General features: G+C 42.7%; 1 protein-coding gene across 1 annotated transcript; it reads left to right on the forward strand.

Annotated features, from left to right (window-relative positions):
• The first annotated feature begins 10443 nt into the window (after positions 1-10443).
• MAP1A (microtubule associated protein 1A) lies at positions 10444-187390 on the forward strand. The gene is given in 27 exon segments (XM_033920780.1): positions 10444-10576; positions 21412-21513; positions 159643-159725; positions 163471-163611; positions 167157-168073; positions 168075-168117; positions 168119-168682; positions 168684-168840; positions 168843-169002; positions 169052-169292; positions 169294-169565; positions 169609-171455; positions 172186-172424; positions 172719-172899; positions 173496-173713; positions 173811-174182; positions 174485-174904; positions 174907-175585; positions 175588-175709; positions 175711-175840; positions 175843-175894; positions 175896-175924; positions 175927-176042; positions 176044-176289; positions 176292-176328; positions 180372-180595; positions 181945-187390. Coding segments are annotated over 27 exon segments (7776 nt in total). The 5' UTR covers positions 10444-10548; the 3' UTR covers positions 182101-187390.
• The last annotated feature ends 33380 nt before the right edge of the window (positions 187391-220770 follow it).

The following is a 220770-nucleotide window of genomic DNA, read 5'->3' on the forward strand; positions in this document are numbered from 1 at the left end:
TCCTGAGTGGAGTAGAACGGGTACAAGTGGATCGATTTTTTTTTTTTTTTTTTTCTTTCAAAAATTAGTTACAGGGGAAATACTTTTAAAACCAATAGGAGGAATTTTTTTTTTAACTCAGAGAATAGTTAAACTGTGGAAGTTTCAAGTTTATTAAAATTTTGATAAAACGCAAATCAAGACTAATAAGTGTTTTACAATTTGTATTAAAAAGGGGGAGACAGCAAACAAATAAATACCCAGTAAACAATATTTGACTAACATAAAACAATAGGAAAGTAGGGAGAACTACAGTTTAAAAGTAAAGAATACATGAAAGGTAAACCACAATAGTGAAGCTGGGGAATAAGGGTTATTAAACAACTCTGGCTGTATCTAAGTCTTTTTAGCAGGCATATGCATCTTGGAAGAAGTAACACTTTAGATTTCCCTTAAATTTGTCTAAATTTTTTTCCACCCTGCTATGAAGTGGTGAGGAATTCCATACTGTGGGGGCCATAGTTGCAAATGTGTGCTAATGATTTTCAAGGATGGCGTTGCCAGAGGATGTGGTAAGAGTGGATAGCGTTGCTGGTTTTAAGAAAGGTTTGGACAAGTTCCTGGAGGGAAAGTCCACAGAATGTTATTAAGAAAGACATGGGAGAAGCTACTGCTTGCCCTGTATTGGTAGCATGGAATATTGCTACACCTTGGGTTTTGGCCAGGTACTAGTGGCCACCGTGAGAGCGGGCTACTGGGCTTGATGGACCATTGGTCTGACCCAGTAAGGCGATTCTTGTGTTCTTATGCTATTGTTTGAAAGTGATCAAAAAGTATCATAATCACTGTTTGGCCGGCGGCCTAAATAAATCAAAGACTTTTTCTTTTGACATTTTGACTTTGTAGTCCTTTCTTGGAGTAGAAAATAAAGCTACTTACCCCTGATCGGGGTCCTGGGCAGTTGCTTGGGTTCAACCAAGTCCCAAAGGTTGCCCCTAGTTGGAGGGGACATGCCAGGCTAGCGTTTTTGCTGTGTCACAACCCAGGGGCCTGCTGCGGACAACAGGGGCCGGGTTGTGACAGTATATGTACACATTTCTACCATAGTCAATCATCCTACATATATACACTTATAATACTAGTATTGTGTACTACATTCATACTAAATCCTACTTATTTGCACACATAATACCTCTATTGCAGTGGTCTCAAACTCGCGGCCCGGAGGCCACATGTGGCCCGCCTGGTACTATTTTGAGGCCCTCGGTATCTTACCAGTGTTCTGGAACATTACCCGCTTCACTGCTGTAACCTCACGCAAGCTTCTTCCTGCATCTGTACATGATTTGGAGATGAAGTGGAGAGGAGAATCGCGTAGACGTAGGAAAGCGCTTGCATGGTTACAGCAGTGAGGTTGGGCAACATTCCAGAACATGCAGAAAGTGAAAAACTATCTAAACTTCACTTTCTGCATGTTGCACTGCTTTCAGCTGTGTATAGCTGAAATTATCAGAAGCAGTTAAGGAAAGATTTATAAAGTACAAGTTTTACCTCATGCAAAGTTGTCATTTCTTTAATAAGACATTAACTATTTTTTCTGCAGCCCTCCAAGTACCTACAAATCCAAAATGTGGCCCTGCAAAGGGTTTGAGTTTGAGACCGCTGCTCTATTGTGTTCTATATTGTATTCCTAATGCACACTTTATACTTAGGCACATTAAAGTCCCCTTTTTAACTTTTAATGTGGATTGATTGAGCATTTAGCTTTATATGGGGAAAACATGAGAAAGCTTACTGTCAGGATAAGTGTGACAGCAGAGAAAAGAAAAGGGTAATCTTTCTTTAGAGGGAAAGAAAGAAAGAAAAGGATAAAGATCTCCCTAAAAATGGAACTGCCCGTCCCAACATCTTGACTAAGATTTAGAATGAAGGGCTGCTGAAAAGTTCTCAGCCCAACCAACAAAGTTGGGGCAGTCTCCTTCGAGGGTTACACACTTAGTCCAGCGATGTTCCTCTTTTTTCGCTCTGTATTTTTCTGATGGAATAAAAAAAGTGGAAAAGTCACCAGACTAAGGTGTAACCATGGCTGCCAATCTCATGTCAATCATGCGGTGGCGCTGGGTACAGATTCATGCCTCTGGCAAAGGTAGGCCTACACCACTGTAGGCACTTTAAGCTGCCTAATGCCTCTTCTGATATTAACCACATCCATATTAGCATTAGGTGACCTAAAGTGCCTATGGAGGTGCATTTCCAGTGCTAATTTTTGTTTAGGCGCCTTGAAACTCAGTTAAAAGCATTGTTTAAACTGCAGTTTTTAATGCACCAGTCAGGCCTAAGTGTATGGCCCTCGATGGTGACTACCTGAACTTTTCAGCGGGCCCTTGAATAGTGTCAAAAACAGGTTTTGGAGCTTTGATCTAAGGCACAGGTGTCAGTTGCTCCTCGAGGGCTGCAATCCAGTCGGGTTTTTGGGATTTCCCCAAGGAATATGTATTTAAAACAGTGCATGCAAATAGATCTCTTGCATATTCATTGGGGAAATCCTGAAAACCCGACTGGATTGCGAGCCTCGAGGAGGGACTATGACACCCCTGAAAATTCTAAGGCTATTGAGACAGATATGAGGGAAGCTGCCACTTGCCCTGGATTGGTTCCATGGAATGTTGCTATTATTTGGGTTTCTGCCAGGTACTTGTGACCTAGACTGGCGACTGATGGAGAGAGGAAACTGGGCTAGATGGACCATTGGTCTGTCCAGTATAGCTGTTCTTATAGGAATGTGCACAGCCAAAACATTGGTTTTGGTGTTTGCTTTTTTCCAGAGAGTTCCAAAATGTCTTTCCCCATTTTCAGGTGTTTTTTGTTTCAATTCACACATTTGTTTGAATAAGGGAGAGCCTGAAAGCCCCTCTTGATGGGCGATGATAACACGGGGCTGGCAGGCCCATATTGTCGCTCATCGAGACATGTGGGGAGCTGGGAGGGGGAATGGAGACGAAGAGAGCAGTGGGTTTTTCCCACTGCTGATCGGCCTGGCTATTGGTGGAGAGGCACGTGGCTAATGGCCTGGGTGAGGTGTTAAAGCCGGAACCTCAGAGGACCTGGCGTCTTCCTGGGTCCTCCGAGGCGGCTTTTCCTGCCCACCCACCCTTTAGGTAGGCTCAGAGAGGGTTGCAGAGTAGCTTGGGATGGCAGTTATCCCTAGCTACTGGCTGCTGAGGCCCATTGGGTGATGAGCGGGTGACCAGCGGGGTGCCATGCTCAGAGTGTCTAGTGACTCAAGTTAAAGGGCATGGAGGGACATGCCACTCGCCAGACCCTTGCTGATATGGCAGGGTCAGGGGCCACAAAAATGTTAAATATGTAGCTCGGGAAACTGATTTTGGTTGTAATGCTAGTTTAAGTATGGTTGTTAATAAACAGAGCTGCAGTTATTGTACTCAGAAGAGAGTGGTGTGTATCTTTACGGGAAAAGGGGGGCAATTTAGAGGGGGTAATGAGGACAACCAGGCCTGTCAAGATCCCACTGTTATTCTATTTTTATCTTCTGCATCTTGTGAAATGCTTTTTTCTCAGTGAGCATCTGTGTCTACATTTGATTCTTTTTTTTTATTATTATTTTGTACTTCAAAAACTTCATTCACTAAGAATTGCAAGAACAAGCTTTAAATGATGCAGAAATGGCAAAATACATTTTTATCAATATCAAAGAGGAGACCAGTTAATTTAATCATGTATTTTTATTGAGAATAACTAATGGGCAGATGAGATGGACCGTTCAGGTCTTTATCTGCTGTCATGTCATTTACTATGTTAATATGTTTAAAACTCTATATCCACAGAACTGGCGAGTATTTTTGCTTGTATTTAATGTCTGCAAACTAAATGCATATCTTGATCTTGACCCATGGGGGTGCTGTGGTGCAGCCAGTTTGCCTTTCACGTCTAAAACTGCATCCTGGTCCTAGCCACGCATTAGACTTTCTCTGTTGCTATGTTAATAAAAGCAAAGCCATATGATATCCACGACTCTGAAAGAAATCACTTGTATTCTTTTGACTGGAGAGTCTGAATGTAGAACGCCTACGAGGGGGTGGTGAAAAGTTCTCGGCCCAACCAAGAAGAGAATGATGTGGATGAGGTTCAATGAATGATCTGAAACAATGTCAAAACATAGAATTTCATTTCTGCAAATTGGCACTTAACAAAATAAGATAATACTTTTTCAGCTAGAGGCAGAATTGTTTGCGTTTCCCTTCATAAGCATATTTTAGCTACATTTTATGTGAACTTCTTAGGCTGTACATAAAGCAGTATTCCAAATCGTAATAAACTTCAAACTTAGTTGGGCTGAGAACTTTCCAGCATCCATTCATAAATATAGAAAGTGCATGCATGTTTTGGCTATGCTTAATAATTTTGGCATTACCTAATAATCTATTTTCTTTAAATTATTGCATGTATAATGGTGATAACCATATGAATACCATGAATATTTATTAAAGTTTAGTGCAGTGTCTCTCAAACTGTGTACCCCGAAGAGATTCCAGGTGTGCTATGGGAGATTTCAGAATTTTACTTTTTTAAAATCCCCTTCATAAGTTTACACTAGAATAGATGACATGTATGTCGCATACACAAGAGTCTGTCAATGTTATGAGCGAAGTGATTAAATTTGCGGACGATACAAAGTTATTCAGAGTAGTGAAGACGCAGAAGGATTGCGAAAATCTGCAAAGTGACATAAACACGCATGAGAAATGGGCCGCGACATGGCAAATGAGGTTTAACATGGATAAGTATAAGGTGATGCATGTCGGTAACAAAAATCTTATGCACGAATACAGGATGTCTGGTGCGGTACTCGGTGAGACCCCCGAGGAAAGAGACTTGGGGACAATGTACGGTGGCTGCGGAAAGGGCGAACAGAATGATTAAGAAGGGGATCACAAGCAGATCGGAGAAGGTTATCATGCTGCTGTACTGGGCCATGGTACGCCTCCACCTGGAATACTGCATCCAGCACTGGTCGCCGTAAATGAAGGACATGGTACTGCTCAAAAGGGTCCAGAGAAGAGTGACTAAAATGGTTAAGGGGCTGGAGGAGTTGCCATACAGTGAGATATTAGAGAAACTGGGCCTCTTCTCCCTTGAAAAGAGGAGACTGAGAGGAGACATGATCGAAACATTCAAGATAATGAAGGGAATAGACTTAGTAGAGACAGATTGTTCACCCTCTCCAAGGTAGAGAGAACGAGAGGGCACTTTCTAAAGTTAAAAGGGTATAGATTCCGTACAAACGTAAGGAAGTTCTTCTTCACTCAGAAAGTAGTAGAAAACTGGAACGCTCTTCCGGAGGCTGTTATCGGGAAAACACCCTGCAGGGATTCAAGACAAAGTTAGACAAGTTCCTGCTGAAGCGGAATGTATGCAGGTAAGGCTAGTCTCAGTTAGGGCACTGGTCTTTGACCTAAGGGCCGTCGCGTGAGCAGACTGCTGGGCACGATGGACTACTGGTCTGACCCAGCAGTGGCAATTCTTATGTTCTTATCTGTGTGCATAAGGATACAACTGCCCAGATGAGCATCGCTCTTTGACGTGATTAGTCCTTGAAAACTAGTGGCAAATAATTTTATTTTTATTTTTGATGCAGTAGTTATCCTAACTTGAGCTACAAAGCAATCAAGGCTTTGTTATTGTTTGGATCTTCTTATCTTTGCGCACTTGGATTTTCAGTTCTGACAGAAATTAAATAAAAAAAGAGAATGACTGCAGATGGTGGATGATGAAATGCATGTTTGTTTGTCGACTATCGAGTCGCATTTTGAGTTAATTTGCATTCAAAAACAAGCACATCCACTGCATAGGTTAGCAATTCTATTCTTTCTACTTTAGTTTCACTGTTATTACAATGACCCATACATACCTTAAAGAACTTTAAATAAATAACTCTCAGATTTAATTTTTGTTGGTTTTGCAGTTTTATCATTTCAATTATAATGTGCCTTGAGAAACATTTGTTCAGTTTGAGACACTGGTGTGGTGGAAACTGGTGACATTTTACTTTTAAAAACTGCAGAACTCAGTTGATAATCGCCTTCTAGAATTTTTCTGACATCAAAGTATGATTTAAAGCTTGTTTGTACTTCTGAACTGATCGAATTTGTGCTCTATCCCTATTATAACAGGGATGATTAAGGATGTTGTCTTGATATGTCTGTTATACGTGACAATCGGAGGGAAACAAGATTCTATGTATGTCATATGGAAACCGCATAGTTGTATGTGGTATATAAATTTTTTTAATAAATAAAAACAAAACGTAAGGTATTTGTGACCAGTTTTAAGAGCTGATGAAGGGAGCTTAATATGCTTTTTTAAACATTCGTAAAAGCTGCGGGTCTCGTTCAGTATGGTAGAGCTGTGGTGGCGCTCTCTAGAAGGTTTTCTGCTGCTGTTGCTGCTGAGAATTTTAACCTCCAGCTACAATTTTTAATTCATACATAGATAAAGTTTGGAACATCTTTTCAGGACCCATGAGGAAGGCTTGTCATAACCAATACATACATTCATGTTGACTTCCATGGTTACCCATAACAAATTGTCTGTATTGGATTGTACCATAGACTTTTCTATCTTCATGTTGTGAAGAATTTGGACTTTTAATAAAGCAAGCTCATCCAGATCATCAGTTCCATTTATCTTTTGTTGTCTGGAGGCTTCTTGTGCTCGTGGAACTTAGTCATCTCCACTCCCTCCCTTTATTTTCATTTGATTTATTAGTAAAAGGGACCCCCTAATTGAAGTAGTATGCACTAAACCACAGGTGTCAACCTCAAAGCCCGTGGGGCAAATCCGGCCCACCTGGTCGTTTTATGCGGTTCGATGCCCACAGTGTTACCTTGTGACCGGCTCCCACCTCCTCACAGCCGTACTGTGCATGGAGCTGGATTCTGCCACGTGTTTATCTAGCAAGGGTATGTAGAAGTCAGAGTAATACGATTCTTTATTGCATAAACATCAGATAATATACAAATAATGCAGATAGACATCAGAGAATATAAGCAGAGAATATCTATATACACCAAATAGAATACTTAACTATGTCTGCCACATTCTGCCTGATCCTGATCGGGAATTTGAGCGATCAATAGGTCGGTACAGTACATAGTTCCCAGGGCCATGGCTGAATTTCAATTCTAAGATGTGACTCTCAGTCTTATATAGCACAGAAAGTGCTGAATTTTACTAGGCTGTTTCTTTCTCACAGACACTGCTGCTTCTTCAGTGTCTCCCTTATCACAGATGGAATGTGTTCAGGCCCTTCCTAATTGCAGTACCATGAGAAACCTTCCTCGGCAAGACATGAAACAGTATAAGAGATATGATACAAGTTGATAAACAACTTGCTGTCACAAAAAGGCTGCCTAAATGTCTGGCACAGATGTAAGGCAAGGATTGCAGCTAAAAAGCAAGCAGACATGAAGATTCACACCTAATAGCCAAAGTTACCACTTGCCATGCCCTGGCCAGCCATGGGCATAACAAGCTGTGTGTAGCAGCTCCTCGTGCGTTCCACACCTAATCCGGAAGCATTCCCTCTGATGTTGCGACGTCAGAGAGAAGGCTTCTGGTTCAGGTGCAGGATGTACGAGGAGCACACTACAGCTGTGAAGAGGAGGGAGCCAGCCACAAGGTAACACTGGGGGGGGGGGGCATCAGACCACAGGCCGCATAAAATGGCCAGGATGGAGGCGGCCAGAAGGTTAGACACCCGTCGGAGGGAGGCACAACATAGAGGGAGGGAGACAACAAAGGTAGGGGGGAATGATTTTATTTTCAAGTTAGTGTTTGAATTGTGTGAATGTTGAGCATTTTAATCTACAGTCTATCTTTTGCACTGCTCAGGAAGAAATACATTTGTTTCTTTTTCTCTGGGGGTTGTATTGCATGCAGAATCTTGAATCTTAGGGCGCTTTTAAAAAAATTCATTAGTACTTTTAGTTTTTGGTCCTGTATTTGCATAGGGGTTATCTGTGTTCTGGTAGGAATGAATGTTGAGAAGCATACAGTTGTATAGTTTAATTTTGTGGTTTACCATTATGTGTTGTTAAGATTATATTGTGTGTGTATATATGAAAAATGAATGGAGAAAATAGTGTTTTAATTAGTATTATTATGGGGGTGGGGTCTGGGGCGGAGATTGGGTGGGGTCTGGCCCGTGACTTTGCCTATGTTTTGGATTTTGGCCCCTTAATGTGATTGCGTTTGACACCCCTGCACTAAACACTAAGAAACCCATAGGAATAAAATGGGCTTATTAGTATGTGTTAAGCTTTAGTAAAAGGGCCCCATAGTGATGGAAAGACGGTGAAAATGTATCATCTACAACTTGTTTGTTGTCAAATGTATTATAAGAGTGAAACTTTTATCCCACTGCTCTGGCTTTATGAGCAACTAAAGCTCTTGAGAGTTTGTTTATGCATAAACACACATCACTATAATACCTAGTGCATTCTGAATGATTGCTGCTCATAATGTTCCACTAAATCAGGGATCTCAGTCCCTCCTTGAGGTCCGCAATCCAGTCATGTTTTCAGGATTTCCCCAATGAATATGCATGAGATCTACGTGCATGCACTGCTTTCGATGAATATTCATTGGGGAAATCCTGAAAACCTGACTGGATTGCGGCCCTCAAGGAGGGACTTTGAGATCCCTGCACTAAATCATGGGGTATTTATTAAGAAGATGTGCTAAGTCCTAATGCAAGCTTAGCATGTCAAAAAAGGCTTACCGTAGGATTCTTTGAAGCAGTCTTCTTTAATTTCCCTATCTGCATGTGGCAATCGCACAAACTACTTTTTAATTTATTTTTTGAATGGCCATGTCCTGAGTGGCGATTGGGCATGGCAATGCTAACCAGCTAGCACATTCACATTACTGTGCGCTAACAGGTTATCAAAGGGTTAATGCAGGTGCACTTGGGGCCAGATTCTATAATCGCCTGCAGAGGTTTACTCTTATGCATAACGTTATGCACACTACCATTTCTAAGAAAAGACCTATCTATATTTTGTAATGTGGAAACCCCTTCACTTTTTTTTTTTTTTTTTGGTAAAGCTTTATATTTCTCTGTCCATGAACACTAGGTTTAACTCTCTCATTTAGTAGTACTATCCTCAGATGAGTGGTTCTGGATGTCCACAATGAATATGCATGAAATAGATTTGCAGTGCATTTAAATGTATTTCATGCATATTAATTGTGAACATTCTGAAAACCTGGCTGGTTGGTTGTGTCCCAGAGATAGGGCTAAGAGCCACTGATCTACATTTACACATATGAATACTGCATAGATGTATTCTTCCCTTTTCTGTCACTGTCACTTTCAGCCTAGAGTGGGCAGGTGAATGTCTCTTCCCCTCTCCCTCTCTGATGGGAATGATGTGCCCTAGAGAATGAGCGAAGGACAGTAACAATGTATTACATCAATAGGACACCACCTTTTCAGAGGTTTTGTACGTGGCATCCTTTTCTTTCTGGTATGGAAAGAAAAGCCTAGAAATTCTTTAAAAGTCCTAACCGTTGTAGAAATTGCAATGCAGGCTATATTTCCAAAGGTGTGGCAAACATTTTATATGTATTTTCCTTCTCACATGTTACAATCTTTTTAATAAGAGGTGTTAATTCATAAATAGCTTTTATCTTCTCTTTCCTTCTGCTCTTGTCTTTTTCCTTCCTTGTCTCTTATGGAAGATTGCCAGCTAAAGAAATGCTCCTGGACTGCAGTGAAACGCTGTCCTGAGAAGCCATGTTCTGGCAAAAAAAAAAAAATCAAGACGAATCGTGAAAATTTAAGCCCACAGCTCATGTGACAACTCATTCTTTATAGTTATGAAGGCTAAGAAATCTCAGATTTCACATTCACTAAATTATTATCTATAGTCCAAGTCTTGCACGGCTGTATGTACATTTTTCATCTTCGTTGATTTTCTGCACACAGCAGTACAAACAGCCTGGAGCTGAGTAGTTTCCAAATCTGGAATACTGGGATGTGCAAAATTATTAAAGCATTATTTTTACCAGTATAATGCAACTACCAAGGGAAACTGTTGAAAAGCATCAAAATCATTCTCCCTCTCACTTTTTATTAACACTAAACTATACAGATTTATACCTACAAAGAAAGCACAACACAGCAGAAGCAGTTGTGGAGTCAGTGGGTAATTCCATAACATTATTGACTACATTTATTCCACCTTTTTATTATTATTATTATTATTTTTTCTTCTCCATTCTTCCACCTCTTCTCCACCTATCCAAAATTTTTCTTGACACTGTTACCACACCGATTATAGCATCCAGTAGCATTTGCAAAAAAAAAAAAAAATATATATATATATATATGTGCAATCTCCTCTCCTAACAGTGAGGTTTCTCTTCCTTTAGCACTAGCTTTACAGATTACAGAGGCCAATAACGCTGGGAAAATATGCAGTTGCAAGCAGAGAAACCAACCAAGGCCAGAATTAGAAGCTATCGATAAGTCATCTTGGAATTGGAATGGTTAGAGAAGGCAGGCAAGTCACAGGTTAGCTATAATTTGTACAAACTGCTTCTATGCTTTGTTCACACCAAGTATTATCAAATTCCATGCACTATTGATTCTATGTTCATAATTAAGTCCAGAATGCACTTGTTAGCCAAGTTCAACCTTACCAGACTTGGTGCAGTGTTTTGGTTTGTTTTTTAAATGAGGAATGCTAATTTTGGGCTGTTATTGGAATCTTTTACACATTGTGGGGAGGGGGGTCATCTTTCCTCAGGTTTTTGTGCAATCTTTGGCCAGGTTCCTTCTTGCAACCCCCGTGGCACCCTTTTTTAACTAGCCCCCCCCCCCCCCCCCCGTTCTTGGCTTCCATCCAGCTAGCGTCTGGCCACTCTCCGGGGCCCCGCCTCCCGCCATCGCGCCACAGAGCAGCAGAGACGCCCGCTTGACGCTCCCCCAGCCAATCCGCTCTAGCCTTTGCGCCTTTAAGAGCTGCGCGTGGCCCTCCTCTTCGAGCCGGCGAGCGTCTCCATGGAGATTGAGGCTGGGTCTGCGGCGGCTCGGAGCGTTGCCATGGAGACCGCGGCAGGGCTGGAGCTCTGGAGCGGCACGCGGGCGCTTCAGCACCAAGGAGAGCAGCGCGCGGCCGCTGCTGCCAAGTGGGAACCGCGGAAACACTCTTTACTCCTCGTGATTGGAGAAATTGACACCGAGTACCAGCTGCAAGCTGTCCGGAGCCACCTGGAGCACGGTGAGCGAAGTTTAGGGAGCTGCTGCTTTTCCTTTATGTCTGGTCTCCCCCCTCCCCCCCGGGAATCTTATCTCCGCAGAACAGCTTGTGTGCACTGCGTCTAACATAGCAGGCGGGCGGGTCCAGGAATGCAGGAAGAGGAAAATGCGCAATGTAGCAAAGAAGCAGTGAGATACTTTAAAGAAATGCATAAGAGGGATTTTGCAGGTATCATTGGCATCAAAATATCTCCTGCATGCAAACAGGTTAGGTATATTTCTAGGTCAAAATGGGTTAGCATGACAATTCTGGATAGGAAATAGAAGGGGACATGATAGAGACTTACAAGATCATGGAGAAAGTGGAGAGGGACAGATTTTTCAATAGTTCGAAAAATACAAGAACGAGGGGGCATTCGGAAAAGTTAAGAGGGGACAGATTCAGAACCAATACTAGGAAGTTCTTCACCCAGAGGGTGGTGGACACCTGGAATGCGCTTCCAGAGGGTGTGATACGACAGAGTACGCAACAGGGTTTGGATGATTTCCTGAAGGAAAAGGGAATTGAGGGGTACTGATAGAGAATTACTATGCAGGTCCTTGACCTGATGGGCCGCTGCGCGAGCAGACTGCTGGGCGGGATGGACCTCTGGTCTGACCCAGCAGAGGCACTGCTTAGGTCCATATGTCCTTCTGCATGCAGTAAAGTGCACAAATAGCTCTCAAAACTTGTGATTTAACTTTTATAAACACGTTAAAACTGGAAAGCTTACTTGAGGTCTGTTTTTATAAGGGTTGGAACTGCCAGTAAAAGTCCCTAATGCATCATACATGATTTAAAAAAAAACCAAAAAAAACCCCAAACAAACCATTGTCCGAAACTCAGAAAGTGGATTTGTTACTGCTTGGGAAACTAAAAAATACAGAGAAGTTAGGGGGACAACGAATGCAGATGCACATGTGCCAACTCCTCTAGCCCACACACCCTGCAACTTTATTAAGCTGCAGCAGCTTTGGGGAATATACACCCAGGGCCAGTTGCGATGGCTTATTTCGGGACTAATAGAAATATAACCCGTTCAAGCCACGTAAATCGATTCTAACCGTAGGTCAGGGTTAGGCAATTCCGGTTCTCGAGAGCCGGAGCCAGGTCAGGTTTTCAGGATATCCACAATAAATATGCATGAGACAGATTTGCATCTCAAGGAGGCAGTATCCATCTCATACATATTTATTGTGGATATCCTGAAAACCTGACCTGGCTCCGGCTCTCAAGGACCGGAATTGCCTACCCCTGCCCTAGGTGATTAATGTAGGAGGAGTGTGTGGCGCAGTGGTTGGATCTACAGCTTCAGCACCCTGGGGTTGTGGGTTCAAACCCAGCGCCGTTCCTTGTGAGCCCACCGGGACAGAGAGGGAAAAATGCTTGATTGTAAAAACTGCTTAGATAACCTTGATAGGCGGTATATAAAATCCTAATAAAACTTGAAACTTGAATCATATGAATTGTGTTGAGCTGCAGTGTTTCTGCTATAAAAACAAACAAACACATAAATTGCTCTTATCAGAAATAAATTGCAAACATCCAGTATAAGCATCCAGAGACAGCAAGTCTGAAGAAGGAGGAAGCTGGGTAGAAAGAAGGTAGTTTTGAATCTGGTGCAACACAACTGCAGTGTTTTCCATAAAGTGAAGAGCACTGTTTTCTGGCACTCTACACTGTTGAAATAACACACACACAAATAAAACTGGAACTGCTTTAAAAAAAAAAAAAAGGGGGGGGGTGATATTTTTCAAATATTTAAAAGGAAAGATAAAAGGGTGATTCACAGTACTGTACATGAAAAATATAGAACTTAGAAGCTGATGGCAGATAAGGACTGGCACACCCAGTCTCTCTGGTTCTGGACAGAGAAGCAACATTTAAAAGCCTGTTTTTCAACAAACACCAGCTCCACCCCCCATGTCTCTTATTTAATACAGCATCCATACCCCGCCCTTGTCTTACCACTCAGTTTTGTAACTATCTGATCCATTCGGATGCAAATTGTACACCATAACTTTCAAGTTTAAAAGTGTCCTCTGAAAATCTCATTTTGGGGTGTGTCAAAGGTAAAATACAGTAAGCAGCAATTTAATCCCATCAATAACTATTTGTTTCATTGATGCAATTTATTATCCACAAGATGCCCCAAACGTGCTGTAGCATGAATTTCCTTTCTAATGGCAATTCCATTTTCCTTAGTAGATGTCACCTAGAGGTGACTGGAGGAGTCAAGTGGTTAGTGCAGTGGCTTGAGAACCTGGGGAACTGGATTTGACTCCCACTGCACTTCCTGGCTGAGCATTCGGAGAAACTGAAGGGAGATAGGTTCAAAACAAATGCAAGGAAGTTTTTTTTCACGCAAAGGGTCGTGGACACTTGGAATGCGCTACCGGAGGAAGTGATCAGGCAGAGTACGGTACAGGGATTCAAACAGGGATTGGACGGATTCCTGAGGGATAAATGGATCGTGGGATACTGAGGGAGGAGCTGGGATGTAACACAAGTATAGAAAGCTAACCAGGTAATAAGTATAGAAACCCAACCAGGTCGTGCATGTGCACGACCGGAGGGTTAGGACTTCGATGGGAAGATAGGACTTCAATGAGAAACCAAGGTGGCAAGGGAGCCCCTTCTGGTGATTCAGACAGGTCGTGACCTGTTTGGGCCACCGCGGGAGCGGACTGCTGGGCAGGATGGACCTATGGTCTGACCCGGCGGAGGCACTGCTTATGTTCTTTTGTTCTTATGCTTATGTTCTTATGTTAACCCATCATTGCCCCAGGTACAAATTTAAGCACCTATATATAATATGTAAACTTCTTTGATTGTAACCATGGGAAAGTGGTATGTCAAGTCCCTTTCCTTCACATCATGTCTTGCATTCCACTGTTTCTTTTCATCCGCCTTTTGTTTCCACACATAATTTGATTGACTATGAGATAGACAAAACAGACATACTCGTAGTAGAATACAAGACAGTGTAAAGTGAAACAAAACATTATTAAAACACTGATTTAAAATAATGAGAAGTAAAGAGTGTAATATTTACTCCTTAATATCTAGATATAATTTCCTGCAAAAGATGACTGTTCCTGTTCATAATATGTTATTGTGTGTTTGTTATAGCAGAAATGGCATAGAAGTTTAGCTCTGTGGTTTACCAATATAAAATATACATATATTGTAAAAAAGAATCAAAGCCCATCCCAATGAAATGTCTCTCTTAGAATGCTGTGGAATGTGTAAAAAAAGTATAAAATTCTATAACCATTCTATTATGGAATAATATGCCCATAGATATGAGAAAAGAAGAATCGTATATAAACATTAAAAGACACCTAAAAGAGCATATTTTTCAATTGGCTTTCTCAAATTGAATAATTGAGTTTGGGACTGTAATTTGTATTAATATAATGATTAATTTTTTATATGGATAAGCAAATTTTTTAATTGCATGTATTAATTATGGTTTATTAAAATTTGACAGTTTTTATTAGAATTGTTATTAGAATTATTATGATGGAGATATTGATTGCTTAGCATTTTTAGAAGGAAAAAAAATTATTTCTGCTTTTACTCTTTTCTATCCTATTTTTAAATGGAGTTCCTTACTTAATGAATATGTATTATATTGTACACCGCTTGGATCCTTTTTTAGGCTGTTATGCGGTATAGAAAGTTTTTAATAAACATAAACAGAATGGTTATAGAATTTTATATATTTATTAGCAGTTAAATATATGGCTGCTATAGGCAAACTAATTCAATCTTTAGGAGTTGAATATCGAATATATGCAGATGATATTATTTTTTTTTTCCCAGTAGGCGGATAGGGTAAGAATTTTGGAAAAAAAGATTGAGTAAATATATGTGTAAAATTGAGGAATGGATGGGAGAACAAGGTTTGAAATTAAATGTAGATAAAACTGAAATTATGTTGGTAGGAAAGCTGTATCATCGGTGGTCTAAAGAAGTGAAAGTTATTGATGAGTCTATGACCATCTTAGGTGTAAGGCTTGATTCTGGCCTATCAATGAAGTTGCAAGTAACTAAGACCGTATAAGTATGTTTCGCACAAATGCATTTGAAACACCGATTAAAACCAATGTTAGCGCCATATGATTTCCGTACTGTAGTCCAGGCTATGGTTTTCTCGAGACTCGATTACTGAAATGCCCTTTACTTTGGAATAACAAAAGCAAGATTTAGAGCTTTGCAGGTTATAGAAACCGCAGCAGCAAGATTGATAACGGGATTGTTTAAACATGATCACATTTCGCCACATCTCCAAAAATTGCATTGGCTACCAATCGCCTTCAGAGTACAGTATAAAGCAGTAATGATTTGTCATCAATTCTTGTATGGAAACATTCCAGAATTGTTCAAAAATAATATACTTGGCAATACACCAAAAAGATCATTGTGCTCTGAGAATCTAGCTTTAATGAACACAACTGAATCCAAGGCTTGTTGAGACTGCTGAAATGACTTTTTGTTGTGGAGCAGTTAAGATATGGAACTCCTTGGTGGATCAGATACGAAGCTGCCATGAAAAGGACATGTTTAGAAAACAACTTAAGCCGCAGTTATTTGTAGATGCCTTTCTCTAGCCAATAATTTTCCTCTTTGATGGAGTTGTTGAATTACTCATGATCATTACTATGCAAGCTATGGTATTATTTTTAGACATGATGTCTGAGGATTATTTGTATGTTTATTTTAATATGTTGTTGTTTTAAAATTATGCATGTAAATTATGTACACGTAAATGGTATAGAAATTTTTCAAATAATAAATCAGTACAACATACAGTGTTTATGAATAGCTAGTTGTCACCCTTGCTTAGAAGTGATGAAAATGTGAAGAAGATTTGTAATTTGTAAAATAGTGTGTTGAATAGGGAAGGAGGGAGAGAGTGGAATCAATAAATGCTAAAGTGGGTACAAGGGCACAATGATTCCCAGGGCCTCAGACACTAACCTGGGATAATATACCATAGCTATGGGTCGCAAATGAGCTCTTGGCTTATCTGCATCTATAGGTAAATTTGGCAATATTTTGTTTGCATGTTGTCATGCCTGGGAACTCCACGTTCCTGGCCATGGCAACCTGTGAAATTTTGTGTGGCAATATTGTGGCTAGTACTTGTGGTCAGGGCCTGTGGCTTAAAGCTAGAAAAAGCACCGAAACTAAAAGGAAGATTCCTATCTTGGAAGTACCAAGAAAGAACATAAGAATAGCCTTACTGGGTCAGACCAATGGTCCATCAAGCCCAGTTCTCATGGTGGCCAATCCAGGTCCCTAGTACCTGGCCAAAACCCAAAGAGTAGCAACATTCCATGCTACCGATCCAGGGCTCGCAGTGGCTTCCCAGTCCAAAAGGTTACCTCACTTTCTATCTTCAACATTGGTTGTTTTAGTGATAACATAGTGGCTTCCCCCATGTCTTTCTTAATTTCTTTCCTCTAAGAAATTGTCCAAATCTTTCGTAAAACCAGCTACACTATCCGCTTTTCCCATAGCTGCTTACACACTAATGTTATTTGTACAGTATTCAGCAGGTAAGTAAGAAGTAAGAAATCGAAGCAGTCTAAAAAAGATGGACTTTAGGCCTGAGATTGAAATAGGGCCAGAGAAAGAGCATGATGTGCTGACTCAGGAAGTCTGCTCCAAGTATAAGGTGTTGCAAGACGGAAGGACTGGCGTCTAGTGTTGGAAGTGGAGAGAAGAGGCATAGATAAGAGTGACTTGCCTGGTGAATGGAGTTCCCAGGAAAGGATGTAGGAAGAGATTACAGCAGAGATATTGGGGAGCTACAGAATCAATGTACTTCTGAGTAAGTAAGAGAAGACTGAATTGCATGTGGAAATGGATACAGAGTCAATGAACAGACTTGTGAAGAGGGGAGAATGGCAACACTTGTGGAAGATAAGCGTATCATGCAGCAGAATTTTGAACAAATTGAAAGGTAGAGAAATGGTTTATAGGGAGATATATGAGGTTGCAGTAGTCTAAGCTGGAAGTGATGAGAATGTGGGCAAGAGCTTTGGTAGTGTACTCAGAAAGAAAGGGGATGATTTTGGTGGTGATACAGAAAAAAATTACAGAGAAAGGAGTCAAAGATGACCCCAGGTTACAAGCTAAAGGGACAGAGAAGATGACAGTGCTATCTTCAGAAATAGAGAATGGAAGAATGGGAGAGGTAGGTTTAGGGAGAAAGATAAGAAGCTCATTCTTAGGCATGTTCAGTTTCAGATAGCAGTGGAATTAGATGTTGGCTCTTGGTCCAACCAGACTACCCATTTATTCCAATCTGCTGTGCACATACAGGTCGTGAACAGATCTTTAGTTTCAGACAAAAACTGCAAAGTATATATTCTGACAAGGAGTGGAAAGGGAAGGCTTTTGCTGGATTGAGTCAAGTATTCAGTAGATGGCATAACTTTGGATAGCCTGAATAGTATTCTTTTAATTTTGATAACATATTATCAATTGCCTTTAATAAATTACTGGATCTTCAGAGAAGTTTAAGTGATGCATCAAATAGAAATGAGTAAGCCAAAGACTTTAACGGGTGGTGTGCCAAGTCAGAGCTGAGATGAATAGTCTTGTCTGCTTTTAAATGCCAAATACAAGGTCAGCTGAATTGTTAACACAGAAAAAATGTCCATGCAAACCTAACCGAAAATATCAGTTTTTCAGACGTTATAGTTTTCCACTTTTGATGTATACTCTATCTTTATTTCTTTTATGTGTCTCCTTTTCAATGTCAGCTGTCTCTGACCTTCTCATTAGCTTGGGATTTAACTAAGTCCCATTCTTACAGACTCATAAGGGTTACTCTGACCATCAGTACTGGTTGCTATTTCTTTGATCTCAGCCTCAAGAGATTGCACTTCTGCCCTTCTAAGTCATAAGTAATGATTAAGTTCCATTGAGTCAAGTCCAACTCATGGCGACTCTCTCAACAGTTCTACAATAGAGTCAGGAAAATGGTTTTTAGATCAGTACAGAGAAATACTCTGACCCTTTATATCTAGCTGAGAAGAAATCTGTCATGTGGTTTTTCTTGGGTTTATCATCTGTAAAGAATTCAAACCAATAGAGGCAAAACTGACTTTTGGATTTATTTATATTACAAGTTTTAAACATCTCATGTTCTATTCCCTTATCCATCTGCTAAGTGCTGTAAATTTCAAAGATTTCATCAGCGACTTTTGTCCTTTCAAGCGGCATCATGGGAGAAGGATTTGAATCATTTGATTATGTTTTTTTGATACCTATCAACAATTGTGACGTGATTTAAAAACATACCTCTTTATCAAATCCTTTGGAAATTAGGTAAATCCCGTTTATTGTATTCTCTTGTATATCCTTTTATCTTTTGTGAACCGCATAGAACTTAACAGTTTTACAGTATAAAAGTGAGTTTTATGTTATGTTATTTCTCATTTTTCTCATAGTTCTTATTTTATATTGTGTTCTAAGTATGATTCATTTTTGTCAATTTTTCAACTTTTGGGCTACTCTGAGCCCTTTTTTTCCCTGGGAACATTAATTGTTTTCGGCAGATATGGTGGACTATAAATTACGACAGGTGTACACCTGGCAGGGCCTCCGCGTGTGCGGATCGCCGGACTTGATGGACCGAAGGTCTGATCCGGAGATGGCATTTCTTATGTTCTTATGTTCTTAATATGCGGTTAATGCAGTTTAAAAAAACATGCTTCTTAGAATCTTGATTGCAAGCACAACAAGGTGGTTCACACACACAAAAAATCATATCTAGAAAACAGGACAAGAACAAAAACAGCTCAACCAATTCCATGGATTCCTGAAGGAGTAGTTTTCATCAAAAGCCTGCATGAATGAGAAAGTTTTAAGGCTTTTAAAACATGCCCTATTTATTTCGCTCCCACGCCAGGGAGCAAATAATTCAAAAGAGCAGGGGCATAGTTATTGTGAGCAGGACAGATGATGTGAGTAGGATGATCAGCTGGAAATATAGGGGACCAGAAAACTGGAGAGCTGGCCAGGGGAGCTCTAACGAGCACCCATGTGTACGAGCAAGAGAGCCTTAAATCATATTCAGGAAGCAAGTGACATGTCTCTGGTGGTTCCTCTGCATGTTTCAAATGTCTTTTTACAGGCTTTGATGACTGTCTGGTTGGCAGTTCCTATGAAGTGTTCTCTTCTGATATTCACCCTCCAGAGATCTAAGAGACTGGGCATGACTGAAGTCCTACAAGATTATGATATACATCTGTATCAGCCTAGATCAACAGATTATTTGTAGCGTAGTATCTCCCATCAGGTTTTGTTAAGCTCTTCTGGACTTTTATGAAGAGTAGCAGTAGGTCTATAAAGGACACGTCTAGGTTTGAGATGATTCATCTTTTAGGCAACAGTGACACTGCAAAATTGTAATAACTTCGCTGCGAGGTAGGGGAAGGCATGATTCATGTTACAAGCAATTATCAGCCTCTTAAAGAACACAGATTAGATTTTTTACATTTGCTTTTTTTAAAAAAAAATCCTAGAAGGGTGAACCGAAAGTAGCTGCTGTATATGCAGTATAATGGCTTTTAACAAACTGACTGTGACTGCTTGCAGCAAAGCCAGTCATTTGTGAAGAATCAAAAGAGATTAGACATTTCAACACCACTCTGCATTTTTTTTTTAAAACCAGTATCGGTGATTATCCTTTTAATCCCCCGTGCGCCACTGAGATGCTTTGGTAGGCTTCATTTTCATCTCTGTACAAAAGAGAGCCTGAAATGAAATGATGTTTCCAGTGTAAAAAATGGTGGTTAATAGTATTTAAAGGCCAGATAAAGTTTTCTTACATTGTAAACCACCTAGATCTGTTTTCTAGACAAGGTGGAATAGAAAATTTAAATAAATAAACTATCGATCTGTCTGGGGATAACCAGGCATTTAAGTGGCACTTAACCAGATAGTGCCAAGCCAAAATCAGTTATTTTGTGGGCGTTCTGGAGGTGGAGCTGGCACTTTTGCGATTTTAAACCAATCAGGGCCTTAGGCCCCTTCCACTGCTTCCCAAGATGCAATGGTAGGGGGAAGGCCCATCATTTGCGGCCCTGTAGACAGGAGGGTGTGGGCTTCCCTCCTGATTTTGCAGTGCAAGGTACTGGGGTATCGAGTGATGTGGGGGACACTGTTGCCTGAAGTCAGGTGGTGTCTGCTGATGTGTGTGTGGGATGGGGATATTGCCTGAAGTCATGTGGGTGGGGTGTTGCTTGAAGTTGGGGGTATCCAGTGATGTGTGTGTGTTTGGGTGGGGGGGTGTTGCCTGAATTTGGGTGGTGTCTGCTGATGTGTGTGTGTGAGGTGTTATCTGATGTCGGGAAGTATCCGGTGAAGGGGGGCAGGAATGTTGAGGGATGTGAGGGTGATGTTGGAGGGGGTCGAGGAAGGGGTGTAGGGCTCCAGCTGATCCTGGCATGGGGAATCCCCTTCAGCTGAGCCAGCAGGAATCCCCAAAATTGGCTCAGCTGATGGGGATTTCTTTACCTCGATCAGACAAGGTAGTTGGGTACGCCTACAAAACTTGCTTTTGTGAGTTTTTCATTTGGATGTTTTATTTTTGAAACTGGCCAAAAAAGGTAGATGTCCTAAGGGCCATAACTTATACCTAGCTCATTTTCAAAACTAAAAGATAAACGTCCGGCAGCTTTGAAAATGGACATTTTTTCCTCTTGGGTTTGTAGATGTCCTGCCCAAAATGTCCAAACTTAGACTTATACATCCTATTGAAAATGTGCCTCCACGTATTCAATTCCTCTGATATTGTTGTGGTCTAAAAATAGAATTCTTCATTTTCTGTTGTGGTCAAACTGTACTGTTCTTCATTCCACTGGTTGTGACTTTTACCCCCTCTTCTATTAAACTGCGCTGATTGGTCCCAATGCTCATAGGAACTCTGTAAGTGTCGGGAGCAGCGTGGGCCATTAAGCGCGGCTCCCTGCGCTAGAAACTTCTAGCGCAGTTTAATAGAAGAGGCCCCTCAGTTGCAGAGTTTCTGCTAGAGGAACAGCACCAGGAAACAACACTCAGTAATCCAGTCTTGTTTCTTTCCCAGGTATCCGTTCCTGGAATATTGATCTAACGGTCTGTGACCTTAACTATCAGCTGAGAGTCTTTGTGACAAGGCACCTGGCTCAGTTTTCATCGGACGTGAAAGGTCAGCAAACATTCTCTGCTTTGGAATGCTGTTTCACTGCTACTCATTTGATTCTCACATATTGATAACAAAATCGCGCTCATGTGCCGATCGTGCAGAAAATAGTTCTAAGCTCTATTGCAGTATTTCTCAACCTTAACAGGTCTAGGAGTGGGTCTCTAATATATGCAATATCTCATACATATTCAATGAACAAAATCACTGCTGGGGAAAATTTGAAAAGGTGGGGAGGGGGGGTGGAATGCTTCTCAGAGACCTGTTCCATCATCGGGGAGGGGGGAAGAGGTGTCAGCAGCCCCGCCAAGTTGGCGCCTAGGGTGGTCCATCCCTCACCCGCCCCTTACTACGCCACTGCTAACTGACCAGGAACCATTCCTAGTTAGATAAATCACTTTGAATATTAATTATAGAATCCTATGATCTTTGCACATGCTTTAACAATCTAGGCAAACAATTGTGACAATGCCAAATTCTGGCCGAAAATGATGATGTAAGTCTCGTACAAGATGAAAAATAGTTAATTAATAAATAATAATTTTATTTAGCAATTACATTCTTGCTGTGTGATGCTTCAGCCAGATAACATCACACAGAGAAAATGGCACACAAGCCTCAGGTGTGATCTTATTCCACCAAAGTCCCCTGGGTTGGGTTGTTTAATTAATGGCTTACCATAAAATTCTCCTGTGGGTATCATGTGGTTTCATATGCACCTGTTTTATTTTCTGTTTGCTTTTGGTGTTAGAATCAAGAAAAAATATTTCCAGCTGCTTGGTGGTTGTGAATGTAATGTTGTGAAATGCTCAGATCAGCAGTCACCAGGTTTGCAATCTTTGAGTTTATGAAATAAAATGTTATGGTATAAATAAAGAAGGAGGTTTTTCTTGCCTTCTGAATCAAAATAAAAAAAGACGTTCTTTCACAGCCTTCTAGGAAAGAGGTGAAGGAGGCAGGGTCATTGTTTAAGGGCGACACCTAGTGATCAGAATAAGTGCCAAATTTTTAGCTCAGCGCTATTCTATAAAGCAGTGGTTCCCAAACCTGTCCTGGGGGGACCCCCAGCCAGTCAGGTTTTCAAGATATCCCTAATGAATATGCATGAGAGAGATTTGCATATCTGTCACTTCCATTATATGCAAATCTCTCTCATGCATATTCATTAGGGATATCTTGAAAACCTGACTGGCTGGGGGTCCCCCAGGACAGGTTTGGAAACCACTGCTATAAAGGGTACTCGTTCTAAAGTGCTTCTTTATAGAACAGTGTTGAGGGTTGGATTTTATCAACACCAAATTTTCAATGCCATTTATAGGATTTGGCTGAAAGCCACTTCGTCTCACCCTTGCAGAATGATGCTTACAATAAATATTGACATTTATGCACTACAGTATTTGATATATTTAAGGCATAGAAGGGTAAATTCTATATATGTGAGGCCCAATATTCAGCGCTATTTATTTATTCAATTTTCTATACCATTCTCCCAAGGGAGCTCAGACCGGTTTACATTAATTTATTCAGGTACTCCTAGCCGTCTAAATAGCACATCGCCAACTATCCGCTGATATTCAGATAGGGATAGCCATCAGTCTCATACTGAATATCCCAGTCTACAGATTGGCCGGTGATCAACTATATTGCCAGTCACCACCAATATTCAGCAGCTCTTAGGCTAAGTTCAGCAGCCAAAGACAACTGCCAAAAAGGTGGTATATATTTGGCTGTTGAGACGTAGCCGGCTAGCCCCTGAATTATGGCAGGTGAAAAATAGATTGGAAATTCAATGCCAGTGGCTGGATCTGCTGCTTGCATTGAGTTTCTGATATCGCATGGACCGCCGGAGATTGCCGGCGATCTCCTACAGTCTATATGAGTTGGTGTCGAAAAACTAGTGCCAAAAAAGTGCTGTTCTATAAACAGGGCTTAAAATTAGGCATGGTTTATAGATTAGCGCTTAAGGCCGGGAGCCATGACTATATTTAGGCGTGGCTATTTGCACCAATGAAAATATGGCTCTAATTCTGTAATTATATGCGCTTGGTACTGGACAGACTTGCACAGTCTGTGTCCCATATGTGATGATTTGGTGTAGGATTGGGTTGGGGAGGGCATCAATGGGAACTCCACTAACTTGGAACATGAGGATGTTACTGGCCAGACTTTATGATAAATATCCTGCAAATAGGATGGTTGGATAGGCTGGAGTGAGCTTGGACGGCAACTTCAGCATTTGGAACCTAGGACAATACCAGATGGATTTTCTGTACCGCATTTCCTCATGGGTTAACCAATTTTAATGTTAATGATTTTTCTTTATTGTATTCTTCTGTACACCACCATGAACCAAAAGGCATAAGTGCAGTATATAAATAAAGCATTAATCTGACGCAGAAATATCAAAGAAGAGACAAGTTAACTTAATGATGTATTTTTTTAATGGATAGGACTTATGGGCAGACTGGATGGACCTGTTCATGTCTTTATCTGCCGTCATTTACTATGTTATTAAGTTACTTTAAAGGAACGCTCCCAATCTATCCATGACCTGCCCAGTTCTGTGTCCCCTTTTTTGACTCGCATGTAAAATTTAGGCACAGATCCCGCACCCAAATTTTTGCATATAATCCTCAATTGATTCTTAGTAATGCCAATAATTGCTTATTAGCATGACAATTATCAGAGCTAAATTGCGTGTGGGGACAAGATCAAAAGTGCACACACAATTTTTGGTTCTTTTTATGGAATTAGGGCAGTGGTCTCAAACTTGCGGTCCGCAAGGTACTATTTTCAGGCCTTTGGTATTTTTATCATAATCACAAAAGTAAAATAAAACAGTTTCTTGATCATATGTCTCTTTAGCTATAAATGGCAATATTATTATTAAGAAAAGATTTAGAAAGTATAAAGAGTTTTACCTCATGCAAAATTGTCATTTCTTTAATAAGACATCAACTATTTTTTCTGAGGCCCTTCAAGTACCTACAAATCCAAAATGTGGCCCTGCAAAGGGCTTGCGTTTGAGACCACTGAATTAGAGGGATAATAGATACATAAATGCAACTGTCCCGTTATAGAATTGCCTCCAGAAACTTCCCACAAAATAATAAGCAGGAAAAACTCTGCATAATCATGGGGGAAAGAAAGAGGAGCAGCTGCTATAATTACAAAATATGTCGTATCCTGCTGCCAAAACAAGAGAGACAGACACTGTACAAACAAACAGAGAACAAAAAGAGCAGCAGGGAGAATTTCATTCTGTCAGCTTTTACCTGAGGCATTTTTGACCCACAGTAGCACATAATTCACTTTCTTGAGAGTTATTCCAATAGAAATCGGGTCTAGAATGATCTACTGAAATCTTGCACCTTCTTGGGGTTGTTTTTTTTTCTTGTTGCAGATAGGTCACCTCTGATTCAGTGATTGGGCGAAACATGGCCATGTTGGCTTTTGTATTTGCTATCCATCCCCCTCCCATCATGCCCTGCTCTTCTTTCACCATACCCCCACCCCCCCTCTTCCCATCACTATGAGCTGCTTCTCCATGGGCAACCAACCTGGGCCATCCAGCCCATCTTTATAGTTGCCCATCGAGACTAGCTTTCAGGCTCTTTTTTTTAATATTATGAAAGTTTTGACTTTAAACATTTTATATCCTTGTTCCTTTGTGTCTTTCTCTGCATCCTCAAAACCAGATACTCTCAAAACAATGTCTACTAAAAAGACTCAAAACAACCCTATTGTCACAAGGCTGTGAAATTGTATCTACTTAATATATAAGATGTAACAACTGATATTAGGAGGAGGAAAAGACTTCAAGAGCTCAGGGAGAGAGAACTTTGCAACATAAAACCATTCCTGACCTACTCACACATTGATGAGCCATAATTAGTCATAGAAACTTTCCCCATGCTGTCAAAGTCCCTCCTTGAGGGCCACAATCCAGTCGGGTTTTCAGGATTTCTCCAATGAATATGCATGAGACCTATTGGCATGCACTGCTTTCTTTGTATGCTAATAGATGTCATGCATATTCATTGGGGAAATCCTGAAACCCGACTGGATTGCAGCCCTCGAGGAGGGACTTTGACACCCTTACTCTAAAACATCCAATATATCTTCTTCCTACTTTTATTTTCTTCTCTTTTTTTTTTAATTATACGTCCAATTTGTTTTACTCTAATGTCCTGACAATCTTTTTTTTTAATTATTATTTTTTAAAATATTTTATATTCTGCATATCCTACAATTCCATGTGACTTACAAATTATTCAGGTACTCAAGCATTATTTCCTAACTTTCCTGGTGGGCTCCCACTCTATCTAATGTACTTGGGGCAATGGGGATTAAGTGACTTGTGCAGGGTCATGAGGAGCAGTGTGGGATTTGAACCCACAACCTCAGGTGCTCCAACCACTGCACCACACAACTCCCACAGTACATAAGTAGAAAATAATGTTCCACATAGCTTTAACTGGATAGTTCCAATGATGAGTAGAAGCAAACCCCTTATACAAACATCAGGGTTTGCAATCCAAGAGAAGATCAGACCTCCACAAATATTCCGTTTTTGATCTGTATCCTGCCAACAAACAAGAAATGTGTTTTGATCACAGGCAGTGCAAACCACAAGTTTTTTTTTCTTATTAACTTGTCTGAGCACTGTAATTTCATTTATCCCAGGACAAGCAGGCAGCATATTCTCTACATGTGGGTGACGTCATCCACGGAGCCCCCTAGCGGACGTTTTCGCAAGCAGACTTGCTCGAAGACCTTCAGGCTTACAATTGGCCCGCGCATGCTCATAGGAATTCTATGAGTGTTGGAGTTGTTTACACCGTGGCTGGCACTAAAAACTGCGCTATGATTTTGTAAAAGGGAGGTTGTAAATTCCACTCAACATTTGGCATTTTTCTCAGTCGTTCCATTTTTGTGGCACTCTCTCCTTATATGACATTTCAGGCACTTCCTAAAACTCATCTTTTCCAAGAGGCTTTTTCTGTTGAATCAGGAGGGGCATGGAACAGGCTGGGAAGGTATCAGCACCTTTCTCTCTCTCTTTTCTTGGAGATATTTTTTAGTTTGTGGTCCTATTTTCAATTGTAGTCTCTTTCCTTTTTGTGTTTTTAGATTGTAAGCCGTGGTTCTCAAAGGACGGTTTATAAATATTTTAATAAACATAAGCATATCACTTCTGGTCACTCAGAATTTGTTGTTTTTCCTATTGTTTTTTAGTTTAATTTGTTTAACTTTTATAGATACAGAAGAGAACTGAGATAACATAATGAAATGCACATTGTCTCCAGTGTATTCAAAACGCGTCGATCATGCTTCTAAAAAACCTTCATGCCCTGTATAGGCCTAGTTTGGAGGGAAAAATTTGCAGGAGAAGCAATAGCAGGGCATGACAGAGACCTTTCAGTCCTGATCAGAGGGTCTTATATATATGCAGACACATTTAAAACTTTGAAAAGTCAGGATAATAAACAAAAGACCTGGAAACCGATATATAACGTAAGAAAATGAGAATTTCGTATTTATGTGAATTGCTAGGTAAAGCAAGATCATAAGGGAAATTATTTATATATATATATTGGAGAGGCATTAATTTGCCTCCATTTTTCATTCTTTTCTTTGTGTCCTTGTCTAAAACTACTGCAGTTTCCCGCCTTGACTTCATGGCTCTAATTAATGCCAGACCTCACAGTCTGGCTTATAATAGTAGGAGGGACAATAAAGGGTTTCACATTTTTGAATGCAGATAATTTATATGTACTTTAACAATAATTATTCGAATATAATGTGTTGCGTGTGGCTGTGAGTGACTGTATGGGATCCCATGAGTGATTATGTGTGTAAATGTATGTTCAAACATGAGAATTGGTTTTGAAAACATATTTTACATATTTTAAACCTAAAGAAATTCTGAAAAGTACCACATCTATAGTTTAACCTATCTGACCTTTCAGCTAGCCTACCGTAGAAACTCGCTTCAGTCTGTAGCTGTAAAAGGAGGGCATTTTTGGCCCACTTAGGAATGTGGTTCAGTGAAACTTGAAGCTGTTAGTTTTCCAAGCATGGGTTCTGCAAACACAGAAGGCTGGTTTGATTTAAACTTTTGAGAGTGACAAAGTGTCTATTGGATATGTTAATGTGTTGCGCATTCAGAAATTGATGTAAACAAAAATATGAGTTGTAAAATTTGTCTTTGATCTTGTAACTATGTAAAAGGAAGTTTCTTTGTTCATACCTAAGGACAGCCTCTGTTGGTTGATTGGTCAATGAGGAGTAATGTCATACTGGTCAGTGTGAAGGTATAAAGGAACACACCAGTATAGACTCTTTGAGATCATATTTGCCAGGAGAGATGTATATTGACATGCCTGGCATTATATCTCCTGTACACATTACCTAATGAAAGATGCTTATGTCAAAGCTGATAAAAAGTAACCGACTGGAAGAGATGTGTGCAATTGTCATTATTCCCAGGCAACTAAGGGCAGGGTTTGGTAAGTTACCCTGCTCAGCCCACAACCCTGTCTCCCAGGCTCTAGCATCGGCTCACTGGCTGCCCAAAGCCAAACATGCCTTCATGGGCCTGTTTCTAGTGTTCAAATCCTTGCATGTCATGTCGCTGGGCTACGTGATGGCTAAGCTTCCTCCGTACATGCTGCACCGGTCCCTCTGCTCCCAGGATGAAATGTAATGTAATTTATTTCTTATATACCGCTACATCCGTTAGGTTCTAATATGCCTCAAAACACCTCATGGTCGTGCCCTTCAACTGTAAACTGCCAAACGACGTTCCTACTCCCGTTTCATACCAACCCACTGGAATCAACTGGCGTGGCATCAGTATAGAGGCATTCTTGAGACCAAACACTGTGTTAAAGCTAAGTAACAAATTAGTCACTTTTTTCAGTGAAAACAGAGTTGTGCATGTAGCAAGTAAGAAGTTATATAAATGAAACGATGAAGCTATATAAATGAAATAGAAAATAAATAAAGCTGGTAATATAAAAGGTAAAAAAATACACAAAAAATATATATTTTTTAAGAAGTTGTAGAAAGTTGAGCTTCAATAATTGAATTTGAATTTAAGTTAACGGGTTTTTATGGCCGATGACTGGAGTAAGGAGCATGACAACTATGCAGATTTATTCAGTCTATGATTGTACGTAGGCTCCATATCTGAGGCCTTTTCCCGTAGAATAATAAGTCACAAAGTGAATGCACTTCTCTAGATAAGTGGGAGTAATATTTTTTCTGGCCTTCTGAAGACCCCTGAGGTGAAACACTAGCAATCTTCCATACTCCCTTGCATTTTTTTGCACTTTAGTGATATTTATATTGTATGATTGTGGGTTGAAAATAGTAACATCAATAGTAATTATTATTTTTTTGAGAATGGACATTTTACCACTGCTGACTTTGGGCCATACGTCCGAATCGGACAGATGTTTCTTTTGATTATGGGATAGAAAACAAATAACATAAAATGAATAAAATACAGACGTATAGAATGCATAGCAATACAAAAACAGATGGAAAAAAAATATGTAAGTCTATCCAAGCAGGAATATCATAAAATAACAAAAATGAATTGCGTTCAGGCCTTAAACTATTGTCAGTAATTTGAATAAAAGCATATTATGTTACCATGTGGTTATTGAGTTTTTCATATTGTAAATGCAGCCCTAAAACTGCAAGCCTAAATAGCCAGAAACAATAACGTTAAGGTTTTCCTTTAGCAGTTTTTAAGAAAACAAATTCGGTTAAAATAGGGCACAGCCAAAATCCATGCAGTCTATTTCTATCTAAAACGAAAGCACTGTTTTGTCCCCATAGGCCTGACTTCAATGCTATCAGGCTCAAAGGGACCACTTATTCAAGGTCCACGAGTGTAAATGCTAGGCTACCCGGGATCACTGACAGGCACTGACCACCACAGGGAATAAATACAGCAGCTCAGAAGCTTCTAGGAACTATGAATTGCTAAGAGGAGTGCTCCAGATATTTCTGCTGCCGTTGAGCTCCCAGAACTGGATTGTAGAACACAAGGTTTATTACAATGCAGGTGTTTGTATTAACAGATTTGCCTCATGCATGAGACGTGCTGCAAGCCTGCAAGCGATGGTGCTTTAGTTTAAAGAGAGACAGAGAGATATGATGGCCAAATTGTATCAAAATATAGAAAACCCCATCTTTGGAAATAATTTGCTCCCAGATTTGTATAAAAACATGTAAACGAGGAAGGTCAAAATATATTACTTCCAAATCATACCATTTATTTCATACTACGTTTTGGGTTGTTTTTTTTTTTTTTTTAATACATAAAGAATGTTCAAAATTTGCATGCATGACATGTTTTGACTTTGTAAAAAGGCAAATAACTGGTTTTCCAAGGGCAGGCTGTGTTCTCATTGCTTCAAAGAGACTTGGCAGCAGGAATGTGAATGACGATTCTAGGGCATTAAGTAAGGATGAAGGATAGAGGGAAAGAAGAAGGGAGTGGAAGACTGACCAAGAGATTTGTACAACACTCAGGTCGTAACGATAGTGGGCCCAGAAACATCTATTGAATGAAAGGAAAGATAGAAAAGGCAATTCTATAGTCTAGGCAGCTGCCTACTTATATAAATGTTTAGAATGCTAGCGCTTCTGTGCACATGCGCACACATACTCATGTAAGTGCCAGCAGGGCACCTAGGTACAATTTTGCAAAATCCGACTTAACTGGCATGGTGCATGTTTGCAAGAGGATGTAGAGAGGGATGAAACATAGGCAAGACATAATAACATAAGAATACTGAATGCTGTAAGTTACATGTGTCCCTGCCACATTTAGGCAAAAGTTATTTATTTATATACCACTTTATAACCTAAGTGGTTTACATTCAGGCATTTTATCATATTTCTCTCTCTGTCCTGGTTTACCTGGGTAAATGAGGGGATTAAGTGGCTTGCCCAGGGTCACAAGGTACAGTGAGGGATTTGAACCCACAACCTCAGGGTGTTGAGGCTGTAGCTCTAACCCCTGGGCCACACACTCCTCACAATCTCCTATGTTAGACATGCTGATACTGGGTCACACATATTCTATAGTAGAACATGGCCACCTGGACTCCTTTTGAGGACATATCTGGAGGTCCAGATGGCTTTTCAAAACCCGGCACTTTGTCCAGGTTTTAAAAGCCTCCTTTCAATCGCGTCAGGCAGGAGGCAATCCGCACATGTGCAGATGCCCCGCGATGACGTCACGCGTGCGCGGATTGTCTCCTGCCCGATCAAAGCAGGGGGCAGAGCTATGGCGGGACTGGGGCGGAGATGGGCAGGCCTGGGGGGCGGGTCTAGGGTGTCTGGATTTTATAATCGTAAAATCTGGCAACCCTATATAATAGGCTCTTACCACACTGCCTCTGGGCAATTATAAGCTGGTGCCCAGTTTTCAAATGGCCACCAAGATGCCCTGCTGGGGATGTGCTGCTAATATAAGTACGTCCAGGATCACAGAGTAGTGATAGCCTTGTTTCATATTGGGTTGGTGGTACTCTGATACAGAGTTAATAGCAGAGCGGTCCAGTTAGCACCTATTTATCCCAGCATATTGGGCAATTGCTGTGCTCCATACGGGCTCTGAGGCGCTGGCATGTTTCTTTTCTGTTTGAATTGACTTTCTCTCTTTGCGATGCGGTAGACTGTCTGCTCTAGCAGACTGCAGTGGAGCAGATGGGTGGGGTAGGGAGAGCTGGCCTATGTCGCCATGGATACCAGGCTGCCTCCCTTGCTCCATTTTTATACATGAACTGCAGATGCTCTGCAGATAAAAAAAATGTGTGAATAACAGGGAAATAAAGGGTAGCGAGGACCCTATATTTTTGGGGGGCAGACTGCATTTACTGGGTCTGTATGCATAGTGGGTGTCAATGCAGAACATTGTCTATGTACACATTTGGGTATGCAACTCCATACAACAATATTCGGTGCAGGTTTGTTCTGAAGTAGATGGTGACTCATGCAATATGCATGCATTTTTACTAAGATCCCAGTTTGGAAATGATTTGTCCCCAAACAAGAAGAGAAACTCCTTAAGAAATTATACACCAAGAGAGCACATTTTGAGGACAATCTTATAAAGCACCTTTGCATGTAAAGTCTGTTACCTGCAGAAAAGGGTTTTTATAAAGTTTGCCCCTGGCGGAATTTTTCGAGTGCAGAATTTGCGCAGAAACTCCTCACCATCTCAGGATTCTCACTGTGCAGAATTCAGTGCAGATACAGGCAGTATTTGTATTTCTTTATTTATACCCCGCCTTTTCCAAGGCGGGTCACAGTAAAGTACACACAAACAGAATCACATACAATACAACAAATCAAACATCAATATAACATAATAATAATAAAATTACAAAGAGGCTACCAGCGTCTCGCATCAAAAAAACCTATAAATCAAGTGCCATATTTCATCTTACAGAAGAGATGTTTCTTCAACATTTCCTTAAAACTACTCAAACTAGATTGCTGTCATAAATATCCCGGAAGTTTAATCCACTCGCGAGGACCCACACACGAAAATATGCTAGATCTAGACACAGCTAGCCGCAGCTGTTTCACAGTCGGACTATAGGTCATCGTGAGTCAGGGAGCGCAATATACACTATGGTTCATATGGCAGAATGCTATCCATCAAATGTTTCGGAGCCTTATTGTGTATACAGAGATGCACCATGACCAGTACTTTATAAAGGATTCAATGTTCTAATTTTAACCAGTACAAAGATATATAGTTTTCTGTCACATGATCACTCTTTCTTAATCGAAACAGAGTTCGAACAATCGCATTCTGGGCTACCTTCAATGAAGGTAAACCCAGAAGCACCAAATTGCAGTAGTCTAAGCATGATAATACCACACTCTGCAAGACAGTCCTAAACATAAAGTCAGACTGTTCAGCAGACGCAATTTAAAAAATATCATTTTTTTACTACAGTAGAGGAGGAAGTGAATCTGTGCCCGCTTAGACCTGACTGTTTATGTGAACCACGACCTTGCACGCGCAGAATTCCAGCAGGAGTAAAAGTTGCACATCCGTATATGAAGCTAAAGGAAGATGCATATAAAGGGGATAACTCTCAATAGATAAGAACATAAGAAGTTGCCACCACTGGGTCAGACCAGAGGTCCATCGTGCCCAGTGGTCCGCTCCCGCAGCAGCCCATCAGGTCTGTGACCTGTGAAGTGGTTCCTGACCATTTCTGTAACCTACCTCTACATCTATCTGTAACCCTCAATCCTCTCATCCTTTATGAACCCATCTAAACCTTCCTAAAGCAAACTGTGTGTCGCCTCGGATTCCAGGTGGGCCGTGAATTGCCGGGGAGGAGGAGAGGTGCCAGCGCTAGCTGACTGCCTAGAGGACACGCCGCTGGCAGCGAGAGGCATATCCTGTAGGTAGTCAACTGGCTTCGGCGCCTCTTCCCTTCCAGCACCCCCTACTGGCGGCTCAGGGCCCTGCCTGGAGGGCCTTCGTGTATGCACAGGCATCAGTTTGACGATGTTACGCCTCCACGTGATGCCATTGCATCGACGTCCGTGCACTTCCGGATGCCCTTGAGCCGCGGCCACCAGTTTAGTGTGCTGTGGCTTTGCCGGGTGTTTGAGACGCTGCCCTAAAGTTAGGCATTGGGATGATGTATGCTAAATGCAGATTCTATAACTGTAGTTATAGAATACAAGCGCAAGTCCACATTTATACGCCTAACTTTAGGCCAAATGGCTGGTGTAAATGCTTGTTCCTGAGTGTATGCAGTTCAGTGCATAAATGTTAGCATCCTCTAATTAGGGTTGCCAGATTTTTTCTTTGAATAAAAGACGCCTGGCTTCACCCCATTCTGCCCCCAGTTCTGCCTCAGGCTCCGTCCCATTCCTCCCTCAGTCCCCCCCCCCCCAAATTTCTCCGAGCTCAAAGGCCACATCTGGAAGCCTTCATGCATGCGCAGATGTCAATGCAATGATGTCGCATGCATGCACACGTTCGTATGATGTCATCGCGGTGATGGCGGCGCATGTGCAAAGGCTTCCAGACGTGGCCTCCGAGCTCAGGACTACCAAAACCTGGACAAACTGCTGGGTTTTGGAAATCCCTCCAGGTGCTCGGACAGTCCTCTAAAGAAGAGGACATGTTTGGGTTTTCCCGGACATTTGGTAACCCTACCTATAATCTGTGCACATAACTGCCTGAGCCGCCCATGTCTCGCTCAGGTCCATGACCCCCTTAGAGTTGGGCTTTCTGGAATTTGAACACCCCACTTATAGAAAATGAATAAGGAGAGTTGTGTGTAATGCTAATTAGTGTAAATTAACATCAATTATAGCCAATAATTTGGTTGCCAAGGCCAATTAGCATCTAATTTGTAAATTGTTATAGGCACAACCGACCTATTCAGTAAATTGCATTTGCAAATTTGCATGCTAGTCACAAATTTGGACTTTTCCATGAGCTGCTTATAGACGTCCCTGGGTCGTGGTTTGGGCAGAGCGGATGTGGCATTGTCATATACTCGTACAGTCTGCAAGTTCATGCATACATACCCAGATAGTCCTGCCTTTCTTGGAGCAAATATAAATGAGAGCCTGTTTTTATAAAGACATATAATCTCCTATGTTACCACTATAAAAGTACAGCGGTCTGCTCCGACCACCTCGTCCTGTAGTAAAGTCAGGTTACACCAATCAGGAGCTGCGTGTCAAAGCAGCTCCTGATTGGTGTAGCCTGACTTTACTACAGGGAGAGGCGGTTGGAGCAGATCGCGAGTGATTTTCTTCACCCGCCGGTGCTCCAGCTGCCCTCTCCTGCCTCCCAATTCACAGGGGTTCCTGGAATGGAACCCCTGTGAATTTGGGGGGAGTACTGTATATCAAATGCAGTGGCATAGTATGGGAGTATGGGGGAGTGGGAGGACAGTCCACCTCGGGCGCCATCTTAGTAAGGGCATGGCACCCCCCCCTCCTCTCCTTGTCATGTCCGTGTGCAAACCCTTGCCTTCCCACTACCTTTTTTACTTCCCTGGCATGAGGTTGCTGCCCGCATTGGCTTCAGCGCTCTCTCTGATGTCACTCCCAGGAAGTGATGTCAGAGGGTGAGCCGACAGCAATGTGGGCATGGTGCTCACGCTGGAGAAGTTAAAAAGGTACAGGGAAAGGGAAGGGGGCATGCACGCAGCAGGGGGGAGGGGCATCTCCCCCCCCAGCGCCGCTCACTTTTACTATGCCACTGATCAAATGCATAACCAATATGTTTGTATGAGATCTATAAAATTAGGAGCATCTTTTTAGACTTCCCACATGGGAATATGTGTAATAGTCTAAAATGGGCATCATTACAGTCTCTGCTTAGATTCAACAAACCGCTAAAACCTGTCGCGTCCTCGTCTATAATATTATCAAAATCCGATCTCTCCTCTCTGAGCACACTACCAAAGTCCTTATAAACTCTCTCATCACCTCTCGCTTAGACTACTGCAATGTACTTCTCTCAGGTCTTCCGCTCAACCGTCTCTCGCTCCCTTCAGTCTGTTCAAAATGCTGCTGCACGACTCATATTCCACGAGAGCCGCCATGCTCATATTACTCCTGAAGTCACTTCATTGGCTCCCCTATCCATTTCTGAATACAGTTCAAGCTCCTCTTACTGACTTACAAATGCATTCATTCTGTAGCCCCTCAATATTTCTCCTCGCTTATCTCCCCCTGTGCTCTCCCCCCCCCAGTGAACTAAGTTCATCGAGTAAGTCTCTCTTATCTGTACCCTTCTCCTCCACTCTAGACTCCGTCCCTTCTTACTTGCCACGCCGTATGCCTGAAACAGGCTGCCAGAGTCAGTAGGTCATGCTCCGTCTCTAACAGTCTTCAAATCCAAGCTAAAAGCCCACTTTTTTGAAGCTGCTTTCAGCTCTTAACTCACCGTCAGATACCTATATCCATCATATTATTCCTTCTTCTAGAAACTCCCCAACCCTGAGATGTCCTGTCTAGCTGGCCAAATTAAATTGTAAGCTCTTCTGAGAAGGAACTGTTTATTGAATGCTAAATGTACAGCACTGCGTACACCTTTCAGTGCTATGGAAATGATAAATAGCAGTAATAGAAGTGGATAAATAACAGATATCAGCCTCTAGTTCTTTGCCCAGTTTATGAATCTGTGCTTATATATATATATATATATATATATATAAACCCCGTTTTACAAATTGTAGTAGAGTTTTTTTTACCATGGACCAGTGAGGTAAATGCTCCAATGCTCATAGGAACTGAGTGACCACCTCGCTTGCCATGGTAAAAAGCTGTATCGTGGTGTGATAAAAGTGCTTTGGTGTGCATTATATGCCTATTCACAGGGATGCCTGGGAGTAGTTTCCACTATGGCCGGCTTTTATCAAGCTGCGCTAGAGGTTTGTAGCATGGGCTGGTGCGGTCAGTGCTCCGACGCTCCTAGAATTCCTACGAGCGTTGGAGCACTTACCTGGCTGGCCCGCGCTGAAAACCTCTAGCGCGGCTTGAGAAAAGTCGGCTTAATTATCCTTAGGCAGTGAGTTAGTTTGCAAGCCCTGTTGGCGGACCAATTTCTCAGACCTGCTGGGTCACTGCAGCTGAGTTCAGGCCATCACACACTGCAAAGTAAATTACTTGCAAAACTAAAAAGAGAAGGGCTTTTTGTGCAGAAGGCACAATCGGCAAATGCCTTCAGGGTTTCTCCCGTCTTGTCACAACTAATTAAGTGGCAACGTTATCTATTGTACCAATGTCCTACTCAAGAAATGAGTTCACTTGGTCTCAGCTGTTCTAGAAATAAATGTATTTATTTTGACATATATATAGCACCCTAGACTAAAGTGCTGTGCACTAATTACAACAATACAGAGATCACAGGACATTAATTAGAATAACATGATGAACTTATCAGAGAGTGATGGATGGTTGCATTTTTGTTCTAGGGAGGCTTGCTGACTGGGATCTGGTCTGAGACCAGCAAATCACTTCATACGGGCCACTGAATGTCTTTCAGATGATCATACTCGTCATTTGGAGAGGGACATCAAATAGCAAACTAGAAATGAAAGATTCAGATTTTCCATGGCCAAGCCACTGAGCCACCCAGTCTCTCGATAAATACATTACATTAGGGATTTCTATTCCGCCATTACCTTGCAGTTCAAGGCGGATTACAAAAGAATTATCCAAGATGTATTACAACAAGAACTTACAAAAAAAAAATTGTTCATTTTCAAAAAGAGTAAGAAATGGGTAAGGTTATTTGTTTGGGGTAGTTGGCTTTAGTGAGAGGTGGAGTTTGAGACTTGCGGTATTATTTCTTTTTTCAGAGTTATGGTCTTTATTTCTTTTCTAAAGGTCTTGTAGTCGAGAGATGCCGTCAGTAGATTGGCGATTGGGTTGTCTAGTTTGGCTGCTTGAGTGGCCAGGAGGCCATCATATAGTTTTTAAGTAGACCAATCGCTAATGTATCTGTAATGTTAGTAGTTTTACTAGCCTTAGGCTAAAAATCCCCTCATAGCATGGAATCTCTTCCAACTTTAGGCAATCTAATGAGAATTACCTCCTCAGTGCATAAAACAGCATTTAAATTGTGAAAATAACTTATAAAATTACCCTCTTACTGTTCATATAGCACCAAACAAAACCCAGTCCTTTGTGTGCCTAATGCCCAGCACCTAGCGCAATCACCTCTATCTCTCTCTGCCTGTCACCTAACACAACTAGTTCTCTCTCTGTGTGACCATCACCTAGCACAGGGCTTGGCCACTCGTGGCTCTTTGGCCACGTGGCTACGGCTCTTCTCGGAATGCTAGAAGCAATCAACTCGTTCATGAAGCCACCATCACCATCTCCCCCGCCAATTATTTTACCTCCTGCATTGCGCTTCCGCGATCGTTGTGTCTCTCATACTTCTCTTGCTTCAGCAGGTCAACAGCAATTCCTTCAACTGCCTATGGCTAACCTGGAAGCCCCTCCTCTGCTGTGTCCCGCCCTCTGTCAGAACTTCCTGTTCCTGTCCAGATGGGATGCGGCAGAGGAGATGCTTTTTGCACTTTGTCCGGCTTTTGAAAAGCTTCCACCTCGGGACCATGTCGGGAGGGCATCTGCGCATGCACGGATGCAACGCGGAGACACGCACAGGTACATGTGCATTTGATGTCATTGCATCACACCTGCATATGCACAGATGCCCTCCCAACATGGCTCCGAGCACGAGAACAAGTTGAGGGGGTGGGGCTGGGGTGGAATGGGGCGGAGTTTGATGGAACTGGGCAGGCCTGGGGGCGGGACTATGGGTCGGGATTTTGCAATAATAAAATCTGGTAACCCTTTGTGAATATACTGTATATGATACCATCTGAGGTCTTCTTTTTTCTACTTTTGTGCATTGAAAAGGCTTTCCCCAAGTACTGCTCTTCTATTTCATACAAGTGTTTTTGGATTTCCTGATTTATACTCTTGTGAAACTAGTTTCAGCAGATACTGTCCCATCCCTGGTCACCTAAGCACAGCCACATATTCCTCTGGGCTCCCAGCATCAAACTCAGCTGGCTCTGTCTCAGCACAGCAAGCAGTCGGGATTTGATTCTAAATTGGTTGGCACCTGGGGAAATAGTGCCTTTCGCATATCAATCAAATTTAGGCATCATTCATACAATTGTGCCTAAATCGAGTAGATACCAGTAGGCGTTGACAACTTGGGCGCCAGTATATTAGGCCAGGGTTTTCCACAGCCAAACTCTACCCGTAACCATGCTTACTTATCATGTAGGCATTGGTAGACACTCCACCTAGTTCCATGTGTAATTTGAATTCATCATTTTTAATTGGCTTTTAATGGCATTTTCAATTATCATGCCATTTAAGCCAATTAAACAATGTTAATTTCCAGTAGAAGTCGGCTGTGCGCCACTAGGCGCCATTTATAGAATCAGCACCTCAGACTTTCCATTGGAACTACAATCCTGAATCTTAAGAGTAGAAACTGGTAACCAGATTTTTTACCGGAGGGTTACCAGATTTTTGACTGGAGAAACATGGCCCAACCTGTTCTTCCCCCTAGCCATGCCCCATTCCACCTCCAGCCCCGCCCCATTCTGTCTCTAGCCTCATCCCCCGCAAAGCCTTGCTTTGTTTTCCAACCTCTGGGCCACATCTGGAGGGTCTCTGAGCATGTGCAGATGCGTGTGATGCCATCCTGCATGCTCAGAGGCCCTTCAGAGGTGGTCAGGAGTTCGGGGCTTTCCAAAACCCAGACAAACTACCAGGTTTTGGAAAGTCTGTCTGGGCACTCAGACCTCTAAAAATAGGACATGTCCAGGTTTCCCCAGACGTCTAGTAACCTTAATGAAGAGCCACATACAATCAATAATAAAACAATCTTTCCTTGTGATGAGAACACTAATATCCATCAGAAAATACATTGAAACAGAGGTTTTTCAAATTTTAATACAGCTACAGGTGCCTTTATTTGATATACCACAAAGTTACAATAAATAGTAAATTAATATGGTTTACAAAAAAAAATGTAAAAGAATTAAGGAAGGAACTCCATTAAATTAAAGGAAAGACCCAACCCATAAAACCACCCCTAAAACCCAAAAAACAAACACTTAAGTCATCCAAAACAGTACAATCCCTAATCCTAACTCAACTAGACTACTGTAATGTAATGAGTTCTGTAATGTAACACTAGTTCTGTGCTCTAAAACATTGCAATCATGTCTACAACTAGTTCAAAATGCAGCAGTAAGACTCGTATATAGACTATAGAAATCGGAACACCTACAGCCCTACTATATAAAACTGGTACATTGGCTGCCCATAACCACAAAGAACAAGTTTAAATTAGGCATCACTGCCTTTAAGATCCTGGGCGGGAATGCCCCTGACTACCTAATAGAGTTGACCACCCTACTCCAGGGTGCCTCCAATAGATATTCCACTAGAAATCTTTTCCACTTAAAATTCCCAGCAAATTACCTTATCCATCCAATATCAATTAGCAAAATGCTGGAACCAACGTACCACTTACCATTATCGCAGGTAGCCAACCCTGAGGTAACTGAAATGGTAATTGTAAAAGCCCATTTCTAGACTGTCCAATGCAACTCCTGGGACATAACGATAAGCCAACGATGACCACATGAACTTGTAACTGTGGCCTAACTGCATTAATAACCGTACTGATCTACCTGTACTAGCAACTCTATTGAATGTCCGTGTCAAACTCTCCATTGTAATTTCCTGGGTAACTGACCCAACCTCTTGTAATGTAATCCGACCTTGAACTGAATAGGTAAAGTCAGAATAGAAAACCTGATTAACATAACGTAATATAACATGTCACTATTCAAACATTCCAGTGAAGCAGGCAGTTCCAGTGTGCCCCAAAATGTTGTAACTTCTCATATAGGATAGTCATCAAACCTGATTCATTATTTTCTTTTCTTTCTCTATGAGGAAAATTCTGATTCAATCTGATCACTTATTTTTGTTTCTTGTTTACTGTAGTTATTGTTCGATGTGTTTGTCATGCTTTATTTTGTGTTTGAAAATGTAAGCTGCCTTGGGCCTTTCTGGATGAGAAGATATAAAGTGATGGATCAATATTCAGTACTGACGTTTAGTGGTGGCATAACTCCTTCATCCAAGGATTTTAAATGGCACCATCTGGACAGGGCTGCTGAAAATCCATCTAATGGTCACGACACTATGTGCATAGGGTCAGAGCAGAGTTAGGACAAGGCAAGGGTGGAATGGTTCCAAATACAAAATAGTCTTCTCTCCCTTATCTCTTCTGAAGATATGTATGAGGACAGCTGTGATAATCTGCCCATAAGTATGGCACTGGGGCTGACTAGCAGAAAGATTAGCATAGCAGAACATTGCAAGTGAGAAAGGTGTGAATTGATACAAGGAATAACAAGAAACAGTTCTCTCAAAGTGAAAAATATAGGATTAGCCATTTTACACTTATGATAAAGCTGCTTTACATTACACGATAAATCATAAACCCCCCCCCCCCTTTTTTTACAAAGCCACGTTGGGCTTTTTTATTGCTGGCTGTGGCAGGATTAGCTCTGACACTCATAAAATTCTTATACTGCCGTGGCCGGCGATAAAAATGCCTAATGCGGCATCGTAAAAGGGGGTGGGGGAAATGAGAGAGATTTCTTAATAGAAAATAATTTGCCCCAGAAATCATATACCTCACTTTAGGTACCTTTTTAGAACATAAAAAATGTCAAAGTTGTGAAAAATATTGCATAGGCCCATTCTACTGAGCTTATAGGAGGCAAAAGTTCTAAACGTGAAAGTTTACCTCTCCAAACTTTTTTATAGCCTTTATCTCTTTCATTTGGTACCTTTTCGCTCAGCAGATCACAAACGTTCAGACATGTTGGGCAAGCATAGAAGTAGAGACATGCGCATTGGACTGTTCTCTTTCAGTTTTCTTGTAATCAGTGGCGTAGCGAGGATGAGAGACACCCAAGGCAGTGGCATAGTAAAGATGCCTCCCACCCTGACTACATCACTGTGCAAATGGCTTGTTTTGGACATGTTTAATGTCAACTTTTTTTTTCGATAATGGCAAAAAAAATTTAGACCTCTAGCGGAGCCGTTTTTAAACAAAACAAACCAAAAGTAGACATTTTGCAAGTTCGAAAGTGGACATTTTTCTCCACCCGATTTTAGGACGTTTTTTTCAATCCTTCCAAAGTCGGACTTAGCCCTCCTATCGAAAAATGCCCCTCCATCAGATGTGTCAGTTTTTTCCAACCTATATTATATACCTTAAAAGAAAAAAGTAGCGAGAGAGCAAGGAATGGACCAGCTTGTGTCTTGTTGATCTTAATGTGACAGAATTTCTTGAAGACTCTCAAGACCTGATGCAGGAAAGGTCCACTTTATTAGTCTCCTGCTTAAACGAAGTGGGCAACATATTGATTTTGAAATTATACTTTAAAAATAAAAAGAGACTAAATTTTCCGGTGACAAGATTATGATGTTTCCCAACGTGGCCAGACCCACTTTTTGGCTTTAAAATCCAGAGCTCTGGGGTCTGGGAGCTACGTTCTTTTTAAAGTTCCCCTGTAAGGGCTTGATACACTTACAAAATAAGGATTATATTTTGTGGGAACCAACACAGAGCTATTCTTACAGGATAATGAGAAATAACTTGAAGTGATTGTTCTGATTCTGACTGAGGGTCCTTTAATATTTTTCAGTGCTGAGAGTTTAAAGAAAATTCCGTGTGGGTCTGCTTGTCCCATTTGGAACATTTTTCTTTTTTTATTTGCCTCTATTGTTTACTTTTGAAGTTGAAACAGTCTTCTCTCAATAATGTGGGCTTGATGGTTTTTGGAAAATCTTTTTGTAACAAATTTGTTATTTGATTGTTCCATATTCTTTGTTATGTATTTAATGAAAAATTTATAATAAAAAAAAAGAAAATGCCCCTCCATGCCTCTTCCCTCCAAACAATTTATCACTACTTCTCCAAAGTCTCTCAAAACTTCCCTTCCATAGTCGACCGTCTAAACTCCAACTACATCTCTCACTGAACAGTGGGGCTTTTTTCTATAAAGTACAGTATTCTCTTCAGATCTAAATTAACTGTCTGAGAATGCATGTGTATAAGCCTGTGCTTTCATAACCCACTCTGCCAAACTTTTGTACTGAATATGAAATATTTTTGCATAATATCCTACTACAAAGATAATTACCAGGAACATAGAACAAGGCAGGAAAATTTGGAAAATCTATTAATTTCTTACAACATTCCTCAGTCACCCCTCATCTCTCCCAAAGCAGTATTATTATCTAGCGGGTTTATGATGACTCTGCGGCTGCTTTCAGTATAAGACATACATTTTCTTTTGTATGGAGTAAATTTCATTCCAAATGCTCTGTTCATTTTGCTTCATTTTGAAAATATATGAAAACATAAAATTCAATTTTTTGCTTTCAGGTTAGCGCTGCTGTTGTATGGCTGTCAGCATTTCTCGGATTCATAAAACACCTCAAAAGCAGCAGTTCTTGAAATAATTACGGTCTTTCCCTCACAAAGCTCCCAGGAGTCATCCATTGATGGCCATCAAGGAGAGGTGCCTGGGGAATATCTGAGGGAAATTTGCCAGGCACAGTTATTTCCAGCTCATGAATATTAATGTATCATCAGAATCTCTACCACACAGTTCTAGTTGTTTATATTTATGCAGATTGTAGCTCAACAGGGAAGGATGATTAGATGGAGAATGGTGAACAGTCAGTTACTCAATACTGGACAACAAGGAATAAAGTAATGCTTTGATCTACGAGTTGTGCCTGCATTTTGAATAAACTACAAAAGATCATAGAAAGAGGAAGACAGGCAAAAATATCTGGAAAAGTTAAGAGAGACTGGTCGAGTAGTCAGGAAAGCAAAGATGCAAATGGAAGGTAAAACGGGGAAACGACAACATTTTTTAGATATATTAGTGATAAGAAGAAGTGCAAACATGGCATTGTGAGACTGAAAGGTGAAGGGGAGAAATATGTAGAAGCTGATAAATATAAGGCTGAGTTGCTTGACAAATATCTCTGTTCTGTGTTCACAGCTGAAGTGCCAGTAGCAGGATCACAGAAGACAAATGCAAATAAGGATGGAGATGTGGTAGACCATGATCGATTTTCAGAGGAACTATCTAAACAAAAAGTGGAAAAATCAATGGGGCTGGATGATGTACATCTGAGGGTACTGAAGTAACTTAGGGAAGTTCTGGTGGCTCCACTGGCTGACCTTTTCAATGCTTCTCTAGATTCAGGAGTGGTACCAGAGGACTGGAAAAGGACAGATGCGGTTCCTATCTACAGAAGTGGAAGTAAGGAACAAGTAGGGAACTACAGGCCAGTAAGTCTGACTTCTATGGTAAGTAAATTAATGGAAATGCTTTTAAAACAGAGAAAGTTACTTTTCTGGAATCTGGTGGATTACAGGACCTGAGGCAACATGACATCACTAGAAGCAGGTCTTGTCAGACAAATCTGATCAATTTCTTTGACTGGGTGACCAGAGAATTGGTTAGAGGGAGTGCATTAGATGTGGTCTATTTAGATTTTAGCAAAGCCTTTGACAGTGTTCCACATAGGCGTTTAATAAATAAATTAAATGCCCTGGTCAGGAATTGGTTGAGTGGAAGGTGACAAAGGGTAGCGGTCATTGGAGATTACTCTGAGGAAAGGGATGTTACCAGTGGTGTGCCTCAAGATTCGGTTCTTGGGCCTGTTCTTTTTAACGTTTTTGTAAGCGATTTTGCTGAAGGACTGTTGGGTAAGATTTGCCTCTTTGCAAATGGTACCAAAAATCTGCAATAGAGGAGACACCCCTGATGGTATGAACAACATGAGGAAAGACCTAGCAAAACTTGAAGTATGGTCTGAAATTTGGCAGCTAAGATTTAATGCTAAGAAATGCAAGGTCATGCATTTAGGCTGCAAAAACCAGTGGGAATGGTACAGTTTAGGGGATAAAGAACTTTTGTGTATGAAAGAGGAGTAGGATTTGAGCATGATAGTATGTTGAAAAGGCAATGGTAGAAGTTAGAAGGATTCTTGGGTGCTTAGGGAGAGGAATGGCCAGCAAGAAAAAGAAGGCATTGGTGCCCCTGTATAAGACTCTGGTGAGACCTCATTTAGAATATTGTGTACAATTCTGGAGACCGTACCTTCACAAAGATATAAACAGTATGGAGTCGGTCCAAAAAAAGGCTACTAAAACGGTGTGTGTCTTTGTCATAAGGCTTATAGTGACAGACTTAAACATCTCAATGTGTATACTGTGGAGGAAAGGTGGGAGAGGGAAGATGTGATAAAGATGTTTGAGTTGTTACTATTTATTATTTTTGAAAGATGTTTAAATACCTATGTGGCATAAATAGGCATGAGGCCAGTTTCTTTCAGTTGCAAGGAAGCTCCAGAGTGAGAGGGCACGGGAAGAAGTTAAGAGGTGGATAAGCTCAGGAGTAATCTAAGGAAATATTTGTTTACAGAAAGGGCGGTAGTTGCGTGGAATAGTCTCCCGATAGAGGTGGTGGAGACAGACTTTGTCTGAATTCAAGAAAGTGTGGGACGAGCACTTGGGATCTCTTAGGGAGAGGAGGAGATAGTGGATGCTGCGGATGGGCAGACTGAATGGGCCATTTGGCTTTTATCTACCTTCGTGTTTCTATGTTTCGTTTGCATACAGTGCTGGATCCCACATTTCAAGATAGAAAAAGTGCAGGGTTGATTTGGGTTAGTTTGTGGATAGAGTCAGGTGTCTGGAGTAAGATTTTGTGGATTGGAATTGAGACATCAGCTTGTTGTTATCGCAAGTGTTGTGACTTGATTGGTCTTTTTAGAAAATTTAGTTAGGTGAGAGAAGTTTTATTGGAGATATCAACAAAAGTATAATATAAAGTATATGTGGTTTGTTGATTAAAGTGAATGTGGTTTTAAGATATTTTGAGAAATTGTTTGGTTTAATTGATTGATCTTTATAAAGAAAACCTGTTTGCCGCCTTGAGCTGAAAGTTCTAAATAGAATTATGCTGGCAGAGGTGGGCACTGCAGTTATATTTACAGAAAACTTGAAAGGAATTGCATTCAAGTTTAATGAAATCTTGGTTATTAGTTTGTTAATGGTTTGACCAAAACGTGGGTGGGAATAGTATTAGGGAAACTTAATTATCATTTTATTTAAAGTTTAGATAGGGAAATATATATATATATATATATATATCACTTCACTGCCCATTAGTGGTTAGCCCTTGTTTTTTGACTTTCAATGTATTCTGTGGAGACAGAGGTTTTCTGTTTGTGTTTTGTTGGACTTTTTTTTTTTTGAGGGGGGGGGGCATTATGACCAGGATGTCCCAGTTCTAACTTGTTAATTAGATCAGTGTCCTATAACCATCGGTCCGTGGACTGGTGCTGGTCCGCAGAAATTTGCTGCCGGTCCACATGGCTGGCATATGCATCTGCTGTCTGTATTTTGCACTGTTCAGGAAGAAATGCATTTGTTTCTTTTTCTCTGGGGTTGTACTGCATGCAGAGTCTTGCATCTTCGGGTTTGTTTGTATATATTAGTACTTTTAGTTTTTGGTCCCATATTTGCAAAGAGGTTATCTGTTTTCTGGTAGGAATGAATGTTGAGAAGCATACAGTAGTTTACGATCAAACAATGTTTTTATTGATGCAAAAATACAAATATAATCACCAATGGCAAATTTAGGAATATAGCTTTGTGTAGTTTAATTTTGTGGTTAATCATTATGTGTTAATAAGATTATATTGTGTGTGTATATATGAAAAATGAATGGAAAAAATTGTTATAATTAGTACTATTATAGGGGCTGGGTCTGGCCCACAACTTGGCCCAGTGTTCTTCAACTGCCGGTCGCAGACCGGTGCCAGTCCACAAAATAATTATTTTATTTCCACTGGTCTATAGGTATAAAAAGGTTGAAGAACACTGAATTAGATCATTCAGGCACCATACTGCAAATAGTTCTTTTATCTATAAAGCTAGATTGATAACTAGAACATCAAGATATGAGCATATTACTCCATATCTCCGACAATTGCGTTGGCTGCCAGTTGCATTCAGAATTCAATACAAAGCAATTATATGTCATCAATTTTTATATGGTACAATCCCTGAATCCAAGCTGTTTTCAGTATTGTCACTGACAAAAAAAACCTCCCTTCACGACATCCCCAGGTTTAAAAATGCAAACTGCCCGTCAGGACAGCTGGCAGTGGTGGTGATGTGCACCTAAGAATTATCATTTTCTCCCCTGAAGCAGCCCAAAAGTGGCGAAACAAAGTCTCTTGTTGGGAGTGAGAAGCTGGTGACGGAGACGCTGAGGATAAGAAGAGTCCGTTTTGAGATAAGTCCTTAATTGTGCACCTGACCGGCAGTTTGCATTTTTAGACCTGGGGCTGTCATTAAAGGGAGGGATTTTTTTTGCCAGTGATAATACTGAAAACAGCTTGGATGTCTACTTTGTTAGACGCTGTTACTTTTTTCTCCCTATTAAAAGTATTCAGCTCCTGGGTTTAGAATGTAATGCCGGTCAGTAATCGCAAGCAAACAACCTATATTTGTATGACATGTATTTATTATTAAAATTACCCCAGCGAGGGGTCTTTGTTTAGGGATCCATTCATGCTTCTTTGCCACAGTAACGCTTTCTCCTCTTTCAATGTGTCTCATTCCTCTCATTTCACATATGCAAAACTTGCTTTCGTTCACCCGTTCTCCCTCATTTGTCCTCCACGCATCCTTTCTTTCACTTAGTCACCTCTTTCCATATTAATTTTCTTTTCCTTTTAATGCTATGTCCTCTTCTTTGCTTGTATTCAGCGTTCTCCTTTTCTTCTCCTCCTCCTGTTTCTCTGTTGGCTACCCAGCAACAGGGCAATGCAATTAAATGAATTCAGACCTCAGCTGTGAGAGCTGCAGGACCGGGAACAAAGGAAAGGGGCAAAGAGACCCCCACGATCAGGCACATTTGAAAATGAGACTGTTCACCCAGCGTCTTTTTAGATGACGTAAGTGCCTTGGCTTTCTTTAACTATTTGGCATCAATGAACAGAAGCTTTCTCCTTCATACTTAAGTCTTGAGATTTTTATAGCAGAGTCTAGTTTAAACCATTTTTTCCCTATAAAAAATTGATACAAGGGGAAATCCTGTCATTTTAGCTTGTCGTTCTTTCCAACCCTAGAGAAATTGGAAAGAATTATACAAAAAGGGTGAAATATCCATCTGTATCTCTGTCCATCCTTCTATTTAGCTATCAAATCAGGAGCAAAATAACTCTCTGAAAATAAAATGAAATGGGGTGAAACTTGTCACAAGCTAAAAATCAGTAAAACTTCAAAACTGGGCTAAATCAGACCAGGGGTTCCAGAGAAATAAATCTCTCCCCCCCCCCAAACAAAAATGGCTCATAGCATTTCCATGATCGAAGGCATTCCAATTTCTGTAAACATAGAGCATTTAATGGAATGTGATAAAAATTGGCATTTGGAGAAAAACTTTAAAAAGTCACATCTAATTTGAAAATGGGCTAAATAAGTCAGGGTATTTCAATGAAATAAGCCCTCACTCCCGCCCTCACTCCCCCCCCAACAAAAAAAGGAGTTCTAGCTTCTGCAGTACAGAAAATTTAACAAAATGAGGTAAAACGTGATGTGTTGGAAAAACTCAGCAAAAAGACACATCTGTTTCAAAAATGGCCCTAATCCGACTGGGGATTCCAGAGAAATGAAGCTCCCTTCCAAAATGCCCCAATGCATTCCTGTAGGAAAAGAAGTTCTAGCTTCTGTAGTATACAAATTTACTTAGAGTGAATAGCAGTTAGGGAATTCCACCTTTCACACTTTCTTGCCCTATTCTCTACTCCTAGAAACTCCCAAACTTCCTCCGCCCCAAAAATTACCCTCCCACAATTGCCTCACCCTCTCTAAACTGCTCACACAATCCAAAAACTACCCATCTGCAACTGCCCCCCCCCCACTGCCTCGCCCTCAAAGACTATTCCCTGAGACTGCCACCCCATCCCACATAATGACTCCACACCCACAAAGCTCTCTTTGCGTTTGCCATTCTACCTCCAAAACTACCCCTGCAAATAGCCCAAGTCCAAAGAAATACTCACCCACAACTACTCTTTCACTCCTCAAACTGCCTCCACTTCCCAAAGATACGAGGAGATGCTGAAAAGTTCTCAGCCCAAGGAACAACTTCCTAAATTCTGAGCATTATTTTGCCACTAGCTGAAAAGAGTTTTATCTTATTTTGTTAAGTACCAATTTTCAGAAATGAAATTCTCTGTTTTGGCCATTGATTGAACCATATCCATGTCATTCTCTTCCTGGCGCTGGTAATATAGGCCAGGATTTTAAGGCCTACATTACATTATGTTTGATGAGGATCACGTGTACAGAGGTGCCTAGCGGCATCTAGGGTCACTTCCAGCATAAACCATACTTACTTTGACCTTAGGCACTGTTAGGCACCTCTATGGATGCAATTAGAGTGTTCTTTTTTTTAAAAAATGACTTTTTAATTGGTTTTAAATGGTGCAGTCAATTACCACACCAATTAACACCAATTAAAACAATTAAATTAAGCAGCAGTAGGGCACCTACAGCCACTTAACTTAAGGGGGAAGTCTCGGAGAATTTGGGCCTAAATGTGGAAAATGTGTGCACAAGACTAATGAATTAAGGTCTTTGTGTGAGTGTGTGGAAGAGCAGAGAATAGTTCAAGGATGTGGACAAAGAAGTTGTATTGCTGAGTTTGAACGGAGGTTGCTTTGCTGATGTAAATGACAGGTTAATTGGTATATATAGAGATAGTGGTGTACTGATCTGACTTACAAGAACTAAAGTAACATCGTAAATAACAGTAGAGAAAGGCCCGTTGGATCCTCTCCCATGTTTAAAATACACCAGCTCTTCCATGCCCCTTACTCCCATCCTAGCAACCCTCTTTCCAATTAGGTCCTGTGATATCTGTCCCAACTCAATTATTGCCTTTATGAACATTTTACAAAATTTGCACTTAAAACACACAAGCTGCATTTTTGCAAAGTCTGCCATATAGGTATAAGATTAGTTGTTAAATGTAAGGCTCAGTGAGAAATTATTTGCATAATAACCTTGCTCACGCTTTGCACCTCGTGCTTTCCGTGGAGACAGCTTGGAACTCATTTGTGATGACCTAATTTCAACTTTATTTTCAATGGATCTGTGCACAATGATCAGGTTTTCAGGATATTCACAATGACTATGCATGATGGAAATTTGCATATAATGGAGGCAGTGTAAGCAAATCATATGCATATTCATTGTGGATATCCTGAATACCTGACTGACAAGGGGGAACTCCAGCTATAAACGCAAAACAGAGCTTTTCCATTACAGTATATAATAAATGTAATGTTTCAGGACCAGGGCCAGCGACCGGATTGTCCAGGAGGATGAAGGCAATGGCTACATATACACACACATAAACACTCCTCATTCTTTAAATATGCAGACCACTTCTGTAGGTGTGCTCTGAACCAATGTCTGTACTTAACATCTGATTGCAAGGAAATTATATTATATACATATGCAATAAATCACCAAAGCAGAGGCAAGCAAACTATTTACAATGAGGGGTATTTTTAATATGAATTCCAAATCCAAATTTGGATGTTTTGCAAAAAAAAAAAACCAAAAAACAACAAAAACACATCCAAAGATCCAGTGCCAAACATGGTTATTTTCAAAATCACCTTATTTTATCAATTTTTGTGCCCACTGCATCTTTCATTAAGGGCCATTTTCAAATTTTTTATTTTTTTTTAAAAAGGTCCAAGGGAAAAATGCACTAAAACAAACCATTAGGATGTCTGGGGGGCCAACAATCTTACCAGACTGGCCACATAGAAAGAAATCCCAGTAGGACAGCCTGGGGTTACTGCAGTGAAGTTTACATAAAAGATCCCAGGTATACATCACATCATATCCCCTATATACTGTATGATAAGCCCTCCAGAAACAGCAAAAGATTTACTGTGCCCATCTGTACACCACTACATCGGAATGGAGGCGTGACCTAATAGTTGGAGCAGCTGCCTCTGCAACCTAAGGTTCTGAGTTCCTATGAGCATCGGGAGCAGCGCAGAGCATTAAGTGCACCAGCCTACGCTAAAAACCACTATCACGGTTTTGTAAAAAAAAAAAAAAAAAAAAAGGGGAGGGAGAGGGAAAGTCTGAACTTGATCAGGAGTTAATTTAGGAATCAATAGATTTTCAAAGAACGTATCTCTTGCTAAGTCATTCCCACAATGCTCACTATATAATGTTTTATAAAACTGTACAAATTGGGCAGTGATATCTTGATGTCTACCTTATCTTTAATAATGTGTTTTTGTTTTAAAGGGTCTCACCAGTCTTGCTAGCAGTGATCTGGTCTTATTGCTCCATCTATATATTTTGAAAGACTAAAAAGGGTAGGGTTCTTCAGCTTGGAAAAGAGAAGGATGATTGAAGTCTACAAAATCCTGAGTGGAGTAGAATGGGTACAAGTGGATCGATTTTTTGCTCTCTGTCAAAAATTACAAAGACTAGGGGCCACTCGATGAAGTTACAGGGAAATACTTTTAAAATCAATAGGAGGAAATTTTTTTTCACTGAGAATAATTAAGCTCTGGAACGCATTGCCAGAGGTTGTGGTAAGAGCAGATAGCGTAGCTGGTTTTAAGAAAGGATTGGACAAGTCCCTGGAGGAAAAATCCATAGTCTGTTATTGAGAAGCCACTGCTTGTCCTGGATCGGTAGCATGGAATGTTGTTACTCTTTGGGGTTCTGGAATATTGCTTTCTCTGAGATAATGGAATGTTGCTACTCTTTTGATTTTGGCCAGGTACTAGGGGCCTGGATTGGTCACCGTGAGAATGGGCTACTGGGCTTGATGGACCTTTGGTCTGACCCAGTAAAGCTATTCTTATGCTCTTATGAGTAATGCATTCTGCTCTTTGGTATAAGAGAGCATTCAAACTTGTTTTTAGTTGGCCTATTTTGTCTTTGAGCTCCAAAGTAACTAGGAAGTATGTTTGTCTCTTAATCGTTGCAGCTCCCTAGACAGATTTAGGATATCTACATCCCTCTTTTTCTTTTGAGCTGGTTTGTATGCAAGGATATGGCCTTGTAGAACTGATTTAGCAGCTTCCCAGAAAACTACATAATTTAGGTGAGAGGTTTTATTCAAGGATTCATATTCTTCCCATTTTTCTTTTAAGAAATGGTGAAATTGGATATCATGATAAAGATTTGGGCCTGGATTCTCTATAGGGCGCTGATGTCAATCACGCAACAACACCCTATCGAGAATTACGCCCTTTTGTATATCACACGCATGAGTCATAAGTGATCCCGTTCTATTCCTAAGACACTGTGCAGCTAGAGGTTAATGCCATTGTTAATTTCTGTAAGGCAAAAGGACACTGCCCAACCTCTGTTACCCTGTTATCTCAGAATGCCACTGTACTAATACAGTCCTCAAGTTTCAGTTAACTTGTCCCAGTTGCTTTCCTCCCCCCTTTTCCTGATGAAACTGATTTAGGCTTTAAAATCAAGACTCACACTTGGCTTAGTCTGTGGTCTGTCAGTACCAGTGGCGTAGATGGGACTCAGTGGGCCCTGGGCAGGAGGACCGAGATGGTTCCCTTGGGTCCGGTGCACCCCCCCCCCCCCCGGGTCCGACACTTTCCCCTAGATCTGGCACCTTCCTTTCCTCCATACTCAACTACTTACCCCCTTGCAGCACCAGGGACAGCGCTAAAGGCTGCCTCCCTAATTGCCAGTACCTTTCTTCAGCTACATTCTATCCACAGGAAGTTGCATCAGCATGACAGGAAACAAACGAGGATAGGATTTGCTGACCAGAGGCGCAGCCTTTAGTGTTGCTTCTGACATTGTAACCGTGGAGGACCTGGTGGACAGGTAAGTAGCTGTGTGAGGGGGAGCTAGGCTTGCTCAATGGTAGCTAGGCCCCTGATCAGTACCCTAAGATGTTCAGTGCATGCCAGTCCTGCTCTTTGTCATGCTGAGGCATTCTCAAAACAGTATTTAATTGTTTTGGAATGAAGAACTAATTTCTCCTTAAGCAAACACCAGATTTTGACAACAGCTTCTCTGATATGCCCATTTCCAGAATCTTTGCTGTGAATCAAAAATGCACGGTATGGTATCTGATCCCAGCTCTTCTCACTGAGATGAAATTAGGACACAAACCTCTTTCAAGTGCATCCTTTCAAGCTGGTTCATTTATTCAAAGCATACTGTATAGTTAAATTATGTCTCTTGCACTCAAAATAAGCTGCTTTTTCTGATCTTTGATTGTACCATTTTTCAAAATACTGACTACTGGGGGGTAGGTAGTTCTGAAACTGGGTGGCACAATTAAATGCCCAAATGCAGCATTCTGAACACTAATTCTATAAAGAAATTTATTTGTAGGATAAGCAGCATCTTATCTATTTTACTACTTGGGATCTAGGTGCTTGGGACCTGGGTTGGTCACGGTTGGAAACAGGATACTGGGCTCAGTGGACCTTCAGTCTGTCCCAGTATGGCAGTTGTTATGTTTGTAGTATAGGACAGTCAAGCCATTGTGACATCACTGATGAAGTTGGCTCTTAGCTATTGGTGGAATGAGGCGTTATGACATCACAGTCTCAGCTCTGGAATGTTGCAACTCTTTGGGTTTCTGCAAGGTATTTGGGATCTGGGATGGCCACTGTTGGAAATGGGATTCTGGGCTTGATAGACCTTCACTCTGTTCCAGTATGGCAATTCTTATATTTATTTAAAAAATTTCTATTCCACCTATCAATTAGGCGGATTACAAATTCACATCATAAAAATATACATAAAATGAATGACATACATATTTTTACATTCAATCCTTATGTACACTGCCATTTAGGCCAGACTTTTCTTGGCGAGGCAAATGCGACGCAGACCATTCACTTCCTATGGGCTGTGTTGCATTTTCCATGCTGGGTCTCGCTTCCATAGGTTTGTAAAAGGGATCTTAAGTTATAGAAAGATAAAGTTTAAGGTATGAGATTCTGTTTTTAGTGTCTTATGTAGCAACTTTTCTGAGCTTTTTCATATAATGCGTTTCCCCACTCTATGGAAAATATGTTTATAGAATAAAGCCCTCTGTTTTCAAACTCCCTGACAAGCTGTTTCCATAAGCACAAGGACTGTTTTACTGAAATTCATTATCTTTGTATTGTTCCTAAAATAGCTGCCTATTTTTAAACATCTGGCTCTTGCTTGTATCACAGTTTATCTTCTGGCTGCAGTGAAATCTTCAAATTTCTGGGAGCATTCACAGTGGACTGGAACTACAGAGACAAAAGGCACCAAAAGATATTAAGGGGCTCATTTTCAAAGCACTTAGACACATGGTACTCTATGGCCCTGATTCTGTATAGGACGCCCGGGAGAGGTGTCCTATACAGAATCGGGCCTACACTAAACCCCAATTCTGTAACCGGAGTCCATGTTACAGACGCCAGTTAGAGAATCGGGTTAGATTAGACACGGGCCGCTACACTTATCGCGGCAATGGATATGTATAGCGGCCGCCTGTCCCATCACCGGCAAGAGGATGCCCAACTCCTGCCAGAACCCCCCGGACTCCCCCTCCCCCCCCAAACTCATAATCACCGGCAGGAGGATGCCCAACTCCTGCTGGAACCCCCCAGACCCCCCTCCCCCCAAACTCATAATCGCCGGCAGGAGGATGCCCAACTCCTCCTGCCGGAACCCCCCGGACTCCCCCTCCCCCCTAAACTCATAATCGCCGGCAGGAGGATGCCCAACTCCTCCTGCCGGAAAGCCGGACACCCTCCGGACACCCCCCCCAACTAACCTCCCTCCTCCAACTAACCTTTAAATGTTGGTCGGCTGGACGGGTCTTGCTGCCGTCCAGCCGACAGGCCCGCCTCTTGGAAATGAGATGGGCCCGCCCCTTCCCGGCCCATCCCCGCTAAATCTAAGGCCTGATTGGCCCAGGCTAGGCACCTGCCGGCGATTACAAGTTTGGGGGGGAGGGGTGTTCTGGGAGGTTCCAGCAGGAGGAGTTGGGCATCCTCCTGCCAGCGATTACAAGTATGGGGGGAGGGGGGGTCCGGGGTTCTGGCAGAAGGAGTTGGGCATCCTCCTGCCGGTGATGGGACAGGCGGCCGCTATACTTATTGCAGCAGGGAGATCTCTTGCCGCGATAAGTATAGCGGCCGCATCTACTTACAATGTAGACCAGCATTTTGCTGGCCTACATTTTAAGCGTCTCTTCCTCTACTAGGGAGACGCGTAGGGCCGCCTAGGTTCACCTAAGGCCCTTAGGCGAGCTTAGGCGTCTTGTGGGCCTCCCTAGGCTCCCGGAGGTGCCTTCAATATAGGCGGCCTGCCTGGGGAGCATTTTTTTAAAAAACGTGCATCCCGATTGGCTGATTAGACAGCTGTAGGACGCCTACAGCTGCCTAAAATCGGGACGCACTTTGCAGAATCAGGGCCTATGTGTCTAAGTGCTTTGAAAATGAGCCCCTTAATCAGACTTTTATGACTACTAAACATTGTGTTGACTGTGTATAGCATCTTGTCACCTAAGTATAAAAATATTTATGGGCAAGGCATTATTAATGCATAGGAAACTGACCTTATGCCTAGGGCTCAAAGATTTAGGAAGGCTAATTCAATGGCTTTCAAGGCAGCTTTTTGTTCTTTTGTGTCAGCTGCTAGCAGAAAGACGAATGTGGGGTGGCGATGAGGGGGGGAGGAGCCAGAGCCACTGCTGCCTACTGAGGTCTGTCCATCTCTCCCACCCCCTGTGCGTTGTCCTCTAGTCAGCAGGAGGTGATGGTGAGCAGGGCTTCTGTCCAGGGACCTCTTCTCCATCTATACTTCTTCCTTTGATGCTCTAATGAGACAGGGAAAGTCTTGCAGGAAAGCTTGCACTCTTGAAATCCTGGCAGGAGACTTTTATCTGAAATGCTTGCTGTTCCTTTAAGAAAGGAGCAGGGAAATCTGACCTTTAGAGAACTGATACCTTTTTCCCCAGCTGGGGAGAGGGGTGCCAAGCCAGACGGTGAGAGGCTAGAAGACTGGGAGATGCAGAAGTTGATTCTGCCCCAGCCCTGGAATAGTTGCATCACGTGGAAGCTATGGATTTGCAAGCAGCAGGAATGAACCAGAACATAGCCTGGAACTGATGAAAATTAAGTGCTGTAAAAGTGAACGTGCTATTAACTCTCTGAGGAGGACATTGCTTTGAACTGTGTTTTTGGTTTTGTGTATTTTTGCCTAGAAGAAAGTGGCTTGTACTTTTCTGAGCTAGTGGTTTTTCTTTCCTTTTGAAAATAGCTCAGAGAAAACGTTTGGGGTTTGTTTTTGTTTTGCTGAGGTGTTTGAACAGAGGCAGCAGCTGTGTCTAGAAGCCGTTCTGAAGCCTGGAACAGCTTGTGCCTCAGAACTGTTCTTTGTATGACTACAAGTTGCTGGACTGTAAGATCGAGAAGCTGATGTTTGTACTTTTTGTACAACCAGAGAGAGTTATTTAAGAACTCTTTGGGCAAAAAGCTGCCTGAATGCAAAGAACCTGCTCAGCCTGTATAAAAGGGCAAAATACCTTGCTAAAATTAAGCATTGTCATTAGCTATTTTAAGAACCTGCCTGAAAGTATTGCTATACTGTACCTCTCTGGATCCAGTGACTGTACTTGGCATATTGCTGGCAAAGAAATTAAGATTTTTGGAAGTTTACCTAATTGCAACAGCTGGGGTGGCTGTTGGCCAGTTGCTGGAGGAAAGGCTGTATTTTTGTTTACTGCTGAAATTCTTTGCTTTTGTTATTTTTGAAACAGTGGAATTCTTCGGTGTGAAACAGGGTGCTTTGAACCTAAACACAAAGTCTGTCCAGTGGCCAAGATTAATAAATCTTTTTAAGAACTTGAACCTTTGGTGGAAGATTCCTTCTTTTTGCTGGAAAGGGAAATCCTTACCCAAAATACTGGGGTTTAACCACAGCATAGCCATTGCCAGGCCTGAAGGGTACCCAAAGCTAAAGGGGACACACCGGGCCAGTATTGTGTCGCAGCCCAGGTGGTCTACTGCGCTCATCAGAGACCCCGGGTTCTGACACTTGCCACGAAGGAACTCCCTCCCCGTACATCCCCCCCAAAAAGGCAGGAGGGATGTCCACTCCCTCCTGCCACAAAGTTACTTGCTCACTTCCCCCCCCTGAAAAAAGGTAGTAGGAATGCCTACTCCCTCATGCCAAAAAGCCACTCTCTCCTCCCCTGAAAAAAAATCAGGAGGGATACCCACTCCCTCCTGCCATGAAGGCGCCGACTCCCCTCCATGCCCCCCTGCCCCGTACCTTAAAAGTTGGGAGCAGGAGGTACTGAAAACACCTCCTGCTCCTCCTCCCTCAACGACGACACTGGGCCTTAGGCCCCTCCCCGGTACAGTCTGGCCACAATCATGACCCTACAACCCATAACACAAGAAATGTATACCACAAACAGAAACTGGGCATGCACACTCTGGTCAGACCACTACATATGCAACTTCAAAGTCAAATGGGCACGTGGCAAAGCTAAACAACAAACCCAAAACTTAACATACGAAACACACAAAAAAAATCAACCCACCCAAATTCTGGAACAAAGTAGACACCATGATACAAGAAGAAAACCCAAAAGACTTTAACCACTGGCGCATCCTAGTACAAACATCCTTGAAGACATGGCACATCCACTATCTAAAAACAGAATCTGCAGACGCTCAGACAAATGGTTCGACAACGAACTACTGCAACGCAAACGACAATGCAGACGTCTCAAAAGAGAATGGAGAAAAAACAACCAGGAACACATAAAACAACCTGGAGAACACTGGATAAACAATACAAACAAGCACTAAAAGATAAGAAAAGTCATACTACACAAATGAAATAGGCATAGAAATCCAAGACCCAAAAGACTTTTCAAACTACTAAAGGAACTCTGACACCAAACCCTACCTAGCTACCAAAAGTACTCCTCCCCTGTGGAGTGGCACTTGCTGTCTGGTAGGGGGCGCTATAAAGCAGCAATGGAATGGATAGTGTGCAAGACGTGTTTGTGGAGTATAATGTGGATTTTTTTCTACAAAAACGCCTGCTTTTTGTATGGTTCTGGGTAACTAATTAGATACAAACATATGTGTTAGTTAAGGCCACACCCAATAGAAGCATGCAAAAAGTTGGTGAATGAAAATCTGAATATGGATGTAGCCAAGGCCAGAAAAACACACTACAGATTAATATTAAGGAAAAGCATAATATTATTCTCTTTATGTATTTTGCTATTAAGCTAGACCATAGAGGGAATCAGGTAATGCGTATTAAGAACTACATCTTGTTTTAATGACTCCATCTTGTTTTTTGTCTTTCAGTCTCTCTTTGTTCTCTCTGAGTTTTCCCACCTTGAGCCTCATGGCCTAATTGATAACAGATGTGCTTGAGCTGGTTAGGTGGAGCATATTTAAGAACATAAGAACATAAGCAGTGCCTCTGCTGGGTCAGACTAGAGGTCCATCGTGCCCAGCAGTCCGCACACGCGGTGGCCCAACAGGTCCAGGACCTGAACTGTAATCCTCTATCTATACCCCTCTATCCCCTTTTCCAGCAGGAAATTGTCCAATCCTTTCTTGAACCACAGTACCATATGCTGCCCTATTACGTCCTCTGGAAGCGCATTCCAGGTGTCCACCACACGGGTGAAGAAGAACTTCCTAGCATTGTTTTTGAATCTGTCCCCTCTTGTTTGATTTCATATCCCAATGTGGGGTATAAAAGGAAAGCTTTCTTGTATCAAATATGAATGAAGTATATTGTGTGGATCTATGGATGTTTGGGGCCCCAAACGAATGATATGTGCTATGAATGATATGTGAGAGAATGGGTTGAATTTAATTTCAAATGTTTTACATATATGATATAAGAAACTTAAAGGGAGCCTAAGAGGCAACATCTGGAAATAGTTAGAGCCAGAGACAATGTACCAGTCTTTGAGAGGCCCAGAGCAGGAAAGGTCAGCTAGTTTGACCTCCAGCATAGGAAGGAGGGGGAGTACCGTATTTTCACGCATATAACGCGCATACCCCTCGCACGTTATACGCGTGAGCGCGGTATACAAAAGTTTTTCTACATAGTTCCCACCCCGCCCGACGCCCGATTCACCCCCCCCAGCAGGACCGCTCGCAAACCCACCCCGAACGACCGCTCGCACGCGCTCCCACCCGCACCCACGATCGGAGCAAGAGGGAGCCCAAGCCCTCTTACCCGGCCGACTCCCCGACAATATCGGGCCAGGAGGGAGCCCAAACCCTCCTGGCCACGGCGACCCCCTACCCCCACCCCGCACTACATTACGGGCAGGAGGGATCCCAGGCCCTCCTGCCCTCGACGCAAACCCCCCTCCCTCCAACGACCGCCCCCCCCAAGAACCTCCGACCGCCCCCCCAGCCGACCCGCGACCCCCCTGGCCGACCCCCACGACACCCCCACCTCCCTTCCCCGTACCTTTAGTAGTTGGCCGGACAGACGGGAGCCAAACCCGCCTGTCCGGCAGGCAGCCAACGATGGAATGAGGCCGGATTGGCCCATCCGTCCCAAAAGCTCCGCCTACTGGTGGGGCCTAAGGCGCGTGGGCCAATCAGAATAGGCCCTGGAGCCTTAGGTCCCACCTGGGGGCGCGGCCTGAGGCACATGGGCCCAACCCGACCATGTGCCTCAGGCCGCGCCCCCAGGTGGGACCTAAGGCTCCAGGGCCTATTCTGATTGGCCCACGCGCCTTAGGCCCCACCAGTAGGCGGAGCTTTGGGACGGATGGGCCAATCCGGCCTCATTCCGTCGTTGGCTGCCTGCCGGACAGGCGGGTTTGGCTCCCGTCTGTCCGGCCAACTACCAAAGGTACGGGGAAGGGAGGTGGGGGTGTCGTGGGGGTCGGCCAGGGGGGTCGCGGGTCGGCTGGGGGGGCGGTCGGAGGTTCTTGGGGGGGGCGGTCGTTGGAGGAAGGGGGGTTTGCGTCGAGGGCAGGAGGGCCTGGGATCCCTCCTGCCAGTAATGTAGTGCGGGGTGGGGGTAGGGGGTCGCCGTGGCCAGGAGGGTTTGGGCTCCCTCCTGGCCCGATATTGTCGGGGAGTCGGCCGGGCAAGAGGGCTTGGGCTCCCTCTTGCTCCGATCGCGGGTGCGGGTGGGAGCGCGTGCGAGCGGTCGTTCGGGGTGGGGGTGCAAGCGGTCCTGCTGGGGGGGGTGAATCGGGCGTCGGGCGGGGTGGGAACTATGTAGAAAAACTTTTGTATCTCGTGGGCTCTTATTAGACTCTATGCTGTGTCTTCCAGAAGGGAGGATATTTAGTGGGCAAGCCATAAGCTTCTAATAAAAGCATTTATGAGGGGGCGGTCGGAGGTTCTTGGGGGGGGGGCGGTCGTTGGAGGGAGGGGGGTTTGCGTCGAGGGCAGGAGGGCCTGGGATCCCTCCTGCCCGTAATGTAGTGCGGGGTGGGGGTAGGGGGTCGCCGTGGCCAGGAGGGTTTGGGCTCCCTTCTGGCCCGATATTGTCGGGGAGTCGGCGGTCCTTCGGGGTGGGGGTGCGAGTGGTCCTGCCGGGGGGGGGGGGGCAGGGCAGGGCGGGTAAACAGAGAGTCGGGACAGGGCACGGAGAGTCGGGGAGGGCGAAAGGAGAGTCGGGGTGGCCAGAGGAGAGTCGGGGCGGGCGAAAGGGCAGCCGGGCAGCATGCGCGTTATACCCGTGAGCGCGGCATACAAAAGTTTTTATACATAATATCGTGGTTTCTGCGCGCTATACCCGTGTGCGCATTATACACGGGTGCGCGTTATCTGCGTGAAAATACGGTAAGTCTCTCCTACTTCACTTTTTAATAAAGGGACACGAACTTATCAGCAGATGCTGAAAACAAATGCAGGCTGGCTTTAACAGATGGACTGTTTGATTTCACCTTTCTGAGAATGAAAAAGTGTATTGGATATATTATCATGGTTTTATGCATATTTAGAAATTAATATAAACAAAAATATGATTAGTGAAACCTTTTGTCTATGTCAAAAGGAATGTTCTTTGTTCAAACTTAAGGACAGCCTCTGTCAGCTGATTGGTCGACAAGTGTGATGTCATACTGGATAGAAGGTATATATTGATGTACAACTGAGAAAAGAGTCGGGATTCTTTGCTAGCAATGCCAGATTTTGGCCTCTGTAAAGACCACCAATGACGCAAATAATCTTTTAATAGTTGTTACGGAAATAAATAAAATTAATACATTTTTTGGGAACATTTTGCGTCATTTGCCATCATTCCTGTACACTTTACACACCTAAGAGCAAGCCTAGCTGCTCACTCCCCACAGCCAACCAACTGGCAGAATTCTTCAGAAACAAAATCTCAACTGCTAGAAATACCTTCTCCGGAACTCCAGATCACCTCGAAAAAATTTTACTGCCACCCACAGAAAAAGAATCCTGCACAGCAGACAGAAACTGGTCAGACTTCCAAGACATACAATGGCTCGACCTAGACAGACTTTACAAAAAATACAATCTTGTGGCATGTGACCTCAATCACTGTCCCCCATATCTGTTAAAAGCTGCCAGCACCAGATTCTGCACCCACCTCTTGCAATAGACTAACTACATGCTCACAGAAGGCCAATTCCCACAAGATCATTATAACCCCCATCCTGAAAGACCCTAAAGGAACCACAGATCATCCATCCAATTACAGACCCATAGCCTCAATACCACTATACGCTAAGATAATGGAAGGCTTCGTAGCAAAACTCTTCTCCAAATACCTAGAAAACCACAGTTTACTCCACCCCTCACAATCAGGCTTCAGAGGCCAACACAGTACAGAAACATTACTACTCTCTCATAGACACAGCCAAACAGCACCTAAGCAAAGGCAAAAAAATGCTACTCATTCAACTAGACCTCACCGCAGCATTTAACCTGGTAGATCTCGACATCTTACTACAAACACTGGAGGCAATAGGAATCGCAGGCAGAGTCTACAACTGGTTTGAAGGATCCCTCCGCTCAAGGAAATACAGAGTCAAAACAAAGAAAGAACAATCTGAAACCTGGAATAACCCCTGCGGAGTCCCCCAAGGCTCGCCCCTATCCCCAACACTCTTCAACCTCTACATAGCCACACTCAGCACATGCCTAGACAAATTAGACATAACCTCATACAGCTATGCAGATGATATCACCATCATCTTGCCTTTCGACCAATCCACCAATGACAGAACAATCAAAATACATACAATACTAGAAACAATATCACAATGGATGAGAGACCACAAACTAAAGTTGAACCAAGACAACCAAATTCCTACTTCTAGAAAAAACCAAAACACCCTCCATAACAAACCTAGAATTAAACTCCACCCTATACCCCCTACAACCCAACCTAAAACTGCTGGGAGTAATAATAGATAAGGGCTGCACCATGCAACTTCAAATCAGCAAAATGGTCCAGAAGGCATTCGCAGCCATGTGCAACCTAAGAAAAATCAGAAAATACTTCAACAAAGAACAATTCAGACTCATGGTCCAAGCGCTAATCCTGGGTCTCCTGGACTACTGTAATAGCCTATAGCTGTCATGCCCCACCTTTACCTTAAAACAATTACAAATGCTGCAAAACACAGCTCTCAGATTGATATACTCATTGAAAAAATACGATCACATTACCACTGCTTGCCAAGACTCACACTGGCTCCCAATACAAACACGCGTACAATATAAATTCTTTTGCACCCTCTTCAGAGCCCTAAATGGAACAGATCCCAGCTACCTAAACAAACACCTGATCAGAAATAACGCATCAAGACCAAGGAGAACACAGGCTCTCTTCACCCATCCCCCAGCAAAAGGCATACAAAGCAAAATCCTATATGACGAACTACTAACCACTAGAGCAGCGAAAATAGACTGCCACCTCTCCAAGCTACTGACCAAGACGACCAACTATAAAACATTCAGGAAAGAACTGAAAACTATACTTTTCAAAAAATTTGTCAAATGAGCTAATCAAAAACCTTATAAACCCATCCCCCAAAACCCATTCTAGTCTTCAATTCGTGTAAGCTCACTCTATCTATCAACTTGTAAGCTCCCTGGGAATGTCCAGACCAACTCTTTATGTAAACTGCCTTGAACTGAAAGGGATTGGCGGGATAGAAAACACTAATGTAATGTAATGTAACAGTAACTAGTTGTTCCAACTTGCTGAAAATTATTCAAAATCAACTTGGAAGTGTCCATTCGATGCCGTTTCTTGTCAGCATTCAAGCATTTAGGCACCCACTTGGCTTCTGCATGCCCAGCTGCTCGTGGATTATACAACCAACGCATTCCCTGTATATCTGTAGTGTCTCAGCAATTGTTTTAGCTGATATTCGCCAATCTGCCATAATCAAGTCATGGACATAGTCAACAATTTCAGGAGATGACACCGTTTGAGGCCTTCCAGGCCTTGCTACATCTTCAGTCTCAAAATCCCCTTACTTAAAGTTTGCACACCACTTCTTCATGTTGGACATTTGTCATTCAATTTTTCCATCATACATTAATAACTTCATGATAGCTCGGAGTTCCACACTTGAAGATTTCACACTTTTTTATTGACATGATTCAATCATGAGCTGAAACAATGTCAAAAGATAGCATTATGATTCTGCAAATTAGCACTTTGCAAAATAAAATAATACTCTTTTCAGCTACAGTGTCAAAATAATGCTCAGAATTTAGGAAGTTGGTTAAGCTGAGAACTTTTCAGCACCCCCTTGTATGGCCTAGCTTACAGTATATTGGTATTCTAGCATGGTTTGAGGGATTTTTTGATGAGAAGGACATTTTCTGTGAGGTCAGGTTTACAGGAATCTCAACTTAAGTCATTGGAGTATGGACTCCCACAGAGTTCTTCTTTATCTCCAATGTTATTTAATTTTAGTCCTTTGGTTGAGTTGATTATGGAGCATGGCATTAGTCCATATATGTACGCTGATGATTTGTTGTTGATAGCAAGAGTTCCAAAAGCATCTATGGATTTGTCTATTTTATATACCTGTCTTTCTACTATTCAAGATTGGCTATATACTCATTGGATGTTATTAAGTGTTGATAAAACAATGACCTGTTGGGTTTCTGTTGGTAACTTTATGCCGTGCCATTCTGTAGATTTGTTTGGACTTGACTTTCTGACCGTGGATTCCTTCTTGGGGGTGAATATAGATCAGAAGTTATCCTTTTCGGCCCATGTTGTGGTGGTGGTGCATACTGGGTATATATTATTCTGGAAATTAAGGTATGGGTAGGGCTTGGTTGATAAGAAAGCATTTTTAGCATTGGTCTATGCAGTGTTTAGAACACATTTCGATTATGCAATTGTACTTTTGGTAGGTTTGTCTTGTGTGGATTTATGGAAACTCCAAACCATTACAAAATTCTGCTTTGAGACTTTTGGTTGCCTATCCATTTTAGGATAAAGTTTAAGATCTTGTTATTAGTTTATAAAGTGCTGCGTGCTGGGGTATGGATACCATTGTGTAAGTTGGTGAGGTCTTTACGATCAAGTACTAATAACATACTTACTGTTCCTGAGGTTAGGTCTGCTTGTTTAAAGATGTTATATTATAAATTTGGGGTCTGTGTATAGGGGTGGGCCTTTGGTGGGGTCTTTCTATTCAATTTATGGAGTTCTTTTCTAATATGTATATCAATTAAATAAATCTGTAAATCTACCCTTTCCACTCCACTCAGTATTTTATAGACCTCTATCATATCTCCCTTGAGCCATCTCTTCTCCAGGTTGAAGAGCTCTAGCCACTTTAGCCTTTCCTCATAGGGAAGTCGTTCCATCCCATTTATCAGTTTTGTTGCTCTTCTCTGTACCTTTTCTAAGAGAGACGTGAGCTCAGTTCTTTGTCCAAGAGTACAAGCTCATATGTCTGAGCCAAAATTTCTACCCCAAAAAATACTTTCCTGACCAATTACATGAAAAAACAGAATAGGTCGTCATCCTCCTTGATCTATCTGCGGTGTTTGACACTGCCTACTCATCAATATGCTGTCCTCACTTGGATTCCAGGGTTAAGTTATCTCATGGTTTTCTTCCTATCTTTCCCTTCATACTGTTAGCGTATGCTCTGGAGGAACCTACTTCGCTGCCTTTCTGTTTTCAGTAGGCTCTGTGCTGGGACCTCTTGTTTTCTCCATCTAATCTCCTCCCATGCCTTCTAGTATCATCTCTATGCTGACAATTCATAAATTAACCTATGTACGCCTGAAATGTCTACAGAAATCCAGGCGTGAGTCTCAGCCTGCCTGTCTGATATTGCTACCTGAATGTCATGCTGCCATCTAAAATTAAACATGGCCAAGACAGAACTCCTTATGTTTCCTCCCAAACCTGCCTCTCCCATGCCTCCGTTCTCTATTTCAGTGGATAGCGCTCTTATCCTTCCTTTCTTGTGGGCTCACAACCTCGGGGGTTATCTTTGACTCATCTTTTTCCTTCTCTTTGTATATCCAACAGACTGTCAAACCTTGTTGTTTCTTTCTATATAATGTTGCTAAAATCCAGTCTTTCCTTTCTGAGCACACTGCCAAAGCACTCATTCATGCTCTCATCACCTGTTGCCTAGATTACTGCAACTTGCTTCTCGCAGGTCTCGCTAAACCATTTTTCTCCCCTTCAGTCTGTTCTGAATTCTGCCACATGCCTCATATTCCACTAGTATCATTATGCTCATGTTACCCCTTTCCTCAAGTCGCTTCATTGACTCCCTGACCGCTATCACATATAGTTGCAACTCCTCTTACTAACGTATTCATTCTGCAGCTCCTCAATATCTTTCCTAACTCATCTCTCTCTATAGGCCACCCCAGAAACTCCATTCATCAGTCTCTCTTGTCTGTACCCTTCTCCTCTACTGTCAACTCCCGACTCAATCCTTTCTGTCTTGCTGCGCCGCATGCCTGGAACAACCTGCCTGACTGAGTTCGTCAAGCTCCATCTCTGGCACTATTCAGATCCAGGCTGAAAGCCCTCTTTTTCAAAGCAGTGTTTAACTCCTAACCTTACCAACTTGTAAAACACCTTATTTGTTTGTCATTTTCTCTGGCCTTGGAGAACCTGAGTGTCTGCTGTTACATGTTTGAATTTAAGTAACTTATTTTTTGATTTATTTTTTTCACATAAAAGGATGGGGATTGGACTGTTTTATTACAAATTGTTTGCTCTAACAAAATTCATTAAAACTTTATTTCTTTTTTGTTTCTGGTGACTTCCATCACCCTTTCCCAGAGATGGTCACATCTGTAGGCTAACAGTTTTATGTGGACTATAGTTCTGGTAAATAAGGAAAGCTGTCAAATGCCATTGTGGCTTTAAAACCATAATTCCTCTCCCTTCCTTTTCTCCCCATCCCCAGGAGGAAACATATGCTCCTGAATTTATCCTTGGCTGTGCTCCAGAAATTAACTCTAGAGCTTTCAGGGTATGTTTTTCCCAGCGTCTGTTGGCACTTTTAGTGTCAGACATCACTGCTGTGGGGAGGGTGAGTGGTGCCACTCCCCCATCCTCTTCTTCCCTCCCCATCCCCACTCCTTCCTGATCCCCCCTCCCCGCTGCACACCCTCTTCCCCCATACCTGGGTTTTTAATTTTCCCAGTGCGAGCAGCATTACGAACTTGTTGCCCGCCTCTTCTTGGCTCTCCTTCTGATGCACTTCCTAGGTGCAGGACGCAGAAGTGACTTCAGAGAGAGCCGACACTGATGCAGGCATCAAGTTCCTAAGGCTGCTCATGCTGGGAAAATTAAAGAGGTATGAAGGAAGGGACGGAGTGCACACACTTGGCAGGGGAAGTCGGGGGGGGGGGGCAGAATGGAGGATGGATGCCAGCGCTTCCACCAAGAAGGCATCCAGGGTTGACAGCCCCTCTCCCCCACTTACTACATCACTGGCTGAGAGCAGTCTAACTTCTTATACTTGGCAGCATAGGGTGGGGAGCAGTGGGCTAGAACAGTGTTCTTCAACCGCCGGTCTATGGACTGGTGCCGGTCCGCAGAAATTTTCTGCCGGTCCGCATGGCTGGCACGTCCATCGGGCAGAAGACAGTGTTCTTCAGTCGCCGGTACATGGTGCGATCAATGCGGCGTCTTCGGGCCGGCTCTTGTGGAGTGGCACTCGCTGGCTGGTAGGGGGCGCTATAATGCGGCAATGGCATGGATAGTGTGCAAAACGTGTTTGTGGAGTATAATGTGGATTTTTTCTACAAAAACGCCTGCTTTTCGTATAGTTCTAAGTAAAACTAGTTAGAAGTACATGTGTAAATTAAGGCCACGCCCAATAGAAACGTATGGAAAAGTGGGTGCATGAAAAGCTTAATATGGTTGTAGCCAAGGCCAGAAAAACACACTACAGATTAATATTAAGAAAAAGTATAATAATAATCTCTTTATGTATTTTGCTATTAAACCAGACCATAGAGGGAATCAGGTAATGCGTAATATACTTCAAGAGGGATTAATGACTCCATCTTGTTTTCTGTCTTTCTGTCTCTCTTTGTTCCCTCTGCGTCTTTGCGCAGTTTTCCCGCCTTGAGCCTCATGGCTCTAATTAATACCAGACCTCTCAGTCTGGCTTGTGGAAGATAAAAGGTTTCACCTTTTTGAATATCTTATGAATGCAGTATACTGTGTTGGGTGTGTATGATGGGATCCCATGAGTAATTGTGTGTATGAATGTATATTAACAACAACGAATGCTAGGAAGTTCTTCTTTACCCAACGAGTGGTGGACTACTGGAATGCGCTTCCATAGGGCATAATAGGGCAGAGTACAGTACTGGGGTTTAAGAAAGGATTGGACAATTTCCTGCTGGAAAAGGGGATAGAAGGGTATAAATAGAGGATTACTGCACAGGTCCTGGACCTGTTGTGCCGCCGCGTGAGCGGACTTCTGGGCATGATGGACCTCAGGTCTGACCCAGGAGAGGCATTGCTTATGTTCTTATGTTCTTAAACATGAGAATTGGTTTTGGAAAACATATTTTATATATTTTAAACCTAAGGAAATTCTGAAAAGTACCACCTCTGGTAAATTGACCTTTTTTGATCTTAAGCAACTTTTTCTACTCTGTGAAATTCTGATGGGAGGGGGAGTAGGTCTCTCCTGCTTCAGTTTAACAAAGGACACAAACTTTTCAGCAGGCTGACTTTAACGAGACAAGCTGTTTGATCTATGCTTTTGAGGAATGACAAAAAGTGCATTGGCTATGTTATAATGTTTTATGCATATTCAGAAATTAATGTAAACAAAAATATGATTTGTGAAACTTTTTTCCTATGTTAAAAGGAATTTTCTTTGTTCAAACCTAAGGACAGCCTCTGTTAGCCGATTGGTTGACAAGTGATGATGTCATACTGGACAGAAGGTATATATTGGTGATCAACTAAGTATAGAGTGAGATTCTTTGCTCGAAAGGCCAGATTTTGGCTTCTGTAAAGACCCCAATGACGCAAATAACCTTTTGATAATTTTTATGGAAATTAATAAACCCAATAATCTATTGGAAACATTTTGCGTCATTTGCCATTATTTCTGTACACTTTGCACACCTAAGAGCAAACTTGGCTGCTACAGTACACAAAGCCATGGGAAAAGGCTCCTACGTGCGTCCTGCGCCTGAACCGGAAGCCTTTTCTCTGACATCACAACGTCAGAGGGAAGGCTTCCAGATGAAGCGCGGGACGCGCATGAGGAGCCACTACCCACAGCTTTGTGCACTGCAGCACTCAGGAAGCCAGCCTGAAGACGCTGCGTTGATCGCACTGTGGACCGGCCCGAAGATAACACCGGGGGGCAGGCCAGAAGGCAAGGCACATGGAAGGAGAGAGACAACGGTAGGGGAAATGCTTTTATTTTTTTATTTAGTGATTGATTTGTCTGTTCAGGGAGAAATGCATTTGATTCTTTTCCTCTGGGGTTGTACTGCTTGCAGAGTCTTGCATCTTAGGGTTTGTTAGTAAATATTAGTACTTTTAGTTTTTGGTCCTGCATTTGCATGGGATTATCTGTTTTCTGGTAGGAATGAATGTTGAAAAGCTTACAGTGTGCTTTGTGTGTTTTAATTTTGTGGTTAACCATTATGTGTTGTTAATACGATTATATTGTGTGTATGTATATATGAAAAATGAATGGAAAAAATGGTGTTACAATTAGTACTATTATGCGGCAGAGATTGGGTGGAGATGGGCACGACAGCCCAGTGTTCTTCAACTGCCGGTCCACAAAATAATTTTTATTTCCGCCAGCCCCTAGGTGTCAAAAGGTTGAAGAACACTGGGCTAGAAGAAAGTCCCTGCAATGGCCACATCCCCCTTTGACTTGTGCATTATGAAAGTTATGTGCTCGTGTTATAGGGCAGATATGCGCATAACACCTAATGCCCATTAAGAGGGGAATTCTATAAATGGTGCCTAGGGGCGCTTAGCCAATATCTACATGCAACTTAATTTTTAAAATTAGGTTAATTGGCAATTTTAATTGAAAAAACTATTAAAAATTAATTTTAAAACATTTAAAACACATTAAGTTGCACGTAGATATCGGCTCAGCATTTCGTGATGCCTACACCGGGCTGCCTATCCATGTCCACCTGAAAAGTAGGCGGAGTTAGGGGCGGAGTGTAGGCATCGTGTGTGTTACGCATCTGAGGTAGGCACTGGTATTTTAGGCCAGGAAAACCCTGGCCTAATATACTGGCACTTACCTCACATGCGCTTACCTACGCCTAACTCAATGTAGGCACTAGGCAACACTAGGCACGATTCTGCAAGCGGCACCTACCTTTGACTGACATGCGACAGGTGACAGTTTTGCTACACACCTAGTGATGTAGGCGCCGTTTATAGAATTTCTCCCCCCTCCCCCCACCAGGTTAGATTATTGTAATGCTCTGTTTTGTGAACTTCCCAATAAAAGCGCTGAGGGCACTGCCTTTAGCTGGCCAAGTTGCACTGGTTACCAGTAGCTTGGAGATACTGGTGCTAGTGTTTAAAGCCATGTGGTAGGTCTTTCCAAAAGCTGTGGGTACCTTGATTTCCCCTTCTGCCCCTTCTCGCTTGTTGAGGTCTGGATCTCAGCACCTGTTAGAAATGCCTCCTTTACGAGATATTGCAAAGGTTACAATCCGTGCACGGGTTTTTAGTTATAGGTCCATGATAGAGCAGATTCATCAGATTCCTGTATTGTTATCCTTTCATCAGTGCTTGAAGGCTTATTATTTTCAGGAAGCCTTTGGCAGTGTGTAGGGGAGATATTACCGTTTCGTAGTTATTACGTTTTTTGGGGTGATCTGCTGTATAAGAGAGTATTCTGAGATGGTGTTAATTAATGTGCATATGTTTAGCTGTTAGTTTATTTATGCTTATGTATGTTTGTTGTTGGTTGAAAGCAGCAGTTAGGATCTGCGTACCGATAGCCTGGATAGATCGTCGGCCTAGCTTGTTTGTGTTCAGTGGTTTTTACCATTAATCATTCGCGGCTATTTTTTGCTCCTACCTGCTAACTTCAAACTTGCGCGAAGGTTTTTCACCTATGATGCTTTGGTGGAAGAGCGTGGGTCCACCTCTCCGTTTGTCTGAGGCTTTTCTTTCGCTTAAGTAATAAGCTCGCTTTCTTGGCTTGTGTGGTGCTTTTGTTTTGGAGTGATATTTTTGAATTTTTGTTAGTTATAACCTGCATAGATTTTGGGATATGTGGGATATAAATGTTTTAGATAAATAAATAAATACTAATTAATGACAATAATTGTTAGCACATTATTACCACTTCTACTACTACTGTTATGTCTAGAGGGCTGCGCGATGTATGCAGTGCTGTACAGAATCACAAAAGAGACAGTCCCTGCTCGAATGAACTCACGATCTAAGCCACAAAGACAGACAAACTGGATGCCAAGGTAGGGGTTACAGTTATCTGGGATGGTTAAACTGCTGGCTAGGGTGATGAGAAGAGGGAGGAGGGGTTTCAGCTTGCTTTTGAACAAGGGAAGGGGCGGATCAGCAGGAGACCTGTTAGAAGTAAAAACACATCCAGACCAAGGAGAACTCGAGCACACTTTACCCACCCCCCAATCAAAGTCTTGCAAAGCAAAAAAATATATGACGGTCTACTAGCCACCAGAGCAGCACAAATAGACCCCCACTTCTCAAATCTGCCGACCGCGACGCCCAACTACAAAACATTCAAGAAATTTGTCAAATGATCTAACCAAACCGTATCGACCCTTCCCAGATCCCGACGCATACTATAGCTATCAACCTTGTAAACTCCCTGGGAATTCCCAGGCTAATTCCTTGTTGTAAACTGCCTAGAACTGAAAGGTATTGGCGGGATAGAAGACATCAATGTAATGAAAATTGCAGTAGTCTAAGCGTGAAGTTATGAGATGTACAGTACACCAGAGCAGAGCAGGGATTTACGTATATAGTTTACTAAATACGCGCATCCAAACAACTATTCTCATTAATTAGCGTCAGCTAGCATTTATTTATTTATCTAAAACATTTATATCCCGCATATCCCTAAATCTATGCAGGTTACAACAAACATACATAAGAATAAATAAACAAACAGCCAAACACTATCCCAAAACATTCTCTTATATAGTAGATCACCCCCAAATATGTAATAACTACAAAACTGTCCCTGGAGTCCTGCAGGCGGTGGCGTAGTAAGAAGGGGCAGTCTGCCCAGGTGCCATCTCGCGGGGGGCGCCAGTACACATCCTCCTCTCCACCCCATGCTCCTTTCCCCGCTCCCGCACTACCGCGCACATGCACCCCTTTAATGTTGGCAGCACGTGCAGCGACCCCAGCCTGCTGCTTGCGCCAGCGTTGGCTCTTCCTCTGACTTCCCTTCCCAGACCCGCGCCTAAGAATTGACATCAGAGGAAGTGCCGACGCTGGCACCAGCGGCAGGTTAGGGGTTGGTGCTCGCATGGGAACGCTAAAGAGGCGCCACCGCCCCGGGCTCCTCTCACCCTTGCTACGCCACTGCCTGTGGGGCTTGCCTGCCTCTCACTATTAAAAATGTGAAACAGTACCTCCGCCCCCCCCCCCTCCCTCCCCGGCACTGGCAGAAATATAGGTGAAGGACTCCCGCTCAGCTTTGAGGGGACAGTGTTAGCTGCTAACTGCAAAGAGAATAACCAGTTATCTCTCGCTGAATATTTGCGGATAGCTGTTAAACACTGTTTGAGCAGTCAGCGGTTAAACTGAGCTAAAATATCAGGTACATGTGATTAGGGTTAGCAAAATTAATGTGGTAAATAGTTTTAGGTATTTGGGAGTATTAATTGAGTGAAGAAAGGTTTCTACAGTGATTGCTAAAGGGTTTGGAGCAGTGGTCTCAAACTCGCGGCCCGCCAGGAACTATTTTGGGGCCTTCGGTATGTTTATCATAATCACAAAAGTAAAATAAAACAGTTCCTTGATCATATGTCTCTTTAGCTATAAATGACAATATTATTATTAAGACTTAGCCAAAAGGAAAGATTTATAAACTATAAAGAGTTTTACCTCTATGCAAAATTGTCATTTCTTTAATAAGACATTAACTCTTTTTTTCTGAGACCCTCCAAGGACCTACAACTCCAAAATGTGGCCCTGCAAAGGGTTGGAGTTGGAGACCACTGGTTTGGAGCATTGAGGCAGCTTTGATCCATTTGAAATTTCTTAGACGAGGTCTCTTTCCATACTTTTAATACAGGCTTTTGTTTTATCAAAATTGGGTTACGGTAATTTAGTTTATGCAGGAGTAATGACAGGGCAATTGAAACGCTTACGAACATTGCAGAATGCTGCCATTTGGCTATTAGGTCAGTTCCATATTAGGGATCATGTGACTCCCTCGTATTCCAAATTGAATTGCTGATAGAATCTAGAATTAAGGCCAAGATCTTGACGTTAGCTCCTGTTGCCTTATTTGAGCTGTTGCCTCCATATCTCATGACATTAGTACTTTGTTATGCTCCTAGTCGATTATTAAGATCATTGAATGAGTAGCTTTACCTCAGTTTTCTAAGGCTGATCTTGCGTCGACTACAAACTGCATTTTGTTTTATTTGGTTCCTGTTGTATGGAACAGTCGACCTACCACTGGAGCTGAGAAAAGAGGAATCTTTAGTAAATTTTAAAATATATATGAAAGCCCATTACTTTCAATAAGCTTTTACATATTGATATGACTAGAATCTTCTGTTACAATCTGCATTGTAAAGTAGGTGTGAATTATGTTGTTTTATTATAAAGTTGTCTTTGGGGTTTTTTTCTCTTTCCTATTCTTTTCATTACTTTGATTTAATTATTTTGTAAACCGCTTTGATCTTAATATGTAGCTAAATGGCACATGAAGACTTTTAATAAACATAAACACGCTCCGCGTTAGGTCATTTTCCTGCGTTAGGCGCCGGTAGTGCCCAAGCAGCTTAGTTAAGGGACCCCAAAATGAAAAAAGAAAAATATTCAATGCACATAGATCTAAAAGTGCAACTTGTGTGCACTGTTTATTCATTCGGCCCCCCCAGGATTGCCTCCCTTCAGTCTGGAGACTGTAGAACCTCATGCAGGGTTGCTAGATTTAACATTCGTAAAATCCAGAACCCCTAGACCCGCCCCCAGGCCCGCCAATCCCTGCCCCATAATGCCCCAGTCCTGCCCCGAGCCCCGCCCCCGCTGCTTGCTCTGATCGGGCATGAGGGCATTCGCGCACGCGCAGCTGCAACATGATGACATCATGCACGTGACATGCATGTTTGCCCTCTTGCTCGACACAATTTTGGGGGACGCTTTTCAAAACCTGGACAAAGTGCTGGGCTTTGACAAACTGTCCGGACTCCTGGACATGTCCTCAAAAGGAGGACATGTCTGGGGAATTCCGGACCTCTGGCAACCCTAACCTCGTGTGTTTTTCGGACTAGATTGTCCTGGGCCAGCTGGGCAATCTCCAAACCATCAGTTTACCTAAGTAAATGACTAATTACCCAGCTAAACAGCGTTTAATATTGTACAATGCCTTCACAAACTTTTGCATGAGAACTCATCATTGGCTGCTTATGCTACTATTTTAATACATTTTGTTTTACTTTCAAAAAATTTTTTCTTTCAAATGATTATTTAATCCTTTAGTATACTAATGTACTTAGCTTTTTTTTCTGCTAAGCCAACGTCCGAGAGTTAAACCCGACATGCCATGTTTCGCACTAAAAGTGCTTTATCAAGGGTCTCCCATGACCGCCCGTGTCATCCGACTATTCAGATTTAAGAAATGTATTAAAATAGTAGCATAAGCAGCCAATGATGAGTTCTCATGTAATTCTTCCCGCAATGGCAAAGTAACACAGCGGTAGAGAGTGGTGGGGCTGAGGCTACTTTTCAAAGACTGAATTCACAAACTTTTGGCCATTCTTTCTTCATCCTGGATAGTTCAGATGCAGACGTGCTGGAGAAAGCATTAGGAGTGTTCAAAAGGCCATTAAGTGGTGTATATCTAACTGCTGCCTGTAGTAAAAACCCCAGAGACCCCCTGAGAGGTTAAAAGTGCAATCTAGCCCCTGGAATTGGATCCCTATTAAGACAACTGAGACCTATCACATGATTAAGAGCAGATGGGTTCAGACAGCTGTGTCCAAAAATGAACTGCCAGAGAAAGAAGGATGGAAGAAGATGGATAGACAATCCCCGCATCACTAGTCTACTCTTATTTTATAATGCTGAAAAGGGAATATTGTGAATTCCTTCTCCTACTCTTTTCTTGATCCTGCTACCCTTCCATCAGGCCCTGCCTTTGTGGATTTCTTTCATTGACTGCTGTTCTTTTTTGCTTTGTCACGTTTTCTCCTTCTCCTTCTCACTGATTTTTCTAGTCCCCAGATTAGGACCATGTACAAAGTATCATTTTGGCAGGGCTGACTCGAGAGATTATGGCATCTTCAGCAAACTTAGGGCTGGATGCACTAAAAATGGTCATTAAGACCATGTGGGTCACTCTGGGCTGATTTTTTGACCGATTTTTAAACAGCGATCGATGTTCCAAAAAGTTTGCATTCTAATGAGTTTTGCGGAGGTTTGCTTTAAATTTCTGAGCCAATCAGGGCCTTAGGCCCCCTGCCCAGTGCATCCTGAGACACACTGGAAGGAGCCTAAGGCCCTGATTAGCTCAGACACCTAAGGCCTCTCCATATGCATCCCAGGATTCAGCAGGTAGGAGAAGGCACACCATTTTGTAGAGGTGGGCCTACAGGCAGGAGGGACTGAGCATCCCTTCTGCTACCTTCTTCAGATAAGGTACAAAGGTGAGTTGGTATGGGAGGAGCTGGGGAGACCAGGTAATTGAGGCAGGAGGGAGAGGGCATCTCTCCTGCCAATTTTTTTTAAAGTACGGGAGAGGTCACAGCATGGAGGGGTCAGTTCCACTGGGGAGGGGGGCACCCAGTGGCAGGAGGGAGTGGGCATCCCTCCTGTCTTTTTTTTTCAGTACCGTCATAACAATATGGCAGAACTATCAGTAATTTGGGGTCATTTGTATAGATTGCTCTTTTTAATATTAATGACCTCATTTTAATACTAATGAAGTCATTTGCATGGCAGGATCAGAGGCTGCAACGGATGCTCGGATAAGCACACGGTGAACTATTTAGTGCATCGTCAGCAAAATAATGTGGTCGCTAAAACTAGTTCAACTGGTGTAGCGATGACCATTAGACGCACGGTGACCTTAGTGCAGCCAGGTCTTGCTTTGGTCCCCTTCCCCTCCCATTGATTCCCTGATCCTCATGGTTTTAGCACTTCTTCCTCCCCCCCCCCCCACACTTGCACCACTCCCTTTCTTCTCTTCCTCCAAACCTCCCCCCCCTCCCTCCATGGCCCTTCACATGAGTTACCAACAGCAGCAGCAGCAGCATGAAGACAAACTGCTTCAGCTAGCCTCTGGGTCTTCCCTCTATACATCCTGCCAGTGGTGTAGTGAGGGTGAGAGGCACCTGAGGTGGTGGCGCCCCTCCCCTGCCCTCTTCTCCACCCCCACCTCCACATGCTCCTTCCTCGTCTCCTCCTGCTGCACGCACACTTCTTCCCCCGACCTGCTATCATGCTAGGGTCATCTTCTGACATCACTTCCTAGGCACAGGTCCAGGAAGTGACATCAGAGGAAGAGCCGACATGGTGTGACTGCAGGTTGGGGGTTGCTGCTTGTGCCAGGAACGTTACAGAGGTGTGCGGGAAGGGAAGTGGCACACAGGTACATGCGAGGCAGTGGAAGGGGGCAGAGAGGAGGACAGGTGCCTGTGCCCTCACCAAGATGGCACCTGGGATGGACCCTACAGGAAATTGCATCACAGGAGGTGGGGCATTGCAGAGGGAAGATCGCGGGGGCTGAAGGCAACCTGTTTTTATGCTGCTGTTACTGGTAACCAATACAAAGTTTACAGGACCATGGAGGGTGGATGGAGAGAAGAGTGTGATGCCGGACCTACAGGGGGAGAAGGAGAGAAGTCTTAACCGTTGGTCAGTGGTTAAACTATGGAACCAGGACCGGGACAGTCTCCCTACTCTCCTCCATCCTATCACCCAGTCTCTGAGTCCTGTGGCCTCTCTGTATCATCTTCTCCTTCTTCCTCCTTGGTGCGGCCCATGGGAGAAGGAAATGCTAGGACTACTAAATTTTGCTTTTCATATTCAACTGAACAGTGATTTAAATTCGAATATGAAAAATCTGAAGGAAACAGTACATCTCTGATTTCATGATGCTTCTTTTATTATTTGTTATGTTTAAGTTAAATGCTCAGCCAGGGTTCATATTTGACTGACAAATATTTTTCATTCTTCGTATTCAGATGAATAGTAAATATGCCATCCGGCATAGCTCTAGTTTCAAACCCCTCATTGACCCACAAGGGAGGAGAAAGTAGCAGCAGACGCCACAGGAAAAAGATGTCAGACGTGCCAGGACCATGGCAGCAAACGAAGGAAGAATTTCTGAGCAAGGAAAAGGAAATGGGACTTGTATACCACCTTTTTGTGCTTCCACATTCACAGCGGTGGGCAATGGGGGATTAAGTGACTTGCCCAGGGTCAGAAGGAGCAGTGCCAGGATTAGATCCCATAACCTCAGGGTGCTGAGGCAGCAGATCTACCAGTGAAAATTCCTAGTTCTGCATATGGTCGGTCCTGCTCTTACCTCTTATTTTCACTGTGGCTGTTTTTCATGTCATCATCTCCTCTTTTTTGCTCTTTTCAATTTCTGTTCCTTTTTCTTTCTGCTTTGTCCATTTTCCCTCTTATTTTATTCCATTCACCACTGAAAACTCTTGTAGGTCACAGTTACAGTTTTCTGTAATAAAGAAATGGAGGGGAAAATATAGAAGTGTGACAGGCAGAGCTAACTGATTCCTAAGAAAAGGCAGTAAAACGCCTCTTTCAAAGGCACCTGCCCTGGGCATAATATTTAAAGGAAAAGCCCTCAGAAAGGATGGTTAAAAGGGAGCTCACCTGGGGTGCCAGATCACAGGAGAGATGTCCATGTTTACTAAAGCAATGAAAGCGTCATTGGAACGAGACCAGTTGGCCAGTTAACTCATTGAGGGAAAGGCAGCATTGTAATGCAAAGGCTGGACATGATATCAAAGGATGTCTTTCCCAGATCCCTATAAACTAAGGTGTCCTATTTATCCTCGTAATTGTGATACCTAAAAGATCATTGCTGTCAGCTTTCTCATCAGCTTAGGGCAGCTCAGTGCCCCTGTGAGCCGTGTTCCTTCGGCCCAGGAGAGATGCACGCAGGAGTTCAGCTGAAACTTCTGCAGTGCGCCAAAGGAGGGGGAGGGGTGCAGCCTGTGCAGAAACCTAGAGCCCCCCACTGGTAGGAGGATAGAGAATAAGGAATGTATATTGCTGGATAGCAGGAGAAAGTGGAATACCAGAAGGGTTAGAGAGAAGGGAAGAAGCTAGGCAAAGCAAGGGGGGGGAGGAGAGAGAACGAATGGATGCTTTTAGATGGAAGAAACAATGGAAGGGGGACTGTGTGGTAGGAAGCAAGAGAAGGTGGCTACTGATGGAAGGAAGAGAGAGGGACACACTTTTACACAGGAGAAGGATGCTGGAGGAGGGAGATACAGCTAGGCATAGGGGAGAGAGACAGGAGAATGTTGCGCAGAGGATGGAAAACGAGAGAGATGCTTCTTGGAATAGAGAGAAGGGAGTTTTGTGCAGAAAGAAAAGGAATAGTGCTTTCTATAGAGAGAAGTTTCAAGTTTATTAAAAATGTACTGCTCAGCACCTCGGGAATACCTTCAGGGTTGCTTAAAAACATTAAATAACAACAATAAAACATACTTTAAAATTATAGTAAAACTTTGGTTTGCGAGCATAATTCGTTCCAGAAGCTTGCTTGTAATCCAAAGCACTCCCATAGCAAAGCGAATTTCCCCATAGGAAATAATGGAAACTCAGACGATTCGTTACACAACCCAAAAACTTTAATACAAAATACTATACGTACTTCTATTGCAAGACCTCGCTCATTTAGAACAGTCACTACACTCCCGCAGCATCAGAGAGAAAAGTGCCATCGGCTCAGTTGTGATGATGTGACGCGTGTATACTGTATGTACTCGTATTGCAAGGCTTTGCTCGTTTAGAATAGTCATTACACTCACGCAGCGTCAGAGAGAGAAGAGCCATCAGCTCAGTTGTGATGATGTGACGCGTGTATACTGTATGTACTCGTATTGCAAGGCTTTGCTCGTTTAGAATAGTCATTACACTCACGCAGCGTCAGAGAGAGAAGAGCCATCGGCTTAGTTGTGATGATGTGACGCGTTTATACTGTATGTACTCGTATTGCAAGACTTTGCTTGTTTAGAAGAGTCACTACACTCCCACAGCGTCAGAGAGAGAAGAGCCATCGGTTCAGTTGTGATGATGTGACGCGTTTATACTGTATGTACTCGTATTGCAAGACTTTGCTTGTTTAGAAGAGTCACTACACTCCCACAGCGTCAGAGAGAGAAGAGCCATCGGTTCAGTTGTGATGATGTGACGCGTTTATACTGTATGTACTCGTATTGCAAGACTTTGCTTGTTTAGAAGAGTCACTACACTCCTGCAGCGTCAGAGAGAGAGAAGAACCATCAGCTCAGTGTTGATGTGTGCATACAGTATGTACTTGTATTGCAAGACATTGCTTGCATATCAAGTTAACATTTATTAAAATGTTTTGCTTGTCTTGCAAACCAAGTTACTTGCAATCCAAGGTTTTACTGTACATGAAATTAAGGTCAAGGGGAAAGAACTACAAAGTATAAATAGAAAAGGCGGAAGGAAAGGTTATTTTGCCTGATACCAACAGCGCTGTATACTAAATTATGACTTAATATGCATCGATGAAGTTTATTATACTGCACAGAGATCTCTTCGTTCATCAAACCAACATCTTTTCCTACTTTTACACAGTTATTTCTTGATATACACAGAAATTCTTCATTCTCGGTTATGGCACCTACTTTTTGGAACTCTATCCATGAAGAAAAAACATTCCTTACATTCAAAGCTCAATTAAAGGCATTCTACTTCTGTCAAGCATTTTGCTCATTCTTTTGTTTTGGTCTTTTTTTACTTTTTCTTTTTAAGTAGGTTATATTATGGCTTTCCCTTTTTTTGCCCTTTCTCTAACTTTCCCTTGCAAATTTTATTGTAATTTAACCTTATTGGGTTTTTTCCTTTAAATGTAATGAAGTTTGTTTTTGTATTGTTTTATCTCCCCAATTTATATTCATTGTACACCGCTTAGATTTTAACTTTGGTTTTATATTTAGAACATAAAAACATGAGAATAGCCTTACTAGGTCAGTAGCCCATTCTCACGGTGGTCAATCCAGGTCACTAGTAATTTTTGATGGAGTGAAAAATTGATCCTCTTGTACCCGTTCTACTCCACTCAGGATTTTGTAGACTTCAATCATATCTCCCCCTCAACCGTCTCTTTTGCAAGCTGAAGAGCCCTAACCTTTTTAGTCTTTACTCATACGAGAAGAGTTCCATCCCATTTACCATCTTGGTCGCTCTTATTTGAACCTTTTCTAGCGCCACTAAATCTTTCTTGAGATAAGGAGGCAAGAATTGAATGCAATATTCAAGATGAGGTTGCACCATGGAGCGATACAGGGGCATTATAACATTCTTAGTCTTGTTAACCATCCCTTTTTTAATAATTCCTAGCATCCTATTTGCTTTTTTAGCCGGACATTGGGCGGAAGATTTCATCATATTGTCTACAATGACACCCAGATCCTTTTCTTGGGCGCCAACTCCCCAAGATGGATATATTAAATAAATTGAACTTGAACTATTAGTTGAAGTGTTAATGGTAGAGTTCCAGAGCTTTGGACCTTTAACAGAGAAAATTGCATCTCTTACATGCTCAAGAACTATTTCCCTATGCAATGGAACTGTAAAGAGATGTTTATTTGCAGACCTTAAATGTCTTGCAGAGAAAGAACGCTGGGTAAAGGAAGAGAGAGGCAGAGAAAAGAGGGAGGTGTTTTGCCGTAGCCTCCTCCGTAGCCAAAGGAAGAGCCCACTGCCAAGAGGAGGAATAAGAATCCTAGGGAAGTGTGAAGTTGTCAGAGAGCAGCACACATCTGAAACCTGACTCGGACAAGTCCCTGTGTGGGCGCCGTCTGCTGTGTCTCCAAAATGTTGTATCCCCTAAATAAAGAAGTGAAAGTTGGGAATGAAGTTGTAATGGGAATAGAAGTGAAAAGAGAAGGATTTGATCAATTGCTTAGAAAGGAAACTGAAATTCTTGTATTTTTCTCATAATGACAGCTGATCCTGGGGGTGGTCTCTCTTTGTGAATGGACTGTGGTTTTCTCGCCAGTCTTCATTGCTAAATTCGGTGGTAGGCCTAACTGATATATACTGTGCCCCTCTGAGAGGAAAGATCCACTTGTGTTATAAATGCTTTCTTTTGTGAGGCCGAAGAGTCAGATAGTTACATTAAAAATAGCATTCAGTGCTGGGCTCCTGGTGAATATTTGAATTGGTTTTGATTATCTTTAACTCATTTCTGGAAAATTTTGTGTTGGGGGGGGGGGGAGTTGGATTTTTCTGCTGCATGTTATAAAAATGTCTGTTGTTCCCATATCTGCCGCTTGAGAGGAAGGAAGGAGCATTCCAAAAGCCAAAGAGAAAAGGAGCAGTGGCCACAGAGACAGTCCACGTCACAACTGCACAACCAATCTGTAACGTTGACTAACAGCGAATCGCACACAGAGACTCATGTCCATAAAAGGAGGGGGCTGTATGCACGAGAGCAGCTGCAAAGCAAGAACAGAGGAGACGGTGGCTCTGCTGGGTGTTTGGTGCTGACAGGGGAGCTTCCCGCTGCAGCGGGCAGAAGGGATGAAGACCGAAGCTGCATGAATGAAAACTGAAAAGCAGGAAGCAATGGCATCTCATTTATCCAACATGTGCGACCCAATCTGGTCTGGCTCGAAGATATAGGGGGGGTCTTCCTTAATTTCAGATGCCACAGCTGTGGGAAACACCATTTTTAGTTGGAGTACTCCCTTCCCTCGAGAGGATAGGCAGTCATTGGAGAAGCCCCGACGAGGAAGGATTTTTAGCTCTTTAGTCTGAAGTTTGCAGCATTCTCCAGACAGAAATATTTGATTTGCTCCCTGCCAGATCTGCCCCTAAGTGACATTTTTATACACATGATGCCAGCCCCCACAAAATGCCCCCCTCCTTTGAAATAGCTATTGCAGACACTACAAGAAAAACACGCCATGGGTTGCGCGCGCATAGAAGAAACTCCTGATCAATATTAGCCACTCCATAAAACTACAGTTAAATAGTTTTAAATCAGTTCTTCTATGTGGAGTATAGTCTGCAATTTATACATAACCCTTTAGGGTCCTTTACAGTCAGTTAAATTGATTGTCGGCCATAAATCTTCCGATTTTTTGAACATGTGTATGATGTGGTGCCAGCGGAAGGAGCTGGAAATGCACTTGGCCACTATTGTTCCCTGTGGATGGAGAAGCGGAACTGAGGTGGCAAAGAAAGAAGCAAAGCTTTAGAAATGTTTAAGTAAGGGAAAGGGATTTGTATACCACCTTTTTGGAGTTTTATAACCACATTCAAAGCAGTTTACCTGTAACATTTTTCCTTGTCTGTCCTGGTGGGTTTACAACCTGTCTAATGTACCTGGGCCAGTGGAGGATTAAGTGACTTGCCCAAGGTCACAAGGAGCAGTGCAGGGTTTGAACCCACCACCTTGGGGTGCTGAGGCTGTAGCTCTAACCACTGTGCCACACTCTCCTCCAATATGATAACAGAATTGAGCCATTGTGACATCACTGATGAGGTTGGCTCTTAGGCATTAGTGGAATGAGGCATTATGACATCAGAGAAAGGGGTTGGGACTTGTATACCAACTTTTTGTAGCTTTACATCCACATTCAAAGCAGTTTACATACAGGTACTTCAAGAATTTTCCCTATCTGTGCCAGTGGGCTCACAATCTATGTAATATACCTGGGGCAGTGAAGGATTAAGTGATTTGTCCAGGGTTACAGGGAGCAGCACAGGGTTTGAACCCACCACCTCAGGGTGCTGAGGCTGTAGCTCTAACCACTAGGCCAAAACTGTCTCCCTTCAGTCCATGTAGCTACATCACAGCTCTGGGAACCTCTCTTTGGATTTAGATTTTAGATTGAATTACCTTTCCATATCTTTGCTCAAGATGACTTACTGTTAGGTTTTGTAGGTATTTCTCAGCCCCAGAGGGCTTACAATGGCTTACAATCTCTAACCCCTCCTTTTATCAAGCTGCCCATAAGATTAGAAAGAGCGGCTCGATATTTAATTTGCATTGTTCAGTAGCGCAGCTTGATAAAAATGGGGGGGGGGGGGTAAGTTTGTACCTTTAGGCCAGTGTATAGCAAACTGTGTGCCCCAGAAGATCCCAGGTGTGACCCGACATGCCAGCGAGGAGGAGAGGTGCCAGTTCGGCAGACTGCTTACAAGACGTTCCTCTCACATCTCAGCTGGCGCCTGCGCATCTCTTCCTTCTCCTCACCTCTCCTTCTGCAGCACCCCTCCCCCTACTCGGCTCAGGGCCATGGCTAGATGACATAAGCGCATGCATGGTCAGTGACGTGATGTCATGCATGCATGTGACATCATCACATTGACATCCGCACATTTCCAGGTGCCCTCCAGACACAGCCCTGAGATTAGTGTGCCGCAGCTTAAGAAATGTGCGACACACTGCCTTAGACAGTGGAACAAATATCAACTGAGTACCCCAACCACTTCAGGCTAAGTCTAACAAATATCAACCGATTACCCTAACCACAGACCTCCCTAGGCCCACCCAAGCTCTGCCCCAGATCCCATCCCCTTTACTAATTGTAATGCAATATTTTCCATTCATTTTTCTTATACACATGATATACACAGCAGATATAAATTCTCAAAAATGAAACATTTCAATCACTATATTGAAAATAAAATCATTTTACCTACCAGCGATCCTCTGCAGGCTGCTGTAATTAGCTTTAAAGGTGAGACCAGAAGGCCAGGGGGAGAAGCCAGAGGATGCTAGAGAGAAGGGGGAAACATGCAGGCCTTGGGCGAATCGGGCAGCGCTAGCGCTGTACCCCGTAGGGCAGGCGCCTCTCTTCCTCCTCTGTGCCGAGGCACACTTAGAATCTCAGGAGGCACACAGTTTGAGATACACTGTATTAGACCTTGCATCCTGTCTCCAACAGTGATAAGTCTGGGAGACCAGAAAATACCGTGCAGATCCCAAAGAATAGATTCATTTCCTGGAGTTACCCATCAGGGAGTAGTGGTAGATTTCTGAGGTCTACTTGGCTAATAATTATTCATAGACTTTTCCTCTAGGACTTTGTCCAAACCCATCAACCACATCCCCTGGCAGCAATTCCCCACTTTGAGTAAAAGAGTGCTTTCACCAATTTGTATTAAATCCACTACCTATACATTTCACGGAGGGCCCTCTAGTCCTGATACAGTTTGACATGGGAAATAACCATTCCTTATTTACCTGCTACTCCCCACCCCCACCCATGATTCTGTACACCTCTGCTATGTCCCCTTTCAGTTGTCTCATCTCCAAACTGGAGAACTCAAATTTGTTCAGTCTTCTTTTTTCATAAAGGAGTCATTCCATTCCCTTTATCAATTTTCTTGCTCTTCTTGGATTTTTTTTTTTTTTTTCCAATTCTGCTACAAGATGGAGTGACACAGTTTATTAAAACTCTATATACTGCTTGGCATCCAGAAACCAGAACTGCCTTCACTACTCAAGAGGAAGTCACACCTTGGATCTACTGTTTTTCAGCTCCTTCCTGAATTGGAAGTGTGTGGTAAGTCGTCGTAAGCTGCTTGAGAGTTCATTCCAGACTTTGGGTCCTTGGAATTCGAAGAGAGCTTTTCTCTGGACCTGACGAGGGGAGGGGAGTTGCAGCTTCCAGCGTTGAATTGTCCTCGAGTCACTGAAAGACTGTAAGACCGAGATAGCAGAAGTGAGTCCAGCTGAGTTTTATCCATATATAGCTTTATGGACCATACACACAATTTTGAACTGAGCCCTGCATTTGACTGGTAGCCAGTGTAATTCCTTAGGTAGTGGACTTGCCCTCTCATATTTGGTTTTACACAGGGTAAGCCTTGCTGCTGTGTATTCATTCCTTTCCAAATAATTCCCAGCTTTCTCTTTGCCTTTTCTTTTTTGACTGCTGAGAATTTCATGGTATTGTCCACAGTGACTCCATTATCCTTTTCCTTGGGAATGGCTCTCAGTACTGAACTTAGCATTGTTAGCAAGTTAGCTTGTATACTTAGGATTGTCATCCCCTATGCACAGCACTTTCCACTTCCCACATTAAATTTCATCTGCTGTTTTGATGCCTGCTTTTCCAGTGTTTTATAGTTCTTGCATTCTGCTTGTTTTTTTGTTTTGTTTTGTTTTTTATAACTCTGAAATAATTTTGTGTGATCTGCAGTTCTGATCAATTTGCTCTTTGCTACTGTAAGTAGGTCCCTTGTTTATTCCCATAGACCAGGGGTAAGTCCTTGAGAGCCACAGGCAGGTCAGGTTTTCAGGATATCCACAATGAATATGTATGAGATGAATTTGTATGCACTGCCTCCTTGAGATGCAAATTGTGGATATCCTTAAAACCTGACCTGCCCGTAGCTCTCAAGGACTGCAATTGCCTACCAGAGCTAGGACAAGACAAGACTGAGAGGCTGAAAGCAACTATTCCACACCCACTGCACCCTTCATTCAGTCAATAATAATAGCTTTATTTATATCCCATCATATCTTTTCAGTTCAAGACGGTATACAGTAAAGTAGAAATACAGCGTGGATATCGCAGGTATCTATACAAGTGAAGAGAACAGGGAGATTACAGCATAGGTTTAGGAGGGGGGAGGAGGGTGGGTTGCACAGGTAAGAGGAGGTGCATGTTGGGATTGTAGGTAGGCTGGATGAGTTTCGTAGGATCAGATAAACTTGTTGAATAAGTGGGGGTTCAGAGATTTTCTGAAGGATTGGTTTGATGGAGAGTTCATGAGGAGTGCACTTAGGGTGTTGTTCCAGATTTCAGCCTGAAAGGATAGTGTCCTATCAAGAAATTTTTTGTAACAACATCCCTTGGGAGTGGGGAATGCAAGCAGAAGTGCAGGGATAGTCCTGTAGAACAAAGTGTTTCATGAGGTAGGTAGTGTGGCTAATGGAATGGATAGTGTGCAGTATTTTGTGGAGTTTGTTATACAAAAAACGCCTGCTTTTCGTATGGTTCTGGATAAAGTAGTTAGAAGTACATATGAAAGTTAAGGCTGCACCCAATAGAAGTGTACAAAAAGTTGGTGAATAAAAAAATCTGAATATGGATATAGCCAAGGCCAGAAAAACACACTACAGATTAATATTAAGGAAAAGCATAATAATATTTTGCTATTAAGCCAGACCATAGAGGAAATCAGGTAATGTGTAACATACTTCTAGAGTAGGGGTAGGGAACTCCGGTCCTCGAGAGCCGTATTCTAGTCGGGTTTTCAGGATTTCCCCAATGAATATGCATTGAAAGCAGTGCATGCAAATAGATCTCATGCATATTCATTGGGGAAATCCTGAAAACCCAACTGGAATACGGCTCTCGAGGACCGGAGTTCCCTATTCCTGTTCTAGAGGGATTAAGAACTTCATCTTGTTTAAGTGACTCCATTTTGTGTCAGTGACTTTCTGTCTCTGTCTGTCTTTTTTCTTCCTGAGTCTTCCCACCTTGAGCCTCGTGGCTCTAATTAATACCAGACCTCTCAGTCTGGCTTGTGAAAGATATAGGTTTCATATTTTTTTGGTATCGTATGAATGCAATATGCCATGTTGGGTGTGTGTGGGATCCCACGAGTGAGAATGTGTGTGATGTGGTATGAATGATATGTGAAAGAATGATTTGTACTTAATTTTAAATATTTTATATATTTTAAACCTAAAGAAACTTTAAGGAGAAATCCTGAGAACAACATCTGGAAAGAGTTTGAACCAGAAACCCTGTACCAGTCTTTGAGAGCAGAGCAGGAAGGTCAGCTAGTTTGACCTCCAGCATAAGAGGGAGGGGGAGTACCGTATTTTCACGCATATAACGCGCGCGTTATACGCGTTTTTACCTACCGCGCATACCCCTCGCGCATTATACGCGTGAGCGCGGTATACAAAAGTTTTTCTACATAGTTCCCACCCCGCCCAACGCCCGATTCACCCCCCCCCCAGCAGGACCGCTCGCACCCCCACCCCGAACGACCGCTCGCACGCGCTCCCACCCGCACCCGCGATCGGAGCAAGAGGGAGCCCAAGCCCTCTTGCCCGGCCGACTCCCCGACAATATCGGGCCAGGAGGGAGCCCAAACCCTCCTGGCCACGGCGACCCCCTACCCCCACCCCGCACTACATTACGGGCAGGAGGGATCCCAGGCCCTCCTGCCCTCGACACAAACCCCCCTCCCTCCCTCCAACGACCGCCCCCCCCAAGAACCTCCGACCGCCCCCCCAGCCGACCCGCGACCCCCCTGGCCGACCCCCACGACACCCCCACCCCCCTTCCCCGTACCTTTGCTAGTTGGCCGGACAGACGGGAGCCAAACCCGCCTGTCCGGCAGGCAGCCAACGACGGAATGAGGCCGGATTGGCCCATCCGTCCCAAAGCTCCGCCTACTGGTGGGGCCTAAGGCGCGTGGGCCAATCAGAATAGGCCCTGGAGCCTTAGGTCCCACCTGGGGGCGTGGCCTGAGGCACATGGGCCCAACCCGACCATGTGCCTCAGGCCGCGCCCCCAGGTGGGACCTAAGGCTCCAGGGCCTATTCTGATTGGCCCACGCGCCTTAGGCCCCACCAGTAGGCGGAGCTTTGGGACGGATGGGCCAATCCGGCCTCATTCCGTCGTTGGCTGCCTGCCGGACAGGCGGGTTTGGCTCCCGTCTGTCCAGCCAACTAGCAAAGGTACGGGGAAGGGGGGTGGGGGTGTCGTGGGGGTCGGCCAGGGGGGTCGCGGGTCGGCTGGGGGGGCGGTCGGAGGTTCTTGGGGGGGGCGGTCGTTGGAGGGAGGGGGGTTTGCGTCGAGGGCAGGAGGGCCTGGGATCCCTCCTGCCCGTAATGTAGTGCGGGGTGGGGGTAGGGGGTCGCCGTGGCCAGGAGGGTTTGGGCTCCCTCCTGGCCCGATATTGTCGGGGAGTCGGCCGGGCAAGAGGGCTTGGGCTCCCTCTTGCTCCGATCGCGGGTGCGGGTGGGAGCGCGTGCGAGCGGTCGTTCGGGGTGGGGGTGCGAGCGGTCCTGCTGGGGGGGGGGTGAATCGGGCGTCGGGCAGGGTGGGAACTATGTAGAAAAACTTTTGTATCTCGTGGGCTCTTATTAGACTCTCTGCTGTGTCTTCCAGAAGGGAGGATATTTAGTGGGCAAGCCATAAGCTTCTAATAAAAGCATTTATGAGGGGGCGATCGGAGGTTCTTGGGGGGGGGGGCGGTCGTTGGAGGGAGGGGGGTTTGCGTCGAGGGCAGGAGGGCCTGGGATCCCTCCTGCCCGTAATGTAGTGTGGGGTGGGGGTAGGGGGTCGCCATGGCCAGGAGGGTTTGGGCTCCCTTCTGGCCTGATATTGTCGGGGAGTCGGCGGTCCTTCGGGGTAGGGGTGCGAGTGGTCCTGCCGGGGGTGGGGCAGGGCAGGGCGGGTAAACGGAGAGTCGGGACAGCGCACGGAGAGTCGGGGAGGGCGAAAGGAGAGTCGGGGTGGCCAGAGGAGAGTCGGGGCGGGCGAAAGGAGAGTCGGGGTGGCCAGAGGAGAGTCGGGGCGGGCGAAAGGACAGTCGGGCAGCATGCACGTTATACCCGTGAGCGCGGTATACAAAAGTTTTTATACATAATATTGTGGTTTCTGCGCGCTATACCCGTGTGCGCGTTATACACGGGTGCGCATTATCTGTGTGAAAATACGGTAGGTCTCCTCCTTCTTCTGTGCTGACAGGGACACAAATTTATCAGCAGATGCTGAAGAGAAATGCAGGCTGACTTTAACACAGACAAACTGTTTGATTTCACCTTTTTGAGAACGACAAAAAGAGTATCGGATTTGTAATAATGGGTTTATGCATATTTAGAAAGTAATGTAAACAAAAATATGATTTGTGAAACTTTATTTCGATGTCAAAAGGAAGTTCTTTGTTTAAACCTAAGTACAGCCTCTGTTAGCCGATTGGCTGACAAGTAATGATGTCAGACTGGACAGAAAATATATATTGGTGAGCAACGAATTATCGGGTGGGGATTCTTTGCCAGAAATACCAGCGTTTGGCGCCTGTAAAAAATCCCACCGATGATGCAAAAATAATCTTTTGATGGATGTTATGGAAATAAATAAAATTAATACAATTTTTTTAACATTTTGCATCATGTGCCATCATTCATATGCACTTTACCCACCTATGAGCAAACCAGTCTGCTCAGTAGGCGAGGTGCCAAATAGTGTCTTGTAATTTGAAGATGATTCTGGCTTCGAGTGGTAGCTAGTGCAGTTTTTTGAAGTATAGGGAGATGTGGTCGGATTTTTTCAGGCTGAAGATCAGTCTTACTGCTGTGTTTTGGATCACTCTTAGTTTCCTAATGGGTTTTTTTGTGGGATCCTAGGTAGATTATGTTGCAGTAGTCCAATGAGCTTAGAACTAGAGATTGGACTAGCAACCTAAATGCGGTGAAGTCAAAGGTTCTAGCGTGCGTAATTTCCATGCAGTACCTACTTGTTCTCTTTTCCATTCCTAAAGGGCTGCACCTACAAGAGATACCTCAACAGAACAGTCATTCCAAGTAGGCAAATGGAACAAATGGTTAACCAACTTCATTTCAAATGCATTTTTGTACCAAACGTTTAGAAAGTCAATAAAAACTTACCTCTTTGACAAATTTCTCTGACCCCCACCTCAACCTGATGTACTTTCAATACACTTCCAGATAAACCTGACTAAACTTAACATGCCAATGTAAATTCGTAAGTTCGCTGTAATGTCGCTGTCTGTGTACAGTCTCTTCCCTTGTAAACCCCTTAGAACTGTTTGTGGTATGGCGGTATATAAAAATAAAGTTGTTATTATTATTATTAATAATAGGTAAAAGCATTTATTGATCAGGATGTTGATAAGTCAGACCACTGCATAGATGGTGTTCTGATTGAACCAACTTTGTTTACTTACAAGTAAAACTCTTTTGATAGTGAACAATTGAGACAGTAATAACGGTAGCAGAGGCAGTAAGCATGCAGCATTTACAAAGTCTCTTTTTATCCCTAGTATCCTTTACTCTATGTGAGAATATGTGACTCTCCGCTCTATAGCTCTTGTTAACAACAGTGTAGCCAGTGGTGAAAGCATGTTTCAAAGGGGATTGTCACTTACAGTCTTTGTAGCTAGATGTACTGGAAGACTCGGGGATTTGGAGGCTCCAGAGCACTGCTTAATTGATCCAGGTGGGAAATGTGATAGTCTCCTAGCAGCTTGTTGCTGTAAGCAGTTTGTATTTCTCCAGCCTCAGGGGCTCTTCAGGAATCTGTGGTCCTGGTCACTCTGCTGGAAATAAACAGCTAGGCCCAGCCTCTCCTTTCCTACTTAGCTGGAAGAGTAAGTGTAGCAGGCTCCCAGTTCCCTCTTCCCACTGGTCCCCTTCATAGCACATTTCTCTGTTGCCAGTAAGGGGAATGTTCCAGTCACAGGGCAGTCCATCACTGGACTGCACCTGCCAGGCCACCCCAGTCACTGTCTTCATGAGGGGAGGAGGAGGCCAGCCTCTCATCCTCTCTGCCCCCCGGCATACCTGTTTAAAAGTTTGCTAACTTGAGCAGCTTCTTCTACTTGCTGCTTGCACTAGCATTGGCTCCCTTCTGACGTCACTTCCTGGTACCAGGACCAAGATATGATGTCAAAAGAGAGCCAACGCCAGCACGAGCAGCAGGTGAAAGATGCTGCTCACACCGGTAAACATTTCAGTAGGTACACAGGGGACAGAGAGGGGATTTGTAGTATGTAAGGGCAGCAGTAGAGACCACAGGAACTCACGGCAGCCATTTTTGCTTCCAGTTCTGTACAAGGCAGGAGCGTAGGAAGATTGCTCCTTCCTCGCTTCACTGCTAGACCACCAGGTTTTAAAAAGTAAGTACAGGGGAGAGGTCTGGGAGGGAGGCAGGGGTGGGTCAGCCAGATGAAAACGGCGAATAACTGAAATTGTGAGTTTCCAACCTGCAAATATGGAGGGGGATTTGTAGTATGTAAGGGCAGGCAGTAGCAGTTCAGCAATCCGTGGGAGAGAAATTGTACCCAGAGGTCTCCAACATGCAACCCCCAAAGGTCCTCCTTTGTAGCTCTCAAACAGCTGCCTGAAATGCTCTTCAAATTCTATAAATGCATTCATTTCAGTCTTGCCCACTTGATATATTAACTGCAAAGAAGATCGCTTAAATGTGTACTCATAACATAACATAAGCATCGCCTCTGCCAAGTCAGACCATAGATCCATCGTGCCCAGCAGTCCGCTCCCGCGTCGGCCCCCCAGGTCAAAGACCTGTTAGTGATATTTTTCTTAAAACATTTGGCGTTGTATAGTTCCCTCTAACCATACTCCTCAATCCCCCTTTCCTTCAGGAACTTGTCCAATCCCATTTATGGTATTTACTACTGTTGACAATCCAAAATAAAGTGAGTTTTTTTAATTTATATACTTGAAGTGTTGTAGAATCGGTATTAGAGCTAGGTGGTTTACAAAATTAGTAGTACGTTGTAAGCTTGAAATCATTTAGTGACCCTCAGAGCTTTCTTGCATTCACATGGCTGCCCATGGTCTTGAGCATAGGTAGGGTTACCCCTTGGGGTGATGGCTCATTCTACCAGAGGAATGGCTTCCTTGTGGGCTGAATCTCATGCGGTCTCACCTGAGGAGATTTGTCGAGCGGCCACGTGGGCTTCCCTTCATACCTTTTCCAGGTTTTACAGGCTTGATGTGGCAGCTAAGGGTGATACGGCCTTTGGCACTTCTGTTCTTGTGATGGGCTGATCGTGCCCCCCCCCCCTTGAGTTATGGGACTGCTTTGATATGTCCCAGCCATTCAGCTTCCAGAGAGATTCTATAAGAATGAAAGATTCGGTTTCTTACTTCTGCTAATCTTCCTTCTTGTAGATCTTCTCTGGAGGCTGAACGCCTGCCCATCTGTTTTGTCCGATTCGCAGGTTGCCTCTTCAATAAATGGTAAGCTGGATTTCTTTCTTTGACCAGCCTCACTAAGAATTTCATGTGTATTCCCCTTTGTAAGGTTTAAGGGTTGGTGGGGTTCCCTGCGGGGTGCCCCTTCTGATCTTCAGGCTGTGTCCATGTTCTAGGCTTTTCCTGGGTTTTGCAGTTTATAATGTTTACCTAATCTGTTTGGTTCCAGTTGGCCATTTTTGGCCGTAGTTTTTAGTATAATACGATACTGAGCAGAATTGACTGGTAGCGGGAGTTCCCGCGCCTTCTTCCTTTCTTCTGTTTCCTGTTGTCATAGGTCTCTGTGGCTTTTCTACTAAGTGGACATGTCAGGAATCTCCTGGGCAGATAGCCCAAAGGGGAGGGATCATCTTTTAGTTGCCCTGCAGCTGAAGCTAACAGAGATGCAAAATCCCAGCCGTTCAGCCTCCAGAGAAGACCTACAAGAAGGAAGATTAGCAGAGGTAAGAAACCTAATCTTTCAATATACAGAGTCAATTTTAGTATACAATTTGGTCATTTTAAGTTAACGTAGTTATTTCCATCTTCAGTTAACAAATAAGATTGGATCTAGTTCAGTGTACGTTACAATACATGTGGTTGGAAGGAAGTGACTGGATTTATGGGAAGAGGTAAGTTGTTTTTTGGGTTGTTTTTTTTTAAATGATTTTCCTGAAGTTCAGAAGCCTTTTGAGGGATCTGATTCTTCAGACATCTACACATCTACTCAACAGCAAGCTTTCTTGTACCTGCCCCCAGGTTTACTGCATCTATTTGCCATTTTACCCTTATTTTAAAATAATAATAAATTTATTCTTTTATACCGCCATTACCCAAGAGTTCTAGGCGGTTTACATCATAAGAAACTGAACAATCAGCGAAGCAGTGCATGTAAAGAGATAAAAACAGAGTAAAAGATTAAAAAATTACAATCTTAAAACAATCTAGTTAAGTGATAAGTTTCAAACAAAGCAGATTTTACTAGTTTACGAAAAGAGCAATAAGACATGGCACGAAAGCAGTGTATTTCCTTCCAGGTCAATGTACGGCTGTTGTACGTTGGAAATCCTGAATGGATAAATCACCCTATCAGGTAATATAGCAAATGGAGATCGCATCTCTGTCAGTAGTTTAATTTCTACAGAATAGCAGGGTCTTTTCAGTAGGTGAATAAGTGGGTATTTTTGTTTCCTGGAAACTGGTACATTTATCTGAACCAAATCATTCTGAAATTCAAGAGAGCTGAGTCACTAAGATAGCCATTCTGCTCCTAATCTTATTGAATTTAAACAGCTGACATGAGTAACATTTATAGATTACTGTATCGGTTTCAAATGATTCTAGCTATGGCACCAAGTCAGGCCAGGGCCACTGGGGGTAAGTTGACCAAATTTATGTGGAATCTTAAGAGATCTCACATTCAGCAGGGAACTAAAGGGCTGATTCTGTAATGGAGAAGAGGCCTTAGATTGCTTTGCTCCATAAAGTTATGTGAGAAGACTTTTTTTACAAGTACGTCATGGAAAGAAGGAAGGCCAGAGGAAGAAGTCTGAAAGAGCAACCTATGGAGACTGATGAGGCGATGTAGATCCCAGGAAAGGACTCAAGATAGCTAGCAAAGGTACATTTGGGAATGGAAAAGAAAACGCATCATTCACAAAAGACAATGAAGAATCTTCAAAGCCGAAAGCGGTCAGATATTGGCACCAGACATGATTCATTCCTTGATGCTAACAAAGCACGTGGTGGGTCCGCTGAAGGATGGGTTTCTAGATCCTTGGAGAAGGGAGAGGTTCTACAGAAATGGAAAAGGGCTATTGTGCTCTTTCCAGCGCTGTAGCGAGGTTGGGAGGTACCCGGGATGGTGGTGCCCCTCCCTGCCCCCTTCTCCACCCCCATCTCCACATGCTCCTTCCCTGCTCTCTCTTGCCACTTCCCTTCCCCCGTACCTCTGTAACATTCTTGGCATGAGCAGCAACCCCTAAGCTGCTGTGGCGCTAGTTCGACTATTCCTCTGATGTCACTTCCTAGGCGCAGGTCCAGGAAGTGACATCAGAGGAAGAGCCGACGCTTCCGCGACAGCAGGTTGGGGATTGCTGTTCACACCAGGAACGTCACTGAGGTATGGGGGAAGGCAAGCAGCTTGCACACATGGCAGTGGGGGGGGGGGTGTGGGCGAGAGTAGGATGGATGCCTGCGCTCTCACCAAGATGGCGCCTAGGGCAGATTGCCCCCCCCCCCATGACTACGTCATTGGCTCGTTCTGCACAAAACATAGAAAAGTCCAAATTAATGATCTTTTCTATCAAAGGAGGACTGTCCTTACAGATGCCACTCAAGCTCAAATCTCGCCCCATCAATGTTGTACCTTCATTAAAATTACTTGGAGTCACTTTTGACAGCAAATTCAATTATCATCTTCATATTAGTACAGTGGTCTAGCATTGCTTTTATTGGCTGCTTATGATTAGATCTCTCTTCAGATTGCTAGAACCTGCCTCTTTGAACATCCTGACCCACTCTCTTGTGATTTCCTGTATAGATTACTGCAATGCTCTCTACAAGGGCATAACAAAAAAAGAAATAAGAATACCACAGTAAAAATTATATTTAATGCAAAATAAATTCAATCACGTTACCCTCCCCCTCCCCCTTATTCAAAAGCACACTGGCTACCAGTAGAACATAGGACCACCTATAAAATCCTTCTATTAACATTCAAAACTCGGCAAAATAATCAGCCAGAATTCATTAATAATCTTCTTATCCCATACAGCCCTTCTAAGACTCTCCAATCATCTGCTCAGAATCTCCTTTCTATTCCCTCATTAACACAATGAGGTCTTTCATTTTTTCCGTGAATAGTATCCCAGCTTATTTATAAGACAAACCTATCCTTAATCAATTTAAGAAAAAGCTTAAGACTTTTCTATTTCTTGACGCTTTTGAGACCTAACTGCCCTTTTAAGGGCGACCTAGAATGATTATATCATCAGTATCTCCCCCTATTGTTTTTCCCCAAAATGTTATCTTTTACCTTGAACATTGTAGTTCTTGCCTTTTTACCTTCTGTTCCCATTTGTCATGGTTTAAATGTCTCTGGATGTTGTCGTCGTCCTTAGAGATGTTTTGCCATTTTAAACCTTTGTTTTATCCAATGTATGTTTTTATGATTTTGTGCACCGCCTAGAAATCTGATTAGGCAGTAAAAGAAATTTTAAATAAACTTGAAACTTGAATAATGGAGACGAGATGGGAAATGACAGACCAATAAGCCTTACCTCAGTAGTGGGATGGGACTCCTCTCATATGAGGAAAGACTAAAACAGTTAGGGCTCTCCAGCTTAGAAAAGTGATGGCTGAGGGGAGATATGATTGAAGTCTACAAAATCCTGAATGGAGTAGAACGAGTACAAGTGGATCGATTTTTCGCCCCATCAAAAATTACAAAGACTAGGGGCCACTTGATGAAGTAACAGGGAAATACTTTTAAAACCAATAGGAGGAAATATTTTTTCACTCAGAATAGTTAAGCTCTAGAATGCGTTGCCAGAGGTTGTGGTAAGAGCGGATAGCGTAGCTGGTTTTAAGAAGGGTATGGACAATTTCCTGGAGGAAAAGCCAATAGTCTGTTATTGAGAAACACAAGCGGGAAGCTACTGCTTGTCCTGTATTGGTAGCATGGAATATTGTTACTCCTTGGGTTTTGGCCAGGTACTAGTGACCTGGATTGGCCACCATGAAAATGGGCTACTGGGCTTTGGTCTGGCCCAGTAAAGCTATTCTTATATTCTTAAGTAATGGAGATGTCACTGAAGGAAAGGATAGGGAATTACCTAGTGTTCGGTGGGATGTAAGATCCAACGGAACATGGGTTTATCAAAGAGGGAGCATTGAAAATGAATCGGATTGATTTCTTTAATTGGATGGCTACAGAACTAGATAGTGGGCACGTGTTGGATGTGGTCTGTTTGGATTTCAGCAGAGCCTTTGATATTCTTCCTTATAGAAGGCTCGTAAATAAACTGAGCAGCCAGCTTTTCTTTTCTACCGCCTCTCCCCTTGTTTCAGGTTTGTCCACGTTTATATTTTAAACATTCTTGTGCCTCCCTATTTTAGTTATGTATATCGCTTAGAAATGTTCTAAGCGTTTGTGTCATATTTTAAAGAAATTTGAAGAATTGAATTAGATACAAGGTTTGGTTGACAGGGTAGGAGTAAATGGAATTCACTTGGAGAGAAATGTGAGTAGTAGAGTGCTCAAGGATGTGTCCTGGGACCTGTTAAATTCAAGATCTTTGTGAGAAATGTAACCTATGAGTTAGAAGTTAAAGTTTGCCATTTTTCAGATGTGAAGATCAGAGGGAATAGACAATTTGAGAAGTGGTTTTCAAAAACAAGACGGTTCAAATGCTTGGCAGTTAAACTTGAATGCAAAGATGGGCAGTGAGTCACATACAAGGTGCAGAAATCCAAAGGAATTGCATTTGATGGTTCCAATGTGCACAGACCAGGAGAAAACCCTCATGAGAATCAAACAGTGTTATAAGGTGGTGGCCAAAGCCAGAGAGATTCTAGGTATAACCAACAGAAAGAAGGAGGTGATGAATGCCATATATAGATGTAAAAGCAAGGTGTTCATTTTTGGAGGGTGGGAGAAGGCTCGAAATGGTACAGAGAAAAGCAGCCCCAAAGGTGCAGGGTCTACACTATAAGACATATGAAGTGAGACTTGTGGACCTAAAAATGTGTATCTGAAATGAAAGGAGGGGCAAATGATACAGGGGTGCATTATTACCCTTCAAGTACTTGCCAAGAAACAATTCATTTCCAGAGGGAACAGGATATGAAGCTGCAAGGAAGTAGATTGGCAGGAAGACATATTTTTTCATAGAAGGGATGGAGGGTACCTGGAATGCCCTCCCAGAGGAGATAGTGGAGACAAAAAGAAATGCAAAAAAAAATGCACAAGGAAGCACAGAGGATTCCACGATGGCAAGAGAAAGGAAGCCAAGCACTGAGGGCTTCAGCTCACAAGAGCAGCAGAATTATTTTTAATGCTTTTAAGAAGACAGAGAGATGGCCTGTTTAGCGCAGCAATTACAGCCTTAAATGAAAACATGGGTGTAACCTATAGCTGCGGGGAGCTGCAATTACAACCCTTAATAAAGATATTTTTTTGGGGGGGGGGCAAAATCTGCTCCAAGTGGCAGTTATAACCCTGACACCTTAGCGGACAGATGACGGGCCTTTTAACTCTTTATTTGCCATGGTCTACTATCTTGCTAGCTTTGGTGTGTATGCTAAATATTGACCGATTCACAGGGAACACAGTTTTTTCAATGGGATTTATTTAGATAAGCAGTTACCTGGGCAAATTCCCCAACCTGAAAATTTCCCTTCTCTCAGCAGGAACAAGAGCGCATGGACTTTATGGGCTAGAATCACTAAAGTCCACAAATCTATCCGTTTCCATGTCATTCTGGCCGATCGATTCAGTAAAGCTTGTCCATGCAAATGATCAAATCGTAAACACGCCCCCATTTGCGCACATGTCGCGCGTGCGCACTGTCTCCTTGTTGGTTTTGAAGCACATAACGCATGCGCTAGCTCTTTAGGACTTCACTGCGTAGAAATGGGGCGGGGTTTAATCGCAGACATTGTCGGGCTCCAAATGCGCCTACCGCAAAGCATTGTTGTCGTAAAAAAAATGCAGTATAAGAACTGTAGCTTTTAACCAACCTCTCTTTTTTTCTTAAGTGCTGTTGCAAGCTGTGACCGTAGGTTTTTGAAAAATTTGTTGGAGAGGTTTAAGGAGAAATAGCCTCGGAGGTTTGTGAGCGAGCTGTGGAATTCTTCGAGTTCGTCCTTTTTATATGGATCGATCTCAAAGTTTATTGCGTGCTTCCAAACAGCTTAACTACTCGGGAAAAGAACTGTTAAGTTGCTGGAAGGCACAACAGTTAACAGCAGTTGAATGCGCTGAGATCACAAATCCCAGGAGGCTGTGCGGCTCTTTCTGCCGTGAAGCACGAAGCAACCTAAGGTGACCCCATGACGTCAGATACACGCGAAAATCTAGCTCAAAGGAAGGGGGGAGGGATAGCTGGCCCTTAAGTTATTTTTGATTTTTTTTAAAAAATTTGGCACTGATATATGAAATGTACAATGCGCAAGGAGAGCACGGGGTTAATCCGCAATTTTCTCACCATGCGCATCACAAATCAGAAATTCACTCGCGCTCGCAAAAAAATTTAAAAAATATTTCTAACTCTTATGTACATGAAAATTTACATATATTTAAAGTTTAGATATATTTTGGATTTTTTGCGGGGTAGATATATACTTTTAATGGGGTTCTTAACATGCACGCGGCAGTTACTAGGCAGGAATAGTCGGCGAGGATGTAAAGCGACTAGTCCTCAGCGGTCGAAACTTTTTGGATCGTAAAGGCCAGTCGGTTTGGACAAAATGGTTTCATGAATCGATGCCTTAAGAAATTTTCATGCCTTTTTACTCAGTTTGCATGTGCAGATCGGATCGGGTGCGGATGGGGTCTGGAGGAAGGTTAGCGAATCGAGCCGTAATCGGAAAGTGAGCGCATACTGATTGGTCCACGATCGGTTTGCTTAGTGAATCGAGCCCTATGTATTGTTGAGAAGGGTAGAGCCAGAGACGGGGCTTCTGCAGGAGAGAGAAAGTAAACATAAGGATTTCATGTTAAAAACCAACATGCTTTTTACAGCTGCTCTAGCCACTGTTTGCTGGCCCTGAATTTTCAGAGGGAGACTCAATGGGGGGAAGGGGGATTCCTTTGAAACTTAGCTTGCAGATTTGCAGATACAAAGCGCTCATCAGTTTGCAAATTGCCCACAGGGTTTTAAATGTGCCCTCTAATAAATTTGGCATGCGCCTGCATGCTAAGAATTTGCATATGGATGTACATAAATTATGCAAATAAGACGATAATGAGCTGATTAGTTATTATCACTCTATTCACTAAATACTACTTCACTTACTGAAAGCACTGGGTCCTAGAAAATTTGTCACCACTTGCTGGTGTGTGATAGATGTTACTGTTCATGAGTGCAGTACATTAACATTTCACACAAAAGAGAAACCATGTCATCATGACTTCCTCTTCAACCTAAGAGCTCCTAAATCAGAGGTTTGTGCCCTCTGGGGCCTTCGTGGGCTGATCCAAGATTAAGCCCCCTCCGGATGTCTCCATAAAACATCCACATTCTTCAAGGACAAAGAAACTCCGTATGGGTTTCTTCGCAAGACCCAGCTCTAAAAAGGAAGAAGCCTCCTCTTAGGGTAACCTCTGATTCCCAAAGAAAAAGAATTGGGGACCCTCCAGGAACTGTTACTCCCCCTCTCCGAGGCAAAATGAAATCCCCATCCGTGTACAGTATTTTCAAGCTACCTGTGGGGTTTTAAAATTACCCTCATGGAGGGGCTTGTCTTAAGAGAAGCAACCAACGATTCAAACTTTCTTTTCCTTCAGTTAAGGGAATAAAAGCAATGAAGAAATTTAGTCAATCTTTTATTTTTAAATTGACAGAATTAGAGAATGGAATACCCTTTACTTTAAGGGGTCCTAGCTCCTTTCCATTTTTTCGCAACACTTTAAAAACAATTTTGTTTGCAAATCATTTTGGAAATCACTCTCATTAGTTTTCTATCGTTTGATTTATGGTCTTTTTTTTTCTCTTTTTGGTTTTATTACCATTTTTTTACTTTTTTAAATTATTATTAACTGAGTCGAGCTCCTCATTTGGTGATGACCCAGTATACGACGCCAATTTTTAGCTTAGTTTACTATTCTTGGGCACCAAAGCTGCTCAGCGGAATATTCCAGTGGGATTGCAGGAGACGACCCGCAAAAGCGGAAGTCACTTGGCAGGCCTGCTATTGTACGGATTTTCTGTGATGGTGTTAAATGTGTATATATTTCTGACACTGTTTCATGTTAGTCCTTTTACTAAGTTTCAATTTGCAGTTTCCAAGTTTACCTTATTGACTATATTTCTTGTTTTATTTGATCATTTTACTATTGTTATGCTGTTAATAAACTTCTTCATAAAGGTGATTAATAAATACATAAGATGGTTGGAGGACATGTGGTAGGAGTTAATTCTATAAAGGAATGCTCCGTTTAACATTTAGGTGTGAGCACTAGTGCAAGTGTTATCACCTAAATTCAGCAAATAGGTGTGTAACTTGCACTGTCCTTTGGAAGCTCGCGTGCAATATGCACTAGGCAAGTAAGCGGGCATTGGCAAGATAGTGGGTAAGCAGTATGCTGCCAGCGGCGTGCGGTCAGGGCCTTCAGGGGATTTACCCAGCCCTCTGAAGTCCCTGAGAGCACTGCTCTGAATGTGATTGGATGAGCAGGCAGAAGCTGTTCAACCAATCAAATTCAGAGCAGTGCTGTCAGGGCCTTCAGGGGGCTTGGGTGAATTCCCAGCCCTAGAGCCCTGGGTTGTTGTTGGTTTACTTTTTGCTTGAAGCTGTATGACAGATTGAGAAGGCACAAATCAAATGGCATCAAGCCAAAAAAGCAGCCACCATAAACATAACCCTGCATTCCTCCTCGCGACCCTGTCGGCTCTCCCTCTGACTTCACTTCCAATGCATGGCACCCGGAAATAACGTCGGCGGGAGAGATGATGCGGTTGCGAGGAGCACATTGAAGTTGCTGCTTGTGGCGGTGAGCAGCTAGAGGCAGGGGGGAAGGGAAAGGGAGTGCGAACATAGCAAGGGGAGGAGTGGGGAGAGGTGGAGGGGCAGAGAGCAGGGGTGCCGACACCCTTACCAACATGACGCCCAGGGCGGAGCGCCTCCCCCTTACCACACTTTAACATCTGGAGGCTTGTGTGCTTGGAGTGTGCCAGGTTGGCAGCATCCCGTGACATTAAGTGGCTGGAAGATCATCTGTCCACGGAGAACTACCATTAAGGTAAGAAATGAGTTTTTTCTGAACATTGAAAACACAGCAGAAGCATCTACACAAACGCGCGCACACACACGTTAGAGGACTCCAGCCCAGCATAGAGCAGAGGTCTCAAACTCGCGGCTCACCAGGTACTATTTGGAGGCCCTCGGTATGTTTATCATAATCACAAAAGTAAAATAAAACAGTTTCTTGATCATGTGTCTCTTTAGCTATAAATGACAATATTATTATTAAGACTTAGCCAAAAGGGAAGATTTAATATGACATTAACTATTTTTTTCTGAAGTCCTCCAAGTATCTACAAATCCAAAACGTGGCCCTGCAAAGGGTTTGAGTTGGAGACCACTGGCTTAGAAGGAGCAGTAGATAGAAATCGTCCCTGGTTGCTTTTGTTCCTCTAGTGCCACAATTAAAAATGATGCCAGTAGACTGAGGCCAAATTTATGCGAGGCACATAAATCTCCAGTATTTTATTTTTTTGAGAAACTCGCTAGTAATCAGATATTAAGAAAGAGCTTACACACTTAAAGCTGTGCCCATTTTGTTTCTCAAACCCTCTCATACGGTCCTCAGCGGTACCACCATGGACTCAGTAAACTGTCTTAGTCCTTGGCTTTGTGTCAGATCTTCATTGGACCATTCTAATATTTTTATTATTATTAGATTTATAGATTATAGATTCTTCTTTTTTATTTCTTCTTTATACGTATAGTGAAAAAGTACTTAGCTGGGTGATCGAATTCAGGGATATTAGGCCTACATAATGGGTACAACTTTAAGTGTGTAAGCTGTTTCTTAATATCAGTAGACTGAGGCCAGCACCCTTCTGAATTTCTGCAGGCAGATCCAGACCAGTAAAAAAAGACCAACTACTCCACCTAAGTGCTCTCAAAAGATTGACAGATTATATACCCGCTCCACTTTTTAGAGATGCCATTTTCTTGTATGGGAGAAGTTCACTATGGCATCAGCTCGGTTCCCGGCATCATTTGAAATACTATTACTGCTACTATATATCATTTCATAGACAGGCCCTGCTCTAAAGAGCTTACAATCTAACATAGACAGACATGACATATAGGGTCAAGGATGCAGAACCCAAGGTGAGAGGAGTTAGGAGTCGAAGGCAGTCTCAAAGAGGTGGGCTATAAACTGGGCCTTGAACACTGCCAGAGATGGAGGCCGCCATAGGGATTCGGGCAGCTTGTTTCAAGCAAGGCAGAAGGGACAGAGGTTGGAGTCGGCGCAAGAAGAGAAGGGCGCAAACAGGAAGGACTTACCGGCCAAGCGAGGAGCAGCTGAGTGAGTGCATTTGTATACATAGCGGAACTGCCGGAAGTCCTAATGGATAGGAATATGATATGTCAGATAAACACTTTAACATAGAAGGGATTAAGCCCAGGAAGAGCCAGTGACAGCTGTTCTACAGAAATCTAGACAAGTACTGTGGTGAAGGCTATGTTTTGTAAACTACAGTATAGCACTGGATCGTACTGGTGGAAAGGTTATATGCTATGGGCCAGCTGTGTCAATAGCAAACAAAAGGCGATGGGTAATGATGCCACACACTGTGAAAAGGATGAGGTTATTGGCACTGCCAGTACAATAGAGATTCTGGCACGGATAGAGTTAACAGGCCTTGCTGAGCAGCCAAGACCCTGGTAGGGATAGGGTTAACGGAGCTGGCAGAAGAGTGAAAGTTATTAGTAAGGAAGTTGTCAAGGTTGAGGCAAGAAAGGTGGTGAACAGCCGTGGCTGAGGAGTGATGGTCAGAGCAGCCTGGGTATCCTGGTGCTGGCTTTGGCAGTGAGGTGGTTAAAATCTGCCTGATGCATAGCTGAGTGGGTGTCAGAGGGAGGCTGGGCTACTCCTCCCAGAATTGCATTGGCACAGCAGCTGCTTTCTGCAGACTCTACTGTACATTTTTTTCCCTGCATCTCTCTCTCTCGCTGCTGTCCAGCTTCCTTTCAGCCCCACCTGCTCCCCTGGCATCTCCAGCAGTGGTTGCTCCTTCTCCCATGGACGTCAGATTCCAGAGCAACATGGTATGTCTGATGCAGCTGTAACAGAGGCAGAAGCGTATGGATGGGGTGGGGAGGAGAGCAGAGACATTTTGCCTGAATCCTTGAAGGGCAGTTGACAGTGAACAGATAAAATCACTTGTTTGTGGGGGAGAGAATGTGGTCCGAGCAGTGGGAAAACTCTAGCTAAGTGGGGCTGATGAAATTTTAACCTCCAGCCGATTTCGGGCTCCTTGTTGGAAGGGTGGATCCTTCCATGCCTATTAGAATCCAGCTGGAATCCTCTCTGGAAATTCAGAGGAAACCAGCCTGAGATCAGCGTCGTAAAGCAATAATCTTTTCAGCGTGTTCTGTCCCGGCTCTGCTTTCTTTTTTCATGACAGATGCAGACAGCGCAGTCAGCGGGGAGGGGTATTTGCTGGCTTTGGTGATGTTTTCAGGGAGCATGTCTTCATTGATGAGTCATGGCATTTGTTTTCGAGAGATGCTTTATAAAATAAGAATAAAGTGCTCAGACAGAGGAGCTGGAGCTTGACAAGTGTGGTCTGTTCTGTCAGAATGAGAGGGGCACACTTTTTTTTTTTATTTTTTTTTTTTTCTTTCTTTTTTTTTATATTACATTCTGTCCCTCTCTTGCCACTCCTGTCTCAAAACGGCTAGGGGGAAGGAGAAACCCATCCTTTAGCTGCTGCCTGCGTTTGTTATCTTTAACCCAAATGCAATGAGATGCAAAAGAACTGGAAGAGAAAAAGAAATGGTTTATTGTGTGCCCAGATGGAAAATGCAGGTGCTTTGTCATAATGTCAGAATAATAGCAGAACGGCCTTTCGAAAAGCTGTTCTTTCTCCCAGCCTCCCCCCCCCCCCAGCCTCTCTTGGGGACAGGAGGAGGAGCAAAACCAGGTGATCCACAGGCAGCTTTTCTCTCTATAGCAACGCACTTGTCTAGGTGGTTGATGGTAGCTTCATGTACCTTTACTGACGCCTTTATTATATCTGTGAGATATCTCGCCAGATTGATGAAGCAGGAAGGCTAAAGATGAGATATGATGCAACAGGTGTCAATATAATGACCTTGAGCATAACTCACCAGATTTCTGCGTGGAGGGCTATTATTCTTAACAAAGACAATATTCCAGGAGCTGGTTCAGAAAGATTTGCGTCATTTAGTAGGTATAGATTTGACTGGATTCATTTCTCAAATAGGCCTGGCGCTGATGGCTTTGGACGTGTGCCTTTCTTAGCATCTCTGCCCCTATCATGAATCATTTATTTAGGTATTTATATACAACCTATCAAGGTTATCTTGGCAGTTTACAATCAGATACTCAAGTATTTTTCCCATCTGTCCTGGTGGTATCTAATGTACCTGGGGCAAAGGAAGATTGAGTAACTTGACCAGGGTCACAAGGAGCAGTGTGGGATTTGAACCCACAACCTCAGGGTGCTGAGGCTGTCGCACTAACCACTAGGCCACTCCTTCCAACATTTCTTAGTCTTTCCAGAATATTCCACACTGATATTTCTTCCTAATAATCATTATTCATATAGCTAGCCACCATGTCGTTCCCATTGGTAAGAACATAAGAACAGTCATCCTGTTTCCACTTTGGCCATTCTAGATCACAAGTACCTGGCAAAAACCCTCACGAGGACTGCTAGACCCGGAGTGTATGCCTCAAAGCCTGATGGCTCATGCAGTTGCCTGAGAACCAGGAGAACTGGGTTTGATTTCCACTGGAGCTGCTTGTGACTATGAGCAAGTCGCTTAATTCTTCATTGCCCCAGGTATAAAATAAGTACCTGTATATAATATGTAAACCGCTTTGATTGTAACCATAGAAAGGCAGTATATCAAGTCCCTTTCCCTTCCCATTAGAAGTCACATACATATTTTCAAATCATCAAATAGAGTGTGTATTATTTAACAGCAGAACTTAGCAGATCAATTCCGTAAAACAGAAGCTAACAGTTACTTGCCAAATACCCAAATAAATTATTAGAATAATGACATAATTCTGCCTAAGTTCTATAAAAATCAAAATCATAAAAGGACTGGAATAATATACCAGATCATTTTCTTACAGCAAACTTCACACTGAGTAAATTTAAAGAGGGTTTACCATGACGTCATACTCCCAAAAGAGGATGAAGGGAAAAGCCTTAGATGCCACAGAGGCCTCCAGCCCCTAGTAACAACAGAACGTGAACATTTTAAAAACTTGCTCAACTTTGCAACATCCTCACAGGCAGAAAACCCCCCCACTTCATTCCTCACATTCCCCCCCCCCCCTTTTTACAAAACCATAGCGCAGTTTTTAGTGCTGTCCATGGCGGTAAGAACTCCGACGCTCATAGGAATTCTATGAGCGTCGGAGCTTTTACCACAGCAGCCGGTGCTATAAACCACACTATGGTTTTGTATAAAGGGGGGAATATTTGCTATCAGACAACATCCACAAAATCAAAATAATGATTGATTACCGATATCACATAAGCACAATCATTAATTCATTATTCTGATTTTTAAACATTCATTTCCTGTTTCTAGGAGCTGTGGTCCTTGTGACATCTGAGGCTTTTTCCTTCATCCTCTTTGGCAGTATGACTTCATGCTAAACCTCTTTAATTTTACTGCAGTGTGAAGTTCTAAGAAAATATTCTGTAAATAATTTGCATATATCTTACATAACACAAACTTACGAATACAGGTGGGTGTTACACAGAGGCGGAATCTGGGTCGAACATGGGCAGAATCATCGTTGTGCATGTAACTTATAGAATACTTAGGCACAAACTTACACCAGCTCTGTGACTCCATGGTGATCCTAGCTGTCCATAGGATTCGTAGAAGGACAGCTAGGATCACCAACATAGATTTTCTTGATCATATAAACACAGAGTTGTCCCTGGGACCAAACAAAAGTCCATCCTATTTTTATGTGGTAACCATGGCCAATTAAGAGCTGACTATCGACTTAAGTGGCTATGTATTAGCTGGCTTAGAGCTAGATAGTCAAAGCTGGTGCCCACACATAATGCCGTCAATGGTGAGCAAAGCACTCAGCACCCAACAGCTGACTACTGACCCCATTATTTTCAGTGGTAAAGGACATAATCAGTGGATTGGAATGTCTATAACATCTAGGACCCAGCTGTCTTTGACTGACATCACTTATTCTGGTATAGATGACTCATGTCTATAGATCCCATGGCTCAGGCATCCTGCCCAGTATGCACGGTTGAGTAGTCTCTCAATCATGGCTCAATACTATAGTTCTAGCATTTAATTATTGTAGTGGACCTCTTGTTGATTGGAGCTGAAGGTCACCCCGAGTGGGTATATATAATTTAATGGTGTCCTTGGCCAATAGTATTCTCCTCCACTTTCAACTTTAACTCTTAGCAGATGTAAAGGGTTCACTCCAGTTAGTGAGCTCGCTATAATAGACAGGAAAAGGTTAAGCACAGTAAAACAATAATAGGCAAAAAGAATTATTAAAGACCAAGTTACTGTAACTTTAAATATAAAAAGAACCCTTTAATGAGCACTCCAGTATTTATCGAATAAAAAGGCAATCTGTTCAGAGGATTAGAGTGAATTGGTTGCAAAACTGATCATAATACCATGTTAAAGAAACATGGACAGGTTGCCTTAATGGAACTTCCAAATCCATCATTTTTCATATGGGTAGCACCTGCAGAAATGATAGAATATCACTCCTTGCTCCTTATGCTTAGGATTACCATATGGCTCCAGAAAAAGGAGGACGGATTGAGACATCCATTGCTTTCAATGGAAGTAAAACCCAGATGTCTCAATCTGTCTTCCTTTTGCAATCTGTCCTCCGTATGTCCATTGCTTTTAGTCAAAGTAAAACCCGGATGTCTCAGTTTTGTCCTCCTTTTTCTGGACCCATATAGTAACCCTACTTATAATGGTGTATCAGAGTCTCCGTTAGATATTCTATATCTTCTTTCCATCAACCTGAATGATATGGTGACATTAGATGGATCTCATTTTTAGCCGAGTGGCAAATGGATTGTCTCAGGGGCAATTTCTCCAAAAGGAGTTAGTTTTGTGATTGTTAAGTTCTTATCCCAGTGCTGTTTGTAGTTAATTCTCTTTTAGATGTTATAGGTGTTTCCTGAGTGCTGTAAGCTTGTCTTGTGAACAGGTTAGGGATAAGCCCTTGGGTGGATAAATTAACCCTTGACATTATGACTATCTAATTACTATAAAAAGTGATTAAAATGTGCTGTAAGTGGTAGAAGAAACCTTATACTATTAATGAATTAAGTTCATATAAGATGAAAAGTGGACCAAAGACGATCAGGTACATAAAGCTTTAGGACTATGAGAATATTCAAGCCTTGAGTTATATCGCTGCGATCCTGGGGAAATTGATGTTTGAGAGCTTTGGAAGTATGGGAAACTGATCATTAGAAAGTTGGCATTCATTGATTCTTCTGCTTTTAGCCTTTAACCCATTTCCCAATTGGATTCACAGTTCTCAGCAGCTACAGTCTTTGTTCTTCTCTGACTTTGGTTTAGGTTCCAGTTTCCCTAGAACCAGTCCTTCAGCTTAGGGCACTCTGGGGCTGATTCTATAAAGGGTGTCACGCCTAACTTGATTGGCAAAATACCCTTAATAGCCTCAATAATTGGGGATAACATTTAATTAGGCGATAGGCACCTCTCTGATTCTATAAAAGATAGGCTCCTGTCGCATGGCGTTTAGAGGTGCTAATGCCTTAGTGGGCGTTTCTATGGGTGGAGCATGACTTAAGCACCGCTAAGCGTGATTCTCCAAAAACATAGGTGCCTGAAATGTAGGAACATAAGAATTGCCACTGCTGAGTCAGAACTGTGGTCCATCATGCCCAGCAGTCCGCTCACGCGGCTAGCCACGATTCTGTAAATGACGCCTAAGTGTGATTGACATGCGGCCAGTGCCATTTCTCTAGGCGCCATTTATAGAATCAGCCCCTCTGTGCCTCAGAGAAACCGACTGACTCCTGTGAACAGTTTAATTTGGGTTGGAAATACTGGTCTCTGCTCCTTATGACTCCAGGGACAGTCCCTGTATTATTACTTTTCCTTCTTCCCGTTAGTCCCTTGAGCTGTGATGGACCCCAGTGGAATTCCCCACTTAGTGCTGGACTACCTCTAGGAGAGCAAAGACCTACCTTCTCCCTTGTTCTTAAGTTTTATACTTCATTTAAAAAAATTTCTCGGTTGGACCTATTGTATAAGGTTTTCTGAATGTAACTGCTAAATTACGCTCTGATTGGCGTCTGTCTTATGAAATCAGGGGCCCAGAACATTCTATCTGCAATGTAGTAATAAAGCATTTTGACAGCCTGCTACTTATTCATCGTAGACATTGACTGGACCACATATACTTGACAGGGTATATGACAGAAAAACCCTTCTGGTGATGAAAGTTTCCAGAAGGATTACTGTGTTAATCCGTAGCAGCAAAAACAAAAATGGCACTGGGGGCACCTTATAGAGCTTTCAAGGATGGATGTGATCAAGTCATCTGATGAAGTAGACCCTTGCTTTCAAAAGCCCATGCCTCAGTAAATGCCACCAGCTTTTGTTCTGCAGCTATAATCAAACCTTTCCCAGGACGTCCTAGAAAGCTCACACGGCGGCCCTCTGGTCAAATACCAGCGCCCTAACTGAGTCTAGCCTTACCAGCGCATGTTCTTGTTCAGCAGGAACTTGTCTAACTTTGTCTTGAATCCTTGAAGGGTGTTATCCCCTATGACAGAATCTGGAAGAGCGTTCCAGTTTTCTACCACTCTCTGGATGAAGAAGAACTTCCTTACGTTTGTACAAAATCTATCCCCTTTCAACTTTAGAGAGTGCCCTCTTGTTCTCCCTACCTTGGAGAGGGTGAACAACCTGTCCTTATCTACTAAATCTATCCCCTTCAGTACTTTGAATGTTTGGATCATGTCCCCTCTCAATCTCCTCTGTTCGAGGGAGAAGAGGCCCAGTTTCTCTAATCTTTCGCTGTACGGCAGCTCCTCCAACCCCTTAACCATCTTAGTCGCTCTTCTCTGGACCCTTTCGAGTAGTACCATGTCCTTCTTCATGTACGGTGACCAGTGCTGTACACAGTACTCCAGGTGAGTGCGCACCATGGCCCAGTACAGCGGCATGATAACCTTCTCCGATCTGTTCGTTATCCCCTTTTTTATCATTCCTAGCATTCTGTTAGCCCTTTTCGCCGCCGCCGCCACCACACATTGCATGGACGGCTTCATCGACTTGTCAATCAGAACTCCCAAGTCCCTTTCCTGGGAGGTCTCTCCAAGTACCGTCCCGGACATCCTGTATTCGTGCATGAGATTTTTGTTACCGATATGCATCACTTTACACTTATCCACGTTGAACCTCATCTGCCATGTCGATGCCCATTCCTCGAGCCTTTAGGCTTTTGAATATTCATATATTAAATTTTCCACAAAGGTCCTCAGTTACAACCTAAGGATCTGTTTCTAAGTTTCTTGACTACTAAGTGTCTTGATACTCCTAAAAAATTGGATGGGTCAGTGCTTATTTCAGATTTGTTGAATGTTACTGGACTTTTAGACTTCCCTGGCTGGTGGCTAGGAGATCCATTTTAGTTATAGCCTTTGTATTTGCAAAAGATAAATATGCAGTAATGCATTTTTATTTTCAATATATGGATTCTGAATTTTTGGGGATTTCCAGGAAAAAAAAAAAAGAAGAAGGAAGCAGTTTCTTCCCCTTTCTCTTTGGGTGTTAAGTTTTTTCTTGAATTTCTTTGTAAGTGTTCTCTCCAGCTATATGGTGTTTCTTATACTTTCTATGAGTAAGCACAGTTTATTTATTTATTTAAAAAATGTATAAACTGCCTAAAGTCTAGGCAGTTTACAATATAACATATACCCATAGATTCTCCTATATCCTCCACTATGAACCTACTCATTTCGTTCACATAAATGCATTGTTCTGTAACTAATCCCCTTCTTTACAAAGCTGCGTTAGTGTTTATAGTGCCGGCCATGGTGGTAACAGCTCAAACGCTCATAGGAACTCTATGAGCATCGGAGTTGTTACCGCAGCGGCTGGAGCTAAAAACGCTAGCGTGGTTTGTAAAGGAGGGGGTAATCTTCATGAGTTTTTAGAAGCAACACAGAAATACTGACTGTATTTTTGTTCACATAAATATATTGACAAATAACTGTGTCTTCAAAAGATTCTTAAAAGTATCCCTAGGTTTACATAATCGTAACTTGCAAACTTTTTTAAGATCTAAGAGTATGGCATCTGATGATAGAAATGTAATTTGAGATATAGGAATACAGTATGTAGACATGCTTGATTTAGTTTGCTCTTATTCCTTATTTGTTTCCCTATTTTTTCTCTCTTGGGGGCTCCCATTTTCTTCCATCCTTGTGGATTATGATTTCCTCTTATATATATAAGTGGTACCTTGGTTTACGAGCATAATTCATTCCAGAAGCATACTCGTAATCCAAAGCGCTCATATATCAAAGCAATTTTCCCCATTGAAGATGATGGAAATTAAAACAATTTGTTCTACAACCCAATCAATGTAAGACTAACTGCACCTACCACTCTGTCTTAGATCATCATTTCCTCTGTAATCCTTGCCACACCATTTCCTAGCCTGCCCCCGCTCCATCGCGCTCTGGTACACAGAAATACCATTACCTTCATCCAAAATCTATATGATTTCCTCCAGAATGAAACACATTCTGCATGCCCGTTCTCTGCCTCTACTCACAACACCCAACGTTATCTCCCAGCCCATGGGAGTGGCGCACATCGCCTCGTGCACTTACTGTGTTTATTAGCCATTCTCTCTGGCGCCGTCTCAGGCCTGTGTTCCCTCTCCTTCAGCGCAGGATCCGTCCGCCACCAGTCCATTTAGTAATGGAGTCAAATGGTATCTGATAACATTTAGATTGTATAAATTTACACCATTTGGATGTTTGGCCTTTACATGAAGTAAATAAAGTTAACATGGTCATTAAATCAGGAGAGTCATGTAAGGAGGGGGTATCTGAGAGTCGAGACTTTAAGCAGTGGTGTAATTGAATCCATTTGAAATATTGAGAAGGCGGTATATGAAATTTGGTCATGATATCTGAAAAATGAAACCAATTCATTTCATTGATAAGGTAGACCAAGAGTCCAAACACCTTTTTGTTGCCAAGCTTTCCATACAGTAATTTCATTATTAATTTTGGAATTATTGTTGTTCCAAATGGGAGCTAGTAGTGAGTTAGTCCATCATTTGTCAGTGAGAGAATCTATGAAGGAAATGGCTTGCAATGTGCTGGATAGAATTGGATTAGCCTTAGCAGTTGTAGGGAGAGTTGAGGCGGGAGCATGTTTCAGGATAAGTGGATTAAGTAAGGTGTGTTCTAACTGTATCCATTTGGGAGTAATCTTAGAAGGAATATCTGTCATCCATAGAGAGCCTTGTGTCATTAAGAATGCTAGGTGATAGTCATGAAAGCTGGAACTTCCCCGGTCATGAGAGCACTTCAGCTTCTTAAGGGCAATTCGTGGTTGTTACCTTGCCAAAGAAAAACTACAAGGAGTTTCTCCAAATGGTTATATACAGAATGTGGAAATAATATTGGAAGCATGCTCAGAATATAATTTACTTTAGGAGTAGATTATATTCCACACTTTTTTTTTATACTTTTCATATCATTGAAATGAAAAGTGTCAAGAAAAGTGTGGAGGAACGTGTAAGTTTCATGACTCCACATCATTCTCTTCTTGGTTGAGCTGAGAACCTTTTTGCGGGCCCCTTGTATTGTGATGTCACAATGCCTCATTCCACCAATGCCTAAGAGTCAACCTCACTAGTGATGTCACAATGGCTTGATTTCCTTATACCTGTTTATTTATTTATTTAGTTTTATAACCTGTCCTCCCCAGGAGCCCAGATTTGGTTACAAGGATACGTACACAGTAGTTTTCAGGATCAATAACATGCAAGCTACAGAACATTGAGATGGTTTTCAATAACATACATGCTATGGGGAAACTAAGAACACGCATGCTATAGTGAATCTACATGCTACAGGATCAATAATGAGCTAAAGGAACAGTACACACATGTTACAGAAAATTGGGATGATTTTATTTTTTTAATATATATGACACCTATGCTTTAATTAAACTAAGAGAATACAAACTATACTGTATAGAGTCTCAGAATGGTATCCACATTCTTGTACTTATTTGCTAGATGCATTTGCCTAATTGAAATGAAAAGTGTCAAGAGAAGTGCAGAATAACTTGTAAGTTTCGTGGGTCCACGTCATTCTCTTCTTGGTTGGGCTGAGAACTTTTCAGTGGCCCCTCATATACTGCTTTATACCGTGCACAGATTTGCCAGGCTATTTTTTCTGAAGTCTGTTTGTAAACACTAACCCCTCTCTAGCCCTGTTCACTGACTCCAAGAATTCACTGAGACCGCTTACATATGCTCACAATTTTACTAAAATATGAGGAGAGAAATTTAATAAATGCTCATTTTTACACGTAATGCACTGCTATATCGGAAATATTTTTGAAAATTATCCTTCCTAAAGGGAATTTCCAAACCTTGCATATTGAAAACATTTTATTTATTAGGATTTATTAATTGTCTTTAATAAGAGATTCATCAAGGGTAGGATTACAGAAACAGGAGGACTGATTGAGACATCCGGGTTTTACTTCTACTGAAAGCAATGGAAGTAAGGAGGACAGATAGAGACATCTAGGCTTTTCTTGTCATCAACTGCAGATGAATCCAGAGACTAGTGGGATTACATCCATTAACCAGCAGGGGGAGATAAGAGAGCACTGAATTGACCTCGGGTATATCTTGGGATACACATCTTCCTGGCCAATCAGTATACTCTATCTCCAGCAGGTTGAGGATGGGTTTCTTACAGCTCCTGGATTCTGCAGTGGATTTCAGCCAGGCTTGGCTACAGCTACCAACACCAGTTTCCTAGATCTGAAAAATGGCTGCTATCGTTCTGATTCCTAGTTTCGGCTCCTGAGGATGGAAGGCTATTTGTGCCAGTTGCTGTGGCTTCAGTAGAGTCTAGGGGTGTTGGCCATACTGAGCCAACTTTAGGGGCAACACCTGGGCCCACCCAGGTCCCTTCCCCACCCTCCCAGCCAGTGGAAAGAAGAAGAAGCTGATGTGGGCGGAGGGTCCTTTTCCATAAGAAGAAAAGCCCGATCACGGGTGCCAGCACAGTTCCCTGTTCGCTGAAGCACTAATACTTCTCCTTTTGCCTTCCAGTAGTGCAGGAGCACGTGAGTACTTGGCTTTAGGCCTCAGTAAAGAGACATGTTCCTGTGGCATAGGCCTCAGTTGAGAAATGTTGCTGGGGCTTTTGGGCCTCAGTTGAGAAATGCTCCTGTGCATGTTCCTGTGGTTTAGGCCTCAATTGAGTTTTAGTCCTGGGTCTTCAAACTCAAATGTGAAATCTTCCTGTATCCTCAGATGTGAAAATTTCGGTGGCTTAGGCCTCAGTTTAAAAAAAAAAAAATGTTTCTGGTGGCTTTTTTTTTTTTTATCATTTTTATTATTGAGGTCAACCAGAGAAACAAGTGGATTGAGTAGAATCAGATGTAAACAGATGCATCTGTGAACAGTGCAGTACAATCATCAACAGCAGAGAACATAGTAATAATAATATAGAGACCACATTGTAAACAGGAAGAAGGAAACAGTGAGAGGCAGAAAACTCCCAACTGCTCTCTCAAGACACACCAACTGCTAAAACATCCCATTTTTCGACCTTGCTAACTGTTAAATGAACAATTTTACAGTATTGGACCCAGGATGGGGCTATCCCCCTGGACTGCTGGATCAATCAGATGTCTGAGCTGGCATGGTTTGAGCTCTGCTATCATAAACACTCTGCCAACCCGGAGGTCCGGGTGTATCTGGCTTTATGGAGAGTGTTCATGCAGTTACCTTTAGTCTCTCAACAGGGGGGGAAGGGGGGGGTCTGAATGGGGAGGATATGTGGTGCCTGAATAATTGTTTGATTGGTGTGTGATGTTTGGTGTGGGTGTTGCATCTTGAGTTGGGGGTTCTTCGGGTTGGGTTCTATACATTGAAAATTTCTGAGGTCAAGTGGGGGAACTGGTGGCTTAAGCCCTATGGCCCTATAGTGCAGGCCTCAGTGGAGATCGATCTCTGGGGCTGACCTCAGTTGAGAGTCCTTCCTGTGGCCTCAGAGGTTAAGATCTTCCTGTGGCTTTAGGCCTCAGTGGTGAGATCTGGTGGCATGGGGCCTCAGAGGTAGGATATTTCTGTGGCATAGGCCTCAGATGTACGATATTCCTATGACTTTGGCCTCAGTGGTGAGATATTCCTATAGCTTAGGCCTCAGAGGTACAATACCACTCGGTTGAGAGCCCTTCCTGTGGCCTCAGAGGTTAAGATCTTCCTGTGGCTTTAGGCCTCAGTGGTGAGATCTGGTGGCTTGGGGCCTCAGAGGTAGGATATTTCTGTAGCATAGGCCTCAGATGTACGATATTCCTATGGCTTTGGCCTCAGTGGTAAGATATTCTTATGACTTAGGCCTCAGCAAGATAAATATTCCTGCGGCTGAGGCCTCAGTTAACACGATATTCCTGCTGCTTAAGGCCTCAAATGAGATGTGTTCCTTTGGCTTGGGCTTCAGTAGAGGAAGATTCCTGTGGCTCAGTTGAGGCCTCAGTTGAGAATTATTCCTGTGGCTTAGACCTCAGAGGTGAGTTCTTCCGGTGGCCTAGGCCTCAGAGGTGACGTCTGCCTGTGGCTGAGGCTGCAGATGAACATTCCTGTGGTTTAGGCCTCTGCGGTGAAGTATGCACTGTGGCTGAGGCCACTGATGGGTAATATTCCTGTGCCTTAGACCTTAGAGGTGATTTCTTCCAGTGGCTTAGGCCTCGGAGGTAAGATCTACCTGTTGCTTAGGCCTCGGAGGTGAGATCTTCCTGTGGCTTAGACTGCAAATGAGTCAGTTTCATGTGGCTCAGGCCTCAATGAAGAAAATTTCCTGGAGTTTAGGCCTCAGATGGGAAATGATCCTGTGACTTGGTCCTCAGTTCAGCAATTTTCCTGTGGATTAGGCCTCAGTTGAGTGATATTCCAGTGGGCTCAGGCCTCAGTGGAAGGAAGATTTCTGGGGGCTCAGGCCTCAGTGGCAGACGATTCATGGGGCTCCAGCCTTGGGGCAAGAAAGATTCCTGGGACATAGGCCTCAGATGAGAGAGGCTCCTGTGACATAGACCTCAGTTGAGAAATTCTGTGGCTCAGGCTTAAATTGAGGAATATTCTAGTGGCTCAGGCCACAGTGGAAGACCAATTTCTGTGGCTTGGGCCGTAGTGGAAGGCCGATTTCTGGGGCCAGTTCACTTGTCTATTTCCTTCCTACATTTGGACTGCTTTTGTACATCCCACTTGTCTCTGGATTCATCTGCTGTTGATGACAAGGAAGGTAAAATTATGTCCTTACCTGATAGTTTTCTTTCCTTTAGTCACAGCAGATGAATCCAGAGCCCCACCCTGGTGCAGGGTTTGTCACTCTCAGGATCGAATTGGGCTTACCTTTAGACTGAAGTTGTAGTCTCAATTTTGATGTATCAATGATTCAAGTAGCGCATGTGACAAAAGAAGTTTCATAGGTGTCCTATGTCTCATAAGTTTATTGCGGTTGATGTGATTTATGTGATCTACTTTTATATGATTTATTTCAGCTGCTTTTAGAAGACCTATACTGATTGGCCAGGAGGATGTGCATCCAAGATATACCTGAGGCCAATTCAGTGCTCTCTATTTCCCCCTGCTGGTTGATGGACATAATCCCACTAGTCTCTGGATTCATCTGCTGTGACTAAAGGAAAGAAAATTATCAGGTAAGGACATAATTTTACCTTACTTCTACTGGAAGCAATGGAAGTAAAGCCCATATGTCTCAATCCATCCTCCTGTTTCTGGAACCATATAGTAACCCTAAGGAAAGAGGTACCAATTTTTCCCTTCATGGACACAATGAAGAACATTGCTCAATTTTGGGGATGCTCAACACCCACTGGCATCCACTGAGCTGGCTCTTATGGCAGGAACAGCTTAATATACAACTTAAAATTTTGTTAATGGCATGTCATTATCGTTCTCATTTCATCCCATAGTTCTTATAGTCCATCAATACCAGTGGTGGGACCTTACCAAGGATCTTTTCCTGCCCTAAGCTATTCATTACTATACTCCTCATCCAGTCCACTCACATACAAGGGGGGTGCTGAAAAGGTCTCAGCCCAACCAACCAACTTCCTAAATTCTGAGCATTATTTTGCCACTGTAGCTGAAAAGAGTGTTGTTTCATGAAGTGTCAATTTGCAGAAACGAAATTCTGTTTAGACATGGTTTCAGATAATGGATTGAACCATATCTACATCATTCTCATCTTGGTTGGATTGAGAACTTTTCAGCACCCTCTCGTATATATCAATCAGTCATCTTCTTTTGGGTCTTCCTCTTTTCCTCACTCTTTTGGCTCTTAGAGTGTTTTTCTTGTAAGAAACGTCAAATTTATTAATCACTAGCTGATGCCCCGGCGTTGCACGGGTATTTAATTATAGCAATAACACGGTAAATGGATTCAAATAAAGATACTTTATAGTGGTGAATGAAATTATTGTTTTACAGCTTAATAAAAAGTACAATATTCAAATTATAATGTGAAATATTTGACAAAATGAATACAATACAACTAACGCAAAACGTGATTATAAACAACAATTTTAGTTTCACCTCCTGGAGCAAGAACATATAAATTATTGGGTGAACCCACCCTTGAGCAAGCAACATAGAGTTGTGGGCCGCGAGACCCCCAGAACATATCACCTCAGGTAGTGAGGGATCTGCATACCAAGTTTCGTTCAAATCGGTCAAGCCGTTTTTGAATTACTGTGAGAATGGCAGCTTTTTACATTTTTTCCATTGACATGAATGGGTGAAATCTGATTTTCTGTTTGTAGCTCCGCCCACGTGTGCAGGTGGGCCGCGAGACCCCCAGAACATATCATCCCAGGTAGTGAGGGATCTGCATACCAAGTTTCGTTCAAATCGGTCAAGCCGTTTTTGCGTGATCGCAGCACATACACACATACATACACACATACATACCTCCGATTTTATATATATAGATTTGAAGTTTCTTACATCAAACCCAGTATCCCGTTACCAACAGTGGCCAACCCTGTTCACAAGTACATGGCAAGATCCCAAGAAAAAAACCAGATTTTATGCTGTTCAATCCACCTCCTCTTCTCTAATCTTGCACTTTTCTTGATGGCTTTACATAATGCCTTTTACATCTCTGCCACTGTAGGTTCAGCTCCAGCTCTTCTCCTTACATCTTTCTTCCATCAACCTCGATGTTTCACTGCTTATCCACTGATTTTGCAGCTTCCTTTCTTTTTGGTAATGCGGTCTGTAAGTATAATGTTATGTTATGTTCTATTCCAGCTACCATTTCTTGAAGTATCTCTATTATCTTGTTTTCCGTTTCTTCCAAGCCTAGGTTTTCTCATTTCCATTCTGTCTTTGACACACTTCCTCATCACTTCCCATGATAAAGAATTTCGATTGTTGTTGCATACATCTTGCTCTTATCAATATTTCATAACATAACTCAGTTGAAAACTTATCTCTTTTCAAAATATTTGACCGAATAGTTCTACTGTGTTTTCTTCTGTAATCTTCATTTATAATCTTTTGTAAACCACATTGAACTTATGGTTATGCGGTCTAGAAGCACGATGTTATGTTATGTATTGTTGCTTAGAAGCAACCTGTGTCTTATTTGGCTCTTATAAGAACATATAAGAACATAAGCGTTGCCTCTGCCGGGTCAGACCAGGGGTCCATCGTGCCCGGCAGTCCGCTCCCGCGGCGGCCCCCCAGGTCCATGACCTGAAAGTGTTCCCTACCTAACCTAAAATATCCATACCCTATTCGCTCAATGTCCTGTACGGTAAACCTCTATCTGTACCCTGTTATCCCCTTCGCTTCCAGGAAGTCATCCAGTCCCTTTTTGAACCCCAGAATTGTACTCTGTCTTATTACCTCTCCAGGAAGCGCGTTCCAGGTGTCCACCACCCTCTGAGTGAAGAAGAACCTCCTTGCATTCGTTTTGAATCTGTCTCCTCTCAGTTTTTCTGAATGACCTCTTGTTTTAGTTGTCCCTGCTAGTCTAAAGAATCTGTCCCTCTCCACCTTCTCTATGCCTTTCATGATTTTATAAGTTTCTATCATGTCCCCTCTCAGTCTCCGCTTCTCCAGGGTAAAGAGCCCCAGCCTGTCTAACCGTTCGGCATATGAAAGGTTCTCCATACCCTTTATCATCCTCGTTGCCCTCCTCTGGACCCTTTCGAGTATTGCCATGTCCTTCTTGAGGTCTGCATCTCCAAATGCATCTCCAAATGCCTGTTTACTTGACACTGTTACTTGACAATATAAGGAAATTCTTCTTGGAGAGTGGTGGATGCCTGGAATGTGCTCCCGAGAGAGGTGGTGGAGAGGAAAACGGTGATGGAGTTCAAAGAAGCGTGGGGTGAACACAGAGGATCTAGAATCAGAAAATAATAGTAAATATTGAACTAAGGCCAGTACTGGGCAGACTTGTACGGTCTGTGTCTGTATATGGCCGTTTGGAGGAGGATGGGCTGGAAAGGGGCTTCAATGGCTGGGAGGGTGTAGATGGGCTGGAGTAGGTTTTGATGGAGATTTCGGCAGTTGGAACCCAAGCACAGTACCGGGTAGAGCTTTCGATTCTTGCCCATAAATAGCTAAGAAGAAAAAATTTAAATTGAATCAGGTTGGGCAGACTGGATGGACCATTCGGGTCTTTATCTGCCGTCATCTACTGTGTTACTGTTGCCCTCATTCAACATCAAGGTACGTAAAGCTGCCGTTTCACCATCTGCCAATTAAAGGGTTAATTAGATCCTGTCATTTATTGTGGCTTTCACTTTGTTTTCTCGCTTCCATTCTGCTCATCTGTATCTTGAAGTTGCACAACACTAATTGGTGATTAGATCAATGACCACACTTGGGGGGCTGTTTCATTGTGTCTTGGTGAGCTTCTTTTCTACTACAATCAAGTCAATCGTACTCATTGTCTGGCCATCTGGTGCTTTCTATGTCCATTTACGTTTCCTATACCCTGGAACTTGGTGTTCGCCATATACAGACCATTTTGCTTTTCAGTGTCTAGGAGTTAGTCATCTCTGTCATCCCTCTCTCACCCTTTCCAATCATTGCATCCTGGTCGTTGATAACGAATTCCATGTCATCGCTTCTTCAAGCTGCTCATAAAAATGCTCTCGTAAACTGGTCACAAAAATTCAAACTGGTTTTTCTAACTCATTCAAACACTATATCAAACCAGACCACAGTTGAATATAGCAGCTTGCAACTGTAACAAATAGCTTCTTTCCAAAATCACATTCCATCCCTTCTAGATATTTATAGAGCCATCAGAAGTGACACTCTAACCTGGAACTATTCTGTTAGAGTGAATCCCGCTATGCTTACTCATCAGCTCAGTTTTTGATTATATCATCTTCTGTTTATTTCATTTAAACATTTTTTTCACATTCTTTTCTATAACTAATAACTTATCTCTTCAAACGCTTGTTCAACTGTCATTCACTTAGTTCTAACCATCGCTGGCTTGCTTATTTTGCCTATAAATTTTTGCTTCAGGGTGTGGTTTTCTAAAAAATAAAAAAAGAAAGTATATTATTTCAAAGACTCATCTACACAGCTGCTTAAATCCCATCTAAAGTGAAAATAACAACATCACTTACAAATTTATTCACACACTCTATTCCGTCTGCAACATGGCTACTCAGCTCTGAATGAAAAATGCTCTGGCATATCTACTCATTATTCACGTGTACCAGGGTCAGCGGGGCAGTGAGGATAAAGATACAGCTCCACTGAAAACAAAATTCCCAAAGACAGACATGGGGGATTATTGAGACAAACATGGGGGAAGCCTTCTTGCCCTGGATCAATAGCATAGAACGTTGCTTCTATCTGGTTTTCTACCAGGTACTGTGACCTGGATTCGCCACTGTTGGAAACAGGATACTGGACTAGAATCTAGATGATCCATTGGTCTGACCCAGTATAGCTATTCTTATATTCTTATGTGAACCAATCAAGCCATTGTGACATCACTGATGAGGCTGGCTCTTAGGCACTGGTGGAATGAGACTTTATGACATCACAATCTCAGCTCAGGAATGTTGCTGCTCTTTGGGTTTCTACCAGATACTTGGGACCTGGGTTGGCCACTGTTGAAAACAGGATACTGGGCTTGCTAGACCTTCGGTCTCTCCCTGTACGGCAATTCATATGTTCTTATGTGAGTCAAGTACAGGACAATGAAGCCACAGTGACATCACTGATAAGGTTGGCTCTTGGACACAGGTGGAATGAGGCTTTATGACATCACAATCTCAGCTCAGGAATATTGCTACTGTTTGGGTTTCTGCCAGGTATTGTGACTTGAATTGGCCACTGTTGGGTATAGTAGACTGGGCTAGATGGACCCAAATTGATCTGATCCAGTAAGGCTAGTCTTATGTTCTTAAGTCAGACATAGGCAATTATAGCTGTAAAAACAGTGAAAGAACAGATTGGTGCAGGTAAGCACATATGCAAATTAGTTTCACTCACCACTTTTGCCTTGGAATCTGAGGTCCTGATGAGATCAATGATTCCAGTTCGCTGCTTCTATTCTAGCAAACAGGTTGCTGGGGTCTTTTAAGGTAGTGGTCCCCAACCCTGTCCTGGAGCACCACTAGCCAGTCGGGTTTTCGGGATAGCCCTAAAGAATATGCATGGGGCAGATCTGCACTCCTATCATCTTCATTACATGCAAATCTCTTTCATGCATATTTATTAGGGCTGACTGGCTGGTGGTCCTCCAGGACAGAGTTGGGATCCACTGCTTGAAGGAACTTTGCAAGGCAAGACCTAAAGCATTTCTTCTGCTAATCAGTTCTCTCAGGTTCAACCAACTCCTGAAACTTTTATTTAGGTCCTTTCTCACCTTCTATCTAGTCCAGATGTTATCAATTGATTTCCTACGCAGGGCTTTGTATAGTACTTAAAGGCTAACTTTGTTTCAAGACCCTGCCTTGGGTTATGCAGTTCAGAAAAGGTTTGAAAACAATTCTGTTTGGACATGTTTATTAGTAGAATTTATTGCAGAATATTTTTTGTGATGGAATCTGTTTCTATTTTTTGTCTATGAAGTGTTGTCATGTGGTTTTATGTATCTTTTATTGTACCCTGCACAGGACTGTAGGATGTAGTGAGCTGTAATTGTTTTTTTTTTTTTTAAATAAATAAATAGTTCTTGAAATAGCTTAGACTAAACGGCCCCTCCCCTTTGAATAGTCAAAAGAAAGAAAGAAAGTACTCGGAGACTATCCTCCACACCACAGCTGTATTTGGTACTGAAGAAGGGGAAAAAAACCCCAGAAAATAGTTCACCTATTTAAGTTTCTTTAAAGCAGTGTCCCGCAAACGTTTTGACTATTTTACACTGGTAGACGGAGGAGAGACGCCAGCGAGGAGGAGAGGTACCGTCCTGTAAGCAGTCAGCTGGCACAGCTCCTCCTTGCTGGCATCTGGCGGCATACCTGGAATCTGCGGTAGCAAACTAATAAGCCACTCTTTTCAGTAAGTGTTTGCCACTATTCTGACACTTCCATTGAGTTAAACTCTGCAGTTGTAAGTGATTCCAAAACTGTTTGGAACGCCATAGGTTCTGCTTGCCAGGCTCCCTCCACTCCAAAAAACGGAAGACTGTCCCTACGTCAAACCAATCAGAATGAAAGTCAATAAAAGTAGAGGTAGAGCTATTTATTGGAATTGCTCCTCAGCTTTTCCCGGTGGAAATGACCCACCCCTCATTTTGCTCTGAAAAGCTAATATGGGTCTACAGGAAGTGATGCCTGGATCCCAATCTACCATAGACTAGAGGATGGGGGGAGTGTGTGCAATGAGTGTCTGGGAATTCTACTCCCCCAGCTCTCAGTGTCTATGGTTCCTGGGCTTTTGGGGTGACGCATGCTAGCTCTGTGGTATTCCTTGGAAAATATCAAAATCTTGTTTGGATCACTCTTTCTTATCCGATTATACTCATCAGCACTTCTGCTACTCTCTTCTCTAGTACCATTTTGAGTCCATACTCATGGTTCTGCCACCTGATCATATTATTGTTCCGCTATCCATTTCACTGCTTTCTTTCCATCTTGTTCCCACAGACAGATAACATCATGTCTAAATCTCTCTAGTTTGTTCTTTAATAGATTTTCAGTTTGGTAGAGTTCTAATCTAATCTGGTATTTCTGAGTCGCTCAATGCCTAAACAGGTTCAAGACGACTTACAATATTTCCAATTACAGAATGAATATACTACATTATAGTAGTTTGAGGAGGACAGAATTATGAATAGGGGTAATAGAGAAGAGAGAATGGAGGTTCTTTGATTGTATTGAATAGAGGGTGTGTATGCTTTCAACGAAGAGAGTTTTCAGTTTTTTTCAGAATCTGTTAGAAGAACATAAGAATTGCTACTGTTGGGTCAGACCAGTGGTCCATCGTGCCCAGCAGTCCGCTCACGTGGCGGCCCTTAGGTCTAAGACCAGTGCCCTATTTGAGTCTACGGTGATGGAACGACTTCCTGCCAAACCTCCTCACTTGATCCAGGCTTGGGAGCTGAGAAGCTCAGTTAGCAGGTGGAGTTAACAGCACCGCAACAGTAAAATGACAAATGTAATTATAAATACAATCAGTGAGATAAATTTGGAAACAGACAAACTGAATCCTAATAATTGGACTAACATGATAAATATACAAATTAAACAGCACAGTAGAACAATCATATAACAGAAATATGATAATTGTCAGCATAATCCAAATGAAACTCCTTGAAAAGCAACATATTAGAACATTAGCTTAACAAGTCTCAGTTTTCAGGTTTATATGATAAACATGATGTCAACACTGGTGATTCTTTGACTTACTATGACTGTCAAGATCTTTTCCACTGTTAGCTTAGCTGGGTTTAAAAATGGACAAGAGGATCAATTTTTTACTGCATCAAGATTTTCAAAGACTAGAGGACACTCGAAGTTACAGAGTAATACTTTTCAAACCAATAGGAGGAAATTTATTTTTCACTCAGAGAATAGTTAAGCTCTGTAATGCATTGCCAGAGATTGTGGTAAGAGCAGTTAATGTAGCTGGTTTTAAAAAAGGTTTGGACAAGTTCCTGGAGGAAAAGTCCATAAACTGCTGTTGAGACAGACGTGGGCGAAGCCATTGCTTGCCCTGGATCATTGGCATGGAATGCTCCAACTATTTGGGTTTTTGCCAGGTACTTATGACTTGGATTGGCCTCTGTGAAGATGGGATACTTGCCTAGATGGACCATTGGTCTGCTCCAATTAGGCTATTCTTATGTTCTTAAGTTCCTGGAGGAAAAATCCTTAGACATGGGGGAAGCCACTGCTTGCCCTGGGATCGGTAGCATGGAATGTTGCTACTCTGTGGGGTTCTGGAATCTTGCAAATGTTTTAGTTTCTGCCAAGTACTTGTGATCTGGAAACAGATGGACCATTGGTCTAACCCAGTATGGTTGTTATTATGTTGTTATCATAGTAACATAGTAGATGACGGCAGATAAAGACCCGAATGGTCCATCCAGTCTGCCCAACCTGATTCAATTAAAAATTTTTTTAAAAATTTTTTCTTCTTAGCTATTTCTGGGCAAGAATCCAAAGCTCTACCCGGTACTGTGCTTGGGTTCCAACTGCCGAAATCTCCGTTAAAACCTACTCCAGCCCATCTACACCCTCCCAGCCACTGAAGCCCTCCCCAGCCCATCCCCCACCAAACGGCCAAATACAGACACAGACCGTGCAAGTCTGCCCAGTGCTGGCCTTAGTTCAATATTTAATATTATTTTCTGATTCTAGATCCTCTGTGTTCATCCCACACTTCTTTGAATTCAGTCACAGTTTTCCTCTCCACCACCTCTCTTGGGAGAGCATTCCAGGCATCCACCACCCTCTCCGTAAAGTAGAATTTCCTAACATTGCCTTTGAATCGACCACCCCTCAAACTCAAATTATGTCCTCTGGTTTTACCATTTTCCTTTCTCTGGGAAGGATTTTGTTCTACGTTAATACCCTTAAAGTATTTGAACGTCTGAATCATATCTCCCCTGTCTCTCCTTTCTAGGGTATACATTCAGGGCTACAGTACAGTACTTCTTTTATCACTACAGTAGTTCTTTTATGCCCTCCTGAAGCTGCCACCCTAGATGGGTCAGCTACTACTAACTATTTCTAGAGCACTACACAGCGCTATACAGAGTCATAAAGGAGATGGTCCCTGCTCGAAAGAGCTTACAATCTAAACAGACAAGAGATGATGCCAGGGTGGGGGATATAGTTAGGGGGGATGGTTAATCTGCTGGCTAGGGTGGTGAGCAGTGGGGAGTAGGATTATGAATTGAAGGTTATTTATTTATTCAGTTTTCTATACCGTTCTCTCAGGGTAGCTCAGAACGGTTTACATGAATTCAGGTACTCAAGCATTTTTAATTGTGGTGTTACTTTGATGGTACTGTAGCATTTTTTCTTGGTAGTACCTTGTACGAGGGTTCTTCCAAAAGTTTCCACAGTTTCATATTTTCATGGGAAATGGGGCGGAAGACGTGGTAACAGGGTGTGTCGTAGATTGTCATGTGACTAGTCAAGAAATTTGTATTATTTTTGCTTAATGGAGCAAACCCCGCCCCCTTACAAAACCACGCAAGAGGTTTCTAGTGCTGGCTGGTACGCCAATGTTCTGCGCTGCTCTGACAGTCATAGAGTTCCTATGAGCATCAGAGCAGCGCAGAGCATTCAGCACGCCAGCCAGCGCTAAAAACCTCTTGCGTGGTTTTGTAAAGGGGGTTTCTTAATATTATAGCTATAACTTTTATGCTTTCATACTCAGCAATGATATATTCATAAAAGGACATTTTATGTCAAGTCTGTTTTATTGAAAAAGAAGAATAAATCACTACAGAAATAACACTACAGAGTCTCCGATTTGCTTATTATGGCAAGTGGGGTCGGATTCCTTTGAACTCCACTAATATAGTGTTACAATGACAAACGAGTAGAAAACATTCTCTTGTCGTCAGATGTTGATAAAAAGACATTTCATGCAAAAATCTAGCGGTATTTTATGAAATGAACCTTCGAATATGTGCACTTTGTTGATTGTTCCGTTAAGTAAAAATAGTGGCAAATCTTAATAAAAATGGAGCTTTATGTAATCGGTAGCTTTTCTGATCAAGCACAATCAAATTCACGGGAAAAGTTTCAAGTCGCACAGTTTTTCCAACATTTGATTTTTCTGGACAACCCTAATGTAGCTGAGATCTCTGACTTTGGTGTTTCTAGCTGAGGTCCCCAGCATAGAGATCAGTAGCAGAGGTCCCCTTCATACGTGTGACGGCAGCCAAGGCCTCTTGCTTTGGTGCCTGGGCTGCTTTAGAATCTGACTCTTAGCCTTCCTTCCTCCCCAACAGAAAGCACCATGTTTTCTGAAGATTTTTCTTTTGGTAAGGAAGTAAAAACATTAAGTGCTCTGTTTTTCCATAAGACCATAAGCATTGCTGTATCGGAACAGAGCGAAGGTTCATCAAGCCCTGTATCCTGTTTCCAACAGGGGCCAACCCAGGTCCCAAGGAGCAAAACAGATTCTATGCTGCTTATCCTAGGAATAAGCAGTGGATTTCCCCCAAGCCATCTCAATAATGGCCTATGGACTTCCCTTTTAGGAAATTATACAAACCTTTTTTTAAACTCTGCTAAGCTAACTGATTTCACCACCTTCTCTGGCAATGAATTCCAGAGTTTAATTACATGTTGTGTGAAGAAATAATTTCTCTGGTTTGTTTTAAATTGTGCATGAGCCACATTTCATAAAAGGTAGTTCCCTCTTTCACTGTCTCGCCATGCTGCTGAGACATAGAGAAAGCAATGTCGATGGGGCTGGCATCTTCACTACGAATTGCATCGCCCTGGTGTACAGTTCTCCCCTCAGTGAACTGTTCTGCCAAGCATTAGTATAAAGTGGATGTGAGAATCAGCATTCTGATTGCATAATGTTCAGTACAATAAGGAAACAGATACCATTTACTGAGGGAGCAGATATTTAGAAAAAGGGAAAAAGGCAGTTCTGTTCTAGAAATGACAAAAATAGCTACAGAGCACAAAATGTGACAAGCCTGCTTTTGTTTAATAACTGTCTGTAATTTTGTGGAAGAAAAGGGAGGGACAGGTGCTTCTATCAAGTTCCAGAAAGCACTGTCTTTCTGGTCATGGCTTAATTACAAAGAGCAAAAGCATGAGATTAAAACAGTATCGAGTTATGGACGGACTGGTTGAAAGTGGCCGGCTGCTGGACAGAGTTAACAAAAGACTTCTGAATGAAGAGATGGGCAGTCATAGGGGGACCAGTGACGACTTAGGAAAATGATACTGGATTGATCAGAAAAGCAGAGCTTTAAGTGGGGTGCAAGGTTGCCACAGACCCCGTTTATCTTAATAATGCAAGGGTGGGGGAGGGACCCAGTCCACATGCACACACACACTGCGGTAGCTTCTGGAGCTAGTGGCTGCCGACCTCTCACTGCAGAGAAAAAAAAAGCCCTCTTGAAACAAAATAGGCAGAGCACCACCTCTTTCTACACCAAGGGGGCTGTAAACCTCAGGGTAAGTCAGATGTTGCCTCTTCTCACCTCACCCGAGAAGCGCCTCGGCAGGCTGTTCGACAGCAGTGACCACTTTAGGACTTGATTTTGCTGTGATTCTTGATTCAGTTTTATCTAAATGATCCTGAAGTCTTGGCTGTGCAAGTAGCAGCATGTCCTTAGCAATGGAAACTCCTGCCCTTCATGCAAAAGCAGGAAACTTTGAAGCCTGTAATTATGTTTCTGTTGATGTTAGAGAGACAGATGCCATTTTCTTTTAAAAGTGGTGAGATTAATTCTTAATCAAGGTATTTCAGGCTGCTTTTTGGGGGGTAAACTGGAGCTCTTAGAGACCATGATGAAATGTCATATTTTAGCAGTGGGAGACGAGGGCCTATTCTTAGGGTTACACTATTTGTCGATGGAAAAACCCGGACACATGGCCCTGCCTTGTTCCGCCAAAGCCCTGCCTTGTTCCACCTCTAACCCTCCCCGTTCGGCCTCCAGCCCCACTCCATTCTGCTTTCAGCTCCGTCCCCCCAAAGTGTGTCTCTCTTTTCATGATATCCAGTCTGTATCTCGAGGGCCTCCAGCATGTATGGATGCATGTGACAACATCCACGCTTACTAAAGGCCCTCCAGACGCAGCTGGAGCTCAGAGTTTTCTAAAACCCAGACAAACTAAAAAGAGGACATGTCCTCTTTTTAGTTTTTCTGGGTTTTGGAAAGCCCCGAGCAATAGGACGAGAATTAGATATTCCTGTACATTATCAATATATTATAGGAGACTGTGTGCATGCAAAAGCAACTTCTATGAGGGCAGATTTATTTAATATTTTCAACTCTGGTCTTTGGCTTAGAATATAAGAGTTCCCCTACTGGGACAGATCGAAGGTCCATCAAGTCCAGTATCCTGTTTATAACAGTGGCCAACCCAAGTCACAAGCACCTGGCAAAATCCCAAAGGGTAAAACAGATTTTAGAAATAAGCAGTGGATTTCCCCAAGTCCATCTTAATAATGGCTTATGGACTTTTCTTTTAGAAAATTATCCATACCTTTTTTTAAACCCTGCTAAGCTAACTGCTTTCACCACATTCTCCAGAAATGAATTCCAGAGTTTAATTACATGTTAAGTGAAAAAAATATTTCCTCTGATTTGTTTTAAAACTACTACTTGATTACCTCATCACAATCCCCTGTCCTAGTATTTTTGGAAAGAGCAAGCGATTCACATTTACCCGTGCCACTCAACTTGGTATTTTATAATAATAATAATAATAACTTTATTTTTCTATACCGCCATAGTCAGACGACTTCTAGGCAGTTCACATCAAAAGAAGGCTGGACATTCAGCGAATTACAAATGCATGAGGGGAATGTTACAGAAGAAAAGGGATGAAGGGGAGGGAATGTAAGAGGGGGTTGTAAGGGGAGGGGAAGTGAGAGGGGTTGGAATTGCCTGAGAGATTGCTTCGGGTTTGTAGGGGGGAAAATGCGTAGAGCAAAGGTCGATCCGTTTAGGTGATGAATTTGTCAGAGTGGTTTTGATTGATTTTCGGAATGCGTTGTAGGTCTGTCTGGTTTTATTTATATAGTTTCCCAGCCAGGATTGTTGTCTGTTAGTTTGGAACATGAAGGTTCTGTCAAGGTAGGATTTGTATTTGCAGCCAGTGATTTTAGGATAGGCGAAGATGTTTTTGTTTCTGGTTGTTCGCGTGGGGTTGTGTAGAGTGAAGTGTGTTTATAGACCTCTATCGTATATCCCCTGAACCACCTCTTTGCCAGACTGAAGATCCCTAGCCATGAATGTTGGGAGTAGCACAGAGCATTCACCGTGCCAGGCTGCACAAAAAAAATGCTATCATGGTTTTGTAAAAGGGAGGGTTAATTATCTCACTAGCTATTCCCATTTCTAGATCATTGATTAAGACGTTAAAAAGCAGTGGTACATATCCCTAGGGAAGCCCGCTATTTACCCTACTCCATTGAGAATATTTACCATTTAAACCTGCTTTCTGTTTTCTTCTAACCAGTTCTTAATAGGACATTACCTCCTATCCTATGAATTTCTAATTTCCTCAGGAGTCTTTCATGAGGTACTTTGTCAAATGCCTTTTGAAAATTCAAATATACAACTCCCCCTCCTGATTTGCAGTTTCCCCACTCACAAATTTGGTTATTTGCGATTTATTTTTTTTTTTTGCCCCTTGTTTTTTAATGGAGAAACGCTGCCCTGGACATCCCACAGACCTTACCTGGTGGTCTAGCAGTGACGCAAGGCAGGAGCGATCTTCCTACGCTCCTGCTCCGTGCAGAGCCTTCATCAAAATGGCTGCCGTGAGTTCCCGTTATGGTCTCGAGACCACCAGGTAAGGTCGGGGAGGTGGAGTGGGCCAGAGCTGTCCCAAAAAATGATTTGCTATTTTTCCCTATTTGCAGGCCGGCTCTACCCTTAACCCCGCGAATATTGAGGGTCTGCTGTACAATATCGACTTGCTCACCTTTATCCACATGTTTATTCACCCCTTTGAACAATTGTAGTAGATTGGTGAGGCAAGATTTTCCTTGTTGGCTTTACTACTACTGTTACTATTTATTATTTCTATAGAGCTACCAGATGCATGTAGCGTTGTACATTAAACACATAAGAGACAGTCTGTATTCAAAGGCGCTGACAAACTAATTATGACAGACGCACTGGACAAAAATGGTGAATAAATATATGCAGTTCATGTAGGGAAATACAAAGGGATGAAGAGGTAGAGAGGGTCAGGGACTATAGAGGGGATGACAGACAAATATGGTGCGTTACAAGTCGGTAGGGTTAGAACTTCAACACAGCTTTGAAAAAGTGGGCTTTCAGCTGGATTTGAATACCGCCGGAGACAGAGCCCAATATATTGAGACAGGCAGGTTGTTCCAGGCACACGGCGCAGCAAGGCAGAAGGGACGCAGTTGGCAGTAGAGGAGAAGGGTACAGACAAGAGAGACTTGCCTGACGAATGGAGTATAGTGAGAGATATTGAGGAGCTACAGAGTGAATACGCTTGTAGGTCAGTAAGATGAGTTTGTATGCTTATATACTCTGTAATTTTGTTCTTTATAATAGTCTCTACCATTTTGCCTGGCACTGGTCTATAATTTCCCAGATCACCTTTGGAACCCTTTTTAAAAATTAACATTACTCATATGTTGGCCACCCTCCAGTCTTCCAGTACCATGCTGGATTTTAAATATAACTTAATAATTACTAACAATAGCTCTGCAAGTTCATTTTCCAATTCTATCAGCGCTCTGGGATGGATGTTTCTGTAGTAGATATAAAAGGGAGATGTGGGTGATTCAATTTTCAGAATGTATTTCAAAATACAGTGTCCATTGCTTGGTTTACGCAGAGAACAAACACTCTTTCCACCAGTGACTCATTTAAAGATTGCAGACTGGTGGTTACGGAAATAGCTTCATCCATGACCCACAGACCAAAACACCCCACCCGTTCCATTAAAATTGTCTGACTTTTAGAGTGCATGAAGTTCACAAAGGCTCTGCATGCATCTCCACCCATCCCAAATTTCAGAGCCTCTGAAGGCACAATCAGTCTCGTCTTTCCATCTCTGTGCTGTTTTCTTATTAATTTATGATTCAGTGGTAAAGACGTTTCATAGTGATGTTCATTAGTCTTTGCGCCCTCACTTGTTTGTAGGAAAAGATTTTCTATCATCAGATTCAGTAATTACTTGTCAACCTTACTAATATTATGAAATGTTACGAAGGGGTGCGAGAGGGTGCTGGAAAGTTCTCAGTCCAATCAAGACGAGATTGATGTGGGTGGATATGGTTCAATCAATGATCTGAAACAAGGACAAAACATAGAATTTCATTCTGCAAATTGGCACTTAACAAAATAAGGTAACACTTTTCACCTACATTGTCAATATAACGCTCGGAATTTAGAAAGTTGATTGGTTGGGCTGAGAACTTTTCAGGACCCCTTTGTAGGTTAAAGATAGCTACATGTATTATAACCTCTAGAGCAGTGGTTCTTAACCTGGGTTTGACCGAACCCCAGGGATTCGGTGAGTCAGTCTCGCGGGTTTGGCGGAGGTCAAAACACACCTCCGACTCATATAGCGCGCAATCCTTTTTGAGGATGCTGGACATAAAAACGAAGAAAAGGAACAGACTTTGTTGCGAAAATGACATGAGAGTGGCACTTGCCAAGGTAAAGCCGCGCATTTCTGAACTGGTCTCTGAGAGGCAACAGCAGAAGTCACACTGATTTGCAGTAAATTTCATTATTATGTTATTATTATTCGAAATATAGGAGAACATTTTTGTTTTCAAAATTGATATTATTTTTTCCCTCACTGAATACCTATGTTTTGAATTTGTAAAAATCATATTTTATTTTTCCAATAAAGAAGGGTTCGGTGAACACACATATGAAACTGGTGGGGTTCAGTACCTCCAACAAGGTTAAGAACCACTGCTCTAGAGCAAAGGCATCCATCAGTTTTATAACATGAAAATAAAATGTAGAATTCAAATATTCAATGATAATCCTTAGGTTCGGGTTTTAACAGTACATAAACATTTATTAATCTTATTTTTTTTTTTTTTTTGCATAATTTTTACCCACTACTAATTGAATAGAAAACATTGATATCATTTGTTTTAAAAGTGTTAAGGTGCTCAGAAATCAAAAGTGCCATTCAAAAGATAAAATTCTTGCCACATAATTTTTTGTCATCACACATACACACTCTGTTATAAAGATGATTTGGCCCCACATGAAGATCTTTCTATTCCTTTTTACATATTCCTTTAATTCATTTAGATATCATTTACATAGATGGTGCTCCTATCTGTAAAGGTATGAATTTCTATGAAATATTCTACATGCTTCTCTCCTCTCCGCTCCTTCCTGCCCTCCACAGTCCTCCCTACCCTCTTCTAACCCCTTCCTTTGTAATGTCGCCTAGAGCTTGTATGTGCGAAGCACAAATGGAAGAAATAAAATAAATATAACTGCAGATTCCTAAAATCCAGAAAAGTTCATGAAATTCTTCTTTTGACATCCATCACTCCAGCCAACTGGGAGTAAATTGGATCTTCTTCATGTGGGGGTCAAATCATCTTTATAACAGACTGTGTATGTGTGATAATGGAAAATTGTGTGCCAAGAATTTTATCGTTTGAATGGCATAGAAGGGGAGAATGTTCCTGTAGGTGGCGTCAAAAGGGTTCTCTCTGTGACGCTTGAGGACATCACTGTCTCTTTCTCCCAGAAGGAGTGGGATGAAGGGCAGAGGGAGCTTTACCGGGAGGTGATGAAGGAGAATTATGAGATTCTGATGTCTCTAGGATTGCTTTCCAAGGTAGGGAGAACGAGAGGGCACTCTCTAAAGTTAGCAGGGGATAGATTCCGTACAAACGTAAGGAAGTTCTTCTTCACCCAGAGAGTGGTGGAAAACTGGAATGCTCTTCCAGAGACTGTCGTAGGGGAAAATACCCTCCAGGGATTCAAGACAAAGTTGGACGAGTTCCTGCTGAACTGGAACGTACGCATGTAGGGCTGGTCTCAGTTAGGGCTCTGGTCTTTGACCTAGGGGCCACTGCAGGAGCGGACTGCTAGGCACGACGGACCACTGGTCTGACCCGGCAATTCTTATGTTCTTATGTTTTATAGGAGCTCTTTATGCATTCTTTTATATTTGAAGGAGATTATTCTGATTTGGACTGATGAAGGCTTGTTAGCTGAAACACAGCTGGTTTTAAGTCCTTTTTCAATAAAAAGCTTTTACTGAATCGATTACATCGCTACTCTCCATTCAGCTTTTTTATACTCCCACTTGTTTGGGCCTCTTGTTGGCTTGTTGGTGGGTAGTTTATATCATGTTTGTTTCCTCTGGACTTTTGTTTTCTGAGCACATTAAGGGGCCCTTTCTCCAAATTGGGTGCCCTTATGTGAGTCTTTCCCGCACACTAAGACCATTTTTACCACGGAAGTAAAATGGCCACACACTAGTTTTGGATTTGGAAATAGCCCCTACTGCATCTTACTTTTTAGGTAGTAAGGACTCGCACGTCAACTCCATCCTAATTGGTTAGCATGCAGTAATGTAGCTGAGAGGCCTGGATTCTATAAATGGCGCAAACTGCCTTAAAAACAGCTGCTGAAAGATAGGCACCAAAAATGTAGGCCAGGTTTTTGAAGACCTATATTTCCAGAATCTACCTTTGATGTGAATCCTGCCTACAGGGGCGTTGTACAATACCTAATGTCATTTCTGGCATTAGCCACGCCTACATTAGCATTAGGCATCGTAAAGCACTTCCATAGGCCCAATTCCAGTGACATTTTTTTAAGCACCTACATTTTTCTCATTGGGAACTCGCCCCCTCTGGACCTGTTGGGATCCATAACATATTGGCTGTGATTCAGGGAGGCACATCTTCCTCGGGGATAGTGTCCTCCCTAACCTTGGCTTTGCAAAGTTTCTTGGGCATCCAAGACCCCTCCTCCTACTGGAACTCCCTGGCTACCGGTGTTTTAGGTGTTCCTAAAACCTGATTTCTCCATGGGTAAAGGAATTTAGGATCAGACTCAAGGCCTGGGACATCGGGATGCTCCTGAATGCAAATGGTATTTCTCAAATAAGCACTATATCCCCAACCCTATATATTATGTCTGTCTGTCCAAGTTAGATTGTAAGGTCTTCCAAGAAGGGACCATCTATCAAATGTCAAAATGTACAGTGTGTATGCCTTTCAATGCTATATTAGTGATAAATAGTAGTGGTAGTAGTATTAATAGGCCTATTCCTTATGAAATCTCCCAGAGTAATTAGATTCTGAGCTTTGAATCATGTTTTAAATACATTCAAAACATAGATTGAATGATGAATCATTTTGTTGTAAGCTAAATGTTTGATCCTTGTAGCTGTATTCAGGGGTTAGACGAATGCTCCATGAAGTGATGGGAGAAGAGACCACGTGCTTCTTCAAAGACAGATGGAGCATTTAGCTGTATGTGACAGACAGAAATTTGGCTCAGCTAAATGGAAGCCCAGAGAATGACTCATGGGACCCAGTGTTCATATTAGACAGTTGACCACCAAGTTATCCATTACGATAATAATGTTTTACATTTGTATAATGCTAGCAGTGCATAGAACACCTCACAAAATAACTCACGTGGGCATAAAGTCCCACCACAGGAAGGTAAAGCATCTATTTCATGACGTGGGAAATAAATGTAACCCTCCAGGTTCAAAGCTATAGGCTCGCCACTTTCTTCTGCCAATCTGCCTCAACGTGGATGCATGAATTCAGAGCACAGACACGGTAAAATATTATTTAAAAGGAGGAATGTTTGTTGAAGGTAGATATTATACATTCTAAGTCAGGGGTCTCAAAGTCCCTCCCTGAGGGCCGCAATCCAGTCGGTTTTTCAGGATTTCCTCAATGAATATGCATGACATCTATTTGCATGCACTGCTTTCAATGCATATTCATTGGGGAAATCCTGAAAACCCGACTGGATTGCGGCCCTCAGGGAGGGGACTTTGAGATCCCTGTTCTAAGCTAAGCTGTGTGGAACTGGCATTTTAAAGATGTTGATTTGATTAGAGAAGATGTTGAGTCGTTAGTAATATTTTATGTGACATAAAATAAATTAAAATGCTGATTCAATGTAACGATTAGTCCTGGTTATATAGTTTTAGAGAAGGTTCTTTTATGTTATGAAGCCATGTTTAGCAAACTTTCTTAGAGGAATCCATAACTAATTGGGCTTTCAGGATTGCCACAGTAAGTATGCATAAGATCTGCATCCTCTATAATAAAAATCCTAAGCGCGCATTTGTTATCACTCCCCACTGCAGTTTCATATTTCTGAGCGTATAAGAAGAATTTCATCCCTCTCTAGTATTAGATAGGGCTCAGTCTGTATCTATATCTATTTAATATATTTTACTGAGCTCCCTTTTCTGAGTTGTAGTAGTATCCTAGTTGTTCCAAAAGATGGATTTAATAATAATTTTATTCTTATATACCCCCAAAGCCGTAATAGTTCGAGGCGGTTTACAATAAGAAGAGCTGGACAATCAACAATGATAGGGACAATGTAAAGTCATTGAATACATGTAAGCAGAAAGGTATAGAAAATATCAAAAGCAATCATGGCTATAGGGCAGAAAGTGAAGGAGAGAAAAACAGCAGATGGATAAGAAGGCCCTGGAAACAGTTAAGAGCAGAGGCAGAAGGAAGTACAGCCAGATCTTGGGAAAAGGTAGAAAAAATGATTTTATTTTCAATTCACTGATTGAAATAGATCAGGTTTAAGAATTTACATCTGCTGTCTATATTTTGCACTGTTTAGGAAGAAATGCATTTCTCTCTGATTGTAGCAGTTTTCCGGGTCTCGCTGCGTCTGGGTAGGTAGAACTGACATTTCAGCCATCATGCTGTGAGGTCTGCAGTGTGTCTTTATATATAAAGTACACCCCCCGTGAATTTGCGGTCAACGATTTGCGGACTCAGTCATTCTTGCTATTTTCTGACCGCCTCTTCTGGTCAGAAAATAACCCGAATGACTGACCAATGGAAAAGCGCTCTGTTTTTCCTGGCCACATGCCTCCCGTGCACACTCCAACAACGCAGTGAGAGGGGAAAGCAGAGCTACAGATTACCTCCCTCCCACCACCAACATGGCGATCGCGTCACTCCCGCCGTCAGCCTCTTCTCGCGGAAGCCTGGAGCGCACTTCCCGTGCGGGGTTGTGCAGAAGGAGGAGGTCGTGTGCGGAAGAACTGGCCAAGGGGAAGCCAAGACACCGCCGACTAAGGCGACCAGATAACTGGTGCAGCTCGGGCTGGAGCAAGAGAGGAGGAGGAATGCCATTTGCAGTATTCTCTCAATATTCGCGGTTTTTCAAAATTCGCGGTCAGTCTGCAAACGTAACCCCTGTGAATTTCGAGGGCATACTGTGTGTGTATATATAGTCCACCTACCTGATTGAGAACATGGTAGTGTGTGGGTCAAGAAATTTGAATTTTGGGCATTTCTCTCTATTTCTCTGCAGAATCTGGGTTTCAGTTGTGAAAATTAGGACTTTTACTGTAGTAAATTGGTCCTGTATTTGCATAGGGTTCATCTGCATTCTGCATTGTGTGATCAAGGCCAGGTATTCTGGTAGGAATGAATGTTGTGATGCGCTATTGGCATTATGGCCTCAAGTAGGAAGATATTTGTTGGCTCTCCTTCAGCCCTTTTGGACCCAAACAGCCCTCACTAAAAAATTAACGAAGACCGCTGGTCTAAAGAATGTTTCTTTGCATCAGCAAGCAGAATTTGAAAATACAAGGAAACTGATCATATTGGATGTTAGATTATTATAACGCTCTGTTTGAAGGAATATCTATATGCCTTTTAGGTAGACTTCAGTTAATTCAGAAAACAGCTGCTAGAATGTATATGGCGGGGGTAGGCAAACTTTTTGACTCATGGGCTACAATGGATTCTTAGGGGGCCAGACCAACAGCATTTTTCTATCACTCCCATCCCTTTGTGCAGCAGAACCCTTGCCCAGCTTTCATCCTTCCCTCCCTCCTATTCCTTGTGCAGCCGAACCCTTGAGCACCTGCCCCCACCGCGCAGCTGACCCTCCATCCTTCCCTCCCATCCAAACCCTGCTGACCACGAGCCCTACATGCCTCCCTCCAGAGCAGCGTCGGGCCAGCAGCAATCTAAACAGGCTGCTTCACGGCCTTCTCTTGTCGGGGCCTTCCGTGTTCCGTGGCAGAGGGAATTCTCCAATGAAAGAAGACCACGAAGCTGTCTGTTTAGAGTGCTGCCGGCCCGACGCTGCTCTGGAAGGAGGTATGTAGGGCTCACTGTCAGTGGGGTATGGATTAAAAAAACTAAATGGGTCGGATATGGCCCATGGGCCTTAGTTTGCCCATGACTGATATGTGGTCTTCCCAAATGTGAGCATGTTTCTCCTTTGCTAGGAGAACCTCATTGGCTTCCCGTTCACATGAGAATTCGGTTTAAGGTATCTTGTTTGATTTTTAAGGCTTTCCAAGGCAATTTACCTGAAGACCTTGCTTGCACTGTGGTCAAACTTCCCATCAGCTAGTTTTGCCCTTTGGCAAATTCAGTTTCAGACTTTGATGTTTCCCTCTGCTAAAACTGTTTGTTTTAAGAAGATATTTGAACATTCATTCTGGCAGCTTTGATTTGGAATTATCTAACAGTGGAAATTTGTGGCTTGCAATCTTATTTTTATTCCGTCGTTATCTCAAAGACTTTATATTTTTCTAGATCCTTGAATTAATGTTCATTTTTCAGAATTTTGTTGTAAGAAAGTGTGAACCACATGGGATCCTCATAGTTAAAGACGATATATAAATCTGACGAATAGAATAGAGTAGCCTTTCTTACAAGAAACATATGGTGCTAAGAAAATTGGAAGTGCCAGAGAGCCTATTCCTAACACTGAACCTGCCATATGTAAACTATATAATGCTGTTTGCAAGTAGGAAGCCGTTAAGTTGAAGTAAAAAGTTTGAAACACTGGAAAAAAGAATAAGACAAGTTTCATAGTTGGCCAGGTGAACAGTCCTTTGAGTTCAGAATAATGTTTTTGCCCAGTTTGGGATGGGTGGTGGTTCCAGGCTGAGTGTCATATTTGGGCCCTTTTTTGTTGCCTAAGAGCCAACCTCATCAGTGATGTCACAATGGCTTGATTGTCCTATACTTGGCTCACGTTTGCTACATTTTGATCTCTAGAGTAGCGCAGTGGTTAAAGCTACAGCCCCAGCACCCTGAGGTTCAGGGTTCAAACCCACGCTGCTCCTTGTGACCCTGGGCAAGTCACTCAATCCTCCCCCTCCCCCCATTGCCCCAGGTACATTAGATAAATTGTGACAGGGAAAAATGCTCGAGTACTTGAATAAATTCATGTAAACCATTCTAAGCTCCCTGGAGAGAATGGTATAGAAAATAAATAAGCAAGCCACATGGCAATTGTAATGTGGAGATCACTCTTGAACATAATGGAGGTGGGGGGAGTATTCCCCAAATCTACCTGGTCTACAATGGCTAATGAACTTGTTCACCAGAAATTTGTCCAAGCATACAATTCTCTTCCATAGTCAAATAGTTCAGCAAAGCCTATTTTATGGATGACACTGTAATAAGAATGTTGCTTTAATCTGAGCCAATAAGCGAAAAAAATTACCAACAAGGCGTATGAAAGTAACTGAGACATTTCATTATTATGACAGTGATCAAGGACTTTCACTGTAATTTAGAGATGTTTACTTAATTGCAGGGTCTGATAATAGGTTATGCCAAAGAGAATTTAGTTAAAATCCTGAAGTAGTTGAAGAATCACTTTTGCTGTCGTCAGATGGTTTGCAAAGTAAAGAGAGTGCTTGTTTTTTGTAGAATTTTTTTTTTAAACTACATTTCATAATCTAGGTGTAATTCAGTAGAACCCAGGGCCGGCCCAAGGTTATCTGATGCCTAAGGCAAATCAACTATGTCCCCCCCCCCCCCCCCAAAAAAGGCAACTCAAAGCCCCACATTCTCAACACAGTCCAGCATCTCCCCTTCCCTTGTCTGCTATGATCTACCCATCATGTCTAGCAACTCCCCTTTCTTTCTCTACCCAATTCTCCAGATGGCTAGCATATCTCTTTCCCATCATTTTTCCTCAGATAGCAGGCATCTCCTCTTCCCTTCTCTATACCTCCTTCAGGTAGCCAGCATCTCCTCTTTGCTTCCTTGCTCCTTTCCCAGTGGCCAAATCTCTCCTTCTGAAGATTTAAAGTATAATGCCGGGAAATGGGTGGGAAGGTGGACACCAACCAGACTGCCAATTTTTAAGGAGGCCATGGCCCCTGTGGCCTCCCCCGTTCCGACATCTATGCATCCAAACAAGCAATACCATCAATTCTACACTCAGTCATTCATACAAATCTTCATTACTCAACCACTCCACATATCTTTCAAATGTGCCACTCATTCCACCTCAGGTTATTGCTTATTATAAGAAGACTGGAGACCTGCAAAGAGGTTACTTTATCCTGTCATCTTCTTGATAATCTTGTGCTTTCAGAAAAGAAATGGGCATTTTGAATGGAAAGGATGCTAGTTAGAACACAACTAGTGACATTATACAAACAGTTTGACACTGTCAATCATTGTATCTTGGTGACTCGGTTGCTGGTACTGGGGATTGGAGGTGCAGTGCTCGAGTGGTTTTGTTCCTTTTTAGAGGATTGTACATTACATGTGGAATTGGGTCAGGAGCCACAAGGCTCTTCTTTATCGGCGATGCTACATAAGAATAACCTTACTGGATCAGACCAATGGTCCATCAAACCCAGTAGCTTGTTCTCACAGTGGCCAATCCAGGTCACTAGTACCTGGCCAAAACCCAAAGAGTAGTAACATTCTATGCTACCGATCCAGGGCAAGCAGTGGCTTCCCCCATTTCTTAATAACAGACTATGGACTTTTCCTCCAGGAATTTGTCCAAACCTTTCTTAAAACCAGCCACGCTATCTGCTTCTACCACAACCTTCAGCAATACGTTCCAGAGCTCAACTATTCTCTGATTGAAAAAAATATTTCCTTCCATTGGTTTTAAAAAGTATTTCCCCTGCAGTTTCATCGAGTGTCCCCTAGTCTTTGTAATTTTTGATGGAGTGAAAAATCGATTCACTTGTTCAATATCTATTTGCAACCCTTGTGTAAATAATTGCGTGTGCTTGGGATAAGTTTTTATCTGTATGCTGATGACATTCAGTTCCTGATTCCAGTGGATAAATTTCAAGTTTATTTAAAAATTTGATTTCATCGCAAAATCATCATCCAATGCGATTTACAAATAACGATAAAATTGGGTAAAAAAGAAAAACACACAGGAGCTCGGAACTGTCTTCAGAATCGTTTCCAAACAATTCAGAATTAGATGAGTTTGAATCAGTTAAAGCTGAATGTTGTGAAAACTGAGCTACTTTGTGTAGGTCTTGAGAGAGAATTACCATCCATTCCTTCTGAGGTGTTACTGGGTGAAGTGGCGGTTCATGTACTTCAGCAGTGCAGATATTTAGGGGTTGTGTTGGATTCTACCCTCTCTTTTAAACCGCAGGCGGTTGGTATTATCCCATGCCTTCTTTAAACTTCGTTTGTTAGGTGGCTTATGGGATTATTTGTCATTGAATAATTTCAGGACTGTCATTACGATGATTCTCATCCCAGTGTTTGATTACTGTAATGCATTGCCGAAATATGTGGTACAGGCCCTCCAACTGGTTCAAAATACTGCCGCACGTACGATATTGTGAGCATCCACATGCGAGAGATATACTGGTTGCCTATTAGTATTTGTGTTGAATTTAAAGTTCTTTGCATTACTTTTAAACTGTTGAAAGATGATTGTCTTGTTATTTTGCGCTTTTTTACTTTGTCTCTACCAGCCATCTTGCAAGTTGCGATCCACGGACAAGTTGTGTTTAGAAGTGCCTCCACTTGGTGAGGTTCTGGGGGAATCGTAAAGTTACGGTGACGGTGCAGGGATTGCTCTGTTGGAATGCGCTGCCGGTGGCAATTCGACAAGCCACAGGTTTTCTCCAATTTCGTAAGATGCAAAAAACGTTAATGTTTGTGTGCACGTATGTGACATGAGATTGAATACTGAATTCTGCTTCTTTTAAATTTCATATTATGTCGTTTGCGATGTTGTTTCATGCATAAATAGGACCGCTTAAATAGCTGCATTATCTTTTTGCACTAGCCCATAGCCAGTTAAGTCTGAATATTGCCAGAACTGGGCATGTGCCAGTCAGCTTTTAAAAAACTGGATAGTTCAATGCTGAAGCCCTTAGAGGGCCTGGCATTGAATTTCCAGTTTGAGTGCCAGCAGCAAAACTAAAAACACTGTCTGTTGCTGACTGAACATGGCCAGAAAAAATTTAACCAAAAAATAAAATATATATGGTATATTAAAACATAGAAACATTTTTGAAGTTCAGCTCTTTAATGCCCTTCCCTGAGCAAAGTATAAGAAATCCATAACAGCTTAAGGACCCCTTAAACTTCACAAGTGCCAGGTCACATCAATGAAATGGCAAAAGGTTATGCTTATATAGGGTTCCTTTTATCAAACCACGGTAGAGCTTTTTACCACGGGCTGGCAAGGTAAATGCTCCGATGCTCATAGGAATTCTTTGAGCATCGGATCATTTACCGCGCTGGCTCACACAAAAAAAACCTGTCGCGCAGCTTGATAAAAGGGGCCCATAATGCTTACCTGGATAATATGTGAGCTCAACTGAACAGGTCGCTAACCTCCCCTTTTATAAAACCGTAGCGCAGTTTATAGCCGTGGCGGTAACAGCTCCGACGCTCATGGGAATTCTATGAGTGTTGAATCTGGCGCTAAAAACTGCGCTATGGTTTAGTAAAAAGGGGGGGGGGGTGTAAAATTTGTAATACTTCAGGACAGAACTAACCAAGACTTAGGTTATGGATTTAGAAACATAGAAATAGGCGGCAGATAAGGGCCACGGCCCATCTAGTCTGCCCACCCCAATGACCCTCCCCTACCTTTCTCTGTGAATAGAACCTACGTGTCTATCCCATTTGGCCTTAAAATCTGGCACGCTGCTGGCCTCAATAACCTGAAGTGGAAGACTATTCCAGCGATCAACCACCCTTTCAGTGAAAAAGAATTTCCTGGTGTCACTGTGCAGTTTCCCTCCCCCTAGTTGCCGTGGGACCCTTGAGAAGGACGATATCTTCTTCCACCTTGATGCGGCCCGTGAGATACTTGAAAGTCTCGATCATGTCTCCCCTCTCTCTGCGTTCCTCGAGTGAGTAGAGCTGTAATTTATCTAGCCTTTCCTCGTACGGGAGAACCTTGAGACTCGCGATCATCCGGGTGGCCATTCTCTGGACCGACTCTAGTCTCAGCATTTATGGAAATTTTTTTGTGTGTGCTTTGCAAGCAAATCAAAGCTTTTTAATGGAGCTGGACTCCAGCTCTCCATAGAGTTGTGAATTTGAGCACCGAGCTGAAGAAGAACAGGCTTCATGCGTTTCATTTCAGAATGGCGTCGGCAATGAACTCTATTGGGTGAATAGGGGATCTGGGGAAAAAGTATCCGAGCTGCATCCAAAAGAAAAGGGAAGTTTCATGTCCGCTGAAACTTTCGCTTCATAAACACAGGAATTGGCGTATTCATTTCAGAAAGTATTTGGACCATGACTTGGGGAGAGCTACAAAGCATGTCCTATATTGAACGCAAGCTATGGATGGAAACCTTTTTGAAAGGATTTGTCATACTTTTATTTATTTTATTTAAAAATTTATATCCCGCATATCTGACAATTCTATGTGGGTAACAAGCGACATATATAATAACATACAAAATCTACAATTTAAAATAAACACTACAACAATGCATAAAACAACAAAAACATCATCAAAATAATCAATTAAAAATAAGATTCTAAAAAAAAACCCCAACAACAAGCAAACCTACGGTAATATCGTACCTAAAACCTAAAAAGCATACACACCTACAATAACAATGACCAGTTAGCTCTGAATGTTAGGATCTAAATCAGTGAATCGCAAACTGTGTGCCGTGGGCTTCTTTCAGTTTCATTTGATATTCCTGAGCACTTCTTGGATCTTTAGCTCTAGATTAGGGTTTTAGCTCTAGACGTCTGGGTTTTGAAAAGCTCCAAGAAATTGCCCTCTGGCAGGAGGGCATCTGTGCATATGTGGATGCTCTCCTGCCCGACGAGAGCAGGCAGCGGGGGGGGGGGGGGGGACTGGGGTGGGGATGGATGGAACTGGGTGGGCGGGTCTAGAGGCCCGGCTTTTCCGTTTGGAAAATCTGGAAGCCCTACTCTATTGAATATACACCATTTTTAAAAAATATATATATACAGTATATGTTTATAGGCATTTAGAGTTAGGATTTAACTGACAGCATTTCATTATCAGCTGAAGGTGAGCTGCTTTTAGATGCAGTGGGTGCCTGGTTGAGTTTGAGGAATCTATCAGCATTCCGCCTTGGGCTTTTTGGCTGCCAGAGTTTCATTACGCCTCGGGGCTTAAATCTCTTCGGAGATCATCAATTCTGCAGCCGTCAGATTTCAAAGATTGCATTTCTGTCTGTGCTTTCTGTTTGCCAAAAGCTATAACCCCCCCCCCCCCCCCCCCAGGCTTATGATCGTTATGCTTTGAAGAATTCTCTTGGCAATGCAACCTTTTACCTACCAGAAAATCATTGGGCTCTGCTCCCTGTGGCTTCCTTTCACTTGAAATCTCATAAACAAAGATTTTCTGAGAAAGAAATGAGTGAGCAGCAAGTTAAAGTCATGGAGCTTTGTATGGTTCCTGCTCTGAATGGATAGAAGTGGAAGCTAAGAAAGAAATACTCGATGATGCTACTGACTCATCACAGTTCATCACTGAAATAGATATAGTTTAACTAAAATTTACAGCAGGCCTCAGTCAGTCTCATGATTTTGTTCTCTGCTGTTTCGTAGATATCAGATTTGGATTTAATTCGCATCTAATCTTAGTAGTAGCTCACAAGGGAAGTTATCAGCCCAGAGGGTTTTCAGTCTAAGAGCTGGATGCACTAAAAACGGTCGTTAAGATTGCGTGGGTCACTGTGGGCCGATTTTTTTGGTCCGATTTCCCAACAGCGATCGATTCTCAAATGGCTTCCCTTGCAAATAAGCTTGTCGGATGTCTGCCGTAATCCCACCCCACCAGTCATCGGAAAACTGACTCTGACACATGTGTAGAACCGGTAGGGGAATCCCAAACAGCTGAGCCTCCTGCTGATCAGCTGTTTGGAGCAGGAAGCCTTTTTTGTTAGGCTTTTAGTGGGCACAGATGTTGTGAGTGTGCTACCAATGCGCAATATCTGTCCCTATCAGAAGAAAAAGTTGTGCCATCCCCACAGGCCCTCAATGACAAAGGCACTCCCGATGACAGTCGCCAAACTCCCCATGACAACCACGGACTCTTGATGACAGCGGCATCCTCAATAACAGCCGTGGTTGTCATCAGAGGTGGGGGAGTATCACAACTTCTTTTTTTTTGTAATTTATTCTTTATTGAATTTCAAATTTTGATAATATCACAAATCATATTGAAAATAACAGTATCACTAGTAGTAAGTTCTTAATAAAGTACAAAGGAAAATATAATATGTTTCTACCGTACATTAGTCCACAATAATTGGAGAAGGAGTTTTCAAATAGTCGGATATTATTACTTCATCATAATAAAAGAATCAAAGAAAAAAAGGAAGACAGCCTGAAGTGGCCCCCCAAATTCCTAATTACGAGTGTTATACTTGTCTACTAGTAGGGGTGCTCGCTATCACCACTGCATTATCCACAATAAATCTAGATAACTGTGTGGAATCAAAGAAAACGTACCTAATTCCTTTAAAATTAACCAAACATTTCCATGGAAATCTTAATACAAAAGTTGCTCCCAATTTTAAAACCTGGGGTCTCAAAAGCAAAAATTGTTTCCTCTTTTTTTGTGTTACTCTAGAGACGTCTGGGTGCATTCTAATTTTGTGATTCAGAAATGTAACATCCTTATACTGAAAAAAACATTTTTAATAACCACTCTCTAACTGAATCCAGTGCTAATTGAACAAAGAGTGTTGCCACACTAATTTGTTCTAACTCTGATGTTTCCAATATATTTGTCAAGTCCAATAAGTCTAATTGTGGTTCTCGCTAGTCTTCCGGAGTCATCATCTTTCCCAAGGAAATATGCTTCTTTTTTTTGGGATGGGACAGATATTGTGCGTGGGTAACACATGCACAGCATCTGTGCCCATTAAAAAAAATGAAAAAAAAATATGGCAGACCTGTCAGTTACTGGACCGCAGGCAGGTTTTTCACGGTCGCTTTGAAGTAAGCAAATGCTTCTAAATCGAAACAACAGAGGAGAAGATCCGGTGTGGATTGAAACGCCTGGGTCAGGGGTAGGCAATTCCGGTCCTCGAGAGCCGGAGCCAGGTCAGGTTTTCAGGATGTCCACAATGAATATGTATGAGATGGATTTGCATGCACTGCCTCCTTGAGATGCAAATCTATCTCATGTGTATTTATTGTGGAGATTCTGAAATCCTGACCTGGCTCCAGCTCTCGAGGACTGGAATTGCCTACCTTTGGCCTAGGTTGAAGTGGGTGTCGGGAGTTTAAAACGCATAAACCAGCGCTGACGGTGGCAGGATCCATTAAATGATAAGTGTTGCCTTGTGTTACAGAAATGTTAGGAGGGGAAACAGGTTAAAATTAAGATATTATCACACACATATAAGCAAAAATCTTTTTAAACATATTAGGGAGGGGTAGGCAATTCTGATCCTCAAGAGCCATAGGCAGGTTAGGTTTTCAGGATACCCACAATAAATATGCATGAGACAGATTTGCATCTCAAGGAGGCAGTGCATGCAAATCCATCTCATACATATTCATTGTGGATATCCTGAAAACCTGACCTGGCTCCGGCTCTCGAGAACTGGAATTGCCTACCCCTGGATTAGGGGATAGAAAGGAGGAATGAACATAAATAATTAAGAAAAAATGTAATACAGGATGCAGACCTGAAATGATAGAGCGATCATAAGAGGTCCTATGATTGGTTACTGAATATTCTATGATATATTCATTTTTAAGTATAAGTAAAGTGTTTAAAGCAGGGATCTCAAAGTCCCTCCTTGAGGGCCGCAATCCAGTTGGATTTTCAGGATTTCCCCAATGAATATGCATTGAAAGCATATTCATTGGGGAAATCCTGAAAACCCGACTGGATTCAGCCCTCAAGGAGGGTCTTTGAGATCCCTGGTTTAAAGGGAAGCTTTGAGGGTTACTAAGCAACTGATAGTAATAAATTTTAAAAAATAACATTTTGTATTGACCCTTAATATTTTGGGGTTTATGAGAAAGTGTTTAGATCTGTTTTTGGTATAACATTGTTTAATCATCCTGTTACCCATTTGTTCTATACAAGTAAGACAGTTACTGACAGGTCTGCGTTTGTTGTTTTTTTTAATGTCGTTCACGGTAATTGCTAAATTTAGTGCATGGCGAAATGATGTTAGGGTATCAATCGGTGGGCTAGTTTTAATATTAATGCCTTCATTTGCATGGCAGTCGGAGAATGTACGAACACACAGAAAAACACACGGTCAGCCATTTTATACATTGGAGCGTTTAGTGCATCCAGGCCTAAGTTTCTACGTGAGGCAACAGAGGACCCCAATGAGCCAAGTAGGATTTGAACCATTCTTCCCTGGTTCTCATTCCATGCTCTAACCATTAGTCCTTCTTCTTCACCATAATATAGGCCAGCACAGCTTCTTCATTCTCTGGACAGGCTCAGGCTTCTTGGCTGGAATAATGAAACCCAGCTCAGATATAACCGGTTCACGGGTAATATGCAGCGAAAGACGATTTTGCACGTCTTTCAGTAACCATCAGATAAATTAGAGAATCAAAGTCAAGGTGAGGTTGGCTTTAGTCAGTTTACAATATAGTATATGCAATAGCTGCTTGGTTAATTTCAATTTCATTAAATCTCTCTCCCCCCAACAACTCCATAGGTCAGATAAGGTTTGCATTAAATATGAATCATCTCATTGTCTCTTGATATATATGTATAAAGGCAGTCACAGAAATGTAGGCAGAAGACTTTCATTGCTTTTGCATGCACTGTATTTGCTCGTCGACTAAATGGACATGTTCTCATTATTTGCTGATGCGGCACTTTTCATGGACAATGGAAAATAGATTTACTGGAATGCTTAACTGAGACCCTACCCCCACCATCTCAATAAAGTTAGCTTCTCTTTCAGATCATAAGTAAATCCTTCCATCAATGTCATCCACATTCACTCAGCATGTCATACCAACTTCCCATTCACATATCTAGTGTATACATTATTTATATGGATATACTGTAATCTTCCCTTAGGACCTGTGAAATATTGGCTGCCCAGCAGTGCACATTCTGATGGAACACTGACATCATATGATCCACATTAGGCAGTAGTTGCCATGGCAATCATGTAAGATTTTCCGGCTTGGCTGCAAACCGCCAAACAACGGTCCTACTCCCACTTCATGCCAAGCCACTGGACTCAACTGCCCCTGCAGATCTGATCCCTTGAAGGATTCCTCAACTTTAAAAAGCCATAAAAACATACCTCTTCGCCTAACCCCCTGACCTTGACTGATGGACTACAAAAACATGTACAGTACTCCCGTGCGAATCCGTGATCAGAGTTCGCGGCCTCAGTCATTTGAGGGGGAGGGGGGTTCTTATTCCTCCTGCTGCTTTCAATCCATGCACACACCATCACCTCATCCTGTCTATTATTAGTAGCATGGCTGCTGCGAGGGAGATTGGTGAGGGGAGAGAGAGAAAGGAGATTGTGACAGTTTCAGTGGTAGAGCACGCACATGCAATGGAACCTTCCAGCCAACGGCGACCAATGGCAGCAGTTGCTCGGCTGAGAATGATGCGCCATCACCGTGGCAACTAGAAGCCAAAAACAGAGTGGGGAGGTGGGCCCTAAAAGAAATTAGATATATTTGTACCACATCCATTTTTCACAGTTTTTCACAATTCGTGGTCACTCCTGGAACGTAACCCCCGCAAATTTCATGGGAGTACTGTATATTGGTACCAAATTTCAGGGGAATATGTGTCATGTAAGGAAAACTTGTATTGTAAAATCTTGCACTGTAGCTATGGCAGATCCAACCTGTAAACTGTCCCTTTCCTTGTCATCAACAGCAGATGAATCTAGAAACTAGTGGGATTACTTCCATAAACCAGCAAGGGGAGATAGAGAGCACTGAACTGACCTCGTGTATATCTTGGATGCACATCCTCCTGGCCAAACAGTATACTCTGTCTCCAGCAGGTTGAGGATGGGTTTCTTACAGTTCCTGGATTCTGCAATAGATTTCAGCCAAGCTTGGCTGCAGCTACCAGCACCAATTTCCTAGGTCTGAAAAAATGGCTGCTATCGTTCTGGTTCCTGGTTTCGGCTCCTGTTGCTGCAGCTTCAGTAGAGCCTAGGGGTGTTGACTATACTGAGCCAACTTTAGGGGCAACATCTGGGCCCACCCAGGTCCCTACCCCACCCTCCCAGCCGGTGGAGAGAAGAAGAAGAAGCTGATGTGATCGGAGGGTCCTTTTCCATAAGAAGAAAAGCCCGACCTTCCGGTAGTGCAGGAGCATGTGAGTACTTGGCTTAGGCCTCAGTAAAGAGACATGTTCCTGTGGCTTAGGCATCAGCAGAGAGAAATGTTCCTGTGGCTTAGGCATCAGTTAAGAAATGTTCTGTGCATGTTCCTGGGGCTTTGGGCCTCAGTTGAGAAATGTTCCTATACATGTTCCTGGAGCTTTAGGCCTCATGTGAGAAATGTTGCTGCGCATGTTCCTGGGCTGAGGCCTCAATTGAGTTTTAGTCCTGGGGTTCAGACTCAAATGTGAAATCTTCCTGTGGCCTCAGATATGAAACTTTCAGAGGCTTAGGCCTCAGTTAAAAAAAAAAAAAAAAGATTCTGGTGGCTTAAGCCTAGGATGGAACAAGACCCTATGGCATAAGCCTCATTGGAGGTCAATTTCTGGGGCTGGCCTCAGTTGAGAGTCCTTCCTGTGGCCTCAGAGGTTAAGATCTTCCTGTGGCTTTAGGCCTCAGTGGTGAGATCTGGTGGCTTGGGGCCTCAGTGGTGAGATATTCCTGCAGCTTAAGGCCTCAGATGAGACGTATTCCTTTGGCTTGGGACTCAGTAAAGGAAGATTCCTGTGGCTCAGTTGAAGCCTCGGTTGAGAATTATTCCTCTGGCTCAGTTGAGAATTATTCCTGTGGCTTAGGCCTCAGAGGTGAGTTCTTCCGGTGGCCGAAGCCTCAGAGATGACATCTGCCTGTGGCTGAGGCCACTGTATGGCTGCTGTATGGCTGCCATAAAGGTCGTCTCTGATGCAACTTCCGGTTGCATCAGAGATGACCTTTACGGCAGCCACACGCAACTCCAGCTGCTGTAAGAAGGTAATTTAGACTCGCGGCAACTAGGTAAGGGGCAGGGAGGGAGAAAGGGAGCTGTTTCAAATTCACCGCTGAATTTTCCGGACCTGGCCGGCTGTGCACCCCCCTAAGCCTGCACCCGGGGCGGACCTCCTCCCCTTCCCCTTGGTACGCCATTGCCTCCGATCCTTGGCTCCATATTGCTGTTCCACCTGTGACCCACTGCATTGTTGTTGTATTCCATCTGGTTTTGTTGTTCCCTTTGTTCTGCTCTGTTAAGGAAATACGAGGGGCTGCTGAGAAGTTCTCAGCCCAACCAACAAAGCAGGGGCAGTCTCCTTCGAGGGCTATTCACTTAGTCCAGTGATTTTCCACTTTTTTTGTTCTGTACTTTTCTGACAGAAAATCACTGGACTATGTGAATAGCCCTTGAAGGAGACTGCCCCTGCTTTGTTGGTTGGGCTGAGAACTTTTCAGCGGCCCCTTGTACCGAGGTCAGTCAAGAAAGACGATGAGCTGAGAGATAAAGAGGCTCATTTTCACAGCACTTAGACACACAAAGTACCATAGAAATGAGTCTCAAAGCAGAAATCTGTGCACAACCACCGTATTAAGTCAGCAGGGGATTGGGGGGGATGGGGGAATACCATGATATCATTCAAACCACATGACTTAATTTTACAAACAGATTAGAATAAGTAGCCAACTCTGTACCACTCGGCTTTCTTATGTTGCAGTATATAGAAGGGCTGAGGAAAGAGGAAAGAAAATGGCTTAAGTTTGCTTCTGTTCTGTAGCTCTCTCTGGAAAACTCCCTCACAGTTGTAATTCTGGCAAAGTAAATCTAATTCCTCATTCCCAGAATGTGGACTGTCAGGGAGAGGAAATCAACATAATGGATGTGGAATTTAGGGGGAAGGTCACTTTCTCATCACTCTGGGCCACTACCCCAAACAGTGAACCAGCAGAGTGATTTGTACAAATAGCAGTTAAGATATGCAAATTAGATTTGGTCCCCCCCCCCCCTTTAATGGGTCTGTTAGAGCCTCATTTTCAAAGCACATAGACTTTCAACGTTATACATGTTACTAAGGAACGTTGTTAGTTTATGCACTTTGAATTTAACAGTAAGGCATCTATCCAGAGCTCCAAGAGGGTGTCTATTTTAAGCCTCTTCTGGGCATCCAGAACTATCCCTAGTATCGTACACATTCAGATGCAAGATACACATGCATGCACACCCTCTGTGCCATTGACTATGTACTGCAACTCCACTCCTCCTGCACCAGCCTATGTCCCTAGAAATGCTAAGGCACAGGGCAGGATTAACCTTGTAGAGACCAACCCTAGGCAGACAAGGAACATTGCCTCACACCCATTACAATGTACATTTTACAACTTTTTCCCACACTTTGCCTCGAATGTGTGCAAATATAAAACTTGTATTGAAGAACCTTGAACTGGAACTATGGCAAATTGTAACCTATAATCGGGCGGTCTTCAACCTAGACGTACTGCAGCCATAATCAAAGCTTTCCTAGAGGGAACTTAGACTCCAGCAGTCAGACCTGTTTGAATTGTGTCTAAGTTCCACAAAGGTGCCCAAAGTGACAAGAAGACACTGGAAGATTTAAGGCATGAACTCCCCAAGTGGTCACAACCCCCTCCCATCACCCAAAGAGCAAAAAAAAGAAAAACCCGTAGGCTTCCCTTCAGCTGATTGCAACAGAGAAATCCCCTTCAGCTGAGCCAGTTTCGGGGATTCCCAGTGGCTCAGCTGATGGGGACTCCCCCTGCCAGGATCAGTGGAGCAACAGAGCCCTACACCCCTCCCTCTGACATCCCTGAACCTTCCACAACATCCCCTGACATCTCAGCCCTCCCCCCCCACAACATTCCTGGGGCCCCCTCTCACATCCCTGGACCCCCACCCCCATACCTTCAGATGAGAAAATGGCAGGATGGAAGTCCACTCCCTCCTGCCTATAGAGCCGCATGCTGCAAATGATAGGACTTCCCCCTCCCAGTGCATCTTAGGATGCAGTGAGAGGGGCTAAATGCCCTGATTGGCTCAAAATCACTATTTTCAGCCAATCAGGGTCTTCGCAGGCCAACCTGGTCGTGCATGTGCAAGACCGGAGGGCTAGGACTTCGATAGAAGGGCAGAACTTAAATGGGAAACCAAGGTGGCAGGGGAGCCCCTTCTGATGATTCAGACAGGCCTTGACCTGTTTTTGGCCACCGCGGGAGCGGACTGCTGGGCAGGATGGACCTGTGGTCTGACCCGGCAGAGGCACTGCTTATGTTCTTATGTTCTTAGCTCTTTGGGGAAAAGGAGCTAGGAAACAAATGAATTAAAGAAATCTACCTCATGCATATAGCTTGATCACTAGACTGACTTGAGGTTCCCTGAGGCTGGTGTGCATACTTATATGTGCATATTGAGCCATGTGATTTTATAAGGACCCATCTCTACATGAAAAACATGTTGGGGTGTTTTTAAAAATCTTTATTGATTTTCAAAACTTAAATAATGCAATACAACAAATGTAACATATAATAATACAATAAAAGCACATTCAACTTATACATGTTCTTAATCAACCATTTTTCCCCACCCAATGATTATTCAATAAAACACAAAAACATAGATTACCGCAAAAAAACCATACCCTATTCTAATTAATGATATCTTCCCATCCATTCACCCACCCCAAATGTAAGTACCCTAAAACAAAACTAAGACAGAAATAATCCCCCACCCCTCCTACCCTGGGATAAAACATGTTTTATTCATAGAAAATGCTTGTAAAATTATTCCTCACATACTTAAATATAGAATATAAGAACAGCCCTGTATTGACTGCTGCTTACAATATACCCAAAAGCTACCAGTAACCCAGAAATACATATTTGAAGACTGTATTTATTTGATAAAAATAATTCTTTCATCTTTTGTTCCATGACATAAACACTGCGTATCTATTTTCTCTGCTTTCCAAATGTGAGGGGTGATTGAGTTGGTAAACAAACAGGAAGGACTCCTGAGTGTAATGGTTTTCTTTATCTTGCATTTTGGTCATTGGGGGATCCCTGGATCCCTGTTGCCTGAAGTAATTACTTTGTGAGAAGTAAGGGTCGGGATATGTTCTGTTTTCTAGAGTCGAAAGCTAAAAAGAAAGAGCACGAGAACAAGGGAAGGAAAGAAATTCACATGCAAAAGTCTCCCAAAAAATGAAGTACGGAAAATAAGAATGAAATATGACATAAAATTTGATGGAGATGGGCGAGGTAGTTATTGTACTTAGTTTGGTGGAAAGAGTGGCAGTAACAGAAGTCATGTTATGTTATACCTGTATACTGTCTTCCCTTCCTTACCAGTCTACTATATTTCTTTGAAGGGGTGAATAAACGTGGATAACGGTGAGCCGGTTGATATTATGTTGAAACTATTTCATAAAAGACTAGACAGTCATGGGATAGGAGGTGATGTCCTATTATAGATTAAGAATTGGTGAAAAGAAGACGGAGAGTAGGGTTAAATAGTCAATATTTTCAATGGAATAGGCTAATTAGTGAGGCTCCCCAGGCGTCAGTGCTGGGTCCCTGCTTTTTAACATATGTAAAAATGATCTAGAGATGAGCAAAACTAGTGAGATAATTAATTTACTGATCAAAAGAGGATTGTGAAAATTGGCAAGAAGACCTAGCAAGACTGGGAGACTAGATATAAACTGGCAGGTGATGTTTAACGTGAGCAAGTATAACGTGATACATGTGGGAAAGAGGAACCCAAACTATAGCTCTGTGATGCAGGGTTTCATGTTAAGAGTCGCCACCCAGGAAAAGGATCTAGGTGTCGTCATTAAGGAGACGTTGGAACCCTCAGCTCAAAACGTGGCAGCGGCTAAGAAAGCAAATAGATTGTTAAGACTTATCAGGAAAGGCTGGAAAGCAAAGGTGAGAATGTTATGATGGTTTTGTGTCGCTCCATAGTGTGGCTGCACTGTGCACAATTCTGATTGCATTTCCCGCAAGCCGTCCAAAATCAGAGACGAAGAAATTACCATTTTCGAAACTGGCAACGTTGCAAAACATCCAAATTTGGGGGGGTCTTAGTGGAAATCACTTACCTAGACATCTTGGCAAACAGGATATCCAACCTTAGGACATCCAACTTGCCATTTTTGACCATAAAACCGTCCAAGTTCAAAATGTCCAAATTCAGGGGCCAGCATTGTAATGGACTGGCCACATAGACATGTTAGTAGAGCAGCGGGACCCCCGGACATGTCCTTGAAAAGAAGGATATGTCCAGGGAAATCCGGACATTTCGTAACCCTGTGCAGGTGGCACTTATATGGCAGTGTACGAGTAGGATTTAGGTGGGTTTTGGTAGGCTCACACTTTCCACCACAAATGTAGTGCTTAGAGTGGCTTACGGGTCTGGGTTCTCCTCTCTGTGGCTCACTGGTCCACTTAAGACACCTGTGTGATGCTCTGCTAGGCTTTCCCATACTAGGTGTTGCTTTTAAAATTTGATATACTGCTGAAGCTTACATATGTACTGTTTCATTTAGATTTTTGAGGGCTGGAGGGGAGGTCAGTGAGCACTGGGGGGGGCATTACTTAATCCTCTAGTGGTCATCTAGTTAGTCTGGGTACCTTTTTGGCACTTAGGTGCTTTTAAAACAGGTCTAACTCATAACATCCAATTTCCATCCAGAATGTCTTGGAAAAGGTTCAATTATTGCAAGACGTCCAAGTCTAAGCCCGCCCAGAACACCCCCCCCCCCCTTTAGTTCTAGACGTACAGTGGCCAGGACACCTCACAAGAAGTTCAAAAAGACCGTTTCAAAAATCGGCACTTGGACGTTTTGTTGAGAAGAACATCCAACTGCCGATTTATGCCGTTTTTAGAATGTCTTAGGGCTAGATTCACTAAAGTCCACAAATCGATCCTATCCGGGTCTGAGTCTTTCTGGCCGATGGATTCAGTAAGGCTTGTTCATGCAAATGATTTGATCGTAAGCACACCCCCATTCGCGCACACGGATTGCCATAAGAGCCGTCGAAGCACATTCACACAGTATCCTTGTTGGTTTTGAAGCAAATTATGATAGCTGTTAGGACTTCACTTCGTAATAATGGGGTGGGGTTTAATCATTGGCGGGCACTGACCGCGCTGACCGCAAAGCATTGTTGTTGTAAAAAATGCAATATAAAGAACTGTAGTTTAAAGCAACCTCTTCTTTTCTGAAGTCCTGTTGCAAGCTGTAGAAGCTGTGACCGTTGCTTTTTGAAAAGTTTGGAGTTGGAGGTTTTAAGGAGCAATCGCATTGGAGGTTTTCTGAGCGAGCTGTTGAAGCTGTGACTGGAGCTGCTGGTGGAGGAATTTTTCGAGTTCGTCCTATTTTATGGAGCGATCTTGAAGTAGTGTGCGCTTCTAACCAGCCCTAACAACTATCCATTTTATTTCTCTTTGTTTTTGGTAAGTTTAAAACTGTTGGCGGTTTGTTTTCGGATCGGGGGGAGGGTGTGAGGAGACCGGTAGGTTCAGGCGATACTGCTGTAGCCTCGGGTAGGGGTAAAGTAGGTTATTCGGTGTAAGCTGGCTTCACAACTCTTCATTTTATTTATTTTCCTTTGGTAAATTGTTTAAAAGTGTAGGCCGTTTGCAGATCATGAGGGAGGGTGTGAGGAGACCCGTTGGTTCAGTCGATACTGTACTTGATACTGTACCCTCGGGAGGGGTTTATTCGGTGTAACCTGGCAGTTCTTTTAAATTCCAGGACATATACGGGCATTTTGGTATCTAAACCTTAAGGTTTGAGGGTATGGCGATAAGAGAGTACTCTGGGGGGGGGGGGTTGTTATTCTAACCTGGCTGTTACTTTCAATTGCAGGAGATATGGAGGCACAGGGGGTGTTCAACACTAAGGTCAGAGCACGCAGATTCACAGATGAAGAGCTTGATGTTCTTGTAGATGGTGTGGTGGAAAAGTTTAAAGATCTATTCCAGAACACAAGGCTTTCCTCTGGGATGAAACTGGCCATTTGGTCCAAAATAGCGTCTGATGTCAGCGCCCTCGGTGTTTGTAAACGCACTGTCCTGCAATGCAAGCACCGTTGGCAGGACATCCGTGGCGTGGTAAAGGCCAAGTCCAGCAAGATATACAGACATGGAAAGGGTACCGGCGGTGGCCCTCCATGTGCTGTACAGCTGACTGAACTGGAGCGTCGTGTTTTTCAGACCCTGCGGCCTAAACAGATAGTGGGTGTCCCTGGTGGGGTGGACACATCAGCGCTGGCCAGCAATGATGAAAATGGTGAGTTTGGTGTCCTTTTTGGGGAATAGCTCACATTTCTTCGTCCCATGTTTTATACTGTTGTTCCAACTGATTGTGTTTTATCTTACAGTGGAAACACATTCTCTTGTGTCTAATGGCCAGGCAGGGGCTGAAGGCGCCCTAGACCCTTCAGCATTTCCCGGGGGAAGAGGGCACAAAAGAAGATTGTGTACTGTTGAACCAGTTGCCCAATGCAGAGGAAGGTAAGCTGGGATCTAGGGAGGATGGTATGTTTTCTCAAATACCGTTCTCTGCCTTCCTTCAGAGGAGGCACAGGAGGAGACATCGGGTGTTGGAAGAGGACAGAAAAGGAGCTGTACAGCGGTTGACCAAGTTTCTGCCACGCCAAATCTGATTCTTGAAGATGGTGAGTTGTGATTTCAGGAGGGTGGGATGTATTCTTGTACAGTACATGTTTAAGTCTATTATCTAAAATAACTGCTTTATTTCTTCCTTCAGAGCATACACAGGAGAAGACGTCATCTTGTGTGTCACCGGACCTTTATGCAGATGAAGGTTGAGTAATTTGCATGCTTGTTTGCAAGGTGTGAGTGTCGGGTGAATATTTCTTTTTGTTTTTAACCTATTTTTTTTACCTTTAGACCCTGTGGGTCAAATTCCGCCCACCATTCAAGATGTTGAAGATGAGACAGTGGAACAAACAGTGTTCACAAAGCAATCATGCCCTTTGTATCCTCGACCTGCCCTGCCAGGTGTCCCCTCGAAGGCAAGGCAGGTCCTAGGGAGAGGGCATGTGAGGGCCCGTGGGGACAGGCAAGCTCGGGACGCACTTATTCATATCCTGCAGTCTGCTTTGGCTGATCAACAGAGGTGGAACAATGATGTGCATAATGTGTTGAGAAACATTGGTGAAGGTGCACATGCAATGTCTCAGAATATTGCTAGCCTTACCACTGCGATGCAGACACACACTAATGCCATGCTTGATCTCCATAGGCAGAACCATGTGCTCCATAAAAATATTATGGATCTCCATAGGCAGAATCATGAGAACATTAATGAACTGTGGAGACAGAACCATGCACTGATTAATGTGATTGTGGAGCAACAGAGGCATAACCAGATACTGATGAAGGAGGACGTTAGACATAGTGAGGCTTTGCAGACCTTGATGCAGTCCCGAACTGTAATCCCCACTTGTACTCCACAAGGTTCAGTAGGTATGTTATTCAATTGGTATACTTTTTTAGATTTTTACTATGTAGGTCAAGGTGTCAGGCTACGATAACAATATGTGCAATGCTTTATCTCCACAAGTTCAAACCATCATGTGTATACTGTGGCTCCACCAGCGGAACACCCTATGGATCCCCATGCTGCACCCTGTATGGCACCTACAGTCTCTTCTAGCCCTATCATGCATGGTGAGTATCCTCCCTGTTTGATGTTAAGCACCCCCCTACCCCCCCTTCAGCATATGTGTACACTATTCCGCATTGTAATTTCTCCTTTCAAGGTCTGAAACATACTAATATGTCCATTGATTTCTAGCCACAGGTTTGAACCCTATGGCTCCTCATGCGTCCACCACTATGGCACATCCCTTATGTTCAAGTCCTATCCTATGTGGTAAGTAACCTCCATGTGCAAGATGTTCAAATCCCTACACTCCTTCATTGTTAGTTCTCCATTCCTGTGGTGCGAGATACTAATCTGTACACCTCTTTTTCTCCACAGGTTCAAACCATGTATATAGTTTGGCCCCAGCTGCGTCCTCCACTATGGCACATCCGGTATTTTCTAGCCCCATCATACGCAGTAAGTAACCTCCAAGTGCAAGATCTTCAACCCCCTACCTTATGTGTACCCCATTTCTAATTGTGATTTCTCCTTTACAGGTGTCCAAGATAACAGTGCTTCTTGGCGGGCAGCGCACACGTTTCATGGATAGTCATCTCCATCATACGCGGGTTTCTTTTGCATTTGTCCTATCTTGTATATTGAAGGTGCCACCCAGTGTCTGTCACTAATTCAATGTGATCTATTATATATACTAGGAACCACAATGTCGACGGCTGTGCAACCAACTAGGCCGCCTAGTGGCCCCGCTGAAGCTGTGTATCGAGGTAAGTGGCGCTCATTTGCTTCCCTTGCTTTCAGTTTCATATAGGTTTTTGCAATCCTTATTGCCTATTTTTTCCACTTGCCTTCAGCGCTCTCAGCTATCTACACTGAGGACACAGAGTTGCACCCATTCCAATGAGTTTCAGCGTGGGACACAGCTAATAAGGATACTACTGTTGTTCTGTGTGGACTACCCAAATAATTTTCCCCAACTTCATATCTTGTGTACCTCTTGTTTTTATGTGTTTGCACATGCCCAGAGATCCTTGAGCTTGGGCTACGATACTTTAGTGCATTGTTAAAGGTTTTTGACTTAGGGGATTTTGGGAACCTAATTTTTTTTGTGTTTTTTTTTTTTCCTTCATTTAGGACATGCTCCTGCCACATATAGTCAAACAACCAGGGTCGCAACTGGGCCTAGAGAAGCTGTCCATCAAGGTATGTAGCGGTCCTTGGCCTCCCTTCCTTTATTTGTTTCTTTGTTGTTTCTAAGCCCCCCTCAAACATTTTTCTGCTTTTTTCTGTCTCCTTTAGCACTATCGGCAGTGTTCCAAGAGTAACGAGCCTTGTGTAGTGATTCAACATGGGACAGTGCGGACCCATGATTTGACGTTGAATCATCCCCGAATTCAACAGAACCTTCATCTTACATGCATTCCATGTTTTTCTTGGAACGCGCAACCAATGAGATCCTCGTGCCCGAGAGGATCCTTTTTTCGGGTTACAAATGCCTTCATTGTGCAATGTTTCCAATAAGGCTTTTGAAACTTGGATGGAACGTATCTTTATCGCTGGCTCACAGTTCCTGTGTTTTTCATTAATTTTATGTACACTTTGCCGTAGCATTTATATTAATCAGGTTGGACAAGAATCATCGACTGTAGGTATGTCTGTTATTCCTATGGGTGGTTTTTAATCTGTACTAGCTTCCCTCTGCTTGGCTCTGCTGTATTATAACCATTGCCCTAACCCTTGTTTTATCTCTTCTCTTTCAGTACTTGCAGCAGGGCACCCAGAATAACAACACTTGTGTTCTGTTTCAGCGTGTGACAGCGTTCAGATGTGGACTCCTCCCCAAATTAAACACACCATCTTGTCATGATTTTTTCTTTGTCCTGATTTGAGCTTTTTTTTTTTTTTTTTAATATAGCAATCAACCAGCCAGCCAGAGCAATGGCGCGCCCACAAGGATAATTTTTTGGTATAGATGTTTATCCTTCACTGTAGTTGACAAACTTTTATGTTTTCAAGTAAAAAATTGTTCTCTTATTTCTATAGTGTTTACTTTATCTATGACTATGAAAGTTTTCATGTACTGCTGGGAGCCAGTTAGAAGAATGTTTAAAAAGCTTTTTTACTAAGCATTGGCGTGACACAGGATTACTCTATCATTATCCGACTGTCGCAAAAAGCTTTATGTTATACTTTTAGCAGTATTGCATACCGCAGGCAATCAGAGATACGTGTTATTGATTTTAAGAAAGTTTAGGCTAACTGTAGGGTGGCTTTATTTGCAAGGATGCTTGCCTGTGCGGGCCTCGAGTTGTACATCAAGGGCTACCCCACATAAGTCTTTTAATTAAATAACAACCATAGATGCATGCAAGCACTATCTGCTGTTTCCCAGTATGGCCATCATGGCCTGCCAGTACCCTTGAACCCATGTCACAAGGAAGAGAAAAAGACCTAATTACAAACACAAGTCACAGTCCTGGCAAACACATTTAAAAAAAACTTTATTGGACTTCTATGCTTTGCCAATTGCTGTACTTTGTGGGACTTTAGTGAATCAAGCCATATATGCTGTTTCCATGTTCTCCATATGTCAATCACTTTTGAAAAATATGGTATGAGGTACGGGGAAGATGGCGTGATCCACAACTGTGCCAGCCCCGACGTGCTGGTAATCAGCAGGCAGCCGCCCTGCGAAGCACCAGCGACCGGCACAATTAGGGAGTGTCGCAGGCCCAGGCATTAGCGTGCTTGTGCGCCGGGGGCCCCGACAAGCAGCAAGCAGCTATCCACCGACCTCCAAAATTTAAAGGTACCGCCGGGGGGCTGGGATGGAATTTATAGGTGCTGGGGGGTATGTAAAAGTGATGATTGATTGGTTGGGGGGGCTGGGGCAGAATTTAAAGGTGTCGGGTATATATATTTTTTTTAATAAATTTGAAACTTGAAACGAAGTGATGAGAGCATAAAATTCAATGTCAGTCAGCAGATTGCCCACCTTTGCTTGAACTGCTCATTTGCCCCTTGCCCCCCCTTCCTCCCCCCCCTCGAAGTTGCAGTCTGATTAATGGTTACGCTGATCAAGTGCTACTCCATGTTTAATCAGTTTCAATGCCAAAAAATGCAAAGTCATGCACCTGGGAAGCCGAAATCCATGCAAGATTTACACCCTAAATGGCGAGATCTTGACAAAAACTGAAGCAGAAAGAGACTTAGGGGTGATTGTCAGGGAAGACATGAAGTCTGCAAATCAAGTTGAGCAAGCTTCATCCAAAGCAAGGCAAATCATAGGTTGCATACGCAGGAGTTTCGTCAGCCGTAAACCTGAAGTCATTATGCCACTGTATAGATCCATGGTGAGACTGCACCTGGAGTACTGTGTGCAATTTTGGAAGCCACATTACCGCAAGGATGTGCTGAGACTGGAATCGGTCCAGAGAATGGCCACCAGGATGGTCTCGGGACTCAAGGAGCTCCCATACGAGGAGCGGTTGGGGAAGTTGCAGCTCTACTCACTCGAGGAACGTAGAGAGAGGGGAGATATGATCGAGACATTCAAGTACCTCACAGGTCGCATTGAGGTGGAAGAGGATATCTTCTTTTTCAAGGGTCCCGCGGCAACAAGGAGGCATCAGTGGGAAATCAGGGGCGGGAAACTGCACGGTGACACTAGGAAGTTCTTCTTCACCGAAAGGGTGGTTGATCGCTGGAATAGTCTTCCACTTCAGGTTATTGAGGCCAGAAGCGTGCCAGATTTTAAGGCCAAATGGGACAAACATGTGGGATCTATCCACAAAGATAGATAGGGAGGGTCACTGGAGTGGGCAGACTTGATGGGCCGTGGCCCTTATCTGCCGTCTATTTCTATGTTTCTAATCTTGCTCCTTCCCCTCTTAAACCTGTATTTTTTTTTTTATGCATAGGTCAAAGGACGCTCCACCACAGAAGTGACATCTTAGAAACAGTGATCCTGGTGAACCCAAATGTAGACAGCATTCTAGCAGAGGTAAGCTTCTAACTTTAAAAAAATAAAACTTTCTGTGTAATGTAAAATCATGATATTTCCTCTCTGGTCATTTTCAGCATGTGGATTGGCAGCTCATCCTAAATTAAGCAGTACGTATAATTTTATTTTGTACTTGGAATTTGGATTTCCACCAGAATGGTTTGTGTTACTAAGCAAACTGAAATACTGCTCTGGAAAAAGCTGCAGGGGAGGGTGTTCTGAAAGGGAGTGGAGTGTGTGGCTACAGCCTCAGGACCCTGGGGTTATGGGTTCAAATCCACACTGCTCTTTGTGACCCTAGGCAAGTCACAAATTATTTGGCTAGTCCACACAGAACAAAATATCCTATCAAAAATATGCAGGAGAAGAAGTTCAATTCGAAGCTTCAAAAAATACTTACTCTATTCTCTTGAAATTATTGAAACACAAAAACCAAAAATAATTGTGTACCATAATATCCTTATTACAAGGAGGACAAAGCCTCAGATCCCCATCTTCAGCTAGAACAGATCTTGCTGAAAGACTAGAAAGGGTAAACACCTCACAGGCTTGTCAAAAACCTCCTTGTTTAACTTGTATAAGTTCTTATAAATCTTCAGAAAAGCATCCTGAGACTTTAGCTTAATTTAATATGCAGCTCTGCTTTGAAAACAGTCACCATTCCTATTAAACAATTACTGAAGGTAACAGCTACTTATCTTAAGTGCTGCACCCAACTGCAGGTTCACAACTTGTTGACTTGTGCAGATGTTGACTTGCTTGTTCAAGTCAACAGAGCTGGATGTTCAAGTTGACTTGCGATTAAAAGTGAGGGTTTTCCTGAACATCTGGTAACTCTAGTTTGTTGGAGATGGGTTGGTAGAGAGCTGTGAAGAAGCCAACCGTTGGGAATGGGTGAAGACAATAAATTGAGGTAGGAAGGAGAAGCAAGGGGGGAAGGGGTAATGCCTGGGCATGCCCAGAAGGGACCCAGCACCATGCAGGCTCAGAGAGGGAAAAAAAATCTCTCTGAGCTATTGGAGAGCTTCTCCAGCAAATGGGAGCTGTCGGGACATCACCTATACATGGCTGACTCATCACCCCGCCTTCTCCCAGACCTGCAATCTCCTGTGCAGTGTGACTAAAGACTAGGTATAGATTTGAAAATGCAATCTACATACCAAACTTACCACAGTCTTAGAAATGTCATTAACCACTTAAAAGCGTGCCTGTTGTTGATCCCCATGTGTATTCAGACAATACAAAACACAGCCCTAAGACTTATCTATTCGTTGAAAAAATACGACCACATCACAGAGGCATACCACCACTCACGCTGACTCCCAATGCAAGCCAGAGTGCACTTCAAATTCCATTGCCTACTATTCAAAGCTATAAACGGAAACAGCCCAACCTACCGGAACAATCGACTAACTCATTCCACCTCAAACAAACACAGGAGAACCCACACAATATTCACACATCCGCCAACCAAAAATGTCAAACGAAGAAAAATGTTTGACAACCAGAGCAGCGAACCTGGACCGACAACTCACCAATCTGCTGACTTCGACCACAGACTACAAAACCTTCAAAAAAAACAAAACCCCGACTCTTCAAAAAATATGTAAAACCAATATAACACAACCAACAATGTTCTGAACTCTTCCTGCATTACCAACTACTCCTTAGCAAATTAGAAAATGTTCAAACTATTCCTTAAGTACTTCTTAATATCATAACAATTCTTATGTAATCCTCCTTGAACCGCAAGGTAAAGGCAGAATAGAAATCACTAATGTAATGTAATGTATTTTTAGGTGAGCAAATGCTAAATAAACCATTTCTATCCTTAGAGATCTATATTGGCTCCCAACTGGGTACAGATGTCAGTTTAAGCTACTTTGGCAGAAGTCCAAGGTCAAACAGGAAGCAAAGGAAGAGGCAGTTCTCTCGCAAACATCTGTGTGGAGACAGCAGCCAAAACAGAAATAATATCTAAAAGAAGGGCTGCATTTTGATTGAAATTGTAATTATGATTAATCGTGCAATTAAAGGTGTGTGATATTTTTTTTTCCCTCATTGCAGCTCCTTGTGACGCTGGGCAAGCCACTTAACCCTCTGTTGGCCAGAGCCACAAGGAGGTACAGTGTAGGGAAAAAAGTGGCATACCTTTAATTGCAAATACAAATTTTAACCAAAATGCAGCCCCCCAAAACTTACATAATAAAAAAGAAATGAAAAGATAAAATGTACAAAATACAAATTGAAAAATTATAAATTAAAGAATCTAAAACAGCATGCAGAATAGCTCTATGTAGAGGTGCTGAAAAGTTCTCAGCCCAGCCAAGAAGAGAATCATGTGGATATGATTCAATCAATGATTGGAAACAGTCAAAGCATTTCTGCAAATTGACACTTAACAAAATAAGAGAAGAGCAACTAAGCTGATAAAGGGTATGGAAAATCTCTCATATACTGACAGATTGAAACAGTTAGGACTGTTCTCCCTGGAGAAGCGGAGACTTAGGGGAGACATGGTAGAAACCTTCAAGATCCTGAAAGGCATAGAGAAAGTAGACAGGGACAGATTTTTCAAATGTAGCTGAAAAGTGCTATCTTGTTTCGTTAAGTGCCAATTTGCAGAAATGAAGTTCTATGTTTTAACATTGTTTTGGATCATTGATTGAATCAGATCCACGTCATTCTCTTCCTGGCTGGGCTGAGAACTTTCCAGCACCTCCTTGTAAACAGCCTTACAGTTTTCACACACTATTAAAAATGGATGACTGAGTAGATAGATACTAGTCAAAAGAGAGACAATAAGTACCAATCAATGCCATAGAAATAATCTGGGCGATATTCGGTCCTTGGCAGTCAGCAGGCCAATTTAGCCTTGGATATTCAGTACTGAGCATATCCATGCAATACAATAAATATCTGAGGCTAATTCAGTGGTATTAGCCATCAGAACTTATGCATGTCCAAGCTGAATATTGGCTGGGATTTACATTTAAAAAAACCCAGAATAGCCAGTTCAGGTGACCTCTCATCCAGTCCAAACCCCCTTCCCTCAATACTCAAAGTAACCCTTTTTCCCATGATCCCCCACCTCCTAAGAAAATAGAAGGCTGTCCCTGCCTTCTCAACCCCTCACCTCTGTAGTCCCATCCCCTCCAAGGTGTATCCTGGAGAAGTCCTTGATAGTCTAGGGGCAATATCCACTTGGCCCTGCTTGGCACCAGCCTGCATTCCAAAATGCCGCCTCCTGGTATTTCTCAGAAGCATGCCTAACAATAACAAGGAATGTCTTTTTCTCTGATGGCTTCCCTTTTGTAAAATCTTAAATTTTGTAAGGCCTGGTTATTTAGACAGGCTACTAACATTTTTGGTGCTTTGTTTACATTTTACTTTTTCTTATTGCTTATTTAGACCCCCTTTTATCCTGCTGCGTTAAGGTTTTTTTTATCACTGGCCGCTGCGGGAAAAGCTCCGACGCTCATAGAATTCCTATGAGTGTCAGATCTTTTACCGCAGCAGACGGTGATAAAAAAAAACTCTTAACGCAGCTTGATAATAGGGGGGTCTTAAATACTGTTGTGATGTTTTATCTTTTTTTGTTGTTGTTGATTTTTGATTTTACCTATTTATTTATAGATATATAGGCATACAGAAAAGTGATTCATGAATTTCATAAATGAAAATTTCTCTCACCATCCTTTTTCATGCTAACAGTATATGATGCTGCTTTATTTGTTATCTGCAGATACGTTCTCTCATATCAAATCCATCTGCCAACAAGCTCCTGATCCTAAGTGGCCAGAGTTCAGACCAGGAAGGACACTTGATCCTGCAATCAGGGTCCTTCACTTATCAAAACTTTGCTGAAATTTTTACAGATCCAGAGGTTAGTATTGCATGGTCAAAAGATGAAACTTGAAGGTCTTAGCATAAGGTAGCATTGAGCGGAAAGAAGATCCTGACCTTAATTCTCTGCTCTTGTATGTGAAGTCAGAGCTCAGGGCTCAGTGCTTTGCAGGTTTTAGCAGGGAGCTCCAGATCCACTCAGCAGGGATGATCCGGGTTTTGCATGCCCGGAGTTGCAGTTGAGAAATGAGAACGCCCTGCATGTAATGGAATAAACCTGGAAAAGAACAACCCTGTTGGATAAATCTGGGCAAACCTAACTGCAACTCTCCAGTGAGACACCTATGTGACAAAAAGCTGGAGGTTTCCCTCGTTTGGTCTACGTACATATAATAAAACTATTTTCTACAATTAAAGACCATTTTTACTTAGCATGCAAAATAACACTGCTCTAACCAACTAACAATATATAAGGGTTAAGCACACTAATGCCTTTTAATGCACTATATTTAACATTTTATGCAAGGTTTTGCATTTGGAATCGAAGCAAGAGTCCATATCCTTTATTGCCTTTTCTCTGTGATAATTCCATCAGAAACAATTCCCTGACTCTGCAACCACCTGTGCAGTATATGACTAAAGATGGGGGTATTTGGAACACAGATTGGGTAATAATTTAAAGGCATTGGCCCATTTTCTATAAACGGTGCTCTACCAGCACCTAACTTTTATGTTTCAAGCAAGTTAAGCGGCAGTCCTGGTTGGGTAATTACATCAGTGGAGCCGGGCTGTCTTACGGCGCATTTCGGAAAGAAATTAAGACTGTATTGTTTGATAAATTCATTTCCTAAATAGAAGTTATATTAATAACAATAATTCTACTCTGACTATTCTTAAGGAATATGTTGTACTTTTGCTATTTGTATTTTGTACTTCGCTGATTGTCCAGCTCTCTTCGGTGTAAACCCCCTAGAAATTGTCTAACTGTGGCGGTATAGAAGACTAAAGTTATGTTATGTTATAACTTAAGTGCAAGGCGCCATTCAAGCATGAGTATAATCGGTTTTTAAAAAAAATGTAGGCATAAGAATTGCTGCTGCTGGATCAGACCAGTGGTCCATCGTGCCCGGCAGTCCGCTCACGCGGCAGCCCCTAGGTCAAAGACCAATGCCCTAACTGAGACTAGCCCTACCTGCGTACGTTCTGGTTCAGCAGGAACCTGTCTAAGTTTGTCTTGAATCCCTGGAGGGTGTTTTCCCCTATAACAGCCTCCGGAAGAGCGTTCCAGTTTTCTACCACTCTCTGGGTGAAGAAGAGCTTCCTTTCGTTTGTACGGAATCTATCCCCTTTTAACTTTAGAGAGTGCCCTCTCGTTCTCTCTACCTTGGAGAGAGTGAACAACCTGTCTTTATCTACTAAGTCTATTCGGATTCGATCATGTCCCCTCTCAGTCTCCTCTTTTAAAGGGAGAGGTGGCCCAGTTTCTCTAATCTCTCACTGTACGCCAACTCCTCAAGCCCCTTAACCATTTTAGTCGCTCTTCTCTGGACTCTTTCGAGTAGTACTGTGTCCTTCATGTACGGCGACCAGTGCTTGTCACAGTATTACAGGTGAGGACGTACCATGCCTGGTACAGCGGCATGATAACCTTCTCCGATCCATTTGTGATCCCCTTCTTAATCGTTCCTAGCATTCTGTTTGCTCTTTTCACCGCCGCAGCACATTGTGCGGACAGCTTCATCGACTCCTCGACCAGTACTCCCAAGTCTCTTTCCTAGGTGGTATCTCCAAGTACTGTACCGTACCAGACATCCTGAATTTTTCACCATCCCCATCCACACTTAATTCCCTGTCCCCATGAGTTTTGTTCCTGTCCCTGTCCCATTCCTGTAAGCTCTGCCTTAACTGCACAAGGCTTGGACACTTATGATTTTAAAATGTTTGAGACTTGTGGAGATGACGATAGAGCTTGCAGGAATGGGGCAAGGACAGGAAAAGAACTTGTAGAGATGGATTGGAAAATGAGTTCCCCCCGGGACAGGGAAAAATTTATCCCCATGTCATTCTCTACTTGGGAGAACAGTATAGAAAACTGAATAAATAATTAGTGTGAAAAGTTTCAGCCTCCCGATAACCAGAGCTGGTATTGTGATGTCATAATGCCTCATTCCACCAATGCCTGAGAGCCAACCTCATCAGTGATGTCACAAGGGCTTGATTGTCCTATACTTAGCTCACTTGTACTACATTTTGATTTCTAGAGTGGTGGACAGATTTTTCCCCATCCCCTGCGAGTTTTGTCACTGTCCCTATCCATGCCCCATTCCTCTAAGCTCTGCTTTAACCGCACAAGCCTCGAACACTTATGATTTTAAAGTGTTTGAGGCTTGTGCAGATGAAGACAGAGCTTGCAGGAATGGGGCAGGGACAGGAAAAGAAGTCGCTGGGACGGGAAAATGAGTTCCCGTGGAGATGGGGAAAAATTTGTCCCCATGTCATTCTCTAAAAACAGGATATTAGACTAGCTGGATCTTTAGTCTGACCAGTAGAGTAACTCTTATGTTGTTATGATCCTAATCCCCTCTCCACCCCCCCCCCCATACACACATACACTTTTTACAAAACCGGCCGCAACAGTGCCCATGAGTGTCGGAGCTGTTATCGCCGCAACCGGCACTAAAAAACACACTACAGTTTTGCAAAAAGGGGGGTAAGCGACTTTTTAAAATAATTTTATATTATTGCATGTGAAAGTTAAACTCTTCTTAAATCCTAGTACTCATCAAACTTGTCTACCCAGTCACAGTATGGCAATTAGACATTTTATCAGGATTTTTAAATTCTTTTTTTGAACCTCGGTATAGGCTGAGATAACCTGCATATTCAATGCCGGGGCATCACGGCTTCTAGCATTGAATATCCAGGTTTGCTCACCTGTATGTTAATTGGGCACTGGCCAGTATTTAGACCGGTGCCTGGTTAGCTTAGCACGTAAAGGCCCTCTTTTACTAAGCCGTGGTAGAAAGTGCTCTGACGTTGATAGGAATTCTATAAGCATTGGGGCATTTAGCGTTCTGGGCCATGGCAGAAACCAGTACCATGGCTTAGTAAAAAGGGGGAGGGGGGGTTTTGGTGTCTGATTGAAGCTGTGGGCGGATCTCCTGCACACTTTTCCCCTTAATTTGGTGCCTAAAGTTTCCCTAGACACAACCCAAAAGTGGACATAGCCATAGGAGGGGCATAAGCGGGCACCAAGTTTTAGAACTGTGCCGATATGCACCTAACTTTGGACACCATTGCACTATGCCAGTATTCTATAAAGGGTGGGGGTGGGGGTGGGGGTTAACTCTGGTTGAATTTTTTTTATAGTTTTTCAGGACCTGCTGATTAAAGAACATATAATTTATTTATATATTGCAATGTTCATATGGGGATCTGGCTATAGCTTGTATTTTATGAGGTTAGTAATGTTGTTCATGGAAATCATTCAATAAAAATTATTTAACTGAAAAAAAGAGTTGCAATGTTTCTCTTTTCTTACTGAATGTAATTTCTTTTCTTTGTCTGGTTTTTTTTTTTTGGCAGGTTTGCCAGTTGCTGAGCAATACTGATCCAGAAACCAAGGCTTCTTTCACTGTTACCTGTTTGGGCGAAGGTGATTGGAGCAACCTCGGACAGTCCAGTTTTCAGGATATAATTAGCTTCAAACTCAACCCCGACCCGGTCTTGCCTAAGATGGATGGGGTCTCTGAGTTTGTAGAGTATGTTTCCGAGACAATAGATGTGCCATCTCCCTTTGATCTTCTGGAGCCTCCAACATCTGGTGGATTTTTGAAGTTATCCAAGCCTTGTTGTTACATATTCCCTGGTGGGAGGGGAGACTCTGCTCTTTTTGCAGTCAATGGATTTAATATCCTGGTAGATGGAGGTTCTGAGAGGAAGTCCTGCTTCTGGAAGTTGGTTAGGCATTTGGACAGAATTGATTCTGTACTCCTTACACACATTGGTGCAGATAATCTACCCGGGATCAATGGGCTTCTTCAGAGAAAAATTGCCGAGCAAGATGAGGAACAATCTCAAGGTTCCACGACGTACAGTGACTGGATGAAAAATCTTATCTCTCCAGAGCTTGGTGTAGTCTTCTTTAATGTCCCTGAAAGACTCAAGGTGCCAGAATCCACCATGAAGGTGAAAAGAAGCATTGAAGAGGCTTGCCTGACATTACAGTACCTGAATAAACTTGGCATTAAGTCAGAACCTCTTTATAGGGTGGTTAGCAATACCATTGAACCTATCACTTTGTTTCACAAAATGGGGGTTGGGAGGCTGGACATGTATATCTTAAACCCTGTGAAAGACAGTAAAGAAATGCAGTTTCTAATGCAGAAATGGGCTGGTAACAGCAAAGCAAAGACTGGTATTATTTTGGCAAATGGCAAGGAGGGAGAGATTTCAGTTCCCTATCTCACATCTATTACAGCTTTGGTGGTATGGGTTCCAGCAGTCCTTCAGAAAAATTGTGCGAGTTTTATTCCCAGGGAATGCAACCACAAAATAAAATTTTGGAAGGTCTTGAGAAACTGAAGCATTTAGATTTTCTGCGGTATCCAATAGCTACCCAAAAAGAAGTATCATCTGGCATGCCTCCTTCTATTCTGAGACAGGACAAAAAATTAGACAGAGGACAGGACAGTAAAGAAAGTCTCAAATCTCCCAAGCTAGTTTCAGGGAAGCCAGGGAAAAAAGAAGACGTTTCTGAAGAAATGACTAAGGAGATCAAAATGGAGCCAGTAAAAGAGTCCAGAGTTGATAAAAAGATAAAAGAACCTACTGAAAGAATCACAGAGAAACCTGTTAAAGTAGAAAAGATAAATACAGAATCAAGTGATGCAATGAGGGCAGAAAAGAGAAAACTTATGAAAGAAAAATCAGGAAAAAAACACCTCAAAGATAAAGTGTCTAAATTAGAGGAGAAAAGGGACAAGGAAAAGAAAGAAATGAAAAAAGATAAAAAAGACATTAAAAAGGATGACATGAAAAAAGAAGAGAAAAGAGATGTAAAGAGAGAAGAAAAAAAGAAAGAAGTAAAACCAGAACTGAAAATAAATCTCAAAACCAGATCTGAGACCCTTTACACCAGAAGTAAGAAAAACTTTACACAAAGCAAAAATGTCAGGTAAACCACGAATAGAAAAAATCAAACCCAAAGCTGAAGTGGAAACATTGGCTCAGCAGAAAAACAGTTCTTGGTCAAGAGGTATCTATAGAGAAACAGCCCATTTTGACTGATTATGGTAGTACAGAGGTCAGTTATGTCTTCACCTGAGGATCTCACCAAAGACTTTGAAGAACTGAAGCAGCAGCAGGAGGAGGACTTGGAGCTGAAGGTTGTTCAGGATATAACCAGCAGGGAAGCAGACGAACTTGGCATGAAGGAACCACAATCTGTAGATATGAAATTTTCCGATATAATGATGAACCAAAAAACAATTTGATGATGATATAATATTAGCAGGAAAAATAATTGAAAATAAAGTTCCCCTTGAGTCTCCAGATGAGGGAATTACTACCACTGATGTAGAAGGAGAGTCACCATATGAAGAGAAGGTAATTCATGAAACAAAGGAGTCTACAGAACTAAATGAGAAATTTGAAGATGAGGGGACAGCTATGGAGGAACCTCTTGAGATAGGAGAATTAGAGGAAAAAGTTGAGAAGGAGGAACAAATTGAAAAAAATATCACAATATCATGATATAGAAACCACAGACAAAAAAGACATGATGGCATCACCCACTTGGAAACCACAGACTTTTGACATCAAGGAAGAACTTCCAAAGGAAGAGAAAGAGAAGGAAAATGTTGCACTTGACAGAAAACAGAAGGAACACGAAGTAGAGAAATATACAGAATTAATTGAGGGTAGGAAGGAGAAGGAAGAAATTAATAGAGAAAAGAGAGCTGTAACAGAAAAGGTAAATTTAGAAAATATTGATATAGAAAAAAGAAGAGGACAAACCAAACTAAGGAAATATATCAATCTACAAAGAAGAAGATAGAGCATATACCTGCAAAGTAAAATCAAGAGATATTTATGAGTTTGGCGTTTCTGCAGAAGAGGCAGAGGAAAATGATGGTAAAGAAAAGTTATATGAAAAAGAAATTGCCAAGGAATCAATGTACATGAGTGATGTACCTGTGGCATCAGGAACAACAACAGAGCACGTGTCATATATACAAGATGAAACCATTCCTGGCTATTCAGAGACTGAACAAACCATATCAGATGAAGAAATACATGATGAACAGGAAGAACGGATTCCCCACTTAAAGTATGATGTTGGTAGTTATGATATTTCTGTGCCTGATCAGCCAGGATCGTTTGAATCTATCCATGGTATTCAGGCTATTCCAGCTTCTGAGAAGGTTGATAAGGACTATGTTGACCAAGAACCTGAAATTGTTGCGTATCCCACAAATATCGTTGCTGCCCCCTTGGCTGAAGAGGAGCATATTTCCTCTGCCACATCTATTACTGAATGCGACAAGCTTTCTTCTTTTGCAACATCTGTTGCAGAGGATCAATCTCTTGCTTCCATCACTGCTCCAAAAACAGAGGAAACTGGAAAGAGCTCTTTGCTGTTAGACACAATAAACAGTATTCCTTCATCTCGAACTGAAGCAACTCAAGGTATAGAGTATCTGCCCTCTGCTGGCACAATGTCTCCTACTTCATCATTAGAAGAAGACAAATACTATAAGTCTCCACCTTCTGAAGACTTCCAACCATTAGTAGAGAGAGTAAGTACAGTCAACATTCATAAGATGGACCATGAAGAAGAGGAAGAAGAAGAAGAGGAAGAAGAAGAGGAGGAAACTCCAAATTTTGAAGTGCCTGAAAAAGAACATTATAACTCCCTGTTCTCTCAATCCAGTGTACCAATTGCTATTGCAAATGAAGCTTCCATAGAAATAACTGCTACTGTTCAGTTATCTAGTGAAGAAAAAATGTTGTCTCAGGCAGATACAAGCTTGGGAGAATCTGAGGAAAGATGCATAAGTCCTGATGATAGCACTGTTAAGATGGCCTCTCCAACACAGTCTGGTCCTACGAGTGCTGGCCATACCCCTTTCCATCAATCTCCTATAGAGGATAATTCTACCACTTTGCATGCAGAGATGTTTGAAAAGACAGATATATTTGCAAAAGGAGATGATATACGAACAACCGCTGTTACTAAAGTGCTTGAAGATGAAATGAAAATATATTCATCTGATCATATATCTCAGACAGAAGGGGCATCTCCTATTATTATGAAGGAGAAGCCTGTCATAGAAGACAATTTGCCATTTTCTGAGGAGTTCTTACCTAAAGATGATGAAAATCATTATCTAGCCACCTTTACTGAAGATTCGACATTCATTGATCAAGAAACAATACTGGCAGCTCATATGGATGACCATTACGAGAAGCCCATTCTTTACCATGAATGGTCTCCTGAGACTGAAAAGGAGAATTATTTTAAAGAGACTCAGACATTACAGTCTAAAGAAATCATATGCTCTAAAGGGTTGGCTTCCACTATAGAAGTTCTTTCAGAAGATATAGAGTCACCACACCTTAAAGAACAGAGCCCAGAACAAATCAGGAAATCATTAGAAAGCTCCATAGAAGTCCCTTTCTCTTCAGATTATGGTCCCATTTTTCCCTTAAAAACTGAGAAGCTTCAGATTCAAGATGAAGACACATATCCAAGAGAATCAGTTGTCACTGGAGAAGACATGACATCACTACCTGTCGGAGAGCTGAACTCAGATGAGGATGAAAAAGCAACAGAAATTCCAGAAACCTCCTTAAGAGATTTACATTCACCCAATGAATACAGTTAGTATTTAGGAAAGACCACATATTCAGGGAAATTCATTTCCACTGGAGAGATCTCTCCAGACGCCAGCACATATCTGTATGACAGAGAACAGAGTCTAGTTCAAGATGAAATATCTTCAGGAGTTTCCCATAAAGAATTTTCTTTAGAAGACACCAAATCGTTTTCTTTGACAGGACATATCCCAGCAGAAGATAAAATATCTCCAGAAAGCTATTCTAAAGAAATCTTATCAGGAGATGTGTCAACACTTCCTTCATGGCAAAAATGTTAACTACAGATGATTTGTCTTCGCAGATTCCAGTTTGAAGAAATTTCTTCAGCAGAATCAAAGACAAAAGAAGAAATATCCCCACAGGTTTCGAGTAAAGAGCTGTTTTCCACATGATACAACCTGTATTACTGAGAGAGCTATCAGTATGGAAACATCAACACCTCTAAAAATGTCTGCACAAGAAATATACCCAGAAGATAATAAATCATTTCATTTCAGAGAACAAGCTTTAGCGGAAGAATGAAAAAAGCAGCCCGTGGAAACAAAATCCTTTTCATTTCTAGAGAACATGGTCTTGATAAGGAAAAATAATTCACCAAACATTTCTCCCACAGAAATTTCTCCAGATGCTCTATCACAAACTGTCCAAAGAAAAGATCCCTTTTCAAGAAAACTATCTGAGATTTTGGCTAAAGAACCTTCTCTAGAAAATGTAATGTGGATATACTCCACAGAAGAGAAAGCTGTACAAGATGAAAAACCAACACACACGGAAGCCATTTATTTTAAAGAGCTAACATCTGAAAAAAGAGTGTGGTTTACTGGAGAGCGGATGGAGAAAGAGTTGGAGAAAGTGACAGACGAAGAACATAAAATGAGGTACACAGAGGCAGGAGAAAGCACCTTCTTGGATGAAGTGCAAGATTATGAAAATAAATCTTCTGTCTACTTCAGAGAAGATGAGGGGTCTGATGTGTCTGAAGGATTCTGCTCCTGAATATGTTAGAAAACAAACTAGGTGAATCAGAATGTTCTTATTTTTCAAGAGGGGAAAACCCCTTGAAAAAGCAAAATCTTCTACTTACATAGAAGATACTCTCTGGGATAATAACACTAAGCCAACTCTAGAAGATGCAGATATTCATTTCAAGTCACCAACAACTACAAAAGCATTTGCATTAAAAAGACTCTGTAGACCTTTCATTAGAAGCGTGTACAATAGAAAAGTTCACATCTGAGACCCCCATCATTTCCTCCATTTTTTCAGGTATCATCAGAAAATTCATGTAGGAGATTGCAAGATACGGAGAAAGCAATCCCATATATGTATGCCAAATCATTGGAAGAAGCTTCACTAGTGTTGCCTCCACCAGCAGTAGAAGAAACTGAAGTCCAAGAGCAAGATATGGCATCTCTCAACCAGAAATCCCTAATCTCAATAAGCCAAAGTAAACATTCTTTACAAGAAGGAGAGATGCTGATTTCCAAAACCAGCACATGGAAACTGAAGAATGGGAAACTGATGAAACATTGCACACAAAGGGTGCTGATGCAAATCTCTAGTTGGAAAGGCTAAGAGTGATTTAAAAAAAGATGAAGAGCATGGGGCAGAATATCCTTATCTTTACTCAACAAGTCCACATAAATATGTTGACTCTTCTTTAAAGGATAGTGATGCTTTATCAAAACAAAGTATACACTCCCCTGTTAATGAGTATTACCACGATGATAAAGAAGAAATACTAATCAAACAAGAGGAGAGAGACTCTTTCAAAGAGCTAAACTTTCCTAGGGAGGTCTGCTCTAAGAAACCTTCAAATCATTTTTGAATTATATTCACCCGAGACAGAGATAAGTGAGCCCAAAGTTGAAGAAAGAGAGCCGACACCTTACCCACACGAAAAAACATTTCAATATGCTGACATTATGAAAAGGTGGTTGTTTCTAGAGCTACACATCTGAGCCCCATTGTAAAAGAAACAGACTCACACGGTCCAAGTTACCTTGAATGGAGAAAAGTCAGGAGCTTCGTTTGGAATGTCAGGTGAGACTTCTAAGACAGAAAAGGCGCAGGTAACTCAGAAGGAGTTGCTCTATCATATCTCTGCAAAAGAAGAAGAATCGTGTCTGCACACTTGCACTGAAAAAGAACTCTCATCGCCAGCTTCCCCCAAAGACAAAGGAGAATCGGCAGCTTTCGATTATACAGATGTCCATGCAAAATATTCATCTCCTGCAGATAAGGAAGAGGATCACACTACTGTAGGTTATGAGGAAATGGAAGGGGAGCCTGAGTGAGTTGACTGTACCAACTGCAAAAGAAGGGGTTATCTCAGTATCACAGGAATCATCTCTCCAGACAGCAAGGAGCATTCAGTACAAAGGGGACACTGCAGATCATGCTGAGCAAAGGACACTGGATTCTTATGTCGAAGCAGCCTATAAGGATAAAAGCAGTTTTTCAGCAAGTGAACATCTCAAACCTGTATCACCAAAGGAACCACAAGCCAAAGATCTTTACTATGAGAAGGCAGAGCAAGAAGAAGAAAGTGCCAGTGACTCGGAACAGAAAAGGGATGCAAATGAGAAATCTGAAAAAGAATTCAAATCCACCACTTCTTATGGGGCTATAGAAAACCTTGTGGAAGGAACCTATATGCAGATATCTCAGAGGTGGAAAGGACAGGAGTATCAGAATTTGTTCTCACAGCCAAACATCAAGAATCTAGCCGTACAATGTCAACGTTTCCTGCACAAGAACCAGAAGAAGAAAAAGATGCAGAATTTGATACCCTGGGCTATCATTATGTAGCATGTATCGGAAAAGGGAAGGGATTCCTTTTGATGCAGATGGTTGTTTAGGCCAAGATAGTAATTATGCTGAAAGATGTTCTCAGGAATTATCAGCTCAAAACAGCTGAGGAAAAACAGAATCAGGGAGATGAACCAGTATTGGGCAAGCAAAACAAAGATTATTGTTTTAAATCTCTGGTACCGAAGAACAAGAAAGGCACTCGGAACAAGCTGATTTAGGAAGTGATTTACCTTTATGGATTTGCAAAGCACAGTGAGAAACCCAGGCAGTCTGCTGTGTTCTGGCAAGAGGAATCCCCAATGTGCCAGGCTGCGTCCTGGGCCTTCACAGGGGAGAAGTCTGTTGTCTCAGATATTTTTGGCTCTCCATCGTCTCATAAAAGAGAAAAGGATGAGTATTTAGAGGTTTCTGAAAATGTTACCAGCTTAGAGTCTTCATTTAGCAGATTTTCACCCCTAAGCCTGTATGAGGAAGATCAGAAGGTTTCCAAAAGCTCAGAGACAAAGACTTCACACCAGGAGGCCACATTTTCAGGAGAAGTGTCACCTGAAGCTACCACACCAGTGAGGCAGAGTACAACAGAAAGTTTCTATTCACAAATGCTTTCATCTCATGTGGCAGCAGAACCAACTCTTAGGAAACCTGTGGGATGTGGTCTCCACTAATTCCAGCTGATTCTGTCAACAAATATCCAACTGAATCTGAGGATCCTATCTCTGCTGAAGACTGTGAATCTAGCTGCACATATGATATGGATGACAGTACCCTACCATGCAGAATTGAGTGCCAAAGAGAATCAGTTGTGTCACTAGCTACTGAAACAAAAGAGCAAATGTGTGCAGTCAGCCTGGAGCACCAGTCACAGTTCACTGAAAAGCTACCGGGAGGGGCAGCACTGCCCGATATCCTGACATCATTTCCTCCCCCTCATCAGGAAGAAGCAGCTACGGCAAATGGTCCTACAGAAGTAAGCACAGGTTCACAGGTCTTTCAAAGCATGCAGCATTCACAAAAGGAGGCTTTTGGTACTCTGGAAGGAGAATTTGTGAAGAAGACTTTGCCAGATTTTGACCTGAGCGTTTCTTCATATTTTGGAAAAGACACTGAAAAACAAGATCGTCCTTCCACACTAATGTCTCCTGAACATACATTCCAACCTTTTATTCCAGATACACAGAAAGGAGGAAGAAATGAAGATCATGGAGATGCCTCACATGAAATTGAGCCGTGTTTAGGAGCCACCCGCAACTATGAACAAAAGTATTCTTCATGTGACTATAAACATAGGAAGGGGGAGCTATCTCCATCTTTTATCAACCCTAGCCACATGATCTATCAGAGGACAGTGATTTCTCACAGGATGAAGGTCACCCTTCAGTGAAAGGAGTGGTCCATCAAGCCCCTAGGCGGCATGTTTCTAAAGCAAAAAAGGTTGAGGAGACATCCTTCAACTATCTGTAAGTCGACCTCTGGTACCTCCCAATTCAGACTCAGATGTCCCCTCCTGAGACAGAATGAATGTCCCTCTATAACAGCTGATGCCGCAATGGACTCTGAAGAAGATGCAGATTTCCTTCTGTGGACAAAGCCATGAGTGGTTCCCATCTGGTGGCTCAAGGTCAGGGCATGACCTCAACCTATGCCAATTCTGGATCCTCATCTCATTCCCCTCACCCAGATGTTTGCATGGTGGATCTGAGATGCCTAATACATGATCAGATATATAAGGTAAAACTGAAAAAGTTACTAAAAAAGAGCTAAAAGAAAATCAGCAAATGGGATGAGGAAGCCCTTGAATAGACCCAAATCATCTTCACCTGCTAGGAGAACAGATCCTAAAGGTAAACATTCCCCAATATCTACAAAGCAGCTGACAAAGATACATCAGAGAAAGTCACCAAAAGGCACATCAATGAAAAAAGAAAAGGATGTAGCGCAGAAACTGTCCAAACCACGGAGTCCATTAGTACAGCCTTCTCGAGGTGAGGAGAAGGATGAGATCTCTCGAAGCAGCCACAGCAACCTGGCAAAACTCTAACTAATGGCATCAAAACACATCCAGGTAAGAGGTGATGTGATAATTCTCATGTCTGAGTAGATCTTCTGTTAAGAAGCATCCATTCTATGATCCACACAAGTAGCTCTTAGAGAAACAGGAAATGACAACTTTCCAAAAAATGGAAGAAAGAACAAACAGTGAAGCAGGACTCTGGTGTCCATTCACCTTTATTGTATCTCAAGACTTGAGATACAATAAAGGTGATTGGACACCGTCTCCCATACAAAGTAGTGGCATGTTTTATGTGCCAATTCCTGGCTTTCCTGTTCAGTTATTATACGATATGGTATACAGGGCCAATTCAAGGGACTGTTGGTACCATGAACCAACTTTTGCATCGGTGCCTCCCCCACTCCATAATAGGGGTCTCTCTCTCCTTCCCCCCTCCCCCCATCCTGTGATTCTGGTATCTACTCCTATCTCTCAAGTCTCCTTCTTCTGATGTACTAGTTGAGGCACTGGCTTAGGACACAAATGATAAAGGGTACCAGAATCCAGTCCAGCATACCTTCACACTTCTGGAGGAACAGATGTCAGAATGGGATTTTGGCACCTTTTATTACTGACGCCCTGTGCCAGCGCCTCACCTGGTCCATAGGTTGAGCCGGCCCTGATGGTGTAGTCAGAGAAAGATATACAACTGAAAAAAAGACTTTTACCCATCCCATTAAGACACTTTCTCACAATTCCTGATAGTAACATACAATTAATAACTAAACACATTGCCTCCGCTAACTCAGTGACAGACTGTTTCTGGACTGTAATTATTATGTATTCTTGACCAATTTCAACACGTACCTTCAAATTTTATGACTTTAATAGTTCATCGGCGCATCTTGCCAGGCCCTCTTAAATATATATATTTTAAATATCTTTATTTATTTTTAAAACTTAAAATAAGTGCAACATATTATACAGACATTTTATACTTTAACAGCACTTAAATTCACTCAAATTATATTTCATAACAAATACATGTATCATCCCCCCTTCTATATATCCAACAATTGCACTTAACCATAATTAAGTTAAAAGTATTTCCAATGCCTAATGCCGGAAAGTGCCCATGTAGGCAAGATTTACAGCATAGATAGGCGACAGAAATGTAGGCCCGGAAAACCCTGCCACATTTCTGGTGCCTATCTTGCTTTGAGGTGCGATTCTGTATACGGTGCCGTCACATGATTGAACGAAATCGGTGGCTACGCCTTTAGGTGGCCACCGACAGCGGCACCGTATCCAGAATCCAGCTGTAATTGTCCTGGCTATTCTTACTTCTTGTACTTGTGATCCGCATTGAGCTGTGTAGAATTTTGTCAATGGCTCCGAAACATCCTTAAATTTCCTGTAATGTCCCATTTTAAAAATGTGGCATAAAGATTCCGACCAGAAATTATAGTTTAACCGGTCCCAGTTTTTCCAGTTCTTCAAAATAAGTTGTATGATAAAGAGGTTTATTATTATGGGAAGATATTGGGCTTTTAGCCCTCATTAACGTGCCAAATAGCACGGTATCGTACGTCAATGCCACTGAATTTTCTAATATTTTATTCACTTGACCCCAAATGGATCTCCAAAACTTAAGTATCAGTAGATGATCCAGTGTCTCTACATCGAGATGACAGTGCCAGCATCTATTAGACTTAGAACTATATAATTTCTGTAAATGAATAGGAGTCCAAAAAGATCTATGTAACAAGAAAAGCCATGTTTGTCTCATAGATGCAAATGCCTTATGTCTCATCCTCCAAGTCCAAATTCGTGGCCATTGAGACACAGAAATCTGCTGCTTTATCTCAATGCTCCAAATGTCACAAAGACCATAGTAACATAGTAGATGACGGCAGATAAAGACCCAGTCTGCCCAACCTGATTCAATTTAAATTTTTTTTAAATTTTTTCTTCTTCGCTATTTCTGGGCAAGAATCCAAAGCTTTACCCGGTACTGTGCTTGGGTTCCAACTGCCGAAATCTCTGTTAAGACTTACTCCAGCCCATCTACACCCTCCCAGCCATTGAAGTCCTCCCCAGCCCATCCTCCACCAAACGGCCATATACAGACACATACCGTGCAAGTCTGCCCAGTACTGGCCTTATTTCAATATTTAATATTATTTTCTGATTGGTTTCTTATTCAGATATTAATTTGTACCACTGGGCAGCCTGATGCCGTAGGAAATCTGTCTGGAAGCATGGAACCGGCAAACTATACTGATTTTTAAGATTTTGCCAATCAGGGAACCCCCTTCTGAATGGCTTGCTTCAACTGCAACCACTTATAATTTTAAGACTTAGCAAAACCAAATGTTTGTTGCAGTCGTGAAAAGTCAAGCAGCTTTCCCTCTGATACTACATCATCCAGAGTACGTATGCCCGCCTGCATCCAATGCTTCCAGAGGATCTTAAACCCACCAATTTGAATCTTGGAGTTCAGCCAAATGGACTGACAGGTGGATTTATGAATCGGAATAGGTGTTAAATTATTAATAAATTTTAATGTCTGCCAAGTATCTAATAAAATTTCTGTTGTCGTAGGCAACTTGATACTTAAAATGAGACACAATCTCAATGGAGACAGGAGTTGCCATTCCAACCATAACAAGTCTGAAAGATTTTCCATGAGCTTGGGGAGGATCTAATGCATACCCTGACGCATTATAAAGGCCACAATTGTTTTTTTATAAAGATACTAAAGCAATTCTCACAGCTTTACCCAGCCAAATAAATTTAGTAAGAATATTATTTAATTTCTTGTAAAAGGACCCCTGAAAAAACACTGGCAACATACCCATTTAGTAGCAAACCACAGGCAAAATCATCATCTTAAACAGACACCGCCTCCTCACTCGGCCATGGCTTCCAGCCGCCCCTTCCTGCCGGGTTACAGAATTGCTTCCTGTCTACATTTTTGAAAGCCGTTCCCCCTCATTTGCATGTGCGGATTGGAGGATGATCGGGACACAGGTTAGTGAATCGGGTCGGAGGGAAAATCGGGGTCGCAAAGGGCTCGCAAATCGATCGGTACACAATTGGTTTGCTTAGTGAATCTAGCCCTTAGACCTTTAGTAGCCACAGCTGTATGTCTAGTCCCCTGTCTATGGATTTTCAGCACCACTGTGCAGTCTCCATAGGTTGAAGAGGAAGCAAAGTATAATCAGATGCAAAAGATCATTGCGACCCTTCTTTCCCCTTTACTCTTCCTTCTTATCTGTGCACCCCTTTGTTAGTCATTTTCTGGACTGGCTGTCTGTATCCTTTGTCTGCAGAAATTAACACAGTGATCTGTTCAGAATGCAATATTGTCCTATTATATGAACTGGTCTTGCATTACCCTCTCTATACTATGGCATTCCTCTGGCTCTCTCAGTTATCCTGTTTTTAGTAGTAAAAGTATTCAAACATTTTTTTGCTGAGCTGGGATGACCTCATAGCTTCTGACTTTTACCATTCCAGAGCAATTTACTGAGCTACAAGTGTATTTGCTCTGCGGTTCCTCAAATTCTCTCCTCTTTCATCTGTCCATTCCACACCCCCCTCCTCCTTCCTCCTCCCTCCTCTTCCCCCCCCCCCCCCCCCGGCACTCCACTCATCGGATAAGTCTCTTATCTGTACCCTTATCCTCTACAGACAACTCCAGATTTGGTTCCTTCTGTCTTGCTGCACCATATGCCTGGAACAGATTGCCTGACCCGGTACGTCAAGCTCCGTCTCTGGCAGTATTCAAATCCAGACTCAAAAGCCCACTTCTTTGAAACTGCTTTCAATTCCAAACTCCATCCCACTTCTAAGCACCAATATCTGACTTATCGTTCCCTCTGTAATTCCATCATCTGAGCACAGTGTATTGATGCACCTTCTTGTCCAGTTTGTCTGTCTTGACTAGATTGTAAGCTCTTTTGAGCAGGGACTGTTTCCTCTGTGTTTTGATGTACAGTGTTGCATATTTCTAGTAGCGTTATAGAAATGATTAGTAGTAGTTGTAATAGTAACGATTCTTTTGTTGGATAAAAGTATTAATACAGTGTGATTTATCTTCGATTTAAAAGTCTCTAGTGGTTCCAAAACAGTTCCTCCAGGACCTCCTGTTTACGTGGATCTTGCTTACATCCCCAACCACTGCAGCGGAAAGAATGTGGACCTGGAGTTCTTTAAGAGAGTTCGTGCTTCATACTATGTCGTGAGTGGCAACGATCCAGGCAATGGAGAACCAAGTCGGACAGTGCTGGATGCTCTTCTGGAAGGAAAATCCCAGTGGGGAGAAAACCTTCAGGTAAACTCGCTTCCTTTACAGAATGGCTGAGAAGTGGAGCACAAAATGAGGTCATATACTGGCAGAGGTTCATTATTTGAAGTAATTCATCGTTTTCAAGATAGACACTCTCCTTAGACTTCAAAAGCAATTACTTTGATCATAATTGTTAAGGTTTAAGTCACTCTTTCTGACCCAGTGATTCGGTGGCAATGCTATGTACTACCATGTCAAAAGATCTAATTTTGGCCTGGACCAATCTTCCCTCTAAGCCATGCAGGAGTTCTCCCCTTACATTCCCGCCATTTGGGCTACTTTTTGAATATCATATTTCCAATTGCAAGAGACAGACAAGTTCTGCAGGACATCCCCCACCATCACCACCACCACTGGCAGCAATGTGGTTAGAGGAATCCCATATGGCTTAGAAGGAACATTGATCTGGACACTTGCTCCCTGGGATGATAGAGGTACTGTAGGGTAGGGAGAGCATGACAGCAGAGCTGTCAAGGTAGCTAGTTCTAGGAGGGCAATGTTAGGCCAGTCTTGGAAGTCTAACAACCCTTTCATGATGCATTATTTTCAATAAGTGGAATCAAGGACAAGAAGTACCTCCCTACTACAGAATGTAAGGTCAAAACTAGGATGGGCAAAAAAAAAATCAAAACACAAAAACAACTGAGGGAAGATATGATGGAGTGGAACATGTACAGTAGAAGTGAATTCTTTGCTCTTCCAAATGTATAAGGACTAAGGGGCATACATTGAAGTAGAACGCAACATATAATTAAGTTCTGGAATTCATTGCCAGAGAACTTAGTAGAGGTAGTTAGTATAGCAGGCTTTAAAAAAGTGTTTGAGCAAGTTGCTGGAAGAAAAATCCATAAACCATTTTTAAGGTGGATTTGTGAAAGCCACTGCTTTTTTTGTGGGATAAGCAATAGGGATTCTGCTGTTTTGGGATCCTGCTAAGTAGGGCCAGTGTTGGAAACAGGATACTGGACTTGATGACCTTTGGGTCTGTCTCAGTAGAGCGATGCTCATGTACTTACAATATATGTCTCCGTCCTGGAACTGGTAACTTGGCAGCTCTGGTCATTGTCATTATGCATTAGCGGCAACTAGTGGTAAGATGTAAGCATTATAGAATAGCTCTTATATGGGAACTGCACTGCAGTGACCAAAAGTAAGAGGAGAGGGGTCAAAATCAGAGGAAAAGTCCCAAGTAGCTATGAATAAAGACTCGGGGATGCCAGATCCCAGCCTTGATTTGGGGAACTGAAAAGAGCAGGAAGAAACTAGGGGTCCAAAAATATATTATTGCACAATAACCGAGATTGTTTGCATGCCTTTCTCCTTGTCCTTTTCAGGTGACATTGATCCCGACTCATGACACAGAGGTAACCCGAGAATGGTACCAGCAAACCCATGAGAAACAGCAGGAGCTGAACATCATGGTACTAGCGAGTAGCAGCACGGTCGTGATGCAGGACGAATCCTTCCCAGCATGCAAAATTGAATTCTAAGCTGCCTAGCCGCGGTTCATTTCCATCCATTGACAGTGATTTTTTTTTTTCATTATCATGTAGCTCCCAGCAGCTCTAAGACGGTTCTGTCATAGTCTAGGTCTCTCTACTAACAATGGGATCCCCACCCATCAGGAACTTGTTGGATGGTAGTGGATGCCTATGGAGAAGAGGCTACGATGCTTCTGAACTCTGCTGGTCGGGGGCTATGCAAAGGCACAACAGGAGTTTGATAAACGGTTATTTTATTTTTTCTCTCTCTCTCTCGAGCATCTTTTGTGTAGCTAGTATTACTAATAACGTTGGACTCTTCCTTTTCCTCCCCCCGATTACACTTTCAGTTTTATAAATATTAAATTCTTCTTTCAAACTGTGCATGCAGTATACTGGCCTTTGGAATGTAGCTGATGGTAACGACTACCAGCATGAAGATTAAAGTGGAGTGGGCAGAGAGAGGATGGTATGATACGATCCCAATCCAAAACAGGCGAAAAACCGGTAATAAAAACATAGGAAGGGGTTGATTGTCATTTCTAAACAATACCATCTTTAGAGGGAGGCTTGAATGCAACAATTAACTCTGTTGTGCTCAGCGTGAGTTTCAAATATTTGGCCTTCTTAACAGAGAGCTGAAGTCAGACTGAGTCTGACCAGGACACTTTACAGAGGGCTACACTCTAAATCCCAGAGATACCCGTTTATTCTTTTCTTCATGACTGGGGTGTCCCAAAAATCAGGTAGACTGGATGGAGATACATGCTGTGCATTTGGATTAGCAGACTGTTAATATGAGCTCTGCATTTGCAGAGCGCTAACATTGAGTTTAATGGTCATTTGAGAAGGTATTTAAGACACTGATGGGTTGATCACTTTCACTAGACTTTCCAAGCAGCAAAATTACAACATCGTTGAAGCTGGAAGATTCTACAGTCTGCCCCATTCAAGAAAAGGTACCCTTTACAATTTTGCAAAGATTGGTGGAGCTAAGGATTTTTTTTATGGGTTGAGGGGGTACATGTACCCCAGTTATATCCATGAAGGAGACGCCATAGTTTTGTGGAGCTCTGAACTGTACTCTCCCGATGCAGACAGTAGTGCCACACTGAAGAAATGAAGATCACTCTTGAACGAGGAGTAGGTTTACACCCAGAGAGCCTTTCCTTTGCATTAGGAGTCGAGTCAGAGCCGTGAAACAGAACTCTGATTCTTCAAATAAGCCGATCGAATGCTGAAATTTGCAGAAGGTGGAAGGACGAAAGCAAAGCAGTGGTAGTGAAAGTGACACAATGAAAGCAGTGACACGGTGGTGCTAGAAACCGTTGCCCAGTTGGTGATAGTGCAATTGACACTGGAAATCGTGGCACAATGTGTGGCATAAAAGTGACGCTGGTATCAGTGGCACAATCTGTGGTAGTAAAAATACCACTGGACATTCTGGAAAATATTTACATTCAGAATGAATTCAAGTGTTCATATTGCTTATGTAGTCCCTGAGATATAAATATACCAACATTTATGATAAAAGAAAAAACCTCATATACTGTATGCACATTTTAATATACCATACCTTCTCTAGAAATGCTATTATCAAATATTTAATGAGGAATGCAAAGCAGAGGAAAAATTTAAAGCAGGGGTCTCCAAAGTTCCTCCTCAAGGGCCGAATCCAGTCAGGTTTTTGGGATTTCCCCAATGAATATGCATTGAAAGCAGTACACGCACATAGATCTCATGCATATTCATTGGGGAAAACCTGACTGGATTCGGCCTTCGAGGAGGGACTTTGGAGACCCCTGATATTAGAATGGAAACGTGAAATGTGGTATTATGGAAATGGGGGAGTCTTAAGGACATGTTAACCTGCCTTTCCTAGTTGAATAGCGAAAGTGGCATGCCAGGCTCTGAACATGGACTTTGTAAACTGATTTTGCCCATTTCTTTGAAGCTGTTGTATTGATGGCGTTGTGCCAAGGGTCATAGATGAAATTATTATGAGAATATGAGCTACGTTTGAATTAAGGTACGAAGCCACCAGTGAGTTTTCCTTTGATCCTTTGGAAAAAGGACTCTAGAACCAGCTGTTGAGAAATTATTGGGAGAGAGACAGGTGATATGGCCGTTGTATAAATGAAACTAAAGCCTAAGATTAACCACAAACACCCCCTCCCCTGTTACAAAACCGCAATAGCAGTTTTTAGCGCAGGCCTGCGCTCTGAATGCTCTGCACTGATCCTGACGCTATAGAGTTCCTATGGGTGTCGGGAGCAGTGCAGAGCATTCAGCGTACCGGCCTGCGCTCAAAACCGCTATTGCGGTTTTGTAAAAGGGGGTTGGGGGGGGACACTGAATTACAGGGTAAAGTTCCTCATTAGCTTATCCCCATTGTTTCAGTCGATCTGGTTGTCGTACCAGAGAGCTGAAAGCTGCTGCAGCTCGGTCAGTGGTGTAGGGGAAATAATGCCTTAGAAAAACATATTGTTAGAATGCGAAACAAATGGAGTTTGTATGTCAGTGGGGGGTTTTGTGTGTGTTTGTGAGTAGAGAATGACACGGTGAGAAAATTCATCACCGTTCCCGTCCCCGTGGATAACCGCGGGGAACCGTCTCCATGTCATTCTTTAAGGAGAGAGGGAAGAATCAGAGTCTGAATGGGCCCAGCCACTGGCCCTCAAGCCTTGAATTGAAGAACGCTGGTGTAGAAGGACTGAGTTTGAGATGGATACTAAAGAACGGCACGGAATGCTTTCCCACGGTTATCGGCGGGGACGGGAACGGTGATGAATTTTCTCACCGTGTCATTCTCTATTTGTGAGTCTAATTTATATATTTATTTTTTTTTTCCACTATTACAAAGTTAAGCTCTATTTTCTGTGACGCTAATATAATTTATAAGGTTTAACATTAAGTGCTGTTTTCTGTTATTCCATTTTCATTTAATAAGTATTTTAGATCTGCACATTGTATTAGATTCTGTGTTAGAAAAAGAAAACCCTTTGAGCAATGAACAAAGTCTCTGTTTTCATATCCAGAAGCTCTGCTACCTGCATTCCTCAGCGACAGGGATTTGTAGGTTAAAAAAACGTAGGCTGTGGAATATGTTCAGCTGGTTTGGATAACGGAATAGAAGAGGGGGTGGAAGGGGGGGTGGGACCGTCTTATAGTCGAAGAAAGTCCCCAAAGTAACGGGAAAGTCATGGGCAGAGGTTCCTGTGTATTGTTGTTTTCAATGTGTAATGTCAAGAGTTGGACTGTTCCAAGACAAAGGGGGTCTTGTACTAAGGTGGGCCCACCGATTTACCACACGCAAAATGTTAGTGCGCATTAAATGCTTACGCGCCCATTAGATTCTATGGATGCGTTAGCATTTAGAGGGCGCTAAGATGGCTAGCCCGCCTTAGTAAAAGCCCCCTAAAGTCTCTTCTGGTCTATTGTAATTGATTTTGCAGCTCCCCGTGGGCTTTGGTTTTGGCGCAACGACTTTGCTGCCGTAGCAAATGAAGAAAGGGCTCAATTCTTCAAAATTGGGGAGGGCATAAAATAAAGAAGACTATTTGGTTATCTAAATTGCCGAAAAGTATCAATGACAGCTCTGGGCCGCAGAATTCACTGGCTCACGGTAACCTTTTCCTTTTCTCCTGTCACCCTTGTGCTTATGCCAAGTCCAAGTAGCAGGAAGGAGGAAGGTTAACGCTCTGCTGGCTTCGCCTTTCGATTTCCAGTTGCAAAAAAATATATAAGGTCAACCGCAGCTGCCCATCTTTAAAAGTATCTTAGTGGAAGTTTGCAAAAACTAAAAAATTATCCCCCGTTTAACATGCCTCCTGAATTTTGCAGAATTAAGCTCGAATGGAGCAAATGCGTATTTGCCTCTCAAATTCTAGTTGACTGGGATGGGCAGCCCAAACTTTTTGTTTCCTGTGTTGCTTGCAGCATTGGTTGGCTCTGATTAGTCTTCATTTTGGTTGCTGGGCCAATGTCGTATTTGCAGATAGCAAATACCGCACACCGTATTTGCAGTGCATGCACACATATGTATCCTAGTGATTTGTGCATGCAAAGAAGGGTGCACCTTACTGACAAGCCCCCAAAAAAGTCATTGTTTTCTGCTTATTTTCTTTTGTCAATGACAAATGAAGCATTGTTGATGATTCCTGTGCATTGCAAACGACTGCCCATCCTATGCATCTCTTCTGGAAATTTCCAATGTTCCTTATCTCTAATTTGCTCTTATGTTGGACTATTTGGTTTTTGTTCCATGTGGTCTAACAGCCCGGCTTACTTGCTGTAATGTGGTTGGGTGAGAATCCACTGCAGGTGTCTGGAAGTCAGTGCATAAAGAGATACGCATCCTCTACTCAGGCCGTTTGCTCAGAGGCGTATCTAGGTAGAAAAGCAAGTGCACTGAGTACAAATGTACCCAAGGGCGAGCGTGTCTTTAAACGACAAAGCTGAAAATGAAAAAGACCATGTCACTCACAGAATTCTGCCATGTGAAATGGCGAGGTTTTCATCCAGCACTGAGAAATGTTATGCATCAAATGGTCTGATATCCAAACTGCTCCTAATTATTTTTAAGAAGCTGTGAAATTATTCTTAACAATAACACTATACTGCCAAGAGTGGTAAATGATAGCAAGATGTGTCCTGTCAGTTTCTAAAAGCAGGCTTCAGTCCATGCTATAGCACCCCCATCCCCTTCACGAAGGCCAGGAAAATAGCTCAGCTTATTAATCCTTGAAACCCATTCTGCACACTTTTTTTGTGAAGGAGGAGTGGGGGGATCTGAAATGTTGCTGGGCTGTATGTAATGTCACACATGCACAAAGGGGACAGTCTAAACGCATAACTTATCATGAAATTGAAAATATAGATAACATATAGGGAAAAATTTCAGATCAGTTTCTGCTTGTTTCTGCATGTGGACTGTAATAAGTTATACTCCTGTATGTAATAGATGCAAATAAAAAAAAAACCAAACCAAACCTATTTTAAAACATATATAAAAAGCTGAATGTCTTATTTGTATTGAAATGACACATTACATTAGCTTCTCTCTGTGCTGGATGTTCTATAACCAGGGACAGAACTTTTAATGTTTGAACTTTTCTTTATACTTTTCAGTACCATGTTACTATTAATTTTGGTTCTTAAAGGGTTTTTTAAAAAAAACAACCAACAACATTCTTTCTCCATCTCAATGTGCAATATTCTATAATTCTTGAATTACTGTAAGAAGAAGGAAACTGCCTAAAAATATTAACAATAAAGCTACATAAGTAATGGGAAGCCAGAATTCTTCCACTTTTTAGAATCTCTATGTGTTCTGACCTAAATGTTTTAAGGGGCGATTTACTAATGGTTAGCAAAGCTAATAGCAGTGGGGCTGATAGGAATAAAACAGGCCCCTGGGTCCTTAGCATGCACTAGTAAATGACCCCCTTCAGCGGAGGCAACTCTGTGATATGTTGCCAGGTGAAAGAGTTGCATTTGATTCCCAGATTTTGATTCTGCTGTCTGATAATAATGCCAGGAGTACTACTGTGTGAAGGCCTCTAGGGAAGAAGGGAATCCTGACCATTGCACTCCAGTGACCTCTAGTGGCTTGGCTAGAGAGTGCATGTTTAATAGTTTCCATTTCAAGTCTGTCATTGCATTTAAATTAAGATGATCAGATCTTTTAGGTATCTTTAAATTTTCTTGCGGAAAGGGGCTCACTGTGTCTATAATAGCATGCATTAAATTTATTTAAAAAGTGTGCTACATTCCGGGAGACTGTTCCACACATTGACCACAAAAAAAAAGGGAAAAGCCTGCTTCTGTATGTCTCTAGCCTCTGCACCTCCTCCCCCAACTCCAACATCTTACCCAATTCATTATCAACAAAGGGCATGAGCAGTCCCGAGTCACTCCAGTCTCCCTGGTTTTGTATGATAAAAAGAAGCCTACCTGATAAGTACTTTCTGATCCTGCTCCTGGGCTTATACTTTAGAGGTAATCCTATAACGTACATGCTAACACTTACACAGATTATACTGTCCATGTGCATGAATATACGTGTTAATGCCAAAATTCCATGCAAACTCAATTCTATAAATGGAGGCATATGTTACATACAGTAGTGTGCATTTTACAGTTAGGCATATACATAGGTGGAGTCTGGGAGGGGCTCTAACACTTATAGAAATACTATAATTTATTTGCATATCTCATATTTAGGCACAAATACTTACATAAGTATACCTGTCCCTGTCCCACTCCCGTAAGCTCTGCCTTAACCGCTCAAGCATCATATGCATGATTTTAAAGCGTTTGAGGCTTGTGCAGATGAGGACAGAGCTCGCAGAGACCGGGAAAATTTGTCCCCATGTCATTCTCTACAATATTTTTGCTGTTATGGTAGTAATCCATAAAAGAAAGTAGACACCTTATGGATGGTAAGGAATAGTAAGGGGATTATATGTCACTGTAAGGGACATTCCCTCTGTGGGTTGTTTCGTTTGAAGGATTCAGTCAGGATTTTGAGGTGTTTGTCTCTTGGGTCAGAGTGGATGCAGCGGTCTTGTGGGGCTTGGCTGTGTATCATAGTTTTTTTTGTATGTGAAGGGTGGAAGTAGAAGTAAGACAAGCAAAATATTTTATTAAATTTTAACTTGATAAACAAACAATGTCTTGCAATACAAGTACATATAGTATGCACACATCACATCCTCACAACTGAGCCGATGGTTCTTCTCTCTCCGACATTGCAGGAGTGTAGCGACTGTTCTAAACGAGCGAGGTCTTGCAATACGAGTACATACGGTATTTTGTATTAAAGTTTTCAGGTTGTGGAATGAATCGTCTTGAGTTTCCATTATTTCTTATGGGGAAATTCGATTCGATATACAGTCAAACCTCGGTTTGCGAGTGTTTTGCAAGACGAGCAAAACACTCAGCAAACTTTTGACTCGCAAACCGAGTGTTGACTCGATTTGCAAGCACCCCCCCCCCCCCGGATAACCGGCATCGCTTCCCCCCGCTCGCAAAGGCCCCCTCGCTCCAACCGGCACCCCCGCCAGTACAACTTAAATTTACCCACCTCCCCGTCTATCACCAACACCGGCATGCAGGCACAGCTCATGTGCCTAGAAAATCTTCCGGCTTCGGTTCATAAACAAAGCGCACCTTTGTCCCGGCGCGCTTTTGACCTGACACCTCCGGCTTCTGCCTGCCTGCCTGCCTTGAGCATGCGCAGATGCCTACTCAAGGCAGGCAGGCAGACAGAAGCCGGAGGTGTCAGGTCAAAAGTGCGCCGGGACAAAGGCGTGCTTTGTCTATGAACCGAAGCTGGAAGCCGGAAGATCTTCTAGGCACACGAGCTGTGCCTGCGTGCCGGTGCTGGTGCTAGACGGGGAGGTGGGTAAATTTAAGTTGTACTGGCGGGGGGAGGGGGGGGCGGTTGGAGCGAGGGGGCCTTTGCGAGCGGGGGGGGGGGAGCGATGCCGGTTATCGGGGGTGGGAACGTATCAAAGCGAGTTTCCATTATTTCCTATGGGGAAACTCGCTTTGATAAACGAGCATTTTGGATTACGAGCATGCTCCTGGAACGAATTATGCTCGTAATCCAAGGTACCACTGTATAAGTGTTTTGGATTACAAGCATGGTTTCAGAACAAATTATGCTCACAAAACAAAGTTTTACTTTACATTTGTGGGTTAGTTTCCTCTATAGCAGGGATGTCCAACCTTTTGGCTTCCCTGAGCCGAATTGGACGAAAAAAAGATTTTCTGGGGCTGCACAAACTCTAACACTAACTGATGAGCTAAAAAAAAAAAAAAAAAAAAGGGTTGCGCAATCACTAATATAGAAGATGTATGTATGTAATAATAAACCTTCATTAAAGGGACACTGGAGAGGAACCCCAAAAAGCAGTACTGCTTACCCTGACTGAGTAATCCTCCACGTGCACCGCTGATAGTGGGAACAGCCACAGGCTTCCGCATCCCCACTCTGATGAGCAGGGATGTGCGCTCCTGGTTCTTTTATTCACTTCTATTACAGCTACAGTGAGCCTCATCAGAGCGGGGATGCTGAATCAGCTGTCAGCAGCGTACGTGGAGGATTGTTCAGTCAGGGTGGGCCTCCCACTTTGAACTTAGGCTCCCTCAAAATGAACATCTCCCCTGCTGTAAGCCTCACCAACTGATGGCCACCTCCTCCTCCTCCAAGTTCTGCAGCTGACAGCAATATTGCAGATCAGCTGCCTTCCCTCCCCCCCCCCCTCCCCTTGGCTCTCATGCATGCATGAGGATATTGCCATTTCTGCAAAGTTTGGAGATTTTGAGTTGCCAGACTGGAGGAAGATGTCTTCAGTTGGCAGGGCTTGGGAATCCCCTCTAGCTCAAGTATTTATAAATTGCACTCAGGCAAGGAGAAACTTTGGTGCCCATCTACTAATTTTGGGCTCCAGTCCCTCCCCCAAATCAACTGTATATGACTATGCCACTGAATACAAAAATAATTGTGATGCACATATCCCAAAGCTAACATATTCCAGTTAATAAATTCAAAATAAAACAATTTTTTCTACTTTGTTGTCGGGATGTTTTGTTTTTCCATCATCTTGGTCCAGATTTCTCTTTCTGCTTTTTGTCTATATTCAACTCTTTCCAGTGTCTGCTGTCCATTTTTTTTCTCCTCTTCTCTTGTTTCATTTCCTTCTTCTGTCTGTCTGGAATGTATTGATTTTTCCCTTTCAACTTTCTTAACTTTTTCTTTTCTTTTTTGCCTCTGTCCACTCAAATCTTACTTTCTTTCTCATCCTTCTTCTTTTTAAATGTTCAACTACCTCTCAATTTTCCATCTTCTCTCAGTCCCTAGCTCTCCCATTTCTCATCTTACTCTTTTCCCAGCCTACTATTTCCTGCTATCTACTCCCCATTACCACATTTCTACCATTGTACTCACTGCTCTCTCACTCATCTTGTCATCTCCCTTTTGACTTCATCCACATGGCACACCACTTTCAGAATCCCCCTCCTTCTCTCCTCTGGTCAGGCTATAACTCCCTGTCCCTTTCTTTCCATCTCCTAGCATCTTCTTATCCCAGCTCTTCCCTCACCCCTTGATGCTGAACAATGAAATGGAAGGGGAAAAAAGAAAGAGATGCTGCATCTCTCTGCCTTCCATCCAAAGGCCTAATATTTCTCCTTCCCTTCCATCCCCAGATCTAACTTCTCTTCCCAACTGACCCCCATCCCATCTCTCCCCCTACCTGCCTCCCTTTCCCAGGTCCACCATTTCTTCCTTTCTCTTCCCAACAGTTCTCCCTTCAAGTATCTCTTTCCCTCTTCCTCCACACCACCCCAGGTCCAACTTATTTCCCTTCAGACCATTGCCCATCATCTCTGTCCTCTGTTTCTGGCCCCATAAGCTCTCCCCCCATGCCCAGTCTAACACTTATGATATCCTCCCCCTCTGTATTTTTTTTTTTAAGTCCAGGAGGCTTCTTCAGCCCAGTATGTTCTCCCCCTTCTCTCCACGCCCATGCATCTCTACCTCACTCCTCTCCCACCATCACGTCCAATAATTCTCTCTCTCCCTAACAGTTCTCTTTTTTCATCTCCCTTATGTGCACCATCTCTTTCCCTCTCTCAGACACCCAATTCTTCTTTTCTATTCCCTTCCTCATCTCAGCATCTCTTTCCCTCACACTGTCCATTCTTCCATCTTATGGCTCATGCTCCCCTCCCTGTTTCCCTTCATTATGTGTCCTAAGTTCATTCCCCTCCTTCCTTCAATTGTCCTGTTTGTGCTCCCTCCTTCTCTAGTCTCAACACGTCCTTCTTCCTCCCTTCTGTGCCCTGGGTGTTTACATTCTTGCTGGCTCCATCCTCCGTTTTGCTGGAGTGTTCACTCAAAGCCGCGGGTAGCGGCTCCTACGTGCCTCCCACAGCTGAAATGGAAAATGCTGCATCGCCCTTGAGCAGGACCACATGAAATACCTCATGGCGCTGCATACCCCTACTCTATAGAGATGTTTGTATATATCTCCAATAGCACACAAACTAATTTACACCTGTCTCTGTATCATGTTTGTGAATAAAGAAGGTTCATCTGGAAGGTCTCATCCTAACACCATCTCTGTTTCCTCAATCTCTCCTGTGAATCACAGGAAGGAGAGATAAAATCCATCCCCAGCACCTGAAATCTCCTATCTACTCAGGGTTGTATCTGGAACCTCAGGACCGTCAGTGCCGCAGCGATCTCTTTGACGGATCAGACCGGGAGGATTCCTTTCCCTGTCCCATGAAAATCAGGCACTGTACATAGCCTTTCCACTGAATGCATTCAACAGCAATCAGACATGAGACGCTGGCTGTGTATTGGGGGGGAAAGATGAGAAATGTCACCTGACAGGATTAAACTAGAGTTATAGTCTACTGAACCTCTAAAGTATATGAAACTTTTTATTATATGTTAAAAAATGTCATTCATTATAAGAGAGCAACTTACAGGCTCTTGTATTTTAATATAGTCTTTAAATTAAAGTAATAAGTAGGATTTAAACCCCTGATTACTTGCACGTTAAGTGGGAACATTTATTCTCTGAGCCACCAGCAGCTCTTGAGAATTGGTCTTTCTCTACATATTCTGCAGCGCTCCTAAGCCCAGAAGAGGACATGGAGAAGTTCCGAAAAGGTCCTAGTATGAAAGCCTCGCCGGCCCAGAGGTTGGGAAAACATAGCATAACCTGACTGCTGGTGGCTCATCCACAGTTATGAATTTTTACCATATATACTCAGTATGCAGGTCTATCTAACCTCCAACCCCCATCCATCCACCCACACCACTTACCTGCTCTCGTCATCCTAGCTCTGGCTAAGCTAGACTAGAACCCACAACCTCCCATATTTGATCAAAGAACCTGAGCCACCAGTCAGCCGGATACTAAGAAGGGTTATTTTGTTGGGGGGGGGGGGGGTTGTGTTTTTTTTTTTTTGGGGGGGGGGGTTCTTTATGCCTTTCCTTAGACTCAGCTGTAAAAGAGGTGAGAGCGAGGAATTCAAACCCAGGACCTCTCCACCATGGAGCTACTCACTTTCCTCTGAGCAACCAGGAAAGTAGTTGCTCAGGGTTTGCTTTTTCTTCCCCTTATACCTCCCCTTCCTGGACTCAACTGTAAAAGGGGTGCAAGTGGGATTCAAACCCAAGACCTCTCTAAGAAGGGGCAGGTCCACTTCCCTCCAAGCCACCACTCAGCTAGTGAAAGTGCCTAATTTTTCTCCCCCTTGTATCTCACTTTCCTGGACCTAGCTGGAAAACAAACAACAGCAGGCCATCCCTTGAGAGACTTGCTTGAACCCAGGAGCTCTCCAAGACAAGACACTGTCAAGCTGGAGATTTAACACGTGCTCTGAATTTTCTCGCTCTTTTGTTTCAAGTGTCTGTTGTAATGGAGGCAACAGCCACATGTAAAACAAGAAATGCAGAGAGTCGGTTTCCCCCACCCCAGTCTTAAAATGCCTAAACCTGGTATGGTAAATGGTTTTGGTGCAGGTTCCCTTATTTTCTCAGGATCTGTACGTTGTCAGTTACCTAAAACCTACCATTTAGATAGAGGCACAGATTGAACCAGGAAATCACCAAAGCACATAGCAGAGGGTGTGAAGGAGACAGTCCTAAACCACCTCAGGTTAGAGCAGGGGTGTCAAAGTCCCTCCTCGAGGGCGGCAATCCAGTCAGGTTTTCATGATTTCCCCAATGAATATGCATGAGATCTATTAGCATACAATGAAAGCAGTGCATGCAAATAGATCTCATGCATATTCATTGGGGAAATCCTGAAAACCCAACTGGATTGCGGCCCTCGAGGAGGGACTTTGACACCCCTGGGTTATAGAGTATAAGGGAGACTGCCTTGCTAGAGGGATTAAGGGAAAGTCTAACCCCCTGAGCTTATATTCCACCCTCTGGGACTGTACAAATTCTGCAAGAGGAAGCTATAATGGAAAAGTCTCTATATTGTTCCCCTTCATATGAAAACCTCCCCATCGTGATCTCTATTCCATTCCATTCAGAGCTCTGCTGTCCAAACTTATTAGCTGGAGTCCCAGATCCTGAACAGATGGGAGATTTCAGTTGCAGGAAGGTGGAGGAGCTGGAATTTTAGTCTCAGGACAAAGTAGAGACAATGCATTTCCCACTTTAAAGCTGTCAAGTTACCCAGTTTCAGGAAGAACACTTGTTGAAGTTATGTCTCAAGGCAGTATGGGATTTGTAGTTCCTGTCCGGTCCCATAATGCACCAGGATAGATTCAAATCAGGGAACGAGAGGTAAAAGAGAAGGAAAATGAAGGCATCGGGGAGATAATTGTGGCCTGGTGGCTATGACCTACTTCTTTGTTCAAAGGTCAGGGGCTCAAATCCCCTGCTTGATCAGTTGACTGAATTTTATATCCAAATCAGGGCATGAGAGTATAAGAGGGAGAAAAATCAACAGGAAAAGATAAACAGGAGGTGATGCTGATTTATAACAATAGGTTGTGGGTTTAAATCCTTCTATTTACCATAAAAATAAAGGCAGCCATTGTCGGCTCAGTGGGATGCGCCTCTGTTGTCATTTCAGAGCATCCTGGGTTTAAATCCTCTGCTCGGTATATTCTTACATTTTAAAAACAAATCAACAGAGAGGGATATAGGGGGAGAAAAGAGGAGCCTCATCCCTGCTGGGTCAACGGTGGCCTCTGAGATGGTCTTGCTTGTATAATAAGAGGCTGCAGGTTCAAATTCTCTCATAGCTCAGGGCTTTCCAGTTATTATAAAGCCAAATCATGGAGCAAGAGGTATAAGAGGGAGAAAATGAGGCACATTAACAGAGAAGTAACTTGTGGCCTAGTGGAGTTCAAATCCCATGCTAGAGCTACTTATTTTAATTTTAAAATCATGCAATTGAGAGGTGTAAGAAGGAGAAAAAGAAGATGCATGAGAATGAAATTACTTGTGGCCTGCTGGACATGTATCTGCCTTATTACCCATGGATTAAAATCCCCTGCTCGATCAATCAATTGAACCCGAATGAGAGGAAAAAGAAGGAGAAAATGAAATTCTGGCTTGGTGGTTGTGTACTTGCTCAGTACCCAAAGGTCTTCGGATTAAATTCCCTGCTTGGTGAGTTGTTTGTGTTTTAAACCACAATCAAGGAAGGAGAAGTATAAGGGGGAGAAAAAGTAAAGTGACCTTCATTAATCCAGTGGTGGATTAGAGGAAAGCTCGGTTACCTTGTACCAAAGAGTCCTGGGTTCAACTCCCTGGATTGGGTGTTTGAATTTTAAATCCAAATCAAAGCATGAAAGGTATAAAGCAGTGGTCTCAAACTCGCAGCCCGCCAGATACTATTTTGAGGCCCTCGGTATGTTTATCATAATCACAAAAGTAAAATAAAACAGTTTCTTGATCATATGTCTCATTAGCTATAAATGACAATATTATTATTAAGACTTAGCCAAAAGGAAAGATTTATAAAAGAGTTTTACCTCATGCAAAATCGTCATTTCTTTAATATGACATTTTTCTGAGGCCCTCCAAGTACCTATAAATCCGAAACGTGGCCCTGCAAAGGGTTTGAATTTGAGACCACTGGTACAAAGGGAAGAAACTAAAAACACCTTGGGCAGGGGTAGGGAACTCTGGTCCTCAAGAGCCATATTCCAGTCGGGATTTCAGGATTTCCCCAATGAATATGCATGAGATTTATTTGCATGCACTGCTTTCAATGCATATTCATTGGGGAAATCCTGAAAACCCGACTGGAATACGGCTCTCAAGGACCGGAGTTCCCTACCCCTGACCTAGGGCCTGGCTAAAGGGCTTTGTTCCCATATCAGCTGTAGATTGTAGTCTAGCTTAATCAGAAGCTAGGTGGGGCCAGAGCAGGTAAATAAGTTAAGGAGTAGGGGTGAGGAGGGTAGCCTCTCTTCTGATGTATTTTGTGTCAAAGACTAGGAATTGAGCTCAAAGATGGAGAAATAGAAGTTCCGGAAAACTCTCACTGTAAAAGCCTGGCTACCTCAAGGGATGAGTGCTGGGTTAATAACAGTAGACTGAGGGTTCAAGTCTCAGTTAAGAAGTAGGACATAGGAGAGGAGGGTATCCTCTATTCTTATTTTTTTTAATTTATCAATTCAAACAATTACATAAACAATTGTACAGGAAATACTGAATATATCTCTTCAATTCATCAAATAATAAATGAATATGAAACATAAAGAGAAGAAAATTCTTTATCATAGTCCACCTGTGGGGGGAGAAAAAGCATCAAGAAACCACCTTGTGGGAATCAAGGTTTTAACTAAATATCTAATAAGAGGAAAAAATACTCGAGCAATACATCATTCCTAGCATTCCATGACTACATTTATACTGTTTCGCTCTGGACCGCGGTAGGAACTCCTTTACCTTCCATAAAAAAAAACAACCCAATTGGGCAGGTTCTAAGAAAATATACTTGTTCCCCTGATAGGAAATTAAACACTTACAGGAAAATCTTAATTGAAAGCTTGCCTCCAAAGCAATCACACTTGTACTGTATGTAAGAAATTCTTTCCTGCGAGATTGAGTCCATTTAGAATCTTCTGGAAATATGTTCACCTTTTCACCTAATTAGGAGACATGTTTCATTTTAAAGTATAACTTCAATAACATTACTTTATCGTGTAACAACACAAGCGAAACTAACAGTGTGGCAGAGCCTAACACCTCTATCTCAGAGGATTCCAAAACTGCAGAGACATTTAAATGTTTTCTCCCCTTGAGTATCGTCTGAAATCTTTTTTAAATAGTAAATTTTTTGTATGGTGGTGGGGGGGGGGGGGGGTAAGATGCAGTCTGAAACTTTTAACACTGTTACCAAAAAGTTCTTAAAGAGTTCTAAAGGAGACATGAATTTAGCAATTGGAAACTTTAAAAGTCTCAAATTTAAATTTCTTTGTTGATTCTCCAAGTTTTCTATTTCCCTCGTTAGTAACAATTTGTCAGTAGATTGTTTAACAAGCAAACTCTTTGCTTCGTTTGTTGTTCTCTCCAATTTAGTTAGCTCTTCCTTCTGAAGTTGAACAGATGTCTCCAAATGGGTTACCTTAGCAGATGAATTTAAAGTATTTGTAACGAAGTTGGTACATACCACATGAAGGTTTTTTTATCGCAGTAAAAATTGTATCCTCTATTCTAATGTATTTTGTGTCAACGACTAGAATTTGTGATCACAGATGGAGAAATAGAAGTTCCGAAAAGTTCTAAGATGTGAAAGCTCAGCTGGCTCGAGGGTTGAATGCTGGGTTAATAACTGGAGACTGAGGGTTTGAGCCTCAGCTAAGGAGTAGGATCTAAGTGATGCATTTTTCATCAACGACTAGGATTTTGAGCTGATATGGATAAATAGAACTTCCAAAAAGCTCTAGATGTGAAAGCTTGGATGGCTTGAGGGTTGAGTGCCGGATTAGTAACTGGAGGCTGAGGGTTCAAGCCTCAGCTAAGGAGTAGGATCTAAGTGATGAATTTTTCATTGACTAGGTTTTGAGCTGATATGGATAAATAGAAGTTCCGAAAAACTCTCAATGTGAAAGCTCAGATGGCTCGAGGGTTGAGTGCTGGGTTACTAACTGGAGGCTGAGGGTTTGAATCTCATCTAAGGAGTAGGATCTAAATGATGAATTTTTCGTCGACTAGGTTTTGAGCTGATATGGATAAATAGAAGTTCCGAAAAGCTCTCAATGTGAAAGCTCGCATGGCTCGAGGGTTGAGTGCCGGGTTAGTAACCGGAGGCTGAGGGTTCGAGTCTCATCTAAGGAGTAGGATCCAAGTGATGAATTTTTCATCGACTAGGTTTTGAGCTGATATGGATAAATAGAAGTTCCGAAAAGCTCTCAATGTGAAAGTTCCCATGGCTCGAGGGTTGAGTGCCGGGTTAGTAACCGGAAGCTGAGGGTTCGAGTCTCATCTAAGGAGAAGGAACTAAATGATGAATTTTTCGTCGACTAGGTTTTGAGCTTATATGGATAAATAGAAGTTCCGAAAAGCTTTCAATGTGAAAGCTCGGATGGCTCGAGGGTTGAGTACCGGGTTAGTAACTGGAGGCTGAGGGTTCGAATCTCATCTAAGGAGTAGGATCTAAATGATGAATTTTTCGTCGACTAGGTTTTGAGCTTATAAGGATAAATAGAAGTTCCGAAAAGCTTTAGATGTGAAACCTCAGCTGGCTCAACGGTAGAGTGCTGGGTTAGTAGCAAAGCCCCATAAGGGTTCAAGCCTCAGCTCGGGGCAAGTACTGGGTTAGTAACAAGACCCCCTATGGGTGGTTACTGATCCCAAGTAAATAAGAAGGGGGGTGTATACTGGGTGGGGCCAGGGGAGGTGGCCAGAGCAGGAGGAGGAGTAACAAGACCCCCTAAGGGTAGTTACTGCTCCCAAGTAAGGAGGACTGGGTGGGGCCAGAGCAGGAGGAGGAGTAACAAGACCCCCTAAGGGTAGTTACTGCTCCCAAGTAAGGAGGACTGGGTGGGGCCAGGGGAGGTAGCCGGAGGAGTAAGTAGGAGGGGGGGTGTATACTGGGTGGGGCCAGGGGAGGAGGCCAGAGCAGGAGGAGGAGTAACAAGACCCCCTAAGGGTAGTTACTGCTCCCAAGTAAGGAGGACTGGGTGGGGCCAGGGGAGGTAGCCGGAGGAGGAGTAAGTAGGAGGGGGGGGTGTATACTGGGTGGGGCCAGGGGAGGAGGCCAGAGCAGGAGGAGGAGTAACAAGACCCCCTAAGGGTAGTTACTGCTCCCAAGTAAGGAGGACTGGGTGGGGCCAGGGGAGGAGGCCAGAGCAGGAGGAGGAGTAACAAGACCCCCTAGGGGCCAGAGTGGAGAGCAGTGTAGGCAGAGGGTAAAGGAGGCTTAACAAGACCCCCTAAGGGTTCAAGCCTGAGGGGGAGGAGTAGCAGAAGAGTAGAGGCCAAGGGAGGAGCCATGGAGCCAGACGGGGAGGTGGGCCCACCAGAAGAGGAGAGCCAGACGAAGAGGCGGAGAGGTGGGCCCACCAGAAGAGGAGCGACGGAGCCGGACGAAGAGGCGGAGAGATGGGCCCACCAGAAGAGGAGCGACGGAGCCGGACGAAGAGACGGAGAGGTGGGCCCACCAGAAGAGGAGCGACGGAGCCGGACGGAGAGGTGGGCCCACCAGAAGAGGAGCGACGGAGCCGGACGAAGAGATGGGCCCACCAGAAGAGGAGCGACGGAGCCGGACGAAGAGGCGGAGAGGTGGGCCCACCAGAAGAGGAGCGACGGAGCCGGACGAAGAGATGGGCCCACCAGAAGAGGAGCGACGGAGCCGGACGAAGAGGCGGAGAGGTGGGCCCACCAGAAGAAGAGGAGGAGGTGTGGTGGCGGAGAGAGGAGGAGGAGGAGGAGGAGGAGTGGTGGTGGCAGAAGGAGGAGGGGTTATGCTGCTTTTAATAATATTATTGCTGCCTCTCCCCTCTCTCTGGTACCTGTTAGAGACAGCTCTTAGAGGTGATTCAGCTGTAATAGAGGAGAGCTGTCTCTAACAGGTACCAGAGAGAGGGGAGAGGCAGCAATAATATTATTAAAAGCAGCATAACCCCTCCTCCTTCTCTCTCCTCCGCCACCACCACTCCTCCTCCTCTTCCTCTCTCCGCCACCACCACCACTCCTCCTCTCTCCTCCGCCACCACCACTCCTCCTCCTCTTCCTCTCTCCGCCACCGCCACCACTCCTCCTCTCTCTGCCGCCGCCACCACTCCTCCTCCTCTCACCTCCACCACCTCTCCTCCTCTCTCTGCCGCCGCCACCACACCTCCTCCTCCTCTTCTGGTGGGCCCACCTCTCTGTCTCTTCGTCCGGCTCCGTCGCTCCTCTTCTGGTGGGCCCACCTCTTCGTCCGGCTCCGTCGCTCCTCTTCTGGTGGGCCCATCTCTTCGTCCGGCTCCGTCGCTCCTCTTCTGGTGGGCCCACCTCTCCGCCTCTTCGTCTGGCTCTCCTCTTCTGGTGGGCCCACCTCCCCGTCTGGCTCCATGGCTCCTCCCTTGGCCTCTACTCTTCTGCTACTCCTCCCCCTCAGGCTTGAACCCTTAGGGGGTCTTGTTAAGCCTCCTTTACCCTCTGCCTACACTGCTCTCCACTCTGGCCCCTAGGGGGTCTTGTTACTCCTCCTCCTGCTCTGGCCTCCTCCCCTGGCCCCACCCAGTATACACCCCCCTCCTGCTCTGGCTACCTCCCCTGGCCCCACCCAGTATACACCCCCCCTCCTACTTACTCCTCCTCCAGCTACCTCCCCTGGCCCCACCCAGTCCTCCTTACTTGGGAGCAGTAACTACCCTTAGGGGGTCTTGTTACTCCTCCTCCTGCTCTGGCCCCACCCAGTCCTCCTTACTTGGGAGCAGTAACTACCCTTAGGGGGTCTTGTTACTCCTCCTCCTGCTCTGGCCACCTCCCCTGGCCCCACCCAGTATACACCCCCCTTCTTATTTACTTGGGATCAGTAACCACCCATAGGGGGTCTTGTTACTAACCCAGTACTTGCCCCGAGCTGAGGCTTGAACCCTTATGGGGCCTTGCTACTAACCCAGCACTCTACCATTGAGCCAGCTGAGGTTTCACATCTAAAGCTTTTCGGAACTTCTATTTATCCTTATAAGCTCAAAACCTAGTCGACGAAAAATTCATCATTTAGATCCTACTCCTTAGATGAGATTCGAACCCTCAGCCTCCAGTTACTAACCCGGTACTCAACCCTCGAGCCATCCGAGCTTTCACATTGAGAGCTTTTCGGAACTTCTATTTATCCATATCAGCTCAAAACCTAGTCAATGAAAAATTCATCATTTAGATCCTTCTCCTTAGATGAGATTCGAACCCTCAGCTTCCAGTTACTAACCCGGCACTCAACCCTCGAGCCATGCGAGCTTTCACATTGAGAGCTTTTCGGAACTTCTATTTATCCATATCAGCTCAAAACCTAGTCGACGAAAAATTCATCATTTAGATCCTACTCCTTAGATGAGACTCGAACCCTCAGCCTCCAGTTACTAACCCAGCACTCAACCCTCAAGCCATCCGAGCTTTCACATCGAGAGCTTTTCGGAACTTCTATTTATCCATATAAGCTCAAAACCTAGTCGACGAAAAATTCATCATTTAGATCCTACTCCTTAGATGAGACTCGAACCCTCAGCCTCCAGTTACTAACCCAGCACTCATCCATCGAGCCATCCGAGCTTTCACATTGAGAGCTTTTCGGAACTTCTATTTATCCATATCAGCTCAAAACCTAGTCGACGAAAAATTCATCATTTAGATCCTACTCCTTAGATGAGACTCGAACCTTCAGCCTCCAGTTACTAACCCGGCACTCATCCGTCGAGCCATCCGAGCTTTCACATTGACAGCTTTTCGGAACTTCTATTTATCCATATAAGCTCAAAACCTAGTCGACGAAAAATTCATCATTTAGTTCCTTCTCCTTAGATGAGACTCGAACCCTCAGCTTCCGGTTACTAACCCGGCACTCAACCCTCGAGCCATGGGAGCTTTCACATTGAGAGCTTTTCGGAACTTCTATTTATCCATATCAGCTCAAAACCTAGTCGATGAAAAATTCATCACTTGGATCCTACTCCTTAGATGAGACTCGAACCCTCAGCCTCCAGTTACTAACCCAGCACTCAACCCTAGAGCCACGTGAGCTTTCACATCGAGAGCTTTTCGGAACTTCTATTTATCCATATAAGCTCAAAACCTAGTTGACGAAAAATTAATCATTTAGATCCTACGCCTTAGATGAGACTCGAACCCTCAGCCTCCAGTTAGTAACCCTGCACTCAACCCTCGAACCATCTGAGCTTTCACATTGAGAGTTTTTCGGAACTTCTATTTATCCATATCAGCTCAAAACCTAGTCGATGAAAAATTCATCACTTAAATCCTACTCCTTAGCTGAGGCTCGATCCATCTGTCTCCAGTTACTAACCCGGCACTCAACCCTCGAGCCAGCCGAGCTTTCGTAGCTAGAGCTTTTCGGAACTTCTATTTATCCATATCAGCTCAAAACCTAGTCAATGAAAAATTCATCACTTAGATCCTACTCCTTAGCTGAGACTCGAACCCTCAGCCTCCAGTTACTAACCCAGCACTCATCTCTCGAGCCAGTCAGGCTTTCACTTCAAGAGCTTTTTGGAACTTCTATTTCACTGTGTCTAGGTGCAAATTCCTGGCGAAGGAAGAAACTATCACCTTCGAGGGATGCGAGTGGCGCGAGACTGATACGAGGATACCGGCGACCCAACCATCGTGAGTTCGGTGCTCGGTTGTAAACTTTTACTCTGAGTCTGATATAGAACAGATTTGTTTTGTGAAATTATTCTTTTGATTACGTTTATGATTATTTTTAGTTTGCAGAGTTGCGGGTTATGGCACGGTTTAGGTATTTGGGTTCGATTGTAGTGTTGTTTAATGTAAGAGCTGCTGTAGTGGGACAGACTCCTGTTTCCGCCGGCGGCCATCCCGGGTCCCGAGTACCTAGCTAGATCCCGAGGAGTGAAACGGATTATAGGCTGCTTTTCCTAGGATTTCCCCGAGCCGTCTCAATAATTACCTATAGACTTCTCAGTTTTAAACTCTGCTAAGCGAACTGATTTCATTTTCTCTTATCTGATTCGTTTTCTTTGGCGAGATTTATTTGTGCCTTGTTTCTCTGTGTCAATCGTATTGCTAAACTAATTTTTTCTTTCTTTTCGTTGGTTTAATTACCTCTGGAATATAGGAGTGGACTTCCTCGTATCTATATTCTTACCGTATATACTACTCGCTTGTTATCACGCTCTCTGCATCGATCTGTTTTTCCCTGTCCTCTTTTAGACAATCTCTGGACCTGCTGATGTGATCTCCTTTTACTGTGCTCCTAGAGCAGTGTTCTTCAACCTTTTGACACCTATGGACCGGCACCGGTCCACGGACCGGCAGTTGAAGAACACTGTCCCAGAGGGCTAGTTTCCCGTAAACTATGATTTTCTTCATATGTTGTATACTATCAATACCTAACTGTCTGTTTTTACAGATTGTTTTTTTTGATTGAAGGTTGTAATTACTACCTCTAATGACATGTGCTCTATTTCCTTCTTCTTGGCTATGCAGATGTCCTTAAGCTCTCAGAGTATATTTATTTAGGGTTTCCCTTTCTGGAGTCCTATCTTAGCTTACAACTTACTTTGGTCTTCCCACATAAGACATCTCGGCTACAATGAAACATAATGGGGGACAATCTTATATCTACTGCAAAATCATTATTGCGGTCTTGGCGTCCCCTTCGTCTCTCTCGGTGGGATCCCCGATTTATTCCCATATTTTGCCTTTATTTGCAAAAATAAACCCCCACAACTTGCACTTAAGAAACTTACAGCACCTAAAGATAAAGCAGCCGTTTTCCTGCCTGATTTCTTTACTTATCGTAAAGCTTTTATTATACAACAGGCTAGCCGACGGTTCTCTTCTTACTCAAACTATTGTCCGCTGTGGTTGCAGTTAGAATTGTCTTTACTTGATACTTCCGCATTGCTCGTGCCTCTACTAACCTCAGAAACACCTCTTAGGAAAAATAATCCCGTTATTTCCAACTCTGTTTATTGGACAACTGAAGGCGAGCCAGCATGGCTTCTGCAGGGGAAGGTCGTGCCTCACAAACTTGCTGTACTTCTTTGAGGGAATAAGGGGGAATCCATAGACATCATTTACCTTGACTTTCAAAAAGCCTTCGACAAGGTACCTGTGGAACTACGGGGTGCAAGGGGAAATCTACAGATGGATCAAACACTGGTTGGCAGGCAGGAAACAGAGGGTTGGAGTAAAGGGCCAATACTCAGACTGGCAATGGGTCATGAGTGGAGTTCCACAGGGGTCGGTGCTGGGACCTCTCCTGTTCAACATATTTATTAACGACCTGGAGACGGGGACAAAATGTGAGGTTATCAAATTTGCCGATGACACCAAACTCTGCAGCAGGGTTAGAAGCATGGAAGACTGTGAAGACCTGCAAAGGGACCTAACGAGACTGGAAGAATGGGCAAAAAAGTGGCAAATGAGTTTTAACGTAGAGAAATGCAAGGTCATGCATGTAGGGAAAAAGAACCCGATGTTCAGCTACAAAATGGGGGGAACATTGCTAGGGGTGAGCAACCTTGAAAGAGACCTGGGAGTGATGGTAGACACAACATTGAAACCTTCGGCGCAGTGTGCGACAGCCTCAAAGAAAGCAAATAGAATGCTGGGCATCATCAAAAAGAGTATCACAACCAGGACGAAGGAAGTCATCATGCCGCTGTATCGCGCAATGGTGCGCCCGCACCTGGAGTACTGTGTCCAATACTGGTCGCCGTACCTCAAGAAGGACATGGCGGTACTCGAGGGAGTGCAGAGGAGGGCGACTAAGCTGATAAAAGGTATGGAAAATTTTCCATACGCAGACAGGTTAAAAATGCTGGGGCTGTTCTCCCTGGAGAAGAGGAGACTTAGAGGGGACATGATAGAAACCTTCAAAATCCTAAAGGGCATTGAGAAGGTGAATAAGGACAGATTCTTCAAACTGTGGGGGCCCACAACCACTAGGGGTCATTCGGAGAAATTAAAAGGGGACAGGTTTAGAACAAATGCCAGGAAGTTCTTTTTTACCCAGAGGGTGGTGGACATATGGAACGCGCTTCCGGAAGATGTGATAGGCCAGAGCACTTTACAGGGGTTCAAGGAAGGTTTGGATAGGTTCCTGGAGGATAAGGGGATTGAGGGGTACAGATAGAACTAGAGGTAGGTCATAGAAGGGGTCAGAAACCACTTCACAGGTCATGGACCTGATGGGCCGCCGTGGGAGCGGACCGCTGGGCAAGATGGACCTCTGGTCTGACCCAGTGGAGGCAACTTCTTATGTTCTTATGGATCTAGATAAACTTCCAGAATTTCTCTTTGGCATAATCCCCATTTTCAGATTGATAACTCTCCCATCTATTGGGCTAAATAGGCCCAGATTGGAATTTGGTTTCTGGGTGATTTCTTCAATTTAGCCCTACAGCTCCTTTCCTTTGCCGAACTTCAAACTAAGTTTGCCCTACCAGCTTCGACTCTCTAGAGTGATTAAAAAAATCAAATATCCTCCTTACTCTCACTGCAGATGCTCTTTCCCCGATCTCATTGTTTTCATCATTGTTGACAAGGGGACATGTAGGGACATGTTGACAAGGGGACATCTACAAATTGTTCGCTAACTCCCTCTTTAATACACATTACCTGTTGCTGGCTCAGAGAATAAATGCCCCTACTTACTGTGCAAGTAATCAAGGGTTTGAATCCTATTTATCGGTAGCGTGGAATATTGCTATGCCTTGGGTTTTGGCTGAGTACTAGTGACCTGGATTGGCCACCGTGAGAACGGGCTACTGGGCTTGATGGACCGTTGGTCTGACCCAGTAAGGCTGTTCTTAATTGTCTTCCTTCTGAGATGGCTTGGTCCAAAACTCTTAGAACAATTCCTTCTGCCGACTCATTACAAACATAAAACGAACTGGACGCCTCAAAGACTGCATGTATCTGGAGTTCTCTGCTCCGATAAATATTGGAATTGTAAGTTGTTTCCAGGAACTTTAATACACATGTTATTTGATTGTCTGTGCTTACAACCTTATCGGAATGACATTTCGTCTGCTATATGTTCTTTTCTGATATACAATCAAATCTATCCATTACTATACTTAAATCAGAGGCTCCTTCTTTTAAGATTTCTGATACACATCATGTTCTATTTAATACTCTCTTGCTCCGGGGGCTCTAACAGTGTGCTTGCCTGCTTTGCTTCTCCTTCCTCCCCATCTCTGGTTTCGGAGAAACAGGGTTGGGAAGCCGGCATGCACAGCATAGTCAGAAGTCAGTCGGTGTCGGAGATTAGATCAGGAAATCAACTGAGGCAGCACTTGTTGGTTGTCTTTCGGGCTGCTATACGTTAGCAATGCGAGGCAGAGCCTGGAAACTGTGTTGAGGGAGGGCGAGGGGGGAAACCAGCGCAGGTAGAGACAATTTTGCATAAGGTAAAACTTTTTATAGTTTATAAATTTTCCCCCACCCCCCTCGAAGGCCTGCATGTTCCCCCCCTTGTTAGCTTAAACTAAGACAGGGAGGCCAGGGGGGAAGCTTATGGATGCTGCAAATGACCGCAGCCTGCAGAGAGGATTGCCGGTGCTGTAGCGCTCCTTACAGGCTGCCACTAGACTCTGCAGCACGCTCCTTCTGCTGAGGTCCCGCCCCCTCCTCTGGATCGCTACAGCACCGGTGATCCTCTCTGCAGGCTGCGGTAATTAGCTGAAACTAGGACCGGGAGGCCGGGGGAGAGGGAAAGCTAGAGGATGCTGCAAAGAGTGGGCAGCACTAGTACAGACAACACTACTACAGACCTACTGGCCGCAAAATAGTAAGTATGTATATATAAATGTAAATCACTTTGTTTCTTCTTGAGCTTCTCACCGATGCCTTTTTACTAAACAAACTGTTCAGGATATCTGCCTTATTTCTGGATCAAGTTGCATAACTGTATTTATGCCCTTAACTGATGGTCAAAAAGAAATGGCTATGTGATGCGACTTTTAGACCAATGCTATCTTACATACTCAGCTCTCCCTTACCCGTTGTGTGTATTTGTTTGGAATTTGCCTAGGACAGAGGCTCTTTATCCAGTCCTCGGGACACACCCAACCAGGATATCCATATGCATGATCTACAGTGAATACAAATGTGGCCCGAGGACTGGGTCGAAAACCAGCTATATACGCAACAAATGAAATGAAACGTTCCTTTCAGGGTATTTCTATACTTTGGCCCCAGCACTTTTCTGTATCAGAGGCACAAAATTAGCAGGTACTAAGGCAGTGGTCTCAAACTCGCAGCCTGCTCGGTACTATTTTGAGGCCCTCGGTATCTTACCATTGTTCTGGAACATTGCCCGCCTAGCTGCTGTAACCTCATGCAAGCGCTTTCCTGCATCTGTACGTGATTGGGAGGTGGAGCGTAGACATAGGAAAGCACTTGCGTGGTTACAGCAGTGAAGTGGGCAACGTTCTCTAGAACATGCAGAAAGTGAAAAACTATCTAAACTTCACTTTCTGCATGTTGCACTGCTTTCAGCTGTATATAGCTGAAATTATCAGAAGCAATTAAGGAAAGATTTATAAACTATAATGAGTTTTAACTCATGCAAAGTTGTCATTTCTTTAATAAGACATTAACTATTTTTCTGCGGCCCTCCAAGTACCTACAAATCCAAAATGTGGCCCTGTAAAGGGTTTGAGTTTGAAACCGAGCAGACTTGGCGTAGATTGCAATTCAGTTTAGAATGGGCTTGGGGGAGGGGGTCCTAGGTCAATGCAGCACAACCGAGTCAGTGCGATGAATCTCATTCAGCGTTTGGGGGGGGGTGATGCCTCTCCTACCCTCCCTTGTGTTGCCCCCTGGAGCAGCAGGATGAGGCCAGGAAGCGGGTGGTTGGCAGGGAGCTCAGGCCTGGGGAGGAGCTGCCACCAGAGCTTTTAGCTGCTAATCGAACGTATTGCTGCCAGAAGCCCAGCCTCCCTGCAATAAAACAGCCATGATGAATCGTCCCATTCCAGTGCTTGGGACGGCTTCAGGAGACCCAGCAATTTAGAACATGAGGTCGGTGCTGAGCACACCTTCACAGTCTGAATCCCACAAAAGTCTGAGATGGTTTGGAGAAGTGAAGTGAGTTTTTTTACCTAGACGGCTTACTTCAGAAACTTTTCAAATTCAACCTTACCCTCCTTACTTGGGTGCATAACCAGCCACAAGTTATTTGCCAACTTCTGACATTTCTTGTATCTAAATGTCATTCTACAACCTTCACTGCCATACTCAATCCATACCAATAGAAAATGATTTCTAGGACAAAAGGCAAAAAAAGACTGAATTCTTGCATGTGATTTATTTCTCTTTCCTCTTGTCATTTTTATGTGAGAACAGAGAGTCATCCTATGAGCTGGGAGGGAATTGTACAAATTACAATGGCCAAAAAAGGACTCAACAGAAGAGAGGCAACAGTACCCGGTACAAACAGGCAATGGGTGGGTAAGGTGCCACTCCCCCATTGTACAAGACAGAAACCAGTTCATTCTCTCTACTTGTCTTTCAAAAAGGAAAAAAAAAAACACCTGACAGATACGTGGAAGTACTCTCAAATTGAAATGTATTACCACCCCCCATCTGATTAGCACATTCCTTGATTCCTCCTCCATGGTCCACTTACGCAACCTATGATGTATATTAGAAAACGCAATTGTCATTTGCTCACTGCATTCAGGTCTCTGAAAGAGGTGTATTTTAGAAGGATTTGGCAACAGAAACGCAGCATAGATAAATATACAGTATATATATGTATTTTTTTTTATATATTAAAATATACAATTATAAATACCAACAGGCCTCACAGTAACATTGGAATTCAAGGACAATAAGGTAACATTAGTGCCCTCACCCTGGGACTGAGATAGGATAGAGGTGGAGTGCTCTTGAACATTAGAGATACTGTTGTGTATCACCACCTTTCTCTCTGCAACCCCTGTGGGTGTGAGAAGGAGGATAGTAAACAAAGCTGAAGAAAAAGGACCAGAGAATATTCAGGAGCTCAATCTGCTTGCCTCACACATGTGCTTCAGTTGCCTCCTTTAAGTTTCTTTTGATGCATCTACCATGCAGCCTTCAAAGAATCAGCACTGCAGCAACTGGAAGCCAGTCGTCATCTGCAGCAGTCCATCATGAAAGTTTGTCGCCAGTGGACAGTGCTCGGCTAGCGCCAAAAGGCGTCTAAATTTCTCACTTGGTTGATGTGTTAATTGCTCAATAAAAGTGTTTCTCAACTTAGTCCCGCTGGACTCCTAGAACCCCAAGTACATATTTTTCCTGTATCAACCCCACCCAAAGTACACAAACATATTTTGAGCACATTGATCATAGATACAGGACCCCCCAAGACCAGACTTGGCACACATTGGAACAATGGAACTTCATAAAGCTAAACTACAGCCCCTGGTTTATCTTCTCTGGCTTTCAATAGAGCTTATCAATTAATTCTCATGCCCTGAGAGAATGTCTGCTCTTCTCCTGTTTCAGATCAAAATGTTATCCCAGATTTGTGTACCTGGTTTGTGTTCTGGTTTATCCAATTGTGATTTTATAGAGCCACTCATAAACCTTCTCCTCTGCTCTTGGATTAAGTCCTTATCTTATCAATAAATCCCTAACTAGTAAAATCCTGAGCCATGGTAAGAAAGTGTAGTGGGTAGCTTTTTTGTTGTTAAAATTTCATACTTGCCCATTCCACCAGATACCTGTCCATTTTTAATAGGCTGCCCCTCCCCTCCCCGCCCAGGGCTCATTTAGGCCAAGGGCCACATCAGTCCCCACTTTGGATCCTGGTTTGACTACTCTAAGCAGGGTTCACACTTAGGCCTTCAGTGATCTTACCTTGCTCCATTCTGGAGTTGTGTTGGACATGACCTAGCCTATGGGTCAGCATAAGGTTGGGAGTCACTTTCTGCCAATTAGACAGGACAAGCTACAACACACAATCAGAAAGACAAATGCCAGGCCTAGTAAAATACCCACTAGGCCTTTTTCCTATGATATATTAGGCACCAATGCAGTTAGCCAATCAAACCAGTCTTTATCCTCTACCTTAAATTGTTCCCAGTTCTGCAATGCCTTGTCCAAAGATGTTTTTCGTGCTTGTTGGTCAGAGAAGTAATCAGGAATATAAGTATAACACTCCTGCCCGATGATGGCACATGTACTCTCCTTAGTCCGCAAGAATATAGTCAAGTGCCATCCAAATTTGAAGGGCTACAATACATGTTTGTTTTCACTCTAGTGAAAGCGATTGAGTAACTGCTATTGTTTCATTACCCATAGTTTCAATAAGGGTGGATAACTGTCTTATAATTTGTAACCTACCTACTTCTTAAGCAAGTATAAGGATCATACCGAACTGTTCCCCTTCAGAAAGGAGGGGAGTGTTCTCTTTGGTCAAGTACAAGATAATTCAGAAAGGATTCACACGGGGGGGGGGGGGGGGGGGTGTAATAGAAACTTGATGTAACACACTTTAACTAAGCCATTTCCATATGTTACTATCAGACTTTTCAAAAGCTAAAGTTTTTATAGTAATTTTATATGCACATTGCATATGTAAAAACACACCCAAAATTCACACACATAATCAAACACATAGTCTGGGGCCCCAAACACTCCACATTCATATCTATCACATATTCAATAAGTACTATTAAGGTACATATATTATATTCAAAAATGTGAAACCCTATATCTCCCCAAGGCAGATTGTGAGTACATATGAATTAGCTTCCCCTAGTCTACACAGTAAACAGCGCAGGAAACCTGAACTTTGTTTTAAACAAAGAAAAATGGAGATGGAAAATGTATACATAAAGTAAATACCTCTACAAATATGATATATTTAGCTTCCCTAAGTCCAGTTTAACCAGCAAATTGCATAAACAGTACCCATGGTACTCAGCTAAGAAACCAAGCAAATCCCATCCACTGTTCTAGATAAATCCTTTTCCAAGTAATTTATGTGAATTCTCTAGCCAAGTAAACCTATACAGGAAATTTTCCCAACTCCTGCCTAAAGGTGGCAGGTATACCAACAGTGTCTGTTCTACCTTTAGGCACACTAGCCAAAGGTCAAGTACCAGAAGAGCAGAACAGAGACTAAACTTGCAGGTTTGTTTGTTTTTTTTAATCTGGGAAATACTGGCACTCTTGGGGTATAAAGGTCAGGAAAATGCTAAGAAAGACAGTAAAACTAATCGAAAAGATTAAAACTTAAGATATGCCAGACATATCAAAATCCCTAGCTGTCTCTAAAATAAGAGAACCTCAATATTACTAAACTTAGAATATTTCCTTATACCCAGAAGTATCGGGAAAAGTAACCTAGAATTGAATGCACTAAGATGTAGAATAAATGCAAAGTGTAAACCCTATGAAACCCAAATAAATGCATAAAAGTGATGCGAGCAATGAATGCACACAAGACATATTTTTTCTTCTGAGTGTGATACAAGAACCAAGTTCTCAAAATAAAATTAAATCGTTAAAAGAATTCATGCTATGTCAGCACATAATAAAAATATAAAGCACTGCCACCTGTGTCACAGTACATAAAAATACAGGATAAACAAATAGTTCTTTTCAGAGAACAATACATGAGACAATGATAAAGAAACTATAACAGCTAACAAGATATAATGGGCCTATTGGATTACGCAATAAAGCATAATTAAAGTTCAGAAGTATAATTCAAAGAGGGTAAATGTAGGTATAATGGCAATAAATGTAGAGGATCCTTTGAAGATCTGCAGTGCTACTATAAAGAGCTTGCATGGTGTAGGTGTATTTTTTGAGAGAAAAGTAATCATAAATCAAGTGTTTCTAAAACATAATACAGGTTTGTTAAATTATAAAAAAGGAAAAGGACAACAGTTGCACAATTAAGAAAAAATGTGAAAATCCAGATAAATTACATAACCAACATTTACATCTAAATAAAGTAGAATCTCTTAACAATAAGTATGTGTCCTTTTGATTGGAGTCATACAAGGTCAGAGAAATATGACTGTCCATAGATTTCATGTATGCAGTCTGGATAGGCAATCTGCAGTCTTCAGCTTCTACCATCTACAACATAATCAGGGGCAAAACCACATTAATACGATTTACCAATGACCAAGGGGCATCCATCTTCCAGGGGTAATTTAAAATGGAGTCACAGTAATTTATAGCTTTGGTTTCAAGCAGCATTCTTCTTACAGCTTTCCTCATATCAGTTTTCCACGTATCTACCACCATAAGACCTTCATGGACCTCTGAAGAAGACTAACTTGTTGAAACAAGGACCGTGTTGGGTCCTACGCTTTCAGCATACTAGGTCTTTTAGGTTCTTGTGTGGATCATTTTATTTATATGTGGATTGTTTTATTGTATCTTTGGAACTTTTATATATTTTTAATAAAGTCCATTACATGAACATTATCACTCCACAGTGTTTTTTTGGTTTTCCTTGGATTCTTTTCTCTGTGGATTCCTTGGGGTCAATTCTTTTTGGTTTCACCTAAAAATAGAGAACCTCAATATTACTAAACTTAGAATATTTCTCTGTACCCAGAAGTATCGGACATAGTAACCTAGAATTGGATGCACTAAGATGTAGAATAAATGCAAAGTGTAAACTCTAAGAAACCCAAATATATGCATAAAGGTGAAGTGAGCATTGACTGCACGCAAGACATATTTTTTCTTCTCTGAGTGCGGTGCAAGAATCATGTTCTCAAATTAAAATTAAATCGTTAAAAGAACTTGTGATGTGTCGGCAAATAATAAAAATGTAAAGCACTGCTACAGGTGTCACATTACATAAAAATACAGGATAAACAAATAGTTCTTTTCAGAGAACAATGCATGAGACAATGATAAAAAAATACAACTGCTAACAAGATATCATAATAGGCCTATTGGATTACGCAATAAAGCATAATTAAAGTTCAGAAGTATAATTCAAAATGGGTAAATTAAGGTATAATGGCAATAAATGTAGAGGATCCTTTGAAGATCTGCAGTGCTACTATAAAAAGCTTCCATGGTGTAGATGTATTTTTTGAGAGAAAAGTAATCATAAATCAAGTGTTTCTAAAACATAATACAGGTTTGTTAAATTATTAAAAAAAGGAAAAGCACAACAGTTGCACAATTAAAAGAAAAAAGTGAAAATCCAGATAAATTACATAACTAACGTTAACACCTAAACAAAGTAAAATCTCTTAACAATAATGCATCATAAAACATATGAAAACAATTGACAATATAAAAACAATAAAAATGTAAAGGAAGGTGTGGACTGGCTGGTAACTTGTGCAAACTCTTCCGACGGTAGATTCACAACAGTCTCTCTGCTTATCAAATTCTCAACCGTAGGAGTGAGCATGATCAAAATCAGGAGTAAACAAAAGTTATTATCTTGACGTCTTGTGAAGCTTTAAAGGTGTGTATGTGTCCTTTTGATTGGAGTCATAAAAGGTCAGAGAAATATGACTTTCCTTAGATTTCATGAATGCAGTCTCGATAGGTCCTTTGTCTGCCTGATGCAATCTGCAGTCCTCAGCTTCTACCATCTACAACATAATCAGAGGCAAAACCACATTAATACAATTTCCAAGTGACCAAAAGACAAGAGGCATCCATCTTCCAGGGGTAATTTAAAACGGAGTCATAGTACTTCTAGGTAATAAAGCTGGCACATGTTGGTGTCTGATGCTCAGGCTCCAATGGCAAAAGGTTTATACTAAGCCAGCATTTTTCTTTATTAATCAGTAGCTCGCTCTTTCATCAAATTACAAAAATTAAACTAATATACAGGTTTTAATTTGTGCCCAGTCAATGAGGAATCTATTAATTCCTATAGTAACATAATTCAGAAATAGCTTACCTTATCTCTGAAGTTATCTCTGAAGGCATTCCATATCTGGGGACAGTTCATTCAGTGACATTGTAATCACTTACGTGTTTCTGTAATAATTGTAAATTCACAAATAAAAGACGTGAAATACCACAACTATTAAATTGCAAATTCATTAATATCTAAAGGAGAAAATTAAACTTTCCATTAACATGAATGAGCTACTGTCACTGTAGAACGTTCCTATCCCAAAGAGCTTACCTGTCAAAAGATAAGTTTAACCATACACTCTGCTCAGTGTCAGCCCTGCCGCTGATGCTCCGGGTAAGGAAGGGAGGAATGGAGGGACCACTGCTGCTGCTGCTACTTTGGGGTTGGACGGAGGGGATTTGCGGCTCAGGATCGCTGCTGCTACTTTGGGGCTGGAGGGAGGAGGTTCACAGTGCAGGACTGCAGGCACTGCTGCTTCAGGGATTGGAGGGAGGACAATTTTTTTTTTTGCTGGTTGGGTGAGAGTGCCGGTTGCTTTGAGTACCGGCTAATTGGAATTCTCCTGTAATAAGAAATAGAGGATTCTAGGGATGCGATGCCACATAATCTAATCTAATCTTCCATTTGTGAGTCGCACAAACCTATACAAGCTCAAGGCGACAGATCAAAGAGGAAGAGGGAAAAGGAATAGGAGTGGGGGGCACGGAGAAGCAAGGGGAGGGGCCTAGAAGGAGGTGGTGATATACAGAAGCTGAGACAGCTAATTGTCAAAGAGGTGGGTCTTCAGGTTGTTCCTGAATGCGGTGTAGTTTGTCTCCTTTCTGATTGCTTCTGAGAGGTCATTCCAAGTTTTTACACCCAGATAAGAGCATAGAGTGGAAAATTTGCTTGTAGTGGAGGTATTTTGTGGATGACAGGTTTAGTTGAAATCTGTTAAGGATTCTTCGTGATGTCGACCAAGCAGTAGAGAATTGTTGGATGAGGGGGAAGCTGAGTTTCCGTACAAAATCTAGTGTAGGATACATGAAGTTTTGAAGATTATTCAGGACATTGGGAGCCAGTATAGTTGCCTGATGAAGTTTGTCATTGAATCATATTTCTTTAATTTGTACATTAGTCTAACGACTAAGTTCTGGATGAGCTGCAGTTTGTGGGTGAGTGGTGTTGATGCTTAGGTAGGCGGAGTTATAATAGTCCAGTTGAGGTAAGACAATCATCTGAACGATCAGAGCTAAGTGATGTGGGTGGAAGTATTACATTACATTACATTAGTGACTTCTATTCCGCCTGTTCCTTGCAGGTCTAGGCGGATGAAGTATGATCTCGTGAGTCGTAGTTGATGCATAGTGTAGATGGTCTTTTCCCGAAGTTTACAGATTTGAGGTTCCATTGTGAGAGTGTCGTCTAAAATGCAGTCGAGTACCTTGGGGGATTTTTCCATTGTGAGAGTGATGCCTAATGGAAGAGTGAGGTTAGACATGATGTTCTGTTGTGCGGTGCGGAAACCGATGGCTTTGGTCTTGGTGGCATTCAGTTTCAGTTTGTTGTTCGTTGCCCAGGTTTGGATTTTATCTATATTGTTTGAGATTTTTTCAGCGATATTAGGATGGTTATAGGTTATGGGGATGAGGAGGAGGATGTCGATAGCATAGGACAGTATGGTTTTGTCTTCCATTTTGATGTGTCCCAGCGAGCTCATGAATAAATTGAATAGGATTGGGGATAATGGAGAGCCTTGTGGGACATCACAGAATGCCTTACAGGGTTGGAGTATTCTTCTTGCTTTTTGACCATGTATTTGCGGTTTTGTAGGAAGTCGGCTTTAGTCCGTGTTGTTCCGATTTCCGAGGATTTGGTTAGGAGTAGTTGGTGGTCCACTGAGTCGAAAGATGCGGAGATATCAAATTGGAGTAATATTGCCTGATGACCCGAACTTAGTAACTGTTTGATTTTAGTGATTAGAGTGATGATGATGAACGCGGTGCTGTGCTTTTTTCAGAAGCCATATTGGGATGTATGAAGGCAGTAGTGTTGCTCTATGTAAGCTCTAGCTGCTTGCTGTCATGGGACTCAAGGATTTTAGTGAGGATCGGAATGCCAGCAATCGGTCTGTAGTTAGATGCTATGGAGAGATTTGCTTGGGCTGTTTTCGATATAGGGGTTAAGGCTATTTTAACCATTTCTTTGAGTAGGTGCCCTTGGTTCAGGGAACTATTTAGCAGGTTGGTGAGCCAGTTAATGATTTTATGCGGAGCTGCTGAAAGAAGGTATGGAGGACAGTTGTCTAGGGGGCTGCTTCATAAGACTAGTTTTGATATTAGTTTATTTGTATAAGGAATGGAAAGGTTAGTGAATGAAGTCCAGATTTAGTCTGCTTTTATGGGTTCAGTGTATTCTATAGAGTTATGTTGGGAAGTGTTTGGAGTGGCTGTCTTTGCAACTTCTGGTTGGACTGATTTGACATTGTTGAGGAAGAAATCTTCTAGTTCTTGGGCTGAAATTTTGTTAGAGTGGGTTGCAAATTCTTGATTCGGGGGAGGGGGGGGAGATGTCAGTTGTCGTACCAGGTAAAACAGTTTTTTTGCAGTTGGTTGTTTTGCTTCCTAGTTTACTAGCGTAGTAGTTTTTCTTGGTTTCAGATATATTGTCCTTATATTTATTTATGGCTGCTCTCCATTGTGTTCTGGTGTCTTTTTTTTCCTCCATTTCCTCTCTAGATGTCTGCATAGTAGTTTGTCTAGTCTTAAGGACTCCATAAACCAGGGCGAAGTTCGGTTTGATTTTACTATGACAGACTTGGAGACTATGTTAGTGGACAATGCTTGGGTACACCCTTGTTTTACTGGGCAGGTTCAAGTTGGTCCCAGTGGTGGGTGTTTTCTTTCCAATAATCCTGGATAGCAAATGCATATGACTGTTACAAGAATGGCTGGTCTTATTTATTTTTGGTTTTACCTGTGGGGAGGGGAGGAAAAGTTGGCAGTTTAATCAGTTTGTTAGCAGAGAGACTGCTTCACGATCTTATGTATCTCAAAGCTTCAAGTGCAAAACTTTCACAACATCCTTAAAGGATACCCTCCACAACTCTACATTTTAATACTGGAGATACTGTGGTTTGAAAAAAAGATACTGTGGTTGTTAAAAAAAGAAGGAAAAAAAATCCAACAGTGCAAAAAACCAAACTAAAACAGTATCTTTCCCTCATAGTCAGAAGGTCCCGTGAGATGGAAGTTGCTGTCCTTGTATACAAGACCTCAGACAGGCCAAACCCTCAAAAGTTGTCTGTTTAGGATCGAGACTTCCAGTCAACAGAAAAGTGCTGGGTGCCACCTATGTTGAATGAATGGCTGTTAATGTTAAGTGAGGTTGATTTTTACAGTAAGAGAATGAGGGATTATACCCTGTAAAGTTAAAGAAAAATTTGAACAGCTAGACGTGTTCACCCTACAGGAGTTATAACTAGTTAGATTGTGATTGTGCAGAAGGAAAGATATGAGAAGAGCAGGACGTGGGAAAATGCCTGCTATTCAGGTAAGGACGCTTATAAAGAATGTACACGTATGTGAAAGCAGGAGTCATTTAAAAAACAGAAAGTTTTGTGAGACGTGTCATGAAGGTATGTGCGTATGAATTATGGCCTGATTATAAGGGATATTTAAGTGGGAATCGGGCAGAAGATGAGGAGAAGGTTCATAGGAAAGATTTGTTGAAGGTACTTGGTGCGTCTTTGTTTGGAAGTGAAAACAGTGTCAATGGTAGCTAATAGTGAAAGAATATTTTGTGCAGAAAAAGATTTATTCCAACAGAGAAACCATGCTTATAAGAAAAATACATCAGAAATATGCTGAGTTTTATGAATACAGAGTGGATTTAGAGACTTCTGTGTGTGAATGCGTGTTTTTCTTGGGTGTGACTGATGGATGGGTCTGAAGAGAATTTAGCGAAGGAGGAGATGGTCAAAAGCTCTAGAGAGAGGATAAGGATTTTAACCTCTTATCTTTATAATCTCTTATTTATAAATTTGAGACTTGGTTTAGAAAATAACAACGATAGATGTTATGTACCCATATCTTTCTGTAAATTGGTTGAAATACTGGTAAATAAGATGTGGGGTGTGAATTGTCTTCATAAAATGGAGTTACTGTTAAATTTCTAGATTTACTCTGACAATACAGCTGGGGTCTTTTTCTTCCCTAACTACCTGACCTTAGCACATCTTATCATGTCTGTTGACCCTTAGGCTTCTGCTGAGGTCCTTTGTTTGTTACTCTTAAATAATGTAATCTAGGTATGTTCAAGATTAGATATGATGGATGTAATCTTCCTGCAGGGCCTTTGCTGTGTCGGAAGCAATACATCAGAGGAAAGGCCCTGTTAGGGCTGGCCGCGAACAGCTTGTTTTCATTGCTGCCTCTGCTCAGTAAATGAGGAGGGGGGGGGGGTGTCCAGGAGACTAGACCTGCATGGAGGGAGAGCAAACCGGTAGTGGTGGTGGGGGGGTCCAAGAGGTCCAGTAGGGTGCAGGTGAAGTATGTTGGATGGATGCTGGATCCATAAGTGGGGGGAGAAGGGGAGGAGATAAAATGACCTAGACCGAAGGAAGGAACAGATACTGGGCCTACAAGTGGAGATGGGGGATGATAGAGCGAGGTAGAGAGTGAGATTGGAAGGGAGACAAAACAATTTTTATAGTAAATCTCAAGCAACCAGAAACTACAGTTATCCGGCATCCACCCATTCCCATGGGTGCCGGATAACTGGGAGTTTATTGTAATTTGTTTGCTTTTAGTGGAATATTTTCTCACACTCAGAATTAAATTAGCTCCTTTTTAAGAGAGGGAGTACAGAAGGGTCATTGCTCTTTAGTGGCTAATTCATTGTCACTAAAATTTGAAGTTCGATTTTTATTTTTATTTAGAAAGGAATATTTAACTTTCTGCATTTCGGTTGATCCATAATACAGATTTCTAGATGTGTTATAAATTGCTAGAAAGTATTCAAAGAGAAGCAAAGACAGAGAAAAATGGCTGACCTGTTTACTAGCATGCAGGTGGGATGCTGCCCTTAATATGTGGTTACCTGCCTCTTTCTCCACAAAGGAAAACAGGCAAAAAAAACTGTGTGGAATACGTGGAGGAGCATAATCAAAACATACTTTTAAGTTCGATTGGGACATCTAGCACTAGACACCCATAGTCGGCAGTGGGAAAATGCCCATTCTTGAAAAATATGTCTACTTTTTTTTTTTTTTTTTACTCGTCTATCTGGACGTCTAGGCTATTGTTCGTCCAGACTGCCAGAACATTTATCTTTATACCACACTTTTGACCAAAATTTCATCCAAGTCCCAAACACCCAGAACAAGACCATTTTGACATGGGAGGAGCCAGCATTGTGATGAGCTGGCAACCCAGACAAGGCAACAGAGCAGTGGGGCACCTTACAGGGCACTGCTGTGAACTTCACAAAAATGATGCCACAAACATCTCACCAAAACTCCCATATAGGTTATGCTGAGCACCCCAGAACATCCTCAAAACCCATTAACCCACCTGTCTATAACCCCGATAGTCCTTATGGCTACAGGTGGCACCAATATGGTAGTAGAGTAGGGTTTGGGGAAGTTTTGGTGGGCGCACGTTCCACCTTAAATGTAGTGGTTAGAGTGGCATATGGTTCACTAGCCCACCCTCCAGGCTATTTAAGAGACCTGTGTGCAGCTCTACTAGGCTTTCCTATATTAGGTGCTGATGTTCTGGAGATAGGTATGTATGTTTTTATTCCAATCTTTGTGGGGGTGTGAGGGAGTCAGTGAACACTGAGAGTGTGTTTGTGGGTCCTTTCTTTGTCTGAAGTAGTTATCTGGTCACTTTGGATACCTTTTGGGCACTTATACCTGTTTTTATATCATCTAAGTCACAACGCATACGTTCTATCAAGGAAGTCTCGTAAAACCTTTAATCATCCCTGTAGGATGATTAAGTCTAGGTCAGCCCACATCCCACCCTTACTACTTCTTCAGATACATACTCTTTAGCTCTGGGCACACAGCAGCATTAAGAGGCCTAAAAAGTTCCTGGATACATCCAAAAAATAGGTTAGATTATCGGCACTTGGATGGACTGTCTTTTAGGTCATCCAAGTGCTGACTTGAATGGGTTTTTAGATGTGTTTGTTTCAGGTATGAACCCTATAGTGCAGTGGTCTCAAACTCAAAGCCTTTGCAGGGCCACATTTTGGATTTGTCGGTACTTGGAGGGCCTCAGAAAAAAAATTAGTTAATGTCTTATTAAAGAAATGACAATTTTGCATGAGGTCAAACTCTTTATAGGTTATAAATCTTTCCTTTTGGCTAAGTCTTAATAATAATTTTGTCATTTATAAGTAAAGAGACATATGATCAAGAAACTGTTTTATTTTACTTTTGTGATTATGATAAACATACAGAGAGTCTCAAAATAGTACCTGGCGGGCTGCGAGTTTGAGACCACTGTATACCCCTGAACATAATGAAAAACTGCCAACCACCGAAAAATGAAAGGAAAACCTAAGTTTTCAGTGTACTGGGGTGGGGGGGGGGGGTCCCCCAAACCATCCCCCAGCCAATCAGGGCCTTAGGCACCAGCCAATCAGGGCTTTAGGCCCCTCCCCGCACATCAGATGATGCATCAGGATGTGGCCTAAGGCCGTACTCTTCAGCGGAGGAGGCGTGGAGCAGGAGGGACTGAGCACCCCTCCTGCTCCCAACAATATTAAGGTACGGGGAGGGAGTGGGCCTTGCCCAGTCATCCTGCTGGCCTCGGAGGAAGCCTGGAGCAGGAGGGAATGAGCACCCCTCTTGCTCCCAATGATTCTTAAAGGTAGGGGGGAGTGGGTTGCCCAGGCCCAGCCAGTCTAGGTAGAGCTACAGGCAGGCAGGGAGGGAGGGAGGGAGGGAGGGAGGGAGTTGGGCCGGGATGGGGTTTCAAATGGCAGGAGGGAGTTGGCATCCCTTCTGCCTTTTGTGGGCATCGGCGCACAGGGGGGGGAATGGGTCTAGGCCGCGACTTAAAAAAAAAAAAAAAAAAGTTTGTAGGCAAGGGAGCCCATGGTTTTAACCCGCGGTTTAAAACCACGGGCTCGCAGTGTGTGG

This window comes from Geotrypetes seraphini, chromosome 14 (assembly GCF_902459505.1).
Source record: "Geotrypetes seraphini chromosome 14, aGeoSer1.1, whole genome shotgun sequence".
In the NCBI taxonomy this organism is placed as follows: Eukaryota; Metazoa; Chordata; class Amphibia; order Gymnophiona; family Dermophiidae; genus Geotrypetes; species Geotrypetes seraphini.